General features: G+C 33.4%; 22 protein-coding genes and 1 pseudogene across 30 annotated transcripts; 7 read left to right on the top strand and 16 right to left on the bottom strand.

The window, feature by feature from the left end:
• Positions 1 to 5,572: 5,572 nt before the first annotated feature.
• Positions 5,573 to 24,204, top strand: LOC140046980 (BRCA1-associated ATM activator 1-like). The gene is made up of 11 exons (XM_072091772.1): positions 5,573 to 5,705; positions 10,219 to 10,382; positions 11,076 to 11,456; positions 12,217 to 12,685; positions 13,026 to 13,148; positions 16,576 to 16,768; positions 18,633 to 18,810; positions 19,594 to 19,664; positions 21,442 to 21,607; positions 22,074 to 22,243; positions 22,695 to 24,204. The coding sequence occupies exons 2-11, from the start codon at positions 10,250 to 10,252 to the stop codon at positions 23,622 to 23,624; spliced, it is 2,814 nt and encodes a 937-aa protein (XP_071947873.1). The 5' UTR covers positions 5,573 to 5,705; positions 10,219 to 10,249; the 3' UTR covers positions 23,625 to 24,204.
• Positions 24,205 to 25,860: 1,656 nt separating this feature from the next.
• LOC140058498 (aconitate hydratase, mitochondrial-like) lies at positions 25,861 to 43,035 on the bottom strand. Its single transcript, XM_072104130.1, has 22 exons — positions 42,959 to 43,035; positions 39,413 to 39,487; positions 38,659 to 38,805; positions 38,209 to 38,319; positions 37,725 to 37,805; positions 37,358 to 37,450; positions 36,616 to 36,774; positions 36,259 to 36,310; positions 35,818 to 35,916; positions 35,584 to 35,688; positions 35,276 to 35,367; positions 35,034 to 35,139; positions 34,566 to 34,659; positions 34,079 to 34,216; positions 32,897 to 33,008; positions 32,402 to 32,524; positions 30,983 to 31,138; positions 30,781 to 30,878; positions 30,418 to 30,511; positions 30,132 to 30,264; positions 29,310 to 29,431; positions 25,861 to 26,603 (listed from the first exon to the last, which is right to left on the bottom strand). The coding sequence occupies exons 1-21, from the start codon at positions 42,989 to 42,991 to the stop codon at positions 29,343 to 29,345; spliced, it is 2,190 nt and encodes a 729-aa protein (XP_071960231.1). The 5' UTR covers positions 42,992 to 43,035; the 3' UTR covers positions 25,861 to 26,603; positions 29,310 to 29,342.
• Positions 43,036 to 43,339: 304 nt separating this feature from the next.
• LOC140058468 (coiled-coil domain-containing protein 40-like) lies at positions 43,340 to 51,803 on the top strand. Of its 2 annotated transcripts, XM_072104091.1 has the most exons (18): positions 43,340 to 43,397; positions 43,871 to 43,920; positions 44,542 to 44,606; positions 44,727 to 44,976; positions 45,126 to 45,283; positions 45,583 to 45,886; positions 45,978 to 46,135; positions 46,493 to 46,633; positions 46,748 to 46,851; positions 47,088 to 47,331; positions 47,792 to 47,974; positions 48,362 to 48,607; positions 48,794 to 49,007; positions 49,236 to 49,405; positions 49,706 to 49,797; positions 50,035 to 50,344; positions 50,741 to 50,899; positions 51,396 to 51,803. In XM_072104091.1, exons 1-18 carry the CDS (start codon positions 43,378 to 43,380, stop codon positions 51,639 to 51,641), a joined length of 3,114 nt encoding a protein of 1,037 aa, XP_071960192.1. In that variant the 5' UTR covers positions 43,340 to 43,377; the 3' UTR covers positions 51,642 to 51,803. The 2 variants fall into 2 exon arrangements, with proteins under 2 accessions (XP_071960192.1, XP_071960201.1); XM_072104100.1 differs by lacking the exons at positions 43,340 to 43,397; positions 43,871 to 43,920; positions 44,542 to 44,606 and having other exon boundaries at positions 44,747 to 44,806; positions 45,162 to 45,283; positions 51,396 to 51,801.
• Positions 51,804 to 51,865: 62 nt separating this feature from the next.
• LOC140058483 (transmembrane protein 184B-like) lies at positions 51,866 to 64,261 on the bottom strand. Of its 2 annotated transcripts, none has more exons than XM_072104111.1 (8): positions 63,806 to 64,261; positions 59,516 to 59,681; positions 59,081 to 59,171; positions 58,522 to 58,692; positions 57,711 to 57,880; positions 57,142 to 57,359; positions 55,818 to 56,078; positions 51,866 to 54,772 (listed from the first exon to the last, which is right to left on the bottom strand). In XM_072104111.1, exons 1-7 carry the CDS (start codon positions 64,130 to 64,132, stop codon positions 55,821 to 55,823), a joined length of 1,401 nt encoding a protein of 466 aa, XP_071960212.1. In that variant the 5' UTR covers positions 64,133 to 64,261; the 3' UTR covers positions 51,866 to 54,772; positions 55,818 to 55,820. The 2 variants fall into 2 exon arrangements, with proteins under 2 accessions (XP_071960212.1, XP_071960220.1); XM_072104119.1 differs by having other exon boundaries at positions 55,818 to 56,075.
• Positions 64,262 to 64,740: 479 nt separating this feature from the next.
• LOC140058458 (cAMP-dependent protein kinase regulatory subunit-like) lies at positions 64,741 to 78,126 on the bottom strand. Its single transcript, XM_072104081.1, has 11 exons — positions 77,953 to 78,126; positions 71,668 to 71,829; positions 70,534 to 70,625; positions 70,282 to 70,343; positions 70,123 to 70,169; positions 69,758 to 69,856; positions 69,091 to 69,150; positions 68,914 to 68,974; positions 68,642 to 68,763; positions 68,088 to 68,169; positions 64,741 to 67,647 (listed from the first exon to the last, which is right to left on the bottom strand). The coding sequence occupies exons 1-11, from the start codon at positions 78,115 to 78,117 to the stop codon at positions 67,475 to 67,477; spliced, it is 1,125 nt and encodes a 374-aa protein (XP_071960182.1). The 5' UTR covers positions 78,118 to 78,126; the 3' UTR covers positions 64,741 to 67,474.
• Positions 78,127 to 79,106: 980 nt separating this feature from the next.
• Positions 79,107 to 89,510, top strand: LOC140058443 (leukocyte receptor cluster member 8 homolog). The gene is made up of 16 exons (XM_072104056.1): positions 79,107 to 79,347; positions 79,788 to 80,062; positions 80,170 to 80,306; positions 80,565 to 80,865; positions 81,097 to 81,364; positions 81,625 to 81,654; positions 81,760 to 81,903; positions 82,114 to 82,416; positions 82,638 to 82,799; positions 83,041 to 83,188; positions 83,537 to 83,623; positions 83,952 to 84,086; positions 84,287 to 84,355; positions 84,487 to 84,616; positions 84,862 to 85,069; positions 86,356 to 89,510. The coding sequence occupies exons 1-16, from the start codon at positions 79,283 to 79,285 to the stop codon at positions 86,528 to 86,530; spliced, it is 2,637 nt and encodes an 878-aa protein (XP_071960157.1). The 5' UTR covers positions 79,107 to 79,282; the 3' UTR covers positions 86,531 to 89,510.
• On the bottom strand, positions 89,510 to 92,035 carry LOC140058451 (uncharacterized). The gene is made up of 3 exons (XM_072104068.1): positions 91,361 to 92,035; positions 90,252 to 90,483; positions 89,510 to 90,015 (listed from the first exon to the last, which is right to left on the bottom strand). Exons 1-3 carry the CDS (start codon positions 91,838 to 91,840, stop codon positions 89,801 to 89,803), a joined length of 927 nt encoding a protein of 308 aa, XP_071960169.1. The 5' UTR covers positions 91,841 to 92,035; the 3' UTR covers positions 89,510 to 89,800.
• Positions 92,036 to 92,716: 681 nt separating this feature from the next.
• On the top strand, positions 92,717 to 96,881 carry LOC140058427 (integrator complex subunit 15-like). The gene is made up of 7 exons (XM_072104031.1): positions 92,717 to 92,829; positions 93,175 to 93,404; positions 93,852 to 94,082; positions 94,557 to 94,719; positions 95,038 to 95,574; positions 95,869 to 95,908; positions 96,018 to 96,881. The coding sequence occupies exons 1-7, from the start codon at positions 92,799 to 92,801 to the stop codon at positions 96,118 to 96,120; spliced, it is 1,335 nt and encodes a 444-aa protein (XP_071960132.1). The 5' UTR covers positions 92,717 to 92,798; the 3' UTR covers positions 96,121 to 96,881.
• A 237-nt stretch (positions 96,882 to 97,118) lies between these two features.
• LOC140058435 (peroxisomal 2,4-dienoyl-CoA reductase [(3E)-enoyl-CoA-producing]-like) lies at positions 97,119 to 101,934 on the bottom strand. The gene is made up of 9 exons (XM_072104043.1): positions 101,806 to 101,934; positions 101,049 to 101,117; positions 100,496 to 100,547; positions 100,198 to 100,263; positions 100,043 to 100,112; positions 99,611 to 99,735; positions 98,152 to 98,245; positions 97,555 to 97,659; positions 97,119 to 97,330 (listed from the first exon to the last, which is right to left on the bottom strand). The coding sequence occupies exons 1-9, from the start codon at positions 101,880 to 101,882 to the stop codon at positions 97,119 to 97,121; spliced, it is 870 nt and encodes a 289-aa protein (XP_071960144.1). The 5' UTR covers positions 101,883 to 101,934.
• A 1,473-nt stretch (positions 101,935 to 103,407) lies between these two features.
• Positions 103,408 to 104,263, bottom strand: LOC140042234 (uncharacterized). The gene has a single exon (XM_072087686.1). The coding sequence runs from the start codon at positions 104,261 to 104,263 to the stop codon at positions 103,409 to 103,411; it is 855 nt and encodes a 284-aa protein (XP_071943787.1). The 3' UTR covers position 103,408.
• A 5,198-nt stretch (positions 104,264 to 109,461) lies between these two features.
• On the bottom strand, positions 109,462 to 122,299 carry LOC140058414 (uncharacterized). 2 transcript variants are annotated; one of them, XM_072104021.1, is made up of 4 exons: positions 122,245 to 122,299; positions 120,873 to 121,600; positions 115,738 to 115,865; positions 109,462 to 109,534 (listed from the first exon to the last, which is right to left on the bottom strand). In XM_072104021.1, exons 2-4 carry the CDS (start codon positions 121,493 to 121,495, stop codon positions 109,497 to 109,499), a joined length of 789 nt encoding a protein of 262 aa, XP_071960122.1. In that variant the 5' UTR covers positions 121,496 to 121,600; positions 122,245 to 122,299; the 3' UTR covers positions 109,462 to 109,496. The 2 variants fall into 2 exon arrangements, with proteins under 2 accessions (XP_071960122.1, XP_071960112.1); XM_072104011.1 differs by lacking the exon at positions 109,462 to 109,534 and adding an exon at positions 112,699 to 115,223.
• A 593-nt stretch (positions 122,300 to 122,892) lies between these two features.
• Positions 122,893 to 126,151, bottom strand: LOC140046973 (uncharacterized). The gene is made up of 3 exons (XM_072091759.1): positions 125,615 to 126,151; positions 125,117 to 125,244; positions 122,893 to 123,851 (listed from the first exon to the last, which is right to left on the bottom strand). The coding sequence occupies exons 1-3, from the start codon at positions 126,118 to 126,120 to the stop codon at positions 122,893 to 122,895; spliced, it is 1,593 nt and encodes a 530-aa protein (XP_071947860.1). The 5' UTR covers positions 126,121 to 126,151.
• Positions 126,152 to 126,413: 262 nt separating this feature from the next.
• Positions 126,414 to 151,960, bottom strand: LOC140058393 (phosphatidate phosphatase LPIN1-like). Of its 4 annotated transcripts, none has more exons than XM_072103973.1 (16): positions 151,604 to 151,960; positions 145,217 to 145,421; positions 141,258 to 141,350; positions 140,184 to 140,971; positions 139,976 to 140,090; positions 139,139 to 139,171; positions 137,486 to 137,700; positions 136,995 to 137,194; positions 135,540 to 135,811; positions 135,126 to 135,190; positions 134,604 to 134,709; positions 134,253 to 134,401; positions 133,598 to 133,837; positions 131,798 to 131,906; positions 131,561 to 131,664; positions 126,414 to 131,189 (listed from the first exon to the last, which is right to left on the bottom strand). In XM_072103973.1, exons 2-16 carry the CDS (start codon positions 145,394 to 145,396, stop codon positions 131,006 to 131,008), a joined length of 2,853 nt encoding a protein of 950 aa, XP_071960074.1. In that variant the 5' UTR covers positions 145,397 to 145,421; positions 151,604 to 151,960; the 3' UTR covers positions 126,414 to 131,005. The 4 variants fall into 4 exon arrangements, with proteins under 4 accessions (XP_071960074.1, XP_071960082.1, XP_071960093.1 ...); XM_072103981.1 differs by lacking the exon at positions 151,604 to 151,960 and adding an exon at positions 149,788 to 150,070; XM_072103992.1 differs by lacking the exon at positions 151,604 to 151,960 and adding an exon at positions 149,788 to 150,070 and having other exon boundaries at positions 145,217 to 145,418.
• LOC140063716 (5S ribosomal RNA) lies at positions 142,546 to 142,663 on the bottom strand (annotated as a pseudogene).
• A 472-nt stretch (positions 151,961 to 152,432) lies between the features above and the next one.
• Positions 152,433 to 160,688, bottom strand: LOC140046959 (arrestin domain-containing protein 3-like). Of its 2 annotated transcripts, none has more exons than XM_072091747.1 (9): positions 160,632 to 160,688; positions 158,613 to 158,762; positions 157,798 to 157,912; positions 157,386 to 157,455; positions 155,983 to 156,136; positions 155,315 to 155,414; positions 154,752 to 155,008; positions 154,222 to 154,399; positions 152,433 to 154,031 (listed from the first exon to the last, which is right to left on the bottom strand). In XM_072091747.1, the coding sequence occupies exons 2-9, from the start codon at positions 158,757 to 158,759 to the stop codon at positions 153,883 to 153,885; spliced, it is 1,170 nt and encodes a 389-aa protein (XP_071947848.1). In that variant the 5' UTR covers positions 158,760 to 158,762; positions 160,632 to 160,688; the 3' UTR covers positions 152,433 to 153,882. The 2 variants fall into 2 exon arrangements, with proteins under 2 accessions (XP_071947848.1, XP_071947840.1); XM_072091739.1 differs by having other exon boundaries at positions 160,558 to 160,677.
• Positions 160,689 to 161,328: 640 nt separating this feature from the next.
• Positions 161,329 to 177,340, bottom strand: LOC140042218 (uncharacterized). The gene is made up of 9 exons (XM_072087685.1): positions 177,242 to 177,340; positions 175,621 to 175,882; positions 171,270 to 171,413; positions 169,852 to 170,847; positions 169,297 to 169,467; positions 164,774 to 164,977; positions 164,147 to 164,290; positions 162,472 to 163,437; positions 161,329 to 161,888 (listed from the first exon to the last, which is right to left on the bottom strand). The coding sequence occupies exons 2-9, from the start codon at positions 175,841 to 175,843 to the stop codon at positions 161,713 to 161,715; spliced, it is 3,024 nt and encodes a 1,007-aa protein (XP_071943786.1). The 5' UTR covers positions 175,844 to 175,882; positions 177,242 to 177,340; the 3' UTR covers positions 161,329 to 161,712.
• A 509-nt stretch (positions 177,341 to 177,849) lies between these two features.
• Positions 177,850 to 180,897, bottom strand: LOC140058384 (acyl-CoA-binding protein-like). The gene is made up of 4 exons (XM_072103962.1): positions 180,769 to 180,897; positions 180,186 to 180,303; positions 179,306 to 179,368; positions 177,850 to 178,622 (listed from the first exon to the last, which is right to left on the bottom strand). The coding sequence occupies exons 1-4, from the start codon at positions 180,772 to 180,774 to the stop codon at positions 178,552 to 178,554; spliced, it is 258 nt and encodes an 85-aa protein (XP_071960063.1). The 5' UTR covers positions 180,775 to 180,897; the 3' UTR covers positions 177,850 to 178,551.
• A 4,414-nt stretch (positions 180,898 to 185,311) lies between these two features.
• On the top strand, positions 185,312 to 191,659 carry LOC140058363 (uncharacterized). The gene is made up of 9 exons (XM_072103930.1): positions 185,312 to 185,388; positions 185,645 to 185,868; positions 186,749 to 186,820; positions 187,228 to 187,308; positions 187,968 to 188,051; positions 188,383 to 188,549; positions 189,124 to 191,034; positions 191,142 to 191,324; positions 191,463 to 191,659. Exons 2-9 carry the CDS (start codon positions 185,663 to 185,665, stop codon positions 191,477 to 191,479), a joined length of 2,721 nt encoding a protein of 906 aa, XP_071960031.1. The 5' UTR covers positions 185,312 to 185,388; positions 185,645 to 185,662; the 3' UTR covers positions 191,480 to 191,659.
• An 84-nt stretch (positions 191,660 to 191,743) lies between these two features.
• LOC140058369 (tRNA (cytosine(72)-C(5))-methyltransferase NSUN6-like) lies at positions 191,744 to 196,219 on the bottom strand. 2 transcript variants are annotated; one of them, XM_072103950.1, is made up of 10 exons: positions 196,119 to 196,219; positions 195,589 to 195,706; positions 195,180 to 195,335; positions 194,769 to 194,967; positions 194,087 to 194,237; positions 193,778 to 193,938; positions 193,088 to 193,270; positions 192,676 to 192,830; positions 192,333 to 192,458; positions 191,744 to 192,010 (listed from the first exon to the last, which is right to left on the bottom strand). In XM_072103950.1, exons 2-10 carry the CDS (start codon positions 195,643 to 195,645, stop codon positions 191,846 to 191,848), a joined length of 1,353 nt encoding a protein of 450 aa, XP_071960051.1. In that variant the 5' UTR covers positions 195,646 to 195,706; positions 196,119 to 196,219; the 3' UTR covers positions 191,744 to 191,845. The 2 variants fall into 2 exon arrangements, with proteins under 2 accessions (XP_071960051.1, XP_071960043.1); XM_072103942.1 differs by having other exon boundaries at positions 196,081 to 196,212.
• Positions 196,220 to 196,364: 145 nt separating this feature from the next.
• Positions 196,365 to 199,690, top strand: LOC140058344 (cilia- and flagella- associated protein 210-like). The gene is made up of 6 exons (XM_072103909.1): positions 196,365 to 196,605; positions 196,780 to 196,988; positions 197,408 to 197,581; positions 197,847 to 198,052; positions 198,254 to 198,550; positions 198,853 to 199,690. Exons 1-6 carry the CDS (start codon positions 196,551 to 196,553, stop codon positions 199,568 to 199,570), a joined length of 1,659 nt encoding a protein of 552 aa, XP_071960010.1. The 5' UTR covers positions 196,365 to 196,550; the 3' UTR covers positions 199,571 to 199,690.
• Positions 199,691 to 199,766: 76 nt separating this feature from the next.
• Positions 199,767 to 206,594, bottom strand: LOC140058353 (post-GPI attachment to proteins factor 3-like). Its single transcript, XM_072103919.1, has 8 exons — positions 206,483 to 206,594; positions 204,775 to 205,065; positions 204,140 to 204,292; positions 202,851 to 202,913; positions 202,455 to 202,516; positions 201,975 to 202,123; positions 200,978 to 201,182; positions 199,767 to 200,159 (listed from the first exon to the last, which is right to left on the bottom strand). The coding sequence occupies exons 2-8, from the start codon at positions 205,063 to 205,065 to the stop codon at positions 200,096 to 200,098; spliced, it is 987 nt and encodes a 328-aa protein (XP_071960020.1). The 5' UTR covers positions 206,483 to 206,594; the 3' UTR covers positions 199,767 to 200,095.
• Positions 206,595 to 206,752: 158 nt separating this feature from the next.
• LOC140058334 (stromal cell-derived factor 2-like) lies at positions 206,753 to 211,951 on the bottom strand. The gene is made up of 6 exons (XM_072103900.1): positions 211,821 to 211,951; positions 211,092 to 211,210; positions 210,623 to 210,705; positions 210,039 to 210,178; positions 209,275 to 209,356; positions 206,753 to 208,719 (listed from the first exon to the last, which is right to left on the bottom strand). The coding sequence occupies exons 1-6, from the start codon at positions 211,948 to 211,950 to the stop codon at positions 208,575 to 208,577; spliced, it is 699 nt and encodes a 232-aa protein (XP_071960001.1). The 5' UTR covers position 211,951; the 3' UTR covers positions 206,753 to 208,574.
• A 940-nt stretch (positions 211,952 to 212,891) lies between these two features.
• LOC140046950 (uncharacterized) lies at positions 212,892 to 221,914 on the top strand. Its single transcript, XM_072091728.1, has 7 exons — positions 212,892 to 213,069; positions 215,586 to 215,722; positions 217,070 to 217,189; positions 218,191 to 218,296; positions 219,602 to 219,683; positions 220,192 to 220,229; positions 221,137 to 221,914. The coding sequence occupies exons 1-7, from the start codon at positions 212,979 to 212,981 to the stop codon at positions 221,760 to 221,762; spliced, it is 1,200 nt and encodes a 399-aa protein (XP_071947829.1). The 5' UTR covers positions 212,892 to 212,978; the 3' UTR covers positions 221,763 to 221,914.
• Positions 221,915 to 227,446: the final 5,532 nt, after the last annotated feature.

The following is a 227,446-nucleotide window of genomic DNA, read 5'->3' as shown; positions in this document are numbered from 1 at the left end:
GAACTGTGAGGAGAATGCATATCAAAGCACATATTAGGGCTTTGATTACACAAAATTTGAGAGATTTAAAACGATCCACTCAAATTATTTGAACAAAAGCTTACAGAAAGAATACCGTATGTTCTTTTTTTTTGCTATTGAATTTGTCTAATAATGAAGCTGATTGTTTTGTTAGGAAAGAAAGGCTCGCACAATTGCCTGTTGGCGAGTATCCGCAATATGGTTTTCCTCTCCATCGTATTATTATAGACTTTCGTCTTCAACATAGGCTACGGTATAAACCTGAAGGTGCGCACGATATCAATGATCGTCTATTGTAAGACTGCAAAAGCCGCCCCATCAATTAATCATTAATATTGTAACCGCCCTATGGACGGATAGGTCTGAAAACAATTCGCGCAATGTTTTTGACAATTTGTACTTTCACTGTTGTCTGTAAGGGCACTTATGGGGATGTTATTTTTATATGCAGATGTTTAGACACCTTTATTAACACACGAATACAATGGTTAATTACTTCTCTTGTATTGATCGGATTGCTCATCTTCAAGAGAATCTCTTTAGTCACACCCTGGGATGGAATTTTATTCCAGGCAACAATTATCATGTTGAGCATTTTGTTGCATTTATTAGGCCTCGACAAAAGCGGCATAACAGAGAGATAAACCACGAAGTAGACCTCCTGTGCGTGCGTTATACTAATGCCAATGTTTGGTTTTATTCAAAGATTGTGTGATCGATTTTCAGTTTTATCTACCAACATAAAACCGATTTAGATAGCATTTATGTAATTAGTTCAACACGCAACGTATCAATTAAACCGACATTTGCTGATTACATGTTTACCTAACGGTTTGTAATGACGATGTGTATCCTGATATCAGAAGGTGTCAGTAAGATAGTAATGGCATATCATAGTGTTAATTAATGCACAACTGATAAAGTAAGACAACACAAAGAAAGCTTTATCATTTTTTTTTCATGTGCCACATGTTCTATTCTATTCCGTTTCTCTTCTGATAAAGCATGGAGTAATAACCTAACTTATTTCTCCATGGTTAAAGTTATCCGAAAATAATACTTGAGACTATCAGTGTACATCTACTAGGCACTTAACGTACTTAAGTATAAAGCACAGTAGACCTAAATAAACAATACGTTTGTAATTTTAATTAATAGGCCTATACAATTGGTTTTGTAAATAGATGATTTAACAAAAAAAAAGAATGGTAAAAAGTAAATACTTTGTATTAATGTTTAGTAATTATACAGAAAACAATGCAAACTGATGTTTTAACAAAATGCTAAATGAAATATAAATGATGTAAAAAAAAACCAAAAATAATGTCAAGTAAAAAAACACAATTATCTAACCATTTTTAACGACTTAATGAACTATCATTAGTACGGTATCAATCAAAATGAAATCACAATTCTGATTGGAGGTATACAAATGTTATGTCAAAGGTTAGATAAAGACCCACAGGCCATAATTAGTACACAACAACAAAATATACATGGTTTCATAGTAATCGATCACATGAACCTATGCTTAACGAATACATTAAATTGGATCATTTTGTCTTTGGCTACCTTGTATCCATACAATAAGGTTCTTATTGATCGGCAACTATTCTGAATCCTTTGCTGTAATTGTATAGAAAATTAAAGCTAGGATTATGAAACCCCTTGTAGAGTGATTCTGTCATTATAATGCTGTTGTTTAATTAAGAAATCAAATAAGCAATGTTACTGCTGTAATGTGGTAACTGCAGCAGATTTGTGTATGGTTCTCATATGAAACAGCAAGCACGTACGCACAACGCAAGTAATTTGACAAATCACGACACGATGAGTCATCTAAACTGTCGCAATTGTGATTACCATCGTTTGAAAGTCACATGGAATTGTGGACACAAGTGTTAAATATAAAGTTAGACCTATATTATAGATAAAATTAATACTGTACGACCCCAGTGGAAATAAGCTCAGCGTTGTGTTACTATCCTAAAAAACTTCTATATTGTAATTTTATGCAATATTTTCGAAATAAATTCAAATCAAACATAGACCTGTATAAAATACTTAATTAATTCTTTCTTTTTCATGTTGGTACTTTACACTGAAGTGATATGTACAGTTCATAAGTCAAAAGGAAAATAGATTTATACTTTCCGTTAACCTTTAACCTTTTGCTAATTAATACAATGTAATCAGAGGCAGGTGTATTGCTAAGGTTTCTCTTAATTGGCGCCACTTAATCAGAATCAGGAAGGGTAACAAATTGATTTTCCTGATGAAGCAAACATTAGTATTTTTTCATACAATATCTATCTTGTTTAAAGCGTTCAGGAGCGGGGTGTTACCAATTCAATCCACCAACAGCTGCAGCCTTGTTATAACCATGGAGAAATAGGTTGATCTCATGATAGGCCAAACAGTAGCTGTTCAAAGGTTCAACAAGCAGTTGTAAAAAAACTTTGTTGTTTTCCGTATGTTGGTATGAGAAAAAATAGTTAAGACTATTCTGAGGCCTATCCTATCTAATTGTTGCTACGTTTCTAATTATGAATCCATCCCTGTTAAGAAATGATTTCAAGTAATCTGGAATTGTTTATACGCCTCTAACAATAAAGAAGTGGATGTTAACTTAAATCAAATAATTATAAAGCCTTAATACATTAGATTATTTAACCAATAATAAATAGGCAATTACTAAATTACTAAAACGCTATCAGGTACGTTTGCATTGTCAAATTAGTTGCAAAACAGTTTAAATGTAATATTCTATTAGAATTGTAGAATTTATAATTTAGATTCTAACAGACATAATAATTCATCTCATAATTACGCATTTTGGTCGATATATTTGTTGTGATACTAATCAAAATAATAAAATATTCGTCTAATATAATATATAATAAACATTGTACACTTTTATTATGTTTGTTATTCATCATTACTCATATGAAATATTGTACACACATAAAATATAGTGTCGCCATATTGAGTTTACAGTCACAGGGAATATAATAGACATAATGTATTGATAATTCATTTTATAGGAAATCCTTATTAGTATTCGTCCCTCACTGCAGAAAGAAAATAATATACAACGTATTCTGTAAGAAAACTTTTTTTAGATATAATTTTCTATAAAAAAAAAAGTGTATTTACGAATGTTACCGTTCCACAACATTGTTTTAGTAATTGATATATATATATATATAAATGCCCTAAAACCTGATATGAAATGAGATTGACGACAACTTTAGAAAGTACAAAGTATTCACAACATGGACTATGCCTGACTTAGGCCTATATATAAATATAGACTAGAATATTGAAGTTTTTCATTTTCCTTGAATCGTTCGTGTGAATAGATCTTTTGGTTTTTCTTCAGGACTTTTTTCTATAGTTTTTATCTGACTGAATTTGCTTCTCTGAAGAGACAGTTTATGTCGACATTATTAATTGGCGTTTTAAAGTACAAATATATCAAAATTGAAACAGAAAAATCATTCAATAACCATCGGATATCTCGCCTGTTTGACGCCATTTAATTAGCTTTTTAAAAAAATATTTTTCTGTAGGGAAAGTAAAATGAATAATATCTTAAACCGTTTGACTTGTATTTCCTAGACACTAAGATTTCTGTCTATGAAGATGTTTATTTAGCATTTGTTCTGCAAGAGCTTTCAACGCCATGTGCGCGTTAGACCATGATGTGAAACTGGCTCGTGTCACATCACAAGGTCATCGACTGTCGCCCCCCTTTTTATTTGTGGTAATTATGGTTTTGTTTTCTTAGATTGTGTCATAACCCATAAATAACGCAATATATACCTAATTTTTTTGGTGTGGAGTAACAATTGCAGTAGGCCTAGACTATGGGCCTACATTACCACCAATGTCGACAATCGACGCATTACAATAGGCTACGGTACCGTAACGCTTTAATTGTCCCTCAAGCTTGGTTCCCACTAGAACGTAACGCTAGGACGTAAACGCAACGCAAGCGTTTTAACCAATGACAAGCGAAGTTATAGACAGTTAGCAATCACAAGCGAATAAGCCATCGCTTGTGATTGGTCAATTCACTTGCGTTGCGTTACGTCCTTGCTTGGTTCCCACTAGAACGTAACGCAAGGACGTAAACGCATCGCAAGCGAGTTCATGACCAGTGGCAAGCGACAGTTCGAATAATCCATCGCTTGTGATTGGTCAACTTAAGCATGGTTCCCACTAGCGACGCAACGCAACGCAACGCAAGTGAATTGACCAATCACAAGCGATGGCTTATTCGCTTGTGATTGCTAACTGTCTATAACTTCGCTTGTCATTGGTTAAAACGCTTGCGTTGCGTTTACGTCCTTGCGTTACGTTCTAGTGGGAACCAAGCTTCACTTACGTTGCGTTACGTCCTTGTGTTGCGTCTCTAGTGGGAACCGGAACCAAGCATAGGCTAATATTAAAATTGAAAAAGAACTGAAGAAAACAGAACCAGTGTTTCCAATTATAATTCGATTTTTATGCCTCCATGGTTCGATGAGCTTTATAAGAAAAAGGTCGTCGTGTGTCTTACACGAATACTGCACAAGGAATCACGTTATTAACGTCACTTGGTATGTTTGTACACTGTACGTTCTCAATTCAATTAATATAAGTTAGATGAACGCCTATTATCGTTTCACTTTAAAATATATTTTTTGAATATATATATTTAATATTATAATGTTTTTAAATATAAAACACTTTGATGTAATGGGCGTACATTGAGACCGCCAATGTTGACGCATACAATAGGCTACGGTACCGAAACGCAGTAAATTGTCTGTAATTAGTACAGTTGAAAAAGAACAAATTAAGATATCTACCTGAACGAAACAGAACCAGCGTGTTGCTAATTATAGTTCGATGCTACATAAGAAAAAGATCATCGTGTTAAACTGTTACGAATACCGCGTTGACACTTGAGATGGAAAGGATCACGTCAGCATCACGTTATTAACGTCACTTGGTATGTTTGTACTCTTAACTCTTTATTACGTTCTCAATAAGTTAGATTTATATGCCTAATCGTTTCAATTTTTAACTGGATGCGATTTCTGAAACTGGAAATAGGCCTACTATAAAAACTAATTTTGATAATTTATACGTTAATGCAGTTTAAACTCTTTGTCTGTTTTTATATTGTTTTACTGCTGTAGGGGAAATTCATTAGTCGGGTAATTTATCATTTTAAAAACATTTGCATCCTGAGCAGTTTCAACCTAAACTATTCTTAGGCTAATTGATGAAACAAGCACAAGATTTCGACTACAACACGCGAAAATCACATCGATACAAACAAATTATACTTTCTCTTTGACTTTTTTAATTTGTGAAATTAAATGTGAAACGTTGGCACTCATACATTTTCATTTGTTTGCGAGTCCCGACGGTTAATATTAATATTAAACTAGTAGTCTTTGTAGAATTGTGTTTTTCTCTCTTCAATTGAGTGTTTTGAGAATGCTTTTTTTTCTTTGATTAGCGCGATACGATACGCTCTCTATATTAAAGAAGAAGAAGCAGCAGCAGAGTGAAACACATGTGTTCGTCCCCCGCGCGAGATGTATGATCGCGACTAGGCCTAGGCCTAGGATTCTTTTTTATACTAGCAAAATAAAACATAATATTGGACAGCTGAAGTTTCTATATAGGTATTACTCTTGAAATTGATTGTTTTATATTAGATTATACTAGCTTCTAGGCCTAGCCTAGTTAGCCTAGCTAGAGGTAGGCCTCTACTACTACTCCGCTACTACTACTCATCTACTACCCATCAAGGGTGAAAGACGATCGGGCCCAATAAATAAGACGATAGGGCCCAAAACATACTCGGAAAATGAGAATGAAATGTGGCACATTAATTTATATAACAGAATAACACAAATGACTATCGGGACCAACTGGTGGTAAGACGATCTACAGTACTGGCCTACTGCATGTATATGTTATGCGCGATTTGAACGATTTGCGCAATTTGAAATTGCGCAAAAAAAATCCTTGCGCAATTTGAATTGAAACATGTGTTTCAAATTGCGCAAGCAACGTATTAAATTGCGCAAGTAATCTGCAAATTGCGCAAGGTTTTTCGACAGATTGTGAAATCATGCACACCCATATTTTTATAGTAGTTTCTAAGAATGATTCAAAATTAAAGATAAATATCGCATTTCCTTATTTTAGTAGTGCAAATATTGTTATAAGTTAGCATACCGTCGAAGAACCGACGAAGGAAAACGAAGCGGTGGTGTTCCACCAGGCGGGCGCGGCGCGGGCGGCCGGCTATACTACTCTAGCCTAGCTAGGGTCTGGACTACTGATACTGACTAGGTTACATGGCCTAGCTTAAACTAATATTAAAAACTTAAAAAGTGAGTATTAAACATTATCTTCATTGAAATGGTCTTATTTATATAATAAAATACTAAATTTTAAACTCCTCTGCCTAGGCCTAGCCTAGCCATGTATGGGAAAATTTACAGTTCGTTTTCAAATTGCGCAAAGGTGTCATATTGCGCAAGAACTATCTTGCGCAATTTACAAATTGTGCAGCGCAATTTAAAATTGCGCAAAGATTTTCTTGCGCAATTTGAAATTGCGCAAGTTGATTGCGCAATTTGAAATTGCGCGAAAAAATCCTTGCGCAATTTAAAATTGCGCAAGAATTCTTTGCGCAATTTCAAATTGCGCAAGGATTTTTTTGCGCAATTTCAAATTGCGCAAATCGTTCAAATCGCGCATAACATATATACTAATACTATCATGGAGGTTACCTCCATGATACTACCTACTACTCTAGTACTAGGCCTAGGCTAGACTTTAGAGACTAGAAGAGCCTACTGTAGCTAGCTATGTAGGCCTACTATATTACTGTACTATCCTAATTACTGAGTCTAATTAGTACATAGTAGTAGGCCTAACTAGGCCCGTAAAATCCATTGCAATAATGATTTCCTCCCTGCCCGGTCATACTAATCTAGGTATGTCCGGTAAGCACCGGTATCGCCAGGCAGGGGACCGGTGTTGCCTGCTTTTGGTAGTTTTATTTTAGGATAATATAAAAACAAAATTGTCAAGTACATGCGCAATTTGAAATTGTACAAAACTGCCCATATTCACTCATTGTCACTCAACAACAGTCTCGCATACCAGCTTGGCAACATTAGCTCATTATAAAACACATGTGACTTTTTTCTAGGCTAGCTAACTAGACCTCTCTATTAAAACATAACCAAAACATTTTATTCTGTTAAGTTTATTAATAAATAATAATTTTTCCTTGCATTATTTATAAATTTATGATATTAAGTAAGGTTATCGTGATTTGGTTATATAAATAATCAAATACTAAAAATACTTGCGCAGCAGGTTACTGCGCAATTTGATGTAAATATTTTGATTCAAATTGCGCAAGGCTCACAGAGCCTCCATGGTTTGCATCAGTGGTAAATTTAACATATATACATTTTTTTTTCTCTCCAGAAAAAACTTAAAATCGGTTAAAATATTGTTATTTTTATTTGTCTTTAACGTGCCAAAAACAAAACATCACTTATCACAGATGGTGATCTTTAATTTCAAAATAAACATCAGTATTTTGACAGTTTTCTACATAAAAATGTATAAACCTAAAATTAAATATCACAATATAACATTAAATATAACGTTAGCATGTACTTGATAACATTTTATATCATAAACCCTACTGGCCCTGCCTAGCCAAGATTCAATTCAATTTTATTTTCATAAGATACATCATTGTGAAATAACATGACTGTTTTTTTTTTTAAAGTAGAATGCACTTATGCTGAAGAAACATAAATAAGCCCAAAGGGCTTTTAAGGCTAGTTCCACCAGAAAAAATGATTCAAAAAATATATTGTATGACCCCTCCCATGTGACCCCGTTTGACGTGGTGTTTTGTCCTGTTGCATAGTATGCTCTGACAATGACATCCCACTTGCTCTCATTTCATTTGTCAATTCTGATAAATTTAGGTTTTGGTTTTGATACATAGCACTGTTCTGTAAAACATCTTCAAACTGTCACTAGAGTAGTAATTTCAAGAATTCAAAAACTTTTACCTTTTTTTTTCTAGATGTAATTGTAAACTCTGAAATCAAACTCTCACACTAATCACTACTACTAAATAGCATCATTCAATTTTTCCTACAATAATTACTGAAATAATATTGTTGCTTTGTGCTGATTGCATTTAATCATTTCTTGCTGCATAGAATGTAATTTATAAAAACTAGATGCAATTTAGATAGAACAAGTATGAATATATTATTTATTCATAATGATATTATTATTGATTTGCATTGAAGTAGTTTGATTTTTTTTGAGATAAGGTTTCCAAAGCTAGGCCAACGTTTCAAATTTAACAATGTTTATATGTACATTAGTCAGTTTTTCCTATTGATTTTACTTGCATATTTTTTACATATTTGAGTTTATAATCAAGTTTGTACCATAGCAGCAGTTTGAAAATTTATATATACTGTACATAAATAAATACTATTACACTACCAATATGTTATTACGTTTTTTGGAAGAGGTTAGATATCCAGGCCGACATGTTCTATCAACTTGTGTTAATACTTCATAACTTATTTATTTAAATTGTTCTTTATGATTCAAATTAATATAATTATATACTATACAACGATTTGTTTTACCCGCTGGAAATACGTTCGAAATCTAGGCATAGATACATAGTGTACTAGCAAAGAAAGTTTTTATACTTGATAATTTAATATTTATCTAAATAATATCTTTTGATTAATATATTTTTGATTTTTTAATTTGTGTGATTATTACTAATAGAACACAAAGTTTTCTTTCTGTGGACAATTAACATTCACCTTTAATGTTGGTCAATATAGTTGACAATTCAATACAGTGCGATCAAGACTTTATTTTCCTGAAAATACATTACTATAAATAAAGGATATGTGGTGCAGGAATTTTTGAGTAATGATCGTGAGATCGTTGGTTCGAATCCAAAGAATTACTTGTATCAATCAACCCAGGTGAACCAATGGGTATTTAATTTAAGTAAGATCAAGACAACTTTGTGCTGATTACTAGCGGAGTTTGATTTTTTAAAATGAACGGAGTTAATTTACAGTGCTTAGAGGTTTAACAAAATTAGGCACTCCAGGATATTATTAGGGTATGGCTGCTAAATATGTTCCAACATTTGTGACATAATTTTAATTACCTGTATTTACTATGCAAATGACACTCAACAGAATGGAAAGCAGCTTCCCTCTGTCTGGCCTCTCAACACAACAAAGTCAGTAAATATCCTATTGTCATTTTACAGCATAAAATATATGGTTGTTTTTCGAGGGGATTTCTTTAATCCATTCAACAAAATAAGATAAGAACTACAACTATTGTCAGTAACACTTTATGTGGCGTACACATTTAAGTAACAACATATCTATGCTTTTTCTATTGTGTTAATTAGTCATATCTTTGCTCAAGAGAGAACAGTAGAGCATTGCTGGGTATCTCCTATCACATTGTTTTAATTGCTACTAGGAAATCATATCTAACAATGTATTCCATAGAGAATCTTGTGAAGAATAATAATGATGAATGTGTTTAAAACTACAAAAGATAATAATAATTTAATTTGATGATAATGTATTTTTGATATTGGATACATAAGTTGATGCTGAGTAAATATACAATCAAAGAAATACAGATTTTTTTACCAGTTTGTTCTGCCAATCTTAATTGGAGGTTTTTTAATGAATTTTACATGATATGACTTGGACAAACATTTACATTTAACATCAAGGAACAAATCCAATGTACATGCTATGTCAAGTCGCGGAAATTTCACTTTATGACTAAAAATTAATATATTCAAGCAATTAGTTTAAGTTTAACCAAGCAAAATATGATTACATTTCAGTTGGCTCCAACCAGTATTAAAAATTGCGTAAGAAAATTATACATAAAAAAACACTATCTAGTAGTGGTAGGTTATGCTAGCCATTAAAGACATAGACAAAGAGCAATTTGAGGCTATTATTTTGTCAATTTTATAGAAAAAAATATTATTTGAGTGCCTTGTACAGTATATCAATAATTCGGTCTTTTTTTAATATGCCCGACTTGATATCTATATTAGGAAAACACTGCATTTAGTTACAGAGTCAGGAATGTGAGATGCTGAAGAATGGCATTCTATACGTGTATGAAGTTCCTTCCACAAGTTCTAGACATTGTATTAAAGTCAGAGGATAGTTTTAAAGATGACTCCTTTGCTGAAAAATTACTGGACTGGCTAAGAACATCGTCAAAAACAAAAGGTAAACACTATTTTACCAGTAAAAGGTCTGTAGAATAAATGTAAATGCAGCTATATCCAACCCAAACATTTTAGGAAATGGGAATGTATCACAACACAGATTTAGTAATTAAGGTTTTATGGGGCATGTATAGTAACGGATACAGTATTTTAAAACATGCACAGTTTCCAAAGTTGCGAGGTACAGTAGTTTGAGAAAATCACTTTAAAATGTAATCCTTTATACACAAAGAGAACGTTGTTGTTTGTCTTTCATTCTCTGCTGATATTATACATCCGGTTCATAATGACTTAAAGACCCATTATACAAATCTTCCATTGATTGGCTATTTAAAAAAAGTTAACCTAGATAATTGTGTGCGAATGACAATTATAGGGTCATAACAATTAACATTTACAGTAAATTATGGTAAATGTTTTTCGGATTTGGTTTTAAAGGGAGAATTAAAATAAAATCACAGTGGTATAAGCGCTGAGATAATAAGGAGCTACCTAGGAGCTACAGTCATTGCCTGAACCTAGAATCTACCAGAACTGTGTTGAAAAATAGATAGCATTGCCCAAATTCCCCGTAACTTCTACCAACTGTAAATAGGTCATCGTAAATAGGTCATCGTAAATAAACAAAATGTTCAGACATCCTTAATATTATTGCCATAATACCAAGTAGTAAACCTGAATTTTATCCTTACAGAATACTACTGCAACTTAGTAGCTGAAACGTCAGCAGTTGTACGATTTCTTTCTGATTCTTTGAAGTACGGTCCAAATTCAAAAAGAACAGTATTTGCTTTGAAAGTTCTAAGCATCCTGATTGAGTTCGCTCCAACACACAAGTTTGACATTGCTTGTGCTTTTAATGTCTGTGGGAGTTCATTAAAAAAAGAATGTTCAACTGAACAAGTTGTTGGTGCTTCATCAGAAATAAAAGCTGTAGATGTATCAAGCAATATATTTGAAATGCATATCAACCAAGCACAAGAAGAACTATGGTGGAATCCATCAGTACGGTGTGCATGGTTGGAAGCAGTTACTCGTGCTGTCCGTGTCAAATCTCTACGCATTTTGCAAAATGGTAAGAATTACCAATTACTAATATAATAAAAAGTTAACTGCAGCCAACACAAAATAATAATTTTATGTAAAAAAAAAGTTCAAAAATGTTCATAATACAAATTAAAGTGAAAATGGTATTTATCTATTTTTTGGTTTGTTTTTCTCTTCTATTTTTTTCTTTGACTTGAACATTAGTCGCACATTGACATGGAGGATGGGTTTATAAATTAAATATTTTTAATTAAGTGTAGTGATGAATTTTTAATATTTTGTTATTTAATTTATAATGCGTTTTGAGCAATGTGCAATAAATTGAATATATATTGAAATGTATGCAATTTAATAGTGTATGAAACCAATCAATAATACAGTGAAAAGAATATCCTCGTTTTTGCTCTTGCATATTATTATAACAAATTTTATTAACATATGGGGAATCTTAGGTTTCTTTTAAGAAATTGTATTCTGCAAAGCTTCTTTGAAACAAACATGAGGGCGCTATAACAATTTACTGCCTTCAAAATAATGTGTCTTTGAATTGTCCTGATATTCTTGGTATCTCCATTCAAATTATTGTTTGTATGGGGAATCTTAGGTTTCTTTTAAGAAATTGTATTCTGCAAAGCTTCTTTGAAACAAACATGAGGGCGCTATTAACAATTTACTGCCTTCAAAATAATGTGTCTTTGAATTGTCCTGATATTCTTGGTATCTCCATTCAAATTATTGTTTTTGTGAATCATTAAGACAGTTATTGATTATATTTACAATTTTTTAAGGAGCAAACGAAGTAGCCTGGAATTGCTTGAAAGACTCATCAATGTTTGTCAAATCTGCTGCCGAAGATTTCTTTGTTTCCACAATCCTTCAACAAATAAAGACTCACCAAGAGCAGGATAACATTTCACAAGACATCTTACAGATTCAACAAGAGCAGCTTAAAACTTCACAAGAAACACTCGTCACTACTCAAAAAGATTCTCCACTGAAGAAACAACGCCTACAACTTGAATATGAAACTTTTCAGAAGATTTTGACAACCATTATTAACTCTGACACGTTTAGTCTTCAACAGTCTTCAATTGAAGTTTTACGTAAGGTGTTGAAATTTGACCCAGAGTTAGGAATTAAGGCTATAAGACAGTACAATGTGGTGTCTCAGCTCAGTACCTTCCTTACTGGTAGTGCAACAACAGATGTGGAACTTGACATCATTGATCTACAAACAGAGATCATTAAATTGTCAACGTAAGTATGAATACTAAGAGATAAATTCAGGATTGAATCTACAATACTAGGGAACTTTTGACCACCAAGGAATAAGTTAGGCCATGTTAATTAATTGTGCGCCTGTTTCCAAGTTTCTTCTTCACTTTATTCCTTGACATAAACTTAGTGGTTTCTCAGTTCAAATGATGACTGATGATACATTAATGAGCCAAGGTTGCTGGTCATCACAAATCTAAAGCTCTCTATTACCACTTCTCATATACAGTATCTATACTGAAATTACTATAGCTATATTCAGTATTTCATCTAACAATTTTTTTGTAGGTAATATTGCAATATTACTATTAATATTTGACAGAGTTTTGGAAAGAGAAAATATTTGTGAAATCATTCAAGAGGTTCCCATGTTGCTTTTCCATAAGAAAAAACTCTTAGCAGCAATTTCTATTGCTAGTTTACTGTGGAGAACAGAGATGAAAAGGTAAAAACTCATTTTTATATTATACTAACTGACTTTGCATCAAAGAGCTAATTGGTCAGATGATTTTCTTACTCTGGTATATTTTATTTAGGCCTAGTAGGTACATTTAAAAACACAATGAGTGAGAATCAAACCCACAACTCCAAATCACTAGCATCTACACTACTGCGCTTGCTCTGATGGTTGGTTAAGTTAAATAATTGGTCATTTTCCCTATATTGTTGAGTAAGTAGGTCCAGTGTACACAGTTTACCCGTGTGAACCAAGTTCATCATTCGAGTCAGGTAGGGGGTTTCCAAAGTGAACTCATCGTTTAAAAGATTACCACCTATCTGAGAGGAGAGTGACTAATTGACTATTGGTAATCCATGGCTATATTGTACCTAAAGACTAAATAAAAGAATTTTAATAATATGCTAAATGATATTTTGGACCTATCAGTGAGTGTTTACAGATTATTCGGCAGTGATCCTAATTCTGTGTGTGGACAGTTGATACTTCACAAAATATGATTAGCTTTCAGTTGGTGTCTGGAATAAATTTGTGTTTTATCACCCTTTTAAGATTATGTCTCTAGTAGCTACAAAATTCTAAAAAATTATTAATAGTCTGATAGAGAAACAGTTAATAATGTCTTGTACCTGAGGCGGTGTAGTCATTTTAGTCAATGCTGTCATATTAGTACATACTAGAAACAAACTTTATCTTATCTAAACTACAGTAAGCAGCATCGGTGATTGATTGGAAGTTTTATCATAACGTAAAAATGTATTCATAAGGAAATTTTAAATTATTATTGTCTTTCAAATATACAAGATCAACACACTATATCATTAACATCATAATAATAGTGATCGTATATTTACAATTTTAATATCATTTACATTTACAGCAAATTATGAAAGTTCAAAATATACAAACATGTAATATATTTCTGTATATATTTCATGTAATATAATTTTTAACGCAGCACACAACCATGTGTTCCAGGCAAAACATTGAATTACACAAGAGACAAAATATATTTAAACTCTGTTTACACTAGCAAAATTTATGTGACGAAGAAATGTGATGGGCCCATATGATATGATATCATATCACTACTATACCATATTTTATCATATTATCACTACCATATTTGGGCACACTTTTTTGTCAAACTAGTTAGGGTTATCAAGTATTCATCTCTACCATCTTGGGTCTTTCAACTCACACCATTCTTAACGCCAGTTAAGTCGGTGGAAAGTCATCAATAGTAAATATGACAAACAATACCATGCATAATGTTACACATCAACTGAGCGATAATAATATTGTCTATAAAAATAAACAATGCATGCATAATTTGACATACAATATAAAGCAGCTTTGTCATTTTTTTTATTTGCCTTTCTCAAAATGTGTTTTATGTGTGAAAAGCAGCAAACTAAGAGTTATGTTCTATGTACAGGCAAGTTTAATCTATGGATTCAATCATTTCAGAAGTAAATTGAAAATAATATTTAATATTTGCGACTGCTCTCTTTAATGAATGGATTAGCGTGTGCAGCGAATGGAACACACACTATTCCCTATTGTGACATACTCTGCAAATAAAAAATCAATCGCGTGATGCATGATGGGATAGTACTAGTTAAGATGCACAGCATTTTTGTAATATTTGTTATTGATATTTCAACTTTTTATTTATCATTTTAATTACAATTCTTTCTCGGAATGAAGGTGTTATAAAATTAATTTTGAATACTCTGCAGTAGAAATGCTTGATGAGATATATACATCCTTTTGCTTTGTTTTTATTTTGTTATATTTTACTTATAATAAAAAATTGTTTTGATAAAATCATGTAAAATTAAATGATAAATTGTATAAATGTTAATTTGTTATACATAAATTCATTTGTTCTTTAAAAACACCGCTTATTTTTTAGTTTTCGAAATGTCTGGTTTTTCTAAATATATAGTATACGGTATTCAGCTAGTATTCATAAGACTGTTTAATCCAGTCTTATAGCTGACATCAGATCTGTCTGTATGTGTCGATGTTAATAGTGCAAAACGTTTTTGATGTCCATTGTATCAAACATTTACTAGACATGTGGTAAAATGTTACAACATAATATTAATAATGACATTCTCTGTAATTCAGGGCTTGATTTAATATTAGTCCTTCCCACGTGTAAAACCTTCTGAGGTACAGTAGGTAATCTTTGTGCCTTTTTACCTTTTTAACCCGATGAAGATTTCAAAGAATATACAGTACATCTCTACAGTAAACAATATATTTTATTAGTTTTTGTGACGTCGTCTCAGTTGAGGCTAGTGAAAAAGGAAAGTGGGTTGGTACAATAGTAATAGTTATTAACATGCTGTAGTGTAAAGTTAATGATTCAAATATGGATTTAGTAAATTTAAAAAATCATTCCATAAAAGGTATGTTTTTTATTTATGCCTTATTTGAATAATTATTTAAAAATGTCTTTACTTCTGCATAGTGAAAATACAATGGATAACATTACTATAGTAAAATACTGCAGCAAATCTGTATACTACTATAGAATTTCATGCTACATAGGGTTTGCAAAATTTCACAAACTTTATGCAACACTGCACCCATATTAAATGCATTTTTATCGCTCAATTTGTTAAAGTGCATTATATTTCAAAGCTTTTAATGACATTACATACCTATCCGTCACATTGTATGATATTCAATTTCGCCTTTTTTACGCACCAAACAGAAATCATGAATTGATTAAATTTAATCGATTTTCCCTTGATGCAATAGATAAAAACACTAAATATTTAATTTTTAAATACAAAATACTGTATAGTGGATATTATATTTCCTTACAAATACTAGTATTCAAATGTTTTCCCCAAAATAATTTTGCTTCCTCTTTTAACTGAAGTTCAAAGATTCAATGAGAAAATAAATAATCTAATTCTGTGTGATTGATCTGACTTGAATCCACTTAAAAAAATAATATATGGATAATAATATAATTTTAGCAATTATATATGTGCCTTAAGACTACCTTGCAAGAAAAGAAAGAAATTATACAAGACATTGATGTCATTATTATAGCCAATGCTCTGAATTACAGAAAAGGATTAGTCTTGACGAGAAATAGAACGTTTTATTTCAAGTGGATTTAAAATTAAATTCAACAAATTACAAAATTAGAATTGTAAATAATGGCCTTGTAGTTTGGTATTTAAAAGTCTTTAGTTCAAATACAATATTTCTCAACAAACTGAGTGAATGCAGAGTGAAGTTTTATTCATTCACTCCAGAAAATGTTTGTTTAATAAATGGCCTTTTAGCTATTTGGTAGTTTGATTGTAGAAGGACTTTGGTCTTTTGTTGAAATCCAACATTTCCCAATTAACTAAGTAATAATGCTCATTCATATTCATATTTTTAGTGTTGAAAAAAAGAACAATATGGAGATGGTTCTATTACCAATTCTGTTACAAACTGGTGAGCTGTCTGAGTGTGTAACATTTGTTGACAAGGATTGTTCTGTAATTCTGTCGGAAATATGCCGACAGAACAAAGCTGCTTGTTTCCAACTGATGTCTACCTCACTCAATTTGGTATTAGAAAATGTAAAAGAGGTAAGCATTTTAAGTACAGTAACCTTACTTTTAATAGGTAGTGACAAGATCATTTTCAAATTATTTTACTGTTTTTCAAAAGAAGTTTATTTTGTAGTACTTACGGTAATATTATATAAATAGTGTGAATAGAAGAAGCTTCCAAATAATTGCATAAAACATGTTAAAAAGTGAATAAAATGTAGTTACATGAGTTAGTAATCACAAACATTTAATGTTAAAATGTTGTGTATGTCGAAATTGTGCAAATTGATTTTTTTGTGTTTCTTTTAAATATGATATTTAATATTTTAAATTAAATCAGGAATTCAAGTAGGCTCTAGTAGGAACTTAGAATTAGCATAAGTTACAATCATGATATCAAGATAAAGATTATCTACAAATTGTTATTGAAAGCGCTAGAGCTTATATAATCTGATACATGCATAAAGGTTAAAAATGGAAAGTTCAAAATATTTTGAAGCAAAACTTGTAACAGTAAACTTTACCTTATAGTTAAATATGAACATTTTAAAACTAAAAAAATAAACAGAATAGATGAAGCTTAATCCTAAACTCATTTAAGGAGAAAAACAGAATGAGAAAGTTCTATCACCATTAAGAAGCTAAAAATAATAAGACTAAGCGACCGTGGTGATAGGTCGTCTTTTGCCATTGTGTTTCCACATGCACATTAAGACAAGAAAAAATCAGTAGTTGTGTAAGGTTGGCTAACCTTAACCTGTTTACACACAGTAACAAATATTATATCTCTAATGCTTGGTTCCCACTAGAACATACGCAAGGACGTAAGCACAACATAAGTGATTTAACCAATCACAGGTGATGGATTATTCAAACTGTCAATTGTAATTGGTCAACTCCCTTACATTGTGTCTACATCTTTGCTATTGATACTCAGTGCTGCCTACAAGCAATTAGCATGTTTGCAACAATCTGTCAGATGTATAGTGGCAACAAATACAGCAGGAAATTAAATATAGATCAGCTTTTTACCCAGCCTTTAAATATCTAAAACTTTTTTTATGCCTTTTTTAAATAAATTTCTGAATGTCTAATAGATTATTTTCATTTCTGTGCTAATCATCAGCAGATCAGAGTTGAATTTTGCTTGTGGCATTTCTATCTTTACACAATACCTCTTGTGAAATTACATAAATCGTAATATCAAATCTCTGAGGGGAAATTATCTGGGTTTCCCCCTTTTTTTATAAAGTCATATTAAGGGTACTGTTCCTAAAAAAGAAATGAATTCCTTCAGAAGGTTAATATCAGCAAAAGATGGCAGCACAAATTTGTTTTTAATTACATTAATCAGAATAAACAACAAGTTACCTTGAACGTATCCATTCAAATCTGAGATATTGTATTGATTAAAATTAAAAGCATCATGTAGGAGCTTAGAATATTTGATCTGATTTCTTAGTCAAGAATAATAAACAACTTGCACTATTAAAGGTTATATGGCAACCACTACTAGCAGGAAAAAGAATGTTATTGCACATTATAATAAGCATAATGTAACTAGTGTTCATTGAATTTTAGGTGAATTCTAAAATATAGATTGACAGTGTTATTTTTGGGTAGTTTCAATTGTTCACATAAAATTTTCAATGGCAAACTTGGCTAAATTGTGAAAACTGATGTGTCCCTGAATATCAGTTAACCCACTGGGCTAAACTGGAAGGGTTAATTCGAAAAATAAAATAAAAATGTAATGATAATTAAAAGTCTATATTTAAAAAGCTTCAACAACAATAACAGACTGAAAGTCCTCTTTTTCACAGCCATGAACTTGCACTATTATAATACTCCTCTACCATTCTGTGACAGACACCTTAACTCCTACCGTATCTATACTTAGATGGATCTGACAGAGGAAGAGACAATGCATATTTTGAAGTTACTTGTCAAACTACTAGAAGGCATACATGAACAATGTGAGCCAAACCCATTGATGAACTCTCTTATTGGTTCTACAAAATTGAGTAAGAAATGCTTTGATATCCTGGCAATTGTATGCAAGTCTAAAAGTACAAAAGGTTAGTACAGTACTACAATAGAATCTGATACCAATTTCTATAACTTTTTTCCAAAATCCACCAATACATAAACAAAGATACAGTTGAGTTAAAGCCATACTGAGTGTTGTTCAATGATATGAAAGAAGATTCTGCATATTGGAATACTGTACTACAATCTGTATGCAGAATCACTATTTAAAAAAAAACTACTTTCCCTATTATGATTTACTATGATGGTAAAATGTCATTTATAAACAGCAACACACTCTGGAAAACTGATTGCTTTTCTTTTTCTCTTAATCCATTTCAATGATTGATTTCAAGAATGTTTTGCATTCTTTGAGGCGCTGTTGTAAAGGGCATGATAATAATATTCCTTGCTCTGATAAATAATCTCAGAATCTATGAAAACATTGAGTATTTTTTAGATACGAAAGCATGACTATAATAAAAAGTAGTTATTGAATAATTATATTATGATGAAAGCTAGTTGTTATACCTCAAGTGAACCTTTCCTCAAGACTTTTCTAAGAAACTTAATTATACCATCATGATTTTGTCTCTTCTGACCATACTTATGTGCTATTACAAAATCAACACAAACAATCAATGAAAATAAGCTTTCTAATTAGAAAGAACTGACTATCTAATTAGCTTTAATTGATTTATATTAATCTCATTAAATTCAGCCAAAAAAATTAAACAATCATGAGAAATTTTAATCTTGCAATTATCAGGCTGAATAACCTTGCAATAATTATATATTTATGTTTTTTATATATTCTTTATTTTGTTTTACAGTCATGCCTTGGCCACTTCAACTGCTGTGTTCTATAAATGTTGTTGTGCAAGACCCCAACACAGATGTATCAGTATGTTGAAATGCATTAACTGTATTTTATTTCTGCATTTGTGATTTAGGAAAGATAGAAAAAATTATTAGATATCATATCACTCCCTCGATCCTGCATCAAGTATTTATGAAATTTTGATGCGTTATAGAACTATGATTTCTTTGTGTTCATAAAATGAACTGTCTTAAGCTCATTCATTTTCTGAAGTGACAATGTTGATATTATTCTAACAAGTTTGACAGATATTATCCTTGCATCAATATTTACTCAACGCTTGACTTGGTAAAGATTATTCATTTTTTGGCTCAGGAGTGTTATGATGAATTTTATGATTTATGAATATTATCAACAATATAGTTTGTTCAACAAAGAAGCATTTTTGTAATATAACTGGTTCATGCTAGAGTCTAATGAACTTTGTTTAGACAAAATATTCCTCATCTTTTTGATGCCAAGTCTTTAATACACATGGGCATTTTTATTCTGTACCAATGAAAGTAAAGCGTTTTTTGCCTGGGAACACAAATAAGGGAGTATAGTATATACAGACAGTTTATGAACTCATGCCATCTCGCCTTGTTTTAGATAAATCAAACTCTCTCAAGATTTTTAATCTTACATCATTATGGCCACGTTTGGGGAGAATCAGAAACCTGTGGCCTCTAGGCGCTCACAAATAAAGCAAGCCAACAAACAGACAAACCAACAGGGTTGAAAAGATAAACTCCTTGGAATAGGAAATATTGATACTAAAACTACTGCTATACTATACCAACCATTTGAAATATGTATTCAGTTTGTGTACAACGTATGGTCAATTACTACTTTCAAAATTATATTTTAATAATTAAATTCAGCTTGTGAATGCTATATGAATTTTTAACTATTAATTAACCAATTTTCATAGATTTATTACAGTAACCTTTAAAATAGAATAACTTTCCATAAATAATGTGTCAAAAATATCTGAAATATGTAAACCGTGAAGCTGTAATTAATTTCTTTTAGTTTGCAATCTTACAGCTAAAGATTTGGTTTTAACTTAATTGTTCCTAATATTATTTTTGCATATAATTTTCACACAAAAAATAAAACTTTTCGAAAATAAAACAAAAAATAATGGTGTTTAATTGTTACCACTTTATGATTATGATTAAATCTGACCATCATAACTTAGACCGCCTTTTCTACCAAATACTGTATTTCTACGAATGTATTTCTATTACAATATAAAATAAAACGAATTTGTGTGTTATTCAAAGATTACTGAATCGTACTATGTACTAAACTTGATAATCAAAACATCTTTGACTGACTGAAATATTACCTACTTATTGTTAGTTAATTGCTAAGTTCACGTTTATAGGATCACGTCAACGACTGAAGCTTATGTTTTCTTATTTACCTAACAACCAATTAGCAGCATGTGTTAATAGTACTTTTTAATTACTGTTGCAATCTTCATAGATAAGTGTAATTGGTTGTTCGCGAGTAATTTAAATTTATTGTGAACCAAGTCAAAAAACTGATTGAATCAAGGCAGTGTTTACTTACTGTTAATTAGTCTGACATTCAGTTCCGCCTTCCTTAATTGTTTCCTTTTAACTGAAATTGTGTATGACATTGCATAATGTATTCCACTTGAATTTCATCATGGCGATCTTGTAGAAATTATGTTTTATATATCTTTTTGTAAATCTGTAGAAAAATTATGATTTTATAAAAACAAGTTTAAAAAGATAATGATATATAATGTGTTTGTTTCAACTTCGAAACTTTTTTAAATTTTTTTTAGCTGCTAACAAAAGCATTAGAAGTGGCATGTTGCCTAGACTCTTTGTACAGCACTGATGATGGTAATATTCTAGCCTCTGGTATCCAGAAGCTGATACATGACCCTAATTGGGAAAGACGAGATTCTGGTGTTGGTTTCATCGATCATGTTCTACGTATTGGAACATGTAAGTTAGATCTCTTATTCGTCAATTTAAATAATAATTAATGTATTAGCATTATGCAAATACTGTATGTAAAGTGCAGTAAAGATTAAAAAAAGGATTTAATTCAGCTCCAGATTTACAAAAATTAAGCACTGCATATTGAAATATTAATAGAATTAGACAGATTGTGTGGGCGAATGGACAGGTAGGTATCTGGGATTCCCAGTATCAAGTGGGTAGACAGGCATGTGGATAACAATTTTCTTAATAAAATTTATATTAGTATATGCATGAACCTATAAATTAGATAGGTCCATGGTATATGTAAGTAATGCTTAAGATGTGTTGATGAGTGGGTAGATTATGTGGATTATTGTGTGGGTTTTATTTGTCCATCACATACAATAAAGTGGGTGTTTGTGAATAAATTTGTCTATACCCATAAATTGATATGTAGATTGTACATTTTAATTTGTTTATTTTTTAGGTGATATTGTAGACTGGGTTAAGAAACATAAGGTTTCTCTGTCTTTATGGGAACGGATTAAAGATACAGAGAGCTACGTACGTGCAACTGCAGCTGTCTCTATGAGTAGATTATTGCTGCTGAGCAAGGATCTAACCGAAGCATTTCTCACAGAATGCAACTTATCCAAGGTATCTTGTTAAAGCTCTTTCAGTATTTGAGGATTTGTATGTTTTATAACAAAATGTTATTGGATCTATATTTTATTTGAGTATCAGAAAGATGGCCTGAATTTTTAAGTTTTTTTTTTTTATAAGTACATAAAATTTATTAATGTCATTTTTAATCATGGTTTAAAAAATAGACTTGTTTAACTTTACAATATATTTTGTTTTTATTTATCCACGGCTTTATTTGTATGCAAGAAATCATGCCATAAATTTACATTAATGAGGCTAGGTATATAGTATAAGTAAGATTTAAAAGGCAATGTATATATAATACAGTAATCCCTGAACTTATCAAGGTTTTGTACAATATTGTTCAAAATAATTACTGCAGTTTGTAATATAACATGATATTTGTTTAATTGCTATTGCTGATTCATATCAAACCACAGTAATGTAATATCATTTTTTACAGGAGGATGTATTGATGGAGTTGTGTCGCATAGTAGCTACCGACGATGGTGGTTTTGCTCGGCGAGCTGCTATTGAATCTTTGTCTTTGCTGACACATGACAGAGATTTTCTAAGTATAATTCTTAAGTTCAACCCCGAATCATGCGAAAGTTTCAACACAGTGTGCCAAACTAAACAGCCTACCATCGCTATAGCAGACTTTCAGGGGACAGACAATCAAACTGACATTTTTCCAACTGATATTGAAAATGCTGGTAACTTCGATGAACATAAAACAGTGCCTCGTGTAGACCATACTCTGATAGATAAATCTACCAACACAAACATGTGGAATTTTTGTATGGTTGCTGTTAATCAAGCACTAAGTGATATTGATTGGGAAGTTAAAATAAAAGCAATAGACTTCTGGGCAGATATTATGAAAATTATCTTAAAAGATTTCTTACCTAATGAGAACAAGAGTTGTAATTACACAACTAATCACAGTAGATTAAGTTGTTTAGTATTTGCTTTAACGTGTCTACATAAAATGGGTCTACAGAAATTAATGGAATCTGTATCTGATCATGATAGACTTGTAGGGGTAGCGTGTTGTAAGGTTCTTATCAAACTTCGTAATGGATTGACGTCAAATGGATTAACAATTGAAAATCTGAAACAACTAATACACAACCAAAAAATAAATAAATCAATAATAATGTGTAACTGCTGCGAGAAATTGCGATGTGAATTAGGGTTCACAGATATTAGCGATTTTAAATCCAACTTGGATTTTGTGATGGAGTTGCTAAGCACCAATTTTGATAAGATTGTTGATGAAAAATCGCTCATCATAAACGATTACTCCACAAATCCACTGCTGTTGCTGGAAGATATTGTTGCTACAGCAACACCTCGTGATGGAACTGAACAGTTGATTGATTGTTATTGATGTAGAATACTTTCTGATCTTAAGCTCTGTCCACACTATCAAACTAGTTTGACAAAAAAGGTGTGCCAAAATATGGTAGTGATATGACATCATCTTGTCTATATATGGGCACATCACATTGTTTTGTCACATAAAGTTTGATAGTGTAGACAGAGCTTAATAAAGTTGTATCATACAGATTTGTAAAATAGATGTTTATTTATTTATGCAGTTATCTGATTGTGCTGAGAAATATCACTATGAAAGGGCCTCAGATGCCCCGATTTCATTTGTTACTACAAGTGTAGTGTAGCATATTGTACTACTGTATTTTTTTTTATAATAATATCATATGCAAAAAAAAAAATGGTTTTGTGTTTAATTTGTTTTAACATGCCCACAGACTTTCATTGTGTTACATTGAAGACTACGAGTATAACAATGATGAAGTAGTCAAAAAAGAGGAAGTTATAATAATAGGACGATAATAATGATTGCCGTGACCCAAATACTTAGTGTCTGAACCCCCCTTGACAGATCCTGGCTATGGCCCTGATTAAAGTACCAACTAATCTTCTGCTAACCAGTATACAACCCCAAAGGTTTTGAATTGTATTTCTTATTGCAGTAATTATATTCATCTGTGATTCTGTTTTATTTGCTGAAATTTTTATGTGAATAAAGCATTTCTTTACAAAAAAGCCAAGAAAACTAATTTGTTGTCACGAGTCACGTTTTCCCACAAACACTATTTGGTTTTATCACATATTAATGGGTAATAATAAACTAAGTATTACCTACTGTACCTATTTCATGATTTTTTATTTCTTATTTGCCTCAGGCCCACTTTCTGGATGTTCTCTTTCAATATTTGAAGTCTGTAACTATTGGATCATGCATGATGCTGTAAACAAAAATGTTATTTCCAATACCAAAAAAACAACAATATATTTTAATGTTATACAGTATGATTATTATGACTTGGGTAAACATAATATTAAAATAAATATATACTACTATACTAGAAGGCTAAGTTAAATGCCTAGTTATAGTCATTCTATACCTAGATGCTGGCAGGCTACTGTAGGTAACTTTAATTAGGCCTACCACAATGATATGTCTATGCCTAGCTTGCCTGAATCAAGAATAAGACTAATAAGGCTTCATTCGATCCATGACACATTGTAAACTTTTAATTATTTTATAAAGAAACCTTTCATAATATTTAATAACTTTAAGCCTAGGCTAGTAGTCGTGGCAAACTTCATGGCTTAGTTTTAGGCTGTCGACTGAGACCATACCAATTCACTACAGTCAGGCTGGTGTAAGTAAATAAATAGTGGCTAGCTAGGCCTACCTTTTTTTCTTTTTACAGGAAAATTATCCATAGTTTTGATTTTGTAGTATTCTAGGATGATTCTCGAAAATTATGTCATTTATAATATGCATCTGCACAATTCTATGTAGACTGCAGCCAATCTTGATTATTGGTAATAAGTAGGCTTAGCCTAAGTTTCAAAGTATAGGCTAAGTATAAGACGCACTTCACTCCCAACGACGTGGCCAGCTGAGGAGTCGGCATGACGTGCACACAATGTAATCTTAAAAATAAGGCCTACCTTAAAAGCTTTCTTGTTTTTCTTGTTTTACAATAACATTCCACATAGTTTCGTCCTTTACCATCGATAGATTATATATGGAATTTGCTAGAGTAAATCGATTAATTGATCTATTTATGTTACCTTTGTCCGAAATTCAAAGCTGTGGTCTATCACCGCCGTTTAAGCCGCATCGTCTGCCCGCCCTTTCTCTCATTGGTCGTCTGCTGATTGGTCAAAAGTGCCTTGTCTGTAAAGCGATTATGACGCGAGGTTGTACAATAGGGACCACTTTTTCTGTTTTCGCTGTCAGGGACCCTTATTAAGGGACACATTTGGAAACCCCAAAAGTGTCCTCTTAATTAACAGGGTTGTCCTCTAAATAGGAATTGGCAGTACAATTTAGTACCAAATAAAGAACTTGCTCTTTTACAGGAAAGTGTCCATGTTCAAAAGGACAGTGCTAGGCCTCTATAGTTGTATAGTTAACTTTGGGAAGATGGTTTACATTCCCGTCAGTCATATGTTCAGTCCTTAAAACAATCCTTAGGGCATTGGTGTAAATTCCAAATTAAAAAATATCCCACTCAAAATTGCTCATCTTGAACTTCAGTTGATGATTTTTGTATACAATAAATGGAAAAATAAACCAGTAAAAAAACAATAGGTAGGTTTACTGCATTATGTAACTTTTATTTACCATTCATTATGTCCTATGCTTGTCATTTCCAAACAATTTGTAAAATGCATAGACTTGTGTATTAAGTGCTATATAAATGCCTACCTATATAGACAGAAAATGTTCCTATAAAATCATATGATATTGGTATCATTGTTTGCAGTTCTTTGTGAAATTGTAACCATGCCCTATATCAAACATAACACAAGCAAATTAATTTACTCAAAAACACACAACCTTTCACTTTGTGACCCAACAATATCTTAAAATGCTACACCATTACTGTAAAACACACTTCCAGCAGTGTACCTTTGTGACCTAATAACTTGTGAATTATATTATTTTAAAATGCTATTTGTACAATACATAGTACAATCATTACAAACTAAACATTTTTTTCTTACAAACAATCCTCGAAAATCATAATTTCTTCATTTCTGTACATTAATTTATTAGTTCATATACAACATATTTCAAATATTGTAATATTATTGTGACCAAATAAGTTTATAATAAAGTCCATTATGGTCATTATGATTTTTATTCACATCAAATTTAAGAATATGCGTAGATATTTAGAAAACATCATCATTGTTTATCAAGGGCCATTTTGTTGAGGGCGCTACCGGCTTTGAACCATTCAATTTGCGTTTCGTTCATCGAGTGATCCAGTTTGATTTCATCGCTACTACCATCTGAATGTTTGATGACACAAACTACAGGCTGTAAGAAAAAGAAAACATCATCTACATCATCTGTATTAAAATAAATATCCACCTGTATATGACACATCCACCTGTATACGACACATTCACCTGTATGACTCATTCACCCTGTATATGACAAATCCACCTGTATATGACACATCCACATGTATATGACACATCCACATGTATATGACACATCCACCTGTATATGACACATCCACATGTATATGACACATCCACATGTATATGACACATCCACCCGTGTATGACACATCCACCTGTATACGACACATTCACCTGTATGACTCATTCACCCTGTATATGACACATCCACCTGTATATGACATATCCACATGTATATGACACATCCACCTGTATATGACACATCCACCCGTGTATGACACATCCACCCGTATATGACACATCAACCCGTATATATGACACATCAACCTGTATATATGACACATCCACATGTATATGACACATCCACATGTATATGACACATCCACCCGTGTATGACACATCCACCCGTGTATGACACATCCACCCGTGTATGACACATCCACCCGTATATGACACATCAACCCGTATATGACACATACACCTGTATATGACACATACACCTGTATATGACACATACACCCATATATGACTACAGTTTAGTATTTGAAACACCAAAATATATCCTTTTAATTTTATTGGAGAATTGCTGGTCACATGATGTTCAATACTCTCTTGAACACGTGCAACATTAAGAGTGCATTTTTCGTCATGTGTTTGGATTTATATTACATTCTACATTTTTATATGCAATTACTACCTTCAAATGACAAGGATCTATTTTAATTAAGAATGTTTTTATATTCGTGCAATGGAAAAAATATTTACATTTAGTGGAAGATGAAATGCTTTATTTTCAACACATGAAAATAATTGTACTATTGCACTTTATTTGATTACTATTTCATCGTTCAGTGTATATTATCAATAATGAAGAATTTCTACATAAAATGTAAGTTTTGTCAGAAAATGTTTGTTATTGCTGACAGCCTCACTGCACTCTATTTGAGATTATTAACTTGACTGGTTTATGGGGTCATAACCCTAATCTCTCTGATCTGCTCTGGCAATCCTTGATGATGCGAAATTGACGACTTCATATATAAAACATTATCATAATAGGTTCTAGATTTACACATGCACAGTACTATTCTCATTTATTTTATGTGGAGAATTTAGGACAAATACCATGTTAATTCATAGGTTGAAGAACTAATAGAGTTTCATACAACAATTTGTAGATAATTAACATATATTTATACCTTTTTTTCTGCATGCCAATGGGTTACCATATTTAAAAGAATGACAAAAATATTTGAAGAAATGGTGGAATTTAGTTTAAAGCAATTTATGTGTAATTCAATATACTTGTATATAAGTTAGCAATGTGATTAAACCTCAATGAGTTCGATAGATTGCTAGTTTGTGATATTAATACGACTTTAAAACTTCAATTGGATTAGATGTACATCTGTATTTGCAATTGAATACTTCTTCAGTTACATACATCCAAATTACAAAATTCTGTAATTACATTCTCAAAATGGTATCCCAAAAATTTGTTTTTTTTTGTTAAAGATTTCAATAAATTTATTACTATTTTTTAGATCTGTTTTTAATTAATGAACATGTCCAATTGTTTATTATTTAGCAACACATACTTGCATTGTTACCAAAATGTCTCAATATATACCGTATGTTTTACATACTTGTTTGTTTTTTATCGTACGCTGGCTGTTGCGTGAAGAGCAAATCATAACATAATCTATAAAGATGAACAAAACATTTTGAATCATATCATGAAACTTGAATCCATGTCGTAATTACCTTCGTAATCCATTTTGTGAAATCGGAAAAGAGCTCTCATGCCGCAGAAAATATCCTCATTGGGAATTATCACGTTTTGACAAGCATTATAGGATAACGGCTTAATGTTTAATCACCGCTAACCTTGAATCAAAGTACAAATGACTTTGCCGCAATCCTCATTCAAGCATAACGTGCGAGTATATCAAATTTTTTTTTAAGTAACAAGTAACCATTAGTGTTAAATTGAGTGGCTTGTGGTTCTATTCTATCTCAAACAAAGTTATGTATAACTTTTGTAACACAATCTGTATTCTTGAATTATGGCAATGATGATGGTGTCCAGCTAGCATGCATGTTAGTTTTTGCTATCATTTCACACAATTCTTTGTACTGTATCTCGACATACAGCATTATCTGCACAGTATCATGGACAAATTCTGTAATATAGTGTCACATATATCAAATATGATGCCTGAATTATGTTTAGGTTAGGCTTGTGGCAGATATTACATGTGACACTGTGTTACAGAATTTATATATATTTATCAAACAAGCAAGTTTGACCATCGCTTTATGAATGATACATATAAAAAGATGATTTGAAAATTGTTTGAAAAAGAAAGGTAAAATTTCTACTTGAAAATAAAATATTGTAAAAGAATACAGCTAATCATTTGATGTTGCATAAACCCAATAATTTGACTTTTTGACACAACAACACATTTAGTTGACAAATGAATATCAGTAAACATGACATGCTTGAGACAGCCCGAGTCACATCAACACATCTGAGTTTGAGAAAGCTGAAAATATCTCAAATTAGAGAATATGATCATAAAACTGATGTGCTTACCTCTCCAGGTGTCAATTTTGACAGTCCGACAAGTTAGATGCGATCGTCTGAACGTATCTTGTCATAATCAGCAACGTTTGAAAATGTTAGAGGTAGAAGACCTTGTTTCTTCAAGTTTGTTTCTATGAAAGTGACAATTTACTGATGACGACGACATTAAAGCATTGGTACACAAAGATTGATCACAATATAGACCTGTGGCTGTATTCACCCATGACACTTCAGTGAGATATTTCTCTTAAATACCAAGTATTTATCTTAAATTCACTTCGATAGAAAAATTGTTAAAATTAAAGTTTTCCTTACGTCTACACTATCAAACTAGTTTGACAACAAAAATGTTATGTGCCCAAATATGGTAGTGATATGACAGGTGTATAATTGGGAACCCGGTTAGATCAAGACACAACTTTGCGTTGATTACTAGCTGCATATATGGGAGTATGTTTCCATAGGTGTTTGATCAGGAAATGACTGGGGTAATAATGTTCAGCGCATTGAGAGCTTGCTTATATGCGCTATATAAGAATGAACTATTATTATTATTATTATCATCATAATGTCCATATTATGGTCACATCACATTTTTTTTGTCACATTAACTTTGACAGTGTAGACAGAGCTTTAAGCTATTCACTTAGATTTGAAAATAGTAATATTTAAGGAAACTTTCCTTAGACTAGGTGTGAATGGTGAATATGACCATAGGATTTTCAATTTCGTTTGCAATTAAGTTTATTACACACATTACAAGCCTATGTTATCCAGATGTAGATATTAGATATTGTTGAATTCTTCACTTGCACAAGATAATGAACCTACCATGTATTCTGGCAAAACTTCGGACAATGATTGCTCTAGCACCTAAATGCCTAGGCTCTAGTGCTGCATGTTCACGACTACTACCTTCTCCATAATTTTCATCTCCTATCACACACCATTTGGCATTTAGAGCCTACATTAAATGATAAAAATATATATATATATATATATATCTTTGGATTGCATTTATTTACTAAATTTCTCCTCCACATTCCATTTAATTATGTATGTCTCTAGTGATAAAATGAAAAAAAAAAAAATATTTTTAGATTAACCTGTACAATACCTTATAGTTTCGAGCGGTGTCGGGTACGGGACCAAATTCTCCAGTTAGTTGATTCTTAACATTATTAGTTTCCCCACTATCAGAATTAATTGCACTGTAACAAAAATGAATAAATTGCTTACTATAATTTATCACGAAAAATGCTATAGTCAATTTATTATTTTTTATAAAGAAAACATATTTTAAGATTTGTGATATGTAAAGTACAGATTTTTAAGCTTAATGTGCACCCTTAAAAACAATTCAATAATTGTGTTATATGAATATAATAGATATGCTGATCTTTAGACTATGATTTAATACACATAAGTACAATAGAGGTGATGAGTAAAGTTGCCCTAAACACAAGTGCATAACACTTACCCAATGAACATATTGTTGGAGATATTGTCTAAATGACCTCTGTATTTTAACCATGGTCCACCAGGGCTCATGTGGTCAGTTGTACATTTTCCTTTTACCTATGAAACAAGCAATAAAATAATGGTGACCATAAAATTCAACATTGCATATAATGCATTACACGTTATCATTGATTGTTATGTTTCTTCAAAGAAGCACCAACCTTGATTAAGACAACCATATCTTCTAAATCCTTGCCGTCCCATTTGTCAAACGGTGTAAGAAGTTGTAGACGTTTGCTAGCAGGGTCTACGTCCACTTGCACACCTGATCCGTCTCCAGGGGGTGCTTGGTATGTATCCTGGCCGGGATCAAATCCCTACAAAAATACAATTTTCACAACATTATAATTATTTCTGGCGGTTATAGCTGTTTATGAAAGGAAAAGAAATTAGTGAATAAAAATTGTATATTCGTAACTATTTATATAATAAAAAATCATGTTGAGTTCTAAAGGGGAAAAAATTTATTGAATAATATTAATAACCTGTTAAGCTCTGTCTACATCAATCATCATCATATCAAACTTTATGCGACACAAAATGTGATGTGCCCATATATGGACATGATAATGTCATATCACTACCATATTTGGGCATATGACAATTTTTTTTTGTCAAACTGGTATACAGAGCTTTACAATATTGAAGTTTGATATATTTCAAAATGTTGAAGTCACGGCACATTACGGTCAAACAGGCAAAAGGTCAACAAAAGCACCTAATCCAGATTTTCTTGGTCATGGCCGACTACCATGTTACATCTCATCACACATGCCGCGCATCATCGAACACATTCGCCAGCAGCATGTGAGCATACCATAGATAACAAACAACATAGCGACGACCGCCCTGCTCACATACTCAAAATTAATCACACTCCAAAGCACAACAATTGTGCATTTATTTCTACCGAACAGATTGTGCTAATAAAGCAAACTGAATGCAAGACACACATCATTACGTTTGATCTATAAATATAAACATTTTAACATTGGATCAAGTTTCTGATATTTCTAATAATCTATTGGTTTTGTTTTATGTTTCACAGTGGTATGCTAATGTGGTTCATATCTGTTACATATTATATGAGATACATACATTTTTTTTTTTTTAATGTCTTTCTCAGTGTGTATGTACAGCGCTTAGAGGTTTCAAAACATAAGGCACATTAAATCCAGGCTATAATTATTTGTTATGCATTTAAATAACAGTTCTCAAATATTCGATGAAGATTTGTTAACAAGTCGAAACGTCGCACACGTACATATTTATTACTGGTTTAACGTAAAGAATTGTATAGAGATATTTAAATACTGTATTCAAAATGGGATGACTCGTACAAAATATGCATAATAATCTAAGTACATTTACGCTTGATTAGACATGGAGATGAGAAGTTGAAACATGCGATAGTACCAACATTAAGAACCTGTTGTCACTACATAGGTAATCATCTGTAATTTGCTTCACTAAACATCTTATTCACACCTAATTACTAATATAATTATTGACTTTACAGTATTTACTCTACAATATGGCCTCTGAAAAAAACAAACAATTTAAATAACAGCAATGATTACCTGAGATGGTAGTTCATCTCCGAATGGACTCTGGAGCTTGAATTTCTTGCCATCTGATCCAGTTAGTTCATCAGTCTCAGGGTTGAAAGACAAGTCACCGGCTAAGGCTAAAGCCGTGGTAATCTAAAGAAATACACAGAAAAAAAGGATGCGTACCCCAGTTATTTACATTATTTAATAATAACATTAATTACGACATCAGTACACTGAAGACAATACCCTACTCTGTTTGAACAAGAGGAGATTTTTGTATCTATCTTTTAAGTACACACAACAAAGTGCTGGAGAGAAATTATATATACTTCAACAGCATTGCATATCACATCAGTACACTGATAACAACCTACTCTGTTTGAAAAACAGTATGTATATTTTGTATGCGCCTTTTAAGTACACACAACAAAGTCTTGGAGAGAAATTATGGCAATGAAAGCATCTGTATAATAAAAGAATGCAGGTATGGGAAAAAAATGTGTAGATAAAAAATATACAAACCTCTGGGGAAGCGACAAATGCGTGAGTGGCTGGGTTTGCATCGTTTCTGCCAGTAAAGTTTCTGTTATACGATGTTACAATTGTATTTTTTTCACCTTTCTTGACATCTTGTCTTTAAAAATAAAACAATTTATATACTATAATGACAACTTGATACTTTTAATATGCAAAATCTTGATTACTTCAACACTTTAATTCATTAATTACCCCAATGGGAAATCACCTTTAAGCTGTTTTCTGCAAAATAGTTAGTCAGGTATGAGGTACACATTTTTAATAATAATAATAATATTATTTTCAATGTTTGTAACATATACCAATTGTGTACAAATGTCAGGGATATATTGATCTCTAAAAAGTATTCATAGTTATTAAGTGGGTGCAACAATTACAATACATTTTAGACTTGCTGGAAGCAATACAGCCTACTGCCACCATCACAAAGACGTATTCAACCAATAAAAACAGGGTTATGTTGCTTCAAGGTCTGTACATTGAACGGCTTGATATCTTACAGCATAATGTATATTATACCAGTTCGCAGTATAAGAGTTCAAGCTCTATACCTAGATAACATGGGCTAGTCACATCTACCTACAGCTTAATAGGCTAGCAACACCAGTTCCCAGTATAAGAGTTCAGAATCTACACCTAGATAACATGGGCTAGTCACATCTATCTACAGCTTACTAGCAACACCAGTTTGCAGTATAAGAGTTCAAGATCTATACCTAGATAATATGGGCTAGTCACATCTACCTACAGCTTACTAGGCTAGCAACATTAGTTCCCAGTATAAGAGTTCAAGATCTATACCTAGATAACATGGGCTAGTCACATCTACTTACAGCTTACTAGGCTAGCAACACCAGTTTGCAGTATAAGAGTTCAAGATCTATACCTAGATAATATGGGCTAGTTACATCTAGCTACAGCTTACTAGGCTAGCAACACCAGTTTGCAGTAAAAGAGTTCAAGATCTATACCTAGATAACATGGGCTAGTCACATCTACTTACAGCTTACTAGGCTAGCAACACCAGTTTGCAGTATAAGAGTTCAAGATCTATACCTAGATAACATGGGCTAGTCACATACCTACAGTTTACTAGCCTAGCAAAGAAAAGTAAGAGCAAGGCCTGGTTGGTAAAATATAAATAAAATTCTGGTGAAAGATAGATACCTGTCCCACTGTCCAATGCATGGACCACAAGCATTGGCCAACACTATGGCCCCTGCCTCACTCAGCACGTCAGCTTGCCCATCACGTTGTATCGTGGCACGAATTTGTTCTGATCCTGGAGTCACTGTGAACTTAGACCTGCAAAAATAAGTATTTTATACATATTAAGTATTTCATCTTGCTTAAGTGTACAACCAAAATATTCTCAAATCAACTAAAAAAACATTTATATCTCAAATTATATTCAGAAATTCAAAACCATCATTAGGTATCTTAAGCTCTGTCTACACTATCAAACTAGTTTGACAAAAAAAGTGTGATGTGCCCAAATATGGTAGTGATATGCTTAAATATGGTAGTGATATGGCATCATCATGTCCATATATGGGCACATCTCATTTTTTTGTCACATAAAGTTTGATAGTGTAGTCAGAGCTTTACACTAGAAAAGTCTCATGTATAATACCTGGAATATTGGTTTACTTACTTAAATTTAACACCATGATCCAACGCTTGTTTTGCAATACTTGCTGATCTGCTCATGTCTTCATAACTACTGTTGGTACAGCTACCGATAAGACCTTTAAAACGGTTTAAGTAGAAGATATATTTAAGTAATAAGAACAAGTGGCTGAGCAGTTAAAGCAGGGTCACTGTAACCTATAGCCATAACATCAGCACAGGTTTGAGGTTCTCATCATTGATAGAGTTCTGTTATGGAGGCCTGCTGTTTATATCAGGTTCACCTGCACTAAATCCCAGTATAGCTTCATTTGAACTGCAATTGGGATTATCACAAGAACTCGGCTTAACTAACTTATTACTGCTTTGCAAAAAGGCAGTGATTTATAAAGTGTAGATTTGTAATGTTAGTGAAGTTGAAAAACCAAATTTAATACAAATATAGTGGCTATCAAGTTACATGACAAAATACAGGAATAAAATCAGAACATACCAACTCTAATATCCAATGGCCAACCTTCCTTCTTAGCGATCTCTCCTAGCTCTTCAATTGGGTTTGCAAGGTCAGGGGTAAATGGACCATTTGCATGTGGCTTTAACTAACAGGAAAAAAAAAAAAAGATTTAAAATTTAAGTCACACATGTGAATGATATAAAGTATTTTATTGTATAAATCAATTATTATTTCTGAAACTACTCCATTTTTAAAATTATAATATATATTTTGGTACTTACTTCATCCAAGTTGATTTCATAGACCTCATCATATTTGGCATCAGGGTCAGCTGACAATACATGCTTAAACTCATTTGCTAAATCCGCAATCTCTGTAAATAACATACAAAATATTACCATTAGTAGATACAATATTGACAACTACAATAATACAAAATCGTTATCACCAGATACTAAACTATCTAAAACCATAATTTAAAAAAAAATTGCGGTGGTCCTGTTTTGTAAACTTCTGCTATTAGTCTCAACAAGAGATGAGTAGCAAGCAACTTAACTACCAATAATCCTCTACAAATAAATTTACTAACCATTTCGATCTGTTGCTCTGAGGTAGGCTTCCATTCTGTGGTTGAAAGGAAAGACTGAAGTTGTAGCGCCAATCTCTGCTCCCATATTGCAAATTGTTCCCATTCCTTAAAAAGAAAAGATAATATATTAATAAAATAGGACAACATGCACTAGTTCAGGTAAAACAAGTAAGATAACTGTAAATAAATAAATTATCAAATTAGGCCTATAAACTAGCACTCCTGAATGCTTACCTGTACATGAGAGTGAATCTACACCAGGCCCGAAGTATTCAACAATTGCTCCAGTACCTCCCTTGACTGTTAAGATCCCAGCTACCTTCAAGATAACATCTGAAAAGAAATACAATGAAAATTTTTACTTCTTTCTTGTGTGAACTAGAATGTGCTGGTAGACAGAACCAGACCTGTAACAGGTACATACTTCAAATAGCACCCCGCCATTATGAAGTGGGTCTAAAGCTCTGTCCACACTATCAAATTAGTTTGATAAAAAAGTGTGATGCACCCAAATATGGTAGTGATATGCCTAAATGTGGTAGTGATATGACATCATCATGTCCATATATAGGCACATCACATTTTTTTGTCACATAAAGTTTGATAGTGTAGACAGAGCTTTAAAAGCCTATATTTGAGCTCAGTAGAAAAAGGTGACTATTTCACATTTCTTACCTTTAGGTGATGTCCATCCAGTAATCTTTCCTGTCAACTTAATTCCAATAACCTAAAAAAAAAATTAATCAATTACTTAATTTCAAAACAATTAACTTTTATATTACAGTAAAAAAAAGATATTTAAAATCATTTATACTGTAGATTAGTTATCTACAGTAAAGCATTAATCTTTTTTTCTTTTTAGAAAATCCCCAAAATATGAATTTTTAAAGTCATTAACTGAAATCGGTAAATAATTTATTTGTTTAATCATAGATAAACTGTTACGTGTAGGTGTATGGTGTTTTAGCTGACGCAATTAAGGATGAAATTTAACTAAATTCCTGCACCATAATTTATTTCCGCTAGCTTTACCTTAGGGCATTTCAGTTCCCATGGGATATCGGCCATCACATCCACGGCATCTGCTCCACCCACGCCGATGCAAAGTCCGCCAAGACCTCCTCCGTTTGGAGTGTGAGAATCAGTTCCGATCAACAAAACTCCGGGGAAGGCATAATTCTCTAAAATAATCTTGACATAGAAAATTGAACTCAAATGAGTTATAAATCTATTATGCTCTATCAAATTTTATGTGACAAAAAAATGTGATGTCACTACCATATTTAAGCATATCACACTTTTTTTGTCAAACTAGTTTGATAGTGTAGACAGAGTTTTACACTGTAAAGTAAACATCATGATCATAAATCTATAAAATTGATATATCTATAGGTAACATGTATTATGTATATTATAAAAGCATACATCACGGACAATCGCAAATTATTCTTAAAAAATGCATGGAAAAAAAACGCAACCAAAGAGAAATATTTTTTAACAATCTTCTTTTTTTTAAAATTAGCTATAATTTTATTTGTAGTTAAAGTCCAGTTTTATTTTTGTATTAAACAATCATCTGTTGAGAAATGTGCTTCTGTTACAAAAGATAAAGTTACCGATTATATCATAAAAAAAACAACAAATATATATGAGAAACAAGTTATCATCATTATTAGATAAATTTACTTGAAATTTTGTCATTTCCTGCTTTACTTCAATTTATGTACAGTTGATGTGCTATAATAAGTATTTATTATTATTATTATTAGTATACCTGATGAATAATTCCACTTCCTGGTTTCCAGAATCCAACTCCATACTTGGCACCAGCCGTAGCCAGGAAATTGTATACCTCCTTGTTCAAATCCTAAAAGAATGTTATTTAAAAATAACAATTATGTTATTTTAGTTTGAAAAGGGTCTTATAGGTGACAAGAATAATTTATTCTTCTAGTATAGATCCTCAATATGATTCTAGTTGCTTTGTTGTCTATTATGTAAACCTTTCTGTATTCGTATTGAAATAAAAATAACCATTGACGGAAAAACAATTGTAAAAAAAAATGTGTTCATATCTAATTCAGATTTGTAGGCACAAGCTAGATTTCAATCAATTTTAAAAATCTAATTATTATATTGACCTTTGCCCTTTGTAAATCCTTGGCACCACCAATCTGTGCTTCGATTAAATGATCACAATGGATTGTTGATGGTACAGCAACCTGATGAGAAAAAACATATTTCAAAACAATTTCTTCAAAAAAACTTTCTGGCTTGTATGATTATCAATATGTTTTTTTTATTTTGACTATAACAAATTATTTAATTGCTACAGTATGGTATATTGTAGGCAGCACTATACATAGGTAGTCAATCTAATGATCTACCCACACCTGGCATAGCTGTCTTGCTGCATAGGCTAGGCCAATTGCAGATCTTGATTTTAATATAGGTCTCCAGAGTTGCCTCATGATCCATTGTAAAGGTCATTAGGATAGCACCGAGGCAGACCAAATGAAAATCCACCAAAAAGATTTCTCCAAAAAACAAGAAGTATTCAAGTTGCCTTCTATTATTGTCAATAGGTTTAGATCATGGTGGCATCTCAAGTTGAATAAAACTTACCCTTGGCAGGCCACTTGATATGAACTGTAACATGGCCATCTGAGCTGTTGCATCCTGCATTGCCACACGGTCAGGCCGCAGTTTAAGGTAACTTTCTCCACGTACAATATCCTAAAATGTATACAAGTGGGTTAATAAACAAGATATACTGTATAATATAAAATACACAAATTATTTGATTGTTATTAGTATGGTATATTGTAGGCAGCACTATACATAGGTAGTCAATCTAATGATCTACCCACACCTGGCATAGCTGTCTTGCTGCATAGGCTAGGCCAATTGCAGATCTTGATTTTAATATAGGTCTCCAGAGTTGCCTCATGATCCATTGTAAAGGTCATGAGGATAGCACCAAGGCAGACCAAATGGTAATGCACTACCATAGCCATTGAGTCATATGAGTACTGTATGACCATATTAGCAGGATATGTTTTATTTGTTTTTTACCTGTCCACTTGGATTATCTAAATGACCATATAAAATTTTCTCAGAAAGTGTTAGAGGGCGCTGTAACTTAGTTTGTACTGTTTTTACGTTTTCTGCTATCTTCTCGTAATTGACATGGTTATTCTGGTCATACCGACTCATAGAAACCTAGAAAAGAAGAAAATCAACTTTATACCTTTTTGCTATCAATTATATAATTTTAAATCAGTGATTTGGTATTACTGTACTGTAGTATTGTTTGTACAGGTAGTCAATAATAGTCCAAGGTTAATAAAGCTAGAGTTTGCAATATTGGACATTCCTCTGCTTAGGAACTAACAGATTAGTAGCATCCTCTGATTAATTCTTTTGTAGAAATGTCCAGACATCTAATTGCAACAAGTGAATACACCACTAGTCTGTCATATTTACACTTGGGCTAAGGAAAATACTTACACTGTACATCTTTTTGAAAAGTAGGATTTTATTGTACTGTAAGTTCCAGTACTTTTATTATAAAAATTTTATAATAAAAATACTAGAACTAACAGTACAATAAAATCCTACTTTTATTAAAATACTACCTTTAAAAAAAATGTGATGTGCCCATATATGGACAGGACATGCTGATGTCATATCACTACCATATTTAAGTACATCACACTATTTTTGTTAAACTAGTTTGATAGTGTAGATAGAGCTTTAGTGATTACACCATAAACGTTAATTGACTTGATATTATCAATTATTATAAAATGTCATAAAATCATTATACCTTAGCCTGCTGACTAGCAGCTGCTGATGTCTGGAAGAAGTTAGCTCGCATGCCTGATACCAAGACATATTGGAGCTAAAATTAAAAAAACACAAAAACAATGATTAAAAATAATGACTGATGATGTGGTACACTGTCTATAGCATGCTGGCACCTTCAAATACTGTATACATCATTTTCAATAAATCATCAATTGTAATAAAATTATGCAGGTTACTATATTTTGATTTATAACTTCACCAGATCAAATTTTATTGGAATATAAACAATTTGGTTAAATTGAAATTGGAGTATATTTCCCATGTCAACATTAGGATCTTTTTGAAAGTTGATCAGATAAAAAGATTGAAAGTGCAGTTAGACTTGTTTACACACTGCATTAGAATATGTCCATGAAGTGAAATGGAAACAGCCATAAGCCTAGAATTTGTTTGATATGATAACAATTCAAAGGTTAGGTTAGACAAATAATACATGTATACTATAACCTTTACCAATTTAAAATTACAAATTATAACTGTCACTTTGGTTTGTAAGTTTTTATTTTATAAATGCTACTGTAAATAAACAAAAATAATTTTTAATTCATAACAATCAATAATTATTAAATTATAATATTGAAATAAATTATTTATGTCATATGATAAGCCAATAAATTTTAAAATTGTATTATGTTTTATCAAGTTTCAAAACGTATCGTTCTAAATCAGCTAGGTCTACACTACAGAGACAGAGTGTGTGTAGGCTACTAGGCCCCAACACTGAGAAAGAACAGTAATTAAACATGACAACAATAATGTTGATGTCATATTTTTGGACTATAGTAAAGCTTTCAACAGCGTTCCTCATAGGAGATAACTCATGAAATTGGAGAGCTATGGAATCAAAGGTCAATTGTTATTATGGATTAAAGATTTTCTTGATAACAGACAACAAAGAGTCAAAGTGCATCATGCTTCTTTCAGTTGGGCTGATGTAATTAGTGGAGTTCCACAAGGCTCGGTGTTGGGCCCTACATTGTTTGCATTATATATAAATGACCTACCAAAGTACGTGACTAGTCATATAAAGCTACTTGCTGATGATACAAAGATCTACTCAGTAGTTAACAACAGAAATGATGGGCAATTATTACAAGAATCTTTAAACAATGCACTGCAGTGGAGTAAAGAATGGATGTTGGCTTTTAATAAAAGCAAATGCATGGTGATGCACTTCGGGCATTCAAATGTTCATTTTAAATACCAAATAGATGAAGTTGAACTGGAAACAGTTGAGAAAATAAAGGACCTAGGAGTACTAATTACTAATGACTGTAAACCAAGCCAACACTGCGCCAAAGTATCTCAGCGGGCCATGAACTGTTTAAGAAGCATCAGAAGGACTTTCGTATATATCGATAAGGATTGTTTTAACGCTAGGCTCGCACTGGCCGATCGCCAAGTCGCCATGGGCGAAAACGTTTCTAGATTGGCGAAAAATAAAACGGCTACTTTAGCCATTTTGGCGATGACATATCATAAAATAGATAATTAAATAATCATTTTGGCGAAAGCATAAAGTCCAACTAAAAGGTCCATTTGTCGATCTCCAAGCATTTATTTTGTTCGTTATCACGTTGTTTACTTCAAGCTCCATTTTTCGTCAACTTGTTTCGTTGTACCAGGCGTCTCTTTGTTATTTCAAAAAGATGGAGATACCAGAGAGAGAGGTAGACTGCTCAGACGTTACACGACACATGGATGATGAAGTCTACCCAAACTATCACGTGTTGTGCGCTGCACAAACGATCGACTACGTAGCCGACGGTCGGCTAATTACCGGGATTGTCTATATTTCGATAGGGGTGTACTTTTCAGATTAAAAAGAAACATTATAGTATCTTCGATGAATGACGTCTTAATCTTATCGAAATCAAAAATGTATGCGTTATGCATTTTAGAGTCTTCCAATTTAATGTAGTTTCATATTTTACCCTTAATAAACTTCCCTCGTGCGTCAGTGTAAACAAAACAACATGCGGGAAATGGTAGAGTCTAACGGGGATTTAGCTAAACACACACGTGCATCTGAGCGGGGCCGGCCGCCGGCTTCTGTGTTGTTGTGTAAATAAATAATAATCGGATAAATTTCTCGCCCTGACAAAAACGCTTCGGCGCAGCCTTGAGGGATGGAAAGACGTGTACTCTGTGCTTTGGCCTATATTATCTTACGTTTAACAACGATACGAGTGTTCGTTTGCTAGGAATTTTCCTCAATATTTTTAGCATACGATATACCGTTGCGTTGTTGTACATAATTTTGTAGGCCTAGGCCGGCGGTTCTGCACTTTCGCACCTCTTGAGCATACCCAATTTAAGCCGTCACAAGCAAACATGACCAGCCAAGCGTAAAAAACAAAAGTAACATAGCGTTCAGGGGATTTTAGAAAACTGTAAAATGTTTCTTATTAAATTGATAACTGTATAAATGCTGTATGATTAAAAGCAGTTTGAACAATTGTTTTGATCATGTAAAAAAAATACAAAAAAAATATTTTTTTTAATCATACAGTGACAGTGATTTATTTAGGCATGGTTCTTTATCTCAATGCCTTACGAAAATGTTCAGAGAACTGTGTATAGACAGACCTGTTGACATAGATAAATTGACTAAAATGTTTTTACCACTTTATTTCAAAAATTTTAAATTTTGGCTAATGACCGATTCATTTGGCTAAATAAAAAAATTTGACTTTAGCCATTTTGGCTATAGATAAACTGATTTGACTAAAAAAAATATTTCGACTTTCGCCAAATGGCTAAACAAAATGAAATGTTAGTGCTACCCCAGTAACGTCATCTAAAAGCATTATGTACGCCCACATCTCGAATTTTGTGTTCAAGTATGGAATCCATATCTTCAAAAGGACATAAATGTAATTGAAAGAGTACAACGTCGTGCGACTAAATTAGTTCCATGTATCCGTTCATATTCATATGAAGATCGTTTAAAGTTTCTTGGCCTAACAACCTTGTATGACAGAAGAATTCGAGGTGACCTGATTGAAGCATATAAAATTGTTAAAGATTTCGAGGGTGTAGCCAAGGATGACTTTTTCCAAATGAGAAGTAACATTAGCAGAATTACTCGAGGGCATCACCTGAGATTTTTCAAGCCTACTTTCCATAAAGGATTGAACTGTAGAAGACATACCTTCTCGCAACGAGTAATAAACCATTGGAACAGTTTACCAGCCGACGTTGTCAATTCTGAGACCGCTAATACCTTCAAGAATCGCATCGACACAATGTAGTTGATATGGGGTTTAAAAAGGCACATCGTCTAAACTTTCCCATTATAACTAAACTAAACTAAACCAAAAACCGGATTAGAGTACCGGATGGTGCCTTGACCGGTGTTGAAGTTCAAACCTGTTTTCTTAAAACCCCGGCCTACGTTCTCTTACTACTATTAACTCCTAGGCTCTGGTATAAGCTTGTTCTCTACATTGCATAATAAGGAAGTACATATATTTAATATAATAAATAACTATAAAAAATGTACCTGTTTTCCAGAAATTTGGGAGAGATACGACATTTTTATCAACGTGCACGGGATTCACTGATCGCCGGTGAAACGCAACAATTCTGTAATGACGTCATAATCAAAATTCCAAGTAAAGTGCGCCCTCAAACTATACATAGAGACACTTTCCTTTTTTCACTATTTAAATTTTGTTTTACTGTAAATAATATTGTATTTCAAAATAGTAATAAATAATAATCACATATAGTAAATAAAAAACGTTTGCACGAGGAAAGGGTGCGGAGAGTGTGCAGTGTGCGCGCGGTGTGCACGAAAAGGAGGAGGAGAGTGGATTATTCATCCACCGCCCGCCCGCTAAAGAAAATGCGGTTCGTAAATTAGTCGCAGCAGCTGTCTCTACTCTACTATCGCCAATAGTAACGATACAATTAACAACAATGTCAGATCGAAGTGAGAGGTATAAATTTGTTTTATATTACGTTAAAACATATTTTTATTAGGGGTTTATATGTTTCAATTATACAATGTTAATGTAGTAAATTAATTGATATATCGGTAATAAGTTTTGCATTGTACTAATTAGATTTTAGGCAATATTTGCTAGCTAGAGTAGTAGAGGGCCAAAATAGGCTGTTGTTGTATTGTATTCTCACTGCAAAGATTCAGCCAACAATTTCGGCGGATGACTGCTAAAATTTTACTTAGCCGGCCTAGCTTAATCCAAAAGTTTTATACGGGTAGGAAGAATCGTTATGTTTAAAATTATATTTATTGAGTATCATGATGATATGGATGCATATGTAATGTTATTCTTTTCTTCATTAAAATAATAATTTAATACTATTTACTAATAGTAATACTGTATACTAGCCTAGTATAGATAAGATAAACATTGCCTCAACTCAATCACCATTATTTTTGTTTCTCTAGCCCTTCTGCCAAAGATGGCACAACAGATGGAACCACTGAACCAGAGAAAGGTATGCCAATTATTGTATTCTTAAAGCTCAGGTACAGGCATGAATTTTAAATATAATATTTGGTTAATTGTACATAAATCAAATATTTGTAACAGAAATCAAGACGAAAAAACATGAATTTCCCATGGTCAAATACAAAATTTGTCAAAATTATTCCATAAAAACCAGGAAGACTTTTTTTCAGTAGTTAGGTAGTTAACCTAATGTAATAACATATCTGGTGACTCCCTAGACGGTAAAAAAAGATGGTGGATATACGGTGGATAATTTTTGCTATAGCATGAAAATAAAAATCTGAAGTTGAATAAAAATATCAGAAATGTAATATTCAAGTTATATTACCTATATTTAGTCATCTAATAACATTTTTTACCACTATCCCCCCACTGATAAGAAAGTTCTTATTTTCAACAAGCTCGTGTAACACAAATAAAATCCCAAAAATTATGAAACATAGGGGAAACTATAGATCGATAATTATTGGAATGTATGATCAATAGAAATGTTTTGCCTGCACCTGGCCTTTAAGTTAAGATAAAACAATGAATAATAATAGTCTGAACTGAATTCTTTTTAGTTTTATTAATATTCAAATGATGTACTTTTCTTTTTCCGATCTAGATGACGAGCAAGTCAATGCACTACAACAAGCTGTGTCAGATTTGAATGTCCAAGCATTAAGAGAAGTATGTACATAGTGGTGGTGGACTGTAAACCTACGGAATAATGTTATTACAATCTGTAGAGTGGTTATTCATAAAATTTCAAGTTACTGTATAATAAAAGTAATTTGGTTTTTTTTCTAGTATCGGGCCAGGCACATATCTGTAGTTGCAGAAGAAGAACGACCAGGGTCACGTGCAGGCAATTCACCCGGTTCCAGAAAAGGAAAAATTCCATCAGCTTCAAGTTCACTAGATGGCCGTGACAGACTCCCACCTTCCGGTTCACCTAACCCACCATCAGTGCGGCAAAGCTCAGCAGAGAAGTATTCACAACCCCAAGAGGCTGAAAGGCGTTCATCTGCAGGTCAACCAGGTCGTGGCATATCAAGAGGTAAGGCAACCGAATTTAAACTTTTTAAACAATGTTTCAATAAATTTATATCCCTGAACCATCTACTGTAAGTGTAAGTGAAATAAAATTGATTTCCACTCGATGATTGTTATTTATGACCAATTTTGTGAATCATTAATTTTTCTTAGGTTCCCAAGACACACCAACATATGGGACAACAGAAATACCCGAAGACGAACTTAGCGATGATGACGATGATAATATGCTTGGTGACAATGATGAGGGTGGCATTGACTCTGATGCTAGTGATGATGAAGACCAGCTTGTTGTCCTTGATCCTGACCATGTATGTATTCAACAATCTACTGTCAATCTACTAGGCAATTACCAAAAATGCACTAGTGTATAATAGTATAGTATAAAACCAAAGCTCTGTCTACACTATCAAACTTTATGTGACAAAAATGTGATATGCCCAAATATGGACACGATGATGTCATATCACTACCATATTTGGGCATATCACTACCTTATTTGGGCACATCACACTTTTTTTGTCAAACTAGTTTGATAGTGTAGACAGAGCTTAAGAAACATGGCATGAAGCATGTCGATGACATGATGATTAAATTTTAATTCTTACAGCCTTTGATGAAACGATTCCAAGATGCCTTGAACAGCCATCTTGTAAAGCAACATGAAAAAGTGAAACTTGACCTAAGTGAACTCAACGAAGCCGTCAAGAACAAAGGCAAAGAACGTGAAGAGCTTGGTGTACATCTGTACGGCCTACAGCAAAAGCTAGCCCGCCATCAAATGGACCTAGAGAGTAAACATGATGAACTAGCTAGCTTGCAGCAGTTCCGTTCCCAGTGTGAAGAGCAGCTTGGAGAGGTTAGAACTATGTATAAGAAAACACAAGATAACATAAACCAACAAAGAAAAGAAGGTATGACATAGAGTTTCTTCAATCTGTTTTATGTTCTGTGTTGACATGCTCTAATTTACTGTAACATTCATTTTTTTAAATCTCCATTTAGGGTCTGCACTCCAGACTGAAGTTGAAAACCTCGCACTACATATGTTCTATATGACCAATGCTAAAGAAGATGTACGGGGAGATATCGCTGTTATGAGACGAGCTGCGGAAAAGTCTGATGTTGAAGTAACAAAAGCAGAGGAGGAGAAACAGAAACAGGTACTAAACTAGAAATTAAATTAATTACATAATATCAACACCTTTATAACAATGTTAATTGCTTAAAGCTCTGCCTACACTATCTATGTGATGTACCAAAATATGGACATGATGATGATGTCATATCACTACCATATTTAGGAATATCATTACTATATTTGGGCACATCACACTTTTTTTGTCGAACTAGTTTGATAATGTAGACAAAGTAAGAAGACAGTTGTATATTCTGTTTATACTATAGTAAACGCCATATTCCATTCCTTTATATAGAAGGAGGTTTATTCAAAATAAAGAGAAAAAACTGTCATGAAATTGAATTGACTGCACCCTTTTTATTTTGTTTTTCCCCTATAGGACTTGTATGTGAACAGGCTGACAGAAAATGTGGATAAATTGAGGGAGCAAATTGCACTGCATGAAGCTCAGTGTGCTGCACAGTCTGAAGAGACAAAGGCAGCTACAGAGGCGCTCACTGAAGCACGCATGGAGATTGAAGTAAGAATGCCTAACAATTGTCTTGCAATGTTTGTGTGTATTACTATGTGTATATCATTATATGTCCCAGTGGCAGTCATAGCTTATAAGTTAACCTTCTTTACTGTATTTTAGTCAATTCAATTGGAACGCAAGCAGCTTTACCAGCAATGGAACAGCAGTTTGATTGGCATGAGAAGACGTGACGAAGCACATGCCGCTATGCTTGAAGCACTAGAGTAAGTTGATAATCATGCATTCAACTTTATTCTGACCTGGGTCATAGGTCAAGTATTAGTGTAAATTCATGACTAGTTCATGGAAAGTACTGGTGCATCTTGGGGTTAACTGAAGCATGTGAAATAAATTTCCCACGGTGAAGAGAAATGAACAATTAATTTCAATAATAGATGACCAATTTTACAAATACATTATGTAATACAAATGATGATACTCAAATTTGTCATTGTTTTAGTCAACAGAGACAGCAAATTCTCTCGTTTAACACAGAGATTGATGGATACAAGAAGTCCATAACGAAAGAACAGGAGCGTAATGAGATGCTTTTGATCCTGCTGAACAAAAACGAGGCAGACATCAACACTGTTAAGAAGTTGATTGCTTCCAGTCTAGCCAAGCAAGAGCAGTTGAAACAGGAGTATAGTACCTACACACGAATGCTGCATGAGACGGAACAGTCACTTAACAGGGCTACAACAGTATGTACAGTATCATTGACTATTGCACAATTACAACTGCAGTAATTACTGTATGGAGTTTCTGCAGTAGCTTCATGTCATTTCGGAGTGCCTTTACTACAGTATTTGTAATAAACTCCGTCTACGCTATCAAACTAGTTTGAAAAAAAAAGTGTGATGTGGCCAAATATGGTAGTAATATGACATTATCATGTCCATATATGGGCACATTACATTTTTTTTGTCACATAAAGTTTGATGGTGTAAACAGAGCTTAACAAATCAAAGCTTCAGGAAAACATATTCTATTGTATGTACAATTTGCTCTGTCCATTGTTCTAACTTTAATACTGCATTAACCTACATAGTTCGAAATCCTGATATGAAATACTTTCTAACTAAACTATATCAGAGAATATCGATGTGTGTACTTGCAGATAAACAGCTTTGTTTACAATGAAATTGATGTGTTGTATTTCAGGATAGAACTTTGCGTGTACATGAGCTGAATGGTTTACGTAAGCAGATTGAAAAAGAATTCCAGGAAAAAGTAGCATTAGAAGATAATGTGATGGAGACGATGAGAAATAAACTGACACTTGACAAAGCATCACAGTACACAAAGAGAATGGCCTCCAAGACCAGACAGGCTATTAAGGAACTGGTATGGTAGACATTATAAAGTATAAATATATAATAGTGTGTAGTTCTATACAGCAGACCTACAAAAAGGTCATAATATTGCAGGAAAAGGTATTCATTCGATGTGGTATACCTTGGGTATATGATAAGCATACATTAAAAAGGGATGCAATCGTTTACATGTAATATGAAAATTCTGGAATATTTGAATTTGTACAGGAGTACAGTACATACTATACATTCTTCCGACTGCTTTTTAGTCTAAGACCATTATTGTGTTTAGGGACTACCACTACCACTGTCTAATCATATTCAATAAACAAAAGAATAACACATTATATTATAGTGCATGAAAAGAAGACAAAAAAGGGAATGACTGATATCCTAATAATTCTCAATTATGTTTTAGGAATCTAGCAAAGCTCAAGTAGAGAACCAGGTAGCAATGGACACGCTAGAGAACTCGCACACCATGTCACGTGTAGAGCGCCTGAAGAAAACGTTGGACGATCTTGATCAGCAAATTCACGAGAAGAATGCAATAATCACACGTAGTGAAGGAGAGATTGTTAAACGTAACGCTGTTATCGAAAGAAAGCAAGGAATGATAGATCAATTTAATAAAAAGGTCGAGGCCATCCAGAATGAACAAGGGGTGAGGAAGTTTTTTTCACTCTAAATTTACTTCTTTTTTAGATTTTCATACCAGTATCTTTGATTTGTAGCCTTTTTGGCTACGAGGCCCGAAGAGATGTAAGGTAGCTATAATTGATAAAAGCTCCTCTAGGGGCATATTATTATACCTTGCATATTAATTCATAAATATATTTGTCAATTGTAGGGGGAAGAGCTAGGTCCACTGGAGCAAGAAGTAGCTGCTATGCAGAAGTCAATCGACACCAGAGGTCAAGAAATTGGCGACCTCCAACAATTCTGGCTAAGACAGCAAAGTGAACTTGTGAAGATGAGCAAAGAAAAAGATAGCCAACAGAACGAGGTAGACACTATGAAAAAGGCACTTACAATCCTTCATCAGAAAAAAATGAGAATTGAAAGTAAGGAAATCTATTTTATGAAATATATACATAATAATATACCTTATTAAACCCACAAATATATACAGAAGATGTACTCATAACATACAGAAAATGCACAGAACAAGTATACATGTAACATGCGTTTTATAACAACCACAACATTAGTGATAAATAACAAAATTCCTGGAATTTCAGACGTGTTACAGTACCACATTGCAAACTAACAAATGTTATCCTTTACATTAGATGAGATCACAACGCACCAGACGGAGCATAGTAGCGTGTCAGTCAGTATGAGAAACTTGCAGAATGATATGATCAAGTTGAACCTGTTGCTGACTAAAGAAGGCAAAATTAAACAAAACCTGCAACAGGATAACATACTGGTGGAGAATGATTTCATTCTTTCACTCAAGGTCAGTTTAAAACCTTGTCTACACTATCAAACCTTATGTGACAAAAAAAATGTGATGTGCCCATATTTGGACATGATGATGTCATATCACTACCATATTTAGGCACATCACACTTTTTTTGTCGAACTAGTTTGATAGTGTAGACCGAGCTTAATACAGTAGTTCACATTTATTCAGATAATAGTAGAAAACAGAAAAGCAATTGTTGTAATAATACAGCAAGTCTAAAGATGTATACAAATTCAGTGTTTTTTTAAATTTACACTGTTTTTCTTTTACACTCTTCTTTTCTGAATAAAGGAAGCTGAAAAGGAGTCAATTGAAATGCAAAACAAACTAGAGGAACAGGCAGAAGAGAAAGAACGCCTTCTAAACAGCCTTGTGGAGGCGGAGTAAGTATATGTTACAACATTGAAATATCTTAACAATGTATTTAGATGTTTAATCCGTATGACATTGTATACAACATCATGTCGGTGTAATGTTCTGTGATTCTGTAAGTGTGATCTAAACTTATTACATCAAACCTCAGTTGATAGTTATCTGTAATATAGAATATTCACAAAGTGTAAAGAAAATAAAGAAATACTGTATGTTAATTTAATGGAAAATATTCGTTACCTTTTAAGACGCCAGATTATGCTTTGGGAGAAAAAGACCCAGCTGGCCCGTGAAGCTAAAGCAACAGTTGACTCCGATGTAGGACAAGGAGAGATTCGGGCCATGACATCCGAGATCCACCGTATGGAGGTCCGCCACACACAGCTGATGAAACTCCAGGAGAAGTTGATCCAGGATATGGAGAAGTCTGTGTCGCGTAGAGATACGATTGTGACACGAGGAGATGCGCAGAGTAAATTGAACAAAAAAGTAGAAACAAAAGGAACCTTTAAAAAGAAACTGGTTGAGATGGGTAAAAAGATAAAGCAAGTTCAACAGGTAAATATAAAACACTAGGAAAGTTTTGCTCCCTTAATAGTCAGTTTCCCAACAATTTTCGATCATTTTAATATCCCATGTGTATGGATGTATACAATAGCATTTGTATAACAAACTTCCTCTTTTACAATTTTACAGTAGTAAACTAATGGTAAGATTCAGTATAAAACCAATAATAAACTGTCACAAAATTTAAAATAATTAATAACATACTCTAGGAAAATATCTACAATGTGAAAACATATTTACAGCGTACAAACAAGAAGAAAAAAAAGGATGAATGCTCCAGCTACACCTCCTTCATAGTGAGACAGATGTTAGAAACAATCATTGATTTCTTCTTAAGCCAATGATGATGATGATGGTTGAATAATACAATACAATTTCACTTTGCAGGACAGTAGTTCATGTGATGCAGAGATCCAACAGCTGAGAACACATCAGCAGATGCTAAGTGAACAGTTGCAAGAAAAGCAGACGACATTCCAACAGCTACAGAGTATGGCTGACACACTTGATGGAGATATCGACAGACTGATGGAAATCAAACAAAAGGTTAGTTTTTGCATTGGTGTGTATAGTAGTGTAATACCCTTTTCACATCTGCATACATTTTTACAATTTGTAACAAGTTGTAACCAGGTTTGATCTCCGGACTTATTGCATCTTTTCACACATGCATACACCAACCTTGTGAAATCTCGGGAGGAAAGAATAGTAGTGCGCTATTTGATTACTGATTGGTCAGTTAATACCAAGGCAATACATGTTCGCGCAGTACATGTATGAGCAGCTGTTGAAACACCAACATCCAGTTAAATAACACTTCTGTATGTCTCACTAGCCGATTCACATATCCATAGTCGATTTTTACATGTACACTACTTGGGACTTGGTTGTCAATGCCATGTTCTGATGAGAAATACATCCCTTCTGCAGTTATTCATTATCAATACGTTTTAAGTAGCTCATAACAAACTAGCCACTGAAAATAAACCTGATTATTACACATGCTATAAATAATAATTATCAAATTTATTAATTATTGTAGAATATGACGGAGATTCTAGCCAGACAACAGAAATCAAAATACTACCAGTCAAACCGAGATGGCAAATACACGCTGTTATGTAAGACTGAGTCTGCGTTGGATACGGAGTATCAAAAGCAAACGGATCGTGTGCACACGCTTGCTACAATCATCGATCGTCTTAATCAGGAGTTTCCTCATGCTCAGCCATCCCTGCGTAAGGTAACACTTGCACTTAGCTCTCGTCTGGGCGTCGAAGAAGATTAAAAAAAATGCAAAATGCTTGAAATTTTTTAAATTACATTTATACAATTTGAATGGAATTTGCAGACCACATCTGTATTAGATATACTTATCTTAAAAACCAATGTGATATAAGTGTATTTCGTTGTATAATTAAAAATAAATTGTTTCAATTAAATTATATTACATTGTTTGTGTTTTGCTTATGAGTGTTGTGGTAGTTGGTTTTATTGAAGTAAATCAAACTCGCTTTTACATATATATATTTTTATTAAACTTGTGACAGCCATCAATACATACTACAATCATGGAGAAGATTTTTCCTCCATGCTACAATAAACATATTGGTAGGTTTTAGCAGAATAATTTCTATAGATAAAAACATACATCTTAAGTTTCTATAGACATGTGACAAGTTATCAATTGTTACTTTACGACTACAGGAGTACAAAACATTTTCCCCACAGATTCTAAAACGGGGGAATATACAGTATTAATAATAATATGGAATGCAACATCTTCCAACATAGAAAGAATAACTTTTGTTTACGTTTAAAATTATTGTCTCGAAAACATATACCACTATTATTAAACATTATACAATAAAACTATTTTATACACTTGTTTATAATATTTATATACACGCAATACAAATACTTTGTTTCCTTTTATTGGAATAACTCATCTCACCCAGATTTATATATAGATGAAAGTCTAAGTACATAATCTTTACATACATGACAACATATACTGTATATATAATAGAGATCGGTACTGATATCCCTGTAATAGTAATGTTTGTATAATTGTATTCTAAATCTAAAACACTGAATGATCGAGGTTTTAACCAGATGTGGTGGACATTTACTTCTAGTAGTGGCGGAACTCCACAGAGCCAGCAACACTGGTCAGAAAGGTCATTAAAAAGTCTTGTATACCTCTTTTACATCACCACACTAGGGCGTCAACACCTGAATTTTGTATGGTGTGTGTAAATTCCACTTTTTTTCCTACTAGGTGATGTGATAAAGGAGTATAACATGACAACTTTTATCAATTACCATACTCACACGGATAAGCATTCCTAAAGCTCTGTCTACACTATTAAACTAAAAAAAATTTGATGTGCCCAAATATGGTAGTGATATCCCACAAATGGGTGCATCACACTTTTTTGTTTGATAGTGTAGACATAGCTTTAGATTAACGTTTTCTTCTCTTTTTTTATTATCCGCTATTCTTGTTAATTTGCATTGATGTTCATCCACTCAACAGCTACACATTCTTGCAGTAAATCACTCCACAAACACAACAAATAACTATTGCAAATTTATAAATCATTTAATCAAATTCCCCCTTTCAACAACCTTCTACTAGCAAGCCCTAGAAAACTTATTCGTGTGAGTGCTGTATAGATATACTAATTTTATTTTGGTTTCCATCCAATATACAGAACTTAATATAAAACATCAATTATATGTTTCACTTTTGTAATTTATAAGTACTTTTGTAAATTGTGTTTTTCCTATACTTATTCTTCTTTGTTGTTTGAAATAGTACAATAAATTTAAAAAGAATTTTCACTATATATAATCTTTGTGCTATCTTTACAGTCTATATATCTAAACATTAAAAAATATATGTTTATAGTAAACTGATTAAATTAAGTATTTACAATAAGTACAGTACCATGATTAAGATTACATCAACAAGGCATACAAAACATAGTATAGCATACATATTCAAGAATATTAACATTGGATACATCTTAAGAAATACTGATCACATTTTAAGAAAGCAACTTAAAGAACAGAACTTAAGTACAGCAGTCGAAGGACGACAGTAAATAATGGCGAGTTACTGTTCAGTTTTTAATGTCATATTGGTTGTTCGGTTATGGATGATAGGTTATGGATGAGAGGTTATGGATGAGAGGTTATGGATGAGAGGTTATGGATGAGAGGTTATGGATGAGAGGTTATGGATGAGAGGTTATGGATGAGAGGTTATGGATGAGAGGTTATGGATGAGAGGTTATGGATGAGAGGTTATGGCAGGGAGTTATGGTGACATTTGGCTTGCAGTATTTGATTGGTCTGAAAACATCTTGGTTCAAATCCTATAAAAAGCAATCTGGACAAATGTAGGATGGAAACTGACACAGGATATGGTAACCAACACGGAATATGGTAATCGACACAGGATATGGTAACCAACACAGGATATGGTAACCAACACAGGATATAGAAACTGACACAGGATATGGTAACCAACACAGGATATGGTAACCAACACAGGATATAGAAACTGACACGGGATATGGTAAACAACATGCAATATGGTAATTAACACATGATATGGCAACCAACATGTTATATGGTAACCAACACGGGATATGGTAATCGACACAGAATATGGTAATTGACGCGGGATATGGTAACCAACACAGGATATGGGAACCAACACGGGATATGATAACCAATAGATGTACTGTACATTTTAAGCATTCCAAAATGATCTTAAGTACATAAACAACTCACTTAAAAATATTTCAGTGTTTGTTAATTAAAAGCAATATGAACTTTTTGATCAACAATAGCAAATCGATAATCCCAATACTAATTTGTATACTGTTACGAACAACAGGTAAAACACACCTCTCTTTCCTTTTTAAAATACATAAAAATCTGTGGCCTTTTTTTTATTAAATCAAAATAATATACAGAATAGCATAATTCAACAGTAAAAAAGCCTTAAAAGAAATTGTTAACAAAATTATAAAAATATAAGGCAGCTAATATAATACAGATGTGTCCCTTTTAGTAAAAATGTAAAGAAAAGTACAATTTGAGATAATTAATAATAATAATAATTTAAATTGTATAAAACTCAATTGACGGGTGAAAGGAAAAATTATAATACTCATGATTTATTTTTTTGTTATAATCTGAAATTCAATATTGTAATTATTGCTTTTAAGAAATTATTATAATAAATTATTTGCAAAACTGTACTCATTTATAAAAATCATTTCTGGTTGAAACAGGTTGCTTTAATTCTGGGTAGCACCACCTAAAATCTTACTTGCTAAAGATCACAACAGCACACAGCATCATGGTTAAAAGACATAAAACAATGAAGCTATATAACCATCTCTAAACAAACAAAAACATAAATATATATTTCTATAAGAAAACTAACGAGGTATGTGTGCAACAGTACACAAAAGAGTGAAAGATGATTAGGTATATTGAGAAGAACCTCCCCAGTACACTTATACATACCTACCTTATCCAATCTCAGCAATTTCACATCCAACCCAAAAACAAACAAACTAACTCCAAGTCCCACAAAGAATTATAGGCAACACAACAACATATAATATACATATTAGACACCTACACCGGCTTAACCTGTTTGCACAAGTTTAGTTAGACTTATACATTAATAACCATAATGTGGATTGTTAATTTTCCATTCATTATACTTCAAAAAGTTCCATTTTGTTAGCTGATCATACTAAAAAGCATAAGCCAATGCACAAAGAGGTTGAACAAAAGGAAAGTATTTATAAAAGACTATGGGTGCAGTAGTATGGCTTCTTTGAAAAGATTTCAATAATAACAGTGAGGTATCTGTGTATCTGTACTAGATACAATATCAAAGAAATGATGATTAATGTATTCAGCTAATATGGGATAGAAAAGATTGAGGAATAGAGTCAATCAGTCAGTGAATTGAGTTGTGAATTCTACTATAATGCAATAAGTATTGAAAAGACTTCTCAGGAATAGAATTTATATAAACAGTGAATGAGTGAGAATTCTGAGCAGTAGAGTCAATCGATCTTAAGAGTTCTACCTAAGTATGGGATGGAAAAGGAATAAAGCATATGCCAACTCTTGATGGTGAATGTGTGTGTTGAGTCACCAAACCTACTTTCATACAGTAATTATAAGCAAGTATGGAATGGAAAAGACTAGGTAGGAAAAGTGTCAGATGGTGTGTGTTGAATTTTAAAATGGGACATTTCATAAGAAAAAGCAATACTACTAACATAAGAATGAAGGAGGTTATAAATCCAGGAAAAACTATTTGCAACAGTGTCAATAAATATTGTGATTTGTGAAATGGGACGTTTTTTGTAAGCAAAGTGCACACATTGCGATTGCACCAATATATATATATAACAAAGAATACCTCTTAAAATTCCTCATCAGAACTCAGCAATGTAGTTTTTTCATTGTGGCTTCGACCACTAAATGAACGTTGAGGTGGGGGAGGGGGATTGACGCTTTGGCTAGTGCCATTTGATTGGTAGTTGGTACCGTAACCCAACTCGAGGTCATCCTTCTGGCTCTGTTGAGTGTACTGCTGGTACGCAGGTGAGAAGTTATGAATAGTGTCTTGAAGCACGTCCTTTGGATTCACCGTATCCTTAAGACTACTTGAGATACTCTGCTGAAAGACACAACATGTATTATCATTCTAATTTCATGAAAGTTTCCCACCTTCATGGGCAACATTAGACCAGTTTGGAGGACACAACATGTTATTATCATTCTAATTTCATGAAAGTTTCCCCTTTCTTGGGCAACACCTCTATGCAACATAGACCATTCTGGAGGAAGGGTATGAAAGCGATGTAAAAATATTTACAAACAAAATATGAAATAGTTTTTATTGCCTAAAACATTTTCTTTCTCCAAAATGATCTACATTACATTACAAAAATATCAAAACAATTTTTATCAAAATAAAATTAATATTTTAAACTGTTACAGAACATGCTTTTTTCTGGTCTTCCTCAAATTAAAATTAAATCTTGGAAAAAATATTGTTCAGTTTAATTAAATGCACTTGATGATGCTTACCATTATCGCATTTCATACTAGAACCAGAAATTAATTTTAATTTGAGAAAGATGTATTTACAAAACAAAATATATAAATGATAAATATTTAAAATGTATTGTTAGAAAAAACATTGCATAATTAGAAAATGCCACCAATAAACATACAAGTTTAAAGATAAATTAAAAACAAAAATAATATATTAATTTTATGATACATGTGTAGATGTTAGAAATGAATGGCCGCAAGAACAGACCAATTCATGCAAGATGTGGTAACTATTTAACAAAATGCGTTGAAAATTAAACATATTTATAAATTTATTATAATAAATAAAACCAAATGCTTTTGTTACCTTTAATTACCCTGCTAGAAATGTGAAATGTGTTTTTATTAATAATGAAAACAAATGTGTTACCATACATTTAAATAAAGAATTATTAAATGTATGTATGTATAAATGTATCCTTTGCACTTATCAACTCCTCTCCTCCTTTGTAGTTCATTATCCACTTTTTTACTGAGTCATTGACATTGTGAAAGCATGTTTTGAAAGACTTCCATCAGAAGGTGCTACAAAACTGTAATCCATAAATCTCCTAAACCCCTGAAGACACCAAGTAAATACATCTAACTAATTCAATATGTGGCACGATAGCGGGAAAGCTTACCTTCATCGTACTTCCACGTGTAAGTGACTCTGGATTACTTTGTTGATAAATCGTGTACGGGAATGCATACCGCAGTCCAATTGCCGCAAAGAACATCTCAATACAGATGAGAAAGTTTTGGTAGCCAGCAGACACTAAACCAGATGTAATGACTGTACCATCAGACGCCTGAGCAGGGTCTATTATACCTCCTAACTCCAGAATAGCCAACAGCAGACCTGGCCAAAGATTACAAAGATGTTAAATATATGTTCTAAATTGCCTAAAGTGAAAAAAAATGTATGAGTCTAAAATAGGTGACCAAAAATACACCTGAGTAAGACATGAATTTAAAATAATATACTTTTAAGCAAGTGATGAAAATAATGAAAATGTATTAAGAGTATTAGTTTAAAAACACTACTAGATGTTAATCACTGTGTATTAACTGTTATTTTATATATATTATGTATATATGTATATAAAGAAAATAAATGTCGGAGATATTTTTAAATCTTACTTACAATTTATAATTTCTAAATAGTGGGGTAATAGTTTTTTAAGCATTAAACAATTAAAAAAAGGGTTACCTTGCCAGAAAGAGACAAAGATAACAGACTTGACCATAGCAAACTTGAGCACCGGGTTGTACGCAGACAGGAGGTCTTTGGTGGCGTGGTAGAACAGGAACAACGCGTACAACGACAAGCTCACAGATATATTATAGATAATCGTGATGTACAAATATCCTTCAGTAGGGCTAGTGAAAACAATTAAATATATTTTAAATAAATATGTTAATAAATATGTTTTAAACATAAAATTATGTATTTGTTATGTATACAATTAAAAAAAAGTTATATTTATAATGCACATATGTATTGACATCATTAAACTTAAAAGCACATTTAAACAATGTTATTGCATTTTCAACAGTAATTCCCATAGGTAATAATAAAATACATTATGTAGTCTAACTATTTTGTAGAACTTACAACTGTATAGATTTTTTTTGAACGAAAAGGAATCAATTTTTGTACTAATTTTGTACAAAGGAAGTACTATTGTAAAACTTCAATTCATTCTAATTTAAGTGTAAATTAGGATTTTCAGTTCAACTCCTCTTGTTAATTGTTAATTTTTTTGTATGATGTTTTACGGCCTTGTGGAAAAACATCATGGAGGTGAACAAGTCGTTTCTCTCCCTGTCTTCTGTTTTGTCTGTTCTTCGATGGTTTGTGTATTTTGATTGTTATTGTTGATGGATAGGATATATTTTCATTTAAGTATAAGTATATATTTTTGTATAATTCAACCCAAAAGTTGCAATAAAAGTATTTTATCAGTTATCAAGTGTTACCGTGATTAAATAAAGGTTTATTATTTTTATTATATACTTACGAAAAGTCACCGTCCGAGTATTTATCAAAAGGGAGAAGAATGAGTGTCGCCAGCGCCATCATTGGCTTAATTATACAGAACTGTAGCGTGGCTTGCTTACAAAAGCGTAAAAATGTTATTGTGTATGCTTTTCCCTGTAAACAACACGTACACCAGTACCACTTGGCAGGACTAGGAGCAAAGAACAAATTATTGTTTAATAACAGCATAATGCATATTTTTGGAGTAAAAATCTGTGTAGTACTAGTAGGCTTGTCAATTTTCAAAAATTGTCATATCTTTGTTCAGTACCACACCAACATACAATACGAAATAATAACAATGGTAATGCTATTACTTTACAGTTTTAACAGCACATTGATTTGTTACACTATAAAGTACATATCATTATAGTAAACAAATTGATTAAAAAGCCTTTAAATATTTTTAACTGCATATCCTCTTTATTGTGTGTGAAGTCCATATTGTAATGTTAATTTAGGTTTGGGTCTAGTGCACTTATAGAATGGATGGAAAAATCAAGGGATAGCTTCTTATTATGAATAGAATGGTTACTCACGTAATTTGTTTACCACGTATCTCCGCCATGATTGTGCTTTCGCCACCAAGGTACTCATAACAAAGACTTAAAAAGTTGTATATTACAAATGCTAAAAAAAAATTAAATAAGAAATTTTATTTTATTACATCCAAAATATTCACAACTTTATGCTACATTGATTTTAGGGTAGTGTCTTATTTTCTTATTAAAAGATTCTCTCTTAATTGGAACATGTCAACGAAAAGAAATGGTGAGATATGCATGGACGAGGCTGCCCACGTGAGGGAGGGGTGTTAATTCTTTTTCAAATAATGCTCTCCTTTCGGAAGGGAAAAAGGCCTTCATCAGTTTATCCAGGTAAGTAGGCACAATATAGACCAGGAACTTTTTTAAGTCATTCAATAACAAGCAATCAATGTGTTCCACATGAAGCAGACAGAAATTCTTATTTACCTTCATAACAATCTCTTATAGTACCAAAGTACACATAATAATGATCTTTACTAAAGAACAGTAAACTAAGCCATGATTCAAAGGCGTATATAGGTACGATGAACAAAATTCTGATGATCCATCGTTGCTCTCCTGGGCATGTGTAGTGCCGAAGATGCATGTAAATCTGTTGGGAAATTATTAATAAGGAATCTATTATTAAATAAAATATGTTAATGTATGTATTCACTGCAGTAGCTTAATAGTTGATTATACTTACAGATACAGAAAAACAGATCTCAAAAATCAAAGCATTAGAGTATGATTTGTAACATTTTTATAGCAATGTGTCAATTGTTTATTACAACATTAAAACAAGCATTTAACAATCCAGTTTTATTATCAATGGTTTCTAAACTAATTGTGACATTAATTACTATTTGACATTTAAAGTACTGTACAAACCAATCACATTTATAATTAATAACTAATTACTAATGCTGTTTTGGTCACAGTTGTAATTTTACAACTCCCTGGTCACAGTATGTATGTATATTAATCTTGTGTACTGTATAAAAATAATAATAATTTATTTGAACATACACTTTTGTAACAGTGGCACACTTTGATATGAAGGTGCGTTCTACATCACAATTTTACTACATTACAATGCTAACCCAATTTACAACAACAATAATAATAAAAGTGTAAAATAAAACCGTACCCTGATATTTACACACAAACTCCTTCCCCACCCCAGATCTAGCCTCTATAAATCCCTATTTTTCTTTAATCAACATAACATAATGTTCAGAACAAATTCATTAGATTCCTTACTCGCACTTGTCCTAATTATAATGTTTCTCTTATTTCTCTTGAAAATCGTAGAGTTGTTTTTGATATGGTTTTTTTATACAACTCATTCAATTCCGTTTATGGTTGTCCTCTTGTTGCTTTGTTTAAGTTGAATATTCCAACTCGTACTCACAGCAAGTGTTTGCTTCACGTTCCTTGTGGTTGTGTTGAATGCACAAAACGAGGTATCTTTCAGCGGTTACCTAACACATTTAATAGGTTACTTGTTTGGATTTTGATTTATTTTATGATAGTTTAAATGTATTTAAGGGTAAAATTGTTAAATCTCTTTAATGTTGTTATCTTTGTTTATGTTTGTGTTGTTTATATGAATACATTTTATATTTATTATGTTTAGATTCAACCTGTTAGTGGCGGTTTCATCGCTGTTGGTTGACAACTGAATAAAATGAAAAAATAAATAAAATAAACCTTAATATTAATAACATATAAATTTAAATTAATACAAATAAAATACTACTACTGTACTAATAATAATACTCTCCAAGTATTAGTAATAGTTATATTTCCTAAATGCTTTATTATTATTCAATAAAATGTGTCATTATTAATTTAATAAGCATGTGATCTTTTTTATGAGGTATACAATTAGATAAGTCAATAATAATCACATGATGAGTGCCATCAAATTGGCATATCTAATCTGTATCTAAGCTATGTATACTATTTTGTTTACTTCTTTTACTGTAAATAAGAGTACAAGGTTCAAGTATATAGTGGATTTTATTAAATTATTTTACTTTGGCTCAACTACAATACAAAATATGAATAACGATTAAGGATATCAATATGTTATTGTATTATTCCCTGGTTACAGGAAGCTTCCCTTTTGTATTAAAATCAATTTAGATACATCTATCTGGCTATGAAAACACATGGTTTTGATGACATATTATTCACACTGAGTTATTTTTTTTCCTCTTTTGCTATGGATATATTGTGTCACCATGGTATTCCGAAATAAAAAGATGAATGAATGAATATAGTCTGAAAACATAAATAAAACAGTGCAAATTTGCACTGCATGAATTCACTCTAAACATCGTAATCGAATCCTGAAGCTCATAATAATTTATACTGACATATTCAAATCAGATATCTTAACATGCAGTTGTAATGCATTAGCTGCAGAAAATAGAACTGCTCAGTGCTCATGAGCTCATTAAATTACAATCTAAAAAATTGTTAGTTTCAACAACTCATTCCCATGTTATTAATCATGGAATGTCTTTCTTTAGTTACATTTTAAATGTTATACACGTCTATTAAGTTGTAATGGTGAAGATTTTAAAGAGGCCGACAACATGACTACATGATGTAATGAACATTCAGTAGCTTATTATTACAATTTATTATCATACTTATGGTCGCCATCCCGTACTTATGTAGCTACAATTCAGACTGTACCATTTTGGTAAATAGGGTATATTTGATTAAACGTTGGTGACCTTTGAAATGATATGGCTGTTTACGTCGTTTAATGCAGTATAATTGTAGATAGTCTTTCAGTACACAGATTTGCATTTGGCCATAGAGATATTATTACTATTAGTCCAGATCCCTATGTATTTTCGTGTGCAGATCATGGGGAAAGTGTAAACATTGTGTTTTATGAATATTTGAATCATGCTGGTTATAAAAACCCATGTTGTGATTGATTGAAATATATATTTTTTTTTTTTTTAATTTCTAAAATTCATCTTTGACCTCTGACCTCAATTTGAATGTTTTGACCCATTGAAAACAAAATGATCATATCTTTGCAACGCTTATATGATTTGACTAACATTTCACACTCATCATACATAACACTGCTTCTTAAATTTGTAATCAAAATTGTATGGATCCCATTTCATTGATTTCTATATACTGTAAGATACTGCAATAAATATTTTCATTAAATTAATTGAAAAGAATTGTAAAAATCTACCAAGTTGAAGATGATATTATGATGCGAGATATTAATAATCTAATATAGGGTGGGTTAGAATTAATATTTTGTAATATGATTTTTTTTTAAATATAATCTATACTTTCATCAGCTTTTATCCTATATTTCTAGGAAAATAGCGAGAGAGGAAGATTATTCATTATGGAACAGAGAGTATTAAATTTAATATAATTTTGATTAGTTATGAATGATGTACTGTACTATAGTGAGAAAACAGTTTTGTTTTCTAAGCTCTCAATTGATAATCCTTGTCATATTTTATCAATAGAAAGTTTATAACATTAGATAGAATTGTTCTTCTCAGCTTTTTATATTGAATAAATCTGGATATTTTTAACAATTAAAAAATTGTTAAAATAATTTACTTAATGAGATATTTAAAAAAGGGTGATTAAGAATGAATTAACAAATTAGTCACAGATGTTAGTTTAGGTATTTATGTTACAATTCAAAAGGCAATACTTTTAAGAATTTCTAAAAGTTCACAAAGTTTAATAATAATTTAATTTAGATAATTTCACAATAATGTATACTGGTAGTTGTACAGTAGTTTGTATACCGTTTGATTTTGTTTAATTTTTTAATTTTTTATTTGTAAACAGAATTTTGTTTGGTGTATTCTCATTCTTATTTTTCTAACAAAATTAAATCTGACATTGAGCATTAGAACATGATTTTCACTATCCAATTAAAAATACATGATGTCGCATTTCAGTGAAAATGTCAACAAGATATAAATTACTACACTAGTAGTAGTATTATCAAAGCACTATCAGTACACAAGGAATAATGTTGACGTTATATCTCATAGATTATTTTGAAACTTCCATGTTATAAATAATTAATATTTAAATATAACTATCTCTAAACAATGTGTAAATTGGAAACAATTCAAAACCAATGGAAAATTTGTTTTCTACATTAAGAAAAAACTGGAAGAGATGTTGCCCTACAGCAATGTTTATTTGTTTAAATATGAATAATATGATTTTAAAATACTAATGCTTTAAAGAAAAAACCATTTTTAAAAATGTTTTTGTTGAATATGCCATTTTAATGTCACATAGGAGTTATCCACTGTGATAAAAAATGGGATCGAAAAAAAAATGATTTATTAAAAAAAACTGTAATTTAATGCAAAATTGATTAATTGAATTTTAAACTGTTTCCTTTATATTTTTATATTAAATGAAAACTTTTTTTATATAAACTTTTTAAAACTGCGAAATGGCTTTATTTATATTTTGTTATTGATTTTGATAAATATTGTACATCTTTACCATTTTAATATATTTTTATATATTTGTCTATATTTTATAAATATAACGATAAATTTATATTTTGTTCTCACCATATAATTATAGGCTTGTTAATTGAAGAAAACGTCCCTATAATTATAGTCTATCTCTATCTATTCCCCTGTGATTTTGTGTGAAATTTTAATAAATAATAAATATATTGTGTTTTCAAGTTGTTTACTTTACCTGATGACAAGTTATAACAACTGCTAGGAAAGCAAAAAATCCAGCAATAGCGTCACATGCTCCTGTTTGAAGAAAATTAGTTTCTATTACACTTAAAAACGATGGCGTAGTCAGATCATCATCCAACGTAGCCGAAGAATTCTGTCCATTTTGTTGTGTTGCTAGGCCCCCTGTTGTTGGTAGACTACTCGCCGACGACGATACGTTCAAACCGGTGTTTGTGAGAGACTCAGATGACAGACTACTACCAATATTAGCCTGGCTGGTTGGTCGAATTGTTGTTAAATATTTCGTAGTTTGGACAGTAACTTCTGCTGTTGTCGCCATCGAACACAACCACCAAATATAAACAATCAGAAAAATATCAAGTTCAAAATTGATTTGTCTGTCTTTGTACGATATTATCGAATCATTTTCTAAAACAAAACAATAAAGATGAATCAATATGGAGGTGTATATCAGTCATTGATCGTACGTTTTGTCGTTTTTGCAACACTGAGAGCGCTATATCACTTCTTTCGTTTCCTCGTGCACCACCGCTACCACCTGTATGTAAATAAAGTCAATCGCGCGCGGAAGTTTAGCGCGTACATCGGATACGCGGCGCGTTTATATTGGATGCGCGTAAACCGGATATGCGTGCGCGTGCGTGAACAGACGCGTTTCCTCCTTTCTTGAAAGTTTTTTTTTTTAATTTACCAAAAATGTGAATGGAAATGGGTGAAATCAAATCTCTTTCTCCCTATGTATGTAAACTTACTGGAGGTTGTGGTCCCATGGCATTCAATGCCATTTTCGCATCCACCCAATTGAAACTGTGTGATACATATAGAAGAAATGGTAGGAAAATTAAATAAAGCATTGAAACTTAGAAAGACTATGACTTTACATTTTACCATTAAATACAAGAATAAACAAAACAAACATTTTCAGCAAATCTTATTTATTATTAATCTCTGTTTAATTACGATACCACAAAAATGTACGGAATAAAAGGATGAATGCAAAATGAGCTAAATGACGACGTCAAATATCAATGGAATCATTTAGGAATGCACTAATAATTATCTATTCTCTAAATATCCTTTTGTAAAGCATAAATTACAGCAACTATGTGGGTACACTTATGGCACCTCTTCTATTACAAGTTACTGTTAGACCATTTTTGTAGGAGTAATAAAGATACAAAGCAAATGCATACATAAAAATTATTTTTCACCAATCACGCGCGAAAGTTTGAATGATTTGTTTGTGAATTAGGGCCGTAGCCACCAGTACGGTTGATAAGGTTTCAACCTGACCACTTTTTCACAGAGGTCTTTGACAGCCCAGTGGCTTGAACAGAGATTGTTCCCTTTTCTTGCAAAAACCGCATTTTATTTCCTGTGGTTAAATCACTGTGATTGGTCAAATTACTTCCATATACTGTACATCCTTGTTTTTGCTGGGAAATGATCACATAATTAAGATTTGCTAATTACATTCATTCATTGCCGATAAACTTTAAATATAACAATATTTAGGTTTTTAGCACTTAAAAATTGTCTACGATGATGTCTGTATTTCCATCAAGCATTTTTTCCCATACATTGTTATAACCAAAAGTATGGTTATTCTGTACTACAATTAAGTTAATTTTTTTAAATGCAATAGGTCTGCAAAAATTCATAATGGAATCATAATCCAATGAAGTAATGCATTTATAAACCTTAAAATTGTTGTGCAATATATTGTGTTGTGTTAGCATTACGTTATCAATCACTTGTGGAAAGAATAAAAAATATAATTATGATTTAACTTCCAAACTTTCAAATCCAAAAAGTACGAATTCGAAACCAGATATAAATCTTAATTCAACTTAAAAAATGTAGTAACTACAAATAATCCTGAGCACAAAGTGTAAAATTACTGCAGTAACTGCAGTTGACATATTGAATGGAAGATATAAATACTGTACATGCTTTATTTCATTGTTGGACTAAAGTGATTTTATTTCCCATTTTCCAGTAACTAACTCATAACAAATATTAAACTAGAGATATATATATATATATATATAAATCCAAAGGCAAATTACTGAAAAAAATGACAATGCTGTGGGTATCAGTGGCTGGATCTCAATGGTGATACAAAAATAAAAAGCGAAAAGCTAAATCAAAACGATAAAGTAAACAATAATCACATGTTACATTACTAAACCACCATTCACACTACAAAATTATTCATAATAAAATAATATTCTTGAAAATATATGATGTAAAATCTCTGCCAATCAGATAACAAGTGTACATTTACATTTAATCACCAGATTCAGATTACAATTAGTTTGTAGTGTATAAATAAATAAACATTTGAATAAATTGACAATGAAATGGAATGACTAATTATAATACCTGTAATACATGGGTGTTCTAATTTTTGTTGAATCTTGATACCAGGGCATAAACCGCAAATGGTTGCTATAATCATTATGTATCGAGGTTGACTGAATGCTGTATCGTATAAGGCAATAAATGTCATGAATTTTATGCAAAAATTTCCAAATTAAATGCATTTTAATTATATCCTATAAATGTGTTCCAAACTAAGCTCGGTTTTAAACTTTTGGACGAACCATCACAAATTTATCTGTGCCCCCTTTAAAACAACATCAGTTAAACTAAAGTTAAAACACACATGAGCCTTTATATAAACGTATACGGATACTATATACACCAAAGAACAGTACAGTAGACGATTGGTTTAGGCTAAAGTCTGATTTCCAATGAACGTAGTAATAGTGTAGCAAACAAAGTAATTCTGGCAAGAAAACTAATTTGAATGCCCTGCACTCAGTAACAATTCATTATACCATTCTAACCTTTTAATTTTGTACGCATTTACTTACTATTTTTGGTTAGGTAGCCATGCACGACGTCCAACCTTCAAATACTATAGATTGTTTTGTTCTAAATTACAAATATCTTAAGCAAAATACAAGCTTTTTGAACTTATGATGCACTAAATAATCTTTATACTGTATTTTTGGTAGATTCTGAAATAAAGAATATAATGCCAACTTGTTTAAGTTTATAGTTAAAACGCACATTGGAAATCAACGTTAACAATCACCCATTTACCTCACAATACCAATACATATATACCATAGAATGAAACATCTTATATACAAGCCTGTAGTAGAAAGTAGAGCTAAAGGAAGCAACTATTCATTGTGTTTTGTCCGAGTACAGTATGTGTGTGTGTGATTTAAAATACATTCCAAAGTAGAGCTAAAGGAAGCAACTATTCATTGTATTTTGTCCGAGTACAGTATGTGTGATTTAAAATACATTTCAATGTAGAAATCATATACTACTGCAGGTCTCAATAAGATTTAGAAAAGGAGCTTTGCTTTAAGTCTCTCTATATTTTGTTCCAAATTAATTAAGAGAGATTAACCTGTTCTTAGGTAGATAAGAATAAAAATAATTGTATTGTATAACATGTTAATAGGTTTCTGATGACCTTTGTACAGAGAAGGTAACAAGCGTTTGTTTTAATTGATATAATTATTAGCTGTTTGTACTTTTACTGAGTTCTCAGCTTATTATAATGTGTGCATGTAACAGACGCACATGGCACAACTATATATTTAGACCTGTGTGATCCTCTATGCATACACATCACCCACTAAACTGAGAGGGCGACAAAGCTGTTGTACTGAGAGATGTTCCTCTTCAATATATCGATGCACGGGCCGAGAAGCCTCTCGAATCGCTGTCTGTCAAGCTTAACGCACTTCAATGGTCCACGGGCAACAACGGTGGCAGCACGAGGGCGGTCCAATATCAATGCAATCTCACCTGTAAACAACAAATTTGAGCAACTGTAGAAATCAACATTACTAGAATATTACACTACTGCAACACAAGGTCAAATAAACCCATCGAAACAGAGGTTTTAGAGAATAAGTTTTTCTCTACCCGTAGATATAGTGTGTGTAATTGTACACAATTAAAGTCCATAGGGAACCATCATATGTACAATGTCTTCAGTTGAATTATAAAATCCTAGATGGTAGCTCCAAATAATAATGCACAGGTGAGATCTGGTAATACATCTTTGTGATTGGTCAGTTGTGATTATGATTGTATTGACTGTGAGTATGTGATAGCCCTAAATTTTGGCATGTCCACTTCACAATACAGAAACTATGTAAGTTACAGCATGAGAGTAAAATATCTCATTAAAAACTGTTTCTATCACCTTGACAATAAAATAAAGGTAAACGAATTTAACATACCAAAATAATCTGATGATCCTAATTTGCTGACTTCAATGAAGTCTTCAGCATCTGTTCGCCGTTGGAGGACCGCTGCGCTACCCTGAAAGTAAAAAAAAACATTTAGAAAAAACATCAACATGGCACTCACATGCTGATTCCTATATGATGATCCTATTGTTATGCAAGAAATGTTTGTGAAAAACAAGCATTGATAGTTTATAGACAGTTATAATCAGTACAATGGTTCTGACAAAAAGGTATTCAACATGTTTAAACGATAATGCTTACTCAATACAACAATGACTGTTAACATTCATTCAACTGCACCTTCTAAAGCTCTGTCTACACTATCAAACTAGTTTGACAAAAAAGGTGTGATGTGCCCAAATATGGTAGTGATATACTTAAAATATAATAGTGATATGACATCATCATTTCCATGTATGGGCACATCACATTTTTTTGTTACATAAGTTTGACAGTGTAGATAGAGCTTAAGCCTAACTTTTATTGTTAACACATGACATCAATCTATAACATATTGCATATATGTATCATTTTGAGGTTCTTACCTCCACAATAATGTAGAAATCATCTCCAGGCTCCCCTTGGGTGACTACACTCTGGCTATCTTCAAACTGTACAGGGACAAGAGCATCTGCTACAGTCAACCTCTCCCACTGGTCTAGACTATCTGCAATGACAATTCACAGAGAAAATTGAAAAATAGTTATAACAACATGAAATTTAGTTTGGATCAGCTCTTACCAGATGAGTAAACAAGTTTCATTTTTTATTATAACACATTTTTTTTTGCGTTTTTACTGAATTATATTTAACTTACCAAGAATAGAAATCTTTGACAGCAAGCATTCATACATGCCCCTTTTTCTAATAGTGGAACCCTAAAAAATAAATATTTGTATATATTTATTATACTTGGAGGCCACTACATCTACAAATACCATATTAGATATATCTTTCACAATTGTGTTTAAAATAAAAGACACAACAACTTTACCATCAAAATTCTCCTATAGCTATCACGATCAATGCCCCACAGTTTGAGGTCCATCTTAGCCTAAAAAAAAATAAAAATTATAATGTTATTATAAAATTATTATTATGATAACATACAGTACTATATAAGTAATATAATGGAGGATTTTTTTTAAATTTCATTTTCATCCCATAGCGAGAAACTCGCCACTTACAGGATGGATAAACTATTTTATAATTGATCGTGCTTATAAACTAAGTCTTTGAGGCTTAGGGAGTGGAGTTGAAAGAGTCGTGAGTTACAACCTTGGCCCTGGGATTGAACCCAGGACCTTGAGATTGGAAGGCTAGCACGTTAATCACCAGGCTACAGCTCGCTAATATTATATTTCCAATTACCTTTAACTTATTATCGTATTCATTCTAATTTGCCTAAAACCAAATGGGTATTGAGGTTCCAATTACAGCTGGATGCGAGGAAAAGGGAAATAAAAACATTAGTATGTTTTAAACTCTGTCTACACTATCAAACTTTATGTGACAACAAAATGTGATGTGCCCATATATGGACATGATGATGTCATATCATTACCATATTTAAGCATATCACTACCATATTTGAGCACATCACACTTTTTTTTGTCAAAATAGTTTGATAGTGTAGACAGAGCTTTAGTTGATTGACTAACCTTTACAGTAGCGGCTCTTGGAGTGCCATAGATGAGGGCCAGCTCACCGAAACTACCACCATCACTGATAGTCGTTACCATGTCACCGTTTACATATACCTAAAACATAAAGACAATAACGAGACTGAATAACAACAAAATCAAATTGCTCTACAAACATACAAATAACGACTGTTTTTAAGAAGCTAATGGAAATGAATCTTCTGTGTATAAGGATTATTTGGGTCGTCTATTCTGCTCTTTTTATATATTTGAAAAATTCATGTATAAAAGCATACTGAAAATCAAATATATTTCTGAATATATACTGTAAGTATACTTCAATTCATTAATTACTATCTATCTGCTATCTACTATCTGCTTACCTCTACTTCTCCTTTATCAATTACATAAAAGTTGTCACCTTCATCACCTAAAAAACAAGATGTGTAAACATCAAACATCAGAATTCTATTTATACTCCAGTTTATCCATTATAACCTTAAGGTTTGCATACTTTCTCTATAAAATCAATGTTTCCTTACCCTGTTGAATAACCACTTCTCCTGCATTGTGTTTAACAGGGAACATAGCATCAAATATATCACTGAAATTAAGAACAAAAGATATGGAAAAAAAAATAGGGAAAGGGAAACAAAAATACTTTTTTTTGCATTTTTGTACACGTCTTCTTTTCCAAATAGTTCTGACACTGACTGACACACAATCAAGTTTTTTTTATTTAGACAATTAGAAGATATAATCAAAAAATTAATAAATAAAAGAAAATGGTTTACCTCCTTTCATTGTCATCAAGATGAGCAAAAAGCACATTCTTAGCAATTGCTTTAGACAGAGCTGCCATGGTCTTGTAGTCCTTAGGCACAACCTAACAAAGAGAATAATAGGTCGGTAATTACTAGATTTACTGTAGAAGAGCATGCATACTTTGAACTAAAGCTCTGTCTACACTATCAAACTAGTTTGCCAAAAAAGTGATGTGCCCAAATATGGTATGATATGACATCATTATGTCCATATTTGGCCACATCACATTTTGTTGTCGCATAAAGTTTGATAGTGTAGACTTTAAAGTTTAGTGTTTTAGTGGCTTGCACAGCATTTTCTTATTGTCGGTTGTAATTTATTTTTTTAATTTCAAACACCAACTGCATAAAAACAAGGTACGAGATTTGAACATTACCATGAAACCCCAGTGGTCTAATGGTTAGGACATCTGTATTTTAAGCAGAAGGATCCAAGTTTGAATCCGAGTTGGGTTGATTTACTCATCTTTAAATTATCATTTCAAAATTATCACCACGAGGTGGTTTAGAATGTCTTTTAATGGCTATATATATACACAGGCTTTGGAGTGGAGTTTCTCTAATGCATGTAAATTTATATACATAAAATACTACTATAAAATTTATACGAGACAGTAAATGTAAACTATATAATGGAATGAATCGATAACAACACATTCATGATTACAGTTCATTAAAGATTACAGCTTAAATGATCTGTTTAGCTTTCACTGATGTCGCCAGTTTCATACACTTAACACTAATTAAAATTTAAACAATGAAGAATAATATGTTGCGTGTTAAATTAAACTACAAATAGTGCAGAGGTGTTTTTTGTATAAATATTTATTATATAAAAAATGTATACAGTAATATATATTATATAAAAATACTGTATAATAATCTTGGATTTATATAGCATTTAATGTCGTGAAAACTCTTAATATCGTGAAATACTCTTAAATATTTCATACAATTGAGAACCAAAAGAAAAATCAAAAGTCTAAAAACCCCAAAACTAATTTAAAACCGGTGAGCACCAGTTGTGTGTCCTACACTTGCATCCTATCCTAGTTAGGTCATATAAAAACTAGGTTTGCATTGAGATGAAAACATGATACTTACTTTCTTTACGTATGATTTAATCTCGTGTTCTGTAACGACCTCAGCGCTGACCCCTCCTCTTCTGCGTCTGACTGGTGGTACAGTCGTCGGGGATACTTCATCATCCCTCTCATTCTCGTTGGATGATGATGTCGATATTGGTTTAGGTTTTTTCTGAGTGTCCTTTAAAAAAGACAAAATAAATAGTTTTCATTACATTTTTTTGTTAGGTAAATAAAATAAATAATGCTAAAAATAAAAGAGAGAAATTAATGAGCGAAACGCCCAATGAATGCTATAAAATCTGTGCATGCAAGTGAAGTCAACTTTACCATTCAAAGAACCTTTTCTGGTGATGTACGAAAATGAAAAACAAAAACAAATTATCTTTGATAATTGTTGTCATAACAACGCCTAGATTAGAACAGGATATATTTTCCTTAACATACTGTTAGCAAGAAATTCCTATCCATTTCTTATGACATAGGGATCACCTCGAAATTAAAGTAAATTTCCTATGATTACATATGATTTAACCATACCATTATGTGAAAACATTTTAAAAGTCCCTAAATCTCATAACATATATTTTTCTAAATTACTTGCAACCTAATGAAAGAGTCAATTTATATGGAATTAAACACAATGATACAGAATACCAACAGAGTCATTTGTTTAGTTTTCCTGGAATTTTATTAATTAAATTATATGCGCTATCCATTTATATTTTAAGCAAATTTATACAGAGTTATATAATTATTGTCAGAAATAAAATATGTAATTTCATTCATATAATTGTAGTTAAATTCTGAATAATAAGGTGAATACTTTAATAAATTATACTTTATTAAAATTATGTAAGGGGAAAAAACAACGATGTTTGAGATTCTGAATTTATTATAATCGCAAAATTCAGCCGTGGTACAATTTCCATCGTACATGCAAAGAAAAACGTGTCAATGTAACACTTTACAGCAGCTATTACAGTGATATTCGATTATAGCAATTAACATATTACTTTGAGTACCGCGCATATAGCTCATAGAAGGTATACTTGTAACTGGTTATTAATTGTGATACTGATAGACTCACTGAATTCTACAAAAGGCATAGGCTAAAAGAAATTCGCTTTTTTTAAGTCTCACTATTCTTGGGTTAATTAACATATTACTTTGAGTACCGCGCATATAGCACATAAAAGGTATACTTGTAACTGGTTATATTAATTGTGATAGGCTCAGTGAATTCTATAGAAGGCATAAAAGAATTTCTCTTTTTTAAAAAGTCTCATTCTTCTTCGGTTAATTTTTTAAATCCTTTAAATAACAAATATTTTATCCACAGTGTAAAAGATTTGCATCTGTATCAAAATGGCTACAGTATAATTATTTAATTAAACTATTTCTTAAACCGTAGAATAATCAATATACATTTAATGTTTTTACTATTAGTACTATAGGGTCAAGTACAATTAATAGCAATTTATAAATTATATACTATCTAACTCATAAATGTGGATGATATTATTTCACAAGTATTAATGTTATTAGTAATTCTGACCAAATAATATAATAATATTCTTGGTACTAGAGTCCAGCAAACTTCTTAATATTTCAGAAATATTACATATGTATTTTATGCTTCTGACCATACTGCAGGTCATCATTAGACAAAAAAATTGTATGAAATGATAATTTATGGTATAGTATATTTCTAAAAAAAACATTTAGTTTTAAAAAAAGGAAAAATTTGCTAAAAGGCAAGGTAAAATATCAAAAGGATTCATTTCTAAATCTTAACATTATTTATGGTTTTTTTTTACAGTTTCTTGACTTTTTCCAATGTCTGTATGTTATTGTTATTAAATCTAAGGTAGAGAAGGGAGCATATTGTAAGTTTGTTTGTTTTGTACACATGGGGTATGGAATGGTCATGGGAAGGATTTCAACTGCATTTGAAACCTGCCATGGGTCACATATTTTTCCTAAACAAAGAAAATAATTTGGAAATACAAAGAATAATTCCAAAATATTTAATTTTTAAAACGACCTGAATACAACAACATTATACTGTATCTTGAATTCTATTTGTTTAATGCATAATGTATATAATAATACTAAATGCAACACAGATATCCGCTCAAGGCATTCATTGTCAGCATCTGTTGTCATAAATAATTTATTATTATTATTACAGTATACGGGCGTGAAACAATTTTACTTACATCCCGAGGTGGAGTCCTATCCGAAGAAGAACTTCTTCTACGTATTTTTAAAAATGACCGTATATAATCCATACCCTTTTACGTCCGTTCCGCCTTAAATATCATGTCAAAGTTCAAAGATAAGTTTGCATAATTTTGAAATGCAATTACACCATATAAAACAATTATGCTGTAGTAGACGTGACTAGGTAAACAGTTTTAGATTTAAAGACTAATGATTAAAGTATCTTAGTGGTTGTCTTGTGGTAACCGCTGAGAAAAATGGCTGCCTAGCAAAGCTGAGTCAACGATGGATTACTGCATTTACAGTAGGAAGAAAATCACTGATGCAAAGCCTGCATCATTATGTATCAATTACCGATGCAAGAAGAAACTCCCTAACTTCGTGGAAAAAAGTCTGTTTAATAATCTACATCTGCAAATCAATTACTAACAGAGATTTGAACACTTAGCTAGATGGAAAAAAGAAAGATAGAGTTTTTTAAGTAGTCTGTCTAATGGTTGTACTACAGTTTATTTTGCAGTTTACATTGATTACTCTACTATTCTTTAAAATAATTGACATGATTGATAATTAAATAAATAAATTGATTTATTAATTGATCTACAATTTCCTTTATTGTACAGTATTCCAGTAAAGATGTCTCATAATGGAAAACAAATAATTCTTGAAAAACTATACTTAATTAATGGGACATACAAATTGTTTGTCTAATCATTTGTACTAGAGGTACAACAAAACTGTTAAAATAATCAATACATGTATTTTCTTATAAATTATTCAGCCGCATTTCTGTTTTAAAAATTAATGAAGAATACAGGTAGTATGTATCAGTAATACAACAATACAGTATTATGTACAAAAGAGAGGGTGGGCGGAAGATATTTTACATGTCTCAATTTGGTACAGTATTTGCACAACACGCACTTTCTACTACAGTAATTTAAAAGTACCTGTTTTCTGTTCTCAAATTGTATTATTTTTTTAGTCATTCTTGTCACAGTGCATAGAAACTACTATTACTGTATGCACTTATTGTATGCATATTATCCCAGTAGTAGTATAGTTGGCTAAATGTTTGGCAAAGCCTGCTTAAACTTTTTGATTTATTCTCATAATAATGTCTACTGTCAACATAGAATGCCTTCTTGGTATAGTAGGTAGAAGGCATGTCAAATTTAAAAAAAATCACATTGCTTACTAACTAATTACTAATATAGTAATATCCACAATACATGCCATATTCTATTTGGTAATTGTGGATATAAACTATTTTCAGAACTACTACTGTATCATCTTACCATCAATCCTAGAGTTTTGTACTGTAATGTCAACATTGCAAGTATACTGTATGTTGTTCCCGTTTTAAATCATTACTTCTTGACATTAAAATAATAGCATCTGTCTGGCACACAGTTTCCTTTTAAATTGTAGGTACTTCTGTGTTTATGTTACTATTGCCTTATTACAGATTAATCATTTAACACCAAGTAAGTTAAGTGTCCTTCGGTGGCCTGAATCACAGGTGTCACATTTAATAGCCAATTAAAATTTAATAACATTTTCTTGTTTAGCACTACTAACTATATACTATACTAATTATTATTAACATCCAATACAATGTTGTATTAATAACTGGTTCATTGGATCTCAATAATCATGCTTACTGTACACAGATGAATTGCACACGGTAAAAAATTTTAAAAAAATAAAATAATTAAATATTACTGTACACCATCATGATTAATTTATACCAAAATATATTTCCAGGTCAAAAATTGAATTTGCAGTCAATCTACTGTTTAAGGGCAACTTAGATTTATTATAATAAAAAAAAATAAAATCCTTTTGTAATCAATGCAATCCAATATCCAGTTACTGTATTGCCATTTAAACAATGAAAAGACACAAGCATGTCAAAAAAGCAATATATGACGTAATTAGGTCACGTGTTAAAAAGATAAATAAAATAGATAGACAAAGTTGAAAACAATATGCCTGTCTAATAATTTTTTTTTTTTTTTAAATACAAATAAAATTTTGCATTATTTATTTGTATTTTATATTTTAAATATTTTTTTACAAATTTAACATTTCACATGTTTGAATGTTTTAAAATGTATTCAACCTTTTTAAGGCCATAGAAAGTTTGTATCCGAAACACATTAAAAATGTATTTTCACATGGTTTTCTATGGTCATTCAGTTCGAAAATGGATTAAGGAATAGGATACGTATCAAAGGTGACATCAAACGATTTTCCAAGGCGCTCGCCTAAAGCACTGCTATTTGAACTTTGTCTCTAATCACGGCCCTCTATAGGACGCTGCGAATTGCGTTAATCTACAGTATGTTGTTAAAGATGTATTGTCCCTTGAAACACAAAAAAATGGTCAAAATATTCTAAATTTAAAGTGGCCATATCAAAGTAATATTAAAGTTATTCACTTTAAGTCGAAAATTTAAGCCAAAAACAACAAGTTTACGTAATGAACAGGTAAATTAGTTTGATTACATTTCATCTGGAAAATCGTCACGAGCGAAAGTAAACAAAGATTTCAAACCATGAGTACGCGCATTATGCATATGCTAAATTAGGATTGTTTACAACTCGTCACGGTTAAGAAGGTATTTTCACACAGATCATGAGGAAGTTTTATGATTATGCATACAGAGTAGCCAAACAAGCGCATTTCATTATGGGATATGTTTGGATTGAAAACTTTGACTGGAAGTCAAAGTTATTTTTTTAACAAAAAAACCTCTGTATTTCAGTAAAATATTTCTTTTTTTCGAAAAATAGTTAATAACTATTATGATACTTCAAAATGACCCACCTTTTTTCGAAATCTTTTATTTTTTATTTTTTTGGAATTAGTCAAAGGGACAATACATCTTTAATCTATAGAATATTAAATTATGCATTCCATGTGCAGTGGTTTACAATATAGTCAAACATGTTTTTAATAGCTATAAGCATTGGTTTCTTCATGAATGTCCTTAATTATCGATACGATTATTTAATTGTAGTGCCTGGTTATTGACTAATGGTTATGTCATCCACATCACAGCCAATCACCGGGTCTAATCAAATCAAAACTGCGATCCCTGATCTGGGGTTAGCTGGCTATGTATGGTTGCGATACGTCACTGATTCTACTACTTTAGCGCTCGTTTTGAAAAGTAGACGCAAGGCAAACCATAAACAAACAAACATGGATTAACGAATAAAAGTACCTTGTCCAATATTATTATTTCCACAAGTAGACAAAGGTGAGTAATAGATCATGATACACGATGTAGCCTACCAATAGGCTTACCGTCGCATAACATTTTGTTCGTCGCCATAGCAGCTAGCGCTAAAAATATGAAATATTAATCATGGTTGTTGTGCATGTGCAGTAAACAATATATTAGACACGCGATCGTTGTTTGCGACGGTTAATTAAACTGTTTTTATTTTGTAACATTGTGGGCAGTCCGCGCTCTGTCGGTTAGAGTCATGGAAGCTTTGATCTCAAACTGATGCATATCCTTAGATTCCTTAATCCAGAATTCGACACATTTGCGATACTACACGATGGTACTGTAGTAGATCCAATAAATATCAATTAAATAAGCGTGAACTGTAGGGTGATTAATAAAAATGCAAAAAGATTTTTTGTTTACAAAATTAATGAATTGTTGCCCGGCGGATTTTATTTTCTAAACATGCGGGCGGGTGGTGGACGCAAATCTACAAATCTCATTCCAATTTTTTGGCCTACAATTTCTGAATTGAAAAAAAATGACAGGGACAGTGAATGAATAGAAAAACAAATTACATTTTTTTCTTCACTTTTTACATACTAGGGCCTAGGCCTAGGACCTACCACCTAGGCTAAATATTTTTCATAAGTTACACTAGCTTAGGCTAGTCTATCTGATGTACACTCCAGGGGGCCAACCCCTAGGCCTAGCCTCTCACAATAAGCATAACCGTCGTACTTGTTGTTGGCCAGTTGAAGGAGTTTGTTGTTGTTTTTGTCGGAGATGTATTGTCGCCTAGCTAAAAGTGCTAGCTAGGGCCTGGCTTAACTTACCCCTTCAAGCTTTTCAAAATAATCTTTTAAGAAAGAAGTTGGATTCTCGGGTTGGTGAATACATAATTCAACAATACAGTCTTTCAACATTTGTTGAATATTGTGTTTTTGCACATACGCTTCGCATTCTTTTAGGCTCTGTTCGTCATCCATTCCAGACGCCATGTTTGTCACTTCACTGTGTATATGCAAATTTGGTTAATGGACCCAAACCATAAGCAACGCTTCTTGTAATTGGCTGAAGTTTTTCACTCTATCTTGGCATGGTTATCAATCTAGCTATAATTGATATACAGGTCCATGGTTATATTTCATCTATAATTCAAAGTGTATAAGTCAAAGTGAGGAATTAAATTATAGTTTTTATTCATTTTTGATGCAATAGTCTCCTTTTTTTTCTCCTCTCTAATTTCCTAAAATTCTAACAATATTAACATTCACACAAACAACGAATTACTATAATAGGGCCATAAAATACATGCATCCTATTTCTTTTCCTATTCATTTACAATTTTACTTCTTTAATTTTGTTGAAAAGAAATGATAAATAGATCTAAATTTAAATTCTGTTATTGAAATAAAAATGTATAGGCATGCGATTGAATGCTAAATTCAAAACCTTTTGAAGCCTTTTGGAAAAAGGCAGATTCTTATTCTCAGATTTTTAATTTTAAAAACATTTTTATTTAAACCAATTTAACTATGATTGTTTCAGTGAAATATTATGATACATCTATCTGAATAATAATATTAATAAAGTGCAAAATAAATTTAATTAATTAATATTAAATCTGATATATACGGTGGCTGATTTCCGCCAAAGTTTTACGGCGTTATAACGCCGTATTAGGGCGTTATAACGCGGAAATCAGCCACCGTAGATATAGACATGAACATGATGATATTTTTATTTATTTTATTTGTAGCATCATATTAAATAAAAATTACTTTCTGTATGATAGTTGTCAGATCCTGAGTTAATCGTACGAAACTAGTAAAACAGAAATAATTAAAATGTTGATAAAGCATGAACTTATTTAAGGTCCATGAAATGTGGTGGGCATATAGAAATTCAAGATAGCCAATCACAATCCGTGTTTTATGAGCTTTGCGAATCATGCAAGATGACGTCAAAGTGAACTGCCTCTCGCGCTACGTAGTTTAGCTTTTGTATTCAAAATTAGACAGAAGTCATCGAAGTATTTGATACATTATCAATTCATATTTGGAAGTTTTAGGATACATAAAGTGTTCTTTACCTATCTATTAGGCCCTATGCCTAAATTAGTCTCTATATTTTTGTGAATTCTTCTTTATATTTAGGGTTGAAATGGCAGGCTTATCGTGGATGAACCAGGCCAACGGGACAAATCAAATTGCCCAAGCAGGCCAATGGTGAGTTCCCTCGCCGGGTGGCAGTGCTTTACTTACTGTCGAGGCCTGTCTAGGCTATGTAAGGACATTTTAGGGTGAATGTAAATAAAATGATGTACGCTAATAAGTATTAGCCAAGGATTCCAGCCTAGTTAATAATATTCGATTGAAAATGTATGAATATGAGGATTGATTGTGTGTCTAGATGTTGCATGCAGTCAGAGTTGAACTTGCTTGATATTACAAGTTGTTGCTGTATGTTTTCTTTAACCATTCTGATATTTTTTGTTGTGTCTTGGTGTTGATATTGGCACATTTTTTTCTAATTGTGATGAATTGTTCATATAATATAATAATACAATAGTAATTCCTTGTTTTCTATCTGCGCAGCATGATTAATTATATTATATCATAGAAAAAAACTGTTAATCACATGAATCAATGTGTTTATATTTATGCAGGTCACAGCAATATGGGGGGAGTAACAACAACGATGGAAACACAAATAGTAGTGGTGAACAAAATATTAATCCCAGCTGGGAAATAGCTAGAAAAGCACTTGAGAAGGTACAGGGTGCTACAGGGGAGAGCACCAAGATTAGCCCTACTAAGAAGGCTACCACGCCTAAACAGAATATGCAGCAGCAGTCATCGCATGGGGACCCTATGCAACAACAGATGTTTCAAGGAATGCATCCAGGCCAAGCACACAATATGGGAAATTCTTTTAATGCTGGTATGTGTTGAATTTAGAGTACTTCCTTTCTTCAAAACAAACATACATTATTTTACATAACTATTATTCAATAGTACAATAACTATTATGGTTTTTCTTATTTTCAGGCAATTATTACAATCCTATTGGACAACATCCAGGTGGAATGTTTCAAAATCCATATGGATTCAACTATGGAATGAATCCATACGGAGGAAACATGATGGCAGGCGGCAACCAGTATCCGCCACAGTCTCCTCGGCAGGTTAGTGATCTACTATATACGTGGGATATAGGGGTTCTACTATAGTTATTACAGTACTGTATTAACCATCAACAAGCTGCACAGTACTACTACATAGTATGTTTGCACCAACATCTTAACATCCCACGACAAGATTGAGAAAGATCCCTCAAACTATATAGACATAGTACACCTTGTAACTTGTCACTCTTTTCAATTGTTAAAACATTACCATGTCAGTCTGATACAGCTTAATAAAGCAATACATTTTTATTGTAGATGTACCCAGGCTATGTACCACAATACACGTCATTCGAAGGAGGAAACTTTCAACAAAGTCATATGCAACACCAACAAAATAACGCAAAATTGGGACCTGGCGGATTCAACGAGGGCAACAACCAGGAACATCAACAACAGGGAGAAAGTGGGTTTAAACAGGGGAATAGAAATAATTTTAATAACATGCAAATGAAGTACAACAACAAAGGTGGATTTAACCAAAATAGCGGGGGTAATAAGGGGGGTAATCAAGCAGCTTCACAACCAAAACAACCAGCATCATGGATGAATAAAAACCGTAAGTATGCCATCTTACCATTGTACTCTTTTCATTGTTCTTTTCCCAACTTAAGAAATATCTTAAGTGAAAATGTTATTAAACTTGGAATAATCTTTGCAAAAATCTTAGAATTGCCTACTTAACATATACGTATATTACTTACTAATTATTACATACTTTCAATATCCAACCACAGTTACACATAGCATGTGTTATTTATATTTTTTAATGATTCTATTGCATTTTCAGAAGCACCAGGTTCAGGTAATATTAGGTTCAACTTTCCGTCTCAAAGACGACGGCAGCCAAATTTTGTCGGTTTTAATCAGGGCGCAAACGAACTCGATGGGAAAGATGACGACACATCCAACATAGATGAATTCAACCAACAGCAGCAGCATGCAATGCATAATGCAGGATCTAATTTTAAAAAGAAAATGCTGAACAAGACGCCCTTAGACAAGCAAAATGTTATTAATCATGCCGTAAAAAAACCAAACAAGCCAACAGCAGCCGTGTAAGTCTAATAATTATTTTTTCATTTACTCATTTCATTACTATCCATAATAATGCTGTCAACTTCAGTCCCTATCATTCCCCCAAAACAAAGAATCCTCGACACAATTAACATTGTTAATAGTAATGTTTTGTATACAATGAACCATAAAAAGATGTTTACATGTGACGTTTCAACAAGTCTTCATCTAGCAATGACGTTTTTATGGTTTAACGTATACAGATATATATATATATATGTTTTGTTTTTTCTGCTTTTAGATCACCAGGTGAATGGCCAGAAAGTTTAAAGTAAGTTAAAAATGTTGTACTTTAATAGGCCTAATAATCCCAAAAAATACCATAAATATCATATTTATCCAGGGATATTAATATATATATAACATTTTTTTGTAGAAATTACGTACAACGAGCATTTGCATCATGTGAGTCTGAGGGCGATAAGGACATAGTAGAATCAACGTTAAAACAAATCTTAACTTCAGCATTTAAAGATAACTCGGCCTGGAGCAAGAACTGGGATAGAGAACCACTACCTTTGTATGTTGATGACACATTATACATTGTTGTTGTATTAAATAATGCTCTTAAAACTAACTTGCCCTAATTACAAGATTTTACACTCTCATGTTTAATATGATGACAACATGTTGCTGGGCATGACTGTATGTACATCATTTTCACCAAAGTAAACTAAAAATGTGTAATGGAATACTAAAAAAGATTTTATTTTATATTGTATTATTTTAGAGAGAAGGCGAAAATAAATCAACTTCGGTCGTCACGTTGGGATTCAGAAGCACCGTCTGCTGCGCAACGACAACAACAAACATCTTTAACACCAACACGTAAACAAACAAATCAAAACCGCGGTTCTTTTCAGAAATCTCCAGGATTATCACGAACGGAGCGTAGACCATACAGTTATGGGTTCCGACGACCTAGTAGGTCAAGATCCAGGTCACGCTCAAGATCTTGGGATAGTAGGTCACGATCAAGGTCGCGCAGTCGTTCACCGTTTGTAAGGAAAAGTCGAAGAAGACGCAGTGGAAGGTATGTAATGTTTAGCTATTATAAATAAATAACAAATCTAAAAATAGATTATAATCTTATGATATTTTTTTACTGCTTATTAATTTTAACAACACAGTATTCCATTTTCCTCGGATACATTCAAAATTACCTTGGTTCATTTGTCATATTTCCTTTATTTGGTCCCATACAGTACATTCATAAAGTACGATTTTACTTGATTTGTGGTGGTTTTTTTTCAGTACATCTTCCAATTCTGATTCAGGTTTTATTCCAGTAAGTAATTCATGGGGGAAGGGACAAGGTAGGGGGCGTGGGAAAGGTAGAGGAAGGGGAGGTAAGAATCAAGGACAGCAGTATACACCAGGAAAGAAGGGACAAAAGAACAAGAAAGGACAACTTCAGTGAGTATATTATAATTATTTTCATTTTATTTAACAATTAACTCATTAAACAGGAGCAACTCAATTTTATTAAGGTTAAAACTGATATTGTTATGCTAAATATTTAAATCTCTTTTATACTGAATAATCTTAATATAAGATTATTAAGTTAATGTTAAGTTGTTAAGATAATGTTAAGTATTCAAGTTGTCTTCATCTCTTAACAAAATGTTAGATAATATTTGATAATTTCTTCTTAAAGGTCATCCGTCGGCCTAATGGAATATCAAGATGATGTAGAGAAAACGAAACGAATGCAGAAGCGTGCAGCGCGCTTCTGTGATATGATGGGAAAGGGGCCACGTAAACAAAGGAAACAAACACTTACCCTTGATATCAACACATACCTTGTAAGTAGAAACTGAAGCATTGTTTATCATTATGAAACTAATATATCTCCTTAATAACAATAAGTATTTATGACCCACAGGACCAACAAGAGAATGATAGAAAGCATCTTATGTTTAGACAAAACAGGATATTCTGTTATTTCACACCTAAAGCTCTATCTACACTATCAAACTAGTTAAGTTTGACCAAAAAAAATATGTGATGTGCCCAAATATGGTAGTAATATGACATCATGTCCATATATGGGCACATCGAATTGTAGACAGAGCTTTAGGTTCTTGTTATTATAGCATTGTGTGTAATAGTACAATGTAAAAACAATTATTTAAAATATCTGTTTATTTCAGAAATTTGATGATGGAATTGAATTGAATGATAAGCCAATTCTAGGAACAAGCCAAAGTTTGACTAAGCAGTATTTACGTCTAACATCCGTAAGTACTTTTTAACAAACACTCTCTTTGATGCCTTCCTATTTTCAATTAATACTTTATTACAATGACTTTAAATTGCTGCAATTGTATAAGCCAGTTAGGCACCACATACCTCAGTTTATTATTATAATTATTTTGAAATGTATTAGGGCACTTTCAGGCATATTTTGTACTTGTTGACGTTGGTTTCTACCTTCTAAATTGAGCGATAACTGTCCACATGAAACCAAATTACCCAGGTAGATAACAAAGCCTGACCTATGACATTGTTATGTTAACTTATACTGTGTCGCTAAGAATATTCCAATCATCTGTAAATTTCTTTCAGGCACCACACCCATCAACAGTAAGGCCAGTAGCAGTTCTGCAGAAGTCTTTACAGATGGTGAAACAGAGATGGCAGAAGAATGCAGACTACAACTTTGTGTGTGAACAACTAAAATCAATTAGGCAAGATCTTACAGTAAGTTGTAACAATGTTTTTATAAACAGTTTACAGTACACCTCATGTCTAGATTAAGGCTGTGTTCAGACATAAAATCAGTTACATTTGTAACTGTGGAATACCCTTGAGAGCTAAATCATGATGGTTCGGACGAGGAAAAATTAAAACAGGCTCTAGGTGATGTATTTATTAACAAGAAATTTTGTTGGTTCTTTTAGATCCAGTGTGTTAGGAATAAATTCGCTGTTGAAGTTTATGAGACCCATGCAAGGATAGCTTTAGAAAAGGTAAGATAGTTTTGTCTTTCAGCCTTGAATTTCCTTCTCATTCTGCTTCTAACGTACAGAATCAGGCCCATAGGTGTCCGTTTTGGTATATTTTCCTATATAATCTCAACATTCTTTGTATTTTCTTGTAGGGAGATCGTGAGGAGTTTAATCAATGTCAGACGCAGTTGAAGGCGCTGTATTTGGACCATCCAGGACCCAATACTACAGAGTTTACAGCATATAGGATACTCTATCAAGTAGTCACCAAGAACACACTTGGTATCCTTTTTATAGTAGTACTAATTATATTGTTCTTTTGGCTTATTATTATTGTTGATATAAAGTTTGACCAATATGCTTTGATCGTCCTCTGGTGTACCGCAAACTTTATATCAACATTTGATTTCACCATGCAAACCTTCAAACAACTTGTAGTTGTTGGTCATTGCTGCTGTTGTAATTTGTAATGCTTTTATTTTTGAATTTTGTTGTTTTAGGTTATTTTTCCTTAGTAGTTCTACCAGAAATGGCAAATCTTTTAGGTTCATTAACAAAAGCACAGAAAGCAGATGAAATTATTAAACATGCCTTGGCTGTAAACAGGGCGTGGGCATATTGTAATTACCATAGACTATTTCTTTTATACAAACAAGCACCTAGAATGACCCCATATATGATGGATCTATTTATTGACAGGGAACGCAAGGTGGCAGTTCAATCAATAATAAAATCGTATGTACTATTTTTTTTATACATTACACAATTAAAATATATCATATTGCATTAGAATGGAATAGTGTAAAACAGTGGGAAATGTTTACATATTGAAAGAAATAAGTAATTTGATATTTTGTTGGATAATAAGGTTTATCGCAAATAACGTGCGCGACACATGATGAGAAGGGTTTGGGAGCAAACATCATGACACGTACAAACGTGATTTGTTGTATGCACGTCGTGATGTTTGCTCTCAAACCCTTCTTATTATGCACTGTTCAATGATGTTCCTCATGAAATCAAGCTATTTGCGATAAACGGTAAAATTACGAAGGCATGTAAATTGAAGATGTAGCTTGGATGTTAACATGCTTGCCTTCAGATCCCAGGTCCAGAGTTTAATCCTGATCTAGTGTCAGGGTTGTAACTCGCGACTGTTTCTACTGCCTATGCCTCAAATGTAGCTTGGTTTATGGACGTGATATAGATTATCCATCCAAAATATACCATGGGAATGGACAAAATTCACTAAAAAAAATAACCTTTAATAATGGAGTTTCAGAAACTACTATTTCATTTTTATATATTTGTATTGTTGGGAAAAACCACTAAAATAATGAAATCAGCAGCAGTGCATTCAAATATTGATTGATGATATTAGTGTAGTTAGTACATACATTCTGATAACTGGTTTTGTGATGTCATCATCGTTGGTTAATAACCATTTTACTAACAAGCTAATATTTTTTTCAGTTTTAAATACAAGTGAGTATTTTAGCTTTAATTAACTACACATAAGTCTGTTTAATTATTAAAATAAACTAATTTGACTAGAAACTAGAGTTGATAAAACTGTAACACTGTACATTAAGTATAATTAATGGGTAAGTATTAGGTAATTAATGGGTAAGTATTAGGTAATTTATGAGAATTTAAAACTTGATGTTAAACTATGGTTTGTATACTTGATTATGTTGAATTTGAAGCAGTTTATAATTATCTATCATCAGTTGTTTACTGAAAAAACTACTGTAATATACATTCAACAAATGTAATGTATACAGTAGTATTTATAAAGATGGATTTACTGCAGCAACTGTAGTAAAACTATTACAAGTTTTGTGCCTTTTTGCTTTTCTAATTTCTTTTTTCAGCATAATTAAGGTAAGTTCTGGTAGGTATAAATAATATTTACATTTTCTTTATCATGTTAGGAATAGTTAAAAATAATAATTGCTATTATTTCCAAAAAATTAACATATTTTCATTTTTCTCTTTTTGTTAAATTTGAAAATTGGTAGTTATCGTCCACACCTACCTGTGTCGTTTGTTGAGAAAGAATTGGCGTTTGAGGATACGGCAGCATGTGTTGCGTTTCTCACCGAGTTGAGTGTCACCATGACCCCAGACCAGAGTTCTATAGACTGTAAACAGAGTATGTCTGTTTTACAAGCAGCCCCAGTCCCACCTAAGTAAATGATGAGTATTATGCAATTCATCTCAAAGCTGCTGCCCCCTGCTGCCTGTTTTATGAAAGCAAATAATAATGTTTGGGCAAAATTCAAATTAGTCGTCGTCAGGTTTGAAGATTTATAGTTTTACGGAAATCTGGAATTTGCAAGATTTTGAAAAGTAAAGCGAGCTGCACAATTTAATAGAATGGTTAGTAGTAGTTGAAAAGAAAAATTCAAAAGTGTGTTTCCTCTGTGAGAAGATGTGTATCATCCTATGGCCGATTGCTGCATCAAGATGCATTTCTAGCAAGCACTAGAATATGGACTTTAGATTTGATATTTTTAATACTCCGGATTAATTGTGTGAAAGTTGCACCTTTATTGAAAAACTGTTTGATAATAAAATTTATTTCACAATTAAACATTTTTTACAAATTGGTATTGTCTAGCAATAGAAAACTTTTAAACCATGCAAAACCAACAGTTTGAAACATAACAAATTGGTCAAGAGAATGTTAGTTGTCTTGAGGCAAGCAGAAGCATAAATAAGACGGACAGCATAAAATAAATGAAGGGATCAAGTTGTTGAGTCAACCAGAACCTCAAAGACCAATCTTAAACCTGAGATGATTATGGTGTCAAGAAAACTAAAACCATGCAAGATCAGCAACCAACCAATAGCGCATCAAACCGAGACGGTTGAGGTGTTAGGAAAACTAAAACCATGCAAGATCAGCAACCAACCAATAGCACATCAAACCGAGACGGTTGAGGTAAACCAAAACCATGAAAGATCAACAACCTTAAACCGATAGCACATCAAACCGAGACGGTTAAGGTGTCAAGAAACCGGAAACAGTACAAGATTAATAACCAGAGGAGCGAAATATGTAAGACAAAACATGGAATTAGAAAATAGGGAATAAGCACAGAGGAAGTCACTAGATATTAGCTAAGCCAACAACATCGCAACCAGAGAGGTTTGGAGACATTGGTACGTATAGAATATAATACTCCAATAATAAGGCTGTTGCTAAGCTAAAACCACGCAACCAAGACTTGTGGTCAGTTATCGTCCTGTCCCCACACAACTAAGTAGAATTAGGTTCCTGATTTCTTTTCTCGGCTTCAACAACAGTGCGTGTTTAGTTGTAACCAGTAATAACCAAACCAACAATAACGCTAAGATATAGGAGTTTCTCAATATCAGACCAGGTGGGAAAATTTAAAGTACGAGTACAGGTACTTGCAGTCAAGTAAAAAACACCAGACTGTACAGTACTATAGTGTGCCGTAGGATATAGTTGTTACTTATCAACGTGTCTCGAGTAAACATTGGTAATGTGTCGAAAGAAAAGATTTACATTCTCTTTACAGTAGCGTCCTGCTGTGTTTAAAACTACCAACGCATCGTAAATTATTTGCTTTCTCCAGTGTGTTATAATTTCCGAAGATGATGGGCTTCTTCTCTACACTCAATAAAAGTATCCACTATGAACAATAACCATATGTATGATTTCAGAAGTTGAATGTCAAAAAAAAACTTTATTCGTTAAATATCTATGAACTTGAAATAGCTGTAGGTGTGTTTGTCCCTAGCTCATAGTCCAACCCACAGGAGAGGTATCTAGCCCAGAATAAAAATAAGCTTAAAACAACTTGACACGGTGAAGTTGATCCTCAAATCCGAGCAAGATTAAGATATGGAGTGTTTGTCGCGAATACCTTTAAACAAGCCAACGAAAGGGGTATCTAAATTAAATGTCCACAGCGGTTATGTCAATTGTCTTAATATCACCTGCGCATATTAATTCATTTTTTTAGCCATGATTTAATTATGTGTTGAACTAGACCCACACTGGCCTGGCACCAATTTGACGCAACTCAAACGATAGCTGTTACTACTATCAACTACCATATTTTTTTTCTATTATTTTTTTTATGAATTTACTTATTGCAATAATATACTATATTAATTTTAAACAAATAGTTATTCAATTTGTTTTTTTCTAACATTTTTTTTCTTTTAATTTTGAAAAATAAAAATGTAACAAAGAATTGCATAATTATTTTCAAGTATTCAAACATGAATTGAACATTGTGTGATCACCTTGAAACATTAATGTTATATTTGTCTCAATCTATATGTGTATCCACAATATAATAAGCATGCGGTTTGTAAACCCGTTGATGCGTTTACTATTATATAAATCAATTTTTTTCATCATACAATTGCCTTATATGTGTTTAATTATAGTGACTGTGTTGGTACGGTTCAGTCGCAGGATGATGGTAAATGGTTATACTGGAGCACGAATATTTTTTTATAGATTATTTGACTTATTTTGTCGTAGTTTTGTTTGCTTTTAAATATGTATGAACAATTATAAATTAGGGTAAACGCATTCAATTTATATACCAACATTTTTTATACTAATTTATGTTTGTATTTTATCCTTATATGTTGCATATTCATATGTTTACTCTTTTTTTTTTTAGCTCAGTCACATCATATTGTAATTTGTATATAGGAAATCATTTCAGATATGCTACGTAATACATCACTGCATTCAGGCAAATTTACACAGACGAGCGGTAATGCTACGCAGAAAAACGCGTAGCTTGTCCCACGTAGAATCTGTATCTATCCTGCACCGGATTCCGCTCATCCGTTTTGTGAAAACCGTCGTAATAAATAACATAGATTGTATTTTTCGCTTACCGTTACCGTTCGTCTATGTAAATTAGCCTTTTAGCGTCATTCACGTAAAAAGGGCGTGGCTTACAAATGCGTGGATGAGTGGAAACAATTGTCTATATTGTATGTCTTTTCATTGTACATTTTGTATCATACTGTAACTATAAATAGGGCCTGTGTATCAATAATAATTCCAATATGACATTCAAATATTTACTTGTGATTTATTTGAATTACAGTAATAATTATTATTAGACAAATTATGTAAATATTGCACGTAAAATAAACTAAATAAAAATTCGAAGGTACTACGGTGTTTGAGGTTTTGTTACTTTCATTCTTGTAACTTACAATATTAACTTACTTTACAAAAAAACATTAATTTAACATTTAAAACAAAAACATTTAATCATACATTTGTAGATCGACATTTGAATTTGTTACTGTAATAATTAATCATGTACACAGTACACTATATATTCAAAGTTTTTTGCTGAAGGAATGATATTGAAATTGTGACGATGTTTACGTAGGCGTTCGACGTTTCGTCTGACACACCTACAACTATCCGTACACCATCGAGTCATGTGCTGTCTATCCGTCCATCCCCATGGATGATGTTGGGTCGTTGCTTGGTGCCAGGCGCCATTTATGGTACATATCATGGGTGCTTGGAGAGCGCATTAGTTCATTCATCTTGGTCTGACGACTCCGTTTTACCTTAAAAGCCTTCACCCAGGGAACATCCCGCTGACGAAGTTGGTTTGTAACTGTTACTGACAAATCTTCATGTTCCTGTTGAACAGTTTCTAAAAAATAAACAATTTTTATAATGAAATAATTTGACCGGGATTAAGCTTCGTTCACACTGAACCCGTTTCTATCCTTTAACACTACATCAATTTCCCACGATTTTTCACCGGCCACCAGACCCGGAATTCATGCTCAGTCTGAACGTAGCTCTATCTGGAATTTAATACAAAATGGATATTTGGTTGATGAAATTGAATAATTTATTTCTGTACTGCAACCCAACCCGGCTTACTTTGTTCATTATACTGTCTTGATGTCAGTCCACCAGCTGAGGAATCCGCTGCTGGTATGTTCCTATCATGAGTTGAGTCAGTAGGCCTACTGTACCTGCATCGATCACCCCCTGGGTGGTGGTGGTGGTGGTGGTAGGTGAGGGGCTCGCGACACTGCGGACACATGGTGTCCTGAATTGCTGGTGTTGAAGGAGACGCATCTTTTGGTGTTGACGCGGGTAAAGTGGTGCCCTGAAATAAATAAATAAATAAGTGAAAAATATGTTTTTCTTCATATCGGCCTGCGTTTCATTTTAAAACTGTACGGATAAAAAAGTCAAAAGCCTACACATTAATTACAACTGATAAAAGATAGTTTACAAGTGTACTTGTAATGTAATAATCATTGTACAAATTTACACTGCAGCGTGTACTTTATATTCGCGACGCCTACGGTACCAATTTAAACATATCTATTCATGGTGAACTTCATCCTTTATTACCGTATTTATTCAGATGAAGGTTTGTGTGGTAAAGAATAGACAATATCATATTTTTATGGAAGTAAGTGAAATACAGTACATTCGTCGCCTCGTAATGGACAATGTTTTATTTCTCAACTAATAGACCTATACATTACAGTTATATATTACAAGAATGTATTTAATTGCTGTGACGATTCAGACAAAAATTATTTTTTTAAAAATATTTAAAATAATAATTTATTTCCTCAAAAATACATAAAAATGACAAAAGAAAAACGATATTGGACTCAATTAACATATTCTTTTCTCTAGATACCAAGAGGAGAATCCTTAACTGTATGCGCAGGAGCTTTGATATCTCCAAAATACAAAAAAAATATATATATTATAATACATACACAGGATCGGAGGAGGGCTGACAACAAACAAGTTCCATTTTTCTCATATATTATTAATTGTCTAAGGCTCTGTCTAACTCTATCAAACGTTATGTGACAACACAAATGTGCCTATAATAGGTCTATTATATGGACATAATGGTGTCATATCACTACCATATTTCGGCATATTATATCATTATTATATTTGGGCACATCACACTTTTTGTCAAACAAGTTTGGTAGAAGAGCTTAACTTCAACTTACCAAACTTGCTGGTGAGGACTTGCATCTCAACTTCACAGGTGGAAAGAATCCTTTAACTCCTCTGAGATGGAGATACTCCTTCTGCTCTAGTACCACATTGCCACTGACATCCACGACATTTGGTCTTGCAGTACGTCGTCTCATCGCTCTAATTCTTTGACTCTGAGAACCAAAACTTGAGAAGTTTGTAGAAGAAGGAACCGTTTGACACCGAAGATGTATCGGTGAAAGTGACCGAGGAGTACAACGACTTGTGATAAACGCCGACGTATTCTCTACATCCGGAGTTTGTGGTGGAATCGATTTATTGATCATATGGATTTGTGAAACCTGCCGGACACTTCTATGTTGTTGCTGCAAGATACCTGGTATGGTAACCGTTACCGAACGACGCACCATACCGGTTTGAGTTAACTCTCTATTATGTGACGTCGATACATTTCTTGATAATGGTGGTAACGTCCGACTTGATGATTCCATTCCTTAATAATTTTCCTTCAATACTTCCATATTAACTTTTAGACTACGAAGACAAAGATACGCTGATGACCTTGATTTGTTTTATAGGTAGAAAACAAGACAATGTAAACTCAGAAACATCTTTCAAATTGTAATCCCTTCTATTGTGTAGTGTATCAATGAATGTTGATTTAGTTACACGTCGATATGTGTCGTACTTAGTGAACCGTCAACGTTGCTAGGGTGAGAAATGTCAGGGTCAAAAGATCGTCCCCAAAAGATTTACATAACGAGCTCATAAAACATTCAACAAATCATATCAATATGTGTAATATCGTGTTTCATCTACTCTATTTTATTTCCCCCATGGGCCATAGTAGCTTTTCTATTTCTGGTTAACCCTAACCCTCTGACGTTTTGGTAACGTAATATATTTAACGTTATTTACTTTAAAAAAAAATTAAAAACGTCTTCTTTCAACGTTTCAAACGTGAACAGTTAGTAACGTCCGGCCACAATATAACGTTTCTAAAAAAGAATGTGAGTTGGGAATAAAATAGTGGTCTAAACGTAAACGCCAAACTTTGCAACATTAGTATTACATTTTTTGAGTAGCGTGACCAGGAGGAAATTAAGATTTGTCGGACCATTGTTTTATCCATTTTAGGACGCTGATTCAAAATGTTATACGGGCGGTTTAGTTTAGGATGAAAGAAAATCTTTCCAATTTTTACCTACTTGTCAGTAAACTGATAAGTAATAGGCAAACAAGGCCATATACATGGCTGCAGTCCCGTGGTGCGCCAATTTGAGTTAGTGCGTTAGTGCTTACCAACAGACCAACCGACCGACATAGTGAGCTGTAGAGAAAAAATAAATGATGGCACCCCCTCAACGTCTAATAAGTGTTCCATCCATCGTCGATAAATGGCGGATTGTGTTTTGCTAGGCCTAGATTTAAATGTCAAATAAATAAATAATGGCATCATATATGGATCAAGGAGGAAACAGTAAGTAATGCTGATATTGTAATATAATCATATTCATGCGCGCAGGGTAGACAAAACATAGCCAGACCTAGAGTACTGATAAAGTAGGCCTCTACCTAGCTAGGCCTAGGCCTAGCCTAGTTATAAGAAAGAAGCAGCAAGGGAAATAGCATGAATGTGCTATCTGTGGTGGTGTGTGTGGTGGGTTCTTGGTTGGCTTACTGCAGGCCCAAAGCCTCACTGGTCATAACATTAACAATTGAATAACGTACTGAGTAATGTACTTTTTTATGTCATCACTAGGCCTAGGCCTAATTCATATTTGTGTTTTAACTAATTCATATTTGTGTTTTTGTTTTTTTATAGGCCCTGTATTTCTTTGGTATTCAGATCTTCCAACACGTTTGCCAGAGATTTGCCGAGCACTTCACCAAAAAGAATTCCCTTTAGCAACAAGATCTCTTCTCGACTGGATGGCTGAATATTTCATTCAGTGCCAGAATTTTCCACCAGGAAAATTTCCAAATAGAGATATTGTAAGCCAGCTGCTTGATTTGTTTGTCTTCTATCAGCCACTCGATGGTTTTGTACCAAAGGTAACCCATTTTTACATTAATTATCTATTCTCACATTTCAGCACATACATTCACAATGCCATTAACAAAAAGTTCATACAGTTTCTTTTATTCTCTTCTTTCCTAATATAATATACTACTTGATCTTTCTTCTTTGCTTATCCTTGCCTCAGATTTCAGCTGCCTGTCTTGTTTTTGTTACCTATGTTTAAATGTATTTCGATTTTAAAGGCTAATTAAAGAATTATGAATGAATGAATCAAGTACTCAACAGAAAAAGCTCTGTCTACACTATCAAACTAGTGTGATGTGCCCAAATATGGTAGTGATATGCCCAAATATAGTAGTGATATGCCCAAATATAGTAGTGATATGACATCAAGAGCTTAACACAGTATACACTGTAAATGATTTACAAATGAGTGTAGTTGTTTTATTTTTATTAATGTTCTCTATTATTTGTTACAGAAATTAACATCGTTGGATAGTCTACAGATCATAGAGCTGCTGTGCCAGTTTTTTAGCACAGGGAAGAGTGCCCCTATAATGTATTCAGTGTTTGATGCACTGTTTGGCTGCAGTCGAGACGTCATATGTGAGGCCCATCGGTTCAGGATGCTCTGCCAGCTCGTCTCAATGGCAATCTCTGTGAAGTGTGTGTCAGTGCTTAACAACACTGCTATCTGGCTCTGTAACCAAGTGAGCATTGATATAACAACATTGTGTACAAATTCATGAATGACAATACTTGAATGACATTATTCACATATTGGTCAGATGTTTGCCCTACTCTGACATAATTCTGTATTTCATACAAAGTAAATGGAGAATACCAATTACTCAACACCCTGATCAGTGGCATAACACAGAGCACTCAGGCCCCTGGTTTAGGAACACGCCAACGCTGGATGACTCGAACATTTAAAAAAATATTTTCGACATATTTATTGCCTGTTTTTTCTCTGGGCACTGCTCAGGGGCCCCCATAAGCTCCCGGGCCCCTGGGTTTAGCCAGTGAGCCCTCATGGCCGTTATGCCACTGACTCTGATGCAAACCTACTCAACAGTAGTTACAAACAATTACTATACAGTACACATACATATTCTAACACCAACTATTGTATTACATAGTGTAATTGGTTTAAATTACTTTCTTTTTTCTCATTTTTATAGGACTGTTCAACCAACAGCCTAACATTAGTTTCGTCCTTGGTAAAAGACTTCTGTGTTCTTGTGCCAGAATCATTGAGTTCTTTAGAAGACACAACTCTTGTATGTCGTCAGTTCTCATGTCAATTTATGACGTCTGCCATCAAACTCTTTTATGAAACCCAAGGTAATTAATGTTTAGAATAGTCGTTTTACAACTTCTTAGTATTGTTTTCTTGGTTCCTTTTTCAGAACAATTATGTATTTTTTGTTAATATATAATATGTAATAAGAGAAAATTGTTAAAAATATTGGATAGTAGAAGCAAATATTTTGTACTAGGCCTGTAAGTATTCATTTTCTTCTTTTATAAACATCAAAACATGAACACTCAATGCACACATTTATCAACAAGGAATCCAAATGCAATCATAATTATTGAAGTAAACCGGAGAGAGTGAAAGCCATTCACTATGATTGAAATATTTCTTTTTTTTCATTTTAGGTCCTCGATCAACTGTAGCTGCATTACCTGCCAATTTACTTGAATTATTCACAAAATGGTTGAATCAAGATTATTCAATTTGCATTGTATCAATCCAGTCGCCTCTGCCACGTGTTCCTTCGTTTCGTGACCGCGGAGGTTACATGACCAAACCTACGTTCATGCACCTTTCTGCGTTACCAGGACTTGTCAACTGCTGCGTTGTTGGCCCTTTACAAAGACTTAAAAGCAAAGGTTCTGAATCTGAAGATGAAACACAAATATATTCAAGACTGTTGTTTGGTATTCTACAAACTCTTTTGCAAGCTCAGTTGTTGAAGAAGGGCCAGCCACAACATCGTGTGCCAAAAGAACTCTTGGATGTTCTGATGAGCTTACTGACAGCGGAAAATCTGAGAAGAATTGTTGAGTCGTTTAACAGGGTTATTATAGAGGGCAGCATTATGCCACAAGCAGAAGAAGTGCAGACTTCATTGGATAGGTTCAGTCAAGTAGTACAGGTTGCTCTGGCAACTGGAACAACCCACTGTTCAAGAGGTATTTATTTATTATTCTAAGGTTTATCTCTCGAACCAATACATGTTTTTTTAGTTATAGCTCCAAAAAACCCAAAAGATAGTTAGAGGGATAATGTCAAAATCAGCACTATGGTCATGTTACAATAGTTGTCAAAACAATATAGATTATCTCCTAGAAAGTATTTTCCCATTTTTCCCCTGACTGAGGATAGACTCAAATGATTTATATTTATTTTCACCACCCGATCGCTGAACTAATTTTGATTGTCCTCAATGTTTTGTTTTAATGACTCAAATATATTATTATTTTCAGGGAATATGGTGGATATATGTAAAGGATTACCCAATAACAAGTAAGGGTTTTTTAAAGTTCTTCAACTTTATTTATTTTTTTGATAAAAGCAAATAAAATCATGCTTTTATTTCTTCAATAACTTCAGTAACAATTATTTTATTTTTCAGATTACTTCACTTAATATTGTCTCATAGCAACAAAATGGATGTTTCCCAGAAGGCAACAGCCAGTCCACAAAAACAGAGCTTACCAGTAGATATGCAACATTAAATAATTGAGAACTCAAATATACTTGGTGCAAGCTATGGAAGATACAAACGCAATGACTATTAGGGTGGGTTTGATCTTGCTAACTTACAGTTGGTGGGAGTCTTTTAGGTGAACAGTAAAGGCCATGGCAATAATTTTTTAAGAGGGGAATCAGCTGCTGGTCACAATTAACTCTCAGCCCTCTTGATTGTTTTATTTTGTACTTTATTTGTGTGTAACTTGAATGCAGGAACAGGAAACAAATGCATATGCCTTTAATAAGTGTGAGGGCGTGTGGCGCAGGGTGTTGGATGTTGGACTACTGATCGCGAGACAGAGGTTCGAATCCAACTCTCGCCGCATTGCTTGTGTCCTTAGGCAAGATACTTTACTTACGTTTGCCTCTCTCCACCCAGGTGTATAAATGGGTACCCGGTTAGATCAAGACACAACTTTGCGCTGATTACTAGCTGCATTATGGGAGTATGTTTTATTGCCATACGTGTTTGATCCAAAAAATGACTGGGGTAATAATGTTCAGCGCTTAGAGAAGCTTGCTTGTAGAGCGCTATATAAGAATGAACTATTATTTTTAATGCTGAAGGTTGAAGACCAACTCATTTCATGTTAAGATTATAGGGGGATTAAAACAATATGGAACACGAAATAACAATACAACAGCTATACAAACTATAATTACTCTGTTATTGTTTATTCGTACAATAATTTATATTTACATTAATAAAATATATTTTCCTTATACAAATATTTTGAATTTGTTATCAACGGTACAGGTACATTTATGATGTGCAATTTTCATAAAGTGTAGGTTCCTACAGTTGGAATAGTAGTTAAATATAGAAAGAACTATGCTGTTACAATGAGGTTTTCTCCTTGTAAATAATCATGGACAATATCAGTGGTCTTTAATTAGAACTAATAATAACATTTCCAGGTTATTTTAAAATTATTCTACTGAATAATTAGATCACAAACATTCATTTCTATCTTGCATCCATTTACATCTTTGACATCAGCTCTAGCAAAGGTTTGGCCAAACTGAAGTCATTAGTTGCTGTAAGCCACGACCCACCGTCGATAACCAACACGGTACCTGTTACAAAGTCTGCTGCCGGGCTAGCTAGGTAGACCACTCCCTCAGCAATTTCTTTTTTGGTACCAAATCGCTGTAAAGGGATTGACGTTACCCTTGCATCTTTGAGTTTTCCACCTAAAGGAAATAGCAAATAAATACTGTATTAGAAAATACAATAAACTGATTATGTTTAAATAGATCGAAAAGTTGAATCATGACCTTCCTGTCCTTTTTTGGTGTTAGTTTTATACTATGTATATAGTAGGGTGTATAATAAATACATTTTTTATTGAGGAACGAGTGTCTATGTTTTTATACATCGTATCAAAAGAAAATTATTATAAAGAATCAAAATTTACCAAGTCTTCTTATGCCCTCTGTTTTTTCTATTGGACCAGGTGAAAGGGAGACTACACGGATGCCCTGATGTCCCCACTCAACAGCCAAATGTTTGGTCAATGCATCTGTAAATTTTCACAAAATAAAAACAACACACTAATTCCTTTGTCAAAGAATATTATCGGGTTGGTTGCTCTACTTTTCACATACACTTTACAGGAAAACTGTATTCCCTAATAAGTTTTTTAGATCTAATTTAAGGTCACAATCTACCTTTAATTTTTTAAATAAATACTATATGGTCCAATTTTAATAACTTTTTTTTCTTTAAAAGGTTAAAAATGTAAAAAATAAGTTGATTCTAATAACTTAAGTGGCCTGCTATAAATCCCAGCATGCATTGTGCGAAGATTGATATTTTTTTCACTGTGAGCTACTTACTACTAGGTAGTGCATTGTTTCTCTCTTTTTATCATAATTTACCATAAAACATACATTTAAGACAAGGAATGACCTGGTTTAATGTAATAATGTAATATATACATTATTTTTACAAAACGTCAACAATTGTAGGGAATGGATCTTTAAGTAGAATGCAAATGACAATTAAATATTACCAATTGCTGCCTTGGCTGGTCCAGCATGTGCTTGTAACATTTGACCTCTGTATGCCAATGTTGCTGATATGTTAATAATCACACCACCATGATGCTGCATGATAAAATTTAATATATGAGGTCAATAAGATAAGATAACGTTCAGGTTTATTATAACTGGATATACCCTGTATTGTACAAATCATTTGAGTTGTTACAATAAAATCTGAAGACATAAGAAAAAGTAGTACAACTGTTATAGTTCTAAATTCAAATCAATAAGATAACATACTTTACTGTCATGTTTATTAAAACATAATGTGACATAAAAATACATTGTATAAAATTAGTGCAACTGTAGTTGTAAACAGATTATTCTAGTTACAGTGATGTAGCATCAAGAAATAAAGTGGTACGGTTTTCACAAGAAAAGGGAACAACCTCTGTTCAAGCCACTGGGTTGTCAAAGGGAACAACCTCTGTTCAAGCCACTGGGTTGTCAAAGGGAACAACCTCTGTTCAAGCCACTGGGTTGTCAAAGGGAACAACCTCTGTTCAAGCCACTGGGTAGTCAAAGGGAACAACCTCTTTTCAAGCCACTGGGTTGTCAAAGGGAACAACCTCTGTTCAAGCCACTGGGTTGTCAAAGGGAACAACCTCTGTTCAAGCCACTGGGTAGTCAAAGGGAACAACCTCTGTTCAAGCCACTGGGTTGTCAAAGGGAACAACCTCTGTTCAAGCCACTGGGTTGTCAAAGGGAACAACCTCTGTCCAAGCCACTGGGTTGTCAAAGGGAACAACCTCTGTTAAAGCCACTGGGTTGTCAAAGGGAACAACCTCTGTCCAAGCCACTGGGTTGTCAAAGGGAACAACCTCTGTTAAAGCCACTGGGTTGTCAAAGGGAACAACCTCTGTTCAAGCCACTGGGTTGTCAAAGGAAACAACCTCTGTTCAAGCCACTGGGTTGTCAAAGGAAACAACCTCTGTTCAAGCCACTGGGTTGTCAAAGGGAACAACCTCTGTTCAAGCCACTAGGTTGTCAAAGGGAACAACCTCTGTTCAAGCCACTGGGTTGTCAAAGGGAACAACCTCTGTTCAAGCCACTGGGTTGTCAAAGGGAACAACCTCTGTTCAAGCCACTGGGTTGTCAAAGGGAACAACCTCTGTTCAAGCCACTGGGTTGTCAAAGGGAACAACCTCTGTTCAAGTCACTGGGTTGTCAAAGGCCTCTGTCAAAAAGTATTCAGGTTGAAAGTAAACCTTACCAACCATTTACTGGTGGTGAGTTTGACATTTTTAGTTAAAAGGGGAAGGGGGGGGGGGAGAGAGAAGATTTATATACATATATTGTATATCTAGTCAAATGAATCCAATCAGATGGTTATGAGGTTTGGATGGAGGCTATTTTTGACATCACAAATAAAAACTGGTGTGCTATCTATGCATACATTCTATAAATTTAAATTCTAAGGATGCGTACCTTCATATATTTGTCATAAACTGCTTTTGAGATATTAAAGGTTCCAATTGTATCAATCTCTATGACAGTTTTGAAGGCGTTGAATGACATACTCTCAGCAGGGCATAGAAAATTGCCAGCAGCCCCTGAAAAAAAAAAATTGCAATAGAATTTTGGTGGGGGATAAACAGGCTTTAGCCCCCAAAACTGCCATGTCTTTTAAAAATAAAATAATAATAATTTTGGTTGTTCTGCAACCCGATGGATCGTTTTTTTTTATCACTTATGAAATATTTAGCCCTCCCTCCCCCTGACCTATAATGCTGGATGGTACTGGTCAATTGAACAGTAGGCTAGAGAGACTTAAAAGTTGTATTGACACTGATAGATGCTCATAGTCATTTATTTGCTCAGTTTTCAGTAAAAATTTCTTACAAAAAATCCTCTGCTTACCATTGACTACAATGTCTATTCTACCAAAATGAGAAAGAGCCTTGTCTACAGCAGTCAGTACATCTTGTGGCTGAAAGGAATAAAACGGCGATGTATATTTTTGGAAAAAAAATCTTATTGAATGAATTTGGAAACCTTAAATAGAGCTTAGTTACCTTTCTGACATCCAATTGAAGTGGAAGACATCTCTGTCCAGTGGCTTCTTCAAGCCTCCGAGATGACTACAATAATTGTAAAAATGAAATTGATTATGACCTATTAAAAAATCTGATATTTGGATTCAGCAAGCAAACACGTTTTACTCTAACAATGAGAGGCACACTTAAACTTTGAAATTCTTCGGAACTTGTATTCAATCAATCATATTAGTCATAATAATAACCAATGTAGTACTTGATATTTTTATAATTAATATATATTAACTACTGTATCAATCCTATGAATACCTTATACCTTATTGACTCTCTCTAATTTTCTGCTTAATATAATAGTGTCACATTTGTGTCTATAAAAAAGAAGAGAATTTATAACAGTACACTTTTTATAAAAATGAGCACCCAGGGATATCATGTTAAAATAAAAGCTTTGCCTACACTATCAAACTAGTTTGACAAAGAGTGATGTGTCCAAATATGGTAGTGATATAACATCATAATGTCAATATATGGGCACATCACATTTTTTGTCACATAAAGTTTGATAGTGTAGACAGAGCTTTACAGTTTGATCGTTGTGCGTGTATGTGCTAATTAAGAATGATTTAATATATATTTTTAGACTTTTTATTAAGTTTTATATTTTTTAATGAGAATTTTAACATTTCTAAATTGTTCATTGTATAAATTTAATTTTTTTGAATCTGAATGTGAATTTTAACTTTTTGAACCTACTTGTAGTTTGATGTTTAATGTCTTTTTTTTGTAGAATTTTGTATTGTTTTTAATTTAAGAGGAAGTCAGCAGTACAGTTGTTGCTACCCTGTTAAATCAACCTTATCTAGTCTTACCTCATTAAAATTTCAGCAATTGTGAAACATATACCAGATCCACCACCAGTTATAAATGCAACTTTTCCTCTTGGAAAAAAAAATTATTTATTAATATTTTGAAAAAGACATACATATATGTTGGATAACAATTATTGACCGCATTTGCACAGATTACCAGACAAAGGCATCATTGCAAATTTTTATCACGCTTCTGCTTTAGCCAGCTACATACATGAGGGCTACTCATTCAGAAGCTATATTAAGCAGTAATTATAGTTGAGGCAGATGTTGTACAATTATGATATATCAAAGTATGAATTCTTGTTGTATTTTACTTCAAAGACAAAAGTTATTCACTTCTGTAACAAAAAAATATTTATTCATGTTTAAAATGAGAAAAGAAACGTCTTATTATAACCCAAAAACCATTGTCTGACAATTTAAGTATTTTTGTTTGTAAGAAATATTTCTTGTTTATTTTATGGATTGTGGAGACAACAAAATCTTAATAAATATTTAACAACAAACATTTTTTTTTGCGCCAATGGATGTTAGCGTTTCATACATGAACATGACAAAAACATTTTTCCTTGGTGGCGCACCATGCATGGACAATTGACAAACTCAAACTGGCTGCGCCTAAATTCTAGATCGGACGCCCTGGCTACCCATGATGGATACCTCCATTGGGCTACCCAACTAGTAGTATAGCTAGAATAGAGAGGCTAGCTAGGTATAAATATCTAAAAAATATAATTATTAATTTCCATCCTACTTCAATAAACTAGGATTAAAAATGTATTTGTAGTCATCTAAACAAACATCGTAATCCTCTGTTATGGAGGCTGCCATCTTTCTATATTGAACAACGTGTGTCGAATTATTGTAGCCTTGTAGCAAAGAATATATATCACAAGAATGAGTAATCCGCGATTTTCCCTGTAACAGTAATACTGTATTGTCCATATGTGGTAGGGCGCCGCCATAAGTGAGGATGTATCTGGGATGTATACAACTTATTGTGACGGTTACACTAACCAAAGGCTGGACCAACGGTAGTATTTTCATGATAAAAAATGTTATCCAACAAAACACAAAATAACGAGCATCAGGAACACCCATTAGGCCGGAAAAAACCAGCCCGTTTCCAATGGGGTCCAAATTGCACATAACAAACAATAAAAAATACAACATTTATAAAAAAATATATATATTATATACATTAAAAATAAAGCCCAGTAAAACAGAAAAATATAAGGAGATAGCAAAAAGGGAATGAGTAAGATTGCACGTTGTCATATTATAGGGGTGCAATATATTACGGACTGTCTAGAATATTAGGCCGATTTTAGACCATTTTATTTTTCGACATAACTTGTGTCAGTGGTACTATAAGATGATAAAGCAATATATAATCAAATAGAGCAATTTTATCGCATAATAATTGAATTTTAAAAATCCGATATTTTGGCCATTTTTCGAAAAAAAATCCTTGTACTATAGTACAGGGATTTTTATAATTTTTGACCTTTTATTTTTCGACATAACTGGTGTCTATGGTACTATAAGATGATAAAGCAATATATAATCATATAGAGCAATTTTATCGCATAATAATTGCATTTTCCTAAAAAAAATACGTACGCAGAATCACATTATCTGTTCTGTTACACCAATAATTCAGAGGTCGATATTTATACGTTTCATAAGTAAAAAACTTTTTATTGAATATTCAATAGATAACATAACAAAAAATATGCAGAAAATAATGTAAACATATAATATGAGTTCTGTAATTGTTTTTTATCCAACATTGAATGAATAAAGGTGGTGGTTAACCACAACAGATAAAAAAAAAAGTCGATATTTTGGTCATTTTTCGAAAAAAAAAACTCTGTAGGCCTACTTTAATACAGAGACATTAAAAAAAATGTATGTGCAGAATCACATAATCTGTTCTGAGCTTGTTACCTCCATACATAATTCAATAAGTCGATATTTTTGAAATGTTAAAAAAAATTGACATGTGGAGTTTTAAGATAAGTAGCAGGCTAACGTATATAAATGTGTTAATTCAGACAATCAAATATGTAATACAGATTTGAATTCTAACACCGTAATGTGGAAGAAATTATTTCGACCCAGTAACCTGAGATGACAACATGAACAAAAATGGCAATTTTACCTCAACGCGCTCTCTCACATCATTCCAATTGAATAATTGATTAATAAATAAGATAATACAAACTGTATTCATCTCGCATAATTACATATTATGCACTAACCTAACCTCGACGTACGGTGTTTATGTTTAGAGACAATAAACGTCATCTAAATTATGATTATAATAATTATAATTTTTTAGTTATAATCCTTTTTCACGAAGCAGAAAAGCGATCGATACAAAAATAGGTGCCAAACATTAGAATAATACCAACAAAATTATATAAAACTCTTTTGTTGTTTTTTGGGAGAAGAAAAGTGCTAAATTCGGTTGTTAATTTGAATAAATGGTATGAGACAAACAGGTACAAGACGCTTAAAACAAAGAAATTCATCAGCGGATATCCATCGATGAAAACAATAAGTTGTTTTGCGTTGTACTGCATGTATATATGAAACTGGGTTATGTACGTTTCCAAAGTGATTTTTCCGAGCCAAGTAAACAACCCGATGTGATGAGTGCGAAAGACGGGAAACAAATTGCGCACGAAAATATATGATAGGATAGGAAACCATGATATGTACGGGTGGTAGTGATTATACATGTGGCGTTCCATAAACATAAAATGGTAACACCATGTCACGAAAATGATGCCTAAAATACCCAGTGACATGATCTTTATACCGATCGTTATTATCCGATCTCGTCTGTCAATATGCTTCTGCTTCTGATCCAGATATTTCATAAGGCGTTCGTAATTAGGGTAATTGTAAGCAGATATCATCCCTATTAATGTGACATAATGGTCTAGCTTGGCACGATACTTCCACTCACAAAGTGTGTTGTTCATCGAGAGAATTGGCCAAAACGGCGTAAACACGACATCAACAACGTTGGGCACATTAAAAATAATTGTATTACAAATGAAGTACACGACAAATTTAACGGCCATGAGTTTTGGTTGCGTGTTCCATGACGATAATACACGCATGAACACGTAAACGGTGATGAACCAGTACGTGTGCATTGCACATATGTAGTACAGCACGTATTGGTTATTGGTTACCATGGAAACAAAAATGACGAGGAAATTCAAACGAAACATCATTTTGCAGATGCGCCATATTGAAAAGTCTTGACGAATCCAGAAGAAAGAAAAGTTACCTATTGTGAAAAATAGAACTTTTTTAATTTCGCGCGCAGGTTACATGTTGGTAGGAAGGGCTCTTTTTAATAAGAAAGCTCACCAACAAGAAAACCAAATTCACCGATTTTAACATAGCTTAAAGTTTCATTGATGTGCAGTTGACATTGGGCTACCTTATGGAGCTACCACCGGCCACTATTAGGGCCTACAGTGATCCAGACCAGTCATTTATCAAGGGCTACAAAGCATTACTATAACATATAGTCATTCAATTTTATTTACAAAAGGAGTAGAACTCACACAATGCGTGTTGGGGAATAATGTTAATGTTTACATTTAGAAACGTTTCATAGTTACCAAATCCTGTCATCCAAACGTAGCAAGCAACAAATACTCTGATCATATTGTACATCTCAATGCTCGCATGATAGTAATGATACCACACAAACATCACCTGCATCCAACCCTTCCATTCTTCAGTTTGATCTCTGGTGAAGACATTATAAGGTATACATTGTTAAATTGTAATTATTTACTTCAAAGATGTAGGCTATTGTCCGCTAAAACATAACAAATATGATGAATAATATATAAATAATATATAGTTAGATGTTATATATATAATCAGAAATAAAAATAAAACGTGTTTACTTCACGAGTACACGACATTGTTTCGTATGCTACAGGAGACGAATTGAGTTTGGTCCATGCCAGGCTAGAAAAATGTAATGGACTACTTAAGTCCATTTACCTTAGCTATGCTCTAAATGATAAACATGATGAATTATACCTACCTGTTTAGAATCTTATCCTCGTTCACTTGAACTGTAAAATAGCATCCAACACCAAACAAAATAAGACAAAGAAAAACAAACAAATCTCTGGAATATTCACGTTCTCCGGCAGGAAAGACATGTTTAGAATCGCAAAGATAGAAGAACACCATAAACGCACCGAAAACAATGCAATAAAACAGAAATTTGTCAAACGTCGGGGGTGGTTTAATTTTTGAAAATGGACTTTTTGTTTCTGTGTTTTCCTCTGGCGGTGTTGTTGATGTATCACCAACGTTCAATTCTATTGAAATGTTTTTATCTTTTAAAAGCGGGTTTCCCGAATTTCCAGTTTGCAGTTTTTGTTGATGTGTAATTTCATCTTCAATTATTGTCCATTTATTGTCGTAAGACGAAGTTTGTGGAACAGGTTTACGATGACAAAATCGTCTGAAGGTCCAGAGACAAACAATAGTGACCCATATAAGAAAAAGAGTCAATTGGCAAATATTCGCTTGTTGTGCATTGTTTATCGAAAACACACTGGTACATTGTACGTTTGATCTCAAGTGTGCTTCTACAGCGTTTGTTGTCCATTCTGGAATATCACGCTTTCCAATGGAAGATGAGTGGTGAAACCAATGGTAATGTGCTTCCATTTTATGTTAGTCTGTCAATGGTTGAACATTTTCAAAACTTAGAACAAAAAAAGAGGAACCAATTCAAAACAAGTTACAGTGTGGCTCAGTGTAGGTTTAGGTAGTTCCAGATCTCCATACCTACAGTACGAGTTAGAGTATGGCTCAGTGTAGGTTTAGGTAGTTCCAGATCTCCATACCTACAGTAGTACGAGTTACAGTATGGCTCAGTGTAGGTTTAGGTAGTTCCAGATCTATCCATACCTACAGTACGAGTTACAGTGTGGCTCAGTGTAGGTTTACGTAGTTCCAGATCTCCATACCTACAGTACGAGTTACAGTGTGGCTCAGTATAGGTTTACGTAGTTCCAGATCTCCATACCTACAGTACGAGTTACAGTGTGGCTCAGTGTAGGTTTACGTAGTTTCAGATCTCCATACCTACAGTACGAGACAGTGTGGCTCAGTGTAGGTTTACGTAGTTCCAGATCTCCATACCTACAGTACGAGTTACAGTGTGGCTCAGTGTAGGTTTACGTAGTTCCAGATCTCCATACCTACAGTACGAGTTACAGTGTGGCTCAGTGTAGGTTTACGTAGTTCCAGATCTCCATACCTACAGTACGAGTTACAGTGTGGCTCAGTGTAGGTTTACGTAGTTCCAGATCTCCATACCTACAGTACGAGACTAAAATGGTAGATATGTAATACGCTTTGGGAATACCTCTAACTTCAGCAGGTTTTATGCAAATTGTTTATAGTCAATTAAAATAAATATATAATAAATAATATAATTAATAATTGTTATGTATAACATGTAATACATTATTCATGTGGTTACAAAAACAGCTGTTATGTAGTAATATAAGTAGGCTACACAACAAAATCATCTAGTGGCTGGAAAGGAGACCAATCGGCGCCATAACGCATCATAGCAACTGAAGAAGTCAAGCTGACAGCTAGACGAAACTGTCTTGCCAACGTAAGTTTTATTGGTTTACTATCAAAGAACTACTTATATTATTATACGAATCGAAACCAGAAGAAATGTTTTCATCAATAGCTGTTATGTAGCTGATGATGTCACACCGAATAGACCCGCCAAAACTAATCAAATAACAAATGGTTATTCAGTATTAGTGTCAGGGAATAAAAAGAACACTATTTTAATATTATAAATGTCTATTGAAACTTAATGCACAAAATAACTTACCAATACATATGTGTTCTCCTCTGGAGATAGATCAACAGATGTGATTCAATCAATCAATAATCATTTTTTTTTTTCTCGAATAAACAAAAGGAAGGCGCTACAGGAAACATTTTCCAATATAATACATAATGATAAAAGGGGTATTTTATTGAAATGATATAATTGGTATCATATTAAATTATTGTTTTAATTGTGTATTTCATCTTTTTATCATCAACATGATATAAACATCAGCTATAACAACATATGACGTTTAATTTAGTTCAGATATTATTCCACATATAATGCACATATTAATAGCATGTTATTGAACACATGATACAAGAAAGGATTAAAACCAATTACCACGAGATTATGTAATCAAACACCTGATAATAATAAACGAAAAACATTACATAATAAAGTAAAGAGTCTTCTCATCTCACCAGTTACTAAATAATTTAATAATTAACATAATCATTGTACCATCCGGGGAATAGTGACATTCTCTTCCCTGGTACCATCATATTATAATATGCGACTTTACAAATAAAGTAAAAACACCAACTTTCATCAATTTAAAGCCATGAAGAAACTCTAACCCATCCAGTAAAGTACTGGAAATTAAATAAAATGAATATGTTGATTTGTATGCTGGATGTACTATCCGAAGTAAAAGAAATGAATGGATTGTGCTTGGCATAAGTGATACTTTAATGCTTGCTTTAAATGCAGAGTAGAATACAAGAAATCATCAACATCTGGTTACAAACCCTGCTGTACAAAAAGGCTGGGCAAGCTTCATATTTTGTTTTGAAATGTGCAAAAACATCGATATTATCAAAAACTGTTTAAACTAAATAAACATATGCTCATATACGCATACGTCCGTACTTATGAATGTATGCGAATTATCATATCTAGTTTATATCTTATGATAATGATTTAATGTTGTAGAATTATAATATTCCTGTATCACGAAGCAGAAAAGCGATACAAAAATAGATGCCAAAAATTAGAGAAATACCAGTAAAATGATATAAAACTCTTTTCATATCTTTTGGTAAAAGAAAAGCACTGAATTCTGTCGTTAATCTGAACAAATAGAACGAGACGAAGAGGTACACCGCGCTTAAAACAAAGAAATTCATAAGCGGATATCCATCAATGAAAACAATAAGTTGTTTTGCGTTGTACTGCATGTATATATGAAACTGGGTTATGTATGTTTCCAATGTGATTTTTCCAAGCCAAGTAAATAACCCGATGTGATGAGTGCGAAAGACGGGAAACAAATTACGCACGAAAATAAATGATAGGATAGGTAACCATGATATGTACGGCTGATAGTAAATGTATATTTTACGATCCATAAACATAAAATAGTAGTACCATGTCCCGAAAAGGATACCTAAAATACCCAATGACATGACCTTTATACCGATCCTTATTATCCGATCTCGTCTGTCAATATGCTTCTGATCAAGATATTTCATAAGTCGTTCGTGATTAGGGTAGTTATAAGCATATATCATTCCCACAAATGTGGCATAATAGTCTAGCTTAGCACGATACTTCCACTCGAAAAGGCTGTTGTCTACCGAGAAAATAGGCCAAAACGGCGTGAACACGATATCAGCTACATATGGCAAATCAAAAATAATTGTATTACAAATTAAATACGCGGCAAACTTAACAGCCATAAGTTTTGGTTGCGTGTTCCATGACGATAATACACGCATGAACACGTAAACGGTTATGAACCAGTACGTGTGCATTGCACATATGTAGTAGAGCACGTATTGGTTATTGGTGACCATGGCAACAAAAAAGACGAGGAAGTTTAAACGAAACATCATTTTGCATATTCGCCATATTGAAAAGTCTTGACGAATCCAGAAGAAAGAAAAGTTACCTATGGAAAACAATATTGTATTAAAGCACTCCTTAAAGTGTGTGGAGGTGAAAGAGTGTAGGGTTCAGTTATTAATAATACATATTTTTCCTCTAGAAATAATTTGCGGGCCCATTTTCTCCCTTGAACAATCATTGTATTTCCCACGTATTATTATTAACGTTCTATATTTACTAATTGTTATATTTTTCTATTTAGTTTTTATAGTTGTTTCATTGCAGGACCATATTGAAAAAAAAGAAATGTTGTGATCTTTTCTTTTCTGAATTATGTTATCCTGCCTAATAATAAAAAAAATAAAAATAAATAGCTTATGCAAATGTAACTAATTATGAGACTTCCATTACTGCCCAAAACTGAACATTTTTTTCGGAATAAAGTAAGTAGGCCTACATCTAGATTAACATTGTAATATTAAAACTACAAAAATATTTTGATTAACATTCCACTTCAACCTCGCAATCGAAAACAAATCACAAAATTATATTGATATACGTAGAACTTCACAATGCGTGTTGGGTAATAAAATTAATAACTTCATATTTACCAAATCCTGTCATCCAAACGTAGCAAGCAACAAAAATTCTGATCATATTGTACGTCTCTCTTGCATTATAGTAATGATACCACACAAACATCACTTGCATCCAACCTTTCCATTCTTCAGTTTGATCCCTGAGGAGACAATAATAGATATGCAAGAGGGACATAGGTACTATGTGTAATTATAATATTCAATGTTTCTTATTCAATAATTGATAGCAAAATGATAAATCAAATATAAACTGTGAAGAATTTAATAATCAAAATTTTCAAAATTGTATAATTTACTCTGAATTTGGAAAGTTGAAAGGAAACAGATGTATACTGTAAATTTGCAAATGTCTCAGGAGTAAATCTTAGTTTAAAAACTTGGGCAAACTTTTAGTTTGGCAAGAAAAGTTTTCCAAAGGCTGTCAGTGTAAACTAGTTGACAAATATCAGCAAACAAGTTTACACTAGCAACCCTTAGCTAGTTTGGCAAGAAAAATTGTCCAAAGTTTGTTAGTGTAAACCAGTTGAAAAACTGCAGAAAACAAGTTTGCTAGCACTAGCAAATATTAGTTCGAAAAACAATTGATCAATAGCAATAAGTTTGATAGTGTATAAACCAGTTGACAAACTTCGGCAAATTGCAGAAGTCTACACTAGTAAACATTAGTTAAAAAACTAGAAAAAAACGCTGAATTTGGAAAGAAAGGTTGTCCAATGTTTGTTAGTGTAAACTTCGACAAACTACAAATTTGTAGAAGTCTACAAAAAAGTTTGAAAATTCAAGTCAACTGATTATTCAACTCTATTACAGATTAATTAGATCGATAATCAGATTAGGCTTACATGGGCCTATGCATATCATTGATCTCAAGTGTACCCATGGTTTGATCAATATATATGTTTTGCTGCCTACTATCCAACAAATTTGACATTCTAGTTGTTTGAATTGTTACGCATGTTCATGTAGGGCCTAATGTTACTAAATTTAAACAGTTGACGACAAAATACAAAATAACGTACTTTAACAAATCTCAGGATATTTATCGGAGATTCAAATATTATCAAGAGAAAAATATTATTTGTTTAATCCAAAAAGATTACTGTATTAAAAATATTAACAGAAGTACAAATAACTTAAATTATATAACTGTATTGTCTAATAAAATAGAGATTCTGTAATCAGTAAACACACAATACGATACTTTAGCAAATTTCGGGATTATTATATATCAGACAATTTTTCAAGCGACATATGGTTCAATCGAAAAGGATTACTGTAATTATTATTTGTTTAATCAAAAAGATTACTGTATTAAAATTATTAACAGATTGCAATAAATACAATTTTTACAATAATTATACTGTACGCCTATTGTTAAATAATGCAGATGTTGCAATCAGGAAGCAAACAATAGTAATAATCTCGGGATTATGATATACCAGACAATTTTCAAACGATATCAAGAGCCTCACATATTGTTTAATCCAAAAGTATTAATGTATTACAAAATAATAGATTGCAACAAATAGTCAATGAAATAAAAACTATTAACTCTCTGAATATTAAAATCTGGCATTCAAAAAATATTTGAAACAATTGCAATAAATATTGCTCCTAAACAATGTAGTTTTTAGTATTCAGGTATTATACCGTATTATAATATAATTTGAACAGTAGGTCTAGTATAAAAATATCTAAATTTACATAAATTTAAAAATATCTAAATTTACATAAATTTAAAAATATATAAATTTAAAAGGTTATTTATAGGTCAAAATAGGCCTACATGAATTTATCTTGATTGATGTTTAACACATTTTCTTTTTATTTCTTTATCTAGAGTAATAGATATTTTTTTGTTTACACAGAATATCGGGAGGACATTTTTTTAAAGAGATGACTCCAAATATCGGGAGTTGGGAGGTCTCGGGGGAGGTCTAGAACAAATAACGAAGTCTTCTGTTAGCTTACTGCTGTAAACAGTACGGTACATTAGATGGGATTAGTAGTTACAAATTATTCAGATGCTTCTATTTATCTATAAATAAAAACCAGCAATTACCGTACATTGAACAATAATAAACATGTTCAACATCCTCATCTTCCTTTGCAGATAAGTCAGATGGGAATTGAGGCTGCAGCTCTCTACACTAATATAATACGTTCATTTGATTCAGAAGCTTTGCTCTAATGTAAACAATTGTTTAAGATACCTACCTGTTAAGAAGCTTATCCTCGTTCACTTGAACTGTAAAATAGCATCCAACACCAAATAAGATGAAACAAAGAAAAACAAACAAATCTCTGGAATATTCACGTTCTCCGGCAGGAAAGACATGTTTAGAATCGCAAAGATAGAAGAACACCATAAACGCACCGAAAACAATGCAATAAAACAGAAATTTATCAAACGTAGGGGGTGGTTTAATTTTTGAAAATGGACTTTTTGTTTCGGTATTAGTACTTTCTTCTTGTTGTGTTGTTGGTTTATCCTCAATTACTTCTGTGGATTCTTTTATATTGGAGATTTCTTCATTTGATTCAAACTGTCCATGAGGTATATCATCTTTTGTTTTCCGAGCGCCATCTTCAATAGTTTTATTGTCGCAAGAAGAAATTTCTGGTAAAGGTTTACAATTAAAAAAACGTCTGAAGGTCCAAAAACAAATAATGGTAACCCATATAAGAAAAAGCGCCAATTGGCAAATATTCGCTTGTTGTCCGTTGTTTGTAGAAAAAACACTGGTGTAATTGACAGGGACATCGCGCTTTCCAGTGGAAGATAATTGCTGAATCCAATGGTAATGTGCTTCCATTTTATGCTCTGCCAACTCGTTGTAAAAATGTCCAAACTTTTCAAAAGGAATCAATTACAGTAAGTTTAAAAAGGGCGCAGTGCAGACAAACTGATGTAGGCATACAGTAAGTAGTTACTCCATCCAAACCTACTGTATATATTTATTTTCAGGCAAATATCTACCAGTCTTTGGGAGCGTGCTGAACTTTAGCAGGTTGTATGTAAATTAATTATAATTAAATAATTAATATTTGTATATTTACGTATAATAATACATTATTCATATGTAATAAAAACCACCTTTTATTCGCACCTGATGCCATACAAACATGGATATCCGACATACAGTGTAGAAAACATACCAATCAAAGGTTAATTTTATATATTATTAATTTTCCAAAATGATACTAATGTTATTGATAATTTTATTGTGAAAAATGAAACTAAAATGATATCATGTTCAATTACTATTTTAATCAAATATTTTGAAAGACTTCAGGTTAATGTAAATAATAAGATACAGTATATTGCCTCATTCTTTTTCAAAAGTCCTACATTTGTTCATACAGAAACGAAACAAACGAAAATTTAGTTAAAAAACAAAATATAAATATAATAATAAAAAGCTTCATAACATGCAATTCAACATATTTTTTATACCTAGAATAATAAGTTCATACAGTTTATTATTTTCCCTCTTCATGATGATTAAACTGGCCTGACTGCAAAAATCAGTAAATATTACTGAATGATATTATTTAAAAATGATATTAGAAATTGTGCAGTATCTGCTATCTAGTCTTAATTATGAATGAGATGAGGATGACATTTAAATCTAGGCCAAATATGAATTTCAATTTTATTGCAATTATTTTCAACAATTATTGCTTGTGCATATAAAAGGATTTAATTAATAATTAACATTTATAATATTTTATAAATCTCTTTTTATTGAAATAAATATATGAATATTTATAATCATATGTTCACTATAAATTATACAATAATCAATAATGATAATTGTTTTATATAAAGAAATTTAAAGTTAAATAACAGTATAAGGGATCATGTCAAAATTCAATCTACTGCAGTTACTGCAGTAATTGCATTTTGTTTACTCTATATATCAACAAAGCAACAATTTATATATAAATACGTTTTCTTTATTTACAGTAGTTCAGCTCTTATTCTACTTGAATGTGAAATAAAGAATTTGACCCAGTACCTGAGATTAGTAGACAAACACCAAAAGAAAAACCACCTCCTTCACCATCACTAGTTAGCTAAAATAATTAATAAATCACATCATCATTGAAATATTAATATTAACTGATAATAATAATGTTATTGGCACTGCACTTTTATTTTTATCAGTGCCACATTTCAACCTGTTTTATTAGTGAAATGTATATTCTCATTTTGTTTCTCCTTTTTTGTTTTGTTTTATTAAAACAAAAGTCCCATAGCCAAGAGAATTAAAGCAGTACTGTGATCGCAAAAAATAGGAACAATCCCCTGTGTGCAGGCCACAAGGCTGTCTTCTGTCCAGGTTGAAAACTTATCAAGCATAGGCCTACTGGTGGTTACGACCCTGAACACATCATATTACTACTGTATATAATCATGGAGTAATAGGCCTACTGGTGGTTACGACCCTGAACACATCATAATACTACTGTATATAATCATGGAGTAATAATTACTCCATGATATAATATAAGATGATGTTGATTTACTTCATAAATACATAAAACACTGGTCATAAATATTTAAATTAAAATAAAGACTCTAAGTTGCCCAGCAACAATGAATAAATACTGTATTATGCTGCTTGGCATAAGTGACGAATAAATATAGAAGAATTAAAATAAATCGACAGGTTTTTCTAAAAATCTGTTTCTGTCATTATTTTGGGTTGAAATTAAATAAATGTTAAGAAAAACTATTGGAACGCAGCTTTGCGTAAAAAAGGAGCGAACTAATTGCTTAGACGTATAAAATAATCAATTCTGACGATGTGGGGTGTTGGGAAGGGGCTGTGGGGTGTGGGGAATATAAACTTATAATGTTGTAGAATTATAATATTCCTGTGTCACGAAGCAGAAAAGCGATACAAAAATAGATGCCAAAAATTAGAACAATACCAATAAAATGATATAAAACTCTTTTCATATCTTTTGGAAAAAGAAAAGCACTAAATTCAGTTGTCAATCGGAACAAATAGAACGAGACGAAGAGGTACACCGCGCTTAAAACGACAAAATTCATCAACGGATATCCATCAATGAAAACAATAAGTTGTTTTGCGTTGTACTGCATGTATATATGAAACTGGGTTATGTATGTTTCCAGTGTGATTTTTCCGAGCCATGCGAATAAGCCGATGTGATGCGTTCGCAAAACGGGAAACAAATTACGCACAAAAATAAATGATAGGATTGGAAACCATGATATGTATGGGTGGTAGTGATTATACATGTGGCGTTCCATAAACATAAAATGGTAACACCATGTCATGAAAAAAATGCCTAAAATACCCAATGACATGATCTTTATACCGATCGTTATTATCCGATCTCGTCTGTCAATATGTTTCTGGTCCAGATATTTCATAAGCCGTTCATAATGAGGGTAATTGTAAGCAGATATCATCCCAATTAATGTGGCGTAATGGTCTAGCTTCGCACGAAACTTCCACTCATGTAGACTATTGTTAAACGATAGAATAGGCCAAAACGGCGTAAACACGACATCAGCAACGTATGGCAAATCAAAAATAATTGTATTACAAATGAAATACGCGGCAAACTTAATAGCCATCAGGTTCGGTTGCGTGTTCCATGATGATAATACACGCATGAACACGTAAACGGTGATGAACCAGTACGTGTGCATTGCACATATGTAGTATAGCACGTATTGGTTATTGGTAACCATGGCAACAAAAACAACGAGGAAGTTTAAACGAAACATCATTTTACAGATGCGCCATATTGAAAAGTCTTGACGAATCCAGAAGAAAGAAAAGTTACCTATTGAGAAAAATATCAAGCTGTATTAATTTAAGGTAAATACTTCTTTAAAGATTGGTTGGCTATTTTACAATTAAATGAGAAGGGCGTCAAACTTTAACATAGCTTATGGCAAAGTCATTGATTTAGCATGTGAATAAAAAGCTGGCTTACTTACTGTACAGGACACTACTTGCTCAAAAAAATCTCACTTATGTATTCAATTTCAAGTGCTTCTAGACAAAAAAATCCCTTTCACACTACTGTAGTCTAGATACTAACACCAGTGTTTTGAATGTTATGTGCCACTGTGTGTGTAACCCCCCTTCATACCTAGCAAAACTCCAGAGTTTATACACCAAGGCATAACATGGTATTTTATTATATGGTGGGTAGCTCTCAATATTCAATTTTCTAATCACAAACAATGTTCCTCAAATTAGTGATTAAATTTTAATTTACAAAAGGAGTAGAACTCACACAATGCGTGTTGGGGAATAAAGTTAATGTTTGTTAAAAAGATTTTCATATTTACCAAATCCTGTCATCCAAACATAGCAAGCAATAAATATTCTGATCATATTGTACGTCTCCAGCGCATGATAGTAATGATACCACACAAACATCACCTGCATCCAACCCTTCCATTCTTCAGTTTGATCTCTAGTGAAAACATTAAAGATACACTGTACATTATTAAATCATTTAAAAAAAAGGGAAAGAGGTAAAAAACTAAGTACTATAAAATAATAACAAAAAGGGATAATTGATAACTATTAAGGAATCTGCAAAAACGGGTTGGCTGTTAATGTTAAAACAATGCAATATTGTTTCATGGGAGTGTCCCCTTTTTAGGGGTGTATTGTACTGTATCCCTAAGAGGGGGTTCTGCTAATAATAAACATTGTCAACATATTTTATGCAATCTTGACACAAGGTGGGGAGTGTAATGTAATGTAAAACACTAGTTTTGGGATGGTAGATGAAGAAACATTGTACAAAAATATTTATCTGCGCATAAGCCCAATATACTCGGTTTCCATTCGTTATAGTATTTGGTTGATATAATCAGTCCCATAGAACAACATTTATTTTTTCAAAAATAAATCCTAGGCTCGCACTGGCCGATCGCCAAGTCGCCATGGGCGAAAACGTTTCTAGATTGGCGAAAAATAAAACGGCTACTTTAGCCATTTTGGCGATGACATATGATAAAATAGATAATTAAATAATCATTTTGGCGAAAGCATAAAGTCCAACTAAAACGTCCATTTGTCGATCTCCAAGCATTTATTTTGTTCGTTATCACGTTGTTTACTTCAAGCTCGATTTTTCGTAAACTTGTTTCGTTGTACCAGGCGTCTCTTTGTTATTTCAAAAAGATGGATAGCAGAGGTAGACTGCACAGAGAGAAAGACGTTACACGACACATGGATGATGAAGTCTACCCAAACTATCACGTGTTGTGCGCTGCACAAACGATCGACTACGTAGCCGACGGTCGGCTAATTACCGGGATTGTCTATTTTTTCGATAGGGGTGTACTTTTCAGATTAAAAAGAAACATTATAGTATCTTCGATGAATGACGTCTTAATCTTATCGAAATCAAAAATGTATGCGTTATGCATTTTAGAGTCTTCCAATTTAATGTAGTTTCATATTTTAGCCTTAATAAACTTCCCTCGTGCGTCAGTAGTGTAAACAAAACAACATGCGGGAAATGGTAGAGTCTAACGGGGATTTAGCTAAACACACACGTGCATCTGAGCGGGGCCGGTCGCCGGCTTAATTCTGTGTTGTTTTGTGTAAATAAATAATAATCGGAAATTTCTCGCCCTGACAGAAACGCTTCGGCGCAGTCTTGAGGGATGGAAAGACGTGTACTCTGTGCTTTGGCCTATATTATCTTACTTTTAAGAACGATACGAGTGTTCGTTTGCTAGGAATTTTCCTCAATATTTTTAGCATACGATATACCGTTGCGTTGTTGTACATAATTTTGTAGGCCTAGGCCGGCGGTTCTGCACTTTCGCACCTCTTGAGCATACCCAATTTAAAAACATTAACCCGCTGCGCGGCGGTGATTCTAGGACACGATTTTCGCCTGGTACGCCATGACCAGCCAAGCGTAAAAACAAAAGTAACATAGCGTTCAGGGGATTTCAGAAAACTGTTAAATGTTTCTTATTAAATTGATAACTGTATAAATGCTGTATGATTAAAAACAATTTGAAGAATTGTTTTGATCATGTAAAAAAAATACAAAAAAAAATATTTTTTTTAATCATACAGTGATTTAGGCATGGTTCTTTATCTCAATGCCTTACAAAAATGTTCAGGGAACAGTGTATAGACCTGTTGACATAGATAAATTGACTAAAATATTTTTACCACTATATTTCAAAAATTTTAAATTTTGGCTATAAACCGATTCATTTGGCTAAATAAAAAAATTTGACTTTAGCCATTTTGGCTATAGATAAACTGATTTGACTAAAAAAAATATTTTGACTTTCGCCAAATGGCTAAACAAAATGAAATGTTAGTGCTACCCCAAATCCTAATCATCACAATATCCGATCAGTACAAAACGAATGCATATAATAGGCCGAAGTTTTTCATTTTTAAGATAATTGAATACTTAATTAAAACATCATTTTACAGTATGTACATTATATAGTATTTATTGGTTGTGAATTTACTTTGATTCTTTATTCATTAAAAAAAACGCACACTCTCGTAAATACATTTTAAATTTGAGGTTTTGTTTTTAGTTTTACTTTTGAATTTTGCTAACCTACTGTAGAACTACAGTACTGTAGCCTGGGTAAAGATAAACTTTTCAAACACGCCTACCAAACCCATGTGTACAGGGTCTTTCAGGAGGAGGGGGCTGACCGTCATCGCTTGTGTCTCCAAAAAAATGTCACTCTGTTAATTACAGTACCTCCATTTCTTTTACCATCCGAAAGCTACCTGTGGACGTGTACACAAGACTACATCCAACAGCTGGTAGCTACCAGGCTATTAAGTACATTATTATTGATGTACAGTAGGTATGATAGTACACATTAACCTCAGGAGACTTGACAAACAAAAGCATTGCACAGATGATACAATATCAGAATTAATCAATATTAATAATGTCTATTTACTGTACATGTTGTTTTCAACAGATGATGATTAGAATCTAGCAGGCTCAACAAACGTAACAAATCTCATGATTATCAAAAGATTTAAAGATTGTCATCATTGAGTCAATCTGTTTGGTCCTCCTAAACACCAAGCCATCTATAACCAAGCCCTATCAATGAATCATTTAATACCAAGCCATCAATCATACTGTAACCAAGCCCTACCACTGGTATAAAGTGGAAATTGTATATAATATGATATTTAGATAGCTAATTGCATTTTCATCATTAAAATCAAACTTTAGGAGTGATTTTGTCGTAAAAAAAAAACTCTTAAATAACTTCTATTTGGTATAATTTACACTTTATACTGGTAGGGGTTGGTTATGATTGATAAGGCTTGCTTATGGAAGGGCCTAATTATGAAAGGGCCTGATTATGGAAGGGCTCGTAGGGCTTGGTTATGGAAGAGCCTGGTTATGGAGGGGCTCGTAGGGCTTGGTTATGGAAGGGCCTAGTTATGGAAGGGCACGTAGGGCTTGGTTATAGAAGGACCTGCTTTTGGAAAGGCTCGTAGGGCTTGGTTATGGAGGGCCTGGTTATGGAATGGCTCGTACAGTAGGGCTTGATTATGGAAGGGCTTGATTATGGCAGGGCCTGATTATCGAATGGCTCGTAGGGCTTGGTTATGGAAGGGCCTGGTTATGGACAGGCTTGTAGGGCCTAGTGGTGGAAGGGCTCGTAGGGCGTGGTGATGGAGGGCCTCCTGGTTATGGAAGGGTCTGGTTATGGACAGGCTTGTAGGGTCTAGTGGTGGAAGGGCTCGTAGGGCGTGGTGATGGAGGGCCTGGTTATGGAAAGGCTCGTAGGACTTGGTTACTGAGGGCTTTGGTATTTAGGAAGAACTCTAATCTTTTTTTTTTAAAGACAACAGATTGCACTAAACTACTAATAACATACAGTAATGTAGTCTGCACTCACGCCATATTATAACAAATAATACAAATAATACTTTATACTATACATCCATAAATCTAAAGATTAAAAGATTATCATGTCGAGAACACAGACTAGTTCCCTAAATAGTCTTAATGTTTTACTAAACTTCTAATTCATTTCACAAAAAAAGTGTCCCCTTAATTTCAATTCAATTCAATTCAAGGAACATTTATTCACGTCCAAAAGACAAAAGTAACAAAAACAAAATGGCAAGTGATAAAACAAGAAAATGGACGAAGGCAAATCCCAAAAAGATTACAATCTTGTGACGGGATTGCCTTTACAAAATATTTAAATAAGAGAAGAAAAAAAAAAAAAAATATATAAATAAAGAAAATAAATTAATTAAACAATAAAGAAATACAAAATATATATAAAACCAGTAGATAAAAGTTGGAATAAAAAATAAAAAAAGAACAGAAAAAAGTACAGCTGCATGGCATATAGCGAATATGATGACAATTGAATAATAAAGATAGCAAGTCACGGAACATGGAAAAAACGACCATATCAAACAGATCGATCAGTAATGAGACAAAAGGTAATTTTTTATGTTATTATTAAATGAATAGCGGTTGGCAGCACAGGAAATTGAGGGGGGTAAATTGTTAAACAATAGAGGTCCAGAATATCTAATGCTATGTTGAAAATAATTGGTGTTATGGTTAGGGATATATATGTTATTTCTTGTTCTAGTATAATATTTATGAACGGTATTATTAGGAGCGAAAAGGTCGTTTAGATGGCAAGGGAGAAGTGAGTGAGTTAATAGGGGTGTCCCACTGTAGATCATTTTTTTGTGTATAATTGTACAGGTTCTTTTTATGTATTATTTTGCTGGTAAAAGTGAGTTTGCGAAACTTATTTAAATTATTTATATAATAAGTCCACATAATTAACAGCAATAACCTTGACAATTGGGCGTTAAAATACTTGATGTGTAGTGATGTAGTACAGTCATGGTACAGTACTATACAATAGAATCTGTACTACAATACAAAAGACACTGTACACACCTCACAGATTCTAAAGACAACAACATGCATGAATGGGTATTAGACTTTTCTATCGATTTATTCATGGAGCTATATTATAGCTCCATGATTTATTGTTATCAGAGAATAATGATTTGTATACTGTACCCTTTTAATCTGTTTGATAAAAAGTTCTCATAGTGTGAAGGCAATTTTTCGGAAAAGGGGGCCTATGATATTTCGGGAGAGGCCAATTTCTGTTCCGAGTGAACCAGTGAACCTGTGAATAATTATAAAATAGCGCCCAGCTATACTTTGAGAATGTGCGTGTATGAAAATGTTTAATAAATCAAGATCAAAATAATAATGTTATTGTTACAATTTTTATGCAGTGTGAAAAGGGGTTAACTGTAAATTACTGTTAGTACTCAGTAAATCAGAAATTAGCCAAGATAGGGATACTGTATGATAGTATAGTAGTAGAGTAGTTGAACATTGAACATTAAAAAAGCTAAACACATAAATCCATTGCTTTGCTTGTAAGTAATGAATTATACCTACCTGTTTAGAATCTTATCCTCGTTCACTTGAACTGTAAAATAGCATCCAACACCAAACAAGATGAAACAAAGGAAAACAAACAAATCTCTGGAATATTCACGTTCTCCGGCAGGAAAGACATGTTTAGAATCGCAAAGATAGAAGAACACCATAAACGCACCGAAAACAATGCAGTAAAACAGAAATGTATCAAATGTAGGGGGTGGTTTAATTTTTGAAAATTGACTTTTTGTATTGGTAGTTTCTTCTGGTTGGGTTGGTGATTTATCTTCTAATACTTCTGCCGATTCGTCTATATTTGCGGTTTCTTCATTTGTTAAAAGCGGTTTTTTCAAATGTCCATTCTGTAATTTTCGTTGATGTGTAATTTCATCTTCCGTTTTCTGAACGACGCCATCTTCAACAGGTTTATTGTCATAAGCCGAAGTTTCTGGTAAGGGCTTACGATGAAAAAATCGTCTGAAGGTCCAGAAAGAGATAATAGTGACCCATATGAGAAAAAGTGTCAATTGGCAAATATTTGCTTGTCCATCGTTTGTAGAAAATACACTCGTGTAATTGACAGGGACATCACGCTTTCCAATGGAAGATGAGTGGTGAAACCAATGGTGATATGCTTCCATTCTTTGCTAGTCTGTCGATACAGTGTTTGAAAAAAATGTTCAAAATAAGTTTACTCTCAAATGGCTCAGTCTAAAGTAGGCATGCTGATTGCAGACCTCACAAGCCTGTGGGAACAAATGAGATCACACAGACAATCAGGACAGGTACTTTTAGCGGTCTCAATAATCTTGTGTGTTTGGCCCGATCGTCCCTTGCATTTTTATCTGGGCCCTGGAAACCTAAAGAAAACCCATTCCTCTACTCTATCTAACTAGTCTAAGCAATGGTAAGAAAAAGACGATGCCATGGTGGTCGATAGTGAGCAAAAGAAAAAATAAAATAAAAAAATGTGGGAAAAAAAAGTTTTTCGAACTCACGGCTTCGGCAGCATCGTTATTAATAATATTAGGCTCAGCTACATCGTTCGGTCTAGTTAGTAGTAGGCTAGCTAGGCCTAACCTACACTCAAGGCCTTGCTGGTGGTAGAAATGAAATGAAAGGGGGTGATCCGCTCTACTGTACACTAGACACACTAAATATCTGGCTGGGTGGCTAGGCCTGGGCCTTACTACTGTGTACTAGCCACGGGACTAGCCAAGAAGGCCCAAGTCAGTAGAAATGGCTAAACTGCCTATACTGTAGTGTAGGATATAGGCCTACTAAGTTTAATATTAGGCCTAAGTTAGTTCAGTAAATAGAGTAGCTTTTATCCTCTTAAATCAAACAGAAAATCTTATAAAATGTCAGTATATTAAACTTTTGTACTTACACATAACTAACATTAACAAACTGTCTTTCCGTTCTGTCAACCGGCACACCACCGACACACTCATCAATCAACAACAGGTGCGTACGTCACGTCGTAAACACAAACAACGTGTAATTTGTTGCTGGCCGTGAGTCGAGTCGAGTGCCCTCTATCTTTTTCTTTTACGTCTCCTCATTAATATCCAATATCCAGTAATTAATTTATACATAGATTGTTTATATTTAAAATAAAGCACAAACACAAATCATTGCTTGAATTACGGATGTATTTCATGTGAGTTTTGAATACAATAGGCCTAGTTATATTTGAGATTCATAATGCAGAAAAAATAATTACGCATGGGCCTAGCATAATGGGCAAACGATAGGCTACCTACCTAGATTTTATTTTTCATATTTGAGATACCTATTTTGCATTACTTTATTTAGTGTACATGTGATGCAACCTACTCCAAAATAAAAGACATTCGTCCTTTTCTCTCTTGCTTCTTGTGCGCACTTTTGTGAGTCTCTGCGTTAGCGTGTTTTATTGATTTGATCAATTGCTAGAAAACTCGTAACATGATTGGTCAGAAGTTTTGTCGCGCGACCTACGCGTTGCTGTGAGCAGAACCAATCGGATAGCGCGCCGTCATTACGGGTAAAAAGCTTACATTAATCCTATTATATCACGAAGCAGAAACGCAAAACAAAAATGAATACAAACAATTAAAGTAATACCAATAAAATGATACAAAACCTTTTTCATGTCTTTTGGTAAAAGAAAAGCACTGAATTCTGTTGTTAATCTAAGAAGGTACAACGACACGATGAGGTAGACCGCAGTTGAAAAAATGACATTTATCAGTGGATATCCATCGATGAGGATGAAAATGATACGTTTACCATGCGCCAGGTATATATGAAACTGAGTGATGTACGTTTCCAATGTGATTTTTCCAAGCCAAGTAAATAACCCGATGTGATGAGTGCGAAAGAAGGGAAACAAATTGCGCACGAAAATATATGATAGGATAGGAAACCATGATATGTACGGGTGGTACTGATTGTATTCGTCCCGTTCCATCGACATAAAAAGGTAGCACCACACCCCTAAAAGGATGCCTAAAACACCTAAAGACATTATTTTTACACCCATCAACATTATCCTATCTCGTTTATCAATATGCTTCTGATCCAGGTATTTCATAAGTCGTTCGTAATTAGGGTAATTGTAAGCAGATATCATCCCTACCAACGCGGCATAATGGTCTAGCTTAGCACGATACTTCCACTCGTAAAGACTGTTGTTCATCGAGAAAATTGGCCAAAACGGCGTAAAAACGACGTCAGCAACGTATGGCAAATCAAAAATCACCGTATTACAAATGAAATAAGCGGCAAATTTAATAGCCATAAGTTTTGGTTGCGTGTTCCATGACGATAATACACGCATGAACACGTAAACGGTGATGAACCAGTACGTGTGCATGGCACATATGTAATACAGCATGTATTGGTTATTTGTAACCACGGCAACAAAAACAACGAGAAAGTTTAAACGAAAAATCATTTTGCATATACGCCATATGGAAAAGTCTTGACGAATCCAGAAGAAAGAAAAGTTACCTATGAAAACGAATATTACAAAGGCGTTATTATATTAAAACTGATCATGGGTGTGTAAGTAATAATAATAATAATAAAAGGATTTTTATAGCGCACATACCACTCAAGAGTGCTCAAGGCGCATTAAAAAAAAAAAAAATAAATAAATCATACAAATGCCTGACAAATAAAATGCAATTTCTTTGGAGGGTCCCCATCCGTTCTCGTTCTGTCGTAACTCCTTGTCCAAGTAGACTCCTTGTAACTAAAGACAGATTTATAAATCGATAATCCTTCCTTCCACTGACTTTGCCAAAATCCACTGATGCCCCACATAACATGCTCAAACGTCACCGACATCATCATCACTAACATCATCTTCGCCATCAAACTTGGTGCCCACCCAGACACGCAACGCCAGGACATAAGCGCGCGCACCCTCGCATGCAATTTGACCAATTACGGCGCGATGGATCATCTGAGTTGCTTGTGATTTGCCAAGCTACGTCGTTTCTGTTGCGTCTAAGTGGGAAACCTGCACCTATCGTCTGATCCCTTTATTTAGCTGTTTCATAATATTAAAGCTCATAAATATCACTATCACCGAACCATCATAATTTATCATAATACAGTACTGTATTCAATATTACGACTCTGATGTCTCTAACGCGACGTCATCCACAAGGTTAAAGGAGATCCATTTACACTAGGACTATAACGATCGACGACAAATATATAAGCATGCATTTTTTTTTACATAAAAAAAATTAAATTAGAAAGGATTTCGTTCTAGAACTTTAGGATAATCATTTATGCTGTCTTTGATACAAATATTAATTTTCAAATTTCCATCAAATGATGTCATGATAAATAATAACCATAACATCGTTGTATTGTCACGATATTTTTGCTCTTATTAATCATGACATTTGATTGGATGTGTAAAAATATAATTTTCATCAAAGAAAGCATATATGGTTATTCTATAGTTCTAGAATGAAAGGTTTTTATATTTCTTTTGTTTTATGTATGAAAAATGCATACTTGTCTATTTATCGTCGATCGTTATCGTCCTAGTGTAAATGGGCCTTTAAAGCTTGGTTCCCACTCTAGACGCAAAACAGAAGGTACTTGAAAGAACGCAACTTCACATGACTGTTCAAATAATCCATCGCTTGAGATTCGTCAAATTACTTTGCGTTGCGTTACGCCATTGCGTTGCGTCCTAGTGGCAATCAAGCTTTAGGTCCTCCGCCTTTAACGTCTACATTACGTCAAATAATTACCGAATCCCGTCATCCAAATGTAGCAAGCAATAAATACTCTGATTATATTGTATATTTCCACTGCATCATAGTAATGGTACCACACAAACATCACTTGCATCCATCCTTTCCATTCTTCAGTTTGATCTCTGGTGGAGAGAATGAAGAATAAGTGAGTGGTGAAACGCAATAAAAAAAAACTGGTATGCACCGCAATTAAATAAAAAGAAGTAATAAGCAACTTCCATTCAATTAAAAGAATTATGTTGTTGCTTAAAACAAGCCCCAACTTGGTTACGCGCGTGCAGTGTGTCGAAAATAATATATGGTCTGCGAAACTGTTTCATTTTAATGAAGTGACGGTAAAACAGATCCCCTGGTGGTTGCAGTTAATGGTTAGCTACCAAAAAAACATGGATTGTCACCTGTATCTGTACACAGATGCATATTAATCTGAGCGTGCTGTCACAAAAGTGATACAGTGATAGGCCTACCCCAACCAAATTCATATTTACCTACCTGTTTAGAATCTTATCCTCGTTCACCTGAACTGTAAAATAACATCCAACACCAAACAAAATAAGACAAAGAAAAACAAACAAATCTCTGGAATATTCACGTTCTCCAGCCGGAAAAACACGTTTGCAATAACACAGGTAAAAGAACATCATAAACGCACCAAAAACAATGCAGTAAAACAGAAAGTCATCAAACGTCGGTGGTGGTTTAAATTTGGAAAATTGTTTTTCAATTTTTTCTTCTAACGATGTTGTTGGTTTATTATCATCTATGATAGATTCTACGTCTGCGCTCCACTGTTCCAAACACTGCTCATTCGGTAATTTTCGTTGATATTTGATTTTACCCGTTTCAATATCGTCGGTCGTTTTCTGTACAGGTTTCCGATTAAACAACCGCCTGAATGTCCATAAACAAATGATGGTAATCCATATAAGAAAGAGGGTGATTTGACAAACATTTACTTGCCCGTTCGAATGTCGCAACCAATGGTGATATCCTTCCATCTTCTGCTCTGCAAGTTTTGTCCAAAACCTTTGTAACAAAACACATTTAATATTACAATACGAAATATAGTTTATAAATAATTAATTCCTATTGATGGTACACACGAGTCAAATTTATCATATGCACAAAAACGCAAAGGAAAATCATCTTCATAATTCTTTTAAGTCATTTTTCAAAACAAGCTTAAATAAATGTATTATTGAATTGAATTGAAGCTAAGCAAAATTAATGTTTTTTTTCTCACTAATCTTAGATAACAAAGTCTATTCCATAAGATAAAAATGAACTGGTTTGATAAATAAAGCCGGCCTCAGTTTACACTTAAGCTATTATCTTGACATTAAGTAAAAGATGTCTAATGCCAGCCCTGTAGGCCTACTTACAAAATGAAGTTGCGCGTAGTATCACTAAGCCGATTGAGGATACGACGCGCGGTTATCACCATTATTCGACTAATAAAATCATCGCTTGTTCTCCTGTATTCTGTAGTCAAAGTGTTTTTGTGATTACCTCATAAAGAATTATATTAATATTATACATGCATCCACAAACTAATTAACTTTTTTTATCTATTATTATCTCTATTATAAAGTATAATGTTAATTACCTCCATTGTTTTAATTACAAAAAAAAAAAAAAAACCAAAACACCTGTATCAAATTGTGTGTTATTTTATTGCATGAAATTTCTGCCTCATACAAAAATTATTATGATTATTCAACTTGTCAGTACGTAGGTCTATTGTTTTTTAAAGATTAAAAAAATAATAATCACACACGCATCATATTATTATTTTGTGCAATAACAATTAACAAAATATTAGCAATGGACTACTTTTGACCGATATACACTAATGATAAGGACTATTGAACAAAAAAATGATACTAATTCTTAAGCTCTGTCCATACTATCAAACTTTATGCGACAACAAAATATAATATGCCATGTAAACAGGATGATGTCATATGGACAGGATGATGCCATATGGACAGGATGATGCCATGTGGACAGGATGATGTCATATCACTACCATTTATTTTTAGTCAAACAGTACTGTAGTTTGATAGTGTAGTAATACTAAATAAACTAACAAAGCTGTATTTGTTGCTGAGCTCTGTTTTTCATCAATAAAATGAAGAAATTTGATTTCCATAAACTCTTAAAGAGAATACTAGTACAAGATAACGTTTAAAAAGCACTTTAAAGTACTTTAACTGAATGTAAAACAGAAACTACAAACGTGACAAAATCAATATTTAGAATAATCTTTAAAACAGTTATTGCACTAAATAATTTTGAATTGTATGGAAATCACCAGTCTACATATTGTATTTATCTGGTTAATATCATTGGCACAATCTGTAGTACAGCGTCACATATGCATCACATGTGGGCCAGTATAATGCTAAGGTGAAGGGTTTGGCATGATACAATTGTAACATGTGATAGATATGTGACACCGCATCACAGAATGTGCCTATGAACTGGACAAAATATAGATAAGGTATCGCGAATGAGTTACGGAAATAGATTTGACTAAAGAATTATATTAAAGGGAGGGGTGTTATATAACTTTGAATCGTGTAAAAATAACACATTATTGAATACAACTTTTTCAGAAAAATAGCAAAATATAACAACTAATATACACAATAGAATTATGTTTTAAAAGAATAATTAATTTGAAAATTTATATTGTATTTTTTATTTATGTTTTTTATTTAAATTGACATTAAAAATAATTTACTCATCATTTGGCACACACATTAACTTAGCAAATAACATAACATTAGTAGAATACAGGGACAGTTCATTTATAAATTATTTTCTCCTTAAATCAAATTAATAAACCACAAAAAGCAGTTGTAACCACGTTGACAATATTACTGTTTGTCTGTCACAGACATTTTAACAAATTACTAAAAGAATAAATTAGTAATTAAGGAAAATGAATCAAAATATTCATCATATCAACCAGCGGGCACACCCTAACCGTCTTGTGCAGAGATCAAGGGTTTCTTTACAATCAATTACTCGATCAATCAATTTACCAACCAATTGATCAATAAAATGATCATACCATTATCAGAACGTTAAAGTCCTACTAACATACTCTATATAACATTTTCCTTCACTCTAACTTAAGCTATGTCCATCTTTGAATACCGTAATATAACATATTATAAATGCATACAAAAATAAATTCACCTGCATAATCTTGATTTACAAATATCTATAATAATAAACTTTGATATTTATCTATGACAATATTAACATACTCCTTGTACATGTATTTTAAAAGCACCCATTTATTCTTCCAGTGAATAATATATCTATATTCGGCAATATTACTACTTTAAAATGTATATCGTATATTTCTGTGTAAAAGGGATTTGCTTAAAATGAATTTTTGATAACATAACTGATGTCAAAAACGTACTAACAAGGTGACGTCATGTAAAGCGAGATGACTAATAACTAAATATAACTAACAATGCCTTCATTAAAAACTAAACAAAATTATCAGTGCCATTACAAACTACTAAACAAACGTCAAATAAGGCCTACATCAACAAACTAAAATAAAACTTTAAAAAAACTGAACTATTAAATTCTTTATAAAGTTAAATATTACTACTAAATCCGTTTTGTATGTAAATATTACTAATCTGTATTACATGGAAATATTACTAATCTGTATTACATGTAAATATTACTAATCTGTATTACATGTAAATATTACTAATCTGTATTACATGTAAATATTACTAATCTGTATTACATGTAAATATTACTAATCTGTATTACATGTAAATATTACTAATCTGTATTACATGTAAATATTACTAATCTGTATTACATGTAAATATTACTAATCTGTATTACATGTAAATATTACTAATCTGTATTACATGTAAATATTACTAATCTGTATTACATGTAAATATTACTAATCTGTATTACATGTAAATATTACTAATCTGTATTACATGTAAATATTACTTATCTTTTATAAATAATTGATCAGAAATAACGGTGCATACGGTGGTGGTGGGAGGTAGCAAAAACTTTAAATTGTTACTTTTTCATTTTTTTTATAGCCTATATTTATCTTTTCAGAAGATACAAATAATACTAACTGCAGTATAACTAACATAGCACAATCAATAGTCTGTTAAAAAACTGCCGTTAAAAAGATCTTTAAAGCATTTGTTCCCACTTGGACTCAATGCAACAACGTAGGTGCAACGCAAGTGAGTTGACCAATCACAAGCGACAGTTCGGACAATCCATGTGTTGTGATTGGTCATTGGAAGTGGGACACAAGGTTTAATGGTACAATAAACCATGTAAATATAACCATATAATCCATGCAGTATATCACCGGGAGGTTTAGAATTTGTTCTGTGCCTTTGGCATTTAATCTATACATTACTAAAATGTAGCACACAAAATTGCATATGAGTAAAAGAAGCTAAAACCATCTTGGTGGTAACTTATGATATCTTATACCAATAAAAAAAGGCAATTTTGCTTAAGTAAAAAAATGTAAACCACTATTTATCAAGTTAAAAAAAGTTAGCAGTGCACACTTTTTTGATTGAATTATTTTATGTATTGTATTCAATCCATGGGTTTTGTCTGATTTTCAAAATAAATTAAGGACATTTATTTGCTTTTGCTAACTAAAAAAACAGATTTTGTTAATATACTGTACTAATAATTTACAGTGTATAGAAAATGGTACTTTAAGGGCCATTAGTAAATATAAGAAATAAAAAAAAAGTTTTTGAAAATAATGCAAATATGAGGTGATAATATTATTATTATTAATAATAATAATAATACGATTGTGCCATTTTCCTAAAATGACCCTGTCACTCTGAATAAATTTTAAAACAATTAGCACACACACTTATACATGTTTAGGGTTTACTATACTTCATTTATAAAGTAATAATTGTTCTGGATTCAATGTTTACACATTTTCCTGAGTGTTGGTATTGTTGCAACAAAAATAGTACAAATTTCAAAGGGAGGGAATTCTTCTAATGAATAATTTTAATAATTTAAAATGTTATATGTTAGATGTTCTTTTACATCATTATATAAAATCTACATAATTCTATATTTACACATACAGTAACAGGTATGGATGATGGGCTGAAAATCTTCTATATACATACAGTATTGGGTGTAAGAGACACTGAACCTTTCAATCGTTGGCAGCTAGTAAAACTTTACTAATACTAATCTTGGAAAATGGCAAGATTTAACCAGAGGTTCAACGGAAGTTCTTGATAATATTATTTCAGTACAATCTAGCTGTCAAATTTATTTCATACTAAACATTATTTTGATAAAAAAAAAAATTGATAAGCCTGATGTATTTGACATGTCTAGCCATGTGTCTACCCTTCTTTAGATATATTAGACATCTAGATGTGTCTATCATGACATGTTTAGGCATCTAGAGAAGAACATCTAGATATGGCTACCATGACATGTGTAGACATTTAGATGTGTCTATCATGACATGTTTAGGCATCTAGAGAAGAACATCTAGATATGGCTACCATGACATGTGTAGACATTTAGATGTGTCTATCATGACATGTTTAGGCATCTAGAGAACATCTAGATATGTCTACCACGACATGTGTAGACATCTAGATATGTCTACCACAACATGTGTAGACTTCTAGATATGTCTACCATGAAATGTGTAAAGTCTACCATAAAATGTGTCTATTGTGATATGTTTAGACATCTACAGATCATCTAGATGTGTCTAAAATACTTTTTAACTTCTTAAAAAATTGCTAGTATCTGTGAAACCAAAGCAGAATGACTTCATGAATGTGGTAGATATGGATGGTGCAGCTACTTCTTGACTGTGACGGGTGTAGGTTCTAATCCTGCCAACTCGTCATCTGAAGGTAATTCTGGCATGAGAGGGCGCCAGTAAGTGTATGAACTATAGTCAGAGGATTCTTCAAATGCGACCGACTTGCGTGAATTTAGTGGTGGGAACACATGATCAGCCAAATCTTGTAGTTTGTTGTATCTAACAAGAATAGAAAATATTTTATTTAAATTACTTATTTGGTATACAGCAGCAGAACAAGCTGAATGTTTTTAATAATGTTTTAAAGAATGTTGCCATTTACTGTCTCTATTATTTGATAGCAATATTTCAAAGTCTTCAGAACATGGTATATTAACACATTTTATCTATGTATTAATGAGTTCAAATGCATTACCACGTAATGAATATATCAAAAGGCAAATTGCATACAAAATGACAAGCTGAATGGAGATACAAATACAAGAAGCACTGAAAATATGAAAATAGTGTGGATATCAGTGGCTGGATCCCAATGGAGATTCATCAGTGCAATTGAGAGTACTTGGAGATGAATTCACATGCAAACTTACGAGGATTTAAATGTCTTGGATATTTCTTGCGACACTTGTCCCTTTGGATTGATAGTGAAGATACGAGTAGTGGGGACGCCAACAGCTCTGTAAGACCACACATCCTATGGACAACAATATGCAATTTAAATATGTATAGTTTTATCTGCATTGCTTCCAAAGTTCAAAGATTTCATTCCCAGATGCAAGAGTATTGCAGAATAAAACTCTCCAAAATTTAAATAACAAAATACTTACATTAATTCTGTTGCCAAATCCAGCATAAAATGGATTATTCGGAAACAAGGAGGCAATGTCCTTTAAGCAGCCAATCTTAAATTCCTCAGGCTTTCTGACAATCACCTCTCTACAAGAAGAAAATATTATGCTATCTAATGAAATCAAAAGTTTTTAGGGATCATGTCAAAATTATTCTGGTACTGCAGTAACTACATTCTTTACTGCAATAGCGTATGGTTTTATTTCGTTTAAATGCAGAATGGAAGTTTATGAGGCAGTCTTATTGTATAATGTTAATATAGCCATGGATAAAAGAATTAGAAGGATATGCATCGACGGCAACATCAAACGATTTTACAACGCGCTTGCCTATACTAAAGCACTGCTGCCAATCAAACATTGAACTCCGTGTCTTTAACCGCGGCCCTCTGTAGAACGCTGCGAATCAACTGCTACATTTTTTTAGACCAAAACGTAACCATGTAGAAATCGTATGCGCAGTCTGAATGTTCTATTGACATGTCTGCGTCGATGATTAATTGACAACATAAATGTATTGCTGAACAATTCTGTTTTAGTTTCATAACAATCGGACTACGAAAAGTTCACTTTCTTACGACTGGTAATTTTAAGTAGTCGGTAATATTAATAAAATATGCAATTTTTATATTTGAATTATCATTATTTGCCTGCCATCTTCTGTCATTAAAAATTGCGTTAATCTATAGAATATTAAATTACGCATTTGACCATGTATGTTGTTAGCGTGTCCGGTGTCCACACATAGAACAATCGTGTTTTTAATATATGGCTAAGCAGTGGTTTCTTCATAAATCTCCTTAATTGTCGATGTAATTATATTTAAATTTTAGTGCCTGGTGATTGGCTAGTGGTTATGTCATCCACATCACATCCAATCACCGGGCCTAATTGAATGAAAACAGCGATCCCTGATCCGGGATTGGCTGGCTATGTATAGTTGCGATAAGTTACCTAGCGGTCGTTTTGAAAAGTACACGCATGGCAAACTTAATCACGAACAAACGAAGTACCTATTATTATTCACACAAGAAGTAAGACAACGGTGAGTATATAGATCATGATTACACGTTGTATCTACTACACTTAATATTAGCCTAGGCCTACCTAGGCAGTATCAATGTCGGCAAATCATATGGTTTTCTAGTAAGCCTAGAAGGCCTAGGTCTAGTATCCTTGCTGATTTTGTAATTTTACATGTAGGCTGAGACAAAAAATAGTTATTGTCTCAGATGTAGGGCTACTACAGGTCATAAAATGCTACTTTAATGTCATAAAAACATTAGCGTAGATCAATCGCGGCAGAAACCTATACTAATTACAATTATAGCATCTATAATTCTAAGCCAATAACATATATATAGTATTTTATCTGGTATATTGATGAAGTAAGCCTACACTATAGGGTCTTCACAATAACGTACAATGTTTTCAATAAACATTATACTCAGCAGTGGCGTGATGCATATCCTTCTATTCTTTAATCCATGATATAGCTTACTGTTTTAAACAAAGTAAATACAAACATTACAAACATTAAAATCTAGCTCTCACAACTATTATTTTATAATTAGGCAGTAGTGTTTGTGGGCACCATAATCGGGGTAATCACAGAAGCTTTAACAGCATCAGTTAATCAGGAAGGTTTATGAGCATATGCAGATGTTTATTATGTTCTAATTGGTTTAGTTGCCGAAGCTATCACATTATCAATTAAACAGTAGGGCATAAGGTTTATGGGGTTACATGGTCAAATTAAAACTAAGCACGAGTACTTACTTATGGAAAGCAGAGATGAGTGAACTGGGATTAAGTAGAAGAGGCCCATCAGGAAGACCTACACTATTCTGATTAACACTTTTCAGGTAGCCCTTTGTGTATCCAGCTTGTCCAATGGCACGCGAAGACAAGAAGAGGAAATCGTAACCATTATCTGCGATGGTACTATAAAGATGGGCGACTCCTGAATGTGTCCAATCACGGCCGAGTACTGGTAGAATCTGTCCTATAACATCCGATCTGTAAAAATTTAGTAATGATACAGTAAATGATTATAGTTGGATTAACAGTATATAATGATTTATTTATCATAGAAACTATGTTAGGAAAGGATATTACTGGCAAAATCAATTTTTGTACTATTTACCAAAAGAAAATTTTACCTCTATCCTAATAGAATAATAAGTTTATATTTAGTTATATCTCAGTATCTTAAAAAATACAATGACATATCAAAATACAAAGGCAGCAATTGACATATTCTTTAAAAAAAAAAAAAATCAGAAATTAAACAATTAAAATATACATCAAGGGTAAAATATATCAATAAAAAAAATTGGTTGCACCAGTTGGAAGAAGAAAATTTGCATCAGAAATGATTTGAACCTGGGACCCCAGGATAGGTAGGCAATTATCCTAACTGCTATTAACTTACTTAGTTATTGTACCATCGATATCAGACACCACAATCTTACTATCATGTTTCCAAAGGTAAATCGTACTTTTGCATAGGCATGTTCCTTGATATCTGGTGGTGACAGAGTAGGTGATCTCATTTGGTCCAGGCCTTAAATTCAAACACGACTAAAATAGAAAAACAAAAGAACGTTACATATTAACCAAAAAATTATAATAGTCCAGCTCCTACACCATACAGTATAAATTCACCAACATTAGTTTAAAATAATATTTTAGGTTATTATTTTAAGGTTGAATTTTTTCATTTTTTGTATGTTTTGTTATATGGATGTACTATTCGAAATAAAGAATTGAATGAATAACTTACTAATTGCTCGTGTGTCAGTCGTATAGACTTCTTGTAATATTCACTGGATGACGAGTGTTGACTGCTTCCTTCCAGATCTTCTTGTACCGGAGACTCAGTCGGTAATCTAACGAAAAGTAAACATAGATTTTATTGCCCACATTATAAAAGTATTGGACATTTTATTGTTAACTGGAAAAGCAGAAGAATCCAATTCAACTATTATCTACTACTACTGCTCAATGCGAGATGAATAAAGAATTTGAATTTGAAGTGTTTTAGAAGCAGATCAAGGGGATGTGGGGAGCGTTGTTGGGGTGGTTGCGTTTAATTTTGTGCTTGGGTCACGCACCACCAACCAACCTTTTGACAGGTAAAATGATGAACTACTTTTTAACAGGGCTGCCGCTTATAGCCAAACATAAAGATGAGCATAGTACGTTAACAATCACAATGCGAGAGTGATATTGTTATTGTAAGAGTGCAAGGTATGTCAGGCATTGGTTTGTGGATAGATGCATAGCTAATAGACATTGTTCTTACTTTTCTTCTGGTTTCTCTTCTGGAATTTTGTCTTCTATTTTGATAGTTTCATCTATATTCTCCAGCTGAAATAAAAGTACATAATTATTTAGAACATAAAAAGATGTTACCTGAAGAAGTATCAAGTAAAAACAATCCATTAATCTAATCATTTCTTTCTTTACATCCAAGTAATTTATTTACTAATGCACTTACCCACCAAATACAGATAAAGGAGATTTTATAAAATAGGGGAGAATATTTGGTACACATGATTTAACTTTAGACCCCCCGCCCACTCCCTACAAAAAAGCAAATACCTAAAATAATGAAAACAATTTATTATGTTGCTATTCTGTCAATAAAAATCTTTTTATGGTATTTTGTGCTTGTAAATGTGTAATGAATTGGAAAAAGATCATGTCAGATACTAACTTTCTTTGTCATTGGTGGTGGCTCTGACCCTCGTCGCCATGAAAACCACGAAGAAAGTCCTCCTTTACCCTTTGTGAGCTGTTCCTTCATCATGCTTTCGATTTTCATCTCTGGTAGAGGGCGTTGGAATGCGAGGTATGATATGAGTAGCGGTCCCGCCGTTGCCCAGGGATAGTACTTGCCCCGTATTCTCACTACAAGGTTTGGGTTTTCAAGTATTGCTGGATTCTTTATGAATTCATCATAGTTTATTATAGATTGTACAAAGTCATCTGAAATGAAAAATAAATTTTTGGTTAATTAGTTTTCTCGCAAGAAACTTGGCTATTTAGATGTACGGTAACTAGCCCAAATGACATTTTGGTAGTCCAAAATATCTAAAAGCTTACAATATATTTCATTTGAGTGACATAACACATTGTGTCCACAATATATTGTGCAAAGAGGATAAATCAGTCACTAGAGGGCTCACTAGCAAAACTGAAACTCAATTTGTTAATGGAAATAAACAGGATAAGAGGACCATTTTGATATGTTCAATGTACAGGTGTAACAGGTTCGTACTACTAGCGTCGTAGCTTTATCGCGTAGTATTTTCAGGAGCTGCAGCACTGGCACAAACACAATAAAATCATCCACAGAGACAGTTCTTGGTTTGGAAAAGTTAAATTCTTTTATTGAAGCTAGTAACCAGTCGGAAGGAGATGAAAACCTTCACTTTGGGCTAGGCACTAGTAAGTGTCATCCATTCCCAGTTGGGTACTATGACAATTTTTAACCGATGGTACATACATTTACCATAACGTTATTTCGTAGTTTACAGAACGATTGTATTGTAACTCGAGTCATACACATGTAATTATCAATTTAAAGTTCGGTTATACAAAAAAAGAAACTATTAAAAATGCAAATCAATTAACAAAATCCCTTGTCCATTTATGAACTGACCCATACTGAAACATTATACACTAAATATTCATGACCATTTTCCCGCCACTTGGATGAGGTGACTCATCTATTTATAGCATGGTCACTTATCATTCCAGCTTTTACTTTAATGGGTCCCACAAGGTTTCTCAGATTCAAGTCAGATTCAGCAGATAAATCATTCAAGTATTTGGGTATAAGCATACCTGTTACCCTGTTACACAGGTATGAATATTACATAACAATCTAAAGTTACTGAAAAAAATATATTTGTTGCTGTAGATACAAATAACATTTAAGAAAAGAGTGAAACAGCCAGAAATAAATTCCAAAGCTTTATACCCTCTTAAGCTCTTCTACTTTATCAAACTAGTTTGATGTGTTCACATATGGTAGTGATTGATGTCATCGTGTCCTTACATGGACATATCACACTTTTTTTGTCAAACTAGTTTGATAGTGTAGACAGAGCTTTAGACTAAAAACCAATTTACTTGATCAACTATGCTTTGTTTCCATGAATCTCACCTTGTGCTATCTCTTCAGACTCATTGGGCCAACCACACAGAGACATATCAACACCATCCATGGGCATCTGGGAATACTCTCTAGCTACTGGTAGACCTTCCACAGAACTAGGTGACTGAGGCAGGGAGTTGCCGAGGTCTGACGACTTATCGTCATCCTTTACCTCTTGTATCGTTCGTATTCTGTTTGAAGGATTTGCACTGTAAGTAGAAAGAGTGATTAAAATTCTAAGGTTAGGTTCACACTAGGACGTTGTTTTTTAACTCATGAACTCATAATTTGTTTGTTTATGTATTGTTTACTCCCCACAAACAAAAGTACAATAATGTATAAGTAAATTTACCCAAACATGTTTAAATTAAGGTGTGGGATGGTGGCCAAAAAAAGTTCAAAATCAAAACATTTTAGGATAATGGTCAGTATTAAAAATAAAGAAGATAATTTCCTAATCTTGTTATTAAGCAGATTATTAAAAAAATTATGCAAATTACTTGAGATAGAGGGCAGCAATCTCTGGGTCAAGTCCTTCCGAGTCCAGGTCGTCTAAGTAGATCCCTTCTTCTATGGTCTTGCTATGCCTTATTTTCTTAGTACTCCTCATGAAGTTCATTATGCTCCACTTTGACCCACGCTTCTCGGAACTGGCGCCACTTGTACTCGGGGTTTCCTCTCCCTTTTCTACGTCCTTTTCATGGTCAGGAATTTGCTAAAAAAATGTATAAATAAGGTTAAAAACATAAAACTTACAGTAATTTTTTTTTTTTATTACAGATGCATTGCCTTAGTATCTATGAAAAAAAATAATACAGTAACATAATTCTTATCATGCTAAAGCTTGGTTTCCACTAGGATTGTGCTACGTAAGCGAGTTGACCAATGACAATTGACAGCTTGGATGAATCATTGCTTGTGATTGGTCAAATTACTTGCGATGACCTTGTGTTGCATCCTAGTAGGGACCAAGCTTGAATTATGTGTATTATATTTTAATCATCTTCCAAATGTATTAATTTTCTTGATATTATTTTTATTCATTCAATTAAGTCATTCAAGTTTTGAAAGCAAGCATATGGATTGAGTAACACCTATTTTTAGTTTATATGATAATGCAGTGCTCATAAAATCAGTTGCCCGAGGTACCATGGTAACCAAAAAATTGGTAGGTGAACCAAATCATAGAACTTGGTTGCCCTGTGGATTCTGCGAGCACTGTGTAATGATGATGGAAATGTTAATGGTTAACATCAACATAGTTGAAAAGTAGAATAGAAGTATTAATCAAAGTCCATTATTCAAGATGTTGACCCAAATTAATAATGAATACAAATGTTGCCATGATCATGGGAGGATCAGGTCTGCACTATTGACTGATGGAACTGATGAATAAAAATATAAATATATCGTACTGAGAAAAATAATAAACACAAAAAATGAACATCCCCCTCTATGTTGTTAATGAACAATATTGAACTTGAACACTCAAAATGAAGGTTGTAAAAAATGTAAATGTAAAAAAACTTATACTCTCTTGCCTATTATTGAATGTTTCAGGAAAGTTAAATTTTGGTTTGACTGGTATTTCCCTCACCCCATTATATAGGTCATAGGTCAAATATTAAGGCCGCTAAAATCATCTACACAAAAGCTACTAAAACTAGTAGTACATGATTACCCACTGAAACAGTTGGTACAGTGTATGAATAATTAATGACTACAAAAATGTATTTTTTTAATGGAATATGATAAACTGTTGTTGATGAATTGTAATGTACCTATTCATGTAGAACATTCAAAGTGTTTTTTAGTATGGCTGTATTTATTTATCACTTCATGCACAAACATTTTTTTAAAATATCGACATTTTGCAAAGTTTGACCTGAGTAGTAAGTATAATAATATATTACAAATAATGTTTATATTTATACTGAGGGTGGGGTGGGTGGGGAACAAACCAATTTGATTTGATGATCATTTTAATGTAAGGCAACTTTGCCTTGTGGAGGAGGGACGGAGAACAAGTACTGGATATGTTTTTCAGAACACTTCCATTCATTCAAAATGAATCCCACAGTATCAACAAAAACATTACTGTATTATATTATTACCATTCAATGAATTTTTTACCCAGATTTTTGTTTTAATACCTCATAAAATTGTTTATCCAGAGATGGTTTCAACTACAGATAAAAATGACAAAACAAAGCAACATATCTCTATAGCTTTAAGCTCTGTCTACACTATCAAACTTTATGTGACAAAAAATGAGATTTGCCCATATATGGACAAGATGATGTCATCACTTGGGCATATCACTACCATATTTGGTTAAATCACACTTTTTTGTCAAACTAGTTTGACAGTGTAGACAGGTTATGTCTGACATTTGTGGAGTCATTGACAATTTAAAAAAATTAATATTATCAAATATTTCTTATTATCATGCATCAGATTCATGATATAAAAAAAATGTTATTGTCTGAAGCAGAGTTGAGAATCTGATCTTAATTTATTACATCACTTTATCAAAGACATACTTCCTCACCCTTTGTCTAAAGTAGTTCATTACTAATTAACTATTAATGTCACAGCCGGGCTTGTCAATATCTTAGCATTACATTAAGGAAGCTGTAATTGTAAACACATCACAAGACTCACATGTATAGCACATGACATAGGAAATCTATACACCCATTATAGGAAACACACCACTCGTTGGGTCAATGGTTCACTCCAATTAAAGAACGTAAATGATGTTGGGGTTTTGGTGTTGTGATGGCCAGTACAGAAGGCACTTATAATTGATGGTTGTTTACACCAATTAAAGGCTAGTTAGTCTAATATACTGTATTCCAAGTCCAAGAAAAGTAGAACATTATGTGAACCCCTTTGGGACCCAAAAACATTTCCCCTTGTTCGTTTAACAGGAAAATGTCCTTTAATAGGAGGGATGTATTTATTTATACAATATCCATTTGACATACCTCAGGTAGTTGACCCCAGTTCCATTCTAGTTTGTCTACTTCCTCCCCCTGCACATCTCTTTGAAGTTCTGCTTCTGTGTCACTCTTTGGACTTGGTGGCCTTGTTTGGTGTGGACTATAAGGAATTTATTTAAAAAATAAATTATAATATATTTATATTTCTCTTTCTTTTTGAAGAAAATAAATTTTGGAATAAGCTAAGCATTACCTGACAATTGGGGTCGCATCATTATCTGAAAAGGGGTGAAATTCCGACCTCAGAGGTTCCTCAAGAAATGCTGACCAATCATCTGACTCTGTATAGCTACTAATTGTGTTTTTTCTCGTAGATGGTGGCGTTTCAATGTCAGAAACATCCTCCATTTGAAAGATCTCATCATCTGAATGCCGTGATACGCTCGATTCTGACGTGCCGGTATTACGACGTTGAAAGCTTTCTAATGCGGCTTTCCGTTCGTTAGCACTTTTTCTTCGTTTCCTGCGAACACGACTTTTCGTGCTTGAATTGTCCGGTACTTTAACTAATGGTGAAATTTTATTTTCAGTTCTCACTTGCGGAATTGGTTCATCTTCTAAACTCGAACCGCTTAATTCATTTTGATGAAGTGCAATCATGGATATTACCCTCGACTCGGTTTTATTCAACCCATCCACTCCCGTGTCCGTTTCAACCGTAATTTGTATCGGTTTTTCAATCTCTTCTTCAGCAACATAAGACATAGGCGCTGGTTCTTTTATACTAGCGGCAAGCCTTTTTAAATGGGTGTCATCGCGGACTGGTGAGTCTGTGATACGCTTTGGTGAACCTTCACTTTTAGGTGATATACTTAAAGTAGTCTGTGATTTGTTTTCGAGTGAACCACCACTCTTTGTAGATATACTGTTGGCTGTACTTAATTTCTTTGTTTGTGTATACATTTTTTTCAATCCCTTTTCCATTAATTCTCCAGTTGACATAGGAATTGGCGATGTTGCCAAGTTGGCAGGAAGAAACTCCTAGAAGCCAAGAAATATATAATAGTTTAAAACGTTATTCTTATTAGAAATTATACAAAAATTATTACACTGCAGTTACTGCAGTAACTACATTTTTTACTGCAATAACCTTTATGATTTTTCATATAGAAGATTACAGTTTATAGATACTGTCAGTGTTTATGATGACTCAAAAATAAAAGAGTACAAAATGATATACTTTAATAATATAATTTAACCAGTTTGTTGAAGGAGTTAACTGTAAACAAATAAAAAATAAATATTATTAGACAGTTTGTAAACGTACCTCACTAGAGGTTTCTTCAACAAAAAATGCTTCTCCATTCTCACCAAGTTTCATTTGTAAATCTACCGGTTCACCATTCACTTCAATATCAACCTATTTAAACAATTAAACATCATTAAAATGAATAAAGCATTGTAAAATTAATAATTTCGTTGCATAGGTTTAAGTTAAATATTTTAATCATAACGTTTCTCGACTTTAAGTACTGTACTGAAAATTATCATAGCTTTGCAAGGTTTTGTCCAAAATCTTAAAATGGAAAATAGTACTGTCTTGTACTTCATCTATAAATAAAATATTTTAAAATGTGTTAAGACATTTACTGTACTATTTAAGAACAACAAGATGGTCAAAAATATATAAATACAAAAAAATACTGATTACACAAAAATCTACAGCATATTGAACATTTACAATTTGTCATAATAGAACAGTGAGAAAGAATCTGTTAAAGTTTGATAATGTTAAGTAAAGTATTGTTTCAACATCACTGGGCAAAAGCCATATGTTGTTGATATGGTTGCGATAACAATCTAGATTGTGTAACTCAGCAGGATCAATCATTAGCATTCATTATTGATTTTGTATGGATTTATTTTGATATGCGTCATATCTTAATGTTGTTGGATGTTGATAAGATAGAATCATTTATGTATGGTGCATCAATGAAACAAATAAAACAAAAATTGACTGTTACTGTAGTACATGGGGAAAGTGATACTGGTGGTCTTATGTCACAGGGTCATTTAGTGTTTTTATCAGATAGATGTATGCATCTTCTTGTATGCTTTTTAATCTGATTGATGTTTTCATGATCGTTACCATTTCACTTCTTTGAATTCAGAAAATGGTATTGCTGAGCACTTCAAAGAGTCTCCCTTTAAAATTAATCTGACCATGGATACTAACATCAGTATTTTACTACCCAGGGGTTTTTCTTATAAAGAAACTTTGGGGGAAAATAGGGAAGACCAGTTTTTGTATACTGGTATGTCATGGTCTAATTGTCTATACTATACAGGCTATTTATTTATTATCTTATTTTAAATTTTTTATTTTTTATTTTATTTTATTCAATCGAAACCAACAGCGATAATTACCGCCACTAACAGGTTTGATACAAACAAAGCCAGGACTGTTTAAAGCACCTTGATTGGTCCTGATATTGATCAAGGGCTTCTCTCGTCCAGTGCCCACCTTGACCAGAGGTCTGTGGCAGATACTAGATGCAGAGGCTGCCATAAGAGTCAGCAGTGCTGATTTCAAATGCCTAATGGGACCCCAGCTCCGTATACAGCACCCGCTATTCCCAGATGGTCTCCCATCCAAGCTCTAACCAGGCCCAACGTTGCTTAACTTCGGTGATCTGACGAGAACCGGTGTTTCCACGTGGTAAAGCCGTATTAACTAGTTAATAGTGGGCCTCCTATCACAAGCCCCTTCGGGTTTCCTCCTTTTATGTTATGTGTATTGTTTTGAGATTGATAAAAAGAGCTTGATTGATTGCCAGTTGAATTACTGAACCACACAGATTGATAAAAAGAGCTTGATTGATTGCCAGTTGAATTACTGAACCACACAGATTGATAAAAAAAGAAGTCCAAAACCAAAATATCCACAACATTCTTTGTACCTCTGCCTTATCATAAACCCTGCTACAGTATTACAGTATATCCTGGTTCAATGAACATTGTATGAACAATAATATAAACATGACAAAAGTTAAGTAGGAATTGCCTCATATACAGTATACCAGTGGATTGCATAACATACTATATGTATACAAGCACAACCATATCACTCAGTTTATTTGCATTATCATTGAAATATTAATTTTAGAATTTATCATCATATTATTGCATGATAAGAAAGAATAGCAGAAAACAATAAATATTGATTCAATGACCTTTGCACTGAAAGTTCAAATGTATTGTTAAAACTGTAAACTGTTAAAAATAATATGACTAATCTTTAATAATCAATGTCTTATGGATGAGTATATGGACAGAACTTTTCGTTGAGTTGAAATATGGACCTGGTTTATTTAACTCAAGTCTGTCTGGTTTAAATGAACCAGTCCTTTATCCCATTATGTTGGTCTTTTATCTCATTATTAAAGACACCTTCCCTACGTTTTTTAGATCTATTTTAAGATCACAAACTATATTTAATGAAAAAATAATACTATATGGTCCTATTGCGATAACTTTTTTCGTCTTTAAATGGTAAAAAATGTGAAAAATAAGTCGATTCTAATAATTATAGCGGCCCGCTATAAATCCCAAAATGCATTGCGCGCGGATTGATATTTCTGTTTTTCTTCTGTAAATCACCCACTTTTCGATCGATCGTGAGGCCAAAACAAATGGAAACCTCCTAACTTTTCAGCGAAAATACCGGGTTTTCCCCAATTTGTATCAACGGAGTCTGGCAAAAATAGAAAGATAATTAATGGAGCGACTATACAACGTCAGGCTAGGTATATAGCTAGCGTACGATGTTCGTACGTTACCGATGTTTACCAGCTAGGCCTACAAAACTAAGCCTAGCTAGGGTAGGCCTAAAGACCGTCCACGAGAGGTAGTGCATTGTTTCTCACTTTTTATCCTAATTTACCATAAAACGTACATTTAAGACAAGGAATGAACTGGATTAATGTTTTTAAAGTAATATATATGTATTATTTTTACAGAACGTCACAAATTGTAGGGAAGGTGTCTTTAAATGAACCAGTCCTTCTTATCCCTCGTCCTTACCTTGCAATCTTTAAACTTTCTTTTAGATTCAATGCTTCTTCTTTCTTTAATTCTCTACCTTTAAGCATTCGTAACTCTTACAATTTCTCCTCCTTTAAATCTCTTTTGAAAAAACACCTGTTTCTCTCTCTCTGATTTTATTTCTTTTTATCCATCTTTCATTGTAGGCATACTGTATTTTTATATTTATATATATATTTATTTTTTATATCTTAGTTTATTTTGTATTTACTGTTTGTATTGTTTGAGGGTCCCTAATGATCAGCTGATGCTGGATGGACCACCCTCATAAAATATTGTTGAAATAAAAAAAAAAATAAAAAAAATCTGTCAACCCACTTGCCTGTGGAGAAGAGCTGTTAATAGAGAGGTTTCGCAACGAAAACAGATACGTCACGCACACGTATTCGTTTTCGTAAGCCATAAAAAAATCTGTTTCGCATGGCAACGAAATATTGAGGCGCGTCCAAAATATGACTGCGGTAAATTTGAGCAAAGCGCAGGTACGTGTTGCTTGGTGCTTGGCTGCCTAGGCCTAGCGTAACATCAAAGCGAGTGAGGACTTTAAAAACTGCTATTTATTAAAATTGACTTGGCATTTTAGTAAATTACTTTAGTAAATTACTTTCAATAAATCCATAATTATATTATAATCATGAATCATTCCTAATTCAAATGCAAAATGTGCAAATAGATCAAAAACTATACTCGTTTTGTAGTTACGAATATGACTGATGATATTCGTCAACACGAATACGCTTTACGAATATGAAATGGGGATCAGCTCAAAAGTTTCACAAATGTATGACGTATCCGTTTTCGTTATCGTATTCGTAAGGTTGCGAAACCTCCCTATTACTGTATACAGCGTACATGTTTAGTTTGGAATAATTTGCACAAAATTATCATCCTTTGGCAAGATGCCTTATTTTGATTGCCTCGTCCTTTGGATGGGTCGTTGGTCCTTTCTACATAGTGCATGTTAAAGAACATGGTACATTATTCGCATAGAGTAGGGGATTGTCTCTCAGTGTGCTGATCTGGTAGGCATTACAGTGCTGGGTGCTGTGGGTTCCTGGAGGGCCTAATCCAAATTTTCTCAGTTTCCTGTTATTGTTAAGCTTGAGGACAAATATAAATTCCCAAAAAAACTGAAATAAATAGTGGGGCAAAAACACCTTCGATTTGATAACAAAATCTTACCACTTTCTCCTTGCTACGCAACACACCCATCTTGCCGAAGCGGACGTGAAATGGTGAACAGCGGTAGTTTCCATCTTCCTGCTCAACAACGATCACATCGATGGCGCCGGTTAGCGTAGCAGGATTGATCTCATTGTACATATACTTGACGTTGGAGAAGAAGCGACCAACATAGTTCATGACTGCACCAACTTTAAGTGAACTTCTGAAAAATAAAACATTCACACAACATTCATTTTTAATTACATACAGTAAGATTTTTAATTATATGGAAATCTAAGTACCATTCGGGAACATTTTAGCTACTTAAGGGGAACTAACCAAGTACCACACTATAGTACCACCTCATGCATTCAAGAAATAATTTAACCTGTGTACATAGCATAGCAAAAAGCATACAAAACTATCTTAGCAACTTACCGGCTACACCAAATTGTACAGTATAACAAAAATCAAATGCAAAATTATTTGATATGATTAGAAATGATTTTAAACAAAACTTTGAAATGAATTTTTTCCCAGCGAATTTATCAGGTTATTTTATAGCCAAAAACAAAATACAAAACTTGTTTTCTACTCCAAATTCAGATTCATCAGTGAATAAATGACAAAATAAAATTAAAGTATTCCGTGATGTACAGTATGACAAACAACTATGTTCTGACTGAATGAATGTTAGCTAAATGTATACTTACAAAAGTGGAGAAATTTGTGTAATATTCAAATCGGACATCACTCCTTGATGTCATTGTCATGTTAACCAAATTACATGTGGTAAAACAATGTCACTAATATTTACAGTATATCTTTAATTTCAATGAAGTCTGTCATGGCAGTTGTATTGTAAATTCAAAACTTCAAATGTTGCCATTCAGTGTTTTAAAACTTCAATCTAAACTGTTATTTTGTATTGTTCTTCATGAAGGATTACAATACTTGACCTAGAGCCAGGAAATGTGGGCTAAAAAAGATCCTGAATCTGCAACCAAGTGTTGGTTTTGTCTGGCTAGCTGTAGAGTTAACAAATAAACTCTGAAGAATATGGCTAAAAATAACACAGTATAGAGCTCTGTATTCATAGAAGATTTCTTTCCTATTGTTTAACATTGAGTTACATCGCAAACATCACACAGAAAATTAAGCGTGATCCAATAATTGAGGTACATACAGTACTGTACAGAATGTACTGTACAGAATGTACTGTACAGAATGTACTGTACAGAATGTACTGTACAGAATGTACTGTACAGAATGTACTGTACAGAATGTACTGTACAGAATGTACTGTACAGAATGTACTGTACAGAATGTACTGTACAGAATGTACTGTACAGAATGTACTGTACAGAATGTACTGTACAGAATGTACGTATGTTCAGCAGAGAGATCCAATAATTGAGGTACATACAGTACTGTACAGAATGTACGTATGTTCAGCAGAGAGATCCAATAATTGAAGTATAAAAACAAGGTACCACTGTACAGTAGTTCAAATGTAATGTTCAGCAGATCATCAGAGAAGTTGTTTAATATAATAATTTTCACAATTATTGTTGAAAAAGTATATTATTACCCAAAGTGTTTAGCTGAAACCTTCAATCTTGACATCTAAGCCAAATAACCACTGCTGTGTATCTACCCATCCATACAGTAGTATTATAACATTGAGTTATCAAAAATATAGATTTGCTACTAAATGTACAGTACTGTAAACCAGGCCGCTATTCAGAAAATTATGATTCTAAGGTACTTATCGGGTAAGTCACTCTATTGTAACTGGCATTAAAATCCAAAAACAAACTAATAGTAGTATATTTATGACAATCCAAATTTGGCATTTTGCCAGCAATGACCTTAAAGACTTTATTGTATCTATATTAATAAGTAGTGGCCTGATAATTGTCAATAGTAGAATCTGATCATGTGATCGATTAAAAACCAATGAGATTACAGACACTCCTAGTACGAGCCTCCAAATGCATTGTTCGCACTGTGTAAGCACAATACGGCCTTTCAAATACAGTTTCACTTGAGATAATACCTAAAGATTATTCACTGTTTAAATAATAGTCTAACTGTATTTAATTTTATTCAATTTTTTCTAGGAAAACATCATAGAAAGAAAAGCAGTTATTGTATTTGATAACAATAACATTTTTAGATCCTGTCAATATCTGCATTAAATGCCACTATTGTATTTGTGGTACTGTAGTACAGTATGCAATAAAATATCCACTTTAATATTAATTTATTATTAAAACATAAAAAATCTATGAAATCAATACACAACAGAACTGCTGTATGCACACTGTAAGGTTGTCATATAACAGGTAGGTACACGAAAGGTAGATGATAAGATCATACAAATAAGACTAGGTTTCATTTATAAGTACTGTAAGCTGACAGAAAAATCAATAAAAACCTACTGTAAAATAGTTCATGATTTTTATATAGGGCCAGGCCTCAATCCCCTTCAATGAGTTTCTATCAACTAAAGCCTGCTTCCTGACAACAAGATAGAACAGCTGTCATTTATATGACCAGTAGGCCCTATAGTACATGTACAATGATAATATTGTACAGTACTTGGACTTTAGACCCAACGCTTGTGGTACGGTAGGCCACTAAAACCTATGCTCTACTGCAGATGTTTATCAGAAGACAATTTAAATTCAAGAAACTCATTAAAAAATACAATGGGAGGCTAATGTCAGCAGAACCATAGAGATATTATATTATATCTTTATGGCAGAACAGACCAATCTTATGGTAGAACCAACCAAATTGGAACATTCTCAATACTTTCCAGAACCCAGAGTCTACAGTAATCTAATAATACTAAATTACTATAGAATATGACAGTGATACTGGTCTTTTCAATGAAGAGAAATGGTTAATAATAGTGTACTGTACAAAAATAGGTTTGAATCACTTTCTATTGAACAAGTTTCAATTATTATTTCATAACAAATGACGATGATGATGCAATTTTACATACAGAAGGAAATAAAAATAGCAACTTGTGTACAAACAGATTTGTTACTGTAAATACATTCTATCTATTAATAAAGCATGGGATTTACTGGGTCATTCATGCACTACATAATCCATGGGCTTCTAAAATTATAAACTACAACAAACCAGGTATACAGTAAATATTCCTAATTTTTAGGATAATACATCCTTTTTCTACTATACCATAAAAGGCAAACATTTTCAACCAGAACTTCTCTTCAGTGACTAGGACATTGTACAAACTACAATACCATATTTATTGTTGATATATTACTACCTTATTTATACTACTGCCAAAACACAATAATCCTCCAATGTTGTTTAGAATTGTAAAACCATTGTCAATTTTTTGTGTAAAATTGTTCAGTAAAGCGTTTAAACAGGTACAGTGTGGTTTTAAATGAGGCATAGTTGTCATCAAATTTCCAAAACTAGATTTAATAGTATTACACTGTAAAACCTAGTTTGGAACCAAATTTATCCAAAATGTTTTAATGTATAAATATACTAATCTTCTCCTTTAAATATAAGTCTCAGTTCATTAAAATAATATTCTATTTTTATGATCTTCTGTAAATGCACCCCAAAATTAACAATATAATACCTGTATTTTACTACAGATTCTTCTATGATTTGATTTAAAGGGAAGGTGTTTCAACTCACTATTTTTAGCAATTAATACTACAGTAATTAAGCATAGTATTTTATCTAGACAAACATTATTTGGTTAATTAAGTCCAATTAAAAAGGGCATTCGGTCGTAAACAGTTAGGTACAGTAGCTTGCATGGAGTAGTATTACACATTATTTTCAGATCTATCTAACCGTATTTCACCAATAATATTGGAATTTTGCCTAGGGGTAAATAACGATGACATGGGACAGGTTACTGTGTAAGAAGGAAACTATGTCCTGAGGCTTGTAGTACTTTAATGAATTAAAAAGGCTGGCTATTTTTCACGAGTTTTAAATAGTCCTTTCAATGCTGACATTTTTTAGTAAGCAGTGCCACCCCACTATATATGATTAAAGAGAAATAATGTATTGTTTATCCATCCTCAGTTCATTCTCAAGTTTATGTACCCTGCTGTTGTATAACACTATAAATCTTGTTGAGATTTTTACAATGAATTGTAAAGTATTTCAGTATAGTCTTACACAGTACTATTCACTCTAACTAATTGGGCCTTTTAAATAATGCCACTGAATTTCGGTAAAGACGCAATGCATTTTGGAATAGATTTATTTATTTTCTTTTTCTGGCTTCTGCAATAGAAATATGTCTAATGTAATTTATCAAGAGAATTTATTATTTCCAGGCCCCTGGATGTTGTTACCTCAATCACATTGACAAGACTTCAAATAATAAACATTGTTTTATCAATGTTTAAGGTAGAATTTTTACATGAAAACCTATCAGGTGTGTCATACCATCATGAATAGATTGGTATGACCATTTTCTATAGTTAAGTAAGAATAAAAACATACTTAGATACACAGTACATTAAAGTGAAAAAATACAGTCGCACATACAACAAAAGAAATTCACTTACTACTACTAGTGTTATCAAATTTTACAATATGGTCCACTTCTACAGTACATACACAATAATGCTGTAATTTGAATGAAAATCATACATTCTATACTACTCCACAAGTAGCAGCATTCAGCTGGTTGGTAGAAAATTCTATTCAAAAAGCAACAGGCCTAATAGTAATATGGCACAATAAACAATAACACTGCAACGTTGTGAAATTTGATTGCAGAACTGTCACTTATTGCATTCATTTAGTTCACATGACTATTAAATGGATCAAACCATTGTACCAGCGGGGAGTTTAGACCTTTAATTAATTATCAGTAAAATCAGTAAATTAGTTGTACAGTAACTAACAATGATTCTTCTAATCATTAATGATGCCATTCAACATAATGTTTTATTCAATATAATTAAATTTATTTATTTATATTAATATTTATTAATTTTAAAAAAAAATTACTAAACTGAAGCATTATTAATTATTCAAGAGCACTGACTGAAAAAAAATTTTGAATCGTTGCCAAGAATATACGTTGTAAATAAACCTTTGCCAAAGAATTTCTAAACCATCAGGTGACATGAGGTTAATAACAGGTCAAAAATGATTATTGATTACGGCATTCACTCATTAATGACATCATTAGTTATCAACTATGACATCATCAGTTATCAACTATGACATCATCAAATATCAGATGGTATCCATATATAAAGATAACCTACATTTCAAATGTTTAAACATTATTACATCATTGGATACCAATACAAAATATTTAATCAATGTGAGACCACGCAATTTACAGTTACTTCCTCCAATCTCTTGACCATTTGACTGGCACATACACATTAGCTTAAGTAATAAATAAAATATTCAAATATTGAATCCAATTTAGATTTATTAAAGAAAGCTATGTGAAAATTGTAATGTAGCTAGAGATAGCATATGTAGACTTGTTTGTAAAAGGCTATTTTATTAGGAGTCCAACATTTGTTTTAATTTACTGTTCTGTTGATCTGTCAATTTTCGTACGCACCCCTACAAAAATTATGCACTTGTCAATTGTATGACCCACTATACGACCCCCGGGAGAGGTGTGTCATTTGTCCGATGTGCGTCATACTTTTGAATACCATGACGCACCCGTGCGTCAAAAAGGTGACTTACCTTTAGGTGACCATGACGCACCCATTTTGACGAACTGTGACCATGTTGTTTATGATATGGTGGGTGGTAAAGTGACGGACATTGACACACCTTGTTCATTGATGTGACGTACCATCTAGGTTTTTTGACGCACCCCTGCGTCAGTAATTATTTGTAAATAAAGCACCCATGACGCACCTCTCCCGGGGGTCGTATAGTGGGTCATACAATTGACAAGTGCCTTATTGTTGATGACATGTGAGTACCGGTATGTTTGATGACTTTGAAAGAATTTGAATAATTTTAAGGTGTCGATAATGTAGCCTGTAGGTTAGAAGTAAACTGGAGTTCATTTATTATTAATATTAATTAATATTATTAGCCTCCAATAAAAAGGTAATGTACTACTACTACTCTAGTAGTAGTACTACTAGCTACTATAAAGTATATATTGCCTACAGTTTTAGGCCTCTACCTAGTATTATATTATTTCACTTTTTAGGCCTACTACTACCTAAACTGGCTCCTATAGTATTTTTTGGACGGCCACACACCAAGCTAAAATATTTAAAAAACTGAACAGTCTAGCCCCTACCTAGCCTAGTAGCTAGGCCTATTAGGGCCTAGAAAATAGAGGCCTAGGTAGGCCTATTTAATAATGAAAACAAAGTGACATATTATCATTACCTTCATATAATATTGAAGAATGGTGTTTATACTGAGTTTAATAATCAGGAAAACAAGGAACACTTCTGTAGGCCACTCTATGAGCTACGCAAGCTGAATGAAACCATCAACCACTCCATTCAAAACAAATTCGTCGTCAGTCGAACGATGTGTGTGTGTGTACAACACGTGATCACCTGATATAGCGTTTCATATGAACAGCAAATAAAATCAATTCGCTGATAATGATATTATTTTGACCGTGTTTTTCACGTGGTAGAGAGGTGTAAATATATAGTAATTGATTCCTATTAAAATTGTAATCCATGTAAAGCTTTCACAACTACTAGACTATAAATTATAATCACAACGAAACAATTACATCGAACAGCGCCAACCAAATATTCATAAAATTAAAATTACAAACAAAAGTCAGTGGAAATTTCCCGCATCATGTACTTTGTACGTCCAGGAACCGGAAATAAAGTTTCCGGAAATCGAAACGACGACCAATAGAATTATGTATTTCGTAGGTGTGTCGCAATTTGCGTAATACTGTATACTATGGGTTTTTACCATGGAGTAAAGAATTTTACTCCATGGTTTTTACTGATGACGAAACAAGTTTTGAATTTTATTCATTTAAATTATATTATACTTCGACGCAATTTATGCACAATTATTAAATTTGAGGAATGTAAAATTGTGTGCAAGATCATCAGAATTATTATTTTTTGTTATCTTATAAATAATTGATATTGATAATAATTAAATATGAAATAAAATAAAATTTGTAAAAAAATTTTTTTAAATACTACAAAAAGAGCTTACCATACATAATATATATTATAATATTAAATTGTTTATTAACACCATAATATACATAAAGAAGAATATAACTAAAGTTATTTAATATTTAATCTCAGTTTTACAATAATTAAAATGCTTGGGTAAAAAATCATGTATTACATACATGTTATAATTGCCCCACGGTCAACCCTGTAGGTATATAATTTTTCAAATTTTATTTCATTACGATTATTATAAATATAGAATATCACTTTTTCGGAGTTAGTTTGTTTTATATTATCATATACTTTCGGCCCAATATCAAACTTATTAGTGGACCTTCTGGTAACATTTAATTTGAAAACAATATTTTTTTTTTGTTTAACAATAATTCTACTATTTATTTATAATTATTTATTTCAGTTTATACTAACATATTAAGATATTTAGTCACCTTAGTATAATACACATTGTTAACCTATTTATGCAGTTTAAAATATATAATAGAAATGGTAATACTGATTGATATCAGCCCTTTACACAGCATTCCAAGAAAGAAAAAACATTTATAAAAAATATATATATAAATTTTGACAAATTGTACATTAATTGAATTTTTAAAACAGTACTAAAAACAACGTAAGATTCTACAATTAATAGCAACTATTTACAAATAGTATTGTATTAGATTCGAAATAATTTCCAATAATCTTTGGCCATCAGTAAATACTGTACATATGTTTGCAAGAAAAGCGTCTGACATCATTAGCAAATCAAGGATTTTGAAAATAAAGTGACAAACATCCTATGCATTGCAATTTCTAAAATTTAGGTGGGGGAGGGGGGGGGGGGGGCTAAATTTCACTCTGAAAAACAGACTGTTGGGGAGAGCTGGCTCGTAGTAATATCGTCAATGTCTTGTAATAATTATATTAATGTGACACAGCAGGTACTACAGTACGTAATGTTATGAATTTATCCTAGAGGTAGATGTATACAAAGTACTTAGGAAAATGACAATAACAACAAGACGACAAGCTACAAATAAGGACGACAAGCTACAAATAAGGACGACAAGCTACAAATAAGGACGACAAGCTACAAATAAGGACGACAAGCTACAAATAAGGACGACAAGCTACAAATAAGGACGACAAGGACACACATTGCAAACTTTCAGTTCTCATATCGTCGGTGACGCCACAAAGTGACACTAATGTGGCTACAGACAATACGCATGTGAAATGGATTTTGTGTTTTCACGAAGTGACACTAGTGTGTAGCCTGAACATACTATTTTTAAAAAAACAAGATTACAATAAAATGACACCTTTTAATAGCTGAATTGTCTAGCTTTATAGGCATGTAAATAAAACATATAAATGCAAATTTCTTTAAGATAAAATTATGTGTTTTGTGAAACTCTCTACTAAACCACAATTTTCAAAAAATGCATGGTTATGTTAAATTACTAGGCGGTTAGTGCCTCATCGTGGTGACATAAGAGCAGCCTAGGCCTCGACTGCAGTTATTGGCGGCGGTTGTCCGTAGTAAGTATACATCGGCACAAATCCAGTGTTCCCAACAAAAGCGTCATCCGATACACCATCTTCTTTCATCTGTACCGATCCGAACATGCATGACGCATACGATGGTGGCGCTGTTAAATGATAGAAGTACATTAAATTATCATCAAAAGAACAATTATATTTATTTAATTTGTGAAATTTTTATAATTTGTTTTTTAACTTCATACGCATCCAACAGCGAGCAACTCGCCAATTACAGGATGGATAATTACACATTACAATTAATACATTTGTGCCTAAAAAGTGGTAAAACAAACTCACGAATGTTTGGGTAGACGTCAGCTGCAGGGGGCGCTGTGGGTTGCTGAGTCATTACACCATATTGGGTTGGAGGGTTGTACCCAAACCCAAACTGGGAGTAGCTCTGTACTGGGATTGTGCCAATAACAACCGGAATGTCAATACGGCAATCAACAGCCATTGGAATATCAACATGCAACTGTAGGAAAAGCAAAATCAATATAAAGCTCTGTCTACACTATCAAACTAGTTTGACAAAAAAAAGTCTTATGTCTGGCTGTAACAAATACAGTACTGTACTATGTGCATATTCTCTGTGATGCTCAGTGTCTGATAAGTGGTGTGCAACTGATCATGTCGCAGCCACAGATAAACCTTTTGATCTCTTAAGTGGTGTGGAACTGATCATGTCGCTGCCACAGATAAACCTTTTGATATCAGGAGCTCAGCCTCCTGTTGTTAGATTGCCTCGAATTAAAAAAATATATATTTTATTGCTTTTTTAGCCCTTCATTGGACACACTGTAGAATCTTTTATTTACTGAACTTACTCGGACAAAATATGACGAATCAATTATGTTACAGTTTATCAGTGTTGGAGCAATCGGAGGAATAAGCAGAGGTTTCTGATTCCAGTTGTGTCTCTTTCTCTCCCCAATTTGTGGTTCACCGATTTTGGCTACAAGTTTGTCCACAGTGCGGGTTTTACGAGTTGCTTTGAAGAGCACTCTCTGATACAACTCGACGTATGGTGTCACATCACGACTACTGCCGTTGTTTACTTCACCACTGTGTACGATAGATTCACCTGATAAAAAGTAAATTTATTAAACAAAATAGTCAACATACCAGTATGTTGAATTTCCTATTGTATATAGCCAAATTCACATGTACTGTACATCAAATGTGAATTCCTTATCATAGAAATTATTTCAAATGTTAGGGTAAATAGATATGCCATTGTTTCTAAGATAAAGAATCAAATGAGGCATATGTGATGCTGTATCATGGAATTTGACAAGAAGAATGATATACAGTAGTATATCCATCCTGTAATTGGCAAGATGCTGTTAGACGTGTATGAAAAAGATGTGTAGATTATATAGAAGTTTACCTGCACAATAAGTTTGCCGTTGAATCTCTAACGATGCATTGATGTGAGTGGCACAACAGCAGCAACACACTTCTTTAGTCTGATCTCGTCTCATTGCATTCTATAAAAACAATACATGAATAAAATTGATAGAAATTATTTTTACCAAGTCTGGTTGAGTTAAGGTAGGCATCCTCAATTAATTATGGAATTCTAGTAATGTTTGTACATGTACCCAGTCTAATAAATTTAGACTAGGTTAGGCGGTGATTTGGTCGCCGAGCAGAGTGGTGCTTGCCACGGTCGGCCTAGCTCCTTGGTTGATTCGCGTCAACTAATCAAAGGGCGAGAATCCAAAATCATTCAACCGTGAGCCCTCATAGACTCTCTTTTCCCAGACGTTTTTTGGGTCCAGCTGCTGGGACCTATAAATTATAACCTCTCATGTGTGGACCAGATAATACAGCAATTAAGCAAACACTGAAAAGAAATTTTAGACCACCAAGAAGACCAAAAAAAAACTAGATAAAATAAAAAAAGATTTAAAAGGAAAAAATGTAGACTTTAGAATAATAAAAACCCAAATCAGATGGAAACGAATCGTAGAAAGCGTAACATATGAATGACGGAAAACGTTGAAATATGTGGAGATACAGCACTACTGTAGCTGTATACCTGAGGATACTCACCAGTAACGTAGGGTTAGCATTGCAGTCTACTGGTGCAATGACTGTGATTCCAACTTTACAGCGTTTGTTGAATTTCCACCATGTCTCATCAAGGACGGCTTCCAAGTAGTAACGCACCCAGCCATGAGCTCCCTCAAATGTGGTTGGTATGTTTCTAAAAATAGACAAAACATACTGTTATTAACACTTAACGTATGGGTTATACATTTAGAAAAGTGATTACTACACAACACACCGAGAAGTTCTCAGTACATAGTTGGATTGGCATTTATCACATTTTTCTTAATGATTAAAAAGTACTTAAGTGAAAAAATGAGGCTTTATTTATCAAACCAACATTATATTATAGAATAGCCTTCGCAGACTAATATTTAAGGGAACAAAATACAAATATTTGCTTAGGTTATTTTGAAAATGGATAATTTACTTAAAGCAATAGTTATGTTCAGGGGCGGATCCAGGATTATTTTTGCGGGGGGGCAAACGCGATCGTAGAGAGAAAATACACTGGGGGAAGCCCAGAAAAAAAATGCATTTTATGGTGTTCGAGATCACTAACGCACTCTGATTCGATCATCTGTAAAGGGTCTTGCACACCTGTTCACAGTTCCGAACTTCAGGGTGGCGAAAGTATTTTTCCCAAAGACTTTCTCTGAAAATCCGAGAGAGGGCGTCCTATTTCGTCCCATTTTAGGGGAGCATTATTATGAATATGCATGCGCTCGCCTTCTGAATGAACATTTTTAATACTCTGCGCTTTCCGAATGAATTGCCGATTCTTACAAATACTACGTATGCCTTTTTCACGAAACGGAAGACGTCTTCCATCGATGACAAACAATGCCGTGCAACGAAGCCTAACCAACAGAAATAACATAACGTTTTCGGGGGATTTCAGGACACCATGTTAATTAAAAAATCGTAACTCTTCAACGGAGGATCGTATGAGAAAAAAAATTACTGTAAAATGTTCTTAAAAGATTTGCCTACATCACTGTGTGATTGAAAACAATTTGAAAATTTTTTTTCACTGCTTAAAATCCATCGAAAAAAACACCACAGTGTATAAGCATAGGCTGAAAACTCTGTTATTTCTGTTGGTTACGCTTTGTTGCACGGCATTGTTTGTCATCGATCGAAGATGTCTTCCGTTTTGTGAAAAAGTCGTATTGGTCCCTGGATGTAGCATGACTCAGATATCGACGCCCGCCAACTTCTAAATATAGAAGAATTGTAACTTTAATTAATTCGTACAAAGGGACACCGCCAGGGTAGTGCGTAACTGTACACGCTTTGGCCCTTTTAACCCCCGTGGCTCCCCCTTAAATCCGCGCCTGTATGTTATTTTGTTTTGGGTGGTGTCAATTGGCATTGGTTGAAATTGAAAACTTGTTAATACTTACGAGATAGGAAGTTGAAAACTGAATGGAAAGCAATGATGACCTGCGGTTAACGTTACCATATCATTGGCTCCTGTCAGAAAAAGAAAATACAAATAAAGTAAATATATGAGATTTATTTAAACCAAGGATATCTTTCTTTAGAACATTTCCAAATAAAGTATTACTACAAACCAGATGAACATTTTCAATCAAGGATATCTTTGTTTCTTGTAGAGCCATACAACTTCTTGAGGATTTTTTATAAGCGAATTTCATTTTAAACCTCTTTTTCGATGTGAAAATATCTGGTTGATATTTTTATTTTATTTTATTCAGTTGACAACCAACACCAATGAAACCGCCACTAACAGGTTGAATAATAATTTGAGACCATCTATTTCTAAAAGGGTGTCATGGGTGTTTTTCTACGCACCTTTCACTAACAGTTGCTGCAAAACATTAAAATATTCTTCATTGGCTCGATAGTGGACTGTATGAGTTGTACGGTTTTTACCGCTTCCGCTGGAGTGCTGCTCAGACCAATGAACCTGTGGATGATTAATTCAAATACATAGTTTAAACAACACTTTCTGTTTATTTCAGAATATAATAGACACATGATAACAACTGAGATATAAAGCAAACACTAGCAATGTTCACACTAGTCTATAAACATGGTTAATTTTGAATTAGATATTGTGCATACATAACATGGTTCATACTAGAACTATTTTAAATATAGATGTTGCACTATAAATAAAGGCTGTTCACACTAGATGTATTTTATATAAAATGTTGTGCTATAACTAAACATGGTTCACACTAGATGCACTTTATATAAAATGTTGTGCTAACATAAACATGGTTCACACTAGAATAGAACCATTTAAATTACTCTAGATGTTGCAACTATAAATAAACACATGGTTCACACTAAATGTATTTTATATAAAATTTTGTGCTAAAATAAACATGGTTCACACTAGATACATTTGCAAGATTGCTCTAGTTTTACATTACACCAACTATTAATAACGTTGAATATCTTACATTGGCTAAACTTTAAAGTGCAGTTGACACAGACAAAGTTTATAATCTGACAGCAATGGTTCACACTAGAACCATTTAAAATTAGATTTTACACTATAAATAAACATGGTTCACACTAGATACATTTGCAAGACTGCTCTATTTTCACCTTGAGGCAAACATCACACTAACTACTACTAATAACGCTGAATATCTTACATTGGCTAGACCTTTAAAGTGCAGTTCACACAGACGAAGTTCATAATCTTTTTCGACAGCAATGTCCACACGACCAGACACGATTTCCCCTGGTGCGTACACACTTTGTGGTTTGTCGAGAATAATCTGAAATAGTTGTAACTTCATGATCTGAAAAAAAAAAAAACATTCCATATTATTGTCTGAATTACGTATTTTGCAGCACAATAATTTAAAAGTCTAGAACTAGTTTATTCGTCTACTGTTACTCCTTTCACATAAGCTGCAGTAGCAAACCTCTGGATCAGTGTTGGTTGAAATGAACATGAAATAGACTATAGTACTAGTAGTAATATCACATCACCATCATTCATTTTTTGTCACATAAAGTTTGATAGTGGAGGGAGACTTAACTCACTGTAACCTGTACAGTTTTGCTATACGAGGCAAAATGAAAGAGGTATATTTTGTGGTTGTCATAAAACATTGTACTAATCTGCCAAACACTATTTTGAAATGCCATCTTAAATATACTGTATATTTTGAGACAATGGCAAATGTCATACAAAATTATAAATATCCCTATCTCTGTGTCTTATATGAATGGCACTTTTGGTATTAAAGAAATCTCACAAGATTAGTATAGTAATCTGTTATGGAGTTTTAAAATACTTATATTTTATATTTTGGTTGAGAGCCCCAAAAATCAGCTCATGTTGGCTAGGTTACACTCTTGAAATAAATAAATTCTGTCAATTTATAACATATTTTTTATAAGGATATAGCAGGAACAGGAAACCAAATTTCATATTGTGGTTATGAAAGTGGATTAGTCTTTCTTTTCTGTCAAGGAAGGTATTTACTAAATATGGTGAAACTTAACATTATACAAAGGACAGAATGTATGCACATTGTACTCAAACAACCTAGTAATTGTAGGTTTGTTGTTAGTCATGATCAGGAAGACTCCATATTATAGTATAATACACTTGATAAATATATATATATTTCCTCCATGATTATTCCTAATGATAGAGTGCAGTGATGCCTTCTTACAACATATAAACTTTGTTTAATTAGGCATTAACTAGTGTACTGTTCTGTTAGATGTAGGCATACACATATCCATATTGTCATTGTTACTTTATGGATGTTAATTCTTAAATACTATAGAGATAAAATGAAATACAACTTTATGAGATAATACCTAATATTTAAGTACTATATGGTAATTATCTATTCTTAATTTATTGCATTTAAAAAAATTTTAGTAGAGATCAGTACCTTGAGGCTATAAAGCATTATCTCAAGCATGCGCTACATAATAAGGCACTGAGGGATCATGTCAAAATTGTGTTAGGTACTGCAGTAACTATACCTTTTACTGCAACAATATTAATGATTTATATTTTTTTTTCCAATGTACAAGTCAATAATTAATAAAGAATGTGTTTGTATAAACAGGTTAAAGAGTAAACAAAATGTAGTTACTGCAGTAATTATAGTAGAATAATTTTGACATGGTTCCTAAATCATCAATACATTTCATATACTGTATATACAGTCAAGCATTATTATAGAGAGACGTAGACAAATACTTGTTTAGTATCATATTACACCAATAATAATAGGCAGAAAATATTGATCAGATCAGAGTCTGAATTTAAATTATTATCAGATGCTACTGTGTATTTGTAAACTGTATTGACCTATCCTACTAACTAGAGAAGAAACCGGGCAGGCGCTTTATAAGACAGCCTAAATTTAGGCTAAATAGGGCCAAAACTACTAGTAGGCCTAGAGTAGTAGAAGGTAGTACCATCCCTTAACTGTTGTGAATTACCTGCTGTGGTGGTGGGGGCGGGTGTGATGTGGTAGAACTGGCCTGCGCCTCGACGTGAAGCTAGGGCCTAAACTAAAACAACTTTAATCAAACTAGCCTAGGCATCGATGCAAATGAACAAACCTTTACTATGCGGATATTTAACCTACGCAATTGTTAACATTTAGTGATCCAAATTTTGAACAGCACCTACTTACTCCTCAACAAGTTAAAAAACGATTCTTCGCCACACACACACCACCACTGTTTATAAATACTGTAAAGTTGTAAACAGCAGCAACCAGCAACACAACAAAACTAAAAGTACCCCCTCTAGCGTTAGGTAGGATAGTGAGTCTATTTTTGTCACGATACATTGGCATGGCCTATATTAACGGGCCTATATTAACGGGCCGATACAATTTTAATTGTTATATTATAATAGTATAGTAAATCATATATATACAATATAATCACTTATTAATTTGTCCATTGGGTACATTATTTATTCACAACGAGGATCTATTCTAAGCCTCACTATGATGACAGTAGGCCTAAAATTTACATTTATTGTCAACAGTTTAAAAAGATTTGACTCCTGGTCAAGAGTTGCATTGATATCTTTATTGTCTGTATAACTTATATATGGTACATAAAATTGAATTTTTATCTTCCTATTTGATTGCCCTTTTCACTGTGTATTTCTAAGGCATTCAAACAGTACGACCCATTATACACTACGGTACGTACTACAATAAGGAAATAGTCTGACATCACTTACTGTCTTTTTCAGATGATCCGGGAATAAAAGGAGCATTAGCGCCTACATGACATCACTATAATACACGTAGATGATGTAAAGATTTTTAGACGACAAAATGAAAGAAGAGACACTCACGTGGTATATGGTAAATGAATATATCACATTTAAGTTTGCAAAACCATCACATTTCCACTGTGATTTTGAAAAATAGCCTTAACACGGGTGGGCCTATATAAAATTCACCTAACGACATGTGACGATATTTAAAGTCATTTGGAAGTGTTTCATTTTTTCAAACCCAACCGCCCTACCAATTTGGTTATGTCACGCCTAGTCGGTCAAGGGTCAAATCGTAGCTTCTGCTAAAACTGCCAAACCATTTTTGGTGCCAAAACTGGTCAGGCCTCCTGTATAAAATCGGTCCGTGGTAAGAACTGTTTGTGGCAGCCAATGGTTCGGGCTTACAAATACAATATGGATCATGTTATGTTTTTTAAGTACCCAATGTTTTTATTTAAAAAAAATGGACGACAGTTTCAAATTTCCAAAAGTATAACGGGTTGTTCCAGGCGGCTTGCCATCAGTGACTCGCGGCGCTTTTTGCGTCCTTTGCTGTACGAGAAACCAATCATCAAAACAGCAGAAATCAAAAATGCCCCACCAACCACCGCAAATGAGCAATTATAATTTCCTGTGGCATCATATAGCGCACCTGGAAGACAATAAAACACAAGGTGTAATAGAAACAAAAAAGTATAATTATTAGCCGCAACGCGAGTTGATCAAAGCGACAGAAGTTCGGATGGTCCATAGCGTTGGGATTGGTCAAAAATATACTTTAATTTAATGATTTATTTATTGAATATTTAACATTAATGCGGTGCGCTTGCGTCCTTGTTGCGTCCAAATGGCAAACAACTTGATAACTCTGAACACGATTGCGCATTTGCACAAAAGTTCTTTGGGGTTGGATTACTTGTGTACTGCACCCCATACACTGTGCACACTTAAAATGGCCTGGTCACCAAACAGTTAAGAGCATTCAATCTGCCGCGCGATTTGGAGGAATATAACGTATATACATTAATACCGTTATTATTGTCCAGTTGGTCGTTAGCTCTGTAAATCCAAAGGTCATCATCTGGACACAGTCATCCAAAGGTCATCATCTGGACACAGTCAACCAAAGGGTCGGCCTTGGCCAAAGAAACTTACGGTAATAATGTGGATATTACATCCATCCGTCCGGTCATAGGTCGTTACAAAAGCTCTCTATATTATTATGAGTTTCTTACCTGATATATATCCACCTAATAAGGAACCAAATCCTCTGAAGAGATTCAACCATGCAATAGCCCCGCCCAGCATACGTGAAGGAACACTGGCCCTCACGATCGGAACAAACGCACACTGGCATATGCCGCTTACCATCCCAAAGCACACAGTGTAGATGAGAAATGTAGCGAAGCTATTACAAAGCAAAGAAAGCAACGTCAAGATGCCAATGATGGCAAGTGCCAGTGTGTAGAGACGCACGGCTGACACTATCCCCCGATCGATGATCATGCCATGAGTGGCTCGACTTATCATGCTTGTGACACCGACACCTGATAGCAGGAATGTGGCTGCAAACGGATCGACGCCTTCAGAGATACCTCTTGCGACAATATGCGACACCATCCCGGTGTTGGCTCCTCCAGCTATTAAGGTGATCGGCAAAAGAAAACGATATTTTGATATTGAAAATATTGGAAGATCCATAGAATTGAGAAACCTTCGTATATTTGAAACATGCGTCTTTTGTTGTGTGACAGAATCTATAGTCTCATCTTGTTTGGCATCCTCAGAAGGAACAGCATCATACACAGTACAAGATTCTGTTGGGCTACCATTATTTAAGCTATTGTCAACATAACGATCATTAGTATTATATATATCGTTGTCATTTTTTATCTTATTTTCGGTGTTGATATCTTCCAGATTATGTTCTTGTAGGCCTATGTTGTTAGAAATGTTTTTCGTTTTGGTATTGGGACGGAATAATGCACCCATTGCTATAACATGCATGCAAATACCGCTTAGAATAACCATGGCGCCTCTCCATCCATACCGTACAGAAAGATATTCAGCTAATGGCGGCAGAATAAACATGCCAGTGTCTGCTCCAGCCATAGCAAGACCATTGGCAGTGGCATACTTCTCATCAAAGTATTGTGCAACCACCAGAAGACAAGGATTAACTGCGAGTCCAATACCAATTCCTACGAAAATAATTGCAATTCAGACACAAATTGAAGTAACAATATCTTCACCTTAAATAAAATAAGCAACGCACACTAACTGGACGTGACGAAAGGATAGGGAGCTTTCGATTTGACGACCGACGACCAAGCTACATACGTCATGTTAATTGGGATTGGAACGTGAACTATTTTCGATCCAGGTTGGTCGGTCGTCGTAAATCAAAAGCTCCTTACCCGTTGACTGACATAATTACACTATGGTGATGCACATACGGTTCCATGTCTACGACAAAACACAGCATGCAGTAGGCATATTGCATCTTCTGACAGCAATCCTCATCCCATGGGATAGCTTCCTGACCAGACACTCTTTTTCACAAGTGTTATCAACTATAGGCCACTACAGACTGTGTGTTAATATTGTTGGTAGACATGATAACGAACAAGAATCGGCTGCATTAGATCGTATCTTTTTTTCTGAATGACACTGTATTCGGTACGGTTTGTTACGTCGCACTTATAATAATCGTTGCACTCTGCCAGTGTGGCAATTTTGTTTTGGAGTTCGATAGGTATTGCAAAGTGCGACGTAACATTACAAAAACCCTAAAGAGATTTATCGAAAACACGAATGTCATGAAACAAACAAGACAAGAATTTTATAAAACTGAATTCGCGGTTTTAATTTATTTGGGCACATGGCATATGAAATATAAATTAAACCTACCTGTCAAAACATCAATACATAAAATCAGTTGAAAGATGTTGGTGGAAAAGGATGTTAGAAACAAGCCAACAGTCATAAATACCCCACCAATCATGGAAACACTCCTGTGTGAATATCGTTTACATAACATAGACGCAGCTAGTCCTGAAACAGATAGTGAGAACAAATTGTTATCAATAATGTAGTAAGCAATGATGGTATGATTCAGACAACATTGTCAATGTCAAACACATTGTTTTTAGAGGTACGATCAGTCTTCGAGAACGGAGAACAAAATCTATAGGCCTACCTCTAGACGAAATATTGAAAGCTACGAGAAATCTGAAATTTAGCATATTTCCCAAATATATCTGTTAAGCAACTGACTATAGTGTAGGAAAGTGAATAGTTTTTAAGATGTGTATACTTAATAATAGAATACCTAATATAAAATGACTGTAGTGGCCTACGGTCTTATAACCGTTTCATCGTTCCGCCACCACGAATCACCTACTTTTCACTCAGACTCCCTTTACTTCCACGTAGGCCTACTCCAACTCTCACCTTCGTCATTCACGGCATTTAATAAATATAATTATTATTATGTACTGCACTCAATCTAAATTTCCGATATGATAACGTGTTTACCTGCTATACACAGAAATGGATAAGGCAGTGTTGTGATCGTTCCCATCAATCCTGAACTCGCTTTAAACTCGCCTTGGAAGCGAACAAAAAAGACACCTAAACTTCTGAGCAATCCGATGCTGAGAAGATGGCCCACGTGAGATCCGAACACAACTGCGAATTTCCAATAACTTGGAACGTTTCTGTGAGACTTCTTCATGCTCTCTTTAGTGTTATGTCATGTTCGTCATTCAAAATATCTATAAAGATCATTCAATTAGTATATAGTATTAACAGTCCATCTTTCGGAAGAGTTATGGGTTAATTACACCGGTCGGAGGTATACATTACGGGTATTTTATATCTTAGCCCCTGTCGTTGTGGACAAACAAACACCGTTTTAATGGCTGCTTTACGACACGAATGTTGATGTGTCGTCCACACACTTAGCACAATCAGCACAATTATACTAGAAACAGGTTAGGCCTATTCCCCCACATCTACATTTTACATTAAGTTTGTATAGACCTAAGTCAAGGATTTTACCAGGCCCAAAACGACCGTTCTAAAAATCTTACAAATTACAAACTTTTGCTACATCTGTCAGTGGACTTCAAATCATTACAAACAGAGAAACACTGTATTTTAAAAGGAAACTTTTAAAACAAGAAAAATAGATGAATAAATAAAAAAATGCAAAATGAACTCACACACAGAACACATTGAAGCTTCCTGCAACGGCTAATTCTTTGGTGGTATATAGTACGGTACACATATTTCGAGAACTTAATTTACTGACAAGGTTCAAAGTACACATCATACCTTATGTGGGGAAAGTGGTTGAATACATTACGCAATTCGTTGAGATAAGGCAAATAAACATTGCAGTGTCATCTCTAGAGCATCAGGAACATTTAAAAACCAATATGATATGTCCAGTGTCATTCCGGGAAAATTACATTTGCAGTGTCCAACATGACATTTGTAGTGTCATTCGGACAAAGGGACATTTAAAAACCAGCACGACATTTGAACTGTCGTTCAGGCAAAGAGACATTTAGACAACATGACATTTGAACTGCCATTTGGGCAAAGGGACATTTAGACACCAACATGACATTTGAAATGTTATTCGGGCAAAGAGACATCTTGAGCCAACATGACATTTGAAATGTCATTCGGGAATAAGAAACACTCGATTCTCGTACGTTGGTAGGTTCGTTCTAACCATAACCCTTCACCCACTATACACTAAACCATTTACAGTATTAATATTTATTCAAATATGTTATTCCTACTTATAGCCTAAACATAATTTTAATACAGTATTCATAATTTCAGTTTTAAGTGAAATTACAAAAAAGGGTGACAAATCAGCGTAAGCCGATTTTATGGGCCCTCAACAAAAAACATGTAACATAGACTTCTTAACTAGATTATTTTTAGGTAATCTCTACAACAACCACATCGAAACAATTTCAATCTTAGAGGCCAATAGTTATAGACATGGATCATCGACGACATAAACGTGTGTTTAGCCATAGTTTTCCAGCCGATGCAATAAAACGATGTCATTAACCTGGCCTAAGTGCTTGAGTGTGATTGAATGTACACTTAAAAGTAATGTTTGAATAATGCCATTTAAAAATGCTAAAGTTCAGGCAATTGTTTCATAATACATTTCGGATATTTAACTAATAAAGATAAGATATTATGTTGAATAATGATTTATTCATTGAGTTGCCAACTATACTCTGTTAAGTGGGTAATATTCTGTCAGACCCCGCAGGATTTTATAATTAAATTCTTACGACACAAATAACAGTTTTGTACAAAATACTAACAATGCTGCGAGATTTACCGATTAAACTGGTTTTCATTGTTATATACGCTATAGTGCTCAGATTGATAGAGATTAAGCAAACAACAGATTATATTATTATTATCGGTTAAAGATGGAAGATTCGGAAAAGGAAACGGGCGAGGTAAAAGTTCATACTAGAACACAAACCGAAGTAAGTTTAATACTGTACTTCAATTTTATCCCTGCATGATTCAATGCAGAAATGATATTTGAGAATGAAAATTCAAAATTATAAGGGATCATGTCACGCTCATCCTCTGCACTATAAATTTAACAAAAGTCAACGTAGTGACAGACTCCTTCAAAGAAAAATTATATGAAATATAAAACAATTCATTCGTCCCTGCTGCAATACGATTATATAATGAATGACATGCGCTAGTTTTATTTTTTGTAGTATTTTAATCGACTTTTTAGGATTTTATATGTATATTTTGTATGGCTTTTTTTTTTTATCGTATTTTATATTTTATGTACTGTAATCATTTTATATTTGTATGTACTGTATTTTTTAAAAGGCCAACAGAGTTTCCCCATGGGGATAATAAAGTTTTAATTGAATTGAATTGAATAATTATTCTACTACAGTTACTGCAGTAAATATATTTTGTTTACTTTCGGCAAACCGAATTTCGGCAAACTGCATTTCGGTAAATTAGGCTTCGACCGGCACACTTTTCAGATACCAACTCATGTTTTCTTACGACAACATTCGTCAATATATGGAGCTTTCAATTTTTGACGACCTAGAAGGACCTACGAATTACGACAACAACGACGGCTCTGGGTTATGCATTTCTTTATTGAAAATATATTAGCATGACTTTTAAAATGAAATACTTTTTTAAAAACATTGAATTAAAAACATGGGCCTAGGCCTATATGAGAATATAAAAGGGCTGAAAAGTACACCTGAGCAGAAATGTATACAGTATTACAATGTATAATACATCAAAATAAAAAGACATAAATGTGACCCAATAAATATTACATATACTGTAGACAGTATTAGTATTAAATCTAAAGCTAATTTAAAAAACACAACATGTTATTAAGCATATTACAGGAAGTATATAATGACCTAAAATAAAGTAGGTTCACCTTAACCAGGGCAAAAGTGTTTAATAATAAAACAACACTATAAATGCTTTCAGTAATATACATGAGCCCAACAAGAACAAATACTATTAACCCATAACCGACCAATCAATACAAAAATACATAGTAGTACAGTAGACCCTCTATTTTGGGACACCAAACCAACCAAATTCCCCATAAAATGCAAGAGGGGCACTTAGAGCCAATCCTATTCAAGAGTCAACACTTTGTTTTGAAGATGTCCCGTTAATAGTGGTTCTACTATAGTTCTTATAAACAAAAGTATTTCAACTCAGGATAATTAACTACCGTTTTGTGTATAGACATGATGAATACATTGTACAATATATTTGTAAACAGAACAGTGAATACAATTTAAACTTATATAATTGTGCAAAAGTTATTAAGTTGCGGAAGCATAATTATTGCAGAAAGTAATGAAAGAAAATAATACTTTTACGAAAAAAGAAAAATAATTCTATAATAAAAATAAAATATTTATAGTCTTATTTTTTTGTAACAAAAATACAGATTTTTACTAAAATACAATATTTTAATATTATAGTCATTATAAAAATATATTACAGTTCATGAACTGTAGTAGTTAGTAGTATAGTATACTAGAATGTACTCTATTTAATTCTTTTAAAAATACTTAGTTATAACAATATGTTAAGTAAAGTCTTTGGGTTTTTTCTTTGTCTCTTATTCCAAAGGTTTTGTTCAATGACTTCTGTGTGAATAGCATGACTGCCACAGGCCTTTGTTTGTTTGTTTTATCTTTATACTGGGTGACCTCTTCAGTCAAAGACTGATCTCCCAGAGGGCCTACAGCAATCCTTTTGTGATGGGCTATATGGGATTCTAAAAGCAAAGGTCTTTGATGCTTTCTGGTACGCAAATGACCAGAAAAAAAAACAGTAAACCCAAGAATTAAATACTATATGAATCTTTTTTAGGGTACCGGTGGGATGTGCGTGAGACATGGGAGATTCTAGTGGGGTGTGATGGATTCTAGTGGGGTGTGAGGGGTTCTAGTGGGTGTGATGGATTCTAGTGGGCTGTGAGGGGTTCCAGAGGGTGCGATGGATTATAGTGGGGCGAGATGGATTCTAGTGGGTGTGATGGATTCTAGTGGGGTGTGATGGATTATAGTGGGGTGTGATGGATTCTAGTGGGTGTGATGGATTCTAGTGGGCTGTGAGGGGTTCCAGAGGGTGCGATGGATTATAGTGGGGCGAGATGGATTCTAGTGGGTGTGATGGATTCTAGTGCGGTGTGAGGGGTTCTAGAGGGGTGCGATGGATTCTAGTGGGGTGTGAGGGGTTCTAGAGGGGTGTAAGGGATTCTAGTGGGGTGTGGGGTTTCTAGTGGGGCATGGGGTTTCTAGTGGGGTGTGAGAGGTTCTGCAAAGCCTGGATATAAGTACAGTTTCATGTTTTAAATTGTTTATGATATGAAAAAATACATTGGTTAAGTCATTGTGCTTTGCAAATGTTAAACATAATAAAAATTTAAAAAACAATCAAGCACAGTAGATACATCTATTGTGGTATTTAAGCTGCAATGTTCTTTCAAAGACCTGTACATTCCCGTACGTGAAGTTCAACCGGACTTAGCATTAATGAATCACGACGCTTCTTACGTCCCTTCGAGTACGAGAATAAGATCATCAATAAGGCAGACGTCATAAAAGATCCAGCAATAACTATAAACGAACAGGTATAGTTGCCTGTAGCATCGAACAATGTACCTATAAAATTAATAGAACAATCATAAAACATCAAAAAATCATTATTAGTATTTAGTAAATATAGCATATACACAGTTATATATAACATTTGGGACACGCCTATTTAGACACCTCAATTAATGGACAATTTCTCTGTCTGGTTGGTTTTTGTTTCTTATTTTTTGTCCATGCAGGGTTCTTGCAATGGTGGTTGGCCTCAAAATGATTTGAGGCAAAATATATGAAATGAAACCAATGGCCACCCACTATTCAGGGAACAGCCCTATTAAAGGGACCCTAATAGGGTTAAAAAACAATAAATAACAAATTCAATACATTATAAAAATATGAATTACTTTCAATTGTACAATGCTAGAAGCTAATAAATAATCAGTTTACTCTTACCTGCAATAAGTCCACCTAAGAATCCACCAAGTCCTCTAAAAATAAACAACCATGCAACGGCTCCGCCCAGCATCCGGGAGGGCACAGTACTCTTTACTATAGGTATAGAAGCACACTGAAATATCCCACTCACAGCTCCATAAAACAAAGTGTATGTCAAAAAGGTTGGGAAGCTATTACAAAACAAGGAAAGAAATGTGAACACACCACCAAGAATTAGAGCTATGGTGTACAACCGCGACGCTGACATTATTTCTTTGTCAATAATAAACCCATGTGTGCATCGTGCTATCATACTAGTAGCACCGATTCCAGAAAGGAGTAAAGATCCAAAGAACGGGGAAATCCCATCGGAGATGGCCCTAGCTACAATATGAGCCAAGATGGCGGAATTGGCTGAAGCCACGATCATGGTTACAGGCATTAGTACTAAAAATTTTGGTATTTTAAAAATGTGTAGATCTAATGTATTTACAACTTTTTGAAGAACGGGAATTTTTATGCGAGATACAGTGTCCAACTCTTCCGTGTCAAAAGCTACCATATTTGGTGTTGTTCTTGAATTTAAAAAATTTTCATTTTCTAACACCGCTTCTGTTACGGGTGCCTTTGTTATTTGATCAGAATCATCTAATATAACATCTGTTTGATCTTCCGTATGTTTTGTGATTGTATCATTATTTTCAGCATCATCAGGAAGATCTGCTGAAACTGGATTTAATTCATCATATTCTTGATCAGGAATCCCTTCTTTGATTTTAGGAATAGGACGGAATAGTGCTCCCATCGCAGTAACGTTCAAAGTGGCAGCACCAAGTATTAGAAGTGCGCCTCTCCAACCGTATGCGCTTGATATATAATCTGTCAAAGGTGGCAGAACTACTAGCCCGACATCAACTCCCGCCATCGCAAAACCGTTCGCGGTCGCATACTGCTTGTCAAAATAGTGGGCTATTACCACTACCATGGGGTTACCAGCGAGGCCAATACCAATACCTAGAACAAACAAATCACAATAGTACATTTCAAACAAATACTGTCAACTAAAAAAAAAAATGGAAACTTTCCAAAAACATGTCACATAATCCTAATGCATTTTGAATATCTGAGTGTAAAGTGTGTAATTTATTGCCATATATTTGATATGTTAACCTTTTTGATGTTTTTCAACAACATAATTTGTTCTAACAAAGTGAACATTTTTCCCTAGGGTCCTTTTGTGTTGAGCTGCCATGGCGTTCAATTTTCGGTTCATAATGACAGGGACTGAAAAAAATAAATCAGGGTAACCAATGCCCCTACCCCAGGGTAACCCCGTCCCTCCTCCAGGGTGTGTTAAGGTGTACAGTACATGGGTCAAACTGGAGGGATTACTCTCTTGAAAGATATTTAAGGGTAAAAATAAATGAATACTGTACCCGCTAATATGTCTACGAACAAAAATAAATGGAAGACGTTTCTGGCAACAGACGTTAGAATAAAGCCAATTCCAATTATCAATCCACCAACCATGGATACCAATCTGCAGCTATAGTGCTTATAAAGCATGCTGGCAAACAGCCCTACAGGATATTAAATAAATTATCATACTTACTTTATATATATTTTTCAACTACTTTGTGAATGATTTGTTTAGAGTTGGTTTGAGATGAGTTTTAAGATGAGTACAGTAGTACTGTACATTGGGTTGTTATGATGGGGGGTTGTCTGGGTATTTCTTAGCTGGACCCTCAGAATGGTCCAATCACAGTGTAGTACAGGCCTGCACATAGGCTATATGGTTCTAGGACACCTACCCCCTAGACAGTTACCCCCCGGATGTTTACCACCCGGACAACTACCCCCTTAGGACAACTACCCCCCGGACAACTACCCCCCGGACAACTACCCCCTTAGGACAACTACCCCCTTAGGATAACAACCCCCCGGACAACTACCCCCCGGACAACCACCCCCTTAGGACAACTACCCCCTTAGGATAACTACCCCCCGGTCAACTACCCCCCGGTCAACTACCCCCCGGTCAACTACCCCCCCCCCCATCCAAAAGTAGACAAATATATAGGACCGGTTTCTGTAAAAATGAAATCATCTGTTTTTAACGGGTGTTTCGAAACTAGAGATCCGAGACCAGAGACCTGAAACGAGACCCAATACGAAAAGGGAGACCTATATTTGGGTCTCCCTTTTCGTATATTATTAGGGTCTCCCTTTTCGTATAGTGTGGTCTCTCTTTTCGTATAGTGGGGTCTCCCTTTTCTTATAGTGGGTCTCCCTTTTCTTATAGTGGGTCTCCCTTTTCGTATATTTGGGTCTCCCATTTTGTATATTTGGGTCTCCCTTTCGTATAATTGGGTCTCCCTTTTCGTATATTTAGGTCTCCCTTTTCGTATATTAGGGTCTCCCTTTTCGTATAGTGGGGTCTCCCTTTTCGTATAGGGGGTCTCCCTTTTCGGTTCTAGGACACCTACCCCCTAGACAGTTACCCCCCGGATGTTTACCACCCGGACAACTACCCCCTTAGGACAACTACCCCCGGACAACTACCCCCTTAGGACAACTACCCCCTTAGGATAACAAACCCCCGGACAACTACCCCCCGGTCAACTACCCCCGGTCAACTACCCCCCCCCCCCATCCAAAAGTAGACAAATATATAGGACCGGTTTCTGTAAAAATGAAATTGTTTTTAACGGGTGTTTCGAAACTAGAGATCCGAGACCAGAGACCTGAAACGAGACCCAATACGAAAATGGAGACCTATATTTGGGTCTCCCTTTTCGTATATTATTAGGGTCTCCCTTTTCGTATAGTGTGGTCTCTCTTTTCGTATAGTGGGGTCTCCCTTTTCTTATAGTGGGTCTCCCTTTTCTTATAGTGGGTCTCCCTTTTCGTATATTTGGGCCTCCCATTTTGTATATTTGGGTCTCCCTTTCGTATAATTGGGTCTCCCTTTTCGTATATTTAGGTCTCCCTTTTCGTATATTAGGGTCTCCCTTTTCGTATAGTGGGGTCTCCCTTTTCGTATAGTGGGGTCTCCCTTTTCGTACGTGGGTCTCCCTTTTCGTATATTTAGGTCTCCCTTTTCGTATTGGGTCTCTGGTCTCTGGTCTCGGGTCTCTAGTTTCGAAACACCCGTTTTTAACCGATTATTCTGTTTAACAGCACGCTAGACCCTAGATGTGCTAGATTTAAAGTACCGTATTTATTGAAAAAACGGCCTGGGCTGTTTATTGTTTAGGTGGTTTTTAGGTGGACATTTATTGGAAGAAAGTTGTTTATTCAATGGGAGGGGGTATAATCTAATGGAAATAGACGCCGATTATTCCATATGATGTTTCATGGGAGTGACATGGTCACCGTTTATTTGAGGGGAATTTATTTAAAGATCGACGTTTATTCGGTGAGTGAACATTGAGGTCAAATATCAAAAGTGATATTATTCTTCAAGTGTACAAAAATACATATATGACAAATTTGAGACAAATATTAATTCTTTTAAGACCAGTGGTTATCGAAGCATTGTCCTGACGCAAAAATTATTATTATTATTAGCGATCCCAGTCTTTACAGTAAATACAGGGAGTACTATATAATACGTTCGACTATCCTATGATCATGTGTGACGATCTTCAGTTTATACCAGGCTATATTTATGTTCAATCTTTTACTTTTGTTTACAATAATGAATAGTAATTCGTCAAAGTAACGAATTAAAATATAGTTATTAATTCCTATTATACACTGTTGCAGAGTCAGGTTGTTGAATGGTCTGGGTGGTTAGGGTGTTCTAAAGGGATAGTTTTCTGGGTGGTAATTGTCCGGGGGGTAATTGTCCGGGTGGTAATTGTCCGGGGGGTAATTGTTCCTAGGGGGTAATTGTCCGGGGGGTAGTTGTCCAGGGGGTAGTTGTCCTAAGGGGGTTGTTGTCCTAAGGGGGTAGTTGTCCGGGGGGTATTTGTCCGGGGGGTAGTTGTCCTAAAGGGGTAGTTGTCCTAAGGGGGTAGTGGTCCAGGTGGTGGTTGTCCGGGGGGTAGTTGTCCGGGGGGTAAATGTCCAGGGGGTGAATATCCGGATACGAGGCTATATATCATACACTTCCAACAGTTACAAACTTGCCAATTACAGAATTGATAAACTATTTTATAATTTATCATGCTTATAAACAGTGGCATAATGGCTATGAGCGCTAACTGGCCAAACCCAGGGGCCCCGGAGCTTACGAGGGCACTTGAGCAGTGCCCAGAGGAAAAAACAGCCATTAAAATATGTTGAAAAGAGCGAAAGATGCCCGAGGCCTCCAGCGTTGGAGAGCCACTTGGGGTTCCTAAACCAGGTGCCTTATGCCTCTGCATTACGCAACTGCTTATAAACTAAATTCCATTTGAGGCTTAGAGAGAATGTAGAAGTGCACTTCTGAGCAGATGTATTGTATAGATACTAAAGAAGACTTTATAAAAAGTTACATTTTGCACTTATATAATTGAAAATATTTAACAATGTATTGTATTTTTATATCAACATGAAATGTGCTAAATTAATTATAAAAAACATCAAACATGCATTAACAACATGTGGTGTAGTCTTTGCCAGTTTATCTACATCCCAATGTATGCACCACAATGTGGTGTAGTCTTTGCCAGTTTATCTACATCCCAATGTATGCAGCACAATTTACACAGACAAGCGTAACGGTAATAAAAACATAGAATCTATATTAATATGCCTTATGACAATTTACAGAAACGCGGAGTGGATGGGGTTACCACTCACGTTAGATACACATTCTACACGGGACAAGCTATGCGGTTTTCAGTTTACCACCATTACCACTCATCTGTGTAAATTGGTCTTAAGACTTCTTGGTATGGGGAAATGTGAACAAAAGTAGGCCCAGTATTTGGAATTATAAGATTGAAGCTGTATTGCATAAACTTTTAGAAGGTGAGAGACCATTATAAAAAACACTATTTAATCCTATGGTGAAACACAATCATCCTTTGTACAGTCAACCCAGAAAAAGTTAAGGTTGCATTTTTTAAATCGTGATTAGTTTTTCATTTGCACTGTTCCAGTGCTATGATTTCTTTGTGTGAAAATGAAATATTAGTAAAAAAGTAAAGTTGTTATATTAGGGATCCTGTCAAAATTGATCTACTGTAGTTGTTACTGTACATTTTTTGGGTCCTCTCTTAAAAACCAGTCAATCAATTATAACCAAACCCTAACATTAGAATGGCGCTATATAAATCGAACGATTGATTGATTGATTAGAAATTGTACTTTAAATTATATAAAATTATATTATATTTGTCATGTACTGTATTTTGATGCAATAAACACATTGTTGACGCATTTTTGCTTTACGAGGGTGATTGCTAATTATTTAATATTTTTTTTAAATGTTTACAAAATTGTCTAAAAAACCAACCATTTCGGTTGGCAAAACATGTTGACATGAGATATAATGTCCTATATTAGGTTAATTTCTGTTTTAAACTCAGAGAGAAAAATAATATTCGACCAGGTGGTTCTCTATCACAAGCATTGATTCCAATTAACACAGCTTTTTTTGGTGCCATAGGCTACCCCAATTGAATTGATTATAACGATAAAATTGCCTTTTTCTAAAAACAAGTTCCTTCCTAGACCAACATACTGCCCCGATAAATTAACAGTAACAATTACTTTTTTTAACAAACAGCTTTTTTCGACCCTCACATCATACAAGTGACCTGATATGTAATCAGTAAAAATGCCCATTCCTACCTGCTATTGCTAAGAGAAAGTATATTAACGTTGTTATTGCTCCAATGACTCCAGAATTAGCATTGAATTCCTCCTTGAATTCCACCAAGAACACCCCAAGCATCTTGGCTGGTCCAACACTAAGAAGAAGACCGACATGTGCTCCAAATAGCACCACATACTTCCAGTATTTTGGAGGCGGCTTCTTTACAAGTTTCTTGATTGGTTGTTTCTTGATTTTCATTTTGCTGACGAGCAAAATTAATTCATTCACATCAGATTTCTAAAAAAAAATTAATTCAACGTGAATTGTTTAGTCTCCAAAACATGACAAATAAAGTTGATTAAAAATTTAAATAATTTTGTATTTTCAATTATTCACTTCATTGCCTTGAAAAAACGAACAAATATGATTTCACTTTTAAAAGACAAAATACTGTAAACTGCTGGGGTGGATTGCTATAAAACAGTCTTAACTGATGGTCTTAACTCCCCGATTAAAGCCGGCTTTATCAGATAGACGGTCTTATTAAAGCCACTCCTGATAGACCATTGCTATAAACCCGTCTTAGATAAGACCGTGTAAAGTAACAAATTGAGGGCGTACTTTGCGCGTAGAATACCAAATAAGGTAATGTTCGTCACGCTTGTTCAATTCACAATCATAACAGTACGTACATTTCTACGCGAGAAAATCCATTCTAGGCCTATATAACAATAAAATCACCGTTATTATTTGATTTAACACTTAAAACTCGTTCAATTGGTCGTCTTTGACGATAAATAATACGTAAAAGCAACAAAAAGAGAGGTTTAAGACTGTTTTAAGACTCCTTCGAGTAGGCTTTTTTAAAGACCGTTTACAGGTTAGACCGCGGTATAGCAATGGTCTATAATATAAGACTACTTGCTACGTCACGAATTATAGCCGGCTAAGCGCTAAGACTGGTTATAGACCGCTTATAGCAATCCGCCCCTGTTTTAACCAAAAATATCTGTGGATTTAAGATTTGTAAATCAAAGTTTTATATAGTTTATTTTGTTACATTATAATTTCCAGTTAATAAATTTATCAAAATTAAGTTATAATTAAATGGAGCCGTGTTTTAATTTTTGGAATGAAAAACTGTAAACAATAAAATTATTTCTATAGTGGTCTCCACCTACATTACTTAGTATGATGATACATAATTTTCGATTTGTTTAAAATAAAAGTTTGAATATCATTATTAATAATTATCATTTACACCAATCAGTTGAGTATTAATAATTGTTATAAATATTAAATATTAATTAGGCCTACTGTATCTTCGTTATTTTTACTATATTAATTAGTCTCTACATTAAATATTAATAAAACAATTTAGCTTAACTAGCCAGATTAATATCTAGGCTGGGTATAGTTTACACTACTCCAAACTTTAATAACAAAGCTAGGCCAAGCTAGTGCCGGAAATACATTGCACCGGTCTGGTGGTCTATAATGGCCGGATAGGCTGTCTATGGTCGGTGTCCGTGCCTCTGTAATTGAAAAGAAAGGCCAAACAAAGGTGGTGGTAGGCCTACCATCCATGCATGGCATGGTGGGACAACAACTACTGTATTATTGTTAAAGAAAGACAATGCAATAAAAAATACGTACCCGATTACATTTGTCATTAATCAGCTAACATTTTACAACATGCTCCATAATATTAGTAATTCAATTGGTATATGGATTAAGACTATAGTAATTCATGTTCATTTTTCTGGTCGACTAATACTAGACTACTCGCGAAATTATGTTGACATCATGATTATTTTTGTTATGCAACAAACGTATTCGACTGCTTCACTATTGAGCAGTCCCTCTCTGTGTACTGAAGGTTGTGCGGTGGAATGTTTGAGCAACCTACTCATTTCCAGTCGGACACAGATTTGTCGTGCTTGTGAGAGGGCGTAATTTAATTTAAATTTTATGGAAAACGTCTAATTAACAGATACATTAAATCTTGCATTTTAAAATGCCGAGGTCTCGGAAACCTGAATGTTAAAAAAAGAATAAAATAAATAAATTAGACAATATATAATTGCGCAAATCAATCAAATTGCGCACAAGATAGTATAATATTTCATGTATGCATAAAGTGAAATATCATCAATAATTATTGATTGGAAGAACTTTCGTTTAAAGTGATCAAAGAAAAAACTCACAAATTGACACAAACAACATTTCAGTCAATGATCCAATATTTATTATGCATTTACAATAAACATAATCTAAACCGTTCAAAGTTAAGCTGAACATTGAATACATTTGTTTCTGTATCACAGATATAAAACCAATCAATAGGCCCTACTCCAATAATAATTATAATATGCACATCCTCATATTAAAATTCAGTGCGAAAAAATTACAATATAATTATATCATAATTATTTTTAAAATATTAAAACCTGGTATGAGTGGAATCCACCTGCTACAACACTAACCTGAGCTCAATACGAAAATTCAATGTAACAGATTAGCATATACCAAATGGATACAAAAGTCATTATGTACCCATTGTTGATATCCAAATACCCATTATATTGGTTACATTTAAAAAAAAAAATCATAAGTTAATCAAGTATAAAAAATTAACTCCAATTAAAAATGTCAATTCGCTCTACGATACGAAACCATTTCTCCGTTCCATAAGCTTGAACATACCTTAGAGTGGGTGCTAAAGTAAACAGTTTAAAAATAAACATTTTCAAAGAGGAAATTTAGATTGACTGACCTCTGTTAACCACAATGACTCACTGTGAGTGATAGAAATCATTGGCATATAACAGTTTTTTTGGGGGGACTTCATCTAATCACACAACATTTAGGTACCATACAACATTTAGGTACCATACAACATTTAGGTACCATACAACATTTAGGTACCATACAATATTTGCAATAGATTGTCAAACAAATTTGTTTTAGTTATACTTTGACTTCAATTCTTCAACTTTTTGTATATATTCTGTTTCAGCCTCTTCCTTTGACTTTCCTGTAAAAAAAAGTATTACAAAATGAATAACTAGTTCCAAGACACGATATATTTTTTACTAAAGGGAAAGACATGGGATATTGTGGCTTGGTGGTTTTGATGCTTTGCTACCACTCCAAGGGTCCTGGGTTCAAGTCCCGTCACATGTCAGGATTTTTTCTAAGGACCAAATTACTCCACTCCCAAAGACTTGTAATAAGACTTTGTTTATGTAGAGCATCTTGTGTATATGTTGTCTTGTGAACCTCTGAGGGTCCCTAATGATCAGCAATAGCTGGATGGATCACCCTCATTAAATATAGTTAAAAAAAAAAAAAAAAAAAAATACATGTTTTATAACTACAGAAAGTGAAGGAAGCTAACAATATTACAGCTATTAAAAAGGTTTCTTCTATTTTTCATCTCAATATGCATGCAAAAAATTAAAAATGGCCTTCCATGGATGGTGTCATTAGATAGGGAATACAAAACTGATCATTTTATTATCCATTACACCCATATCAAAAAATGCATACCGTAGGTTACATTAGCAATAAAATAAGTCAAGTGACCAATAAAGGTCAAATTGACATAATCTGATAATGATACTCATAATTAATAACTCATAAATGTGGTCTCTAATCTCATGAAGTTAAGACCACAAATAAAGTCCGCTTAGTCCCCATACACTGGAACCAAAATACCTTTGAGTGCATTCCATGCATCCCACTTGGCTTTTCCTGTAAAGTCTATCATTCCAGGGCGAGCTACAATGAATAAAAAAACCATAATAAGTAACAAGTAAACTTTACTTGCCTTGCCTTGCACTACTCAACCAAAATGACATTCTCAACACTTTCTCCTCTATGGTGTACCATAAACATGGTAAACCTCACTTTACTTTAGTGCAATCCTTTAACAATAATAACAGTGGCGTAACGCAGGTTTAGGAACCCTAAGTGGCCCTTTAACACTGGAGTCCTCATGCATTTTTAGCCTTTCTCTACATATTTGAATGCCTGGTTTTTCCCCTGGGCACTGTTCAGGGCCCCCATAAGCTCTGGGACCATGGGTTTTGCCAGTGAGCACTGATAGCTGTTGCGCCACTGGAAATCAACCAAAATTAACGAAAGATAATAATGAATACAAGCTGTATTGATACAAGTCAATACAAGGTTAATTTGAATTAACAGCAAATTATTGATGATGGCAAACAAACAAAATAATATAAATAAATTCATTAGTGCATGGATTCTATTTTCTAGATGATTATGGCCTTTGACCTTCAGTTTAGAGCACAGTGCAATATTCCATGAATATTATTCTGTCAGCACAATGAGTGGATATAGAGAGTAAGACTTAAAAGATTAGTAGTACTAGGGTCATGTCAAGTGTACAAACAACAAGCCTATGTAGGCTTGACAAATATTTGTTCCTTCACTAATGATTGATTATGAAGTTCATTTTGATTGATAACATTATGGTTCAAAGCGAAGTAAATGTTGTACAAATAAAGACTGTTCTCAATCTCCAATATTTATCAAAATACACATACATAGATCGGTAAACAAGGGCTGGACTTACTAGTGTTTGTGTCACCAACTGTTGCCTGTTTGTACAGGGCGTATATCGCTAGCTTTTCCTGATCTGTTGGGGATTGCTTTAGTTGCTTAACTTCTTCAGCCGCTTTCACAAATGCTTCCTAATGCAAATAAAATTATAATATCATTACTGTGCATGTTTTGTTGTAATTGTATTGTGTGGAATAAAAAAAATAAAAGGTAAATATTAATATATAAAATATCATTTAAAAACAGCCTACTTACTACTCTAGGCCTACCTTAAAAATAATGCAATTACTACTAATATATAATAACTACTATAATAACAATAATATACTAGGCATAGGCTAACAAACTTTAATCAGCCAGTGTGCGTGTCCGAAGCCAGTCCATCCGGCCGGCATCATCATGCACACTTCACTTACTTACTCTAGCGAGTCTAGGCCTACCTACTAGGCCTAGCCTATAAATAGGCCTAATAGGCTTATTCTAAATTAAAGGCTAGATTAACAAGTCTCCTTACTATTTATTATTAGACTGTCCTACTCTATTTTATCCTAAGACACACGTTTATACATAAAACACTTGTTAACTTGCTTACTTACAGACATTTTTAAATCTTAAGGATAAATTTTAACACCGTTGCAAAACGAAAGAACGTGTCTTTTCCACAAGCTCACCACAAAAAAAAAGGACAACAAAAGATGGTGTGTGGCGATATGCTTGAATGCTTTTATCCAGGGACGTGACGAGTAAAGGTGCGCCGCGCCAGGGTCATAGGTTGATAGGAGTGGCCAAACGGTGATGATTGATGTCGCAAAACAATAGAATAAATCATCATGAAACGATAAAGAAATTATAACAAGAAATATTTCTTACAAAAAACGCCGCGTAACTTTTTGACTGGACAGTTGTAAGAACAGTCTTCATTAATCTAATATAATAGGCCAAGGCGCCTTCTAAAGATTTACTACAAGTATATACTTGCTATATACGTCCTTTAGTTGAATATGCATGCCCTGTGTGGCACAGTTCAATTACGAAAGACCAAACTAAGTCAATAGAAAGAGTTCAAAAAAGAGCTCTACGAATCATTTATGGTATGAACTATGTATCCTACGAGTCTGCTCTTAAATTGTCAGACGTTCCACCGCTAGTTAACAGAAGAGTCCAACTCTTACTGAAATTTGGTAAAGGAATAATAAAGTCTGATACATTTAGAAGCATTCTTCCCCCTGTTCGTGACATTAGCAGAACCCTGAGGTCTGCGAGTAAGCCTCTACTCGAAATCCCGTTTGGTCGTACAGAAAGATTTAGATCTTCACCAGTCCCTTTTTTAGTCCGACTCATTAATGATGAATATTGAATAGGCTGGCACTATTTTAACTTACAGGTGGACCAATTTTAATGTGTTAATTTTTTTTAACTAGTTTTACCTTTTATACATACTGTATTTAGGCCTATATATTTTTATCAAATTTTGTAAAATACTACTTTTCAGCCTTTTGGCTGCCGTTGTATTTTGATGTCTTTTTATGAATAAATATACCTAAGAAAAAAAGAAAAAAAAAAAATAGGTCGGCCAATCAAAACGCAAGTGAACAATTGGGACTTTACTTGTGATTTGTCATTGGCCTGTCAGCACAGTCGTTTCTTTCTAGAATTAAACGCACAAACTTGTATTGGGAATAATGTATGTTTATGTGGTTATTACTATCGCATTTAGGTATTGATAATAATAATAAGGCTTTTGAATATATAATTACTGTCTGTAGAATAACATTTATACATTTTCGGTTCGCGATGAAAAGTTATATGAATGGATTTGTAATATAGGTATTTATAATAATAGTATAATTATGGGTTGTATTATTGCTAAGCTATCACCAAATCGCGTTATAACATTATTTCTCAGGGTTTTTTGCACCATTGATCAATACCAAACGCGTATCGGTATTATAGTTTTTAATGAATCATTACATTAATAAAAACACCCAATTAAATCAATCGCGTCAGTCCAATTCCGACTTATGTTTCGATCACATAGTTCTGTGTCTACACTGTCCCAACTAGTTTAACAAAAAAAGTGTGATGTGCCCAAATATGGTAGTGATATGCCCGAATATCGTAGTGATATGACATCGTCATGTCTATATAATATGGGCACATCATATTTAGTTTGATAGTATAGACAGAGCTTAAGGATTATATTTAAAAAATGTTTTCTTACATTTTGAAAAAAAGTATTTATTTGTTTATAAGCCCAATTTTCCAGTCTTAATTTTACATTTTGAAAAAAAAGTATTTTATTTGTTGATAAGCCCAATTGTGCAGTCTTATTTTACATTTTGAACGAAAGTATTTATTTGTTGATAAGCCCAATTTTGCAGTCTTATTTTACATTTTAAACGAAAGTATTTATTTGTTGATAAGCCGAATTTTCCAGTTTAATAATAATGACCCCTTCCACAGTGCTTATACCATATACATTTTACATGATATTGACCATGGGTTCTTTACGCCTCTGATGCATTTGTTTTTATTGTACCTTTTTAATAAATTATTATATGTTTAGGCCTAATCACACCCAATTTAATGAAACGGTCAGATTCTGATTTCAATTGAACGAAAGTAGTACTGTATTTATTATTCATTGATAAGCCAAGGGTCCCATGGCGTTAGCCGATATCTTGAGCATTTGACTCATGTGTCAACCTGTAACACAAATCATTCTTCAAAATCTAAAGAAAGAACCTCACACGTCTTTTTTGTGAGTGATACACTATGGATATGCCCACGGAAATAATATGTGGACATTGCAAACAATCATAGGCCTACAGTAACAAACATAACATGGCTAATAAGCATAACATTCAGACTGGTTTGTTTTCTAGTGGATTTTTATTTACTTTAGCATGTAAAATAAAACTAGTAACAGTGGCTATATTAATAATTATACTGATTATCCTTGATGTTATCGCGTCTAATAATAAAATATTTTGTTGTTGATAAGCCCAATTTTTCAGCCTTGATTTTACATTTTGAATGAAAGTATTTATTTGTTGATAAGCCCAATTTTGCAGTCAAACCCTTCCACAGTGCATTTTACATGATATTGATCGAGGATTTTTACGCCTCTATAGCCACTGATCAATACCATAATTAATGTACTTTTTTAAATGAATATTGAAATGTTTCAACATACCCAATTCAAAAAACGGTCCGTTTTCGAGTTCAATCTTTTGATTAGAGAGGTTGGAGTTTCATTTTGAACGAAAGTATTTATTTGATTGATAAGCCAAATTTCTAGTCCTAATGATTTGAGATTCAACGGGTTTTGCTTTCAATAATATAATTATATATATATATATATATATATAAATATAATATTAAGTATAATTATGAATTCACCAACACTTTCAGGCCCAATAACAATGATCCCGGGCCCGAGTTTTTGTAGACCGGACTTCCATGCACAGCCACATGTTAAGGAATATAAATCTTTTTATGATTTTAATATGGTTCTAAATGATATTACACTACAACGATTAGACAGCAACTGTGCAAGACAACTAATAAAATCGGAATGATCAATAATTGAACATTTACAGCATAAGGCCCATACACTAGGACGATAACGATCGACGATAAATAGACAAATGTGCATTTTTAATACATAAACAAAAAGAAATATAAACAATTCCTTTGATGAAAATTATATTTTCACACGTCCAATAAAATGACGTCATGATTAGTAAGACCAATAATATCGTGACAATACAGCGATTTTATTGTTTTTATTTATCATGACGTCATTTGATTGGAATTTGAAAAACATTATTTTTATCAAAGACAGCATAAATGATTATCCTATAGGTCTAGAACGAAAACCTTTCTAATTTCTTTTGGTTTACGTAAAAAAAATGCATGCTATATATTTATCGTCCGTCGTTATCGTCATAGTGTAATTGGGCCTTTATACAAAAAAAATAAATTGATTACGAAGTTACATGTCATTTTCACCTATCACCAAAAAACTAACCTTTTCAACACTAATTAATTGTTACGAAGCCAATTTATATTATATATTTCATTAAAACTGAACTTTACGGTAAATGAAGAGTAAGTATCAGTTAATATGAATAATATAACTAGCAGGTCTATGAACTTGCGTCCAGACACAGAACTGTGACATTACTATCATAAATGTTGAAACCACTTATAAAACCTTTTTTTAAAGAAAATATAATTGTGTTAGGAGAAGGCTAATAAACAAATAGATAATGTACAAACCTTTTTCTGGATTAATTAATGGAGCAGGCGTTAATAATAATCTGCTGCTGCTACCTAGACTGATTGTTCACCTTCTGACGATAATTGATTGGACCCCCCCCCCTCCCCCACGGCATCTGATAACCAAAAAAAAATTTACCAGGACTGTTTCAATGATTTAATATCTGACGGCGTATTATTATAACATTGGCCTAGATTGACAGTCAAAAGAAAGTCATTGTAAATACCTCCCTCATGTTGACAGAGCCAAAATAAAGTTTTGACCATTATCGAATGATTATTTGACAGTGACTTATTATAATACCGGCCTGGTTGACAGCAAAAACGAAGTTATTATTTATTGAACAAGATTTTACAGATTTCCGTCTACATCTCAATAATACTGTATTATCAGCAAAGGCTTTCATATAGACTCTCTTCTCCCAGACGTTTTTTGGGTCCAGCAGCTACCTATAAATTATAGTCGAGTTTCCAAATTCACAAAACTGTCAGCCTTAGATACTAAAGCTACCGCTATGAAACAGCTTATTAATGAATGTGTCCTCCTGGGACATAGCTGGCTAGAGCCGCGGCGCGAAAACATAACTATTGTAGTTTCACTGTCCAATTTCATAAAGAAACGGAGGTTGCTTTCTCCTCATGATATATATGTAGTTGGAAAGCCAGTGTGTGGCACGTGTCGTACCGAGTGACAAAGGAGCGGCGCTTACATAATCTTTGGATAAACTGCGCGTCGTCAACCTGAGTGTGGTGGATGATCGGAGTTTTCTTCGAAGCGCGCGAAACCTGAACGCACAGAACAGAATGCGCTTTTGCGTTGTAAAAATCTTCTTTTCGAAATTATTTTGAAAAAATAATGCTACTTGCGCTTTTACTTTATACAGTAGAGGAAGGCTAGAATCAAGCAACCCAAATAAAAGAAAATAACAAGCGTAAGTTTTTAGGTACATAGAGTTTTACGAAAAGCCTAATAATAGGGCTAGGCCTAGGTGGCATATTACGTCAATCAAATATAAGCCTACTAGGCCTAGGCCTAGGCCTAGGCCTAGTCTAGGCCTGTTCTTATTAATTTTTAGTAACACTAGGCCTAGGCCTAGGGTAGGCCTAAGGCTTAGGTATAGTAGGCTATGCCTACATTTTATTTTTTTATATTTTATTCAATCGAAATTTTTTTAATTGTACTTGTAGGCAATTATTTATAACTGGATGTACAAAAGCAGAATACTACCCCTTTTCTTGCTACTCCTGGTTGCACTCTGTACAAGTCATGTCACACTACCCTTCAATGAAGGTGGCAAGAACATCACCACCAGAGTTTGTCCGGAAAGTTGTATATGTTTTAATGAAGACCATGCAGTTTGCAAAAGTATCTACAAGGAGGGTAGGCCGATCTCTGAACAAATAAACACTTTGTAAGTATAAACTTACTTATCGTACACGACGGAATACCTAATTACGAAGTAAATTATACAGAACTAAGCTTGATTCCCACTTGGATGCAACGACCAATCACACACAACAGAGTTTGGATGTCACACGTCGTGATTGGCCAACTTGTTGCGCGCGCTTACATCTTTCTTGTGTTGCGTCCAAGAAGTGGGAACCATTAAAGCCCGGCGCACACTAGAGCTTTCGGCTGAGCCAACTGGCACGAGTAACACTTGGCTCACTAACAAATGTGCCGCAAATTAATTGTGATCGCGTTCTATCGGACGCACACTAAACGCCTTCAGTACGCGATTTTCTGATTGGATAGTTACTTAATACGCTATACGGCACGCGCTGACATATTATAATAAATCAGAACATGTCATGCGCAGTGGAATTTTTTAGTAAGCTATCTGCTCACGTTCGGCGCACACTTGAGGAAAATGGCACACGTGCCAAAAAATATTAAACACGATAGATATTTTCCTCAGCGGGCACGCGTGGCCGATTCCTCACGAATTTACCAGGTGTATACTAAATATTTGTGGTCTTTCGTTATATTACTTTGCAAACTTACTGCATAACGAATGCAGAAAAGCAAATGATTCTTTTTTAAATATCAAGCAAAATAGGTTCATTCTATGTAACACGACTACTACGACGAGTTACCATTGTACCTGTCGTGATTTCGGAGGCAACGATCGTACACTATGAACAGACCTATGGAAATCTCGTCCAATGATAGGAAACAGGCTCAAATCATAGACTTACTTTATGGTGTACTGGGTAAACCGGCTCTTAATAAGAACTGAGCAGTTATTGTATTATCATTGAATAATTAACATAAACTTGTTTGTTTTGCAGAGAACTGGACGGTCTATCTATAGTGCAGATAGGAGCTTACTTAAAGAATGCTGACCACGTTAAACATCTTATGTAAGAAATAAACTATTTAAAAATGCTAGAATCATTGTCGTATTAATTTGTGTCGCAGAGATAGAGAAACATCCTCACGTCACCAACACAGTCAACTAGCAGTAACTATCCCCATCACCCGCCTAATCACTAACGCAAACTTCGACTACTTCTTTTATGAATTGAATTTGAAGTAATAGCTCGAACTATGACTTTTTCAAGTCGAACTTCGAACTACAACTAAAGTATGGTTTAAGAATACGGGCTAGAGCCAAAAAAAAACCGCATTCTGGAGTTTATCAAGAAAATTACCGAAACTACGCCACGACTTAAATACACTATTCTTATTTAAGACATTGCACTAAGGCTAACCTTATAACATTATGATAATGTTGTCACTTCACTACCGTTTATATTGTTTCTTTCAGCATTAATCAAATTGAAAAAACCAACCAATCAAACTTACCCGAATCAACGTCTCTAACGTCCCTGGATAATCTTCGATCCATGTGAGTAGGCCTACTTTATTACGATTCAATTAAAGATGTATTGTCCCTTTGACTAATTCCCCCCCAAAATTTTTTTTTTATTTCGAAAAAAAGTGGGTCATTTTGAAGTATCATAATAGTTATTAACTTTCACCAAAAATTAGTAAAAAAAAAAATAATTTAACCGAAATACAGATGTTTTTTTGTTCAAAGAATAACTTTGACTTCCAGTCAAAGTTTTCAATCAAAACATATCCCATAATGCAATGCTCTTGTTTGGCTACTCTGTATGCATAATCATAAACTTCCTCACGATCTGTGTGAAAACACCTTCCCAATCGTGATGAGTTGTAAACAATCCTAATTAGCATCATGCATAATGCATACTCATGGTTTGAAATCTTTGTTTACTTTCGCTTGCGACGATTTCTCAGACGAAATGTAATCTAATTAATTTACCTGTTAATTACGTAAACTGTTGTTTTTGGCTCGAATTTTCGACTTAAAGTGAATAACTTTAATATTACTTTGATATGGCCAATTTAAATTTAGAATATTTTTTTTTCATTTTTTGTGTTTCAAGGGACAATACATCTTTAATTCAAATGCCAATGAAAATGATGGTCATGGCAATATTAAATTCATGTAGTATTGTAAACATTTAATTTTGTTTTTAACAGGACAGTAAAAGACGATTATTCAAACTATGACACGGATGATACACTTGAAAAACTGTTGACAATTTACCCACAACTTGAATACGTGTAAGTTGAAACATATCCCGATTTTAGGCTGTTTTTAGCAGATATTCAGAAGTTCTACTGAGCTTCTCGATGTGAGCAGTAAAGCATGCGTATAAGCTAAAAATAAAAACAAATTTGCCTAGTGGAAAATAGGCTGTAGATGTGTTTGCGAGTGACGTGACCAGTCAAATACGTTGAATCGCGTCAAACAACAATCTTGTAATACTTGGTTTCAAAGAAACACAACTTTTGGAAAATCAGAACATACATCATTTGTTAAAATAAAAGAGCAAGTGTACATACCAAGTTGCACGCATCAGCACCAAACTAACATTTACAATCTTTCTTTCAGCTACCTCGATACTGAAGCAATGTACTGTGCATGTGCCTCTCTAGAATTTTTCTCGAAGTTGACAAACGTTTTCAGCAGTCCATTCAAAGTCATGCAAGTTGTGAAGTGTGCTAGCAACCATCATGAGTTGCTTCGACATAGTTACGTAGAACTTAAGCAAATATGTGGTAAGGAATTCTTCTTTTCCTTCTCATTATTATTATTATTATGCCCAACTATAATCATTTATCAATAACTTTTATTATACTTGCTGTACTGTTTTCTAACATTAACAAACCAAAATAGCAACATTTACATACTGTAATTATTGATAAGTAGTAATAACTTATAAAATTAGTTTATGTTCTAGTCGGCGGTTCGACTTAAACTTGGCTTTTTATATGTATCCTAATAATACAGTTTATACCTTTTTCGCATCTGAATAAATAAAGTAACTGGGTTTGATCGTCTGATTTAATACACGTTTTCATACACACATACATGAACCGTACGAAATTTCGGGAGAAAACATTTGCGCGTTATTTGATTAGTACTACGATTGGTTAAATACCCGGACGCACGCGGAACGAAAAAACAGGCCTCTCGTCGGTGTTTTTTCTTAAATTGTCTTCACACTATGAAAGGGTATTAGAGTTTACAGACAAAATCGAATGGAATAATAGCAATAAAAGAAACACAATATAGAGACTGGGGCAGTGAAATTCTGTTTAATCTCAAATAAACTAACCTTCTTTTTTATAGAATCACACCAACATGTTGATGAAAATAATCTGTCATACTCTGCCTCAGAAGCTGATGATACATCCAAAAGCAACAAAGAGGACAACACTTCTACTATTGAACTCGTAATTACAAATTTAGATCGTCGACAAAAACGAGATGTTGCCTTAGATGACTTAGATTCTGAGCTTGATATTCGAAATAATGAATTAAAATCAGCAATTCAGAAGAGAGAAGCAAGGAAAGGAAAACGAAATAGGAATGGAAAACGAAATAGGAAAGGAAAACGAAATAAGAAAGGAAAACGACAAGGAAGACGGAAAAAGGAAAAGAAGGGGATAGTAACCGAACAAAAGCCACTACTGGAAGAGAACAACGAAATTAAAACAGCTGGACAGACAGAAATGGTACTACCAGAAGAAACGACAAGTAATGTTGAAGAAACAGAAACAAAAGTTGTGGAAGAAAATGTAAAGCCATCAAGAAAGAAAAAAAATAGACGGAAGAACAGAAATAAGAAAAGGAATAGAAAGCAGAGAAAAAGGAATAAAAAGCAGAGAAAAAGGAATAAAAAGCAGAGAAAAAGGAATAAAAAGCAGAGGAAAAGAAATAGAAAAGGTAAAAAATCTAAGAAGGCCAAAAAGATAGTAACAGAAAAAACCAAGAACATAGACGAGAGTGAGCCAGTACCCGAAAACAACAATGAAATTAAAACAGCTGTAACAGAAGAAGCCGAAAATGGTGGCCAGACAGAAATGGTAATACCAGAAGAAACGACAAGTAATGTTGAAGAAACAGAAACAAAAGTTGTGGAAGAAAATGTAAAGCCATCGAGAAAGAAAAAAAATAGACGGAAGAACAAAAATAGGAAAAGGAATAGAAAGCAGAGAAAAAGGAATAAAAAAGGTAAAAAATCAAAGAAAGCCAAAAAGATAGTAACAGAAAAAACCGAGAACATAGACGAGAGTGAGCCAGTACCCGAAAACAACAATGAAATTAAAACAGCTGTAACAGAAGAAGCCGAAAATGGTGGCCAGACAGAAATGGTAATACCAGAAGAAACGACAAATAATGTTGAAGAAACAGAAACAAAGGTTGTGGAAGAAAATGTAAAGCCATCGAGAAAGAAAAAAAATAGACGGAAGAACAAAAATAGGAAAAGGAATAGAAAGCAGAGGAAAAGGAATAGAAAAGGTAAAAAATCTAAGAAAGCCAAAAAGATAGTAAAAGAAAAAACCAAGAACATAGACGAGAGTGAGCCAGTACCCGAAAACAACAATGAAATTAAAACAGCTGTAACAGAAGAAGCCGAAAATGGTGGCCAGACAGAAATGGTAATACCAGAAGAAACGACAAGTAATGTTGAAGAAACAGAAACAAAAGTTGTGGAAGAAAATGTAAAGCCATCGAGAAAGAAAAAAAATAGACGGAAGAACAAAAATAGGAAAAGGAATAGAAAGCAGAGGAAAAGGAATAGAAAAGGTAAAAAATCAAAGAAAGCCAAAAAGATAGTAACAGAAAAAACCAAGAACATAGACGAGAGTGAGTCAGTACCCGAAAACAACAATGAAATTAAAACAGCTGTAACAGAAAATGCAAAGACATCAGAGGAAACCGCAGCAATAGATGAACAAGAAAATGTAGATTTGGAATTACCACAAGAAAACGATCTAATAGAAACTCCTTCAATTATTGAATCAGATATTACCAAAAGTGTAATACCTGAAGTGAAAGAACCTTCTGTAATCGAATCACCAACTGACTTAGATGTTGATCAGATAGGTGAGACAGAATCAGGAAATGAAGCTGAAGCACTGGTCCCTGCAGAAATTTCAGAAAAGGACCAGATTTTTGATATTACTGAAGATACTGCAGCAAATAAAATTGAGGCTACCATACCAGAAGAAGAGCAAGTAATCATCAGTAAAGAAAGTAAGGTTCTTTGGGTTTTAATCTAATTTTTATCTGTATAAAAATGGTAAATCATACTTTTAGGATAGGTATTTCAAATCATAATCGAAATTTAATTTTTTAAATAGTGTTTGATGAGATGAAGCAATTACTCTCAGCAAGCAAGATTGACCTCCCGGTTGACATCAACGATCCATACGACCTTGGTTTACTTTTACGCCACCTACGACATCACTCTGACCTGTTAGCTAACATCGAGAATCCTGCAGTAAAGCAACGAGTGTTGGACGCTCTCAATGAGCAACCAGAAGGTATAAATTACAATTTTTTTTTATTTATATTTATTTTATATCATTATTTTATTTATACTTAAACAATAGAAAGCAAGTAGGAAACCGGAGAATTACATTCTATTAATACTAATATACTGTAATTTTATTTAATTTCAGGAGCCAATGAAGAATAAAGCAAATACTATAAACTCATCTCAAAAGCAGACAACTTCTTAAAATCTTTAAAATTATCAAATTTGTTCTGAATAATTTATTTTACATCTGTATCTATCACAAAATAAATATATAAAATTTATAGTTTAACAAAAACACTAATTGAGAGAAATTAAATAAAAACGTTTTCTTTCAAAATACTTATTGTTATATTCATCTTCTGTTTAGCTTTTCGTAAACAATTTCTGTTCATTACATTATTTAATTTATTTACATTTTACATGCTAAAGTTTTTTATTTTATTTAGAAAGACCGAATGAAGATGGTAACTGTTTTGGTGACTGCATACAAAATGTAAATACACTATTAAATGCATTGAAGTAACATCACCTTTTAATAAACTTGGCAATGAAAAATCCTATTGTATCATTGTCCGAATTCCTGTGTTGAAATTCCTCTGGAATGTCTGCTGGATTGCAACGTTGCAACTTTTCAAGTTGCAAGTAATCCAAGGAAGTTCCACGCATTCCAGAGCCAAATATTGATGGTGTCTAAAGTGGAAATAAAAATAATATGTCAGTGGTATAGTTATTATAATAATAGCAATAAGTGGGTTGTTACAATAGAAATAGTTATTGTATACAATGATTTTGGTCAAACATTTCACACCAACAAGCCATATATAGACAGTACAGACAATTTCAATAAACTTAGAATCGCAATATACAAACGTTATCATTATAATGGTATGAACGAATGGATATGAATACAATTGATATGAATCCATCAAGCAGTGAGAAAAACATTATCAGCCTAACATTTGAAAAATATAGTTACACACTTACTATTATTTTAATACCAATAATTACTAACCTGATTTTCCAAAGTTAGGTTAGAAAAGGTCTTCAAAGCCCATTCAACTAAGCCCTCGTTTTCAGCAAGGGTCAATGTACATGTGCTATATACTAATACACCGTTGCTCTTTAAAAGTTTCTCAGCCTGTAAATACATTAACTTATTAGGGAGTTTTCGCTAACAATGTAAATCTCTGTCTACACTATCAAACTAAATGGATTTTTATCTAACAAGGCCAACAGCCATAAGTCACGTGCTAAAACGCATAGTGATACCGGACCGACAGACAGACAGACCGACATAGTGAACTATAGAGTCGCGTCCACGTGACTAAAAATATACTATCTAATTTATCACTTACCACAGTAAAAAGTTTACGTTGATACGATGGATAAGATTTGAGCTCTGGAAGTGTGAACTTGCTGTGAAGAATTGGCCGTTGTCCCAAAGCACTGCATGGGGTGTCTAGAAGAATGCGATCAAACGATGCCGCAGCAAACGGAGGCTTATCAAAGGCTAATAATATACAAAATATTAATGTTATTATTGATTACTATTGATAGTTAGTATTATACAATTTGAAAATAAATTATTCAATTAGACTGTACTATATTTAAAGAAGCTTAAGCTTGGTTGTCACTAGAACGCAATGCAAGCGTGTTGACCAATGACAAGCGACAGTTCGTATAATCCATCGCTTGTGATTGGTCAACTCACTTACATTGCGTTACATCATTGTGTTGCGTCTCTAGTGTGAACCAAACATTACTGACCAATAGTCACATCAGGTTCTGCATTGCAGGCTTTTGTGCTGTCAAATGCAAATGTCTTGACACATTTCAGGCCAAATCTGTTTACATTATTCGTTATCTTGCTAATTTTACGTGACGATTTCTCTAGTGCGAACAATTCCCCCTCATCTTTCATTAAGGTAGCAATATGAACAGTCTTGCCACCTAAAATAAAAGAAATTATTGAAGCTTTGAGAAATTTAAAACTTTATAAATCTTATCTTGTCTTCTTTGATTTCAATGAATCCTGGCGTTCTTTTTAAAACATCCAGGGACCCAATAACCAGCTTGTACTGTATATACTCCCAGGGTAGCCTCTAAAGTGAGCAAAGCTAGGTGTCCTAAAAATATGGAGCTGCTGATGGACTACAAGAATTTTGGTGTTCTTTGTTAAACATCCAAGGAGCCAATAAACAGCTTGTATATACTCCCAGGGTAGCTTCTAAAAGGAGCTAAGCTAGCTAGGTGTCTTAAAAGCATGTAGCTGCTGATGGACTGCATGAATTTTGGTGTTCTATTTAAAACATCCAGGGAGCCAATAAACAGCTTATATATACTCTCAGGGTAGCCTCTAAAGTGAGCTAAGCTAGGTGTCCCAAAAATATGTAGCAGCTGCATGAATTTATATTCCTTTTATCCATCAAAACAAAATAATCAAAAATACACTCTCACCTGGAGCTGCACACATGTCAAGGACTGTGTCCCCCGGTTGAGGATTTAAAACATGGCCTACTACTACTGATGGTAGGTTTTGAAGAAACATGTGATTTGGTAAAACATTGTTCAGTGAAGGTGAGTCATAAATACCCTCTGACATCTGCACCGCAACACCACTATAAATAAGATTTTTCAATTAAATGTTTAAAAACTAAACTAGTTAATATTGCAAAAATTTTTTTTTAGTTCTGGGATTTAAATTTGTAAGATTGAACAATAAGTAAAATTTGTGAACAATTGTAAACACATTCCTCTCATACAGACCTTTTGGCCTCAACAAACACGTCAGCACGACTCATGACTGCCATTCCGTTACCGATAAAAACCTTTGCTCCTTGGTATGGCTTTGTTGCTCCACGTCGACATTTGTCATCCAGGTCTGCGTGGACTGAAACTAAATCACCTCTTTGGATGCCTACATATAAAAAGTAGTACTAGTTAGTGGTCACCTGTCCAATGGATGGGGAACCATCTAGTTAGTGAATTGAATTAAAAAAGAAATTGAATAAATAAAACATTGTTCCAAAAAATTTGCTATCCTGATGTAGCTGAATGGAAAACTGACAGTGTGATTATTGCTCCTGTGGTTTAGAGGAGATGCAATCTACACAAAACATTCTGTGAACCTTGGCCATGTGAAATGCACCCGCTCTTATACACAATGCTAGTGGCAGAAATAGCACAGCAGGCCATATCATTTGAGGTGTGCAATCACTCACCTAACACATACTCAAGGTGACATTTACACAGAGTACTTAAATTTCTAGACACCAATATACAAACAGCACACCTACAGCACCCCTGAATATGCACACAATTTTGAAAAGAGTCCTTACATACTCCCTACTGTGCCAGCCTAAACACATGTGCACACTTCTTCCTTGTGTATAAACACAACCTAGTGTCATACACACTTCATTGCCTTTTACAAGATGCTTCCCCTTACTTGAATCAGCACCCATGACACCAGCAGCAAAGATGTCCGCTCCTCGCATAATGGCCGTGGCACATATCAAGTCTACAACAACTTCTTTCTTAGCTGGTGTCAAGTCTGTAAGTCCACAGCTACTTGGTATAAGAAGAACATCTGGTATAAGAGGATGTTCTAAGATGTCAGGTGCTGGGTAGCTCTTTTGCTCATATTGCTAAAAACAATAAAATCAACAATAATCAAAAATGTCCTACAATATTAATCATAATCCCCAAGTTGAAACTAAATTAAAATTCAATTGAATGGAACCATTTGAACTTTTAAGAAATCTCTCAGGCGGCAGTTTTGAGGTTTTGTTGCAAATCAATTTAGTGAACAAAAGCATCTCATTTATATAATAGACTAAGCATCTTATAAAAGACTTACCTTCTTCAAGACATCTTGTAATAATTCTTTAACTTCTACAATTGAGTACTTAAGGGTATTTACACGAACTACAGTAACAGAAGGCGGGATCTTTAAATTTGAGAGCAACTTTTCAAATCTTTTCTGGCAACCCGTTTCTTTATAATGCTTTTTAACCTACAATCATAGAAAAATAACATTTTTTATTTTTGAAAATAACAATTAAAACTAATAAATATTAATAATAAAACTAATGAATTTGTAAACTTATACTGATTTATACAAAAATGTAATGTTTACATTGGTAAGTTTTTTTTTCAGTGTTATTACATTACACTGTGACAAACTATACATAACAATTTGTTCCATTTCTTTGTACGTGTAAATCAGGGTTTAAATTATGAAAAAAATATCTAGAGATTATTTTCACCTCTTCATTGCAGAAATCGTTCTCAAGATTTTGCATCACTTCTGGTGTGAAAAGCATCTTTTGATTCTCGTTAAAAATGATGGGTGAAAATTGTTTGGTTCCACACACAACATTACGTCTGTAAAAAAGTACTGAAAAATTAGTTAAACTAAACTAAACTAAACTAAGTATAAATTTACCATTATTTTATTAAATAAAGTGATGTTTTTGTAAGTATACGAATATAGGCCTAGTCAATACTAATTTTAGAAAATAAATAACATTAATACTAATAGGGTGGGGAAAGGTTATTTTCGCTACCGAAAGATTTTGACTCCATCCAGCTAGCTAGGCCTATCAACAATAGCCAAGCCCTAGCTAGCTAGAGAGTAGAACACCCTCTCGCTCGGCACGTCGGTCACGACCCAACGCCCGGCTACTACTTTATTAGGTAGGCCGACCCGACGATGGCAAAAACTATACTACAATTATTAATGTCTAGTGGTGGCTAACCTTATTCTTTTAGTGCAGACTACCTACTAATTATTGACCTGGTTAAAACGTATATTACAGGTAGGGATCGGTCTTCTTTGTAAAATAATTTAATAATTTTATAAATTTTCTACCGACCACCGACATGTGGTATGTGCATTCATGCGTGCAAAACATGACCAATTAACTCTCACACTCTCTGTTTTGAGTTTAGCGCCCTCTTCCTTCAGGAGAAATCCTGGTGACGCGGTGCACGCTCATTAACGTCATAGACATTGTTGCTAAGCACTTGGTTGCCAACAACATAACAAAAAAGATCAATGTGTGCAATTAACGCACACGAAGATCCATCCATATCGAAGGCGGGTTGGATCAGAACAGAGAGAGGGTAGGAAATCAATGAGAGAGGCCTAGCGAGATATAGGACGCTCATATTATTGAAGGAAATTATACACAGCTTATTAAATATTATAGCTTTTCTATGAGAAGATATGGAAGTTTCAGGTGATAAAGTTAAATTTGGAAGACGATCTGGGAAATCAAGAAGTAAGTATAAAGTACTGAAAAAGTCATGAAATTTAATCAATCACAAACAAATAAGATTTAATCATTTATGAATGTGTCGGCCGCGCTGTAAATTATTACTTAAAACCCACAATATGGGTGCTAGGTCCATGCCTAGGATAGGTAAACTTATTTTTTATTGTACTTATTTTTCAGGATCTCCCGTTCAAGATGATGAGGAGGACCAGGGTGTAAGCAGACGCAATAATATTACAGTGTTGTCAAAAGATGAGTGGGGAAGAATCCAAACACAGTTGTCAAGAACATCGAAAGAAGCCGAGAAGCGCAAGAATCTAAAGTTGGAAAGAGAAGACCTCCATGAAAGATCCACCGAAATGGTGAAGAACTGGAGCAATACCATTGCTGTAAGCTGTTACCGTCATACCAATAAATAAACATTGTGAACATTTTCGATTTTGGGGTCTCGCTTATATAAAGAACGTTAACCGCGCCACACAAGTAATTTGACCAATCATGATGCGATGGACAGTTACCTTCCGAACTATCGCTTGTGATTGGTGAACTCTTGTGTTGTGCTTACTTCCCTAAGTTGAGTCCTTGACGTGAGAACCAAGCTTGCAAAAAAAGAAAAATGTGTTAATATTCTTTAATGGGGAATCATAACATTATATTTACATCATTTATCATCATTTATGAGCTCCATACTTTTGCCTTCTTAATCTTAGAGCATGCATTATTATAACAAATAACAAGTTTTTTATGTACTAGGCCCAGTACTCTTTTTTACTTCATAGTGAATAATAATTAATATATTTTGTAATAGGGGCAAAGATTGAAAAAACTTGAAGCCAGGAAGATTCGAGAAGAGAAAGAGGAGGAAGAACGAGTACAAATAGACATAGAAGAAGGAAAGTTCCAGGCAGAGAAAAGAAAGGAAGCAATAGAAAAAGCCAAAACATTACAATACTACCAAACTGACAGAGTGAAAGGATTTCATGTAGGTTTGATGTGCATCCCAAAATGGGAAGAAAGCCATACAAATACCACTAAAGGATGATCATGATGATTTTCAACATTTGAGCAGTTATCTTTATCTTTATTTAATTCTAAACATGTGATTTAGAATTAAATAAAAATAAAGCTAACTGCTCAAATGTTGAAAATCAGAAGCTTTCCTGTTAACTTGCTTCTATCAATTTTAATCTGTTTACTGAATACTGTAATGAATCTTCAGAAAATTAATTAGGAATTTCTTCTTTCAGGGAGCATTATTACTGACGGAAGTATTGAAGGAACGAGAAGCCCAGATAGAGCTGAAGAAAAGAAGGGATGAACAGTTTAAAGGAAAAGACAAAAATCTGCTGCAAAAATATCAGAAAGACTTGGAGTCAGGCATCCTGGAAGATCACAAAAAGGCAATGAAAGCGCTCAAAGAACGTAAAGACATTTCAGACTTCCAAAAGAGACAGTAAGTTTACGTTTGGTGGGTAGGTCACCAACCCTGCCATTGTGTTGTATTTTAGTGGGTACTACTGTACCAAGATTGAAATCTAATGCAATTGATGCACATTTATGAGGGCATGTTGCCACTATTAGAGCATGTTGTCACTGATTTTAGAAAATAACAACAGGTTTTGATTGTTTATATTTAAAATTTGTTTATTTTAAGGATTCAAGAACATCTTAAAGCACTCCAAATTGCTAAAAATCAAGACATGCACGAAGGCATGCAACTGAAACATCAACTGGAAGTTTATAATGCGGAGAAAGCAAGGATCGAGGACATACAACGTGCAGAGAAATTAGATCTGATGCGTTCTCACATGCAGACAGTGAGCGACAGAGATTTGATAAGAGCGGCTGAAAAGCAGAAGGAAGAAGAAGAGGAGGAAGAAATAAGAATCTTTGCAAAAGCGAAGAAAAAGATGACAAGCCTCAGAAAAGAAAGAGAGCAGGAGCTCTGGCAGTAAGTATCTCGAAATCACAATGTTTTAGGTGGGCATTGGCGTATCAAGGATTTTTTAAACTGGGAAATACTAACATATAATATTAATAGGTTGTCAAACATGGATATCAAAAAGTGGAGGGTGGTAACATTGTATGAAGATAATGTTAACTTACTTTAATAAGAACAAAAAAAGTAATTAAAATATCAGATTTCTCTTCGGCTGCGCTTTTTTAATTATATGTGTATTATACATGATAATGGAATTGCAAAAGAGGTGGTAGTTTGAATCCGACTAATTATAAAAAACTATTATCTTTTAGGAAAAAACAGGATCATTTATCTTCGATGGTGACCAAGTTAGACACCCAGCTAAAACAGGCTAAGGACGATGAAGATGACCGCATTGCACGTGCTGTTTCAGAAAGAGAAGACAAGATTAAGAACGAAACGCAAGAGAAGGAGAAAGCATTTACAGAAATGCTCGCAGAAACGTCAAAACATCGAACTGAGCATATGAAACGTAGGCAAGATGAACAGCGTGCTGAACGCAAGAAAGAGTTAGAGGCGCTGAGACTTAAAGAAGAGGCAGATGCGCTGTTCTTTGCTAAGCAAGTTGAGAAGGAAGAAAAACGAAAGGAAGGAATGACGGAATTACAGAAGGCGCATGTGCAACAGGTAGAAGAGCGTCAAACTAAAGAGAAGGACATTAAAATGGAACAGCTTGCTATGGATCAGAAGAATATAGAACTATTGGGTGTGGAAGAGGAACAGTTTCAAGAATATGCCACAAAGGTTATTGATCATTGCAAGAATGGAGGCCGAAATGTTTACCCATTGGTTAAAGCAGCTCGTGAAGGCCATGGTGGAGGTCTAGGCCCTGTCTTTGAAGGCAAAGGGGGAATTAGGCCTAGCTACCTTGTCCAAGATAAGAGTGCTGTTGAGCTGCCTCATTACCAGAGAGGAAGCACAGAGGAAATGAAATCACTCCATGTTGGTAATCCATCCAACACGCGGAAACGATTAGGATTCGTCTGGTAATAGATAATTCTAAAAACATTGATTTATATTATTGTTGTTTATCGATTATTGTATATTTTATCTTCAAACCACAAAACTTATCCAGTTGGTAATTCTTCCAAATGGCAATTAAAGCCATTTTAATGTCTTTTATTGTAATATAATCATCTGTTATTATTAACATAAAAAACTGTACATATTTAAAAATCGTTATAAATAAATATAAAAAAAATTATATTTGATCTTAAAAGTTTTCTTATTAAAATGAATATTCGTAAGTGTTTTTGTAGTATAATGCTGATGCTAAAGAGAAATGATGAACCCGTCCCGCTGTGGTCTTCTATATCAAATACAAGTTTCATGACGACATGGACATCTGAGTGTTCACAGAGCCCCTCTATACGTTCCACTGACTGCTAACTTAATCAACTGAGCCCATATCTGTAAACGTTCCCGAACTGTCAATATTTATAATCTTCAATTGCACACTCTTAATATCCATAATAATTAAAACAATTTCAGTTAACATTTTGATTAAGTACAGTATTACACAGTTTTCTTGAACTTCATCATACACTCATACATGTAAAGGCAGTCATCTATAATGTAACTAAAAAAAAGAAAAGAACAAAAAAATTAGGAATATTTGAAGATCTTTAAACTCTGTCTACACTATCAAACTAGCTTGACAAAAATAGTGCGATATGCCCAAATATGGTAGTGATATGACATCATGTCCATATATAAGCATGACATCACATTTTTTGTAACATAGAGTTTGATAGTATAGCAGAGCTTTGGAAGACGCTGAAACGAATCAGGATTTTCTAATTTTTTTCAGTCAACTCTCTAAAAAACGGGACAAAAACAACTGATGGTCTGTTAAATTACCGTCTTCTTCGTCTACTGTCCTGAAAAAATTTTTCTGGATGTCTATGCACTGTCTGCATAATTATACTGTCTGTCTATATGTACTGTTTGTCTATATACTGTCTATTTTTACTGCCTGTCTATACTGTCTATTATGTACTGTCTGTATGTACTGTACAGAATGTGCTCTATCTATTTGTCTGTCTTTACTGTCTATTTATCCTGTCTATTAGTCCTGTCTATTTGTCCTGTCTATTTGTACTGTCTATTTTTACTGCCTGTCTATACTGTCTATTATGTACTGTCTGTATGTACTGTACAGAATGTGCTCTATCTATTTGTCTGTCTTTACTGTCTATTTGTCCTGTCTATTCGTCCTGTCTATTTGTACTGTCTATTTTTACTGCCTGTCTATACTGTCTATTATGTACTGTCTGTATGTACTGTACAGAATGTGCTCTATCTATTTGTCTGTCTTTACTGTCTATTTGTCCTGTCTATTTGTACTGTCTATCTATATATTATGCACAGACCATCTATAATACTGAAAATGCTTACCTATACCAAAAGACCACTAACGGTATTGTGGCACCATGCCATATGGAATGCGCATCGAAAATCCAACCAATTGGAGCAAAGTCACCAAGTTCAAGAAGTAATAATAAACTGGTGCCAATTACGGTCACCATGGCCTTCCATACATAAGGCTGGTGTGACATGTTTTTTACACTCCACAGCACAATCCATATAGTATTTATAGCACCTTTAAAATAATACATATATATTTTTATCTTAGTTCCAGCAACACTCTCATTCTGAAGTGTGTACAAAATCTTAACCAATCTACTTTAAATCAAATATTTCCATTTTAACATTGCAGCAAATACAAATTGTTTTGTTAATGAACATATGGACCAATATTGGGTTTTGTTTTAGTGATCAGCAGGGCCAGTTTGTCAGATATTTTACTTATTGCCCTTATAAACCAAATCTAACTTGCCCTAAAAAAATTGTGGATGGAAAACGCGCATGTTTGGATGTATGCAGCAGGGATACATGTACATGGTTTTATTGTTTATTGTTCTGACTGAACTTGTAAAAATTAGACCTCGAAAACGTGACATAAGAATAATTTGAAATGAAACTTTATAACAATCTATGGTAATGTTAAAGATGTATTGTCCCTCAAAAACATAAAAAATGAAGATTAATTAAATCAGACTTTGAATAGGTTATTTTGTAGTTTTAATAAAATCAATCACTTCAATAGAAAAAAAAACCCAAAAAATAATGTTTTTACTTATAAAATGACAAAATAAATGTTAAAATTCAACCAAAAATATATTGGCTGGCAGCCAATTTGACCATTTTTTGCTTTAAATTACATTTTTTCAGGTAAGTATATTTTTGTTTCCGATCCAATTTTTGGTCAAAGTAGATAACTATTATGTTACATTAAAATGGAATATTCAACAAAAAATTTGTTAAGAATTATTTGTTTCAGGGGGACAATACATCTTTAAAATGAAAAAATGACATGAAACATTTAACTTACCCACAGCAACATTTACTTTCATATTGTAGCCATAATCAAACTTTACAAACGAGAGATAGTACACATGTGCAGAAAACAATGTAATCATGACAACGATACACAAACATGTGATTTTAGAGTGAAGAATACCACCATACCAACCAAGAACACTATAATTATAAAAAAAAATAGTAAAGTGACCAAGTAAATGTGATCAAATCAACATAAAGCTCTGTCTACACTATCAAACTTTATGAAAAAAAGTGGGCATATCACTACTGAGTACCATATTTGTGCACATCACACACATCAACTAGTTTGATAGTGTGGACAGAGCTTAAAAATCAAAAAATAAACTACAGTAACTCTTCTACAACAAACTGGACACTCATTTTCTAAATAATTTTTAGAATTTAGGAAAATTGTGGTAATGGGACAATTTCAGTGGCCATATTCTTCAATGACACGGAGTTTTAAAATAATTAAAAACTATATACTTACCGTATACAGTGGGCTAATAGACTAGCTAGCACTAATGATGTTGCACAGAAATAATCCATTCTCTGAAAATAAGAAGTTCATGGACAAGATGAGGGAGAGGTCAATAAGTGGCACTGAGGCTTGGTGACCTGCAGAATACCAAAGGTGTGGGTTCAACTCTTAAACCACTCTGGGATAAACAGTCTGGTTTTATAGTTTTACTACATAAAAAAACCTACATTTACTTGTAAGTATCTAGTTATTGTCAAGTCTATAAAGAAGTGTATGGCATTCAATTTTTTTTTATCACAAGATGGACAAATTTGATTGAAAGTGAAAATAAATGATGTAGTTAGTTGAAACTGTCAAATAACTTTCCTACCAATAAACTTGAAATTTTTTGAATAGAACTCTCACCTCTGTCCAAATTAAATCTCTAGTGTGAAAAACTGTAGACCAAAGCCAAGCATTCATACTAATCTATAGACAAAACACAAATAATAACGATAAAATAATAAAAACTCAGAAAATGAGCAAACACTTGGGGCAAAATTAAGAGCTACAGAGAGAATGCTATCTAATAATTCAGCATATTGAAGATAAGATAAACCAACATTTTGCGACACTATCTATCGATTTTCATGAAAACGTATAGTCTGCTGGTATAGCTATTGCAAAAATAGACTTATTTACCTCCGCCAAGGAGGTATATGTAATCGGTAGCGTTTGTTTGTTAGCCGGATTACTCAAAAGAAGACACACACAAATATATATATATATTTTTACCGGAGAAATCTTTTGTAGGAGAATTTTACAGTAGGCGGAGGTATGCACTCTCTGAGTGGCTTTCTAGTTGTGAATTGCCGTATTCGATTGGGAACTTTCGTTGTCAACGTAAAGATTCGTTGAGTACTTTTTGTATTCGAATTGTAAATTTGTGCTCAACAGAAAGTCATTCGAATAGAAAACGTTGACAACGAAAGCTGTTTCGTTAAGAACAATCTCAACGCTCAAAATACTCCGTTAAAGAAGTACTCAACGGAAAAACTGTACTCAACGGTGAAAGTCTAAATCGAATACGACAAAGGTTATTCAAACAAACTATCAAGTTTCTTGATAGTACATACATTGGTCTGAACTAGGCCCAGGCTGTGTAAGTGAACCAGAGCAATGTATACATACAGTGGAAACCCTTATTCAGGGATACCCCTATTCAGGGATACCCCTATTCAGAGGATGCCCCTTATTCAGGGATACCCCTATTCAGGGGATGCCCCTTATTCAGGGATACCCCTATTCAGGGGATGCCCCTTATTCAGGGATGCCCCTTATTCAGGGATACCCCTATTCAGAGGATGCCCCTTATTCAGGGATACCCCTATTCAGGGGATGCCCCTTATTCAGGGATACCCCTATTCAGGGGAGGCCCCTTATTCAGGGATACCCCTATTCAGAGGATGCCCCTTATTTAGTGATACCCCTATTCAGAGGATGCCCCTTGTTCAGGGGACATCTCTATTCAAAAGATACCCTTAATCAGGGGACACCCCTATTCATAGGACACCCTCATTAAAGGGACATTTTCCTATGAAACGACCATGAGGAAGTATCACTATGGCAAACCCCAATTCCTAAGTCACCATTACAAGGACACACTTTTGTTGGTCTCAAAGGTGTCCCCTTAATAGGGGTTTTACTGTACTCACCATAGAATATATCTGCCATGTACTATACATTGGTGCTGCAGATGGAACTTTTAATCTGAATTGCCACCAGAAATAGAGATGCAATACAGCATGGCATATTGAGAAGACAACGGACGCTAGTTCTTGGATTCCGAATATTCGCTGAAAAGGCCACTAAAAGAAAAATCAAAGTCTTTTAAGAAACAGTGCTATTTCCTATACCGTAATACTTGACTAGAAAGATACACAGTTGATTTTTTTTTCTAATAGTATTTTTATGTCTTAAATGCCTGTAAAGACAAACCAAAGGTTGTTCATCATTCCCATTTTGTATTTTGTTTTACTTTGTTGTTTGTTTACTTGTTTATTAGTTTCCACAAATAATACATATTTTCTGTTAATAAATGTTTAAAATTTGAATTGAATTTTACCTCACACCCACCCTTTTTTACAAATCCCCCATAGCACTTCTATGTGCATCCCAAATGCTCTTTGCAAATCCCAAAATTTTGAGAAAAAAAATCCCTTGCAAAACCGATGAATGATGTGATAACGAAATAGAATGAAGCTGAAATTGAAAATTGATAAAAAATGATAAAGTAAAAACACACAACATAATATTACTTTATAATAGAACAATACAGATAAAAGAATACCTTGCCGTGAAACTGAGGACATGGAATTTTGTTGTGATCATAATATTCAACTGTTACCCACATACAATCATATCTGCATTCATCCTGGCAGTGCCACTGTAGCGCATTCAGGTACCAGGCCCTGCTTGCTTCAAACTTTTCTACATCTACCTGCATGCTGCAGTTCTCCTTAATACAATAATGTAAGCATGTACGATACACTGGATGATGGTCACCCTTAGAACAACCACCAGATTTTATTGCAGAAAATAGGAAAATTGTAATTAGTCCAGTTGCAGCACAGTACATCATCTATATGTAATCAATTGGAAAGAATGGAGATTAAACATTGAAGGCAAAGTAATACAATGTGGGCGTTACCTTATATTTTTTTCCTTCTTCTTTTATTATTTTTTGCTACATAAAATACACAAAGTATAACAAAATAAAGTATAAATGTCAACCAATAAAAAAGTAGTTATCAAAACTTATATAGAAGAGGCTATGTACTAACATAACAAATCCTACATTCTAAATCTAGGCCCAGTCATCATAGGGATAGCTTAGATTAGTAATAATAGTACTACAGTCTACTCCATACAGTGTAGTTGTTATGCGCGATTTGAACGATTTGCGCAATTTGAAATTGCGCAAAAAAATCCTTGCGCAATTTGAAATTGCGCAAAGAATTCTTGCGCAATTTAAAATTGCGCAAGGATTTTTTTGCGCAATTTCAAATTGCGCAATCAACTTGCGCAATTTTAAATTGCGCAAGAAAATCTTTGCGCAATTTTAAATTGCGCTGCACAATTTGTAAATTGCGCAAGATAGTTCTTGCGCAATATGACACCTTTGCGCAATTTGAAAACGAACTGTAAATTTTCCCATACATGGCTAGGCCATGCCTACTAGGCAGAGGAGTTTAAAATTTAGTATTTTATTATATAAATAAGACCATTTCAATGAAGATAATGTTTAATACTCACTTTTTAAGTTTTTAATATGTAACCTAGTCAGTATCAGTAGTCCAGACCCTAGCTAGGCTAGAGTAGTATAGCCGGCCGCCCGCGCCGCGCCCGCCTGGTGGAACACCACCGCTTCGTTTTCCTTCGTCGGTTCTTCGACGGTATGCTAACTTATAACAATATTTGCACTACTAAAATAAGGAAATGCGATATTTATCTTTAATTTTGAATCATTCTTAGAAATTACTATAAAAATATGGGTGTGCATGATTTCACAATCTGTCGAAAAACCTTGCGCAATTTGCAGATTACTTGCGCAATTTAATACGTTGCTTGCGCAATTTGAAACACATGTTTCCATTCAAATTGCGCAAGGATTTTTTTTGCGCAATTTCAAATTGCGCAAATCGTTCAAATCGCGCATAACATAGTCTCTCTACTCAAAAAAGGAAACTTCTGACATTACCGCCTCCTAGGCCAGTCTAGTAGTAGTGCGTGCTAGAAGCAGAGGCCTAATTTGAAAGAAACATTATTAGACCTAGTCCTAGCTAGGGCCTATGCCTAACTAGGCCTGTGCCTAGGCCCTAGGCTAGCCTAGTAGTAGTAGTATTACTGTATACTAGCCTAGGCTAGTAGTAGTAGAAGTAGGCCTAGCAATACATAAATCGAGAGGGATATAGACCTAGGACGCTCGTATGCCTATCTTAAAACTACGGGCGATTATTTCTATTATTCACTATCTAATAATATATACTTCATCTCACCTTTTAAAATTCTAGGCTTAGGCTATAGTTGGACTAGTGGGGAGGAGCAAAAGAGTAGGAAGTCAATGTTTGTTGGTTGTTAGCCCTGCTCCTGTTTGTTTTTCTTTTTTTTCCACACGTTTTAAAGAGCGCCCTCAATTTCTTTAATATGACTGCTGATTAATATTAATAATATTGTGTCCCGTTGTAAAATAGAAACTACAGTATTTTTATATTCCTCAATATCAATTTATACAAAAACACAAAAATAAATCGCAATAAAACAATTACTGAATTTGAACATTTTAATACTGTACTATTATTTCATTGTTATTATTTAGGCACTTCTTTAGACAAGTTTAAAAGAACACCGTTCCAACAAAATGTGGTCAAACACAACATAGTACTCTGAACAGGGAGGTATAAATTGAATTTTACCTCTATGCTCTGAACTTACAAGAGTAACACAAAAAACAATGGCCCATAAGTTAAGAAATATTTAATATATTATCTATAATTATCCAAAATCATTAAACCTTATCATTGTGTGGATCTATTGGAAAGTTTTGTGCATTTTGACCGGAATAGTTTCTTGAGGACAAATATTGCAGAAAGTTTGTAGTATACATTATTCTCCTAAATTAGAAAACGTGATCATATCGAGCACTCATTAAAAAAACATAGTCTCGTTGCTGATCCATACAATTAAAGTTCTCAATTGATTTGAATGTCCCCTCAGATGACGACATTATGCAAAGTAGAAAATGATACCATAAATATATGAATTGAAATATAAAATCTTCAACAGTCAACATTAAAAAATGCAAGTTAAATATAAAGATTTCTCAAAATAATAATTCGTTCTGATATGCCAGACAGTAAAGTAACACCTAAACATCACAATATTATTACTCTATCTATAAATAACAGATTGTCAATTCTTAGAAAATCAGATACCCATAATTTGCAGACTTGCAGAATTTTGGGTAGTAATGATGTATTCTTGGTAAAAATGATGTATTCTTGGTAGAAATTATGTATTTTGTGTAGTAAACTGATGTATTCTGTGTAGTAAAATTATGTATTCTGGGTAGAAATTATGCATTCTGTGTAGTGAAATGATGTATTCTGGGTAGTAATGATGTATTCTGGGTAGTAATGATGTATTTTGGGTAGTAATGATGTATTTTGGGTAGTAATGATGTATGGGTACCTGCTTTAAGGACAGCTAACTACAGCATTTCTATACTTGCTAAACTATGTGATACATAGTAAACAAAACATTAAAGCATTATACAATTAAAGGTTTGATACCAATAGGAATGTTAAAAAATAAGATAAAATATCAAAATATAAAAAGAAATTATTAAACACAATTATTACAATATAGTACCACAGTTTAATATTTTAGAGATTTAAAAGAAATTAGGGACCATGTCAACATTTTTTAGATGATCCTTTAATATTTAACACAAACATTTAGTAATCTTTAGCTAATTCTAAAAAGAACATGTTTATGTAAAAACAATAGTCTATTGTGTAAAAATAATAAAATAATAGGCAAAATGACATATGTTAACCTATAGATTTATATGCATTAAGCCTTTATAGTAGTACAGTATATAGATTCGTTTTACCCAGTTTATGCTTATACTGTATTGTAATTTATTTAATTATACTCTATTTGTATTCAATGTTACATAATAAAATAATATTTGAATAAAATAAATAATACAATTACTGTTCCTCTAATAATGAGAACAAAAAATAATATTAATAAAGATTTAAATAAAATAGACAAAATTAAACTTTTGGACAAGCTACCATTAAAAATGACAATTTTGACTAATTTATGTTTGATAACAGGCCTATTATTTACATTGTAATTTGTGATTAATAGAATGATAGAAAGTAGTGAGCTTTTGTTCCACGACAATAGACGGTCATTTAACAAAAAACTGATCAATCCAGTTTTAGGTTTTTGTGATGATTTTAGGAGAGATAACTGTATTACAAACATAAATAGCAAAAATTGGTATAAATAATTGACATGGTGTTACAACTCATCGTGCTTCGATGATGAATCTCCTTGGTCTGCTTGTCCAGCCGTCTTTCACAATTTTTCATCTTCATTTGGTTTTATATATACTCCTTCCATTGCTTTCCAATACGTGTTTGAGTTCGGTGACCCTTGTGCGCTGACCTCTCGTTGGCCGTGGATTGGTCTACCGTATACCTCACCAGTTATTGTTAAATACCTTTAAAGTACAAGCAATATTTACATTGTGTCAAAGAAACATAATGGAAAAAATAAATGTCATAATGATGTTGATATTGTTGGATCCAAGCTATTACTATCATGATGATTTGCCATATGAAAATTACCAAAACCATAGGTCTAGAATTACTGATATGGTAGAGATTGGAGGACAGGGGTAGAGAGAAGAAGAGGAGGGGGAAGTTTGATTGATTCCAAGCCAAGTGCTACTCAGACTTTGTTATTGATATGTGCTATCTTGGAACAATAGGGTCATCACCTAAATTCTAAGATGTGTCCCAAACTCTTTTGTTTCTGATCCATTCAGAGTTTCAAATATTCTATTCAAATAGACAGCTTAATATTGGTTGAATATTTCTAAGAGGCTTGGTTTGCATAAAATATTACACAAAAATTATGTTATTTTGGTACCATTTTCAGCAGTAAATATAAGTACATATTACTGTAATATGCAGAAAAAATGCTTAATTTTCAGTCAGAACAGCAGTAAATATAATATAAATATATATATTAATATTCAGAAAAAAATACTTACTTTTCAGTCAGAACATGTTTTAAACGAACTTGTTCATTTCTTTTCCAATTTGATCCTGAACATGTAACTGCCCACAAATCTCCTAAAAGATAATAAACTGCTGGTAATCATATAGATAATGATATTATTTCCTCTTTGCATGGCATTCATTGATATGTTGCTGGTACACAAACAATTATGTTTAAAAAATGCTGGGTAGCCTGTTCAGTTAAGGGGCTCATTTTTTCCACATGCCCTGCAATAAACATGTTAAAACCTTAGGCCTTATGAATGTGTTTTATTACAGTGTAGAAGGGGGCATAATTTGGAACTAAGAACTCTAAATAAATAGGGATCATGTCAACATTGTCATTACTTTCCTAACTACACGTTGTTTATTTTGAAACTGTTTAAGCAATACTGTAATTTTTTTAAAAATCAATAATACATTTTTGGGGTAAAATCACTGTTTCTGGAAGTGACTGCCTTATAACCACATGCACTATAACATTACTGTAGATAAATGTAGTTACTGCAGTAACTGCAGTAGTAGATAATTTCAACATATGAACAACTTTAAAATGTAGTGTTTAATATAATCATAGAATTTCTCCTTATTTCGGCACCAGCAGAAAGTGTTAACAGAAGAGAATGTAAATCATACTACTGTATTTATAAATATTTAATGATTTATTAAGAAAATTATATGTATTATTTTTGGAAACTAACAAAAACAACAACAAACAACAACTGTCTTATATTAATAATAAGAATAGAACAAGTACCGTCATCTCCATCTCCATTTTCTCCAAAACAGCTAACTTCTTGATTCCCTGACAGTGGCGATTTAAACAAGTGACTATGTAGATTTCTGCGTGTGTCCGCATGTAATAGTCGAATTGTTTGACCACATTTAATTGGAGTTCTATGAATAAATTAAAAACAATGCTAATAATTTGTAAATAAAAAAATCAGTCATATTATTTATTAACATAATTGTTGATTGATTGATTCTAGTATAACCCCATCACATCTTTGAAAATGTATAAGCTAAGCTTGGGCCAACATCATGAGTTGCTAGTCAATAAAATTATCGCCTAAGATTGGCAGTATCTGAACACCCAGATGGCAGGGCCTTTATCCATGGAAAGGCAGTGTTAAATAGTCAAGGGCAAATAGTGCTTAGATACACAAGAACAGCAGTGCTTTTACCCAGATGCCCAAGGGAACAGTACTTAAATATACACACATGTCATGGAGCAGTACTTTTACCCCAGGATGTGAGTGCTTAAACACAAGAGTGGGCAGTACTTTTACCCCAGAATGTGAACAGTGCTTAAACACAAGAGTAGGCAAGCTGCATACTCACCCTCTAGTGCATGTCTTCCCTTGTTTTGCTTTCACTTGCCAATAACTATTTTTATCATCAGTTGCTTCTACTGCTGTTACAGACTACAAAGAAAAGTTAAAACATTTTACATAGTTAACTTCCAACGTTTAAGCTCTGTTTACTCTTTATGTGATGAAATGTGATGTGCCTGTCCATATAATATATGGACATCATATCACTACCATATTTGGGCATATCAAACTTTTTTTGTCAAATATGTAGCTTATAATCAAGAAATTTATTCAATTTGAATGGATGGAATCATTTCTATAAAAAAATGCTGTAAGGTGAGTTCTTGCACACTGATTATTTATTGACAACAAAACCATGATATAAAATGTGACAATGTACTGTATACAGTACATTTAATGATGATGGGGTGAATTTGAATATATTCAACACAAAGAACATGTGGGGAAGGAATGACTGGGAATATGAATATTATTACCTGCTGTCCACTACCAGAACCATATTTAATATCATGTGAGTGTAGTCGTACATTGTGTCTGGTATTCATTAATTTAATAACGGAGCCACAGGTTACATATTCATAAGTAATACTTGAGTCTGAAAAATAGAAATCATACATTATAATATTAAATGTTTGTCCTTATCAAAATATTATATTTTTTAGTATTAAATCCATGGAGTTTACTCCCTGATTAAATCTAAACGGTATTTACATAAACACTTAAGATAAGATTAAACATACTCTTGAATAGGAATAATAAATGTGAACTTTTACAACAGCAGGCACTTTTTTGCCACTTTTTGATCGAAGAAACATAATTTCTCAGCAATAAAATAAAAATATCAAATCATTTTTATTGTTTCTATTTCAAATCAAATTTTAGAAAACACTGTCAGATTGCTTCTTATTTTCTTATTATTTTATGGTGAAATTAAATCAGAGTGAAAACCAAAATAAGCAATACAACAGGCCTAACCCTAGATTTTATTTCTAGGCTCTAGAGAATGAATGGGCCTAGCCGCCCTTCTCTATCAACTAACCGGTCAATGAGGCGGTAACTGGCTGGCTCAAACCGGTTCGTGTCGAAAGGGAAATATAATTGCTGTGCAACAACCGTCCACTTTCCTGAACTTTGGACGTAGCTAAAAGTAAGCCTAGGCTTAGGAAATTACATAAAATAATATCTACATATTTACAATGACTTACCTGTTTGAACAAATGGAACAATAAATATAAATAATATAGAAAAGGTTGAAAAAATTGATGTTAAAAACCACCCAACACCACACCGAGAAGCCATGTTTGACATAGATAGCGCGACAAACAGTACAACCATACGCGATACAACAAGTGGACGAACACCAAACGAACACGTCAGATATTGTAATACGGTATGGCGCCACCACTATTACGTAATCCATACACTTTATTATTCAATAACAGAAAAGTGATATATGCCATCTGGAGGAGGTAAACATACAAATGGTCTTAAAATGATTGATTATTAAAACATTGCTTATAGCTATGGACTGTGCATGATGTGTGTCACTGCAGCCCCAGAAAGAAAAACAAAACTAAATAGGCCTATATTATTATATAATTATAATCTAAACAAGAACCCCTCATTTACACGTCTTTATTTGATAGCGTTAGTCAACCCGGACTAAATTAGGTAGGTAGTAGGTTATATAATACAGTATAGGATATGCTTTAAACGAACTGGACATTCATTTCTAAACAATGTTTTGTTTCGTGAAGAGTTTAGGCTAGACATGTTGATTCCATCAAAATCCAGAGTTTCGATATTTTTCAATGACATTGTGTTGAAAGTACAAAGCTTGTGCAAAGTCATCTAGCGTGAGGCCTAAGCTCTGTCTACACTATCACATGTGACAAATGTGATGTTCCCATATATGGGCATAGCACTACCCTATTTGAGCACATCACACTTTTTTGTCAAACTTGTTTGATAGTGTAGACAGCTTTAGGTTGATATCAGTTAATATATATTTTAAATATTATACATATCGTCAAAACTTCTCTCTTTCTCCAAGATGACTTTTTTAAACGCAGACGGCCAAACATGCATTCATTTAAGGCCGGGTACAATCAGGTATAATTGACCGATTGTTTATAGATTAATATTAATTAAAAGTGATCGATCAAGTTCATATATCACGTGACCTACCGGTATTAATTCCGTCATTCTGAGTGAACTCTAATACCACAACAATCGTTGACGTACACTTCCGTATTGCTTGTTTTTGTTTTTTTAATCAAACTACTACCAGACCACGCATTCAACGAATTAATACTGTACTGTACTGTACTTACAAGAACATCAGTGTGCTTAAATGCTTTACAATGAAGATGGGTCTTTGTCATCTATCAATACGACTCAATTTTATATTGTGCTTCTTAGGCCTATTTGCTATGATAGGTACCACGAAAGCCAGTAAGTATGAGGCATGATGCCATTGCATTAATTTCAATCTAATATATTATTATTATATTTGCTATCTTAAGTAGGCCTTCTATGTCCCTTTTTATGACGTCTTTTTTCCCGATAAAAGTACCTCTATTCACCTGTGTAAACCCTATACTTTAGTAGTAGGCCTATACATTTTTACCATTGCGAATTTCAGTCGTGATCTCCACCCACTTAGTCTGCAACAGTACTGGTACGATAACATTAAAAACTATAGGATGCGTGTTAAGTTGATAGTTTAAGTCGATAAACAAAAACACAAGTTGTTTTAAGGGCTTATGCTTATGACATTGGTTGTGGTCGTCGTCTCTCTGAACAATCGTTCCATTATAACGGCTTGAACTAGGTCTTATGTTAAGTTGGACCAATTATTATTAAAATGCAAAAGTATAACGTAGAAAAACTATATGGTTTTAATTAAGTCATTTGTATTGATAAATTCTTCTTAGACAACGGTCGAGGTTCTACCCAATTGGAATTAATAATCTGATGATTCGGGATTAATATGGTATTAGTTGACAGTCCTTGAGCTTGTAATTTTTATTTAGAATAAAATAATGTGTAATGCATGCATGAGACTTAAGCACCATAACAACGTCTGGGGCTGCCGGACAGGTGAGTCCGATAACGAACAAACAAGGTTTTTTTTTACTAAAAGGGCCTGTTTTTGCTAAGAAATTGATTAATAATCGATTATTTTACTTAATAATCGGTTATTACAGTATTTGGTTCGCCAGCAGAAACATGAACAGTTTGAATTTGTTTCCATCGATTATGAAGTTCAGATTTAAAACTTTGGCATTAGAGGAATCTGTTCTTGTTGTTCGTTTTGGTTCCATGATCTCATGGAATAGGTCCCGTCCATCATGACGTAACATCAGTGTGTGGATGGGCGGTAGATCCTTTAAAGCAGTTCATTTAAAAACTGAAATGTTGAATTTGTTTGAGGGAAAATAGGCATACGCAAAATATAAACTGAATTTTAAAATAAGATATCTTTTATTTATTTGGTCAAAATCTTTTGATTAATTAAATACAAGTTACAGACACACTAGGATGCAATGACGCTAAACATTATTTAGTATGGTCTGTGTGTTGAGTGTGAAATAAAATTTAATTTAATATTTTAATTTAATAAATAATAAACGCATGATAATATGGTGTGTATTCACTGGCAAAATGCCCTGTCAGAAATTGAGGAATAGTTTGTTTTAGGCACTATATAATATCTGATATAAATCATAAAGAGAGAGCCAAACATTACGCAATTTTATTTTAGTCACCCAGAATATTATTAAGCAAGGAAGCCCAATCACGGTGTATTAGCCTAACACTGGAAGTGATTCTTATCCGGGACCATGGTTTACTCAGGATGTGCATATTGTTTTATTCATATTTGTGGGCAACGTTAAAAACTATACACAAAGACAGTACACAGTTATTGATGAGTAATGATCTGTTAGAAAGATGATTTAGGATATCGTATTTAAGCGACAAAACACGCGTTGTTTATTCGCATGCAATGTATGGTTTTACGGGGTGTAATAAAGCACGAGTTTATCCGTAATTATTATTTCATGTGTTGTGATTACATATTTCTTGGAAGATGTCATTCCAAGAAAAACCGTTTTTTTTTATTCCCTGTTCTTTATTTTGTTTCAATGACTTTATAAGAGACAACTATCTTTTGTTAGAAGAATTACAGCTCCAGTAGCTTAATGGGTAGCTCCAGTGGCTTGATGGGTTACAGCTCCAGTAGCTTGATGGGTAGCTCCAGTGGCTTGATGGGTTACAGCTCCAGTAGCTTGATGGGTTACAGCTCCAGTAGCTTAGTTCTCCCTATTTCTTATGAACTTTATTCAATCAGCCATAACATTTTGTTCTAGTCATAATAATGATAACCATAATAACGTGCAGTACAGTGATTTTTACAAAAAAATATTAATTATAAGATATATGATTATTTAGGCCTACAATTTACAATAATGATAATAATAATATAGAATAGTGATTATTTAAAATAATAACACTGACTTTTAATAATATCGAGAAAAAGAATAATGAAATACAAAAGTACAAGTTGAATTAAAATACTGATTAAATATGCAATGTTTAATTAGTGCTCAGTGCTCAAGAGGTCAAAGCGAGAGTCTGCGAGCAGCTTGGGGCCCATGGACACACACCGCAATGAAGAGCAACGTAGGCACAACGCAAAGTGAGTTGACCAATCACAAGCGACAGTTCGGATGATCATTGTGTAATGATTGGTCAAATTATTTTTGTGGAAACGTCCTTGCGTCCATGTAATTTAACCAATCAAAGGCGACGGATTATTCTATCGCTTGGCATTGGTCAACTCGCTTGCGTTGCGTCTATGTCTTTGCGTTAAGTCTGTAGAGACAAGAAAGCTTAGGTTTGATATATTGATTTTTGTAAGACGAAAATGTAGGCATTAATATTATTTTGTGATTATATTTTCGTAGCTAATATCAAGGTTCGAGTGAATAAAGGGAAACACAATACAACAAATGAAGATACTATAGATATGGATGGGTGTTTTAGTATTCTAAACTTTAGGGTTAAGGAAATGCCGACTGACAACACCACATTTAATTTAAAGGTAAGCAAAGACAATCTTATCATGTTTATTATTAACAATTAGAAAATAATGATCAATCAATAATAATCAATCGTGACATATATTGTCATCATTGAGTGTCTATAGACACTAATTTTCCATATTCTCCTTTTAACATATAATGTTAAAAGTTAGATGGTCAACAAGAGACTGCTCCAGATGTTTTACTCAGATTATGATCTGAGAAAATGTAATCAAACCACATTATTTCTTGTGGCTACACAAAAATAATGTAGTTTATGTGTTTATTTGAGCCTCATTTAGGCCAAGGCATTCCTAGATTACATAAACAAGCACGAATGTGCAATACTCGGGGTACAGCGAAAGAAGCTGTATACAGACGTATACAGTTAGAAAGTAAAGAAAATAGGTTTCGCCAGGGCTCGAACCGGGACCTTCTGCGTGTTAAGCAGACTTGACAACCACTACACTACGAAACCTCTTACATTAAAAATGTGGGTTACAGAAAGTTTTTTAATCCATTTAAATTACAAATAAATGGTAATAAGCACAAAGCAAAATAAACATGTGTACAAGTGATAATTACCGATTACACAAAATAAGTATTTTAAAAAATAATAAAAATAAGATATACTCTGTATAATTATCATATTGCGTATACAGTACTTTTCACCATAAATTAAAAAAAAAAGGTTTCGTCCGGGCTTGAACCAGGTACCTTCTGCGTGTTAAGCAAACGTGATAACCACTACGCCAAGAATCCGCATATAACCATATAACTACATAACGCTGTGGTGTGTGTCACACATTGTGGCTTCTTAATTAAACAAATTAATTAACAACAAATTAAAAATCCGGCTCTATAGCTTTGAGGACATGTCCCTGTAGTATGTTCATGCCAAATCCCAGCTCAATACTATAACGAATAAGGGAGGAGTAGTACTTTAAAAATCGCACTTTTTACTCAATAGTGTCCAGATGGAGGAAGAGAAAGAGAAAATGAGTAAGTACTAGACTCGGGTACCCCGAGTAAAAATAGTAGGTCCTAATGTAGGCCTATGCCTATAATTGGTGGTAAAACAATCTGCATTGAAACTTTAGTTACAGGGGTCGTGATGTATGGTGTAACGTAAGAACATAGACGCAACGCAAGCGAGATGACCAATGGCAAGCGACAGTTTGATGATCCATCGCGTTGTGATTGGACAACTCGCATGTGTTGAACATACGTTCTTGTGTTGCGTGCTAGTGGGAACCAAGCTTTAAACTGTCATGATATTCTTTCCTCTGGTCAGTTTTAATAATAGTAATGCTTTAATGGAATTAATAAATGTATATAATATAATGTATTTTACTTAATTTATGTAGATTGAACTGATTTCAGACGGAGAACAAATAGATTTATACGAAACTAATTCATACACTCTGAAAGAAGATCATGACTTCACTTTTAATGACGGCACCGTGAAGGTACACAACGGAACATTGGTGAGTTCTTACGATAGTCCTTGCCCCAAGTCTGTATTCATTGTCTGTTTTTTTATTTTTTTGTTTTTATTTCGATTTTTGTCTGAAAATAAAATCAAGTAGTATACGTATGAAACGCCATATGTGCCAAAATATTTATCTTTTTACTAATATTAAGACAAAACACCGCCTGGAACCCAGACTAATATTATGAGATCATTGACAAGTGAATAATTCATGTTTTATGGCCTGTACCTACCGATAAAAGAGACACAACACGAAAAATACTTACTTTCTAAACAACACCGAATAACAACGAGGTCAGATAGTTGAGAGTTGTGCAAACAAGTGAACTTGCTGAAGAAACTTCAGCAGGGCCTTTCTACATTCGAAGTTCCGATTTTATTTATTATGGATTAGCCTATACTTTATTATTGCAATGTCTGTGGTAGACCTAAGTCACTCTCTCCATCCTCCTCAAATGTGTAGACCTACTAAAGTAGCATTCATCCACAGTGCCAACTTTATGTCAATGGCTATACGGTACCAATGTCTGGCGGAATGTATAGTCGGTCACCATGCCTATTGAGTTTCAGAAGAAAATTACCCCGTTATTGGTGACGTCACAAAAGCTTGTTCACATTTTTGAGTTATATGTGTCTCCGAAAAAGAATAAAAAAATTGAAATACACTAAGTGTATTTCAATTTTTAAACAAAAAAAAACATAATAAACAAAAAAAAACTCGTTTGAGCAGTTTTAATCTCATTTATTTGAACGACAATTAAATGTTACCAAATATTTCGCTTTTATTATAAATTATACCAAAATATTAATATAAAGATAATTAATGCCAATGTAGAGTTACAGTACGGATAGACTGCCGGGCCTCAACACCACCACGCACATAAATTAAGGGCCCGGTTGTCAAATAACCAATGAAGCTCGGAAAAAAGCATACTGATGCGCATATAATATAGGCCTATTTGAATAATATTAATAATTTTATCTTTTACTTTTTAGATTAAACTTACCGTTTATGGAAAGCAAGCAGTAGTACGATTACAATTCAATATATCAATGTGTTTAGAAACGTCGAAAGCTCCTGCTGCAGTTGATGTTGTTAAAGGTAGGCCTAATTGATTAATGATGTGGGTTGTGGTGAGGATGTATGATGATGGTAAATAATAATGATGATGATGATGACAAGTGCACAAATAATGATACGGAGAGACAATGACAAACATCAATTCTATGTTATAAACAAACTTCTGTATATACATAAGTTTTAAAAGAATAATTTAATTTAATAAGTAATAATGATATTTTATTTTGTGATGTTGTAATGGCAATTGTGAACCTATTGTGATGTATATTTTTATATAACTTTTGTCTATTTTTTAAATGCTTTAACTTTTTATATATGTAAAATACTAAAAATAAGAAAAACAAAAAAAACTTTAAGCTGCAGAGATAGTTTTATACTGAAACAAAATTGATATAGATTATTGTAACAAATGTAAAGAATGAAATAAAAGTGAGTGAATCTCACAAAAGACAAAAAAAAAAATAATAATGAGATGTTAAAGCCAACTGAACTCATGCAATTGAGAATTGAAAAATTTTAGCTTATTGTAGGCCTACTGCAGTTACAGTGGTATTACCATACCGGTACATTATATTACGGTATGCACAACATAAAGAACAGTGATCATCAAATACATTTTGTTGCCAGAATGAAGAGATTGTTGAAATACTGTATTATTATTTCGGTATTGTTTTGTGATGGGGAAAGCAGTGTGGTCTAGGCTACTAAGGGGGTGAATCAAGGCAATCTAGAAACAGGATGCTGAGGTTGCCTTGCCAAGATAGGAACTTGTCCTTTGATTTAGGATTGGCTGCGACTTGCGGTTACAGTACATTATTTCTCGGTTTCTGTTTACGGTGCGTGGAACTGATCGTGTCGCAGCCACACATAAAACCACTGATCTAACGAAGCTCAACATCTTGTTGTTAGATTGCCTTGGTTGAATCAACAATTTAACACACACTCACAAGTGTCCCCATCCCATGGGATGGATATGTGTTAAAACTATATCTCCTCCTCCACTCTCGCTCCTTCAAAAGCTTGGTGACCATGAAATCGAGGTGTCCCGACGGGTTCTAATACTCGCCGGTTAATAAAATATGTTAATAATGATGCTAATGGTGGTCGGTGGAGATAATGATTTACAATGCACCATATTAATTATGAAATCATGATTAATGATAATAACGGTGACGAACTGATCACGATGATGAAGACGACAATAAAGTGGATAAAAAAAACGAAATATTGATTTACGTAAATGATATTATCGCGTTTGTATTTACTATTACTACCTCGAGTAGCTAGGTTTACTTGTTAACATTTAACCATTTTTTTCCTATTTAGGGAACAGAAATCATATGTTTATGTTAATTCTTTTACTGGGGTTTATTTTGGCGCTTCTCGTGTCTATAAAGTATCACAACCAGTAAGTAAACAGTCTTTTTTCCTTTTATTTTCCATTCGTGCCTTAGTTAACTATAGATCTACATTGTACATTCGATTCTCGGTTCTACATTTCTCCAGTATTATAGAAATACTTGGTCATACAATTACAACACACGTACGCCTACAATCATGTATCTTCTAGTACGGTATCTAACCTATTAACCATAACCGGCCTTACATGGCACCACATGTGATATGCTGTATCACCAAATATTCATATGATACTGGGAAAATAATATGTAGTAGGCCTGTGAGATAGCACCGAGAATCGGGTAGGCCTTACTTTATACAAAGGCTACAATTAAGTAGGCCTATACAAGAGGTTATGGTGTATATGAATTCTAAAAATAAATATTCAACCAAAACACCCATTATTTACATCAAACGTAAGAACGTATTAATAGGCCTATTTTAGGTAATTGGCGCCATAATGATTTTACAGAGCTCTTAAAGTTTTTTTAAAAATACAATATTTTATTTTTCCTCAGGATATTGACAAAGTACAGAGACATATTAAACAACTACGGTTAGTATAATACAATATTATTAATGTAATTACAGGAATCGTACCACGCCTTTTTAAAGACGCATTGACATAAATTGTCCTTGACACAGATCTCAGCTTTTTTTTAAACATTATTTCATAATCATATTCACACAATGATGAATTATTCATGTATTAGTGAAGCATGACGACACGGATTTCCTCCAATGTAAAACCACTATTGGGATATGGGATTTGTGGTTGGGCTTCATGGTTTTACTGTATTATAACTCTAGACAATAAACACAATTGCTTTCATTCGGCTCTTTCAATAGAATGTAGGCCTCGATTCTTGGTGACTTTTCTTTCATTTTCATAAGAGGTCCGAGTCTTTTAGGGTGTTAGGCTATCATGCAGTCTCCATCAGCTAGTCTGACTCTCGTTTGAGGTGTTTGTCTATCATTCAGTCTCAGGTCTGAGACTTATTATTAAAAACTTTATACATTATTTTTATTTGTTATATTTTATATCATAGTAATCTAGTAAAGTCTAGTTGTATTGTATAAATCCTGTTCAGTGGTTACAGTTTCTTTTCCTATTCCTCCGTATGCGTACGTCTATTCTTCCTTAGCCGCCTACTCGTACTTACAAGTACTTGACCCCGGCTTCTAAATAATCTCGTAACAGACAGGTATTATCTGTATTATCACGTAATCCATGACAGAATATTATGAATTTGTGTACTTGAAAAATTTAAATAAAAGCCAACACCCTGGTAATAAATAAGATGCCATTGGCGTTGTTGTTGAACCTATCACAACTATAGTTTGTGAGGAACGCGCTTAAATATTCATAGCTGTCGTAGTGTAGAACAGAATCTTCTATTCTGTAGTCATAATTATGTTATGCTTACTACGTAATACTTTATGCGGGTTTCTATTTATTTCAGACGGCGTCGTCAGACGAACTCGAAGGGCACCGGTAAATCACGAAACGATCACACCAACTCACACAATTACGGTAAACGCACAGCCTGCAGATGTAAAATACCCGAGTATAGTGAGAAATACACTCTCAAGCAACGACTACGCGGAATTACGCATGTCTGATACGTACGCCATACCCGATATATACGTCAGCCGTCCATCTATATGCTCATTCCATTCATTTGACGACAACACGGACGACGGTAACAGGAGTACGTATCGACAGTCGAGACACTACAGTATGTCTGCGCTCGATAACGCTGAATTTCTCGGGCAATCGCGAGGAAATAATAACATTACTACTACTCGATCTATGAAAACGTTGCCAGTTACAACACAACAGGACTTATATATGAGTATGGACGGCGGTCATTTTGTTAAAAACAACCACTATGATCGTCCTTTTTCGAGTCAGTCATCATTAGAGAACACTTTAACAGTGCAGCCTGTGAAAGACCAGGAGGACTATATGTATATGTTCTCGCCAGAAGACAATTACTCAAATATTAGGAAAAAACCTGGAGAAAGTTTCAGAAAAACAAAATATATTCGAAAATATAATAAGAAGACTCACGACGGTAAATCATAAATATTTGATATTCCACAATGACAAACTGTGTTTCATAACAATTTAGACATTTAAAAATGGTGTTTCAATATTTTAGCAGTATAATATTGTACAATTTATTTATTCCTTTGGTACTGGCAAGAATAAAAATAAAAACAGACAATTAAACGTATCTTGAATTATTATTATATCTAAAATATTAGTTGCAACGCTTGAATGCTATGGTAAATATAAACTAATCTATGCATAACACATAAACTAGACTATGTTAAACGGTTATAAGCTATTCTAGGCATGTAACGTATAAACTAGACTAGGTTAAACGGTTATAAACTAGTCTATGCATATACGTATAAACTAGACTATAGGTTAGACGTTTATTAACTAGTCTAGGTATGTAACGTATAGGGCCTAAACATGGATCTATTCCCCATGGTAAAAACTAGACTAGGCATAATATAACGCATGAACTAATCTAGACATATACGTATAAACTATACTTGGTTAAACGGTTATAAACTAGTCTATTCATAACGTATAAACTAATTAAACGGTTAGGTTATAAACTACAAGGTTTACAATGGTTATAAATTAGTCTAGATGCCCTTACGTAAATTTATGTATAGATGTTCATAAACTAGACGTGGAAACTAGGAATAACGGCTATACATAAAACTCCTTGTAAAAACTAACGTTTACCACTTTAATTGTGCGATGTATGAACGAAATATAAAATGTCAGGTGCGCTGCTATTAATTCGAAAGCAAATAGGCCTAATTGCGTAAGGTGTATGATTTAGCCCAACAGCAGGAGTCAGTTAAAAAGCAGTACAGAAAATTGAAATCTGAGAATGATCAGGCTTATTTCCTTTAAAATAATTTCTCAAAACATGCGTTTAACTGCTCTTAAATTCTCTACTTCAAATGTGTTTTTTCTTGGTAGGATAACAATAACAATTGTATCGGTCGTCGTCAAGGGTCATATCTCATTGTTTTCCGGCTGACTTAAGTATTTTTAAGATTTTAAATATCATAGAGTACTAGAAATACGAATCGAATTAACGTTTACTATAACGTACAAATCACCCTTTAATACTTATAATGTTATTCTTTATATCTCAAATGCGTCCTGTTTGAAAATTAATTTTCCGACAAAAGAGTAGTAGGTCTTGCCATGTTTCCTTTAAATATCACTCAAATCCCACTTTAGACGCAGAGCCTAGAACAATTATAGACGGCCACTATAACTATAGGTTGATTTGACTACGCGATCAGTCAACAGCCTAGTCTCATGTTGCACGTCAAGAATGAACCGCATTTACCAAAATTGCACTCTCGATGACGTAAGAGTTCAATGGAGTATTACGTGTTGATTATCAGATGACCCACACTTTTCCAACCAAATGACAAGAGTCTACTCAGGTGTGTTATAAAGTGGCATAATACCTAGCTTTATTCCGAAACTACCGTGTAAATGTCAACGGAAGTTATAAATAGTTTAAATACTGAAAATTACCTGAAAAACCATTTTCAAGGAAACATGTTTGTTAAAAATAAAGTGGTATTATTAAAGTATAAACAAGCAAATTGTTTACACACAAACTACAATTTTATAGTCGCACACACCTTTTATTGAGGAAATGGTAGATACATATTCTTTATTCTACTTCTTTATAGGCATACACAAGATGTTCAAAAACTAATTTTAAAGAGATATAGCCACTTAGAAGGTATCACCTAAATTGTACAGTGTCAATTACATTAAACTTATTAATATGAGAGTGGAAAAATAACTACCGCTAACGGTACGGCCAATTTAATCAAGTCTGAATTGCCCTTATGTGACGTTGTGCGCGCGTTGCGCATCCTTAAGCTCACTCTACACTATCAAAGTTTATGTGACAAAAAATGTGATGTGTCCATATATATATGGACATGATGATGTCATATCACTACCATATTAGGGCACATCAAATAGATCAAACAGATACTGTAGACTAAGCTTTACATCATTGTTTGTGTCACAATAAAAAGTACAATGACGCAATAGTCTCGTTTCTATGAAGTAACGGTGACATAAATTACACATTAAGCGTGGTTCCCACTAGCGACGCAACACAAGGACGTAACGCAACGCAAGTGAATTGACCAATCACAAGCGATGGCTTATTCGCTTGTGATTGCTAACTGTATATAACTTCCCTTGTCATTGGTTAAAAGGCTTGCGTTGCGTTTACGTCCTTGCGTTACGTTCTAGTGGGAACCAAGCTTTACTTTTGAACAACCCGCAAAATTCGTTTCATTCATGAAGCGGTTGTGGTTTCAATATTACCCATATTCGTGTAATTTACCTGCTATCATAACACAAGACATTACCTAGTGAGCGAGTCATAAAATGTACTAACAATTAAGCTTGATTCAACGCAAGGACGTAAGGGTAACACATTTGACCAATCACAAGCGATGGATTATTCGAACTGTCACTTTTCATTGGTCATTATGCTTACGTCGGTGCGTTGCGTCCTATAGTGGGGGAAACAAGCTTCAATTGGTATCTATAACAAGGTGCTTTACAATGTAATCAACTAAACAAACTCAACTAAAAACATTTTCAACAACAATACGAGTAAAGTAAACATAGCACCTGCCTCAATAATGGAGGTATTTTAATATACCCTCCTTCCTTGGCTTTATGTACAAATTCACAGTTATTCAAATAATAATCACACACGCTATCTCAAGTCGGCAATATACAAATTACCTTACAAACCATCACAATGCCGCCTTAAGCTCTATCTACACTATCAAACTTTATGTGACAAAAAATGTGATGTGCTCAAATATGGTAGTGATATGACGTCATCGTGTCAAACACATTTTTGGAACATAAAGATTGATAGTCTAAACAGAGCTTTACACTGTTTATTAATATACAGTACATACAGCATAACCTTACATGATTCAGTAGTTTCACAGTCCTAAATTCAATTTAAAATTTATTATTTTTTTAACTTGAACCAGTTGTTCTGGTGAAAAAATAATGCAAAATAATTAAACAAGTCTTAAATGTTAAGCTTTAAACATATATCAAAAGCACAATGCAATATTATTAAGCTCTGTCTACACTATCAAACTTTATGTGACAACAAATGTGATGTGGACATATGGAGATGATGATGTGGACATATGGAGATGATGATGTCATATCACTACCATATTTAAGCGTATCATTACCATATTCGGGCACATCACACTTTTAATGTAATAGTGCTGTAGTATCTTGCCATTAACACCAGACATATTATAAGGTCCATTGCTAATAATTCCATAGATCTATAAAGGTCCATTGTTGATACTAGTATATTCGTGGCTACACTATATACAAAACAAACGGTATACTAATCAGTTGGTACTATTAATAAAGTACCGTACTTATATTTTTTTTTTCAAGCAATAAAATTAATGCCGTTATAATAAGAAACGTTGTATCGATAGGGACTTTTAAATTTGTCAGAAATTTTAGAATTCCCGTCCTTTTGTTGTTTTCTGTTTTAATTGAATATTAACAACAGTAACAGTATTATTATTATTGTTTTCTTGTTTGTTATGGTTTTAAAATAAAAAGGTAAAAAGAAATTATACAATTAGATGTTGACTGCCATCAGTACCACGATGGCATAACACAAACCAACTGTTTGTAGGCTATGTGTGCTGCTTAGCTGGTCAAACCAACAATAGCCTGTGCTCTGCAGAGTGAGAGCTATGATTTAACAAGTTACAAAGTTCCTTTAACACCCCTCTGTTATAGTGGACTAATCTACCAACCACACCATCATGTGACCACACTTAACGTACCACCGTGTTTAGGAAATGAATCCATTATTGCATAGGGATGATAACGAAACTGTTTTGTATCATAGCTCTCCCTCAGAAGAGCACATGTAATAGTTGGTTTATCCAGGTAAGCTATGCACGAATTAGATTCCATGTGCTTGGTGTATGTATTATTAAATATTAAACATACACATTATTTTATTCTCAAATTCTCCAATACAATCACTTTATATGGAAAGGTCCATGATGGAATGGATGACACACATTATTTTTTGCACTATTTTAGTATTAATATTAATTTACAGAATACACCACCTTTGTTTACATTTAAAATATGAAATTAAAACTGAGTTTCCTTGTACTTTAATCCTTTACATCGTCCTTTGGAAAATCTTTCAATTTCACTATAAAACCTGCGGTTTTATTTATTATTTTACCTATAAAGTACAAAAATGTCCTGAAATTTGAACACAGGAAATTTAAATATTATTCTAAAAAAGGGAATTCTGTAAATACTGTATTACATGCTGAACACTCAAACAATATCACTGAAGTGCTAACACAAATTCTATTTGAATTCGTTGGAACATCAAAGTTAAAACAATCCATGTTTTTGTTCCAAGATTGTTTCCCACTGGTACGCAACGCAAAGCGAATCAGAAGTAGTTTGGATCATCCAAACTGTAATCGTGTGATTGGTCAATTCACCTACGTTGCATTGCGTCAAAGTGGGAATTAGCTACATCATCCAATATTCTATAATATAATATTTTACATTATATATGTTACAAAAATGAATTTACTAAATACAATCTTACTGTAGTATGTTATCAAATAAGCGACTGGTTTTATATTATGACTGAAACTCACAAACAATAAGTCCAGATATTAATTTAGTGTAAATTCACAAACTAGTGACACTCTTGAATTAAATTATTATTATTAAATAAGTGTACTACTCAAGCAAAAACACAATGCTACACACAAATACACCATTCCAAAAGTGTTAGGAACCGCAGTGAATCTTACAAAATAATGTATGACCCGACCGAAAAATAAAACATTAATTGTTGAAGTTGATTTAAAATTGTGCGCAGACAGAATACTAGCTTAATGTGCATTTAAATATTTTTTATGATCAAGATTATTTTTTGGTAGAGATAAATTGCATTTCTAGCAGTTTTTTTTGGCATATGTACAGTATTTGCATCTGTAAAACACAATTTTCAATGTGTATTTTACTACTGTATTTGTAAATGACGGAAATTTTGATGTGAAATAAGTCCATCCACATCGATAATTCTACATAAAATTGAGTCCAAATTTGGGGGTTGCCAGTTAACCAAGGACATTAAGTTGTGTTACCTATACACACATTGGTCATAATAATAAGTAATAAGTGCACTCAGATTATGTAATATGACATCGTGACCACATAATATGGTTTTGTATGCAAGCTTTTATAAAAACAAATGAATAAAATTACCAGGCAGTAATAATGCGGTTTGTACTTAGATTATTAAATTACTAATGTATTAACTAGTATGTTGTGGTTTCAATTTCCAGGGAAGTGGTGTTTTTGCAGTAAAGTACAGTTAACTTGTTTGAGTGGAGAATCTGCTCTCATTACAGGATATAAAACAGAATGTGGTTGACTGGTCACGACGATACATTTGAGTGGCATGTAATGTGATGACAAATAAACAGGACATGTTTAGTTTGGGTGTATTTGGTGCAACAAACACTTGAAATGGCATAAATACAATTTAAATAGTTAATATTGATGTGCATTGCTATGAAATCTTTAGACAATTCTTTATATATACATTTACACGATTGAATCCGTCAGAAGGTATGGTGAAGATTTTAGAG

This window comes from Antedon mediterranea, chromosome 1 (assembly GCF_964355755.1).
Source record: "Antedon mediterranea chromosome 1, ecAntMedi1.1, whole genome shotgun sequence".
Lineage (NCBI taxonomy): Eukaryota > Metazoa > Echinodermata > Crinoidea > Comatulida > Antedonidae > Antedon > Antedon mediterranea.
Note: the sequence above shows the minus strand (reverse complement) of the source record. Positions and strands in the feature narration are given on the sequence as shown.

What these genes read in the sequence shown, in the direction of transcription:
- LOC140058451 (XM_072104068.1), bottom strand. Translation starts at nt 91,840, where the DNA reads ATGGAATCATCAAGTCGGACGTTACCACCATTATCAAGAAATGTATCG. An exon ending in AGTCCTCACCAGCAAGTTTG is followed by an intron (nt 90,484 to 91,360) that starts GTAAGTTGAAGT and finishes TATTTATTTCAG; the next exon opens with GGCACCACTTTACCCGCGTC. An exon ending in AAGACAGTATAATGAACAAA is followed by an intron (nt 90,016 to 90,251) that starts GTAAGCCGGGTT and finishes TTTATTTTTTAG; the next exon opens with AAACTGTTCAACAGGAACAT.
- LOC140058334 (XM_072103900.1), bottom strand. Translation starts at nt 211,950, where the DNA reads ATGGTTGTACTGTTTGTCGCGCTATCTATGTCAAACATGGCTTCTCGG. An exon ending in GGGAAGACATGCACTAGAGG is followed by an intron (nt 210,179 to 210,622) that starts GTGAGTATGCAG and finishes ATTTATTCATAG; the next exon opens with AACTCCAATTAAATGTGGTC. An exon ending in AAATGGAGATGGAGATGACG is followed by an intron (nt 209,357 to 210,038) that starts GTACTTGTTCTA and finishes ATTATCTTTTAG; the next exon opens with GAGATTTGTGGGCAGTTACA.
- LOC140058498 (XM_072104130.1), bottom strand. Translation starts at nt 42,991, where the DNA reads ATGTCGTATCTCTCCCAAATTTCTGGAAAACAG. An exon ending in CATTTGTCGCTTCCCCAGAG is followed by an intron (nt 32,525 to 32,896) that starts GTTTGTATATTT and finishes GTATTTCTTTAG; the next exon opens with ATTACCACGGCTTTAGCCTT. An exon ending in AAGTTTTGCCAGAATACATG is followed by an intron (nt 29,432 to 30,131) that starts GTAGGTTCATTA and finishes TCACTTTCATAG; the next exon opens with AAACAAACTTGAAGAAACAA.
- LOC140058384 (XM_072103962.1), bottom strand. An exon ending in AGTTGGTGACACAAACACTA is followed by an intron (nt 179,369 to 180,185) that starts GTAAGTCCAGCC and finishes TATTCATTGTAG; the next exon opens with CTCGCCCTGGAATGATAGAC. An exon ending in TGCATGGAATGCACTCAAAG is followed by an intron (nt 178,623 to 179,305) that starts GTATTTTGGTTC and finishes TTTTTTTTACAG; the next exon opens with GAAAGTCAAAGGAAGAGGCT.
- LOC140058344 (XM_072103909.1), top strand. Translation starts at nt 196,551, where the DNA reads ATGGAAGTTTCAGGTGATAAAGTTAAATTTGGAAGACGATCTGGGAAA. An exon ending in ACTGGAGCAATACCATTGCT is followed by an intron (nt 196,989 to 197,407) that starts GTAAGCTGTTAC and finishes ATTTTGTAATAG; the next exon opens with GGGCAAAGATTGAAAAAACT. An exon ending in AGAGAGCAGGAGCTCTGGCA is followed by an intron (nt 198,551 to 198,852) that starts GTAAGTATCTCG and finishes ATTATCTTTTAG; the next exon opens with GAAAAAACAGGATCATTTAT.
- LOC140058369 (XM_072103950.1), bottom strand. Translation starts at nt 195,645, where the DNA reads ATGCTTTTCACACCAGAAGTGATGCAAAATCTTGAGAACGATTTCTGC. An exon ending in TGTCATGGGTGCTGATTCAA is followed by an intron (nt 194,238 to 194,768) that starts GTAAGGGGAAGC and finishes TTTTATATGTAG; the next exon opens with GCATCCAAAGAGGTGATTTA. An exon ending in AACGTAAACTTTTTACTGTG is followed by an intron (nt 192,459 to 192,675) that starts GTAAGTGATAAA and finishes ATGTATTTACAG; the next exon opens with GCTGAGAAACTTTTAAAGAG.
- LOC140046980 (XM_072091772.1), top strand. Translation starts at nt 10,250, where the DNA reads ATGGCATTCTATACGTGTATGAAGTTCCTTCCACAAGTTCTAGACATT. An exon ending in AACATCGTCAAAAACAAAAG is followed by an intron (nt 10,383 to 11,075) that starts GTAAACACTATT and finishes TTATCCTTACAG; the next exon opens with AATACTACTGCAACTTAGTA. An exon ending in TGGAGAACAGAGATGAAAAG is followed by an intron (nt 13,149 to 16,575) that starts GTAAAAACTCAT and finishes TCATATTTTTAG; the next exon opens with TGTTGAAAAAAAGAACAATA.
- LOC140058458 (XM_072104081.1), bottom strand. Translation starts at nt 78,117, where the DNA reads ATGGCGTCTGGAATGGATGACGAACAGAGCCTAAAAGAATGCGAAGCG. An exon ending in AGAAGTGGTTATTCAACAGG is followed by an intron (nt 70,170 to 70,281) that starts GTAAGGAAACAT and finishes CTTGTTTTTTAG; the next exon opens with GTGATGAAGGTGACAACTTT. An exon ending in GTCAAAGATTTCTATTCTTG is followed by an intron (nt 68,764 to 68,913) that starts GTAAGTTAAATA and finishes TTGTCATTGCAG; the next exon opens with ATAGTCTAGACCAGTGGGAG.
- LOC140058468 (XM_072104091.1), top strand. Translation starts at nt 43,378, where the DNA reads ATGTCAGATCGAAGTGAGAG. An exon ending in CCATCCAGAATGAACAAGGG is followed by an intron (nt 48,608 to 48,793) that starts GTGAGGAAGTTT and finishes TGTCAATTGTAG; the next exon opens with GGGGAAGAGCTAGGTCCACT. An exon ending in TGATGGAAATCAAACAAAAG is followed by an intron (nt 50,900 to 51,395) that starts GTTAGTTTTTGC and finishes TAATTATTGTAG; the next exon opens with AATATGACGGAGATTCTAGC.
- LOC140058414 (XM_072104011.1), bottom strand. Translation starts at nt 121,495, where the DNA reads ATGGAAGCATATCACCATTGGTTTCACCACTCATCTTCCATTGGAAAG. An exon ending in GAGGATAAGATTCTAAACAG is followed by an intron (nt 115,866 to 120,872) that starts GTAGGTATAATT and finishes TGTTTTCACTAG; the next exon opens with AGATCAAACTGAAGAATGGA. An exon ending in TGTTTGGATGACAGGATTTG is followed by an intron (nt 115,224 to 115,737) that starts GTAAATATGAAA and finishes TTTTCTCAATAG; the next exon opens with GTAACTTTTCTTTCTTCTGG.
- LOC140058483 (XM_072104111.1), bottom strand. Translation starts at nt 64,132, where the DNA reads ATGGCGACAACAGCAGAAGTTACTGTCCAAACTACGAAATATTTAACA. An exon ending in TACTCGGACGGTGACTTTTC is followed by an intron (nt 57,881 to 58,521) that starts GTAAGTATATAA and finishes TGTTTTCACTAG; the next exon opens with CCCTACTGAAGGATATTTGT. An exon ending in CACGTGGAAGTACGATGAAG is followed by an intron (nt 56,079 to 57,141) that starts GTAAGCTTTCCC and finishes TGTGTCTTTCAG; the next exon opens with CAGAGTATCTCAAGTAGTCT.
- LOC140058427 (XM_072104031.1), top strand. Translation starts at nt 92,799, where the DNA reads ATGGCATCATATATGGATCAAGGAGGAAACA. An exon ending in CTATCTGGCTCTGTAACCAA is followed by an intron (nt 94,083 to 94,556) that starts GTGAGCATTGAT and finishes TCATTTTTATAG; the next exon opens with GACTGTTCAACCAACAGCCT. An exon ending in AAAGGATTACCCAATAACAA is followed by an intron (nt 95,909 to 96,017) that starts GTAAGGGTTTTT and finishes TTTATTTTTCAG; the next exon opens with ATTACTTCACTTAATATTGT.
- LOC140058435 (XM_072104043.1), bottom strand. Translation starts at nt 101,882, where the DNA reads ATGGCAGCCTCCATAACAGAGGATTACGATGTTTGTTTAGATGACTAC. An exon ending in ATTGCTGAAATTTTAATGAG is followed by an intron (nt 100,548 to 101,048) that starts GTAAGACTAGAT and finishes TCTTTTTTATAG; the next exon opens with ACACAAATGTGACACTATTA. An exon ending in ACCAGCCAAGGCAGCAATTG is followed by an intron (nt 97,660 to 98,151) that starts GTAATATTTAAT and finishes GAAAATTTACAG; the next exon opens with ATGCATTGACCAAACATTTG.
- LOC140046959 (XM_072091747.1), bottom strand. Translation starts at nt 158,759, where the DNA reads ATGAAGTTACAACTATTTCAGATTATTCTCGACAAACCACAAAGTGTG. An exon ending in AGTTTTCAACTTCCTATCTC is followed by an intron (nt 156,137 to 157,385) that starts GTAAGTATTAAC and finishes GTCTATTTTTAG; the next exon opens with AAACATACCAACCACATTTG. An exon ending in ATGCTAACCCTACGTTACTG is followed by an intron (nt 155,415 to 155,982) that starts GTGAGTATCCTC and finishes TTGTTTTTATAG; the next exon opens with AATGCAATGAGACGAGATCA.
- LOC140042218 (XM_072087685.1), bottom strand. Translation starts at nt 175,843, where the DNA reads ATGAAAATCAAGAAACAACCAATCAAGAAACTTGTAAAGAAGCCGCCT. An exon ending in CTTAGGTGGACTTATTGCAG is followed by an intron (nt 169,468 to 169,851) that starts GTAAGAGTAAAC and finishes TTAATTTTATAG; the next exon opens with GTACATTGTTCGATGCTACA. An exon ending in TCCATTTCTGTGTATAGCAG is followed by an intron (nt 164,291 to 164,773) that starts GTAAACACGTTA and finishes TATCTGTTTCAG; the next exon opens with GACTAGCTGCGTCTATGTTA.
- LOC140046950 (XM_072091728.1), top strand. Translation starts at nt 212,979, where the DNA reads ATGAAGATGGGTCTTTGTCATCTATCAATACGACTCAATTTTATATTG. An exon ending in GATAGGTACCACGAAAGCCA is followed by an intron (nt 213,070 to 215,585) that starts GTAAGTATGAGG and finishes ATATTTTCGTAG; the next exon opens with CTAATATCAAGGTTCGAGTG. An exon ending in ACACCACATTTAATTTAAAG is followed by an intron (nt 215,723 to 217,069) that starts GTAAGCAAAGAC and finishes TAATTTATGTAG; the next exon opens with ATTGAACTGATTTCAGACGG.
- LOC140058443 (XM_072104056.1), top strand. Translation starts at nt 79,283, where the DNA reads ATGGCAGGCTTATCGTGGATGAACCAGGCCAACGGGACAAATCAAATT. An exon ending in CGAAGAAGACGCAGTGGAAG is followed by an intron (nt 82,417 to 82,637) that starts GTATGTAATGTT and finishes GTTTTTTTTCAG; the next exon opens with TACATCTTCCAATTCTGATT. An exon ending in TTGATATCAACACATACCTT is followed by an intron (nt 83,189 to 83,536) that starts GTAAGTAGAAAC and finishes TGTTTATTTCAG; the next exon opens with AAATTTGATGATGGAATTGA.
- LOC140058393 (XM_072103973.1), bottom strand. Translation starts at nt 145,396, where the DNA reads ATGAACTATGTTGGTCGCTTCTTCTCCAACGTCAAGTATATGTACAAT. An exon ending in TGCGTAGCAAGGAGAAAGTG is followed by an intron (nt 141,351 to 145,216) that starts GTAAGATTTTGT and finishes TTGTTTAAATAG; the next exon opens with GTTGATATTGAAGTGAATGG. An exon ending in GACTGACACACGAGCAATTA is followed by an intron (nt 134,402 to 134,603) that starts GTAAGTTATTCA and finishes TTTCTATTTTAG; the next exon opens with TCGTGTTTGAATTTAAGGCC.
- LOC140058353 (XM_072103919.1), bottom strand. Translation starts at nt 205,065, where the DNA reads ATGATGTACTGTGCTGCAACTGGACTAATTACAATTTTCCTATTTTCT. An exon ending in CATGGCAGATATATTCTATG is followed by an intron (nt 202,914 to 204,139) that starts GTGAGTACAGTA and finishes TTTTGTCTATAG; the next exon opens with ATTAGTATGAATGCTTGGCT. An exon ending in TTAGTGGTCTTTTGGTATAG is followed by an intron (nt 200,160 to 200,977) that starts GTAAGCATTTTC and finishes TCTTTTTTTTAG; the next exon opens with TTACATTATAGATGACTGCC.
- LOC140042234 (XM_072087686.1), bottom strand. Translation starts at nt 104,263, where the DNA reads ATGGTAACCAATAACCAATACGTGCTGTACTACATATGTGCAATGCAC.
- LOC140058363 (XM_072103930.1), top strand. Translation starts at nt 185,663, where the DNA reads ATGTACAAAAGCAGAATACTACCCCTTTTCTTGCTACTCCTGGTTGCA. An exon ending in TCTGAACAAATAAACACTTT is followed by an intron (nt 185,869 to 186,748) that starts GTAAGTATAAAC and finishes TTTGTTTTGCAG; the next exon opens with AGAACTGGACGGTCTATCTA. An exon ending in AGAACTTAAGCAAATATGTG is followed by an intron (nt 188,550 to 189,123) that starts GTAAGGAATTCT and finishes TCTTTTTTATAG; the next exon opens with AATCACACCAACATGTTGAT.
- LOC140046973 (XM_072091759.1), bottom strand. Translation starts at nt 126,120, where the DNA reads ATGGAAGGATATCACCATTGGTTGCGACATTCGAACGGGCAAGTAAAT. An exon ending in GAGGATAAGATTCTAAACAG is followed by an intron (nt 125,245 to 125,614) that starts GTAGGTAAATAT and finishes TCTCTCCACCAG; the next exon opens with AGATCAAACTGAAGAATGGA. An exon ending in CATTTGGATGACGGGATTCG is followed by an intron (nt 123,852 to 125,116) that starts GTAATTATTTGA and finishes TCGTTTTCATAG; the next exon opens with GTAACTTTTCTTTCTTCTGG.